General features: G+C 46.5%; 6 protein-coding genes, 2 long non-coding RNA genes, 1 other non-coding gene and 1 pseudogene across 27 annotated transcripts; 4 read left to right on the plus strand and 6 right to left on the minus strand.

Moving 5' to 3' along the window:
* The first annotated feature begins 33170 nt into the window (after window positions 1–33170).
* On the plus strand, window positions 33171–61585 carry ZBTB17 (zinc finger and BTB domain containing 17). Of its 5 annotated transcripts, XM_060396583.1 has the most exons (18): window positions 33171–33267; window positions 35291–36327; window positions 41560–51555; window positions 51872–53404; window positions 55465–55671; window positions 56501–56689; window positions 57309–57449; window positions 57778–57897; window positions 58453–58694; window positions 58771–58913; window positions 59010–59310; window positions 59496–59583; window positions 59676–59792; window positions 59883–60003; window positions 60269–60399; window positions 60707–60916; window positions 61032–61121; window positions 61206–61585. In XM_060396583.1, the coding sequence occupies exons 4-18, from the start codon at window positions 53287–53289 to the stop codon at window positions 61487–61489; spliced, it is 2502 nt and encodes an 833-aa protein (XP_060252566.1). In that variant the 5' UTR covers window positions 33171–33267; window positions 35291–36327; window positions 41560–51555; window positions 51872–53286; the 3' UTR covers window positions 61490–61585. The 5 variants fall into 5 exon arrangements, with proteins under 5 accessions (XP_060252566.1, XP_060252567.1, XP_042113362.1 ...); XM_060396584.1 differs by having other exon boundaries at window positions 35291–53093; window positions 53325–53404; XM_042257428.1 differs by lacking the exon at window positions 41560–51555 and having other exon boundaries at window positions 35291–35377; window positions 53325–53404.
* Window positions 61586–62829: 1244 nt separating this feature from the next.
* On the minus strand, window positions 62830–150934 carry SPEN (spen family transcriptional repressor). Of its 5 annotated transcripts, XM_027975859.3 has the most exons (15): window positions 150603–150934; window positions 125317–125637; window positions 121735–122211; window positions 90311–90471; window positions 88838–89038; window positions 85018–85169; window positions 82354–82479; window positions 81887–82000; window positions 80917–81030; window positions 78764–78864; window positions 66197–74345; window positions 65297–65773; window positions 64942–65136; window positions 64450–64608; window positions 62830–63975 (listed from the first exon to the last, which is right to left on the minus strand). In XM_027975859.3, the coding sequence occupies exons 1-15, from the start codon at window positions 150683–150685 to the stop codon at window positions 63844–63846; spliced, it is 10962 nt and encodes a 3653-aa protein (XP_027831660.1). In that variant the 5' UTR covers window positions 150686–150934; the 3' UTR covers window positions 62830–63843. The 5 variants fall into 5 exon arrangements, with proteins under 5 accessions (XP_027831660.1, XP_042113361.1, XP_027831661.1 ...); XM_042257427.2 differs by lacking the exon at window positions 121735–122211; XM_027975860.3 differs by lacking the exon at window positions 88838–89038.
* TRNAK-UUU (transfer RNA lysine (anticodon UUU)) lies at window positions 127978–128048 on the minus strand. Its single transcript has one exon. It is a non-coding gene; the product is annotated as a tRNA-Lys (tRNA).
* A 79-nt stretch (window positions 150935–151013) lies between the features above and the next one.
* On the plus strand, window positions 151014–183039 carry LOC101109110 (dehydrodolichyl diphosphate synthase complex subunit NUS1-like; annotated as a pseudogene).
* Window positions 183040–191585: 8546 nt separating this feature from the next.
* On the plus strand, window positions 191586–197600 carry LOC121820798 (uncharacterized). Its single transcript, XR_006061502.2, has 2 exons — window positions 191586–191721; window positions 197393–197600. It is a non-coding gene; the product is annotated as an uncharacterized LOC121820798 (long non-coding RNA).
* Window positions 197601–200516: 2916 nt separating this feature from the next.
* Window positions 200517–225890, minus strand: FBLIM1 (filamin binding LIM protein 1). Of its 6 annotated transcripts, none has more exons than XM_027975866.3 (9): window positions 225788–225890; window positions 219820–219875; window positions 219128–219397; window positions 213886–214076; window positions 212910–213027; window positions 211274–211443; window positions 208080–208258; window positions 206193–206310; window positions 200517–201983 (listed from the first exon to the last, which is right to left on the minus strand). In XM_027975866.3, exons 3-9 carry the CDS (start codon window positions 219375–219377, stop codon window positions 201870–201872), a joined length of 1140 nt encoding a protein of 379 aa, XP_027831667.1. In that variant the 5' UTR covers window positions 219378–219397; window positions 219820–219875; window positions 225788–225890; the 3' UTR covers window positions 200517–201869. The 6 variants fall into 6 exon arrangements, with proteins under 6 accessions (XP_027831667.1, XP_060252568.1, XP_042113366.1 ...); XM_060396585.1 differs by lacking the exon at window positions 225788–225890 and adding an exon at window positions 224506–225722; XM_042257432.2 differs by lacking the exon at window positions 225788–225890 and adding an exon at window positions 224000–224211.
* Window positions 225891–234937: 9047 nt separating this feature from the next.
* On the minus strand, window positions 234938–238930 carry TMEM82 (transmembrane protein 82). Its single transcript, XM_027975867.3, has 6 exons — window positions 238796–238930; window positions 238536–238608; window positions 238166–238340; window positions 236985–237402; window positions 235656–235843; window positions 234938–235375 (listed from the first exon to the last, which is right to left on the minus strand). The coding sequence occupies exons 1-6, from the start codon at window positions 238881–238883 to the stop codon at window positions 235283–235285; spliced, it is 1035 nt and encodes a 344-aa protein (XP_027831668.1). The 5' UTR covers window positions 238884–238930; the 3' UTR covers window positions 234938–235282.
* A 765-nt stretch (window positions 238931–239695) lies between these two features.
* Window positions 239696–244051, minus strand: SLC25A34 (solute carrier family 25 member 34). Of its 2 annotated transcripts, XM_042257433.1 has the most exons (6): window positions 243796–244051; window positions 243502–243604; window positions 242841–242932; window positions 242588–242740; window positions 242046–242180; window positions 239696–241417 (listed from the first exon to the last, which is right to left on the minus strand). In XM_042257433.1, exons 1-6 carry the CDS (start codon window positions 243877–243879, stop codon window positions 241235–241237), a joined length of 750 nt encoding a protein of 249 aa, XP_042113367.1. In that variant the 5' UTR covers window positions 243880–244051; the 3' UTR covers window positions 239696–241234. The 2 variants fall into 2 exon arrangements, with proteins under 2 accessions (XP_042113367.1, XP_004013843.2); XM_004013794.5 differs by having other exon boundaries at window positions 242841–242906; window positions 243502–244051.
* Window positions 244052–245480: 1429 nt separating this feature from the next.
* On the minus strand, window positions 245481–284859 carry PLEKHM2 (pleckstrin homology and RUN domain containing M2). Of its 5 annotated transcripts, XM_027975868.3 has the most exons (20): window positions 284590–284859; window positions 260598–260704; window positions 260094–260203; window positions 259421–259520; window positions 258778–258865; window positions 257793–257979; window positions 256492–256551; window positions 253251–253479; window positions 251352–252191; window positions 251015–251084; window positions 250779–250869; window positions 250413–250477; window positions 250003–250091; window positions 249255–249387; window positions 248848–249038; window positions 248464–248529; window positions 247791–247950; window positions 247289–247468; window positions 247084–247200; window positions 245481–246440 (listed from the first exon to the last, which is right to left on the minus strand). In XM_027975868.3, exons 1-20 carry the CDS (start codon window positions 284647–284649, stop codon window positions 246306–246308), a joined length of 3078 nt encoding a protein of 1025 aa, XP_027831669.1. In that variant the 5' UTR covers window positions 284650–284859; the 3' UTR covers window positions 245481–246305. The 5 variants fall into 5 exon arrangements, with proteins under 5 accessions (XP_027831669.1, XP_027831670.1, XP_042113363.1 ...); XM_027975869.3 differs by lacking the exon at window positions 260094–260203; XM_042257429.2 differs by lacking the exon at window positions 256492–256551.
* Window positions 263316–271254, plus strand: LOC114117242 (uncharacterized). Its single transcript, XR_003590966.3, has 2 exons — window positions 263316–263459; window positions 267034–271254. It is a non-coding gene; the product is annotated as an uncharacterized LOC114117242 (long non-coding RNA).
* Window positions 284860–285872: the final 1013 nt, after the last annotated feature.

Here is a 285872-nt window from a genome sequence, read left to right on the forward strand (position 1 = left end):
GATATGCCACAATTTTTTAATCTATTCATTGGCAGGTAGGCATTTAGGTTGTTCCCACTTTTTGGCTGCTGCAAAGCATGAGCTTTCAGGGGCTAGATTTTGCTTGAATGTGTATTTTCAGTTCTCTTGGGCACACACTGAGGAGTGGAATGGCAATTCTATGTTTAATTTTTTGAGGAATGACTGAATTTTTCCTCAGTGGCTGCCCCACTATACATTCTTTCTCCTTTTTTTTTTTTGCAGTACTGGGTCTTCATTGTAATGTTAGGGCTTCTCTAGTTGTGGCATCAGTTTAATTGCCCCACAGCATGAGGGATCTTGGTTTCCTGACCAGGGATCAGACCCGTATCCCCTGCATTGGAAGGCAGGTGGATTCTCAACCCCTGGACCACCAGGGAAGCCTCCCCACTGTACATGTCATTCTCAGCAGCAGTGTATAAGGGTTCCATCTTCCATACATCCTCACCAACACTTGCCTTTTTTCCATCAAAAAGATTATAGCTATTCCAATGGATGTGGAATGGTACCTGGCTCGTCTGCTTTGTGTATTTGTTCTCTCAACCGAAGAGAGGTTTCAGAAGGCAGAACTGTACCAGTGGAGTTGGGGAGTAAGAGAGTCCAGCTGCCCAGCAGTGGGCTTGGAGCTGCCTTGTTGCCTCTGATGGTCCCAAGGATCCTGCAGGAGGCATCCTTATCTCTGTCATCACAGAACAGCCTCAGAGAGGCTGGATGACTTGCTCATGCACACACAGTTTCTCACTTGGGAAGGAGTTTGCTGATTCCAAGGCCCCCTTCTCTCCTATTCATTCTTTGCTGTCCCTACCTGGATCTTGGGAAGTAAGTTGGCCACCAGATGAGCTAAAAAGGCCACAAGCCTGCACGCTGGACATTGAAGTCCCACATGTGGTCACATAGAAGTGGGGACTCGGGCAGATGGCAGAATCAAATTCCTATAGGCAGAGCTTCCCAAACATCAGCCTCTTTAACGTACTTTGGGGTTCAGAATAAGACCAGAACTTTGGGAACCTGGCCATTGCTGTGATATCTCTTCCTTCGTGCTTTTGTTGTTGTTCAGTTGCTAAGTCATGTCCAACTCTGTGAAACTCCGCAGGACTTTCATCAGTACAGCTCAGTTCAGTCGCTCAGTCGTGTCTGACTTTTTGCAACCCCTTGGACTGCAGTATCCCAGGCTTCCCTGTCCATCACCAGCTCCCCAAGCTTGCTTAAACTCATGTCCATTGAGTTGGTGATGCCATTCAATCATCTCATCCTCTGTTGTCCCCTTCTCCTGCCTTCAATCTTTCCCAGAATCAGGGTTTTTTCCAAAAGAGTCACCTCTTCCCATCAGGTGGCCAAAGGATTGGATCTTCAGCTTCAGCCTCAGTCCTTCCAATGAATATTCAGGACTGATTTCCTTCAGGATTGACTGGTTTGATCTCTTTGCAGTCCAAGGGACTCTCCAGAGTGTTCTCCAACACCACAGTTCAAAACCATCAGTGCTTCCACACTCAACTTTCCTTATGGTCCATCGCACAGTTGGACCTTATGGTCAACCTTTCATCAGGGTTGGGCTTCCCTGGTGGCTCAGAGGGGAAAGCATCTCCCTGCGATGAGGGAGATCAGGGTTTGATTCCTTGGTCTGGAAGATCCCCTGGAGAAGGAAATGGCAACGCAATGCAGTACTCTTTCCTGGAAAATTCCATGGACGGAGGAGCCTGGTAGGCTACCCTACAGTCCATGGGTCATAGGTCGCAAAGAGTCGGCCACGACTGAGCCACTTCACTTTCTTTCTTCTTTTTTTCATCAGGGTTGCTCCAGAGCTGGGGAAAATAAGCGTAATTTCAAGGAGGCAGCGCCCCCTGGTGGCCTCACTGGGAGCCTACGCGGGACCCCGGCTCTCCCTAGGAAATCCGGTGGGAGGTGCCTTCTGAATGCAGACAGGGGAGAAACCCGGCCCGCTGCAGCATTAATCAGACGCATAGAAGTCGCAAAGAGTCAGGCACCACTGAGCGACTAACACCTTTACGCAACTGACGACAGGATAGGGGTGCGAGGAGGGTGGGAGGGAGCAGCACCTCAGTCATCTAGCTTAGGTGGGAGGGAAGCCCAAGGGGGCAGGCAGGGACATGACCTAGCACTCCGAGCCTCAGCAGCCCTGTTTCTTGGGGATTTCTAAAGAGGGTGAGCAGAAGGAGGGGCCTTGATGTGGGCACATCTCCTGATCACAAAGAGGGTGATCAGAGCCGGTATTCAGGGGCCCTGAAGCCTCACCAGACTCCTAGGAGCCAGGGTCTCTTTGGACCTCAAGGATGAAGGTGAGAAGGGTCTTCTGCCTGCATCTTCTCCAATCCCTGCCTCTGAAGAGGAGAAATCTGGGTTCAGAGAGGCACAACCTAGTGCCCTTCTGTCCTCAGGCTGCTCTTCCCAGCATTTCTCGAGGCATCAGTTCAGTTCAGTTCATTTCAGTCACTCAGTTGTGTCCGACTCTTTGCGACCCCATGAATCGCAGCACTCCAGGCCTCCCTGTCCATCACCAAATCCCGGAGTTTACTCAGACTCACGTCCATCAAGTCAGTGATGCCATCCAGCCATCTCATCCTCTGTCATCTCCTTCTCCTCCTGCCCCCAATCCCTCCCAGCATCAGGGCCTTTTCCAATGAGTCAACTCTTCGCATGAGGTGGCCAAAGTACTGGAGTTTCAGCTTTAGCATCAGTCCTTCCAATGAACACCCAGGACTGATATCCTTTAGAATGGACTGGTTGGATCTCCCTGCAGTCCAAGGGACTCTCAAGAGTCTTCTCCAACACCACAGTTCAAACACATCAATTCTTCAGGGCTCAGCTTTCTTCACAGTCCAACTCTCACATCCATACATGACCACTGGAAAAACCACAGCCTTGACTAGACGGACCTTTGTTGGCAAAGTAATGTCTCTGCTTTTCAATATGCTATCTAGGTTGGTCATAACTTTCCTTCCAAGGAGTAAGGGTCTTTTAATTTCATGGCTGCAATCACCATCTGCAGAGATTTTGGAGCCCCCCAAAATAGTCTGACACTGTTTACACTGTTTTCCCATCTATTTCCCATGAAGTGATGGGACCGGATGCCATGATCTTTGTTTTCTGAATGTTGAGCTTTAAGCCAACTTTTTCACTCTCCTCTTTCACTTTCATCAAGAGGCTCTTTAGATCCTCTTCACTTTCTGCCATAAGGGTGGTATCATCTGCATATCTGAGGTTATTGATATTTCTCCTGGCAATCATGATTTCAGCTTGTGCTTCTTCCAGCCCAGTGTTTCTCATGATGTACTCTGCATATAAGTTAAATAAGTAGGGTGACTATATACAGCCTTGATGTACTCCTTTTCCTCTTTGGAACCAGTCTGTTGTTCCATGTCCAGTTCTAACTGTTGCTTCCTGACCTGAATATAGGTTTCTCAAGAGGCAAGTCAGGTGGTCTGGTATTCCCATCTCTTTCAGAATTTTCCACAGTTTATTGTGATCCATGCCTTGATTCAAATCATAACAGGCAAGGCCAGATACAGGGCCGAGGATCACAGTGTCCTGAGTGGCTGGCACAGTGCTCACCAACAAGCCCCTTTGTGCAGTCCAGGGATTCCATTGATGGGGACACTCAGGCTGCAGCCATCTAAACTACAGCTGTGTCTGCTTCGCTGAGAAACCTCTCTTAAGGCCAAATTCCAGTCCAGGTCAGATCTGAGATCCTTCCTGGGCCCAGTCACCTCTGATGCTGTCTGCCTGTGCCCCTTCACAAGCAGAGGAAAAGGCTCAGGATAACCTTCTCCTTGGGCCTCTGGCTCCAGTTCCCCTTGCACAAGCCCAGTATTCAGCCTTGTCTTTGACTCTTTAGAAATTTTTTCCAGCTAAAAGCATGACCCTCCACAATAGTATGCATTTACATACACTAGTGTAAAATGAAGGCAGGGCCTAGCTGGAGACTAAGCCAGCATCCAAAGGGCATGGGCCTCTGGACCCCTTTCCAACGTCATGCCCTGGGGTCTCCAAGGAGGATTGGGATCCCAGCCTTGAGGATGAACCGAGGTGATTTATGTGGAGGTGGGAGTGGGGGACAGTCTAGAAGAGGGAGAGGAACTTGTGTTACTAACAGCAGAAGTCATAGGCGTGATGCTCCCTCACTCTCAACTACTAAGTTCCTGGCAAGTACCTGTTAGGTAGTTAGAGTAGGAATCAGGAGTCCAGAATGGCAGTGGCTAGAAAACAGGGAAAAGCCCATGAAAATAGAACAAAGGAAGGTCGGAGGACGGAGTGAGGACCTCAGGTGCAGCAAACAGCACTCCTGGCTGCCCAATTTACACAGGGCAGGCCCAGGGGGAGGAGAAACATAAAAAGTGGAGCCGAAGGGCCAGGATGGCTCTCTCTCCCAGGCTTTCTCTCTCTCTCTCCTCTTCGTGTCTTTGGGTCAGCATGCCCTCACGCCTCAAGGATGTATCTTCCCACTATTTTCTAAATAAAATTGAGCTGTAACACGGAGCTGTAACACTGATCTGTCTAAGAGCTATCACACGGTTTCTTCGAGACCCGAGAGCTATAGCACGGTCTGTCTGAGAGCTGTGACACACCGAGGGCTTTAATGTCTGTCACTTCAGAATTTTGTTGAGACGAGACAGAACCAAGCTCCCCTGACATATCTATCATGCAATGTGCAGATTCAGCGCAATTCCTATAAAAATTCTGACAGTTTTCACAGAAATAGAAAAAAAAATCCTAAAATGTGTATCAGTTCAGCTCAGTTCAGTCTCTCAGTTGTGTCCAACTCTTTGCAACCCCATGGACTGCAGCATGCCAGGCTTCCCTGTCCATCACCAACTCCCGGAGATTTCTTAAACTCATGTCCATCGAGTTGGTGATGCCATGCAACCATCTCATCCTCTGTCCACCCCTTCTTGTCCTGCCTTCAATCTTTCTCAGCATCAGGATCTTCTCCAGTCAGTCGGCTCTTTGCATCAGGTGGTGAAAGTATGGGAGCTTCAGCTTCAGCCTCAGTTCTTCCAAAGAATATTCAGGGTTGATTTCCCTTAGGGTTGCTGGTTTGATCTCCTTGCAGTCCAAGGGACCTCAAGAGTCTTCTCCAACATCACAGTTCAAAGCAATGCTTCTGCACTCAACTTTCTTTATGGTCCAACTCTCAAACACTTCCGCGCTCAGCTTTCTTTATGGTCCAACTCACAGATTGGACTTTATTGTCAACCTTTCATCGGCGTTGGGCTTCCCTGGTGGCTCAGACGGAAAGTGTCTGCCTGCAGTGCAGGAGACCACGGTTTGATTCCTTGGTCTGGAAGATCCCCTGGAGAAGGAAATGGCAACGCAATGCAGTACTCTTTCCTGGAAAATTCCATGGACGGGGGAGCCTGGTAGGCTACGCTACAGTCCATGGGTCATAGATCACCAAGAGTCGGACACGACTGAGCAACTTCACTTTCTTTCTTCTTTTTTCATCGGGGTTGCTCCAGATCTGGGAAAAATAAGCGTGATTTCAAGGAGGCAGCGCCCCCTGGTGGCCTCACTGGGAGCCTACGCGGAGGACCCCGGCTCTCCCTAGGAAATCCGGTGGGAGGTGCCTTCTGAATGCAGACAGGGGAGAAACCAGGCCCGCTGCAGCATTAATCAGACGCATAGGGTCCCAAAGTGTCAGGCACGACTGAGCGGCTAACGCCTTCACGCATCTGAGGACAGGATAGGGGTGCGAGGAGGGTGGGAGGCAGCAGCACCTCAGTCATCTAGCTTAGGTGGGAGGGAAGCCCAAGGGGCAGGCAGGGACATGACCTAGCACTCCGAGCCTCAGCAGCCCTGTTTCTTGGGGATTTCTAAAGAGGGTGAGCAGAAGGAGGGGCCTTGATGTGGGCACATCTCCTGATCACAAAGAGGGTGATCAGAGCCGGTATTCAGGGGCCCTGAAGCCTCACCAGACTCCTAGGAGCCAGGGTCTCTTTGGACCTCAAGGATTTGAGGGTGAGAAGTGTCCTCCACCTGCATCTTCTCCAATCCCTGCCTCTGAAGAGGAGAAATCTGGGTTCAGAGAGGCACAACCTAGTGCCCTCCTGTCCTCCGGCTGCTCTTCCCCAGCATTTCTCGAGGCACTGGAGGGCTGAAGCCCTTGTGTAAAATCACAACAGGCAAGACCAGATACAGGGCCAAGGATTGCAGTGTCCTGAGTGGCTGGCACCGTGCTCACCCACAAGCCCCTTTGTGCAGTCCAGGGATTCCATTGATGGGGAACTCAGGCTGCAGTCATCTAGACTACAGCTGTGTCTGTTTCACTGAGAGGTCCCTCTCTAGGCCAAATTCTGGTCCAGCTCAGGTCTGAGATCTTTCCTGGGCTCGGTCACCTGTGCTGCTGTCTGCCTGTGCCCCTCATAAGTGGAGGAAATGGCTTGGGATAACCTTCTCCCTGAGCCTCTGGCTCCAGTTCCCCTTGCACCAGCCCAGTATTCAGCCTTGTCTTTGACTTTTTAGAAATTTTTTCCAGCTAAAAGCATGATCCTCCACAATAGTATGCATTTACATACACTAATGTAAAATGAAGGCAGGGCCTAGCTGGAGACTGTGCCAGCATCCAGAGGGCATGGGCCTCTGGACCCCTTTCCAACGTCATGCCCTGGGGTCTCCAAGGAGGGCTGGGATCCTGGCCTTGAGGATGAACTGAGGTGATTTATGTGGAGGTGGGAGTGGGGGACCAGGGTTCGATCCCTGGGTCAGGAAGATCCCCTGGAGAAGGGAATGGCAACCCACTCCAGTAGTCTTGCCTGGAGAATCCCACGGACAGAGGAGCCTAGTGGGTTACAGTCCGTGGGGTCACAAAGAGTCGGACACGACTGAGTGACTAACATGCATGCGTGGGAGCGGGGCACAGGGAGAGGGAAAGGGACTTGTGTTCCTAACAACAGAAGTCATAGGCGCGTTTGCGCCTTCACTCTCACCTCCTACGCACCTGGCAAGTATCCATCATGCAATCGACAGATTGAATGCAATCCCTATCAACATTCTGGTGCCAGTTTTCACAGAAATGGATCCTAAAATTTGTATCAGTTCATTCTGTCAGTCGTGTCCAACTCTTTGCAACCCATGGACTGTAGCTCACCAGGCTTCCCTGTCCATCACCAACTCCTGGAGCTTGCCCAAACTCACGTCCATTGAGTCAGTGATGCCATCCATCTCATCCTCTGTTGTCCCCTTCTCCTCCTCCTGCTTTCTATTGATCCCAGCACCAGTGTCTTTTCCAGTGGGTCAGCTATTTGTATCAGGTGGCCAAATTATGGGAGCTTCAACTTCAGCCTCAGTCCTTCCAATGAATATTCAGGGTTGACTTCCTTTTGGATTGCTGTTTTGATCTCCTTACAGTCCAAGGGACTCTCAAGAGTTTTCTCCAACACCATAATTTGAAAGCATCAATTTTTCAGCTCTCAATCTTCTTTATGATTCAACTTTTACATGTGTACATGACTACTGGAAAAACCGTAGGTTTGTCTGTACGGACTTTTATGGGCAAAGTGATGTCTGTGCTCTTTAATACTCTGTCTAAGTTTGTCATAGTTTTCCTTCCATAGAGCAAGCATTATTGAATTTCATGGCTGCAGTCACCATCCATAGTGATTTTGGAGCCCAGGAAAATAAAATCTGCCACTGCTTCCCCTTTTTCCACATCTGTATGCCATCTTAGTTTTTTGAATGTTGAGTTTCATGCCAGCTTTTTCACTCTTCTCTTTCACCCTCATCTATTCACCGTCTTTAGTTCCTCTTCATTTTCTGTCATTAGCATGGTATTATCTGCATATCTGGGGTTGTTGATATTTCTCCTGGAAATCTTGTTTCCAGCTTGTGATTCACCCAGCCCAGAATTTTGCATAATGTAGTCTGCATAAAAGTTAAAAATAAGCAGGTGACAATATACAGCCTTGTCATACTCCTTTCCCAATTTTGAACCAGCCCGTTGTTCCATTTCCAGTTCTAACTGTTGCTTCCTGACCTGCATACATGTTTCTCAGGAGACCCGTAAGTTGTTCTGGTACTCCTATCTCTTTAAGAATTTTGAACAGTTTGTTGTGATCCATACTATCAAAGGCTTCAGCATAGTCAATGAAATCAGTAGTAGATGTTTTTCTGAAACTCCCTTGCTTTCTCCATGATCCAGGGAAGTTTGGCTATTTGATCCCTGAGTCCTCTGCCTCTTTGAAATCCAGGTTGTACATCTGCAAGTTCTCAGTTCATGTACTGTTGAAGCCTGGCTTGAAGGATTTTGAGCATTACTTCGCTAGCGTGTGAGATGAGTGCAATTGTGTGGTAGTTTGAGCATTCTTTGGCATTGCCTTTCTTTGGGATTGGAATGAAAACTGACCTTTTCCAGTCCTGCGGCCACTGCTGAGTTTTCCAAATTTCCTGGTTTATTGAGTGCAGCACTTTCACAGCATCATCTTTTAGGATTTTAGGTAGCTCAGCTGGCATGCCATCACCTCTATTAGCTTCCTCGTATTAATGCTTCCTAAGGCCCACTTGATTTCACACTTCAGGATGTCTGGCTCTAGGTGATTGACCACACCATTGTGGTTATCCTGGTCATTTAGACCTTTTTTGTATAGTTCTGTGTATTCTTGGCACGTCTTCTTAATCTCCTCTGCTTCTGTTAGGTCCTTATCATTTCCGTCCTTTATCATGTCCATCCTTGCATAAAGTGATCCCTTGATATCTCCAATTTTATTGAAGAAATCTCTAGTTTTTCCCATTCTGTTGTTTTCCTCTCTTTCTTTGCATTGTTCATTTAACAAGGCCGTCTTATCTCTCCTTGCTATTCTCTGGAACTCTGCATTCAGTTGGGTTTATCTTTCCCTGTCTTGTCTTTTGCGTCTCTTCTTTCCTCAGCTATTTGTAAAGCCTTCTCAGCCAACCACTTTGCCTTCTTGTATGTCTTTTTCTTTGGAATGTTTTTGTCACCTTGTCCTGTACGATGTTCCAAACCTCCATCCATGGTTCTTCAGGCATTCTGTCTACTAGATTTAATCCCTTGAATCTATTTGTCCCTCCACTGTATAATCATAAGGGATTTGACTTAGGTCATACCTCAATGGTCTCGTGGTTTTCCCTACTTTCTTCAATTTAAACCTGAATTTTGCAATAAGGAACTCGTGATCTGAGCCACAGTCAGATCCTGGTCTTGTTTTTGCTGACTGTTTAGAGCTTCTCCTTCTTTGACTGCAAATAGCATAATCAATCTGATTTTGGTGTTGACCATCTGGTGATATCCATGTGTAGAGCTGTCTCTTGGATTGTTGGGAAAGGGTGTTTGCTATGACCAATATGTTCTCTTGGCAAAACTCTGTTGGCCTTTGCCCTGTTTCATTCTGTACTCCAAGTTCAAACTTGCCTGTTTTCCAGGGATCTCTTGACTTCCTACTTTTGCATTCCAGTTCCCTATCATGAAAAGGACATCTCTTTTTGGTGTTAGTTCTAGAAACTATTGTAGGTCTTTATAGAACTGGTCAACTTCAGCTTCTTCAGCATTAGTGGTTGGGACACAGACTTGTATTACTGTGATGTTGAATGGTTTGCCTCAGAAATGAACGGAGATCATTCTGTTGTTTTTGAGATTGCACCCAAGTACCGCGTTTTGGACTCTTGTTGACTATGAGGGCTACTCCATTTCTTCTAAGGGATTCTTGTCCACAGTAGTAGATATAATGGTCGTCTGAATTAAATTCACTCATTCCAGTTCATTTTAGTTCACTGATTCCTAAAATATCAATGTTCACTCTTGCTACCTCCTGCTTGACCACGTTCAGTTTGTCTTGGTGCAGGTACCTAACATTCTAGGTTCTTATGCAATATTGTTCTTTACAGCATTGAAATTTACTTTTACCACCAGACACATCCCCAGCTGAGTGTCGTTCCCACTTTGGCCCAACTGCTTCATTCTTGCTAAAGCTATTAGTAACTGCCCTCTGCTCTTCCCCAGTAGCATACTGGACACCTTCTGACCTGGGGGGGCTCACCTTCCAGTATCGTATCTTTTTGCCTGTGCACACTGTCCATGGGGTCCTCCAGGTAAGGACCCCACTGTGGTGGGCTGCTATTCCTCCCTCCAGTGGACGACATTTTGTCAGAACTCTTCACTATGACCTGTCTGTTTTGGGTGGCCTTGCACTGCATAATTCCTAGCTTCATTGAGTTATGCAAGCCCCTTTACCACAGCAAGGCTGTGATCTATGAAAAGACTATCAGAAAGTACCCATATTATAAGTCACAGCATTAAGGTTGAAGCATGATTTTTAAATATTGTAAATTTAAGTTCCCCTTCATGGATCACAGCCTTGTCGTGGTGAAGGGGTCAGCACATGTGGCCAAATGAGGCTACAGCCAGGTACGTAACTCTGTTTACTAAGAAATGTGGGTGTGGGGGTGTCCTCTTGGGGCCGTGGAAGAGGTTAGTCTTGCACACAACCCTGGGTTGGGGTGTCTTGTGTGCGAGGCACTCTGCACTTGAATAGGGAACAGGAGCTGTGGGTGCAGCTGTGACAACTGGTCAGTTAGCAGCCCCAGAAAAGGGGCTTCCTGCCTGGGGTGGCCGTGGGGAGCAGGTGGCAGGAGCACTGAAGGGATGCCTGGGGTGGACTGCTCTGGTCTCTCCTGACCCAGGGTCCTGAGCTGCTGCTGGGCAGAGCCCATGGGCTCCCGGTCTTCCTGCCCATATCATCTAGAGACACCCTCAAGTCTCATCCTAACTGAAGGACGCTGCCCAGTCCAGGGGGCCCTGCTCCTCAGACCCCACTACTGGGGTGGCCATGCTCCTCTGTACACCCTGGGGGCACAACCTGGGTCGGGCCCCTAGAAGGGGGAAGGTGAGTTAGTGGGTGCCAGTTAATAATAATGCCCTCTCACCTGAGTTCTGAGAAATCAGTCACGGTTCAAGGTTTCTCCCTTGAAAGGCAAAACTGGTGCACAGGAAGAGGGGCGCGCAGGCCCAGCATGTGGGCCACATGGCATCACTCACCGTATCCATTTGCCAGGGCTGATACTACCATTAATACAGTCTGAGTGGCTTAAACAACAGAAATTGATTTTCTCACAGTTTTGGAGGCTAAAGTCCAAAAGCAAAATGTCAGTAAGTTTGGTTCCTCTCCACGCCTCTCTCCCTGCAGCGTAGATGGCCATCTTCTCTCTGAGTTCTCACACGGCTGTCCCTCTGTCCGTCTTTATCATCTCACAGTTCTGGAGCCCGAGGAGCCCATTTCTATTGTTCTGGCACAGAGTCTGCTATGGCAGCCCCAGCCAAGTGACACAGAAGGGAACAGGGTGCCCGTGAGAGCTGCACTCATCAGGGCTGTCAGACTCAAGCCACTGTCTCACAGAGGATCCAGCAGTGAAGGTGTCTCAAAGGCGGGGTGCCTGGTGGGACGGATGGGTGACCCCTACAGAGAGGCCTGTGGGCATGCAGGTTTGGGGCAAGTTCCTTTGGGACAAGCCAAGCCTGGTTGTCTCTGGGCCCCCAGATGTGTGACTGGAGACCTCAAGTCTGGCGGTGGGGGCAGCAGTCAGCGTGGGGCCATGGTGGGCTGTCAGCACGGTGTCCGGAGGAGCAGCGCCCCCATGTGCTTGTTCAGAGAAGGTGCTGCTGCTCCTGCCAGCTGGTCTTTCGAAGCAGGTCAGGGCCTGGCTTCTTCCCAGCATTTGCCAGGACCCCTGGGCCCTGGGCACACTGGACATTTGCTCAAAAGCAGAGGGGCCATAGCGTACAGATAAAGGAGGAGACGAGGGACAGGTCAGGTGTGTGTTGGCCCCTGCCCCTCACTGCAGCTTCTCCTCCTGAATTATCACAATCTCAAGAAAAGCAGCTTGAGCTCTGACCAACCCTCATCCGGGGATGATGAGCAGAGGTGCTCTGCCTTCTCAACCAAAGCCAACCTGACACCCGCCTCGCCCTGCATCCTCCAACACGCAGAATCCCAAGCGCCTTTGTCCTTCCTCTAGTCCTTCACAGACCCTCTTGTTTCCTAGCAATGAGACTTTGAAACACCAGGGAAGGGAGAGAGTTAATAAACCCCAGAGGAGGAAGAGCAGGAGAAATGGCATAGCACTCCCCGCTCAAGCTCTAGGCAAGAGGACAGTGGGTTCATGAGCCACCAAGCAGCGTGCAGAGACCAGCAGAAGCTCCTGCAACCAGCAGGACAAGCTGAGAAAAAACAGCAGATAAGGAAAAGCCAGATGAGCAGGCACTCTCGTGGTGGGGGGAACGGTAGGGAGTTCGCAGGCCGGGACTCCTGGGGAAGGTGCACTGCAGGCACCTGCAAAAGCAGCCAGGTCTAACGCTGATGGTCCTGCTGGGGATCTGGGAACCTGCTAACTTCAGCCACTCCTGCCTTCACCATGCCGCACAGGAGCTGAAGACTTAGTGGTCAGTGTGGTCCTGGGCCCCGTGGTGTCCTTGGGGGCAGGATAAAAGCTCAAATGCTTCTGGGAGCCTTCCAGGTCCCCACTGCATAAGGCAAGGAATGTAGCTTTTTTCAAAAGAGAAAAGGTGAGCTTGGGGAGAACAGAGAGGGAACATGGGGAAAGGGGGAGGGTGGCCTGGCATCTAGACAGAACCTAACCATCTTCTTGGAGGATGACACCAAGGGTGCTGCTTCATGGAGGCTTTAGGGGCTCTGGGCACAAGCAGGGTGCTTCAGGCCTGGGGGGCTACACACCACTCATGCCTCCACCCCAATCAGAACAGCTACGATGGTCACCAATGGAGGCCTGCTGCACTGCTCAGGTGCTGATGAGAATGTGAACTGAAGGGGAGACCCAGGGAACTTCCAGGATTATCTGGAAGCTTTCAGTGGCGGGGCTTGTGTTGGAGGAGCCCTTCATTCAAGGAAACTCCCCGGCTGCTAACCGTCCGTCACAGGCCAGTCTGTTTCTCTGCCTTCAAGCATTTCAGTTCAACAGACTTCTTCCTCGACTGCTGGGTGCAGGGTGAGGGCATCAGAGCCTTTCCTGCAGCGTGCTCTGTGCACCCTTTTCTTGGAAGGGTGGCATCCATTCCTTGACCTCCCCCACGTCCCACCACTGTGGTCAGGCCCTGGGGTGGTTATCAGCAGCCTCCATGCTACCAGTCCATGTCCTCTTCAGCCTCCCCCCCCGGCTTCCGGGCAGCTTTCCTGACTGCACAACCTCGTGGGGTGGTGCTCTTGCCAATGCCCCTCTGGCTTTCCTCTGTGCCCGAGCACTGCCTGTTTCCTTCTTAGGCTCTCTCCTCTGCCACTTTCTACATGCGCTCCTGAAGAATGTGCCCATGGCTTCAATACCTGCCCCTTCAACATGCAACTGTATGCTATATTTTTCTTATAATAAGAACTTTTAAGATGTACACTCTCAGCAACTTTCAGACATGTAATACAATATAATTATTAATAGCTATAGTCATCATGCTGTACATTACATCCCTATGACTTGTTTCTTCATAACTGAAAATTCGTACCTTTTGACCCCCTTCACTTATTTTGCCCATCTCCCCACTTCCTGCCTTTGGCAACCACCAATCTATTCTCTATCTATGAGCTCATTTTGTGTGTGTGAGTTCTTTATCTACTTTGGATTTTAACCCCTTATCAGATATGTGACTGGAAAGTATTTTCTCCCATTCCATGAGCTGTTCTTTCATTTTGTTGATGGTTTATTTTGCTGTGTAGAAGCTTTTTAGTTTGATACAGCCCCACTTGTTTATTTTTACATTTGTTGCTTTTGGTGTCAAATCCAAAAAGTCATTGCCAAGATGGATTTGAAGGAGCTTACCACCTATGTTTTCTTCTAGGAGCTTACATCTGGTCTTTCATTAAAGTCTTTAATCCGTGTTGAGTCAATATTTGTGTATGGTGTAAGATAGTGGTCTAGTTTCACTCTTTTACATGCAACTGACCATGTTTCCCAACACCATTACGGAAGAGATTATCCTTTCCTTACTGTATACTGTTGGCATCTTGTCATAAATGAATTGACTATATATGCATGGGCTTACTTCTGTGCTCTCTGTTCTATTGCATTGGTTCATGTGTCTGTTTTTATACCACACTGTCTTGATCACTATGTGTGCTGTGCTGTGCTTAGTTGCTCAGTTGTGTCCTAATTTTTGAGACCCCATGGACTGTATCTTGCCAGACTCCTCCATCCATGTGGATTTTCCAGACAACAGCACTGGAGTGGGTTGCCATGCCCTCCTCCAGGGGATTGTCCCAACCCAGGGATTGAACACAGGTCTTTCACATTGCAGGTGGATTCTTTACCATCTGAGCCACCAGGGAAGCCCAAGAATGCTGGACTGGGTAGCCTATCCCTTCTCCAGGGGATCTTCCTGACTCAGGAATCAAATCTGAGACTCTCACATTACAGACAGATTCTTTACCAGCTGAGCTGCCAGGGAAGCCCTTTGATTACTATAGTTTTGTAATATAGTTTGAAATCAGTGTGTGTGATACCTCCAGCTTTGTTCTTTCTCAGCATTGCTTTGGCATTCAGTGTCTTTTGTGGTTCTATATAAAAGAGTTAGAAATGCAGTACTTGGATGCAGTCTCAAAAACGACAGAATGATCTCTGTTTGTTTCCAAGGCAAACATTCAATGTCACAGTAATCCAAGTCTATGCCCTAACCACTAAAGCTGAAGACGGTGAGCATGAATGGTTCTGTGAAGATCTACAAGACCTAACACCCAAAAAAGATGACCTTTTCATCATAGGGGACTGGAATGCAAAAATAGGAAGTCAAGAGATACCTGGAGTAGCAGGCAAGTTTGGCCTTGGAGTATAAAATGAAGCAGGGCAAAGACTAACAGAGTTTTGCCAAGAGAACACAGTGGTCATGTGGTCATAGAAGACATCCTCTCCCAACAACACGAGATGACTCTACATATGGACATCACCAAATGGTCAATACTGAAGTCAGATTAATTATATTCTTTGCAGCTAAAGATGGAGAAGCTCTATATATTCAGCAAAAACAAGACCAGGAGTTGACTGTAGCTCAGATCGTGAATTCCTTATTGCAAAATTCAGGTTTAAATTGAAGAAAGTAGGGAAAACCACTAGACCATTCAGATATGACCTAAATCAAATCCCTTATGATTATACAGTGGAGGTAACAGTATAGATTCAAGGGATTAGATCTCATAGAGTGCCTGAAGAGCTATGGATGGAGGTTTGTAACACTGTACAGTAGGCAGTGATCAAAACCATCCTCAAGGAAAAGAAAAGCAAAAAGGCAAAATGCTTGTCTGAGAAGGCCTTACAAATAGCTGAGTAAAGAAGAAAAGCAAAAGGCCAAAGAGAAAAGGAAAGATATGTCCATCTGAATACAGAGTTCCAAAGAATAGCAAGGAGAGATAAGAAAGCCTTCTTCAGTGAACAATGCAACGAAATAGAGGAAAACAGTAGAATGGGAAAGACTAGAGATCTCTTCAAGAACATTAGAGATATCAAGGGACCATTTCATGCAAAGATGGGCACAAAAAAGGACAGAAATAGTATGACATAACAAAAGCAGAAGATATTAAGAAGAGGTGGCAAGAATACACAGAAGAACTATACAAAAAAGACCTTAATGACCGAGATAACCACGATGGTGTGATCAATCACTTAGAGACAGACATCCTAGAATGTGAAGTCTAAAGGGCCTTAGGAAACATCACTACAAAGAAAGACAGTGGAGATAATGGAATTTCAGCTGAGCTATTTCAAATCCTAAAAGATGATGCTATGAAATTGCTGCACTCAATATGCCAGCAAACTTGGAAAACTCAGCAGTGGCCACAGGACTGGAAAAGGTCAGTTTTCATTCCAATCCCAAAGAAAGGCAATACCAAAGAATGTTCAAACTACTGCAAAATTGCACTCATCTCACATGCTAGCAAAGTAATGCTCAAAATTCTCCAAGCAAGGATTCAACAGTATGTGAACCGAGAACTTCCAGATGTTCAAGCTGGATTTAGGAAAGGCAGAGGAAATTGCCAACATGCAATTGGATCATAGAGAAAACAAGAGAATTCCAGAAAAATATCTACTTCTGCTTCATTGACTACACTAAAGACTTTGACTGTGTGGATCACAACAAACTGTGGACAATTCTTCAAGAGGCGAGAATACCAGACCACCTGATCTGCCTCTTGAGAAATGTGTATGTAGGTCAAGAAGCAACAGTTAGAACCAAACATGAAACAACAAACTGGTTCCAAACTGGGAAAGGAGTATGTCAAGGCTGTGTATTATCACCTTGCTTATTTAACTTATAAGCAGAGTACATCATGTGACATGCTGGGCTAGATGAAGCACAAGCTGGAATCAAAATTGCCAGGAGAAATATCAATAACCTCAGATATGCAGATGACACCATCTTTATGGCAGAAAGTGAAGAGGAACTAAAGAGCCTCTTGATGAAGGTTAAAGGGGAGAGTGAAAATGTTGGCTTAAAACTCAACATTCAAAAAACGAAGATCATGGTATCCAGTCCCATCACTTCATGGCAAATAGATGGGGGACCAATGGAAACAATGAGGGATTTCATTTCCCTGGGCTCCAAAATCACTGCAGATGGTGACTGTAGCCATGAATTAAAAGATGTTTGCTCCTTGGAAGAAAAGCTATGACCAACCTGGACAGTATATTAAATTAAAAAGCAGAGACATTACTTTGCTGCCAAAGGTCTGTCTAGTCAAAGCTCCCATTTTTCCAGTAGTCAAGTATGGATGTGAAAGTTGGATCATAAAGAAGCTGAGCACCGAAGAATTGATGCTTTTGAACTGTGGTGTTGGAGAAGACTCTTGAGAGTCCCTGGACAGCAAGGAGATCCAATCAGTCAATCCTGAAGGAAATCAATCCTCAATATTCTTTGGGGGGACTGATTCTAAGGCTGAAGCTTCAGTACTTTGGCTGCCTGGTGCAAATAACCAACTCATTGGAAAAGACCCTGATGCTGGGAAAGATTGAAGGTGGGAGGAGAAGGGGACAACAGAGGATGAGACGGTTGGATGGCATCACGGACTCAATGGACATGAGTTTCAGCAAGCTCTGGGAGATGGTGCAGGACAGGGAAGCCTGGAGCACTGCCATCTATGGGGTCGCAAAGAGTTGGACATGACTGAGTGACTGAATGACAACAACAGAGTTAGATTTAAGCACAAACTGCCCTCATCCTTCTTTTCCCTCTCCATCTCTGGAGGCCTCAAGGACAGCACTTCACCTGACCATTCAGGCAGGCACCCATGCTTCTCCAGCTCCAGCCAACCTGGGCCCTATCAAGCCCCCATGACCAGTTACTGAGGTGATCAGGCTGCTGGTCAAGTGAACAACTACCCTGACAGCATAGACAGCCCTTTGGCATGTTTATATTACTGACATCCGTGTGGTTTAGAAAAGGGGCTCCTCCTTCCTAGACTTCTAGCCTGCCCACAGGGGTAATAACAATACAAATGTTGAGTGTGCCCAGGCCACAAGAACCAAATGCAGACTGAGGCCCTGAAAAACTTTGGCCTTCCAGTCATTACAATCTTCTGACTTTCATACTCATTAAGAGTCATGATATGAGGGAGAAGCTGGGTCTCCCACCAGGCAATTTCCCAGGGGCTGAGTGGTGTTGGAAAGCTACATGACCCATGTGGTTTTGGGGAGCTGGCTGATTATGACTCTGTGGTACTGAATCATCCTTGACCCTTCCAGTACTCCACTGAGCAAGAGTTTCCTTACCACCCTAGCATTTGGTAGCTGCTTTTTGTAAAGGGGAGGGAATAGACTGTAAAAATGAGCAGTATTGTTCTTCAGGGGTTGGTGACTAATGTAGTCAGGGGGCAGGCATGAATCCTGGGTGACCACCTCCCAGGAACAAGAACGAGATCCTTGTGCCTCTCAAGGGCATGTGGGCTATCCTGGGCCAGTCTCTGAGATGCAAGGACCCAAAGCAGGACCCTTGAGTTTACCACCATCATCAACCTTGCTTTTCAGAAAATGGGAGACCTTCTTGCTGTTGTGGGAGGACAGTCCGGGCATCAGAGGGGTGGCTTCCCCATCTTATGTGAATCCCTTCTAACCTTGGGCTTCAAATTCTGGGCTGTGCAGTGGGCTGTCAGTGATGTGGAATCCACTGCTTTCCCCAAGCCAGTATCTGTCCTCATGTCCAAGTGAAGTACCTCCATCTTTCCCGTGGAAACTGCTTCTCACCTGCTTCCAGTCCCAACAATTTCAGGGACTCTATGTTCCACTCACCTGGAAGATGGGTGTATGATCCTTGTCGAGCCAATCCCAGCTTCAGTCCTCTGCTTGCTGCAATTGGTGCAAGGATGAGAACGTGACCCAAGCCACATCAAAAGCATTCAAAGTCATGCGTTTTCATGGAGTCCTAGGGAAGGAGAAACTTTCCCCAGTAGAATGGATGTTGAGTGGTTGACATCCCAGAGTTGCCTGAGGTCCTGGATATAGTGAGAGAGACTGTGCCTGTGAATGGGGCCCCGAAACCACTCAACAGGACTGATGGTTGGAGAAGGGTCAGGTCACACTACATGAATGTGAGCCCTTGGACCTGACACCTCCAAGCCTACTTAAAAAAAAATTTTTTTTTAATTTTATTTTTTTAAAATATAAATTTATTTATTTTAATTGGAGGCTAATTACTTTACAATATTGCATTGGCTTTGCCATACATCAACATGAATCTGCCACGGGTGTACACATGTTCCCTATCCTGAACCCCCCTCCCACCTCCCTCCCCATACCATCCCTCTGGGTCATCCCAGTGCACCAGCCCCAAGCATCCTGTATCCTACATTGAACCTGGACTGGCGATTTGTTTCATGTATGATATTGTACATGTTTCAATGCCATTCTCCCAAATCATCCCACACTCACCCTCTCCCACAGAGTCCAAAAGACTGTTTTATGCATTGTGTCTCTTTTGCTGTCTCGCATACAGGGTTATCATTACCATCTTTCTAAATTCCATATATATACGTTAGTATATTGTATTGGTGTTTTTCTTCCTGGCTTACTTCACTCTGTATAATAGGCTCCAGTTTCATCCACCTCATTAGAACTGATTCAAATGTATTCTTTTTAATGGCTGAGTAATACTCCATTGTGTATATGTACCACGGCTTTCTTATCCATTCGTCTGCTGATGGATATCTAGGTTGCTTCCATGTCCTGGTTATTATAAACAGTGGTGCAATGAACATTGGGGTATCTCTTTCAATTCTGGTTTCCTCGGTGTGTATGCCCAGCAGTGGGATTGCTGGGTCATATGGCAGTTCTATTTCCAGTTTTTAAGGAATCTCCACCCTGTTCTCCATAGTGGCTGTACTAGTTTGCATTCCCACCAATAGTGTAAGAGGGTTCTCTTTTCTCCACACCCTCTCCAGCATTTATTGCTTGTAGAATTTTGGATTGCAGCCATTCTGACTGGTGTGAAATGGTACCTCATTGTGGTTTTGATTTGCATTTCTCTGATAATGAGTGATGTTGAGCATCTTTTCATGTGTTTGTTAGTCATCTGTATGTCTTCTTTGAAGAAATGTCTGTTTTGTTCTTTGGCCCATTTTTTAAATTGGGTCGTTTATTTTTCTGGAATTGAGCTGCTGGAGTTGCTTGTATATTTTTGAGATTAATTCTTTGTCAGTTGCTTCATTTGCTATTATTTTCTCCCATTCTGAAGGCTGTCTTTTCACCTTGCTTATAGTTTCCTTTGTTGTGAGAAGCTTTTAATTTTAATTAAGTTCCATTTGTTTATTTTTGCTTTTATTTCCAATATTCTGGGAGGTGGGTCATAGAGGATCCTGCTGTGATTTATGTCGGAGATTGTTTTTGCCTTTGCTCTCCTCTAGGAGTTTTATAGTTTCTGGTCTTATGTTTAGATCTTTAATCCATTTTGAGTTTGTTTTTGTGTATGGTATTAGAAAGTGTTCTAGCTTCATTCTTTTACAAGTGATTGACCAGTTTTCCCAGCATCACTTGTTAAAAAGATTGTTTTTCCTCCATTGTATATTCTTGCCTCCTTCGTCAAAGATAAGGTGTCCATAGGTGAGTGGATTTATCTCTGGGCTTTCTATTTTGTTTCATTGGTCTATGTTTCTGTCTTTGTGCCAGTACCATACAGTCTTGATGACTGTGGCTTTGTAGTAGAGCCTGAAGTCAGGCAGGTTGATTCCTCCAGTTCCATTCTTCTTTCTCAAGATTGCTTTGGCTATTTGAGGTTTTTTGTATTTCCATACAAATTGTGAAATTATTTGTTCTAGTTCTGTGAAAAATACCGTTGGTAGCTTGATAGGGATTGCATTGAATCTATAGATTGCTTCGAGTAGTATACTCATTTTCACTATATTGATTCTTTCAATCCATGAAGACGGTATATTTCTCCATCTATTATGTCCTCTTTGATTTATTTCATCAGTGTTTTATAGCTTTCTACATATAGGTCTTTAGTTTCTTTAGGTAGATATATTCCTAAGTATTTTATTCTTTTCATTGCAATGGTAAATGGAATCGTTTCCTTAATTTCTCTATTTTCTCATTATTAGTGTATAGGAATGCAAGGGATTTCTGTGTGTTGATTTTATATCCTGCAACTTTACTATATTCATTGATTAGCTCTAGTAATTTTCTGGTGGAGTCTTTAGGGTTTTCTATGTAGAGGATCATGTCATCTGCAAATAGTGAGAGTTTTACTTCTTTTTTCCCAATTTGGATTCCTTTTATTTCTTTTTCTGCTCTGATTGCTCTGGCCAAAACTTCCAAAACTATGTTGAATAGTAGTAGTGAGAGTGGGCACCCTTGTCTTGTTCCTGACTTTAGGGGAAATGCTTTCAATTTTTCACCATTGAGGATAATGTTTGCTGTGGGTTTGTCATATATAGCTTTTATTATGTTGAGGTATGTTCCTTCTATTCCTGCTTTCTGGAGAGTTTTTATCATAAATGGATGTTGAATTTTGTCAAGGCTTTCTCTGCATCTATTGAGATAATCATATGGCTTTTATTTTTCAATTTGTTAATGTGGTGTATTACATTGATTGATTTGTGGATATTGAATAATCCTTGCATCCCTGGGATAAAGCCCATTTGGTCATGATGTATGATCTTTTTAATGTGTTGTTGGATTCTGATTGCTAGAATTTTGTTAAGGATTTTTGCATCTATGTTCATCAGTGATATTGGCCTGTAGTTTTCCTTTTTTTTGTGGCATCTTTGTCAGGTTTTGGTATTAGGCTGATGGTGGCCTCATAGAATGAGTTTGGAAGTTTACCTTCCTCTGCAATTTCTGGAAGAGTTTGAGTAGGATAGGTGTTAGCTCTTCTCTAAATTTTTGGTAGAATTCAGCTGTAAAGCCGTCTGGACCTGGGCTTTTGTTTGCTGGAAGATTTCTGATTACAGGTTCAATTTCCGTGCTTGTGATGGGTCTGTTAAGATTTTCTATTTCTTCCTGGTTCAGTTTTAGAAGGTTGTACTTTTCTAAGAATTTGTCCATTTCTTCCAAGTTGTCCCTTTTATTGGCATATAATTGCTGATAGTCTCTTATGATCATTTGTATTTCTGTGTTGTCTGTTGTGATCTCTCCATTTTCATTTCTATTTTATTGATTTGATTTTTCTCCCTTTGTTTCTTGATGAGTCTGGCTAATGGTCTGTCAATTTTATTTATCCCCTCAAAGAACCAGCTTTTTGGCTTTGTTGATTTTTGCTATGGTCTCTTTTGTTTCTTTTGCATTTATTTCTGCCCCATTTTTTAAAGATTTCTTTGCTTCTACTAACCCTGGGGTTCTTCATTTCTTCCTTTTCTAGTTGCTATAGGTGTAGAGTTAGGTTATTTATTTGACTTTTTTCTTATTTCTTGAGGTATGCCTGTATTGCTATGAACCTTCCCCCTTAGCACTGCTTTTACAGTGTCCCACAGGTTTTGGGTTATTGCGTTTTCATTTTCATTCATTTCTATGCATATTTTTATTTCTTCTGTGATTTTTTGGTTATTCAGCAGAGTGTTGTTAAGCCTCCATATGTTGGAATTTTTAATAGTTTTTCTCCTGTAATTGAGATTTAATTTTACTGCATTGTGGTCAGAAAAGATGCTTGGAATGATTTCAACTTTTTTGAATTTACCAAGGCTAGATTTATGGCCCAGGATGTGATCTATCCTGGAGAAGGTTCCATGTGTGCTTGAGAAAAAGGTGAAATTCATTGTTTTGGGGTGAAATGCCCTATAGATATCAATTAGGTCTAACTGGTCTAGGGTATCATTTAAAGTTTGTGTTTCCTTGTTAATTTTCTGTTAGTTGATCTATCTTTATATAGGTGTGAGTTGGGTATTAAAGTCTCCCATCGCTGCTGCTGCTAAGTCACTTCAGTTGTGTCTGACTCTGTGCGACCCCATAGATGGCAGCCCACCAGGCGCCCCTGTCCCTGGGATTCTCCAGGCAAGAACACTGGAGTGGGTTGCCATGTCCTTCTCCAAAGCATAAAAGTGAAAAGTGAAATTGAAGTTGCTCAGTCGTGTCCAACCCTCAGTGACCCCATGGACTGCAGCCTACCAGGCTTCTCCATCCATGGGATTTTCCAGGCAAGAGTACTGGAGTGGGGTGCCATTGACTTCTCCGAAATCTCCCACTATTTTTGTGTTATTGTTAATTTCCCCTTTCATGCTTGTTAGCATTTGTCTGTGGTGCTCCTATGTGGGGTGCATATATATTTATAATTGTTATATCTTCTTCTTGGATTGATCTTTTGATCATTATGTAGTGTCCTTCTTTTTCTCTTTTCATAGCCTTTGTTTTAAGGTCTATTTTATCTGATATGAGTATTGCTACTCCTGATTTCTTTTGGTCTCTACTTGTGTGGAATAACTTTTTCCAGCCCTTCACTTTCAGTCTGTATGTGTCCCTTGTTTTGAGGTGGGTCTCTTGTAGACAACATATAGAGGGGTCTTGTTTTTGTATACATTCAGCCAGTCTTTGTCTTTTGGTTGGGGCATTCAACCCATTTACGTTTAAGGTAATTATTGATAAGTATGATCCCGTTGCCATTTACTTTATTGTTTTGGGTTAGAGTTTATACACTCTTTTTGTGTTTCCTATCTAGAGAAGATCCTTTAGCATTTGTTGGAGAGCTGATTTGGTGGTGCTGAATTCTCTCAGCTTTTGCTTGTCTGTAAAGCTTTTGATTTCTCCTTCATATTTGAATGAGATCCTTGCTGGGTACAGTAGTCTAGGCTGTAGGTTATTTTCTTTCATCACTTTAAGTATGTCCTGCCATTCCCTTCTGGCCTGAAGAGTTTCTATTGAAAGATCAGCTGTTATCCTTATGGGAATCCCCTTGTGTGTTACTTATTGTTTTTCGCTTGCTGCTTTTAATATTTGTTCTTTGTACTTGATCTTTGTTAATTTGATTAATATGTGTCTTGGGGTGTTTCACCTTGGGTTTATCCTGTTTGGGACTCTCTGGGTTTCTTGGACTTGGCTGATTATTTCCTTCCCCATTTTAGGGAAGTTTTCAGCTATTATCTCCTCAAGTATTTTCTCATGGTCTTTCTTTTTGTCTTCTTCTGGGACTCCTGTGATTCGAATGTTGGGGCTTTAACATTGTCCCAAAGGTCTCCGAGATTGTCCTCATTTCTTTTAATTTGTTTTTCTTTTTTCCTCTCTGGTTCATTTATTTCTACCATTCTATCTTCTACCTCACTAATCCTATCTTCTGCTTCCATTACTCTTCTATTTGTTCCCTCCAGAGTGTTTTTTATCTCATTTATTGCATTATTCATTATATATTGACTCTTTTTTATTTCTTCTAGGTCCTTGTTAAACCTTTCTTGCATCTTCTCAATCCTTGTCTCCAGGCTATTTATCTGTGATTCCATTTTGTTTTCAAGAGTTTGGATCATTTTCACCATCATTATTTGGAATTCTTTATCAGGTAATTTGTGGGCATTTATCCCGTTTATCCTGATGGGTATTCCTCTGTCTCTTCATCTTGTTAATATTGCTGTGTTTGGGGTAGCTTTTCTGTATTCTGGTAGTTTGTGGAGTTCTCTTTATTGTGGAGTTTCCTCACTGTGGGTGCGGTTGGATGGGTGGCTTGTCAAGGTTTCCTGGTTAGGGAAGCTTGTGTCGGTGTTCTGGTAGGTGGAGCTGGATTTCTTCTCTCTCCTTTCAAAGACAATGGGCTGCTTTTCTGGGTTCCTGATGTCCTTTGCCAGCATTCAGAAGTTGTTTTGTGGAATTTACTCAGCGTTCAAATGTTCTTTTGATGAATTTGTGGGGGAGAAAGTGGTCTCCCCGTTCTATTCCTTTGCCATCTAGAGTTTTTTTGAGAAGAAAATTTATCCACTTTCTCATATCCAGACTAAACAGTTGGCGATGAGGGGTTTTGGTTCTGGACTCTGGTGATATTGAGAAGAGCCATTTCACTGGAGTGCTGAGACCAAAACCATGAGTAAGGCTGACGAGACACAGAACTACACTTGAGCCTGTGCCAAACCTGCCGTAGCTGGGGCATGGCCCCAAGCTTACTCTTAAAACTTGTCTCTTGTAAGCATTAACTTATTTCTATCAAAAAATGGGCTTCCCTGGTGGCTCAGTGGTAAAGAAGCCGTCTGCCCTTTCAAATAGCTGTGAAAAGAAGAGACGTGAAAAGCAAAGGAGAAAAGAAGAGATATAAGCATTTGAATGCAGAGTTCCAAAGAACAGCAAGGAGAGATAAGAAAGCCTTCCTCAGCGATCAATGCAAAGAAATAGAGGAAAACAACAGAATGGGAAAGACTAGAGATCTCTTCAAGAAAATTAGAGATACTAAGGAAACATTTCATGCAAAGATGGGCACATAAAAGGACAGAAATGGCATGGACCTAATAGAAGCAGAAGATATTAAGAAGAGGTGGCAAGAATACACAGAAGAACTGTACAAAAAAGAGCTTCACAACCCAGATAATCACGACGGTGTGATCACTCACCTAGAGCCAGACATCCTGGAACAGGAAGTCAAGTGGGCCTTAGAAAGCATCACTATGAACAAAGCTAGTGGAGGTGATGGAATTCCAGTTGAGCTATTTCAAATCCTGAAAGATGATGCTGTGAAAGTGCTGCACTCAATATGCCAGCAAATTTGGAAAACTCAGCAGTGGCCACAGGACTGGAAAAGGTCAGTTTTCATTCCAATCCCAAAGAAAGGAAATGGTAAAGAATGCTCAAACTACCACACAGTTGCACTCACCTTACATGCTAGTAAAGTAATGCTCAAAATTCTTCAAGCCAGGCTTCAGCAGTACATGAACCATGAACTTCCAGATGTTCAAGCTGCTTTTAGAAAAGGCAGAGGAACCAGAGATCAAATTGCCAACATCCGTTGGATCATGGAAAAAGCAAGAGAGTTCCAGAAAAACATCTATTTCTGCTTTATTGACTATGCCAAAGTCTTTGACTGTGTGGATCACAATAAACTGTGGAAAATTCTGCAAGAGATGGGAATACCAGACCACCTGACCTGCCTCTTTAGAAACCTATATGCAGGTCAGGAAACAACAGTTAGAACTGGACATGGAACAACAGACTGGTTCCAAATAGGAAAAGGAGTACGTCAAGGCTGTATATTGCCACCCTGCTTATTTAACTTATATGCAGAGTACATCATGAGAAACGCTGGGCTGGATGAAGCACAAGCTGGAATCAAGATTGCCGGGAGAAATATCAATAACCTCAGATGATACCACCCTTATGGTAGAAAGTGAAGAGAAACTAAAAAGCCTCTTGATGAAAGTGAAAGAGGAGAGTGAAAAAGTTGGCTTAAAGCTCAACATTCAGAAAACGAAGATCATGGCATCTAGTCCCATCACTTCATAGGAAATAGATGGAGAAACAGAGGAAACAGTGTCAGACTTTATTTTGGGGGGCTCCAAAATCACTACAGATGGTGACTGCAGCCATGAAATTGAAAGACGCTTACTCCTTGGAAGGAAAGTTATGACCAACCTAGATAGCATATTCAAAAGCAGAGATGTTACTTTGCCTGCAAAGGTCTGTCTAGTCAAGGCTATGGTTTTTCCAATGGTCATGTATGGATGTGAGAGTTGGACTGTGAAGAAAGCTGAGCCCTGAAGAATTGATGCTTTTGAACTGTGGTGTTGGAGAAGACTCTTGAGAGTCCCTTGGACTGCAGGGAGATCCAACCAGTCCATTCTGAAGGAGATCAGTCTTGGCTGTTCATTTGAAGGACTGATGCTGAAGCTGAAATTTCAGCTTTGGCCACCTCATGCGAAGAGTTGACTCATTGGAAAAGACCCTGATGCTGGGACGGATTGGGGGCCGGAGGAGGAGGGGACGGCAGAGGATGAGATGGCTGGATGGCATCACTGACTCGATGGACATGAGTTTTGGTGGACTGTGGGAGTTGGTGATGGACAGTGAGGCCTGGTGTGCTGTGATTCATGGTGTCGCAAAGAGTCGGACACGACTCAGTGACTGAACTGAATTGAATGTAACAGACGTGGATTTGATGCTTGGGTCAGGAAGACCCCTTGGAAAAGGAAATGACAACCCACTCCAGTATTCTTGCCTGGGAAATCCCATGAACAGAGGAGCCTGGAGGGCTACAGTCAGACATGACTTAGCAACTAAACAACAACAGCAATCATTTAAAATAATATTAATTTATTTTACTTGAGTAAGCATGTCTAGTAAGCATGGGAATCAATAAAGTCCTGACACATCAAGACCAATGACTCCTGAAACTCCCTCTGGCACAGTGTCCTTACTGAGCAGGCATGCCAGGGGTGGACAGAGACACTGGGTGGGGTCAGATCTAAGGGGAACTGCCCAGTCACTCTGTGTCTATTTCTTCTATGTCCCAGGAGAGGGAAATCCCAGAACAACCAGAGGAGAAGTAGCCTGGAAGATGGGAATTAGGATGATTAATTGTTCTGCTTGTATTTTCCATATTTTAGGGTTCATTTGTTTGTTATTAGGAAATTATCATTTTATTGTAAATTTCCGGGTTGATGCAATAGCTTGTTCTCATTTGACTTTTTAATTTCACCTCTCATCCTAATTTTTGACAGAATTCTCACAATTAATGAACAAATTTGGATACCTTACTAAAAACTGAAATATATACTGTATGCAGGTTCCCTTTATTTTACATTTTTCTGTCCCAGGATCCCCTCCAGGGGATCCATCTTTTGGGTTTCTTTTTTTCATGGAACACATCTTTTTATGTGCTTGTTGATCATTTACATTTTTTCTGGTCATTGTTCAGGTTCTTTTCCATTTTAAAATTTTGGTTGTCTTTTTTGTTGATGATTTATATAAGTTCTTAGTGTATTCTAAAGAAAAGTTTCTTATTAGATATATCATGTACAAATATTTCTTTCCATTCTGTGGGCTGTATTTCTACTTTCTGGATAGCACCCTTTGATGCACAGAAGTTTTTAAACTTGAGGAAATGCAAACTATTCATTATCACATGGATACTATAACCATTGGGGGATTCCCTGGTAGCTCAGCTGGTAAAGAATCCACCTGCAATGCAGGAGACTCCAGTTCAATTTCTGGGTTGGGAAGATCCCCTGGAGAAGGAAATGGCAATCCACTCCAGTGTTCTTGCTTGGAGAATCCTATGGACAGAGGAGTCTGGTGGGCTACAGTTCATGGGTCCACAAAGAATAGGACACGACTGAGTGAGTAACACTTTCCGAGCACTTGTGGGGAACTGCCCGCTGAGTTCTGGAGGTGATGGGCTCTCGTGTCTCCAAAAGGCTCCTCCCCTGAGGTCCATGCGGTGAGAGCTGCCCTGGCCTTGCCAAGAGGCACATCCCAGGGGAAAAGATGTGACCCTAACTCCAGGATTTTGGTACTTGTACTGTCAGCTCTCCCTGTTGACAAGCTTATTTTGTGAAAAAATGAAAGTCACTCAGTCATGTCCAACTCTGTGACCCCATGTACTGTAGCCTGCCAGGCTCCTCTGTCCATGGAATTCTCCAGGCAAGAATACTGGAGTGGGTGTCTATTCCCTTCTTCTGGGGAATCTTCCTAACCCAGGGATAGGATCTGGGTCTCCTGCATTGCAGGCAGATTCTTTACCATCAGAGCCACCACTTAACCTGAGACTTGTCTATCTTTGAAGATTATTGCTCAGTTAGCAACATTTGTTTTTTAAAAAGTCTTAAACTCAATGAGAGAAATGAAAATAAATTATAGTTACTTGTTAGTATTCCCTTAATTACTGTCCATTAGGTCCTTTCATGTCAGAGCTATTTTTGGGAATGAGCAGCATTTACACATTTAAGATAAAATCTGGAAGGGTTCTGTGAGTGTCCCTGGTGGCTCTAAACAGAGGGGCAGAACCCAGCTTCTGAGGGCTCAGACTTCCCTCTAGGGGTGACTGTACATGTCCATGGTCTCCTCTGGAGCATTCAGTCCAGGGGACGGTTGTGCCCACGGTTGGAAAGTCACCCTCATAGACTCCCCTGTTGGGTCCCCTCACAAGGCTCTGGGAGGGGCCTTTGTCAGTTTACTGGCTTCACTTGGGTGGGATTTCTGCCTTCTAGATGCAGGTTAGAAGGGGCAAGACATGGCTGTGCTTGGCACTGTGTTGGCTCCACCCAAGTCAGCCCTTGGCCAGTAAAGCCGGAGGGTCTGCTGGGGCGGTGGGGATGGGGAGAGGGGTGGGGTCTCTGTACACTAAGGGAATGGCAGGGTGGGAGACCTGCTGACTAGGGCAGAAGTGGGGCAGTGAGCCCTGCGTTTTGCCCGTGTACTCAGGATACAGCAGGTGAGAGGTGAAAACTCAAGTCTGTACCCTGAATACCTGCTTTTGCAGAAGTGGTGTTTTTTGTAACTTTCAGTGCAAACCTAGGAAAATATAGTAAGATGTAATCCAAAGATAAAACAACATTCAGTAAATGTTCAAATTTTCAGGGGAGAGAAAATGCCCGTTGTTGGGCAGAGTTGGGAATTGAGGCCGAGCTGCTGGTGGGGATTGATGGACAACCCTGGGACACCTGCGGGCTCTGCCTGGTGCTGCTCCAGGCTGGAGCCTGGGGCTTTGTGGTTCTTGAACCCTCAGAGAGTTTAGGCGTATAGTCCTTTTAGCATCCAAGCAGTTTGTTAATTGAAAGTGAAAATTGAAAGTGTTAGTCATTCAGTCGTGTCTGACTCTTTGGGATCCTGTGGACTATAGCCCACCAGGCTCCTATGTCCATGGGATTCTTCAGGCAAGAATACTGGAGTGAGTTGCCAGGTCCTCCTACGGGGGATCTTCCCAACCCAGGGATTAAACCTAGGTCTCCCACATTGCAGGCAGATTCTTTACCGTCTGAGCCACCAGGGAAGCATTAGAGGGTTTCATTTTGGTTTTCTACCCACAAGCAGGAGTGGGGTTGAGGGTGGAGAGGATCCTGCTTCGGGCCCACAGTGACAAGTGTGGCCAAGGAGCAGTTATCTGATGTGGCCCAGCCTGTGAAAAGAGCCAGATGGGCCTGCCTGGTGAGGTTTACACTTCCCTCTGATAGAGTCAATTCCTAGGCAAGTTGATAAGTCCAGGGTGCCCAAGGAGGAGAAAGGGGTCTGGGGCTCTCAAAGAGGAGATAGGGGTCTGGAATTCTCAAGGAGGAGGAAAGGACAAGCATTTTTATTTCTTAGTAAGAATTATATAACAATAATGTATCCTGCTTGAGGACATGTTTCTCCTTCCTGAAAACCTTCTGACTAATCCTGTTATCTTAAAATGTACATAATGGGAGTGGGTCTAGTAAGATCTTTATGACTTGAGACATCATTTTGATTTATTGTAACAACCAATTAAAAAGTACATAATTCCCTGGCTAAGACTGGGGATGGGGGAACTCTCCATCCTCCTTCTGATGTCTATGTCAGAAGTGTTCTCTGTCCTTTTTCACTTTAATAAAACCCTGCTACACAAAAGCTCTTGAGTGATCAAACCTATTCCCTGGTCCTGAAGCTAAATCTTCTTTGGAGATCGCAAATCCGACACTGTTCACCGTAAGCTATCACCTCCCCTGAGGGAACTGTCAGCTGTATCGCAGGAAATCTGGGTTCACCTGACCCTCCCCAGACACATAGGAGATGTCTTTCCTTTGGATGCCTCTCACCTGCTTCAAGTGCATGGGTCCATGGGCACCCAGCAGACTGTAGAACATTCTCACCCCAGGAAGTCCCTGGCACCCACTGGCCCACTTCTTGTCTGTGGCTCTGCCTCTTTCTGATACACAGTCATACACGGAACTTAGGAGGCTTCTGCCTAACATCTGAGGTTTGTCTGGGTTGCAGTGAGTCTTCAGGTGTCCTTTTATAAGTGTAAATTCTACCCCCCCAACATTGACCTTAATTTTTTTTTTCTTCCCTTTGCCTTGGAATCTTTTGGAATACAGAGCAGCTTCAAACTTGGTGTTCCGTATGGGGCTCAAGTGTAGCTTCTTGGTCAAGTCGGGGCGGTCTTCCAGATTTTTTTCATTTTCTGCCAGAATCAGTTTTCACACCTGAGCTTCCTCTTCAGGCTCCCAGCATCAGCTGAGCAGACTCTGGGGCTGAGCCCTATAGCCTACTTGGAGGACCTTTAGGGAAAGATAAGCCGTTTTCTTCTAAATGTAAGAATGGTCAACCCGAGATTAATGAACAGGGTGCCTGGGTCCAGTCACAGTGGGAGGTTGCCCAGAAAGGAGAGGCTGGTGGTGTTCTCATGTCTTTTGTAAGTTTTGGGTAATTGCTTTATAAATTATAAAACCACGTGTCTTAAAAAGCGAGTGAATGTGTGATTATAAATACGGTTAATGTGATTTTTTTAATACCTGCAACCACTTGCTCCCCAAACAGTGAGCTGAAATGCAGGTATAATGAACACGTGTCCAGATCCTAACTTTATCTTCATAACTGGAGGCTGGATGTTTAGCCTGCATCTAGCAGATTTTCCCAATTTCTCTTGTGGATCATTTATCATTAATTCCCTCTGGGGTTTAGATTGATTGTTTTTAAAACTATTTATTCATTTTCATCCTCTCAATTGCATTGTCTTTTAGGCCTTTGATTAATTTATGTAACTATTCACTTATCCACTGTGTACTTTTTGTTGTCATGGTGCAAAAGGTAAAAATAAACATGATGTTCATGCCTTGGGCAACTCAGCTCGAGCGCCATGGCTATTGAAGCTTTGCTCTAGAGCCCAGGAGCTGCAACTACTGAAGCCTATGAGCCCTAAAGCCTGGGCTCCTCAACAAGAGAAACCACCTCAATGAGAAGCTTATGCACCATAACAAAGAATAGCTCCCACTTGCTGCAACGAGAGAAAGCCCACCCAGCAATGAAGATCCAGCACAGCCAAATAAATGCATAAAAATAAACATTAAAAAAAGAAAAACATGATTTCTAAGACTTGAAAAAATAAACACATCACCACAGCAAGTGTCCATGGCTCTAGATTTGGGACTAGACACTGGCTCCAGGCACCAGAATGCTGAGTTTGGTGGCCCCCATCTCGTATATACTTCTGAACACTCAAGAAGCTGGAGACAGGCCACCGTGCTCTGCTGGCTGCAACACACCACATTTGCACGACCTTTCTTGCCAGCAAAAATCAGCTAACATCAGCAGGTCAATGGCTTCCAAATCTTAATCTACCTGTACCTGGGATTCTAACTGCTACTGAGTTTGGGAAATAAAAATTTAACTTTTTAGATTCTGAAAGGAAAGGATTGCAAGTCTCAATTGACTACATCCAACACAGATGGACTCAGAAGTAGCAACTTACATGTTTAGTATTGGGAAGACAAGAAGGTTCCTATCAGATTTGCTATTATTTTTTTTCCTGTAAAAGAAAAGGTGAAGTCAACTGTTGCTGAGTGTTTTAGGTCCTCTAGTTATTGTGAAGACAGCAGCAGTGAATTGGCCAGACTGACATTTGTTGAAGTCCCTCTTAAGGCCAGCAGTCATGAATTTGTAGAGAACAGTCTGTCCCATTGGGTACTTTCTCCAGTTGTGTCTGGCTCTCCAGGTGTTGGCAAAGGGAAAAAGGAGCAGTTGGATTCATCCAGGGTTGAAATTCTTATGAAATCCACGTGACAAAAAGGCAAGAGAGCAAAGGAGATCAAGGTTGTTGCAAGGGTGTTGTTAAAATTAGGGATCATGAAAATAAACAGGGTCAAAACTGAAGAAAGGAGAACTATTAGGAAATAGAAAAGTCAATGGCCTGGCGGTGCTGAAAAGTTGGAAAGACACCACACAGGAGCTGGTAAAGTCTGCAGGGCAAATTTTGTTTTCAGGCATCCTCATTCACACACAGGCTAATGGACCGCAGCCTTGTCTAACTCAATGAAACTTAAGCCATGCCATGGGGGGCCACCCAAGATAGACCGGTCATGGTGGAGAGGTCTGACAGAATGTGGTCCAGTGGAGAAGGGACTGGCAAACCACTTCAGTATTCTTGCCTTGAGAACCACATGAACAGTATGAAAAGGCAAAAGATAGGACACTGAAAGATGAACTCCACAGGTCGGTAGGTGCCCAACATGCTATTGGAGATATGGTTGGATGGCATCACCGACTCAATGGACATGGGTTTGGGTGGACTCCAGGAGTTGGTGATGGACAGGGAGGCCTGGCGTGCTGCAATTCATGGGGTTGCAAAGAGTCGGACACGACTGAGCGACTGAACTGAACTGAATCCTGGATATCCCCTAAACAGGGAAACGGGTAACGTTTAACTCAGAAGGTAGAAAAACCTAACTGTGGTCCTACAGCTTTGATGCCACAACTAGGTTCATTCACAGCTCTGCTTCACCACTTGTAAGACGCGTGATAACGGGCAATTCATTTACCCTGAAACTCCGTTTTCCCTTCTTCAAAAGTGGGAGAAAAATATTATCGTATAACGGTGAGAGGACTTGAGATAATGCGCGTAAACTGGTTAACAGAGTGCCTGGCAACACAGGAAGCGCTGAACACGTAGAAGCTGTTACTTTTACATTTGAAACAGAAAACCAAGGAAAGGTTACAATGAGAATTTCTAAGCGCACAGGACTGTTTTACAGAACTTCTCGATTACTATGCGCATGCGCCAGTCCGCAAGCTACGCCTAGGAGGGCACTGCGCACGCGCCGGAAGTTGCAGCCGGGAAGCCAGCGAGGTCGGTTCCGCCCGACTTTAACATGGCGGCGCCCTTTGTCTGCTCTGAAGTGCTGTCCCCGGCCTTCTTGCGGCCGTGATGCACCTCCTTCTGTGGTGGGGCCCAGGACATGGCAGGTGAGGGTCAGCAACCATCCGGGGCGTGGGGAGTCCCAGGAGTCAGGCGGAGGCGGCGGAGGATGGGACGCGGCGGGACGCCGGGGACGGTTGTGTGGGGGAGGGGAGGGAAGTGGACTGGGACGGGAACCTGGACTGAGGGGACCCCGCACAACATGAGGGTGCAGGACAAATGGGTGGGGGACGCTGCCTGGCGAGCGGGCGGATAGTGGGCGGGCGGACTGGACTCGCCGTCCCGGCGAGGGAGCGCGAGTCGCCTCCGGGCTGGGTGACACCCCAGCTGGTAGCATCTCCGCCCCCGCCGCCCGGCTGTCACCGCCCCTTGACCCCGCGTGCCGCGGCTGGTGGGCGTTCTGAGGCCGCGAGGTGGCGGGGTGCCCGCGCAGCTCACTTTGGCCGGTGGGGCTGGAGGACACATGCCTGTGAGGGCCTAGAAGGAGTTTGTCGTGGTGGAGACCGATACTGCCCCTGTATGAGACCATTTCATTCATTCATGCGTTCCACAGACTGTGGTTCAACTCCTGATGGGTTCAGAGGATAGAGCGAGTGGTTAAAAAGTGTAGGCTGTGGAGCCAAGCAGCCGAGTTTGAATCCTGTCTCGGTGCTTGCCAACTGTGTCCTTAGGCACGTTGGTTCCTCGCCTCCTGCCTCGGTTTTCTTATCCTTAAAGCACGGTTGAGAATAAAATCTGCCTCCTAAAACGATTATAAAAGTTAAATGAGATAATCGGTGTAAAGTGCTAAGAAGGCCTGCTGGCACAAAGTAAATGCTGTGTGTGCTTGTTGCTGTTATTTTTTGTATCATCATCATCACCCAGAGCTCAGAAACTCAAGTGGGAGACATACTGAAATGTAGGCAATTCTGATATGATGGGAAAAAAGCAGAAAATACTGAGTAGAGGCACCTCACTCAGTTTAGGCAAATCCAGGAAGGCTTCTGTTCCCCAGGAAACAGAACTGGAGGATGCTTGGAGCTTGCAGGCAGAAAAGGGGAAGAGTATTCTCAGTTGAAGATGGAATGTGTGAGAAAGCTGCCTAGGGACAGAGATGAAAGACACTAGTGTGTGGTCTGGTCCTCAGGGGTCTTGTTTTGGGAAGGGAAAGCAGCCGTGGGGCATGAGGCATCCTTAGTTCCCCAACCACGAATCCTGTAGTGGAATCTCCCCTAGGGAAGTTTTTAAACCTAGCTATGGACTTGCAATTTTAGGTTGAGAACGCATATAAGAATCAGATTTGTAGATTAGAAAGATCATGCTAGTTAAGACTGTATTAAAGGGAATGGGCCTGGAGTCCAGTTAAGAGGCTACTTGAACTGTGGAGGTGAGAGATGACCGTGGCCTTGAGTTAGATTAGAGGCAGAAGGTGGGGAGAGATGTGTTGGAGGTAGACTTGACCAAAGTTGGTGATGACTTAGATGGGGGATTTAGGGGCTGGGGGTGAGGTCAGGGTTGGCTCTGAATTTTTGACTGGTGGATGGTGATGCTGTTCAGTGGGATAGGGAGGGGATTTAAGGAGAGAAGACATATTTTGTTTTGAACATGTCTGTTGTTAATGCCTGTAAAACATTCAAGTGGAACTGTCCATTGGTGATCTAGTATCCATCAAAAGTCACTACATTTATGGGAAGGGATGTGTCACCTGGGTGAGGGTCTGGAGTGAGAAGCACGGTGTCTGGGACATCCCTGGGGAATGCTAGTGCAGTAAGACTACTTGGGCACAGCCTCATTGCTTTTGCTTATCAACCTTGTGTTATGTCTTTCAGTCAGCAGGCTTTCCCGAGTGTAGCGGGCTTTCCTGAGTGTAGGGGGCTTTCCTGAGTGTAGGGACTGGGACTAGGTTTATTCATCTTTGTATCCCAGCTGTCCAGCACAGGGTCTCGCATGCAGCAGCCCAATCACAATCCAGTGTAACATTTATTGAGCGCTGCCTTTGTGCCAGACTCTGCTCAGTGCTCTGTATTTGCCTAAGCAGCTCTTAAAATCCTGCAGGTTCTCATCAGATTTTCCACTTGGTCTTTGACTCAGGTAATGAGCTGGAGGAGGAGAGCCAAGCTGGAGTTTCCCCAGACAAACTGTCGGAACAGAGTAGCCTGGGCTACTTGGAAATCTGAGGTATGTCTATTAAGACTCAAAGGTGAAACAAACCAGGAGGTCAGTTTGTTTGTCCCTCTTCTCTAGGCACAGCGTGCTTCAACTCACCCTTTCAAGACAACTTTTTCTTTAAAAGTGTACAGTAATGACAAAATCCTAGTTAGTTTGGCTAGGAGGATGTTGATAATATTGTTGTCATTTTGCGGACAAAGATCATGCTAGATTAATCCCTGGGCAGTGTTCATACCTTGCTTTAATTAAGTACAATCTAAAATGCTCCAAAATGTAGTGGCTGAAAGGAAATAGAAATTTATTCCTGGCCCTTAACAGTCTGGGAGTAGGCAGTCCAGAACTGGCCAGGGTAGCTCACTCTGTTCTGCAAAGTCATCCAGAAGCAAGGTTCCACTGGTCATGTGGCTCTCCTTGCTCAAACCCCGGCTTCCATCTCATGGACTGAGCAGGCTGCTCTGGATCCTGCCATTGTGTGTGCACTCCATATGGCAGAGAGGGAAAGACAGAGTGGGGAGCACATACCCATTCTTTTTAAGGTTCTAATGTTTGAAGATACATATCTTCGTACAACGTGTCCCCATACCCCAGCCTCTGGTGTTAACCAAAGGAGGAATCACAGCTGTTCCAGTGCTGGAGGGAAAGCTGGCTGAGAGAACCAGTTCTGTTTCCAGTGTGACTGGATTGCTGCCTCTGAAGGTTAGGCCTGAGGGAAGTCCACTCACTGTTGGAACAGGGTGGGGTGTGGGCCCCCGAGGCAGGCTCCTCTGGCTTTGGGTCGTTCGTGTTGCTTGGGTCCAGGGAGTCCAGGCTTGCTTACACAGTCACTGTTCTTTTGTGCCTGATGTGTCAGACACTGCACTGGGGGCTCAGGGTGTGGATATGGGGGAGATGGATCCCAGGATCAAGGCGTTCTTAGCCACATGGGTAATCATAGTATGGGCTTCTCAGGTGGCTCAGGGGTAAAGAATCCACCTGCCAATGCAGGAGACACGGGATCAGTCCCTGGGTCAGGAAGATCCTCTGGAGAAAGAGATGGCAGTACTACTCCAGGATTCCTGCCTGGAGAATCCCATGGACAGAGGAGCTTGGCAGGCTACAGTCCATGGGGTTGCAAAGAGTCGAACACAACAGAGCAACTAGACAACAAAAAACAGAATTTCTGGGTTATGGGGTGCTGGTTAGAAGCATGAACTTCTAAGTCAAAGATACTTGAGCTTAACATACCTGGTCCTTACACTTACTAGCTGTGTGCCTTTGGACAAAGTACTTGACCTCTCTAAGCCTCCGTTTCCTCGGGTGTATAGTGGGAATAATGATGACCTCAGGCTAGCTTTATTGGATGGAATTATTAATGAGGTAATGCATGTAAAGTGCTTTATCTAGTCTTTGAGTCCACAGTTGGTATCTAGTGTTACTGTGTGTTAATTAGGAGAGGGTGATCTAACAACAACCTCCTATGAGGGTCAAGAAAGAAAGTGTGCAGAGCTGAGGAAGAAAAAAATGCTTAGGATAGGAAAGTTAGTGACCCTTTTATGTCTGACCCAGTTCCTGTCCGAGATGACTGTTAACCGCGTCTGTGTGTCCTCGTGTCCGGGCCCTTCTGTGCACATGCATGCCTGTATGTGTATACAGGACAGACATTTTAAAGTGTCAGGTGGCTTGGTTTTGTTGCACATAAACTGGCCTTGAGTCTAGAATGCCAACAGGGCAGCCACTGTGGGCAGAGCTTCAGTTTGAACAGTTTGCCACAAAAAAGACCAGGTGTCCCACTCTCTACCTTCCTGGAATTCCCCCAGGGATGGTGCCACACGGGTGGCACAGAGGTTCTCAGATCTGGTGTCTGGCAGGGTAACAGACACCACCAAAGGGCGGGACACCAACCTCACAGGAAGCGAAACACTCCAAGTACATTTTGTGCGCAAAGCATATTGTCCTAGAGACCATAACTTACCAAAATCTACTTCTTTTGCTAGCCACATTTTTAAATGATTGAAATAATAGAGGTCACAAAGAGTAGGCATTTTAGCACGAAGTGATTTTAGCGGTTGCTCCAGGTGTGTGTGTTCAGTGTCAGAATAGGTGTCTGGCACTCTCAGAGGCCCTCATGGGTATCAGTAGCTTAACAGTCTGAGGGCTACCTATGGTTGACCTCAGTGATATAGTCACAGATGCATACAGAAAGCCAGGGCTGTTACATTCACACCTGATTGTTAGGGATTGGAAAGATCAGCCTTGAGCTTCAGAGGAAGGAAGTGGAGGGCATGGTTAGGGTTGAGAGTTGCTCACTCGTGTCTAAAGGGCAGCATGCAGAGCCTCAGAGGTGGCAGTTCCTGCTGAGAGTCTGGACCCAGCCTGAAAGCAGCCTTGGTGGGTTCACTGTCAGATCAAAAATGTACTCAGCTTCTCGTCTTAAAAGGTCTGGCAGTAGAACCGGTTCCCCCTACCCCACCCACCCCACTTCCTCTCCTGACGTGATTCATCTAAGCAGTACCTTTCCTGTCCTGAGTGGAAGGCTCCAGGGCCCAGTGGGAAGTTGTCTCCAGCTCAGGAGCCTGGGTGGTGAAGCATTTCTCATTTCTGTAGTCTCAGGGCTGGGTGGGCCCCTGTCGGGGACTTTCCTAGTTGAGTGTAACTCAAGTCAGCTGCCCAAGTTAATGCTTCAAATCATGGCTTAAAGTCAGAAATAACATTGTTTAATTTTCTAAGTTGTCTTGTTAAATATTGAGTAGATACAAAAGAATATATACCACCTGAAGGATAAGCATAGAAGGAGCAGCCATATACCCATCACCTCCTTTACACTAAAGAATGTTCCCATTACCTTTGAAGTGCCCCTCCCTGATCCTGTCCCAGTCCCACCCCAGCATAATCACTGGATTTGGCTTTTACTGTGTTCGTGCTTTTCTTTCTTTCTTTTTTTTTGGTGTTTTTTCTTTTTTGGCCCCATGGCTTGTGGGATCTTAGTTCCTGGACCAGGGATTGAATCCAGGCCATGGCACTGCAAGTGCCAAGTCCTAACCACTGGATTGCCAGGGAATTCCCATCTCTTGCTTTTCTTTATGGTTTTACCACCTGTGCTTGTGTTGCTAAACAATGTCATTATTTAATTTTGCCTGATTTTGGACTTAGTACATCATCTTCTTTTTCTCAGTGATCTAAATTTTTTGCTTAACACGTGTTCTCGAGGTTAATCTGTGTTGCATATAGGTGTGTTTCGTTTTCACTGATGAGTTGTGTCCCATTGTATGAGAATTTACGCATCCTTTCTATTGTTGATGGACGTTTGTTTTCAGTATTTTGCTGAGACAGACAGTGATACTGTGACCATTCCTGGGGCACGTGTGTGCATCCTGTCAGGATACACCCTGGGGAGGAGGACTGAATCCTAGGGTATGTGCATCTTCAGTTTGACAAAATACAGTAATACCAAGTCGTTTCCAGAGTGGTTTCTCCAGTTTACTCAGCTGACAACTGTGCCTGCTTCACATTCTCTGAACAATGGTATCATCAGATTTAAAACTTTTTACTAATCTGTTGGAAGCTCAGTGATACCTCACGTGGTTTTGATTTGTGTCTTCATGGTTATTAGTGGGTTGAGTATCTTTTCATGCACTAATGGATCATTCACCTTTCAGCTTCTCTGAAAAGATGGCTTAAATCTTTTTGCTCATTGTTTTATTGAGTTGTCTTTTTATTATATGGAGACTTTTTTTCTCCCTGTTTTTTTGTTTTGATATTAATCCTTTGTCAGTTAGATGTGTTGAAACTATCCACTTCCAGTTTGCGATTTGTCTTGTCACTCTAGTTTTTTTTAATGAACAGAAATTCTTAGTTTTAATGTCATTTATTAACTTTTTCTTAATAGTTGGCACTTATTTCTTTTTAAGAACTTCCTCCCTGCTTCAGGTTTATAAAGGTATTTCCCCTTGTATTGTCTTCCAAATGTTTTATGATTCTTACCTTTTACTCTAAAGTCTTTAGTCTGTTCGTAATAATTTTTATATATGGTTTGAGACAGGAGATAATTTTTTCCTTTTTTAAATAAGCACATCAGATTAAGCCTGTACTATGTATTGAAAAATACATTCCTTTCTTGTGGCTCTTTAAAGTCACCAGTAACCACTATCATACATCAAGTGTCCACAAATGTGTGGGACTATTTCTGGGCTCTTTACTATCTATCTCTGTCTGTGTGCCAATATCCCACTGATTTAATTTCTCAGTTCTTTAATTTTTTTTTCTATTTTTTGTTTATTTATTTGGCTGCACCAGATCTTAGATGCAGCACACAGAATCTTTGATCTTCTAGTTGGGGCACATGGGATCTTTACTTTCGGCTTGCAAACTCTTAGTTACAGCGTGTGGGATCTAGTTCCCTGACCAGGGATCAAACCCAGGTCCCCTGCATTGGGAGCGGGAGTCTTAAGCCACTTGGCCACCAGGAAAGTCCCTCTAAGTTGTTATATAACAATTCTTGGTATCTGGTAAGGTTTTGGCTTTCTACTATCTTCATTTTGGATTATGTTTATCAAATTCCATAAAAATTGTTGGGAGTTTTTTTATTAGAATCACTTTGAATTTTATTAGAATTGAATTTATTACATGTCAGTTTGGATAGAGGTGATGTTTTTATGATACTGATCTTCTGATTCATGAACATGGCTTATCTCTCAATTTACATGACTTGCCAATTTTTAATTTTGTGAAGTGAAGTTCGCTCAGTTGTGTCCAACTCTTTGCAACCCCATGAACTATATAGTCCACGGAATTCTCCAGGCCAGAATACTGGAGTGGGTAGCCATTCCCTTCTCCAGGCGATCTTTCCAACCCAGAGATCAAACCCAGGTCTCCCGCATTGCAGGTGGATTCTTTACCAGCTGAGCCACAAGGGAAGCCCAAGAATACTGGAGTGGGTAGCCTATCCCTTCTCCAGCAGATCTTCCTGACCCAGGAATCGAAACGGGGTCTCTTGCATTGCAGGTAGATTCTTTCTATCAGCTGGGCTATCAGGGAAACTTTAGTCAGTGTCTTTACACTTTTCTCCCAAGCAGTTAGGACCTTACCACACTTTAGTTCCTGATACTCCCTCCTCAGCTTTTACTCCTTAGTTGTATAGTTTGGTTCTTTTATGTTTTGGTTGTGCTGGGTCTTCACTGCTGCATGGACTCTCTCTGGTTGTGGTGAGTGGGGCTTGCTCTTCCTTGTGATGGCTTTTCTTGTTGCTGAGCGCAGGCACTAGCTTATGAGCTAAGTCATTGTGGTGCCCGGCTCCGCTGCTCTGTGGCATGTGGGGGTCTTCCCAGACCAGGGATCTGCATTGCCAGACAGATTCTTAACCACTGGACCACCAGGGAAGCCCCTAGGTACACTAATTCATTTACTATTTTAGTTGGTCCTCCCTCCTTGCATCAAATACTTTCATTTTGGGATCACTTTTTATCTGCCTGAAGTGTATCTTTTACAGTGTGTGACTTTGGGCTGTAGTCCATGGGGGACCATCTAGTGGTTACAGATTCTCCCAGAGGGATTGTACACCTCTCCATCTAGTGCCTTGATTTGATACAGGCTGTTTTCTGTGCCATTTTCTTTCCACTAAGATATAACCCTTTGGGACCCAGCTTTATTCTGGAGGGAGCTCCCTTTTTGGGGGTAGGGGGAGAACTTGAGCTTGCCCAGTTCTGCAGATGCCCTTGCTGCCCACCCTCAAAGCTCCACTTGCTATTTGAATTGCTGCTACTGCTAAGTCACGTCAGTCGTGTCCGACTCTGTGTGACCCCATAGACGGCAGCCCGCCAGGCTCCACCGTCCCTGGAATTCTCCAGGCAAGAACACTAGAGTGGATTGCCATTTCCTTCCCCAAGAATTGCAGCCTTTGCTTAAGTTTGTTTGACCTGTCAGTATTCCTTGTTGATTGGCCAGTTCTCTGATGCATTTTAAAGGATGTCGTATAGTTTTTCTTCAGCATTTGTAGCCCCGTGTGGTGAGAGTCAGTCGGGGTACCTGGTATGCTGTGTTGTTGTTGCTTACTTGCTAATTCGTATCTGACTCTTTTATGATCCCATGACTGTAGCCCGCCAGGCTCCTCTGTCCATGGGATTTCCCCAGCAAGAATATTGGGGTGAGTTGCTATTTTCCTTCTTCAGGAGATCTTCTTGACCCAGGGAGCAAACCTAGGTCTCCTGCATTGGCAGGTGGATTCTTTACCACTGAGCCATCAGGGAAGCCCCTACCTGGTGTGCCCTGCTTTTAGAAATTAAGATGTTTCAGAGTTTCAATTTTATGTTTCATTTGGCAGTTGCAAACTGAAGATCAGAACTAAGGTTTAACATTGCTCATTTCTGACTTCTTAAAAAATATATATAACATGTTTTATAACACTAATTAGTATAAAGAAAGGGAGTTGCCAGTTACTGACAGAGAATTTACCCTTTTGGGACAGACTGAGGATCCAGTGAATCAAGAATTCTGTGTCTGTCCATGGAAGTTTTGTCCCTGTTTCAAGTGAAAAGAGCACACCTCATAGAGTGTGGTGGACTTTGACCTTGGATCTGGGCATGTCATTGAGACCTGGGTGGAATGACAACTTCTCTAAGCCTTATTTTGCCCTTCTGCACAGCGAGGGTGATCATTACTACTCTCCCAAAGAATTAGTGTGAACATTTGATGAGGTTGTGTATGTGGAAACACTCTGCAGGCAGGCTGCCCCGGCAGCTATTCCAGTTTCTCCCAGTGGCTGCTGTTAGACTTGTGCGCCCCACGTGCCACTGCCCTTGGGAAACAGCGAGCCAAGTATTTCTCTTGCCAGTAACCTCCCCTCAAGTGTTCAGCCTAGTGGGACTTATTATTAGCATGGGTCTGTTTTCTCTGGACCCAGTCCCACAGTCCTTTACCAGGACTCACTATTTCCTTACGGCTGGGTAATACCCCATCAGGCTGGGAAATCGTAGCCTCCGCATGGTGGGCTCTCTGGACAGTTACTCATATCTAGGCATTTTAAATTTGTGTCTAACCGATGAGCACATTTAGAACCTGCATTGGTGTTGACAGGCTGCAGCCTGGCACAGTGTACCACTTTCTGCTCCTGCTCCCTGGGGACGGGCTCTGGCCCAGAGTGGAAACTCAGTCTTTTCGATTTTTGCCACCTTGAAACTGGAAGTGGTAACTTGTGCTTATTCATATCTGATTATTATCTTTTTTCTGTATCGAGTATATTGACCACACTCATATTTTTTCATTTGTGAATTTCCTGTTCATTTCTTTGGCTTGTTTTTCTGTTAGAAGATTTTTTTCTTGCTGTTTAATTTTTAATAACAGCTTTATTGAGACAGTCACATACCATACAATTCACCTATTTTAAGTGCACAGTTCAATGGCTTTTAGTTTATTCACAGAGTTGTGCAGCTGTCACAACCAGAACATTTTCATCATCCCCAGGAGAAACCTGCCACCCATGAACAGTCATTCCCCATTTACCTGTCTCCCCCAGCCCAAAGCAACCGTTTCCTATCATTATGGATTTGCCTATTCTAGGCATTTTGTATAAACGGAATCATGCATCTTAGTCTTTTGTGGCTGGCTTCTTTCACATAGCACGATATTTTCAAGGTTCAATTCAAATTGTAGCACGTATCAGTACTTTCTTATTATCAAATCATTCTCTGCATGCCGCATTTTATTAACTTATTCCTTAGTCGATGGACATTTGGACTGTCGTGACCTTTTAAAAAAATGTATTTTTGACTGTGCTGAGTCTCCCTGGCTGCACGTGGGCTTTCCCTAGCTGCAGCGAGCAGGGGCTACTCAGTTGCTGCGCAGGCTTCTCGTTGCAGTGGCTTCCCTCGTGGCGTGTGGGCTGTAGGGCATGTGGGCTTCAGTAGTTGCAGCACATGGGCTCAGTGGTTGTGCTGCACAGGCCTGGCGGTCCCACAGCATGTGTAATCTTTCTAGACCAGAGATCGAACCTGTGTCCCCTGCATTGGCAGGTGGATTCTTGACCTCTGCATGACTAGGGAAGTCCTGTTTTGACCTTTTGACTGTTATGAATAATGCTGCTGTGAACATTTGTCTACAGGCTTTGTGTGGACATATGTTTTCATTTGATTAAAGTTCTTTATATTTTGGGACTGTTAACACTTATTTCCCATATAGGCTGTAAATATTCACCACCACCCCCCCGCCCCAGTTTATATTTGCCTTTGGGAAGTTGAGAATATAAGGGTAGAAATGTGAATGAGACAGAACATTTAGGTTTCTGACCTGTCTTTCATGCTCTTAAGAAATAAGTTCGGGTACTGTCACTTTCTCATCATGGTCCCATTAAGTGGCCCCTTGGGACTGACATGCTTCCTTACATGGCCTTGCAGGTGCTCTGTCTATCTCTCTTTCTGTGTCTCTATCTGTCTCTTGCCCTGCCTGCCCTCGGACCAGCAACCAGGCAGTGCTTAGGGTGGTTTCCAAGTTTCTCTCAGAAGCTCGCACTTCAAAAGGGGCTGGCTGAAAAACCGCCAGGGTTGCAAGTCATTCGTTAAAAGGCTTCCAGCGGCTTTGCTGATTCATGCTGCTGCAGGTGGTGGGTGGAGGGGCAGGAGGCCGGCTGCACTGTTTCTTCAGGGCCAGCTTGGGGTGAGCTGCTTCTCATCCTCCCAGGGCTGCTGTCCAAACACCACTCTCTTCTGGAGCAGCACTCAGCATCTAGATCTGAGGAGCCTAACAGTTTGAAGAAATCCTTGGAAGTAGAGGCACTGAATTCTTGGCCACTTTTTGTCCAGGCCTGTCTTTTAAGCTTTTGAGGTCTCTGAAAATACTCCTCTAAAATATCCTTACTCTTAGTTTTTCCCAGTCAAGTTTTACCAAATATTAACTTCGGTTTAATCCTGTATGGAATAGTGAATGTTGGCTTATATAGGTCATAGATATTAGTATATAGTTCATAGTTGATGTTCATGTCACCTTTCCCTTCTCCAGGGGATCTTCCCAACCCAGGGACTGAACCCAGGTCACCCACATTACAGGTGGATTCTTTACCAGCTGAGCCACAAGAGAAGCCCAAGAATACTGGAGTGGGTAGCCTATCCCTTGCAGATCTTCCTGACCCAGGAATCATACTACAGTCTCCTGAGTTGCAGGCGGATTCTTTACCAGCTGAGCTGTCAGGGAAGCCCCAGTATATAGTTCATAGTTGATGTTCATGTCCTATATGGTTCATGTTCCTAGTTGGAAATCTTAAGATTTCCAATGTAAGGAAAGTTTTAGATGAAAAAAAAAAAAAAACCTGCTAGGTGCTAGATAAATATGTCATTTTTATTGTCATTCACATGGTATCTGTTATACTTCAAATGCATGCATTTATAATCTTCAGTCTTATTAATGAAATCATTTACTCAACATTTATTAAATCTGAACAGTTGAAGGGACCTTCGAAGTCACTAATCCTAATGAGAAAACAAACCCAGAAAAAGTCAGTCACTTGAAAATCATGTGTTACATTGAAGTTCAGATACCTACATCTACCTCCTACTAATTATTAATAGTATTCAACTTCTTTCTTTATTTTGAATTCTTGATCTTAACTAGTACCATGGGACAACTAATCCTCCCTTTGGAATTGTCATGTTTTATCTTCTTTCTCAATGAAAGCTGCTTTGCTCCTCCAAAATCATCATGTTCTTTGTAGAAAAGAAGGTGGCTTTTGCTGTCAAGTACAAAGCACCTGTGCCTTTCCTTCTGGTTACTATTGAGTGGAAGAAGTATTGCAGTTTGCAGGGCCTTTTTTGATCTTTTTTCAGGTTGAAGCTTTATCTGTCATGGGTGCCTGGCTTACTGATGAGATTTTACATCCATTTTTATTTTTAAAAATTTTTCTTAGCATTTTTATTTGGCTGCGCCGAGGCTTCGTCGCGGCACACAGGATGTTTAGGCGCAGCATGCAGATTGTCAGCTGTGGCATGGGTGATCTAGTTCCCTGACCAGGGATCAACCCTGGGCCCCCTGCATTGGGAGCACGGAGCCTTAGCTACTAGACCACCAGGGAAGTCCCTGTGTCCATTTTTAGACGATAGGGAAGGGAGGCGAGCGCTGCGTTCCCCACTTTCCTGTTACAGATTGATGTTGCTGGCCTGGGTTTATGTATAATAACAATGATGGCCAGCAGCAGCTTTGTGAAGTTTTAGTACCATCCCTGTTTCACAGAAAGGAAACTGAGATGCAGGGATTTAAGTACTCTTGCCCGAGGGACTTAACTAGCTTTGGCTGGACTCCAAGGCAGGAGTTTTAACCGGGTCGGGGGAGCCAGCTCCCTGAAGTCGCGTGCTGAATTGTGTGTGTGATTCCCAGAGGCCTTCAGGGCCGTCGCAGAGTCAGAGGGGTTCATCCGCGTCTGGAAAAGGCCACCAGCTGCTCTTCTAGGGGATTTTCCATTTTGTCCCCTTAAGGAATTTTTGCTCATCAAGTTTTCCCAAGTGACACATTCTTTGTGCAAATTACCATAATGTTCCATTTCCCTTATGAGAAATTTTTTGCTTTTGAGAAGTTTTCAGTCACCAGGTCTCGCAGAAAATATCTGAAAGGTTATGGTTAAGAGAAAGTGAAGAAGCTCTGACTTTGTGGACATTTTCTTTCTCTCTTTTCTTCTTTCTCCCCTCCTTCCCTCTGTGTTTTACTTTCTCAATTTTAATATTTTAATCAATAACATTTACAAGTGGTAAAATAAAACAGAAAAACCCGGACAGGATGGAAGAGTGAAGAGTGTAACTCCTTTCCATCTTTCCCCTGCTGCTGTGAGGGGATCCCCGTTACCAGGTTCTTGTACATTCCTCCAGAGTTGTGGGCATTTTCTTTGAAATGTGAGTAAGAGGTCGGAATTCTCAGCCTGAGATGTGGTGGTGGACAAATAGCATGTCCCAACTTCTCCCGGGCAGGGTTGGGTACTAAATGGTAAGGGATGCTGAGATACTGAAAGCTTTAAAAGGATGCTGATGTTCAACAGGAGGACTGCTTGCACACGCTGCTCAGAAGGGCCCCCAGTGAGTGTGTTGGGTTCTGGGCACCAGTCAGCCTCACCTGGCGCCAGCCTGGGGGTGACACTGCCTCATTCCTCATGTCCTACGGGGCCAGCACTGCAGGACTTCCTGAGTTGTTTTCCTGCTTTTGCTGTTGCCCTTTCAGCCGCTCCACACTCATGCAGCCAGAGTGACCTTTCAGAAATGTGAGTCTAACTGTGGCCCTCTTGCTTAAATCTGGCATGACTCCCATCAGCTGGGGATGAGGCCGAGTCCTGGCGTGATGGGCGTGGCCTCCAGCCTGTCCCACCACCTGCATTTCTCACCACTCTCTCTACTTGCTTTCCCCCCACTAATCCTTTGTTCCACCATCAATTCCTCACCTCGGTAAATGACACCGCCACTTGGCCAGTTTCTCAGGCTAAAAATTTTGGTGTCATCCTTGACTCCTTTCTTTTCTCACAACCTGCATCTTACTTGGTCAGTCTTTCTGTTGGCGTCACCAAGACATATCCCTGATCCGACTACTTCTCACCTTTCCGCCTGCTCCTTGTTGGAGGCCACCTTCCTCTCTGGCTTGTCTCCTGGTGTTCCTGTGTCCATCCACACTTGCCTCCTTGTAGTCACTCTTCTGTTCTCAGCCCCACCGCACCCCCAGGGCATACTAGCCTACTTAGAAGAAACTCCAAAGCCTGACTTGCCTCTGAAACCCTGAGTGATTTCAGCCTCTACTGCTGCCAACCTTGGTGCTTCTCATCCTCCTGCTCCCTCCCCCCTTTTCAGGCACTCTGGCCCCTTTGTCCAAGTAACGTCTGTCTCCGGACCTTTGCTTTTGCCCTTCCTTATGTCTGTAATTGTCCCTGGGCTTATGGTGGTGTGGCTCGCTCTTCACTTCATCCAGGTCTTTGCTTCAGTGTCACCTCCTCAGAGAGCTCCTCCTTGACCCTTTTCTGGTTAATAGCCTCGGCTTTCTTTGGTTTTCTTCACAGCACTGAGTATGTGACATTATGTAGTGTGTGGATTTATTACCTGTCTTCCCCACTAGGCTCAAAGTGGGAATACTGCCCCTAAGGTGAGCACAGAGTAAGCACTCATTAAATGTGTGTGTGATTGTTTAGTCTCTATTTATATCTGTTTCCTGATTTATGGATGGAGGACCCCAGAGGGAAGTATAGTAAGTATATGGGCAGCTGTATCACACCACAGAGCTTCTGTATTTTAGGGGAGATTTCTCATTCTTATTCATAGAACTGTTTCTCAAATACATATTGCTACTGTTGTGATTAAAAGACTGTGATTAAGAGTTCACTTTTCATAGTGGCTTTATCTGTTAGTTTTTCAGTAGTAAGCACCAAAAGTACAATGATCATTTTGTAAGGGTCCACAGAATACTTTGACCTTGAATCAGTCATATTCCACATGGCCAGTAATCTGTTCTATACCAGGCCTATTCCCCAACTTGATTTGAGAGCAAGGTTTTAGGTGCTGTAAACAGCTGTAAGGAAGAAACAAGAAGTCTGCCCACCCAGCAATGAATACAATTATTTTTAATTAATGTATTTTCAAATTAATTTTTAAATTAAAAAATTGTGTTTATTTTTAGCTGTGTTGGGTCTTCATTGCTGCGTGGGCTTTGTCTCTAGTTGTGGTGAGCGGGGGCCACCCTCTAGTAGCAGTGTGCTGCTTCTCATTGCAGTGGCTTCTCGTTGCAGAGCACAGGCTCTAGGGTGTGTGGGCTTCAGTAGTTGGCGGCTGCTGGGCTCCAGAGCACAGGCGCAGTAGTTGCGGCACACGGGCTTAGTTGTTCCGCACCATGTGGGATCTTCCTGGATCAGGGATCAAATACATGTCTCCTGCATTGGCAGGCAGTTTCTTTACCACTGAGCCACCAGGGAAGCCCAGCAGTGAATTTATTAAACTTCATAGGAGAAGACATGTACAGGTGTAATTTCAGGCTGTGTCCATGTGCCACCACCCTCAGGGAGTACTGGGCAGAGAATGATAAGACCCCACGCATGTCCCCTATGTTCTGATGTTCTCTTTTTGGTAGCAAGGCCCTTGATCTGCACGTACTGGTACAGTGGGTTCTAAACTGGCACAGGTGCTGGGATATAGGACTGCTTTCTGCAGGGTCAGCCAGCCCTTCCTGCCCAGACACGTTCCTAGAGCGGTGGGGTCAGGGAAAAGGGTGTCCACTCCCTCTTCAGAAGCATGGTTAAATCTTAGAGGTCGTGGAAGTTACATAGTTTGAAAAGCAACATCAGTGTCACAATTTAATTTTATATTTAGACATTATTTTTAGATTTAAAAATCAGGTTTTTTTTCAGTGTTTTTTTATAACACAAATTCAGCAGAGAAAACAGTACTAAACCTTGGCAGGGAGCATTATATAGCAGGAAGCAGTGATTTTCAGGGTGGGGGCCACTATTCAGTAGAAGATGAAGCATTTGGGGGCTGTGGGGAAGGGCTGAGTCAGGTTTGTGGGTTTATATAAAGTGGAAATTGATTCTAATAGTTTGAGAAACACAAGCTTAATAGAAGAGCTGTATTTGCTGGCCAAGGAGAAAAGTTCCATAGGGCTGGTTTTGTTGATATTTTGCTTCTCTGTCATGTTGCCTGTTGTTGATATTTGCTTCTCTGTCACATTGCACTGAAAAGGGACGGGTTGTCACACTGGGTAGGTTGGTGGGGTTGGGCAGGGAGGTTTCACATTTGCTGGGCTGGCCTGCTGTGAACTTCTGTTTCCTTGGCCCAAGTTTGTGTATGCCAAGTTGTGTCCAGGAGCCACCAGTATTTCTAGAAAATCAGGAATGCTGATCCTTGTCACTGCTCTCAGATCCCTCCAGGCCTCTGGATGGCTGTGTCGTGTCCAGGCCTGTAGCTGGCACAACAAGTTCTAGGAGCCAGGGGCTGTGGTTCATTTAGATCGGCCTCTGGTGATCGGCCAGTTGTTTCCTGGCTTAATGGCTTCCCTCTGTGCCACAGTTTGGAAATCCTGCCAGCAGTTTAGTGCTGATAACCTGGGTAATATTTCATGTTTGACAGGTGCCCATTCGACTCTGAGATAGAGCGGTGCTCTGTGGACCCACTCAGAGCTTTGGGCAGGCTGGTCATCTGGAAGCACACTTGGGGTTTACTAAACAGTTGTTCAATATAAAGTGCTTCCCTGACAGAGAAAATCACTCTTACTTGTTCTTATCCAGTACCCTCTTGTCTCTTAATGTTAGTTGGGCTCTGGGATTTTTCCGGATTACATTTAGAAGGAGTAATGAGATTATTACAACGTCTAAACAAGGTTCAAGTCACCAAGTACACTTGAGGTGCCCAGCATGAAAAGATAATGTGGAAATCATCTGATGTGGTCTTTGGCCTAAAAATATATATAGTCTGCATCTGTTTCCTGGTAGCAATCATTTGCTGAGTGCTTACCACGTGCCAGGCACTGGGCAGGCCCTTTGCTTACCTTTCCTAATTGGATCCTATAACAAACATGGGAAGTAGTTCCATTGGTTCCAGTATGCAAGAGAAGGTCGTCACCTGCTGGTGTGGTGGGTGGCGGGCCCTGGATTTGGCCCTGCTTGGCTTGACCCCAGAGGTTCTGCTGCCTACATGGTGCTGAACTGCCTCTTAGGTCCTTACCCTTGGAGGTAGCAGGGTGGAACTTGGAGCCCAGGGTAGCAGTGCTCTTAGTTTTGAGGTGATTGGACTGTGCCACACCTGGTGCCATGCTGCTTGGCATGTTGAGGACACTCTGTAGATGCTGTTTTGTTGATACCGAGGGTGGGGGTGGGGGGTCTGGGATTCAGGTTTCACTGGACTGAGTAGCGTGGTTTTCCTGACCCAGTGAGAAACCTTCCTCACCTTAGCAGTCTTTTTGCACGTTTTGGATCTGAAAGGCAAATGAGATGGATTGTATTTTCTCTGGTGCCATCGGCCCCCTGCATCCCCTGCGCTCCTTTCAGCCTTCGAGGCCCTTTCCCCTCCTCAGGGTAGCCCAGGCCAGAGTGGCTGGGGGCACAGTTGGAAACGACCCCGTCTCTGCATGGGACTGAGTGTGGCACCTGTATCTCACTACTTTCTTATTACAGATATCGTTAAATGTTGAAAAATGTTCCTTTATAAAAGTATACAAAATGCACGTTTATATAATCTAGGTGAATCCAGATTAAGAAACAGAGAGCTTCCAGTATCTTAGAACACCCCTGATTGCGCCTCCTCCCATCCAGAGAGAACTGTTACCCTGAAATTTTTCATGAATCATTCCCTTTTCTTTACAGTTTTACCATCTGAATCAGTTCTCTCTTGCTGTCAGCCAACCATCTCAATGCTTAGTGGCTTGAACCATCAGCAGTTTTTTGTTTCTTCTCGTTTCATGGGTTGACTGGGCAGTTGTTTTTGTTCCACGAGGTGTTGGGGGTCATTCCTGTGCCAGTATTCAGCCAGTGGCTGGACTGGCACCCTGGTGCTGTCAGCAGGGGCCTCTCAGCTCTTCATTGTGCACAACGGTGTCTCCTCCAGAGCCCCTCCGTGTGTTTTCTGTCCCCAGCAGGAGCACCTGGGCATCTGTACAGCAAGGCGACTGGGCTCCAAGCAAGCAAAAAGAATCTTCCAGACCTCCTAAGGGCCAGGCCTGGGACTGGCACAGTGTCACTGCTGGCCGCCCAGATTTGGCTGGAGTCTCGTGCAGGCATGGCTGGAGGGAGGGGTTGCTGGCTGCTGTCTATGGAGGCTGCGCCCGCTGTGCCTGTGTCCGTGTTGCCCATTTGGAACCACGCTGCGTGGCTTCCCCAGGTCCCTCGTGTTTTCATTCCCAGATGAATTTCTTGTGAGGCTGGCCAGGGCTCTTGTCCAGCCAGGCTGCGCGTCCTCTGGGGAGCATCCCAGCTCTGATAACGCGGTCTGCCCCAACAGTCAGGGCCATTGACCGGGCAGATGGCAATATCACAGAAGCTGCCTGTTTGCAGGCAGGAGTTGGTCGGAAATATGAGGGCTTTGGGTTTGGTGGGCTCTGCATTTTTGTTGTGTGTGAGTTTCCTCTTTCTTGGAAGCAGCTTTAACTGAGGCCCACGTGTAGCACCCTTGAAGCGAGGTGAAATGAGGAGGAAGGCGTGCTGATGTTTGGCAGAGGGCACCACATAGTACGGGTGGGCTGGAGGAGCTGCACTTGATCCCGGTCATGGGCGATGAGAGGTGGGTTGGCTGCTGATCTTACTTTGTGTTTAAAGTCTCCTCAGATAGTGCCCCCTGCTCACATGGACTCGGGATTCCTGGCTCCCAGCACACTGCCTGCCCCTGGAGCCCCCAGGTCTCTCTGTGTGCCCCATGCACTCACCTCTCTTTCTGGTCCCCTCTAAGCTTGCTCAGATCCTGATAGGTTCCTTTCACTGTAGAGCAGGGGTCCCCATCCCTTGGGCCACAGACCAGTATCTGTCTGTGGCCTGTTAGGAACTGGGCTGCACAGCTGGAGAGTGACCAGTAGTGAGCAAAGCTCCATCTGTATTTACAGCTGCGTCAGTCACTTGCATCCCCCGCTACGCCCCGGCTGTGGAAACATTGTCCTCCTTGAAAACCAGTGCCTGGTGCCAAAACGGTTGGGGCCCACTGCTGTAGAGTATGAGAGAGGAGGCGGTCGGAGCATTGCACGCTCAGTTCACCTAAGTCTGGAGGTGGGGCGCTGCCTGGCTGTAGCTCAGCCCCTCCGAGGGGACGCCTCTCACTGGTTCTGGGCACTGCCTAGGGGAGAAAGGGGCTCTGGGAGCTTTCTTAGGCAGCAGGCTGGAGGAGGTGAGTGGGTGAGCCTGGAAGACTGCCCCTGGGGCTTTGCAGTTATGAAACCCACAGTGCTGCTGACAAGTGACACCATTTGGCACTTGGCAAGCCCCTCAGGGGCCAATCACAAGATGGGGCTTGTGAGCATATATGTGTAAGCACTGCTGTCTGTCTGTGGGGATGGTCTTTTTTCTCCTTTTCCCTTCCTTCCTTCCTTCCAGTTCCTTTCCCTGCTTCTCCTGTCTTTCCCTGCTCTCTCCTCTCTTACCCTCTCCTGGTTTCTCTCCCATCCTTTTCTTTATTTGACAGAAGAGATGATCTTTTAGGACTGTTTCTCTTGTTGGAACAGCTCTGGAGGCTTCAGAGGGATTCCAGAAGGCTTCCGTGTTCTGACACCCACATCTGGGGAGGAGCCCACTTCTGGGCGGGCATGTCTCATCGGAAAGCTGTGGTTAGCTTTGGGTGGAAAACATTACTCAGGGCACACAGCTGCTCCTGTGTGTGTGGGGGTGCTGGAGCCACTGGGTCACTGAGCACCCTCTCCTGGGGACCTTCCCCCAAGGCCTCTGGACATAAGCTCCCCGACCCTATGCCCCCCCCCACTGTCCGCCATCCCCCACCAGGAGTCCTGGGCTTCGAGCCCCTTCCCTTAGAAGCCTCAGGGAGTGTGACAGCCTGAGGGCTTGTTGTAGACCTGGACCCAGGGAAGGCTAATAATCACCTGACCTTTAAGCCAGCTGGTCTCTCCACACTGTTGGCCAGGAGTCTTTTCTCACGTTTATCTTCCTAACAAGTCAGATCGCTTTCTGGCTGGAGGGTTCTGCTTTCAGTTGGCTCCAGCCCAGGGGGATAAGAACAACTCTTTGCCTCTTGTGTGGGGGTGGGAGGCAGGGAACTCATGTTCAGCCAGCACTCCTTTTCTGAGCCTGGCAAGTGCTTCCTCCCGGCTCCTAGTGAAGGTAAGAGAGCCAGGCTCCCCACCAGGAGGGACTGGTTTGGGTCTGAGTGGAAAGTTCTGAGGGGAAGATTCTGCAACTCATCGAGGAGGCCCCTGTGGTCCTTCACTCTGCACTTGGGAGGTGTCTCACCTGAGGCTCCCGAGGACAAAGAGGGTGAGCTGGTGATTGGAACTCAGGGGCTGCCCACGCCCACATGCGCACATTTGTCTGCTCGTGTGGCTTTTTCCACAGTAGGGAGAAGACAGCTCAGAGGTTGGTTTGGCCCAGGCCTGTCCTTGCCACCCCCCTTTGGTTCCATTTACACCTGCCTGGTATGTACCCCCTTCAGGTCCCTGGCCTAAGTGCCCGGCCTGTGTGTTTAGCCCACAGGCTGGACACTGGTTCTTTTCCATGTCTCCAAACTTCTCTGTTTTAGCTTTGACCTGCTCAGGAACAGAGCAGCCAAACTTCTCCCTTGCATCCCTGTAGGTCACTAATGGGAATGAATGGGAACTTTTCCCAGGGATTGAAGGCCTTTATGGGGTAGCCCGGGCAGTAGCAGCCTTTGCTCCTGGGGCCGTGGTCTGCCGGCTGGTTTGTTGCCCAGCAAATTGTTCAGCCACCTCGAGTCTGACCTCTCGGCTCCAGAGCTGGCTTCCAGCTCTTCCCTGCTTGTACATAAGAACCTCGGGTCACAGCCATTTCTATCTCAGTGGTCCAGGAAGCTGTCCCTCTGGCTGGGAAGCTGAGGCCAAAGGACAGTCCTGGGGATGCTAGGGGAAGGGAAGGGGGATTTTCAAGTCTTCGGCAGCAGCAATTCTAAACTTATGACTCAGGGCTGGCACCCTGTGCCACGCGGCCTGTTTTCACTTTCTGGCCCCCCTTACTTGATGGAGCCGTGCCCACCTACCTGGTGACTTGTCCCAGTTCAGCAAATACACCCCTCCACTTTTGATAAGTTTCCAGACACTGTGGAGTGGGTGGGCTGTGCATCCTTCAAAGCTGATGGATCTGTGCCGGCTGAGCCACGTGCGAGGGGGCGTGGCTTTCATCATGTCTCATCACAGCCAGCCAGCCATACATGGTCACTGTGGCTGCAGAGCTGCAGCATGGTGACTCAGCCCCGAGAGGCTGATGTAATGGGGGGAAAACCAGAGCCAGGTTGTGGTTGCTGAAACCTAGAGGCTGAGAGCCACCCCCTCACCCCACCGCCCTACCCCAGGGTCACCCTCGCCTGCCCAGGAACCACCTAGGGCAGCTCTGAGCAGACCCAGGTCTCAGAGCAGAGGTTCCAGAAGAGCTGGAAGAGAAACTACTGCCTCTTAATCAGATGCCGGGCCAGGGTGTGACAGCCCAGCCTTGTTGGGTCTGTGTGATGTGGTCACGGGAGTGGGTGTGGACATTTACTTGGAAATTGATTCTTTCTTGAAAGGAGAGCCTGCCTGCTTCTTTTCCTTAGAAAATACCGATCTTGAGAAGGACCCAGGTGTGGTATTGAGGGGAGGGGAGAGCCATTTTAGATTCTTATTCAGTCATGGCTTGTGCAGTTCAGGGTGATTTGGTCCCAGGCCATGCAGTTTTTGTGAGCATTTTCACTTGAGATAGTTGTGAAATTTCCAGGCAGTAACTAAGCAAGGCCTTTGACAGAGAAACTTCAGCCAGGCCAGCAGCTCTTGGGCTAGGATCAGAGTTTATTCTTTCTCGAGGGACAGCCTAGAGAGGTTTCCAGAGGTGGAGAACTCACCAACTTTATGTAATTCACTGAGCCCATGAAGTGGAGAAGAGCAGGAATCACAACTCCTCACCCCCAAAGGCCAGGTTTGCCGTGGACAAGGGGACTTGCACAGAGCCCTGTGGGTGCTGCAGGAGAGGGGCCGGTGCTGAAATGCTGGCCGCTGGAACATCTGCCTTCCCAAGGGCGTGTTTCCCGTGTGCACGGCACACGGAGTAAAGTGAAAATAAAACAAAGGTTTTCTTGGAGCCCAGTACATCCAGTTGAAAGATCTGTTGTTTATTCTAAGATTCTGTCATGCATTCTGTTGGTAAAAAAATGTTAAGCAACCGTTTGTTTTAAAAAGTACTGACAGTAATCAGTGTTTTGTGTTTACTTGGTTTTTTACTTTTTAATATCATTTACCTGCTGAGACATGAAGGTGACTGTTTCGTGGTGGCCTCTTCATGCGTTTTGGGTTTTGCACCTTTTCTGACCAGTCATTCTAAGGGTCTAGAAGCCAGCTCCTGGTTGGTCTGGGCCTGCAGAGGCATGTGGCCTTTGTGGACTTGGTTCCATCCTCCCTGTCCCCCTGCTTCTTGTCCGAGGGTGTCGGGATCACTGGTGGGGCCGGTTGTCGTCCTTCCTTGTGGTAATGCAGAGGCCTGTGGCTTTCCCCAGCCATGGATTTTCCCCAGCACAGCCAGCACGTCTTGGAGCAGCTGAACCAGCAGCGACAACTGGGACTTTTGTGCGACTGCACTTTTGTGGTGGACGGCGTTGACTTTAAGGCTCATAAAGCAGTGCTGGCAGCCTGCAGTGAATACTTCAAGATGCTCTTCGTGGACCAGAAGGATGTGGTGCACCTGGACATCAGTAACGCGGCAGGTACCCTGCTGGGTTCAGGGCCGAGTTTGTGGTGGGCCCCGTGCCACACACGGCCCTCCTTGAGCAGCACCTTCCAGCTGTGGGGGATGGAGGGTGGGTGCCAGACTTCCCACACAGGACTCGGCCATAAGTGCTTGAGTACCAAGTTCTTACCATGATTGAGAGGCCTCTTTTGACTGGGAGCGGGGTGGTAAGGGGAGAGTGGCAGGAAGACCTCATGATAAGGTTTAGGATGAGTGAACACAGGACAGGCTCATCAGAAGGGGCAGAGAGCAGGAAGGCTGTGAGCCCCTGGTCTCTTTCCATTCTGAGTCAATCTTTGACCCACTATCCCAGTGCCTTGATGGCAGTGGCAAGGTTTGGGTTCTGGAGGAGGAGTATCTGGAAGGTCTTGGGATTGAAGAAGGAGCTAACTGGTCTTAGGTTCAGGGTTGTTAACCCAGAATGACATGCCATGCTGCCAGAAGTTTGGCCAAGGTGGTGTTTCCCATTTTATAGATGTGGAAACTGAGGCCCAGAGAGGTTAGGTGACTGGCCTGGACGTCAGATAGAGGGTTGGTGGCAGAGCCCTGATGAAAGCCAGTGGTGATAAAGCGCAGTGGCTGGGTGGAGGGTGCTCAGAGTGGCCGTTCATACCCTCTGCCCTCTGTGGGTGTGCTGCTTTTTGGAACCTGCCTCTCCACTGGCACAGGAGATGGGGGAAGTAGCCTGCTACTGCCACTCTGCTTTTTACGAATCCCTCGATCCTGCCATGGAGTGGAGCGACTGGACAGGGTGCTGGTACCAGGTCTTGAGATGGTACCATGACGGATGTCTATGTCCTTGGCAGGCCTGGGGCAGGTGCTGGAGTTTATGTACACAGCCAAGCTGAGCCTGAGCTCTGAGAACGTGGACGATGTGCTGGCCGTGGCCAGCTTCCTGCAGATGCAGGACATCATCACAGCCTGTCATGCCCTCAAGTCACTGGCTGAGCCGGCTGCCAGCCCTGGGGAGAATGTGGAGGCCTCAGCCGCAGAAGGTAAGCTTCTTGGCAGGCTGTTCCTGAGCAGGTGGCTCTTGAAGAGAGCTCTGCCCCTGCCTCTGGGTCAGCGTCATATGGCCTCGCCTGGGTTGTAGGGAGCTCGTGGGGAGGAGCTGCAGCAAAGTCTGAGAATGCCTCTCAGAGGGGCCCTTCTGCCCTCTCTTCCTGAAGGCACTGGGCAGCCACGCCTGGCTCAGGGCCTTTATACCAGAATCCACTCCTCCAGCAGGCCTCCTCTCCCCCCACCTCCTCCTGGTCCTCTAGCTCCTCAGGAAAGCCCCCAAGGCCCCGTGTGGGCCAGAGTCCTCCTGACACACTTTGAGAAAAGCACACTCCTCTGCATGTAAGCAGCAGTCTCTAGCACCATTTCATGTGTGAGGTCTGTCTCCCTGACCAGTCTGCCAGTCCCACGGCTGTTACATCCCAGGCCTAGCTGGCAGTCTTGGCATGGTGTTGGTACCTGTGAAGAGTCTGTTGAGTGAGCCAACCGACAAACCACTACTTAGGTATATCCTAAGGGAGGGTCTGGAAGAGCTAGCAAGTTCTGGGCCACTTCACCCCTCCCAGTGGTGGGCACTTGATGGGAAATGGCAGGTCTGTCCTCTTCCATCTCCAGTGGGTGACAAGAGAGCCAAAGAGGAGAAGGCTGCTGCCACTGCGCTGAGTGAGCTGGACCCGGCCAGGAGCAGTCCGCCCGCGGGCCCAAGCCGGGAGCCCAAGGAGGAGCGAGGTGGCCAGGCCGAGAGCACGGGCAGCGGTGAGTTGCCATGCTGAGGATCCAGCTGACTGGCTGTCGCCTGCCTGTGGGCTCCAGCACCACAAGTGGCTTCCTCGGGAGGCTCTTGGTGAGGGGACACAGGCAGCTGCATCCCTTGAGCCCAGGCTCCCCAGAACAAACTGTTGGTTTTTCTGGGGCATCTGTTAAAGCCAGAGCAGAGACTCAAACGACCTGAGCTGAGATGTGCCAGCCCCCCCGCCCCAACCCTCCGGCCACAGCCACTTCCAGAGGCCTAGTCCAGGAGACCCATCCAGCCCCTGGACAGAGGGCCCCAATCCAGCCCTGGATGCCCCCACCCCCACTGCAGGTGCAGAGCAGACGGAGAAGGCAGATGCTCCCCGGGAGCCTGTGGAGCTCAAGCCGGACCCCACGAGTGGCATGGCTGCTGCTGAGGCCGAGGCTGCCTTGTCAGAGAGCTCAGAGCAAGGTACCTTCCACTGGCTAGGCCGGCCCTCACTTAGGTCAGCGTCCCCCACTCTTCCTGCGACAGCTGATCTCACTCTGAGTCACTCTTTCACATCAGCTTTTGGGCCAACATCATCTTTTCTCATTCCTGAACTTTGATGTCAGTTTCTTGGTTGTATATCCTATATCCTGGCCTTGCTTCCTTTTAGCACAGAAGTATGGCTGTCACAGTACTGGCCCGCCTGTTTCTCCCAGAGCTGAGCACCATGGGGGAGCTTTGCTGCCCCTGACACCCACCCCTGCCCCTGCCCCCAGTGCTTGTTGGCTGACAGCATCCTTCCCACCTGGGGCGCCAGCTTGGGGACCTGGTGGACCGAGGCCCATCTGTAACCTTCTGGTAGCACTGTCCGGGTCATCGGTCTCCCTAGGCTTCCTCCAGCCACCCTGCGGCTTCCAGACCCTGCCAGGCACTTGCGAGGCGCCCACGCAGAGATGAGCCCGCCCCCAGCCTCACTTGACACCCACCCCCCACCGCCCAACTCCCACGATGCCTCAGTGCCTGCCCTTCTCCTGGCAGAAATGGAGGTGGAGCCGGCCAGGAAGGGAGAAGAGCGAGAGGAGGAGGAGGGCGCCGCGCCGACGGTGGTCAAGGAAGAGGGGCCGCCACTGGAAAAGGGCGAGGCCCCGGAGGAGAGTGAGGAGTCAGCCAGCACGGACTCGGGCCAGGAGCTCGGCGCTGAGGCCCGAGGCCTGCGCTCAGGCACCTACGGCGACCGCACGGAGTCCAAGGCCTATGGCTCGGTCATCCACAAGTGCGAGGTGCGCCGTGGGCGGTGGCGGCCCGGCCCCGGGCCCCGCCCGGCTCCGCCCCTGACCCCGCCCCCTGCACCCGCAGGACTGTGGGAAGGAGTTCACGCACACCGGGAACTTCAAGCGGCACATCCGCATCCACACTGGTGAGAAGCCGTTCTCGTGCCGGGAGTGCAGCAAGGCCTTCTCCGACCCGGCCGCCTGCAAGGCCCACGAGAAGACGCACAGGTAGGCCCCGGGGCCGCCCCCTTCCTCCGCCTGACCCACCCTGGATCCCCGCCGAGCGCCCCTCCGCGACCTTCCTCCTCCGCACTCTACCGCCAGCCCGCTGAAGCCCTACGGCTGTGAGGAGTGTGGCAAGAGCTACCGGCTCATCAGCCTGCTGAACCTGCACAAGAAGCGGCACTCGGGCGAGGCGCGCTACCGCTGCGAGGACTGTGGCAAGCTCTTCACCACGTCGGGCAACCTCAAGCGGCACCAGCTGGTGCACAGCGGCGAGAAGCCCTACCAGTGCGACTACTGCGGCCGCTCCTTCTCTGACCCCACGTCGAAGATGCGCCACCTGGAGACGCACGACACAGACAAGGAGCACAAGTGCCCGCACTGCGACAAGAAGTTCAACCAGGTGTGGGCGCGGGGTGCGGCGCAGGGGAGGCTGGGGAAGAAACTGGGAGGGCAGATCCAGAGGGCGTTTGCCTTCTCCACCGGACCGGAGGAAGGGTGGAACCCCCGCAGGGCCCCCAGGGAGGGCCAAGACCAGAGGTTCCAGGGAGGGAGGGGCTGGCCTTCTGACCCCCTGTCTGGGTACAGGTGGGGAATCTGAAGGCCCACCTGAAGATCCACATCGCCGATGGGCCCCTCAAGTGCCGGGAATGTGGAAAGCAGTTCACCACCTCAGGTACGGCCTGGCTGGCCCCCGCCCCCACCCCACAGCGCCTCCATGCCCCCCACTCCCACCCCGTGCCAAGCCTTCCGTTGGTCTTGCCACAGGGAACCTGAAGCGGCACCTGCGGATCCACAGCGGGGAGAAACCCTACGTGTGCGTCCACTGCCAGCGGCAGTTCGCTGACCCCGGCGCCCTGCAGCGGCACGTTCGCATTCACACGGGTGGGTGGGTGAGCCTCGCGGGGGCGATGCGGGGACGTGGAAGGAAGGGAGGTGCTGACATCTTGTCCCGGCTCCTGCCTGCGTCCCCAGGTGAGAAGCCATGCCAGTGCGTGATGTGCGGCAAAGCCTTCACCCAGGCCAGCTCTCTAATTGCCCATGTGCGCCAGCACACCGGGGAGAAGCCCTACGTCTGTGAGCGCTGCGGCAAGAGGTGCTGCCCTTAGCCCCGCCCCGCCCCGCCCCGCCCCGCCCCGCCCCTGGCCCGGCCCCGCCCCGCCCCGCCCCCAATCCAGGCCCGGTGGCGTCCCAGCACTGGGTGGGCGGAGAGGGTCAGACAGAGCACAAGCCTGCTCTGTCCAGTCCGCTCAGGAATCGGTCACACGGCTGTCCAGAGCAGGTCTCTAAGTCCTCTTCCATCTCAGCCCTGCCTTATCCTGGGCGGTTCAGTGCAAAAGCCCTTCCCTCTGGCCCTGCAGATTCGTCCAGTCCAGCCAGTTGGCCAATCATATCCGCCACCATGATAATATCCGCCCCCACAAGTGTAGCGTATGCAGCAAGGCCTTCGTGAATGTGGGGGACCTGTCTAAGCACATCATTATCCACACTGGTGAGTGTGTGCCCACCTTTGTCCCAGGCCCTGACCCCGGGCCAGATGGTGGGTGGGGAAGGGGTGGGAGACGCCCTGGACCCCAGCCTTGGGAGCTGAAGGCTGCAGGCTGCTTCCAAAGCAGTTAACTCCCAGGAGGGCCCCACTTTCTCAGACCTTCTAGAAGGGCCATCTGTGCCTCAAGTAGCCACCCCAGAGCATTTCCTGATGCAAAGACAGGGCTGCAGGGGAAGCTGGAGGCCACTGAGGTCCTCCCCCCCTGCACCCTCCCCCCAATGGCAGGAGAGAACCTTGCCTCCCCCCCCAGGAGAGAAGCCCTACCTGTGTGACAAGTGTGGTCGCGGTTTCAACCGGGTGGACAACCTTCGCTCCCATGTGAAGACTGTGCACCAGGGCAAGGCCGGCATCAAAATCCTGGAGCCAGAGGAGGGTGGTGAGGTCAGTGTGGTCACTGTCGATGACATGGTCACGCTGGCCACCGAGGCACTGGCAGCAACGGCTGTCACACAGCTCACAGGTGTGGACATCACTCAGCTCCCAGGGCAGTAGGGGGTGGTCACAGCAGGGCTGCCTCTGGGGCATCTGCAGAGGAGCAGGTGACTGGTCTCAGGCCTTGCTGATTCCGCCCACAGTGGTGCCAGTAGGGGCCGCAGTGACTGCCGATGAGACTGAAGTCCTCAAAGCTGAGATCAGCAAAGCTGTGAAGCAAGTGCAGGAAGAAGGTGAGAGGGGAGCGGAGCTGCCTTCAGGGAAGGTGGTGGGCCCAAGGGCCCTTCCTGTTGTGACCTCACCCCTACCTTCCACAGATCCCAACACCCACATCCTCTATGCCTGTGATTCCTGCGGGGATAAGTTTCTGGACGCAAACAGCCTGGCCCAGCACGTGCGGATCCACACGGCCCAGGCACTGGTCATGTTCCAGACAGATGCGGACTTCTACCAGCAGTATGGGCCGGGCAGCACGTGGCCAGCCGGGCAGGTGCTGCAGGCCGGGGAGCTGGTTTTCCGTCCTCGGGACGGGGCCGATGGGCAGCCTGCCCTGGCAGAGACACCCCCCACAGCCCCTGAATGTCCACCGTCTGCTGAGTGAGCAGGCACCCCTCCTCCTATTTAAGGATGGATGGCACCCTAGAACTGAGAAGGGTGACCCCATTCCCTAGAGAGAATAAATTTGATTATTTTCTAATGCTGCCTGTAGCTCCCTGCGGGGGTGGGGTGGGGAGCTGGCAGCTCTAGCTGATACCATAGAAGGGCTGCTCCACTCAGCTACCAGCCAGCGGAGCCTTCTTCTTGGGAAGGCCAGGCTGTCCCTTTGCAGGGAGCCCCAAGACCTGTCTAGAAGGAGGCTGACCCCTTCGCCTGAGTTGGGATGTGGGCAGCACACCAGAGAAACTGTGGCTCCATGAGCCCCATTCCCTCATCTGGTCTCCTCTTTGGAGGCTGCTCACTTGCTTAACCTGAGGATTGGACCTTCCCTCTCTGCCGTGAACACAGCTGTGACCCTGCTCCCCTCTGCTCAGGTGTTGGGAGCTGGGCCCAAAGGGCTTGGCCACACTGCTTACCAGGATCCAGAGCACCTCTGCAGGGCCCAGTGTGAGGGCTCATTCAGCCAGAGCAGCAAGGTAGGCAGAGCACCAGACCAAGCAGGCCACAGGCCTGGTTCTGTTGGGCTTAAGGAAGCCAGAGAGCACATTTGCTTCATGGTAACTCTGGCTGCAAGATCAAGGCCAGGCCAGCGTCATCTTCTGGGAACATTTACTTGCCCTGTATCAGTGGAATCTCTAAGGTGAGGGGCTGGAGGGACAGGAGTGAGTGGCCAGGAGCTCTGGTGGGGAGGTGGGAGGTACAGCAGCAGGGGTGAAGAAGCAGGGGCTCCGGAGATGCCGTCTCTGCTGCCTTTCCATATGGCTTGTCCCCAACAGCTGTAATTCCTCACTCAGAGATGGCCCCATCCAGCACTGGAGTCCAGGGATACTGCAAGTGAGACCAGTCTGTGTTCCGTCCCTCCTTGCCCAACTCATCTTGTGGTGGGTCCAGCTGTTCGGAAGCAGCTGCTGCAGGGCCAGCCTGCACCTTATCCAGAGGAGGAAGGGATGAGACCCCAAAGCTTAATGTTTCTGAGTTTGACTGGGCAGCGGCTCTATTCTTTATCTAATTTGAAGTGCCTTCAATGTTACCCAGAAACCAGTTGGGACCTTGAAGTGTCACATTACCACCACAGCAGTGAAAAGGTGGTTCAAGTTGTAGTCTGATGAAAATTTTTTTGTACAAGATAAAATTATCCTTGGGGAAGATTAGTGGCAGAAAGGAGATGGGTTCTATATACAGACTTAGGGGATTAAAAGCAAACATGGGGTGAGGGCTTACTGTTCTAGAGGCCAAGGACCCCTGGTCCTCCCATCCAAGTGAAAGTCACATCCACACTTGACATGTTTTGTATTTTTTAATAAAGTTTGTAATCCAATGGACACACAAAACAAAACTGCGCTGAGAAAAACAGTTTCATAAATTAATAAGTGTTAGGAAGTTGAGGGAGAGGTCAAGGTCACAGAAAGAAGGGAAGCCAGTCTTTTTGTGTGTGACACTTCCAAATTGTGGGGGCAGGGCCCGTGCTATAACGAAGCGCACTTATACAAATGAGTGACAATACAAAGTCTGAGTATGAAAATAAGATTTTCTCTGAAAACACATTTTTGGCACAGATTAAAAAAAATGTATGTCAGGGAATTTGATTTTTAAGTCAGTATTATATATATTTATATATATTATATATTTATATATACACACATCCCAAGTTCTGCATATTCCACTAGGAGAGAAAATCCTTCCGTTTGCTCTTTTTGATTGTAAACTGTACATCCTGGGTGAATCAAAGATGGTGGTGGCAGAATTAAGAGAGGTGACATCCAAATGAGCAAGGGGAAGGGAGGAGTGGGGACCAAACAACTCAATGAAATGTTCCTTGACCCCAAGGTTTCAGCAGATGTTTGAAGTCCTGTGTGAGTCTGTGATGTGTGTTCACGTACACCAAGACATCCAGAGTGTCACAGCCTGTCTTCACTGTGCAAAAGTCCAAGTCACTAATTTAGTGCAAAGGCAGTTCTGTTTTGTTTCTTAAAAACAAAAACAACAAAAAAATCCCACTGCCCTGTTCCTTTTCTCCAAAAAGAGGAGAGAGAAACCCAGCCTCAAGGTGTCTGCAAGTCCATCGGTTGGTGGTCTGTCCTTGGGCTAAACGTCATGTAAACATACAAGTAGCAGCACCACTGCCCAGAGGGATCTGTCCGACTGAGCCGGGCGGGCGGGCAGGAGGGTGAGGCTGGCCGTCTGGCAGTGGAGTCTGTCCCCTTGGGCAGCTTCTTCCTCCGCTTGGCTGGGTTGTCTGTGTGTGATTTTTGCTGCAGAGCCTCAGGAAGATACACTGAATGGTGGCCACTCAGTGGCTCACACAGAAGCAATGACGATCATGAGGTGGGGCGAGATGCTGGAGATGCTGGCCAGGAGGTCAGGGGCCAGCCGGGACAGGTGACTCTCGGAGAACTCGCAGGGCGGGAAGATCTGCAGTACGTAGGCAGGCTGGAGTGGGGACGAGAGAGAGAACTGGGACCCCCGGCTTCACATCACCCACCCACTACCTCTCCTCCCTCAAAACTCCCAACTGGGGGGCCCTGAAGGCCCAACACACGGAGCCAGGCTGAGTCAAGTTCCCAACCAGCTAAGGTCTCTTGAGGCTTTCAGAAGAAAACTAGGTATCAGAAAACAAACAAACTGACTGCCTCCCTGGGACCCTCTTTTCAATCATTAAGCTCAAGAAAAACCTGCTGTCTCAGCTGCCCACTGTCTCCCAGATGGGCAAACGGCAGTCCTCCCCATACATGCCCATCCCCAGCTGGCCTCCTCCATCCAGAAGGCCCCTTTGTCCAGCTCCTCTGCAAACTGTCCTGGACTCCTCTAGTTGGCACTGGCAGGTTAGTCAAACTGCCCAACCAACACTACCCACAACCCCCACCCCCACAGGCGTGCTCTGCCAAGGCAGGATGCTGGGCTGACCTGATTGGAGCCGGGGTTGGGAACATTGATGATCCCTGCCGCCTGCTTGGCCTGCAGGTATGTGATGAAGGCAGCCTTGAGCGACTCTGTTTGGCTCACGACGTCCTCTTGGTCGCGGCCACAGGGCAGAGCCAGCAGCAGACAGTAATCTGTCTCCACCTGGCGGAGAGGGAGCTGTCAGTGATCAGAGGCCACCTCACAAAAGGTCAGAGACCAAAAAGACTCTCCAACCCAGGGGATTTGGCTTCTAAATCCACAAAAACCCCTACTGCTGAGATGACCTTGAGGTCCATCCATATACTTGTTGAATAAAAAGAGCCTCATCTCTGGGTCTAGAGGAACTTTACACCCCTAGTGGAGACAGAACACACCCTTCATCATCCACTCTAAGAATCCCATTACTGCATTCCAAAACAAGCCAGGGAGACAGTGGGGGCCACCCATGGCCTCCCTTCTTGGTGGGACAGTGGCTCACCTGGCCCTGAGCCTTACCGTCATCCTTCGGGCAACCCCTTCCAGCTGTGAGGCCTCCAGGCGCATCCGCTGGGCAATCCGCAGGGGGGGCCCTCCTTCAGAGAGGGGCAGGGACCGATGGGCCAGGACGTTGTTGCCAGAGACGAAGTGGAGCTGCACAGCAGCCGTGTCGTTCTTGAGGGCCAGGAGGCCCTGCCACACAATGGGGTACTTCTGTTCGCAGGGAAACAAAGAACAGTGAGCTCATGGCTGGAGAATGAGGCCATGCTGGTCATGGCCCTGAGGAGAAGGTGCTGATCTAAGTGGGGATCTCAGGACAGTGAACACAACGTAAAGCTTGGAGGGTGGTAGGCGAGGCCCTGTCCAGGCTTACCTTCAGAAGCTGCACCATATCCACAGGCCTCTGGGAAGTCAAGTGTGGAGAGGAATCTTGTTTGGGGGTGGGTGGGGCTTCAGTATGGGGCAGAGCCAGTCCCGGAGGGGTGCTGGGGCCTGAGGAGGTGGGGACAAACAGCGGCTGCTTTGGGGCAGCCTGAGCAGGAAGAGTCGGGAGGTCAGGCTTCAAGGAGACACACACAGGGGAGGGATAGGAGGTCTGGCTCGTCTCTGCCTGTGCCCTCTGGACCTGGGTGTGAGGCTCAGCCGGCCTGTTGGCAGAGACATTAGGGAGGCGCGGCTGCTCGACTCCTGTCTGGGTGCCCTTGGCTTCCTGGGACACCGGAGGCATCTTGCTGCTTGGAGGCTGGCTGAGCTGGGAGGGCTGTGCAGGCTGGGCCGGCTGTGTGGATTGCACAGGCTGGAGGGGCTGTGCAGGCTGAGCAGGCTGTAAGGGCTCGCCTTCAGGGGGGCCCTGGAGTTGGGTGGGAAGAAAAAGGAAGAGTCGGTCTGTTTCTCACAAAGAGCATCTTGCCCCCAACCAAGCAGCCAAAAGCTCCCGGATGGGTCACCTGCAGGGCAGCTCCTGGCAGCCAGGCCCCTGGAGAAAGCTTTTACCAGATGGCCCCGCTCTCAGGCATTCAGGATTGAGGGTTCTGGTAAGAGGTCACCTGTTCCCTACCTTGTCACCCCCTCGGGTCACGGCCGCCGCACCACCCGCTCCCACTGTGAGTTCCCTCATGTCCCCCAGGCTCTGCTGTAATCTGATCCCTTCATTCTGCAGTTGAGGAAGCTCCTCTTGAAATCCACAAAAAGGACGACATATTTCAGGGACCTCACTGGTACCCGCCACCCTCCACCAACTCTCGGGACCAGAAGACAGACTGGGCGTGCTCACCTGAGCGGGAACCTTGGTCCGGGAAGGCAGACCAATGGAGGCCGCGGCAGGGAACTGCGTGTGTGTGAGCTGGGCCGGGCCGTGGTAGGTGCGGACGTCTCCGTACCGGTACTCCTGGAAGAGCTCCCCGCTCGAGTGCACGATCTGCACCCCATGGGTCACCACCACTGGTGGGGTCAGAGGCAGCCCCTGAAGCTGGTTGCTAGGGGTGACTGTGAGGATGCGGGCCTCCCCGTGAGAGGCAGGGGCAGGGGCAGCTTTGGCATCTGCCGTCTTAGCAGCTTCTTTCCCTGGCTGCTGAGGGGCCTTGCTGGCTGGCGGCACCTTCCCGACCCCGTCTGCCGCCCGGGGCTGCTCGCTGACGGCAGTCACGTGAGGATGCACCATGATCCTCACATCCCGGGGCACGGTGTACGGGTGTAGCCGGTACTCAGACTGCATGACCAGCACCTCCGACTGCACGGGGGCTGCGGCTCGAGCCACGGGCAGGTGGTAGTGCACTTCCTCCTCTGGAGGGTGCTGGGAGGCCAGGGCGGGCACCCCAGCTGCAGCCGGCTGGGGGGTGCCAGTGCGCTGCGGGGCCCGGACCTCTATCTGCTGCGGCTGCAGGGGGGCCCGTGGAGAGTGGAGTGTCTCGGGCCGGATGCTGTAGGTGATGCTAGGCAGTGTGGGCGTGTTCATCCTCACCTCGCCCTGAGACAGGTGACTGAGGGACACAGTCTGGGTGATGCTGTGTGGTGGCATAATGACAGACTGCTCCGGGTGGATGCTGGAGATGAACTGGGGCACAGGAATGCCTGCTGCCAGCATGACCGTGGCGTTCGTGGACAGCGCGGTGGACGTGGTGCTGCTGGGGTGGCATGCCCGTGGGAACGGGCTTGGAGCGGGCCCACTGGGTCGAGGGGAATGTGCATCTGGCTTGGTGGCTGCCAGATGGGACACCGTTCGATCTGTCGGGGTGCTGGGCCCCGACGTGACGTGGTTCACTTCTGCTGGCAATTTGCTGGGCAGGGCCGGAGGGTGGTGGGGAGTAAGAGTGGAGCCCAGGTTCGCCGGCTGAAGGACCTTGGTCTCTATTTTGAGGGTGACAGGGTCAGCAAGCTTTTTGTTAGTGGTGACTATGCTTGGGGTGAGGACTAGCTGGTTGTGAACCAGCACTGGAGGTGTGTTTATGCCCTGGGTGAGGACCTTCACTGTGCCACCCTGGGTGACGGGTGTGGACACAGACAAGTGAATGGGCTCGGGCTTCTCCAAGGACGGACGGTCAGCCTTCACCGATGAAATCACAGGAGATGCGTTGTACGTCTGTGCAGTCAGTACCAGGGTAGAATGGGTGGCCACGTTTGCATAGCCTGAAGGAGCTTGAGGGCCTTTGGCCGGAGGCTGAGACGGCGTGACAGAATCGGGTTTGACCTGAGGCTTGGACACCGACTGTTGAAATTCAATGTCCATCGCGCTTGCTGGGGGGATCTGGCTGATTTTGGCGCTGATCCGCTGGGGCCCTTCAGTCTTCTGCCCCGAGTAGCTCAGGAGCACAACCCCTTCGGAAGTGTTCACGCGCAGCCCAGCACCAGAGCCCGTGTCTGCTGGGCGGTCATCAATCACAGACATAGACCCCGGGTGGAACCGGTTGTGGTCACTGCTGCTGGATCTCTGTTTGCACTTTGCTGATGGCGCGATCACGGCACCCGCCACCGTCACGGCACCCGTTGTTGTGGCTGTCACACCCCCAGAGGCAGCGGTCACCGCACCCGCCGTGACCGTCACTGCACCTGTGGCGGCATTCACTGTGCCCGGAGTGGCGTTCACTGTGCCCGTGGCGGCGTTCACCACACTGGGGGCGGCGTTCACTGGAGTGGTGAGAACGTTCACGGGCCCCGTCAGGACATTGACTGGTCCCTTCAGGACGTTCACGGGGCCAGTAGGAGTGTTCACCAAGCCTTTCAGCGTGGCCACTGAGCCCTTCACAGGGCCTTTCAGGGCATTCACAGGGCCAGCCAGTGCATTCACGGGGACCAAGGAGACATTCACCAGGCCAGTCAGGGCGCTCACCAGGCCTGTCAGGGTCTGAGGAGCAGGTTTCGCCAGAGTTATCTTCTGCGAATTCTCCAAATCAATGCTGACAGGCATCCGGCTAATGACAGAAGTAATTTTGGGAGCAATGACTGGAGTCACCTTTTCTTTGTCAGCAGCTACTGGAACCTCTGAGGCCTGTGTGTCAGAGGTGTTAGTTACTGGAGTTGCTGTTTTTTCTTCTAAAATAGGTTTTTTAGATTCAGCTGGAGGAGGCAGTGCCTCATGCAGGCAAGGGGCAGCACTGACAGGCTCTGCAATGGCAGCTGTGACACTCGTGGAAGTGACACCCGTAGCAGATACATATTTGGGGTCCATGAGGATCTTCCTCAGCGTACTGGAGCTGGTGTCGATGTCAGAGGCCTTGGTGTCTGGGGGAAGAGCTGGAGACGGGGTGGACTGCGCCTGTGGCTCCTCCTGCCTCGTGATCCACTCTGTCACCTTCGCAGGGGGACTCTGGTGCGGGATCCCCCCAGGAGCGACAGGGAGTGGGAGCTTTGCTATCGTTACCGAGGGAATTGGGGGGGTGGGCATGCTTGAGTCACTGGGCGGGGTCACTGGGTCACTTTCAATGATGGAGTGCACCTTGAATCTGGCTTGAGGCTCGTCATGCACAGGGGCAGGCTGCGAGGGAGGGGCGGGGTCTGGCAGCACAGGTGCTCTGGTCGGAGTCTCTTCCTCCATGCTGCTTTCTTGGGGCAGATCCTCTCGGGATGGAGTCTTGCTTGGGTCAGAAGCACATGACTCAGGAGCAGTGGACTGGGGCTTGTCATTCTGCTTTTCTTCCTGTGGAGCTTCCGGGGGTTGTACCGTCGTCCCATCACTTGAAGTGGGGCTCTTGCTTTGAACCTGCTCAGGTTCAGGGACATGGGTCTCTGTAGTGCCCCCTGTTTTCCTGTTTGTATTCCGTTTGCGGCGTGATCGAGTAGTCTTCTGGCGCCCTTTATCTTTCCGAACCAGAGGCACTTCTGCTTCTTTTGAGCCCTTGGCTCCTGGCACTGGGTGGGAGGTCTCGCTGCTGTCTCCTCTGGCTTCCTTGTTGTCTGCTGGGCCTGCTGAGGGGTCAGGCGCACTGCCTGGTGGCCTAGAAGATTCAGCAGCAGCCTCTGTCTCCAAGATGCCAGACACAGCCTCATTGGTCTCAGGCTCCATGCCTTCCTCAGGAGGTGGCGGATCTGTCTGAGATTCCGCAGGGTAAGGTGGCGGTGCAGGGAAGTTTTCTGGCTCCCCAGAAATGTCATTGATGATGGACCCGATGGCTGCGGCCAGCTCTGTTTCGCTGGCTTGGTGTGCAGGCTTGTCCCTGTCCTCTGTAGTGAGGCCCTCTGCGGCATCAGAAGCTGCCGCCTTGAAAGCTGAAGGTGTGGAGGTTTCCGTGAGCTTCTCGATGTTCTCCACGGCCTGCTCCAGCTCCATCTGCCGGGCTAACTGATTTGCTTCTGGGGACTGCTTGGAGGCAGATACATCCTCCTTCTCTGGTTCCTTGTCCGGTTCAGTGGGCTCACTGTTCAACTGTGATGATACACTCCCCTCCTTCTGGGGACTCTTGCTCTTCTCGGGGGAAACCGCCACGACCCCAGCCTCCTTCTCCACCGGCAGTTCTGAAGGGCCCGCAGCCACACTGGGACTCACGGTGGCTTCCGCATTTTTCACGTTTGCAGATCTGTCCACCGCCGACCTAGAGTTTCGAGATCGTCCTCTCTTTGACTTGGAGTTTTTCTCAGGGGCTGCTTTTTTCTCCACTACTTCAACTGGGGGGGTTCCGGGTGGATTTCTGTCCGTGCTCCTCTCTTTCTTGTCACGTTCCTGTTCACTCGCTGCTGCTTCTTTATCAGCCTTGGATTTTGTATTATTTTCCCTCACATTCACCTGGGCACTCCCCTCAGTGGTCGCCTCAGGACGTTCGGGGTCAACTTTGGGTTCGTTTCTTCCCCTCTTCCCTTGCTGACCACCAGCAGCTGCTTTCTGGGATCGTGGGGATCTCCAGCCCTCAGCTGGTTTGACTGTCTCGACTTCTTTGGCCTCAGTCTCGTCATCTTCATCGGCCCGACGGCGAGTCTTTGGAGGCCTCCCTCTCCGAGGGGTCGTGGGAACCGCCGCGGCCTCCTGCAGCTCCCGCTCCAGTCTCTTCCTGGTCACGCGCGGCTGCTCCACGGGCTCCTTGACTGGAGAGCGGCTATCATGGTCGCCCATGGTTGCGTAAACACTCCTCACATTCCGGCGCCTAGTTCGGCCAAGTGGCAAGCTTGGCTCAGGGTGTTCAGGGTCTGTGGCTGAGTTTTTAGAAGCAGTCCTTGTAATCTTCTCTGCCTCCATCTTCAGTTCTAAAAGCTTCTGTGCCTCTCCCCGGGGAGAATTGGACCGCTTGAGCTTTTCCCGGTCTATCCTCTCACTCTTCCTGGTGACGGGCTTTTCCACGACACTTGCTGCAGCTGCCTGAATGGGGGTCTTGGAACGTTTACTTTTGTTTGGCTTTTTATCTTTTGCAGCAACTGGAGGATCAACCTCTACAACTTCAGTAGCCGGAGGTGGAACCTCAGGAACGTCTTCCGTTTTTTGACTTGTGTTAGGTTCAACGTTAGCGGCCAAGTCTGGCTTTTCCACTTGAGGCTCATCGGCTTCTTCAGGCTTCTGAGTTGGTTTTGAAAGTGTCTGGGTGCTGTTAGGTTCAGGATCTATACTGATCTCTACTTGGGAAAATGAGGCCCCAGGAGTTGGAGGTTTGGCATCCAGATAAGGCAGCTGATCGACTGACGAGCCTCCTTCAACAGTGGAAGGAGGCTCGGCGGTATCTTTCCTGGTGTCCACTCCTGGAGGCAAGTCTCCTTGCTCAGGCTGTTCCACAGTGACGGGAGCCAGATCTGTACTTGTGGGTTTTGCTTCTTCTGGGACAGAGGCTGGCTCAGTGGTCTTTTCTTCTGGCACCAGAGGCCCCTCTCCAGTCTTTTCACCAGCTGTCTTCTCCAGTGATGCTGCTGTTGATTCTGGAGCTATAGCAGTGACACTAGGAGGCCCAACTGAAGATGGGGTTTTCAGTTCTGGCTCTTTATTCTCAGAAGCAGATTCTGGGCTCTTGGGATGATCCTCTGTATCTTCCTGTTTCTCAACCTCTTTGGGTTTCTGGTCTTTTTCTTTTTCTTTCTGCTGCATTCGTGTGAGTTCCATGAATTTGCTATGGAAAAGAACTACTGGCTCTTGAATCAAGTCAGTTGTGTTATTCAGCCCATCAGAGGTCTGCCTCCCATACAACCTGCCGGAAACGAAGTCAGATTCTTCCTCTTTCCTCTCTAGATGCTGCAGTCGCTTGGAATCTTGTTCAAAGATAGAGCTGTGTAAAAAACGAGAAGCAAATAATTCTTGCCTTTCCTGTTCTTCTTCTTTATGGTCATCTTTCTTATCATCCATTTTCCCCTCTGAATCAGTCCGGATTTTCTTCTTTTTCATGTACCAGGATGGAATAGGTCTTGGAGCAGAGTCTACCTTTTCTTTATCTTTGTTGTTTCTAAAATTAGCAAATCGGGAGTCCCAGTCAAGAAAAGACCAATTTTCTTCTCGAGAGGAAGAAAGGGATTTGGCTCTTTCAAGCAAAGCCTTAGTGTCCGGTGTGATTGTCTTATCCAATGCAAAAGAATAGAATTTGTTCCTTTCTAAAGAACTGGAGAGTCTTTCATCTCTCTCACGTAGTTTGTCTTCTCTGTCTCTCAATAAAAAAGACAACCGAGAACTTTCAAATAATGCAGAGGCTCTAGGTGAGTGAGATTTGTGTTCACCATCATCATCAGAATCAGAAGGCACTTCGCCAGGTTCCAAGTCACGGACAGACCTCTTTCGAAGGCTGTCTCTCTTAATTACGCTGTTTGGGAAACTCACATCAAATCTACTGGCATCGTGTTTCATTTGAGAATCCCACCGATTTAGTTCATCTTCAGGATTCAAGACAGACAGTTTGATTTTAGCCATGTCTGCCATCTGTTCTCTCCTGCTTGAATCATAAGGATTAAATTTTAAGGACTCTTCTCTGACTGTTATATGAGAATAGGGGAGACCTTTGTCATCTACTTTAGGAGACCCTCTTATGGACATTACCCTAGGAGAACCAATAGGGTCATCATCTTCATGGAAGGAACCAAGCCGGACACTGGGAGAACCACCAGTCCTTTCAGAATCTTCACTGATCTGGCGTGAACTTCTGTAGTTCCTTTCTCTCTTGGTGCAGATGTCAAAATCAACATGGTCCATCCTTTTCTTTTTGCTGGGAGGAGAGTCATCGGTGACATCCTGAGGGGGTTTGCCTACCTCGTGAACAAGACTACGTCTTTCGTATTCATCCACATCTTTTTTAGGACTGCCGAACTTCTCAGACTTGGCTATTTCCATCTCCATCTGCTGTTTTCTACGACTCTGCTCCATTTGTTTTCGGTAACTCTGCGTGTGATCAATATCAATGCCAATTTTTTCTTCAGTATTTACTGAATGTGGTTTCTCTTGGCCCGATTTACATTCAAGTGGTTCATCACGAAGACTGCAATAGTTTTTCCTATTATCTTCTCTCTCTGGTCCTTGATCATCTAATAGCTCCAGCTGTTTGAGTTGTAGTTTTGAGGCAGTGGGTTTTTTTGACTGGATTTCTTGATTTTCCACAGATTCACCTACTGGTTCTCTCAGCCTTGCTTGCAGATCTGAGTTGGGCCTTGAGCCAGTCCCAACAGAAATACTGGTAAGCTCCTGACAGTCTTTGGGGCTGGGAACAGCATTAAGTCTGTCTAGTTTAAGTTTTTTAGATTCTCTTTTAAGAATTTCTTTCCTCATAGGCTTTTTTTCAGACTCTCCTTCCCTCAGCAGAATGACATCTCTAGAGGACATGTCAGGCTGTTTCTTTAAAACCACCCGAGCATCTTCCATCTCTGGACTGCTTTTCTTGAGGTCTGATTTCTGCCTTTCTGCTTTCAAATTGGAATCTGCAAAACGCCTTTTCCTCGCCTCCAGCTTCTCCAGATCCCCAGCACTCACCCCGTCAGCACTCTGCTCTGGTTTTAAGTGCTTCCTGGGTTTAGGCCGGCCTTCCTTATCTACCACTTCTATGTGGCTTGAAAGCCCCCTTTCCTTTGGCACTTTCATCCTAACAGATTCCAGTTTAGACAATTCAGACTTTGCAGGCTCTGCCTGAGAGGTCTGAAGTTTCTGATCTAAGGCAGAAGACTTGACAGCGTCATTATCAAGCTTGGACTTCAGCTTTTCCAAAGGGGCGTGGTCAATAACCTTCCCCTCTTTTTCTTTCACTCGAGTCAAAACCACACAAGGCATGAGTTCCAAGCGGTTTTTGGCTAATCCTTCTTTGTCAGCCTTCTCTCTGCTCAGTTTATTAGAACTCCTCAACTTTTCGGGGCTTTGTTCTCTCTCATTTTCTTGGTCTGTTTCCGAAGACTGAGAACTTGGGGAATGAACTTTTCCTTTTCGTTTCTGCTTGTCAGTTTTGTCCTTCTCCACCTTTTCCTTCCTTATTAAACGTCTCTCTCTTTCCACTCTCTCAGGGTCGAAAGTTCGCTCTTTATCTGTCTTCTCATTTTTTGCATAGCGTTCCAAACGAGGTTTGTCAAGTTTATCATATCTTGGAGGGGAAAGTGAGCTGCAGCTTCCACTCCGGTCTGAGGAGCGGCTGTAAACCCTCCTCTCGGAATCACTCGGCAGTCTCTCCGACTGTGAGGGAGATGTTCCAGGGCTCTGAGGGCGTCGCAAGTGCACTGGACTCTGACTGCGTTCGATTGGTCTCCTCTCGTGGTCTCTGTCCCGGTCAGACTCAAATCTTTCACGCTCTCTTTCTCGCTCCCTTTGTCTGTAACTGTATTCCCGAATATCTTGTTCATAAGGATCATTTCTATAATCCCTATACTCCCGGGGATCATCATAATATCGTGATTCATAGTAGTCTCCTTGGTAAGTTTCCCATTCTGAATAAAATTCTCTCCCTCGAGCTGGATAGTCCCGTCTGGAATCCTCAGGATATGTGCCTGGAGTACGGACATTCTCATAATATGTACGATCTTGGCTATAGTCATAAGATCCCCTTCGTTCTTCTCTGCCAAAGACAAAAAAGAATGTGTTGGTTTTTTGTCTTCTTGTCACTGACACATTAATCATACACGTGCAGTTATAGAGTCCTGCTTCTAAAAACCTTTGCCGTTATTTAATCATTAGAACTGGGGCTTCCTTCGTGGCTCAGTGGTAAAGAATCCACCTGCCAATGCAAGAGACATGGGTTCGATCCCTCATCCAAGATAAGGAAGGAGAAGGAAATGGCAACCCACTCCAGTACTCTTGCCTGGGAAATTCCACAGACAGAGGAGCCTAACAGGCTATAACCCATGGGGTCACAAAGAGTCAGACACAACTCAGCAACTAAACAACGACCAAATCATTAGAATTTCACCATCCAATACCACAGCTACAAACCACAAGTGGCTACTAAGAGCTTGAAATCTGGCTCGTCTAAATCGAGGTGTGTATAAATGCAGACTAGATCTGGTGGATTTAGTCTTTTTTTTGTTTTAAAGAAGACATATACTTCAGTAATTTATTCAGATTGAATACATGTTGAAATAGTATTTCAGATAGACTAGGCTAAATAAATTAATTACTTTTCTGCCAAGAGATAGTCTTACCACAACTTGGGAAACAAACGTATTGTTTGAAAAGACAGATTAAGAACTAAAATCTTTCTACCTCTGCAACCTCTACCTCAACTCACAGTTTAAAAAAACACACTGGGGGCCAGTGTCCCTGGGCTCAGTCTTTACACTTGTAAGATGAAACTTTGTAAAAACTTTCCTAACATAATACAAGGCACATACTTGGCCTTCAGTTATTGTTACTTTTCCCCAACCTGCCAACTAACAAATTATGTATTACAAGCTGTGTGAGATAATTCCTTAATTGTAAAAGAATTCCTTAATTGTTAAAGTGACATGACCCAGTGCATTCAAAATAGAATTGAATTTACGTGCAAGAATGTGTATAAAATGGAAATTTACCTGTAACAGAGGCCAATTCCTTTACTCTTGGTTCATGTCCTATTTTTGTTCTTTCAAACAAGTATGGCTTACTCAGTCTACATAGTACTACTAACGGCAGCTCAACGAAACATAAAGAACCTTGAGCCTAAGCTTCTAAAAGCATGAGCTTCTGTCTTCCCGGCTCATACCAAGTACTCAAATTTGTTGAAAGAATGAACCGGAGAAAAGTATGTCAAAGTTGCTACTGGGCAATGTTCTAACCCATTTTCAAGAGCAAATGAAGCATCTAGACTTAGCATTCAACACTGGAAGCATCAATAGCACCTTATTATATGCATTTATACTGAACTTTATCATTTCAAAGAGAATCATTTATGACACATCTATGATATTTCATTTAATAGGATGACCAACTCAAGATGATCCCTCTACAATTCCATAGGAATCAGATTCTCTGCCTCAATACTGGCCAGCCATTTTGAAAAATTAGGCTGACTTAACTCATTATCACCATAAATACAAACTCCAAAGAAGCATCACTTTCACATGTAAAGGAGAACACACTATAAAAGAAAGAAAGTCGCTCAGTTGTGTCCGACTCTTTCCGACCCCATGGACTGTAGCCTACCAGGCTCTTCTGTCCATGGGATTTTCCAGGCAAGAATACTGGAGTGGGTTGCCATTTCCTTCTCCAGGGGATCTTCCTGACCCAGGGACTGAACCCGGGTCTCCCGCATTGTAGGCAGACGCTTTACCAACACACTATAAGCTTCCTTTTTTCCTTTGATCACACCATGGCTTACAGGATCTTAGTTCCCTGACCAAGGATTGAACTCAAGCCCCTGGCAATGAAAGTGCAGAGTCCTCACCACTGACCACCAGGGAATTCCCTAAGCTTTCTAATATAAAGTGGTTAAGACATCAAGAATGGCTGTAAGTTTACTGCCTGCATTAAAAGTAGGTTTAAAAATGGCTTCCAGGTATTTTCTAAAATAAGCAAACTAAAACTATGTCCAAAATGTGAAAGAAAAAAGTCACAGAAGTCAAAGGTATATACGTAAACATTAGTGCTACACTGTTCAGTTTAATAAATGACGATTTTGTACGCAAAAGAAATGAGTGTTCCTGCCATCAAGGAACTCTAGCAAGAGACAAAAAAACTGCACACTAGCACTATGTACAAAAGGCTCTGGCAGGACCCAGAGGGACTTTGAAAGGTCAGGTTTTCAGAGAATGCTGTTCCCATGACTACAAAATATCCAAACTACCATAAGTAGGTGAGAAATTCATCTAAAGCATAATGTGACTCCATAAATTTGTGCTGAGAATCACTCTGGCAACCTGTAAGACTCAATGCACTAGCAGGTAAACTAAATGCACTGGGTTTATTTCCAGCCCAATCGCTTAGGAGCCTGTGACCTTATCAGCAAAGTCATCTGATCATCAGTTCCTACCATAGGTAACACATGAGAAGAGTCACAGCACTATTTCCCTGACACTGTATTTAAGGGAATAAAAGAAATACTTTTAAACTGCAGAGCCCTACGAAACTTGAGTCATCGCTTGCTTTCTTGAGCTGAACTGTCATTAGGGGGTAAAGCATTTCTTCCCCCCACTATTCATCAACTATTGAGTGGCATGACTTCCTTCCACTCTATGGAAAAGGCAAAGATTCTTAAGCTCTACTGAAAGGAATGCATTCTAAAAACACTACCATCTGAAACCAAATGAGGCAAAACTGGGTCACAGTGAAGTCCTACACCCTCATGCTTCCTACTTTAGAGATAAACTCCATTCAACAGGGATAAATAACCAAAGAACAAAGCCAGAGCCAGATCATCAGTAAAATGAATTAATTTGAGTGGTAATATTCAAAAATTAACACCGATATAACATTATCCAACCCTTGTAAGACACTGTTCTCTAAAAATATTGAACATACACACAGAGAATTTTAATGAAAGTTTTATGTCTCAAGTGCCACTAGATCATCAACACGTATTCCACTCACTTACGGCTAAGAGTTCCTATAAGCACTTAAAGTATTAACAATGACTTCAGATTGCGGGGGTCGGGGTGGGGAGGATGGAGAATCCTCCCTGTAGAGGATATGTAGACTATGTTCATACATAAGTTCATTCTCTTTCTCTCTCACACACAGAAAAATTTAGAACGTGGATTCCAATCCACTAGTGGAAAAACCACTGACACCTTAGAAGTTCACCCTTTGGGAAATTTGGCTGTAGCGGACATTTTTCATTAAAAAACCGCTCAAGTAGTTAACGACCATTACACTAAACACCATGAGTAATTGAAAAAGAAATATATACCTTCTTTGATTTAAACAAAAATGAAGTAGCAAGAGGAGGCAATAAAAAGGGAATGCACTTGATAGGTTTCTGGGAGCATGATCAGGATTTGCCTCAATCCTTGTCACAGAGCCCTTTTATACTTGAACTTGAGTGTCTAAAGGCATTTCTCAAATAGTCTTTTGTCTAACACATATCTACAGGGGTGGAGATCTAGTAGAAACATTCCAGGAGACTTAATCACAGAGGCAAGTTTGGACAAACAGCTTTATCATATGGAAGATAGCTTCCATTTTCAAATGTGATCAGCTTGTGAAGAACCTACTGACATTGTCAGGGTGTTTTGATAAATGTTGTCTCAAAAAGAATTAATCATCAGTTCTGATGCAATTTTAAGCATTAGCCTGATTTAGATGGTGACACCTTAAATGACTGTGAACTGTAATGGTTCCTACAATTCCCACAAGCAGCAGAAAAAATATCAAATACCACATAACCATGACTGAAAACATTAACAAAGATAAGCAAGGTTTACTTTATTTTTTGCCGTGCCATGTGGCTTGTGGGATCTTACTTCCCTGATCAGGGATTGAAACCAGGTCCATGGCAGTGAAAGCAGCAAGTCCTTCCACTGGAAGGCCAGGGAATTCCCAAGGATTGTTTACTTTCTACATAGCTAAAGTTATTAATTTATACAACTTTGGCTTTCTGATTCACAAATTATTTAAGAGATCAGAATATAAAACAAAGCTCTTGATAGTCTTTTGAAAGTTCTTTGTTCTTTCAATTAATTCTATGAGCTCATACATGGTGACAACTTGGATGCTGTCATTACTAAATACACTGGGCATTTAATAGTCTATAATGCATTTCGACATGTTTAATTTAAATGTGTAAGGCATGATGATTTATACATAAAGTTATAATCTGGAAAGGAGTAACTCTTTTAATGAGTATTCTCAGGGAGAAAATGTAGATAAGGTTAACCCAACTCCCATGAGCTACATGAGAAATCCATTTTTAATGTGTTTCCATACGTGGGGATAATAAAAGGAATAAGTTTGGGAGGAATGAGAGTAGCAATAAGGGATGAAAAACAGAACTTAATCTCGTCTAAATTTTATGTACTAGAAATTTTAAAATTCAAGCTATGCTGATAGGTTGAAAATACATACCTTCTTTCCAATAACATTTCATAAAAGTCTCTAATATCTTGACCAGATTTTTCCATACAGTGATAAAATGCCAGCTGACTTTCTCGATTTGCAAAATCCACCTTTAAAAAAAAAATGAATAGCAGGTGTTTAATGCAACTTTCAGATTTCAATGATGGAAAGTGTTACCAAAGTTGAAAATTCTTCTTCTGGATAAATTTCAAGAAAACGTAACTTAAATTTCATTTAAGTGAAATAGTCCTCATAACTCTGTATTTTTTTAACTTGAAAATTCTCAAATTCTACAGAAATCTTGATAAAGAATTATAATTTAAAGTTTCAGAACCCAATCCTGAAGAAGTAGAGAAAGCAAAATCAAAAATGGAAACATACCTATCAGGATTCTAGGCCATCAGTTAAATAATCAGACCAACTAAATCTAGTAATATCTTGTGAAAAAAACAGGCTTACAACCCAACATTCAAAAAACTAATAAGATCATGGCATCTGGTCCTATCACTTCATGGCAAATAGATGGGAAAAAATGAAAACAGTGACAGACGTTATTTTCTTGGGCTCCAAAATCACTGCAGATGGTGACTGCAGCCATGAAATTAAAAGACGCTTGCTCCTTGGAAGAAAAGCTATGACAAACATAGACAGCGTATTAAAAAGCAGAGACATCACTTTGCAGACAAAGGTCCTCTAGTCAAAGCTATGGTTTTTCCAGTAGTCATGTATGGATGTGAGAGTTGGACTATAAAGAAAGCTGAGCACTGAAGAATTGATGCTTTCGAACTGTGGTGCTGGATGAGAGTACCTTGGACAGCAAGGAGATTAAACCAATCAATCCAAAAGGAAACCAACCCTGAATATTCATTGGAAGGACTGATGCAGAAGCTCCAGTACTTTGGCCACCTGATGCAAAGAGCCGACTAGTTGTAAAGATCTTGATGCTGGGAAAGACTGAAGGCAGAAGGAGAAAGGGCAACAGAGGATGAGATGGTTGGATAGTATCACCGACTCAATGGACATGAGTTTGAGCAAACTCTGGCAGACAGGGAAGGACAGGGAAGCCTGGCATGCTGCAGTCCATGGGGTTGCAAAGAGCTGGATATGATGACAACTAAACAACATCATCATCTTGTGCATAAATTTGCTGGAACCACAGTCAGAACATAAAATATGGAAGAACATTTAAACTTTACTCAGTGGGGCCTCCAAGTCACTAAAGCATAATATTCACCATCTATCGATCTTATTTTAAAAAGACTGATTTTAATCTAACCATCAGAGTTATTAAGTGCATAAATTCCTTGAAACTCTTATGAACAAAAGTTTTTAAATAAAAATACTTAGACAAAAGATCATACTTTCAGTGATTACCCACTCTTTAAGAGAAGAGGAAAAAAGATCGAGAGGATCATTCAAGAAGCTGGACTGACTCTTGGAGCTCCTGGGAGTGCAGCCTACACTGAGAGCTCACTCGTGAGCACCAGGAACCCAGGGTGTAGGGAAGCACACTTCCTCGAATGAGGATTTTTAGGGAAGGTTCTGTGGTAACCTTTTAAAGGACTCTTGTGTCCTTCAGTTCAGTTCAGTTCAGTTCAGTCGCTCAGTCGTGACTCTTTGCAACCCAATGAATCGCAGCACGCCAGGCCTCCCTGTCCATCACCAACTCCATTCACTCAAACTCATGTCCATCGAGTCAGTGATGCCATCCAGCCATCTCATCCTCTGTCGTCCCCTTCTCCTCCTGCCCCCAATCCCTCCCAGCATCAGAGTCTTTTCCAATGAGTCAACTCTTCGCATGAGGTGGCCAAAGTACTGGAGTTTCAGCTTCAGCATCATTCCTTCCAAACAAATCCCAGGGCTGATCTCCTTCAGAACGGACCGGTTGGATCTCCCTGCAGTCCAAGGGACTCTCAAGAGTCTTTCTTCTCCAACGCCACAGTTCAAAAGCATCAATTCTTTGGTGCTCAGCTTTCTTCATAGTCCAACTCTCACATCCATACATGACCACTGGAAGTAGCCAAATGTAAACAATGTAATATCGCTCTTGAAAACTGAGGACATATACTAGATGTGCTGTAAGCCAACAAAATGCCAATCATTAACAGGTTGGGATCCAAACATGATTTTGTTTTGGTTCTGCTTAAAGTCATTCTGCACACCTTTATTTTATTCCCACCGATTTTCCTCCCCTTGGTCTCTTTTACAGCTGCTTGTGCATATTCAATTTCATTATAAAGAACCAGGGCCATGCCTTTTAAGCGATCAAACACCACCTGTAAAACAAAACAACATCAGTCTAAACAAAATTCTGTGCTAGTCCCAACAAAATCCTAAGTCACTAACACATTGCCAAGAATAAACATATATTTTTTTTATTCCAGAAAAAAGTTTGTTTTTCCTGATGATGCATGTTATAGTAAAAACACAACAAAATGTCATAGGAACTGTTTAGATTTGTGGATATTGTGGCATGAGGTATATTGTTTTTGTTTTTCTGTATTCTTTTTCCACGTTGACTGAGTACTGTCCTATATTAAAGTAAGTACTGACAAAAAACCACCAGACCAAAAAACTGTTTCTCCATACAACAAAAGCTACACTTAAAGAAATGTCAAAGTTATGCAACACACCTCCCACAACATAAAATCTACTTTTAAGAAGTTAAAATCTTTACCTTCACATGGAATGGGGTCCAGAAACCCTTTTCCTGTTATGTTGGTGAAGGTTACACAACAAACATTGGTTGGATGAATATTCTGTTGTATGAGTGTTTTTTAAAATCATTTTTAAAAAAATCAAGTCTAATTACATATACGTGTGAATGTGAATAATTATATAATCAGACTAATTTTAATGAGATAAAATTATAGAAATCCCTAAGCAACAGTCTATTTAACAGTATTTTGCAGACTGGTTCCAAAATTAATCATTTTGATGGGTTCGATATAGTTTTTTCAAAATGTATCATAAGCAAGTGCTCTTCTACATCAAATTTTGGAAAAAAGAGAATTTTAATGTATGAGTTACTAAAGAAAAGTCAGCACTAGAAACTGGGTCTGCAAGGATAGTATACCAAAAGAAAGGAAGTCAGTAGTGACTTAAAGCCACATACCCAAGCCTCCCACTTACCTTTACCACAGGCCCATATCGGCAAAAATGTCGCGTTAAATACTGATCTGACACATTTGAAGAAAGCCCGTCTAACCACACACAGTTTGTAGGCATGCTCTTTCCAAAGCCCAGCTGAATACAAAAGGCAAAATTTCTATTAGTTAAGCCACCAATTATTCAACAACAAAAACTGTGAAAAAACTGGTATTCTGTAGGAATCTTATCAAACCACCACTTCAAGTGGGAATCAAGTTAAAATCAAACAAAAATTTACACAAAATTTATCCTGCCTGGCTAAGCGAGTATTAATTCAGATTATAGTATAACAGGATAAGGATGCAAAGAAGTTTATTACCTTTATGGTTATCTAACTGTACTATTACAATTTTAAATAATCATATATACCAAAACAAAACATCTCCAAATCTTGAGGAAAAAAACACAGCAAATATTAACAGCACAGTAACTTATATAAATTCCTTTACCTTGAGACGATTATTTCCAAGGTATTCCCCATCCATCTTCTTAATAGCCTTACAAACACTGGCAATGTCACAGTATTGCAAGAATGCATACTGAGGGACTCCATTTACTTTCTTAATATCAATATCCTGAAAAAAACAATGGATGGATACCACTTAGTGATATGCCAATAAAAAATAAATCAGAATAAATCAAGTCCATATGAGCTACATGGTTCTCAAAACAATCAGATTCCTCCCAAACCACCTGCTTAGTTACAATTATACATCTTAATGCAACTGTAAATAGCCTAAAAATCTATTTAACACAACATTTGTAGTCACAAACCATGAAATTCTTCTCACGTGAAGCTCTTTGCAGAAGAGCAACTGCAATGCAACTCAAAACTCAAAATTTTAAATCCATAATACCTGTGTTAAGAGAAATTTATGATAAGAAGTAAAAGGTAGCCTATTTAATGAAAACCTAACAAATAATTCCCTTCTGCAATATCTAAAATCCTTATTAGGGGCAAGCCATTTAAAATACAGCATCTGGGAAGAATAACAATGATAAAGAAGTCAAATTTTCAAAAAGTGATTTAAAATATGCAATCCTGAATCAGAAGCTTCATTCTATTAGTATATCTAACTGAATCAAACCTGGTGACTGACAAATGTGGTAATAATCTCTCATACCCAGAATGAATGGACTATATAAATATCTGAACTACTCTGTGAAGATGCATTAGAATACCATCCCTGGACTAAAGAAACACTCTACATAAAGGAATATCCCCATTTCTTTGGAATGCTCAAAACCTGCTGTCACATCTGACACTCTGGTCCTGCCTACTTAGAGGAGGTAGTGAAAAAACCTGGCTTACACATGAAAATGGTCCAGAGAAACCAGACACTTGGATGGCAAAACTTGTACTTAAACAATAATGAGCTGGGCCATATATTGCAGATTATGTATTGTGATTATCTAAGCCTCCTTAAGGGTCACAAGCCAATAATCAAAACCTGAAACAGAGCAAAATGAGTAATGCATTTAAAGAACTGTTTGACGGGTCCTTAAAAAAAAAGCAATAATTTATACTCAAAATTTTTCTAAGTAATGTTAAACGGAAGCTGTTTTCATCATTACATAAAATGTAATAACTCAGGATAGCTCCATTTATATTTCCCAAAGAACGATGGTGGGCTAACTCACTAAAAAGGTTCTGTTATAGCATAATCTGTTATCAATAAGCAGCAGACCATGTTCCAAAGGTTTGTATGTCATTAAAACAGTGACAATCATGAGCAACTGCAAACAAGATAATAGTCTGCAAATAGAATACTGACATGTCCGCCTTATTGACAAGCATAGCTCTTAAAACACAATAATCATTCCATTTTTAGCAACCCCGGTGATGAAAATATATCCACATGCCCAAATTCAACTTTTTATACTCCTTTAAAATTTATGGTAGCAGCTACATTCAAATAAAAGTATGTTTGAAAATGTTATCAATTCATAGTCTCACAAAGCCAAAAAACAAATAAATAACAGACTGTGATCTAAAGATAGAAGAAGCTGTAGCCCAGAGAGGTAACTGAGCGTCTAGTCACCCATCCAGGTAGGCAGCAGAGCTGGAATTAAGAGGATACAGTACCCTCACAAAAATAAGAGAAGTTAAATAATCAGAAAAGAAAGATGAATGTTTTGTTGGTATCTCTCCCTGAATAGCTTCTCTGTTTTTGCTTCACTTCTGCCAACCACTTCAATTTCTTCTCTCAAGCCCCTAAAGATGAAGTTTTGTTCAGCCACAAGCACAAATAATATTTTATTCACAAGACTAGGTTATGCCATTAAAAAATATTAAGAATCTTTTCCTTAGAGCATTAGTGTATACGTAAGAATGGAAAAATGGACATCACATATACACAAACCTAAAAGATGTACAATAGCTGTTTCTACTTAAACTATTTTTTTTTTTGCTCTCCAAAGTCCAAATATATTACTTTCTTCACAATTATTAACTGTGATATCCTAGAGAAAGTCTAGGAGGACAGAAGTAATTTTCCTATTTTTTCAAGCATAACACAATACAGTATATCTAAGGATACAAACTGTAACCAAACTATTTTCACTATAATTTGACTCAAGTCTTAAATCATGGAGAACAGAAAAATCCTTCTATCTCTAAGTCAAACAATGACTTGCATAATTTAAACAGATTCTAATTAAAACTTCAAAACAGAACCGAGCTTCCAGCACGACAACCACATTCCAATAATTCCCAAGGTACTTCTAACGTGCATTGTAATAAAAAGAATCATATACTAATCAATCATATACTAATCTGCAGCTCTGTTTTCTCGGCCAGATTTTTCTTTCAACCCACAGGACTAAAGATGGCATTAAAACAGCATCCAATGGACAAAGATAAGAAAAGTGGAAAGGAAAATACATATGTAAATAAAGACAATTATATATTTTTATACACACACATAAAGCAGTCCCTGATGAGTTTTGCCAGATCATCTTTTAGCAGGAGTTAAAAACACATAGGGCAAGTGAGAAAAATATTCATTATAACATCTAAATACATTTTTCCAAATATAAGCTGTACTTATGCTGTATGTTTTATGACAAAGATTTAAAAATGTTTTCATTGTTTAAAAAAAAAAACAACATACCACAATTTCTCCAAAGCGCTGGAAGATATTGCGAAGATCATGGTAAGTAGTGGTTTTTTCAAGGTTACCAATAAAAAGGGTTCTTGTTGCTTTGGGGTGAAATTCATCTATCCGTTCATCCAAGGGGCGAAATTCATTTTCACTTTCCGTTTCTGTAAGTGGGAAGGGGCAGAGAGTGTTTTAATGTTTACTCATATATCATGGGAAAATCTACTTTAAGAAATCAAATCTCTGCTATACAGGGCTTAATTTTCATGTAATCTGAAAAATCACATATACCATCAGAAACAGCTCCAAAGCAAAAGAAGAATATAGAGGCTAGAAAAACATGTCCAAAAAATTAAGAGAAAGTTAATACCTTGACCTTTCAAACAGAAAAGTAGACTGAATTTCCATTTCAGTTGATTTGTTTTAAAAGATAATCACTATCACAGAAATAGGTTTTAACCCCCAGTGGAAAACGGCAATTATTTAAGCCTAATCTTAGGTTTAAAAATTATGTAGTAGGCTCTGAATGCAGACTATAAAACTGAAATCCTTAAATCTGAAATAAACATTAAAAATTCAGCTAAAAATAGTCCAGTTTCACTATTTGTTTTATTTACTTTTCAATATTTTGTAAAATATTTAGCATTTTATGCTTGTCATACCCAATTATCTAAATACAGCAATTTTTAGATACAAGAATAGTAACTATATGAAAACTGACTGAAGTAACGCTTACAAAATATCTTCTTTTGGTGTTGCATGGCACCCAATGACAAATAGAAAGAGGTTAAATTACTCTTAAGGTTTTTTTTCTTATGATCAAAGTCGTGGTTCAATGTCTAACTCAATCATGGGCTTTCTCTGAAGTTCCATTTAACTTGGGATGGGCTTTCCTCATGGGTCAGATTGTAAAGAATCTGTCTTCTATGTGTGTTTGATCCCTGGATCAGGAAGATCCCTTGGAGAAGGAAATGGCAACTCACTCCAGTATTCTTGCCTGGAAAATTCCACGCACAGGGAGCCTGGCGGGCTACAGTCCATGGGGTCACAAAGAGTGGGACACGACTGAGTGACTGAACAACAAGTTAGGGGCTTTCAACATTTTCTGGATAACAATCAGAATATGGCCTGTATGATATCTCTCTTTTTTAATGTAAAACAAAGCCATCCAAAAACGTTAGTATTTAATCAATTTGACTAAAACAAAGTGTTCATTAGCTCCAGCCACATTACTGATGATGTCAACAACAACAATGATTTTTTAAAAAGACTCAACTTCTGAGCTGCTGGGTGAACTACGCCAGAATACATCTCACTCCAGATTCCAGTTTAATAGCTCTAACGGTAGCAGAGCTTAATCTCACCCAATCATCAGAGAGTATATATTCAGTCAGAGAGTATATATTCAGTCAGATGGACCCAGAAACTGCTCAGTGCTCATTACACCTATCTTTACCTACATTTTCATCTTATTTCACAGGGGATATGTCTCATTTTAAACTCAACAAGGTCTTAAAATTATCTAGGAGAGTACATACTTAGAAATATTTCACTTAGGAGAAAAAAATAATTCAGACACATCTTGAGATTTGTACTTTAAAAGGCAGAATCAGGGGAGTTCCCTTGGCCTGGTGGCCTAGTGGTCAGGATTCTAGGCTTTCACTGCTGTGGTCCAGATTCAACCCCTGATCGGGAGAACTAAGATCTCCCAAGCCTCCTAGTGCCGTCAAAAACAGAAAAAGCAGAATCAGAATGAGAAAGCAGGATTTGCAACCATTACAATCTACAATGGCTTCATTTCCACCAAACAGCTCAGTAAAAATTTCGGAGTGTGTCTTTCAGCCTTCATGACCAGTTTTAACTCTTACTGCCTACACATCACTGAAATGTTGAGGGGATTGTGATGTTGTGCAGCAGAGGAGTAAAAAAGCACAATGTCTGAAGCCACCAGAGGTCTGTCGGCAAAGTTAAGTTTCCTGGACTTGGATATTTTTAATTCCAAGTGGTCTCTGACCTAAGGAAGCAATCAGCTCCATACATTTCAATATAAAACATTTATGACAACCATCCAACAGCTAATTCTAACCAAATGTCCTTACACAGCTTTCAAATAATGCATTCAACTGATCTTTCAATGCTGTCCCATTTGGGAAATGTATCTTTGGCTTTGCTATGCTTGAACCAATCCAACTTCTCAACATCTTCAATGAAATAAAAGTAAAAGTGCTGGTGGTTCGGTAGTGTCTGACTCTTTGTGATCCCACGGACTGTAGCCCGCCAGGCTTCTCTGTGCAAGGGATTTTCCAAGCAAGAATACTGGAATGGGTTGCTATGCCCTTCTCCAGGAGATCTCCCTGACCCAGGGATCAAACCTGGGTCTCCTGCACCGCAGGCAGATTTTTAACCGTCTGAGACACCAGGGAAGCTTAAAAAAACATCTCAACATCTTCAGTGGCTGGTGGTTAAAGCCCAGTTAACATCCTGGGTGTTAACTAATTAGGTAAACTGATTTTTTTTTTTTTCAATCTTCTGGTCATGCTGTGCAGCATGTGGGATCTTAGTTTCCTGACCAGGGATGGGACCTGAGACCCCTGCACTGGAAGCACAAAGTTTTAACCACTGGACTGCCAGGAAAGACCCCAAATGTTGTCTGTTTTTTTTTTCCCACTAAAAATCTCAAGCTAAGCCCACTACTTGGAGATTAGAGGGTCACTTATTGATAATGCCCCTGAGTTAGAGCCTCACTAATTAAAAATTACATATGTATATATGGCTCTAAAAACTTGTACAGGTTATATGACATTCTAAATATTATTCCTCAAAGTCAGTTCTGACTGTTTAAAATGTGTTAAATAAGAACTCCTGAGCTGCCCTTAGCCCAGTATAAGTTAAGGCAGCACATCTCAAACTCCACGGAGGAGGAAATGAATGGGAAGGCATAACTTATATTAACAATTCCTTTGAAAAGATAATATTCCTTTGAATTCCTGTTTTACCACATAATTAAGCATATTTTATAGTCTTCATTCTAACAACTCTGTGCCTGTTTTAATATACAAATAACACACATTCTTATCAGAGAAATTCTATTTTTTTCCTCTTAGTTGTCAAATAAAATGAATATTCCAAGAAAATGGGCTATGTTTATCCTATAAATTCCACTCAAAGTCTCACTCTTAAAGTTCAACTGTCCTACGCATACATTATGCGAATGCATAAAGTTAACATTTCTGCTCATTCCTCTATAGATTTACTCACAAGTAAATCAGGGGTTTTAAAAACTTGAGCATGCAAATTCTAAACCAGTAAGCGAGGGTAGGATCAAAGATCTTCATTACAAACAAGCACTGCAGGTGGTTCTGAAACAGGAAGAACACTGACCCACGTCATGTCTGACAAGACTTCCTGCTTTAGAATAGACAAGTCTTACAGGTAGGTTCGAGCAATATAATGTCCCCTTGAAATTTTCAACGGGCTGCATATAATCAATCTGTCATTATCTTTCAAGGTCATGGAAATTGGACTAACAGGTCCAATTTGTGCAGAGCATAATGGAAACAAAACTGGTCTAACTAGTCCCTCAAATTGATGTAGTCTGTTTTCTAATTCTGTTGTCATTCTCCTAGGAACTACCACCTTATCTCAATCAATTCAATCCTTTGGGGGAGGGGGGATTCAACAAGGGCCTGAACTGCCTTTTACAAAAACAATCTTCACGCCTTCTGAACCAAAACAATCTATTTTATTAAGTTGAGCAACAACTTAATAAACAACAGCTCTTTAAAACAGAAGACACTGAACGTGTGTTAAGAGAGCTGTCACTGTCTCTTACCCGGCCCTATCCATGCTGTTACTTCAATCTGCATGCCAAAGAAAAGTTTTCCTTTTGATGCAGTCAACGCTTTTTCTTGGTCCTCTTGCTGCCGAAAGAATACCAGACCATATCTCTCTTCTGAAGTTCCATGTATCTGCACTGAAGTCACCTTTCCAAATTTCTTAAATTCATGGAAAAGGCCATCTTTAAGGCTTGTATCTAAACCATCAAACAAAAACAAGTTGCTCATTTTTCTAATACAGTTAGAACTCAAAATGTAAGCTACTGAGTCTTTAACCTGACTTTTGACCTAATTTAGCATTAAAACATTATTTTTTCAAATTAAACCACTCTAAAGATGCATTTAGAGACCACTGAACAATTCTGAAAATAAACTGGGTTTTAAAAGATATTACTGGTTATGTGCTAGAATGATATAGCATGGTTACTCAGGAAAATACTCGTATGTACAGATCTTTTAAGATAGTGTGAAATGAAATAACACCAGGGATTCACTTTAGGATAAAAAGGGAACAAGAACAGGAAAGAATAAAGATGGAGACAGTTAAAGCAAGTGTGGCAAAACACTGATGATTTTTAAATCTGGTATGGTGTAAGGGAAGTTTCATTTTGCTATTTCTTCTACTCTGGGTGAGTTTAAAATTTTCATGATTAAAACTTCACAAATATACATAAACCTATTCATAAACCTGGTATGTAGGTTTCACAGGCTATTTTAATAAATAAGTAATCACTGAAATGCACTTAGCAAGACATACTTAGTTTGGTCTTTGTTGGTCTGACCATCTACTAACAGTTGTTTACATACTCAATATATGCCTGATATAGCAATAGGAATACATTATAAGCAAATGTCAAAAAAAATTGGAATAAAAATTACAATAGAGCTTTTAACTACATACAGTCATTATTCATGACTTTCTTCATTTAAAATGTTAATATATTGACATGGGTTTCCTAGCATAATTTTTTTATGTCTAAGTTATTTCATAGGACTCCAGACCACTGTAAATCTAACTCAAAATAGTGTTTCTATAATTTCATTGTACCAAATTTTTCCTAATATAAAAATATTTAATCCAGAAAGCATTTTTATTCAAAATGAACCATGCTTTCTTTATATATCACACACCATACAATCTTCATGTGTGTAAATGCATACAATATGCATAATAATGTATATATATGTTTATATAATTAGGTACAAGTAACATGCAATCTTACATATGTAACAACTTAGAAATTATATAAATTATAATCACTTGCTTTTTATTACATGGCATTAAATATCAATGAACCACAAAAAGAAAAAGGAGTCAAAGCTGAAAGACAAATAGAAAATATTACCCACACAGTCAGAATAAGAGAGACAGAGAGATTTAAACAAAATCTATACAATGTAGAAAACATACATTGCTCTCCCATTCCCAAAAATAGCAGAGAAGAAAGTACAGCAATACAAAATTTTACCTGTAGAGCGCACTGGAAGATTCTGAACCTTGATCCCAAAACTTTTACGGGGCTCATCTTTGTCCAGAGATGAAAGCAACTGGGAAGTGGGTGCTGGGACTGCTGCAGATTGAACCGATCGGGCTGGAGAGTCATCACTTGAACTACTGCTGGAATCAGTGCTACAGATGGGCAAAGAAAAAAACAAACAAGTGAGAAAACCAACAAAGAATCACATATAAAACTTCTTATAGTCAACAAGCGGCAATCATTTAAAGGTCTACATTTCAGGTCCGGGTTTTCTGGATACCCTACTTTCTCCACATCTATTTCATACTCTACCTTCAGAGATCACAGAAGACAGCACACACTGGCCTAAGAATGCGGAAGTAAAAGTAACAATCTTTTGCCACCACAGGCCACCGAAAGACAAATGTTTTGTTCTGTGCAAAATCTGAACAATTTTTTCCAAATAAAACAAGACTGGTAAACACACATGACTTAAGCGTAATGTTAATAAAATAGTGGATATATGAGTTTTGGATTCAGAGATGTCTATTTAAATCCCGACTCAGACATACAGCATGTATCCTTGGACAAGTCACTTAACCTCTTGCTAAGCCTTAGTTTCTACATCTGTAAAAATGGAAATAATAATAGTACCTATCTCACAAGGTTAAGAAACAAAAAAAACACACAGGTCTAGAGTTCAGAATATGACTGGCAAGAAATAAATGAAGTGGCAATGCTGCTACTATTATTGTTACTGCTACCATTACCACCACCTCATGGATACTAATTTTTAGGAGAAAACAGACATTCAAAATAATTTTCCAGGTTTAAATTTTTGAAGGATTAATAAAGAAACATTATACAAATTACTAGAGTCTTGTCAGTTAGGCTCTTTTCTCTGTGAATAATGTGGGAAATGAGAGTCAATGAAATTTAATTTTTCTCTTCAGTTTAATACAAACCTTGAAGTGTAAGAAAATCACAGTTGAGAGAAAAGGAGATCATCATTGCAACAAAAAGAATAAAATATCTATGAATAAACCTACCTAAAGAGACAAAAGACCTGTATGGAAAAAACTATAAAAGCGATGAAAGAAATCAAAGATTACACAAACGGATGGAGAGACATACCATGTTCTTGGACTGAAAGAATCAATACTATACTACCCAAAGCAATCTACAGATCCAATTCAATTCCTATCACAATACTAGTGGGTATTTTTCACAGAACTATAACAAAAAATTTCAGTTCATATGGAAACACAAAAGACAGTTTGTGTTTTGTCAAAGCAATCTTGAGAAAGAAAAATGGAGCTGGAGGAATCAATCTTCCGGACTTCAGACTATACTACAAAGCTACAGTCATCAAGACAGTATGTACTGGCACAAAAACAGAAACACAGACCAATGGAACAAGACAGAAAGCCCAGAGATAAATCCACGCACCTATGCCCACCGTATCTTTGACAAAGGAGGCATGAATATACAATGGAGAAAAGATAGCTTCTTCAATAAGTGGTGCTTGGAAAACTGGATAGCTACATGCAAAAGAATGAAACTAGAACATTTCTGAACACAAAAATATAATGGATTAAAGACTTAAATGTAAGGCCAGAAACTATAAAACTCTTAGAGGAAAACACAGGCAATATACTCTTTGGCATATATCACAGCAATATCCTCTTTGATCCACCTCCTAGAGTAATGGAAATAAAAACAAAAATAAACAAATGGACCTGATTAGACTTAAAAGCTTTCACACAGCAAATGAAACAACAAACTAAATGAAAAGATAACGCTCAGAATGGGTGAAAGTAATTGCGAATGAAACAACTGACAAAGGATTAACCTCCAGAATATACAAACAGCTCGTCTAGCCCAATACCAGAAAAACAAACAACCCAAACAAAAAACAGCCACAGGAAAAGATGCTCAATATTGCTCATTATTCAGTTCAGTTCAGTTCAGTCTCTCAGTCGTGTCCGACTCTTTGCGACCCCATGAATCGCAATGCAAACCAAAACTACAAATGAGGTATCACTCCACTGGTCAGAGCCCACCATCAAAAAATCTACAAACAATAAATGCTGTTGGTGATGGACAGGGAGGCCTGGCGTGCTGCGATTCATGGGGTTGCAAAGAGTCGGACACGACTGAGCAACTGAACTGAACTGAACTGACTGCACTGTTGGTGGGAATGCAAATTGATACAGCCACTATGGAGAACAGTATGGAGATTCCTTTAAAAACTAGGAATAAAACTATCATATGATCCAAATACTCCACTATTGGATATATACCCGGAGAAAATAATAATTGAAAAAGACACATGTACCCCAATAGTCACTGTAGCACTATTTACAATAGCTAGGACATGGAAGGAACGCAGATGTCCATCAACATATGAATGGATAAAGAAGTTGCGGTACATATACACAATGGAATATTACTCAGCCATAAAAAGGAACTCATCTGACTCAGTTCTAATAAGGTGGATGAACCTACAGCCTATTATACAAAGTGAAGTCAGTCAGAAAGTGAAAAGCTAATATCATATATTAACGCATATATATGTAATCTAGAAAGATGGTACTGATAAACATCTGCAGGGCAGCAATGGAGACACAGAGAATGGATTGTAGACACAGGGACAAGGAGAGGGTGGGACAAACTGGGCGAGTGACACTGAAACATGCCCACTGCTATCTGCAAAACAGACAGCCAGCGGGAATCTTCTTTATGACGCAGGGAGCCCAAACCTGCTGCTCCATGACAACCTAGAGGGGTGGGATGGGGTGGGAGGTGGTGGGGAAGGTTCAGGAGGGGGCGGATGTGCATGTACCTATGGCTGACTCATGTTGATATATGGTAGAAACCAACACAAAACTGTAAAGCAATTACCCTCCAACTAAAAATAAATCCTGGGAAAAAAGAAAGACAAGGAGAAAACATAACCAATATACTCAGAATAAAAGACAGGCATTATAACACATTTATAATGCCCAAGAACCATGTGAGAAATATTAAATTATCATTTCAGTACTCCATGTGCAAGACTGCTGTGGCTTTCTTTTATAGCATTTCCAAATACACTAAAAATAAAAAGCTATTTACAGGTTTTGTTATTTACAGGGTTCTGAAATTTTGCTTCATACTCTCAGCTCCTTATAGTGGAAGACTTAACCCTTTAAGCAAACAACTCAGGATGGGGGTTGGGGCACAGGTGGTAAATCCACCTTAGGCACACTCCCTAAAAGAAAAATTCAATAGTTTTTGTCATCTGCACTTAGACTAGAGCTCTCACATCCACAACAAACTCTGAATCAGTCAGATGAGTAAGTCCAAACTCCAAGAACTGAGACCAACTTGCTGCTGCTTCTTTAATACCTCAGGTTGGAGCCAGGGGTGGAATACCCTAAAAAAATACAACTTACACAGCATTTTTATTTAGTTCTCACATAATAAGGCAAAAGATTAAAAATTTTATGAAGTTATCAGAGTTTTCTGCAGTTTAAAACAAAAGAAATAAACCTATGCCAGTAACAGCCAAAAGGAGATACCTGAGTTACAAAATACAAACTACTATGGATAAAAGCCACAAGACAGAATCACAAGTCATCACTATCAGGCCTCCTAGAAATGACTGGGCTTCAGTTTTCCCATCAATAAAAATAAATTTTTTTCTAAGTTATAAAGTAAAAGTAGTGTTACAATTACTAAGTGAATGAGATGAGATGGTTGGATGACATCATCGACTCAATGGACACGAGTTTGAGCAAACTCCAGGAGATAGTGAAGGACAGGGAAGCCTGGCATGCTGCAGTCCAGGGGGTCACAAAGAGTTGGACACAACTGAGCAACTCAACAATGTCAACAAACTGAATAGGACACTGTGCTTAGTCACTTAGTCGTGTCCGACTCTTTGACACCCCATGGACTGTAGCCCGCCAGGCTCCTCTGTCCATGAGGATTCTCCAGGCAAGAATATTCGAGTGGGTTGCCATGCCCTCCTCCAGGGGATCTTCCTGACCCAGGAATCAAACAGGAGTCTCCTGCATTGCAGGCAGGTTCTTCACCATCTGAGCCACCAGGGAAGCCCAAGAATACTGGAGTGGGTAGCCTGTCCCTTCTGCAGGGGATCTTCCCAACCCAGGAAGTGAACCAGAGTATCCTGCATTGCAGGTGGATTCTTTACCAGCTGAGCTACCAGGAAGCCCAAATAGGACACTGCTGCTGCTGCTGAGTCGCTTCAGTCGTGTCCGACTCTGTACAACCCCATAGACAGCCATAGACAGCAGCCCACCAGGCTCCCCCATCCCTGGGATTCTCCAGGCAAGAACACTGGAGTGGGTTGCCATTTCCTTCTCCAATGTGTGAAAGTGAAGTCACTCAGTCGTGTCTGACTCATAGCGAACCCATGGACTGCAGCCTACCAGGCTCCTCCATCCATGGGATTTTCGGGCAAGAGTACTGGAGTGGGGTGCCATTGCCTTCTCCGAAATAGGACACTACTCTCATTCAAATTAACCCATGTGTGCTCAGCTGTATCCCACTATTTGCAACTCCATGGACTGTAGCCCGCCAGGCCCCTCTGTCCATGAAATTTTCCAGGCAAGATTACTGGAGTGGGTTGCCATCCCCTTCTCCAAGGGATCTTCCTGACCCAGGATTGAACCCAAGTCTCTTGCATCTCCTGCATTGGCGGGTGGATTCGTTACTACTACTGCTACCTGGGAAGCCCCATTCAAATCAAGGGTTAACAAAATTAATCTCCTGTTTTTAGCACGGAAGGAAAAAAAAAGGTTGTTACATGTATTACATACTCCAAGCAATACAAGATTATTCATAAGGTCACCAGATGACTACAATATAAAATATGTACGTGACTTATCAATTTAATTTCAAGGAACCATAAAATCACCATTAAGGAAAACACTTTACTATCAATTCTACCATATACATATACACCAAAATTCCTTAGCAATAGTGGGGAAAGATGTAAACAAATATGGCCAGAAGCAGAACTTCTGGGTACCAAAATAATGAGCCAACAAAGTTCTGTTTATGTCATTAACATGCAGAGGAATCAATGATAATGATTTGAAGGCATAAAATAATGATAGAAATGTCATCACACTTTTGTTTAATTTCCTGCTACCACACCAATTCTGAAACAAGATATAAAATTTAACTGGCAGGAATATCTGCTGATCAATTTGGAGTTTTAACTAAAAAGAAGGAAAGGTATTTAAATAAATTATGAAATGATAAAACAAAATAACCTTTGAGTTTGGATTTTAATATGCTAACCCAAAACTGCAATGTATATTTCCAGTGTAATCTGTTAAATACAGTGTGGATTTCAAGATCTTGAATCAAAACAGGTCCCCAAATACTTTTTAGCCCTATAAACTGAAATAAAAACCAAATGCTCAGAATTTTTGTGTCAATTTTAACTTTTAAAAATTCTTATTTTCAGAATCTTGTTAAAACTGAAAAATCACAATGTATAGTATTTTGTGCTCAGTTGCTCAGTTGAATCGGACTCTTGAACTGTAGACCACCTGGCTCCTTAGTCCATGGGATTTCCCAGGCAAGAATAGTGGAGTGGGTTGCTATTTACTCCTCCAGGGGATCTTTCTCACCCAGGGATCAAACCCGCATCTCCTGCATTGCAGGGGGATTCTGTACTGCTGAGCCATACTATACAGGGAAGCCTGTATAGTATTTTAGTTGTTTCTTAAAAGCCAAGAATAGTTAATAGGAAGCTTTCCAATCTAAATTGTCCAAAGTATTGGTAATGAAGATGCATCAACTAATAGCTTTAAGAAAGTGGGCTTCAAATTTACTGGGCCACAAGAGGAACACAAAAAGATGTCCAACATCGCTAATTATTAGAGAAATGCAAATCAAAACTACATTGAGGTATCACTTCCCACTGATCAGAATATTTCATCAAAAAGTCTACAAATAATAAATGCTGGAGAGGGTGTGGAGAAAAGGAACCCTCCTACACTGTTGGAAATGTATTTAAATTGGTGCAGCCACTACAGAGAACACTGGGAGGTTCCATAAAAAGCTAAAAAACAGAGCTACCATAGGATTCTGCAATCCCTCTCCTGGGAATATATCTAGGAAAAAACACACCTGAGGACTTCCCTGGTGGTCCCAGGGTTCAGACTCCACCTTCCAATGCAGCAAATGTGGGTTTGATCCTTGGTCGGGGAACTAAGATCCCACTTGCCACAACCAGAGAGCCCATGTGCTCTAGAGTCTGGGTATTGGCTAGACTTCTTCTAGAGAGAAGCCCATGTGCCACAGTGAAGCTCTGTTATACCACAACTAAGACCCATGTAGCCAACTAAATGAATATTTTTTAAAACCCCATAATTTGAAAAGATTCATGCACCTTAATGTTCACTGAAGCATTATTTACAAAAGCCGAGAAATGGAAGCAACTTAAGTGTCCATCAACAGATGAATGGATAAGATATGGTGTATGTATACAATGGGATGTTACTCAGCCATAAAAAAGAATGTGGAAGGGAGGGTAAATTAAGAGTTTGGGATTAATATATATACACACTACTATATATAAAGTCGATAACCAACTACTATATAACACAGGGAACTATCCTCAGTATTTTGTAATAACCTATAAGCCTTCCAATGATGGCTCTGTGGGTAAAATATCTGTTTGCAATGCAGGAGACATAAGAGACATGGGTTCGATCCCTGGATAAGGAAGATCTCCTGGAGAAGGAAATGGCAACTCACTTCAGTATTCTTGCCTGGGAAATCCCATGGACAGAGGAGACTGGTGGGCCCCAGTCCATGGGATCACAGAGTCAGACATGACTGAGCGACTGAGCACACCTAAGGAGAAAGAATCTGAAAAACAAAAAAAGGTAACAGTGAGAGACTTTATTTTCTTGAGCTCCAAAATCACTGCAGATGGTGACGGCAGCCATGAAATTAAGATGCTTGCTCCTTGGAAGAAAAGCTATATCAGACCTAGACACGCTGCAGTCCATGGGGTCTCAAAGAGTCAGACCCAACTGAGAGACTGAACTGACCGATGTTTAACTGAATCACTTTGCTGTACACCTGAAACTAACACAACACTGTAAGTCAACTTCAGTTTGATAAAAAAACTATAAATAAAAATTTACCTGACCGTATCAGTATTATATTTTCAATATCACTTAAAAATTCTAAATGGTAAAGAACCTGAAAGAATTACAATTTAAAAGATAAAAGAAATCTAGTTACAATTTTCCTACGCATATAAGACATTTAAGGCCGAACTATTTCTTGTATGTGCTTAAAACTTTTAAATTACGATTACTAAGGGGAATTCCCTTCTGATCCAGTGGTTAGGATTCTGCACTTTCACTGTTGTAGGCCCAGGGTTTATCCTTGGTCGAGGAACTAACGTCTTGCAGGCCACGTGACACAGCCCTCCCTCCTCCCTGAAAGAAAACTTATTCAGAAAACTAAGAAGTGGATCTGATCGAAATTGTCCGTAGTGGAGAAATACAAGTGATTGGTTACACAGTAATTCTTGATAAGCAAACAGAATATGGGATGCCAGGATTCTCTTAAACCAAATTATGTTGTCAAATAAGTAACCGTTACTGTTTCCACATTTTATACACAGAACTACAGTGAGCATTTGACTCTTAAATGTCAAGATACTGCATACGTCTATTTATAAGATGTGCTCAGTCACTCAGTGTGTTCAACTCTTTGCGATCCCATGAACCACAGTCTGCCAGGCTTCTCTGTCCGTGGAATTTTCCAAGGAAGAATACTGGAGTGGATTGCCATTTCCTCCTCCAGAGGGTCTTTCTGACCCAGGGATCAAACCCTAGTCTCCTGCATCACCTACATTGCAAGCAGATTCTTTTGCCATTGAGCCACCTGAGAAGCCCATTTATGAGATGACTTGGGGATAAGTTTGTTCCCACCCAAGAGTAACATCCAATGGCACACACACACATATACTTGCATTTATAAACATTCGGTTATGATAAATACGCATCTATGCTGTTTTTAAGCTGGAATATTAAAAGCATTTCACCAAATTAGGAAACAAAATATGACCTCAGCTCAGTTCAGTTCAGTCGCTCAGTCGTTGTCGACTCTTTGCGACCCCATGAATCGCAGCACGCCAGGCCTCCCTGTCCATCACCATCTCCCGGAGTTCACTCAGACTCATATTGGAGTCTGTCCACTGAGTCAGTGGTGCCATCCAGCCATCTCATCCTCTGTCATCCCCTTCTCCTCCTGCCCCCAATCCCTCCCAGCATCAGAGTCTTTTCCAATGAGTCAGCTCTTTGCATGAGGTGGCCAAAGTACTGGAGTTTCAGCTTTAGCATCATTCCTTCCAAAGAAATCCCAGGGCTAATCTCCTTCAGAATGGACTGGTTGGATCTCCTTGCAGTCCAAGGGACTCTCAAAAGAGTCTTCTCCAACCTAAGTGGATTTTTTTTAAAGGAACCAGGAAAGTGACTAAAAAACTTGGCAGTTAAAACAGTTATGAAGGCTGATTTGTTAAAAGCAGACATAATCTCAAGTGACAACTTTCCAACAATCTCTCTTCTCTTCTATCACGCAACTAACAATTTTTTCTCTATTTATAGTCAATATATAAGCTTAAGATAAAAGATGCCAAGTGCAGATTTTCCATCAGGCCTGGGCAATTCAAAATGTACCTGCTGTCCTTGGGGCTTCCATAAAGTGAAAGGGTAAAATGATCTAATCTCTTAAACAGAACGTATCATCACACCAGGCAACAGTCCCTTCAGGTCCAGTTTTCCACAAGTCCAAATTTCCAAGACAATCTTACACTCTTAGTGCAGCAGTTCTCTAAATGCGGTGTGAGGACCCATGGGGATCTCCAAGGTCCTTTTGAGGGTCTCTGAGGTCCTCCCTATTTCAATTATGTATCTGTGTGAGGCCACACTGTCTTCATATTCTCATATAAAAATTTTATAATCACAATTTGAATACAGAAGTAGTTATGAGAATCTAGCTATCTGCTGAGATATGTCACCCAACTAGAGAGCTAAAATTTAAACTGACTCTGGAGCTTCCCCCCCCGAAGCAGACAAGTTGAGGTAGATGGCTCTCCCAAGGAGCATGGATGAAGATCCTTGTCTCCAATATGAAACTATTCGGTTTGTCTTTGTGCCACTAGCTTTTTTCCTCTGCAAATGCACAGGAAGACAATGTCCTTAACTCTGGCAATTGCCACTAAATCTACCAGTAAGGCCATAGTCGCACAACAAAAGCCCCTAGACTTTCTTGCTCAGGTGGTTTGGATAACAGAATTGCTTTCAATTACTGGCAAAACAAGCCATAAGTTTATGCCATAGCGAATACCTCCTGCTACATCTGGATCAATCCCTCTGATCCTGGAGGAAACACAGGAAATTAACAAAGAAGCCACTTGACTTAAGACCAGTTAATGCCCCTTTGGGTACATTCTTTGCTTTATTAGATACCAACTTGGCTGGTTCCCAGGGAGCCTTAAGGAGCATTCTAGTCTCTTGGTATTATCCAACTGACAGTCATCATTATACTCTCCCTGGTGGGCTGTAATCTCTCAAGGGTCTTAAATTCATGTTTGTAGTCATCAGCAATACAAATAAGATGAACAGCAAAAACAATTCTTTCACAGACCAGACTCATAACCTATGAGTTTCACACCCAGACAAAAACAACGTGATGGTGACCAAGAGTGGCACTTACACCAAATTTTTGGTTAAACTCTCCTGTGTGAGAAGAGGGCCAAAAGGGGGGAGGGTGTTAATTAAGCAAGGAAACCATCAGACTGAGGTGGCTCTAATAATTTACAGCCCTACATAAGTAAACCAAACCTAACCCTGCAAATGCCTCAAGATTAGGAAATCAAACCTAAGGACAACCAATAACCAACAGCCAGTTAGGCTTTTCCAAATAAGGCAAATACTAAAGCTATAACTGATCAAATAATTTTTCTGCTTTGCTTTTTCTCCATAAAAATCTTTCCCTCCAGCTCCTGTTGATGGAGCACTCCTAACCACTTCCAGTTTGGCAGTGCCCAATTCAATTAGATTTTTGCTCAAATAAACTATTAAAATTTAAAAGGAAAGAAAAAAGTTATGACAAATGAATCAATAAAATTTCAAATTAAAGTTTAAATTTCTAATATGGCAAAATGTCAAGAGACAGTACAAAATAAACAAAAGCTCAGTAATTTAAAAATATAGAAGGGTCCTGAGCCCACCAGAAAGCTTAAACAAGACTCAAAACAAAAACCCCACTAGCTCAGTAGATGGTCTGATGTGATCCTAATTTCATTTTACACTCCACCACTTCTGATATAACCTGAATTGCTGAATTAAGTCTGTGGTTTTTTGGTTTTATAAGAAAATCAGGAAAGAAATACTCAACTGTTCAGTCTGGCAAAGTACCTCATTCTGCCTCTCTAAACTTTAATTTCCCTAGTGGGTTATGAGACTTTCAAAGGTCCTGCTAACTCTAGGATTCTATGACTCTCCACCTCCCTCCAAATCTTCCAGCTCTGACACCTCCATATTGTTCAACATGGGAGAAGGGACCCTTTACAACTTGGCCCCAAACTAACTGCCTAGTTGCTCATTCTCACTCTCTTGTCACACTCTATCCCACCCACTAATGGCCTATCCCATGGACAGAGGAGCTTGGTGGGCTACAGCCCATAGAGTCACGAAAGAGTCAGATACAACTATGCAATTAAATAACAATGATCTACCCACGTAACAGTATACCAGTTTAGGGCCTTCCCTGATGATCCCGTGGTTAGGACCATGCGCTTCCACAGGTTTTGTCCCTGGTGGGGAAATAAGATCCCACATGCCTCACAGTGCAGCCAAAACAAACAAAAGAGTATACCAGGTTCTAATCATGGGTACCTCCCTTTTTTCCTATCAGATATAAGTCCTTAGTTAAATTACTTCCTCTCTAATCTTTCATTTTCTTGCATGTAAATGGTCATAAGACCTACCACGTATGAGAGGCTGTGGTGAGGATTCAATAAGTCAGTGATGGCAAACTACTCGGCACTCTGCCTGGCACAGCGATGGGAGCGTTCTCGCCCATACCTGCTCCTACTGAAGACTCCTTTCTGTACTTCCCTGACTTGCCAACAAGGATTAGTGAGATCCAGAGTTAACCTCCTGCTCTGTAGCTGTTCTTGACAACCCCACCCCACCCCATAAGCATTCATTAGTTTCTTAGTTGTGTGTTTCTAAACCTCTTTTACTGCCATGTCTGTCTCAAATCTCTTCCCTCAGTATTATAACCATGCATTTACTGGACTCTTAAAAGTCCAAGACTGGATTCATCTTTGTAAACAGAGTCTAGCTATGGTGCCCAATGTATAATGGATGTGTGCCTCCAATAAATTATTGACTTGAATTATGCAAGCAACTGAAATTGATGCCTACGAAAGTACACCAAGCTCAATAAAATGAAGGTAATTACCTACATTCAGTATCTAAGAGTGAAATGAAAATTTCTGATAAAATATGACTTTGTTGGAAACTGCAAAGTATGTCTTTCTTCTTTAAAGTTTCATTAGTTATTCAAGAGAAACAATGGCTGTTCTAGCCAAGATTCTAGGACTTCGACATGTATTATCACTAACCTAACTGAAAAATCACTGGTAACTGTAAAAACAAAAACACTTATTGGATCCTGTCATCTATAACTTTGTAGAAGATTTTTTAAACAGACATTTTCTGGGATGAAAGAAAAGTTAAAATGAAAGTGAAGTCACTCAGTCGTGTCCAACTCTTTGAGACCCCATGGACTGTAGTCTATGGGGCTCCTCTGTCCATGGGATTTTCCAGGCAAGAATACTGGAGTGGGTTTCCATTTCCTTCTCCAGGAGATCTTCCCCACCCAGGGATCGAACCCAGGTCTTCCACACTGTAGACAGACGCTTTACCGTCTGAGCCACCAGGGAATGTGATGAAAGAAAAAGCACAACTATAACACATAACACAATGCTTTAAATATCTAACAAATGCTTTAAATATCTAACAAAATCCAGAGTCTTTGGATGCGTTATTCTATTTCATTCAAAAATCTTGTAACTGTGAAGACCTACATCAGTGGCTCTCAGCTGGGACAATTTTGTCCCTCAAGGGACATTTTTGGTTGTCACAATTGTGGGTAGGGGTGAAGCTTACTGCCACTTAGTAAGCAGAGGCCAGGGATGCTACTAACATCCTACAATGCATAAGACAGTCTCCACAACAAAGAATTATCTGGCTTCAAATATGAATAGTACCAAGGTTGAGAAAATCCAGCCTACATTATTTCCTTGACTGCCTTCCTGTCTTTTGCAAATCCAACGTGCTAATCTTAAACTGTAATTCAAAAGTGGGATCCTTAAAGTCACTACTCTTCCTTATTACTAGTATATCACTTCAGGGACTTCTCTGGTGGTCTGGTGCTTAAGAATCTGCCTTGCAGGTCCGGGAAAATCCCATGTGCCACAAAGCAACTAAAGCCCCTGTGCCACAACCACTGAGCTGTAGTTGTGTCCACAGGAGTGCATGCATCCACACACTCCAAAACCTACATGCCACAACTAGAGAGCCTGAGTGCCTACCACAACTACTGAAGCCCTGGTACTCTGGAGCCCAGGAGCTGCAACTACTGAGCTGAGAGCAACAGCTAGAGAGTTTGTGCACCCCAATGAAGACCTCATGTGCTGCAACTAAGACTTGATGCAGCCAGATAAATGAATAAATATTTTAAAATATGTATTTATCACTTCATAAAAATATCTGAATAATGCCATAACTTACAGGGGAAAAAAAAAAGTCAACTTTTATAGATTAGACTGAAAGGAAGCTAGGATCAAAAATGTTCTGATATCATTTGATTTTGGAAAACATGACAGAAAGGGAAACCACACACAGCTTTTTATAATATGTGCTTTGCCATGTCAACAGCAGGATCAAAGTACTTGCAGACAAAACTGTTTTATAATTTTTGAATAAATGGTGAAATATACAGCACAGCTACTCCTACTCTATCAGATTCACATCAATGGCAACTACTCCAATTCATGTTAAAATTGTTACTCAACTCAATAGCTTTCTTTACCCTAAACATAGAGATTTAAGATGATAGTTCAGTATCACAGCTAGATATTTTTCTCACCAAAGTACCATGGTCAGAGAAATGAATAAAACTTCTATTCTGCATAAAGAGCTTAAGGGAGTATTTTGCCTTATAACTTTAAGACATTTTAAAAATTGCCTTTAAGTATAACAATATAACTCAACAGCAAAAAAAAAACACCCATCAGATACAAAAATAAGTATCTTTAAACTTGAACAGACATTTCTCCAAGGAAGATACAAATGGCCAAGGTGCACATGAAAACATGCTAAACATGACTGTTAGAGAAACTCAAATCAAAACAAGATACCATTTCATACTCATTGCTGCTGCTGCTAAGTTGCTTCAGTCATATCTGACTCTCTGCAGACCACAGACGGCAGCCCACTAGGATCCTCTGTCCCTGGGATTCTCCAGGCAAGAATACTGGAGTGGGTTGACATATCCTTCTCCAATGCATGCATGCATGAAAAGGCGCTTCAGTCGTGTCCGACTCTGTGCAACCCTATGGACAGCAGCCCACCAGGTTCCTCCGTCCACAGGATTCTCTAGGCAAGAATACTGGAGTGAGTTGCCATTTCCTTCTCCATCATACTCATTAGAATGGCAATTATAAAAAAATAGAATATAACTATGTTGGCTGGGATGGAATGAAACCAGAACTCCTGTGCACTGTTGGTGGAAAAGTAAATGGTATAGACACTGTGGAAAATAGTATGGTAGTTCCTTAAAAAATTACAATTGCCATAACCATTCAGCAATTCCACTTCTGGATATATAACCAAAAGAACTGAAAGCAGAGGCTCAAATAGATATTTGTTCACCCACATTCATTGCATGTTTAACAGCCAAAAAGTAGAAGTAACCCAAGGATGCAGAGACAGATGACTGTATAAACAAAATGTGGTATCAATATACAATGGAATTTTATTGAGCCTTAAAAGGGAAGAAAAATTCAGGCATATGCTAAAACTTGGATGAACTCTGAGGATATTATGCTAAATGATATAAGCTATTTACCAAAGTATGAATATTGAAGGCTCAATTTTTATGAAGCAACAAGAGCAGTCAAATTTATAAAGACAGAAGGAATGATGGTACTACCTGGGGCTGGGGAAGAAGAGAATGAAGAGTTCTTGTTTAACAGAAAGGTGAAAGGGTTCTGGAGATGAATAGTGGTGATTGCTGCACAACAAGGTAATGTACTAATGTCACTAAAGTGTATACTTAAACGGTTAAAATGGTAAATTTCACGTTATCTATATACACACACACCAGACCACCTTCCCTGCCTCCTAAGAAATCTGCACGCAGGTCAAGAAGCAACAGTTAGAACCAGACAAGGAACAAGGAACTGGTTCAGAACTGGGAAAGGAGTATGTCAAGGATGTATATTATCACCCTGCTTATTTAACTTATATGCAGAGTACATCATGTGAAATGCTAGGTTAGATGAAGCACAAGCTGGAATACAGATTGCCAGGAGAAATATCAGTAACCTCAGATATCCAGATGACACCATCCTTATGGCAGAAAGCTAAGAGGAACTAAAGAGCCTCTTGATGAAGGTGAAAGTGGAGAGTGAAAAAGCTAGCTTAAAACTCAACATTCAAAAAATGAAGTTCATGGCATCCAGTCCCATCACTTCATGGCAAACAGAATTGGAAACAATGGAAATAGTGAGAGATTTTATTTTGGGGGGCTCCAAAATCACTGCAGATGGTGACTGCAGTCATGAAATTAAAAGATGCTTGTTCCTTAGAAGAAAAGCTATGACCAACCTAGACAGCATATTAAATAAGCAGAGACATTACTTTGCCAACAAAGGTCCGTCCAGTCAAAGCTATGGTTTTTCCAGTAGTCATGTATGGATGTGAGAACTGGACCATAAAGAAAGCTAAGCGCTAAAGAATTGATGCTTTGAACTGTGGTGTTGGAGAAGAATCTTGAGAGTCCCTTGGACTGCAAGAAGATCAAATCAGTTAATCCTAAAGGAAATCAGTCCTGAATATGAATATTCATTGGAAGGGCTGATGCTGAAGCTGAAGCTCCAATACTTTGACCACCTGATGCAAAGAGCTGACTCATTGGAAAAGACCCTGATGCTGGGCAAGACTGAAAGTAGAAGGAGAAGGGGACAGAGGATGAGATGGTTGGATGGCATCACCAACTCAATGGACATGAGTTTAAGCAAGCTCCGGGAGTTGGTGACGGACAGGGAAGCCTGGCATGCTGCAGTCCATGGGGTGGCAAAAAGTCAGACACAACTGAGCGACTGAACACATACACACAAAACTGAAGAAGTAAAATACAAAATGAACTGTACTTCTCTTTGTTCCTTAGAAAAAAATGGAGAGATTCCAAATCAGTCAATGTAACAAGCTACGTGCTGGGTTTTGTCAATAAGGCTCTGCTGAATCAAGAGGCCTCACAACCTGACTTATCAAGGTAAAGGTGCCCCAGAAATAATTTCAGAGAAATGAGTCAACTCTAACTGGTGATTCCACAACTATCTGGAAAGAAATAGGGAAAGCATTTTAGGTCTTGACTGTATAAATTATAAATTAAACTCTTTAGACCGAAAGTTAATGAAAAGTTAGTTAAAATTCTCGGTATTTAAGATACTTATTGAGAAAGACTGTATTAATATATTAATGAGTGAAAATGCATTTTTAAATTATGGAACCAATATTTTAATGTCAATTTTGTTTTGGTCCACATATTTCTTCTATCGTTAGAAACCACAAAGACTTCTAATGGGAAAAGATCTGATTTTAAAAATATGATGATTAACTGAAATAGTGAAACTGACAATAGAAGTTTTGTCTCCTTTTCTTTCAACATTTATCTGTTTTTTTTTCCTAATTGAAGTATAATTGATTTACAATGTTTGTTAGTTTTAGGTGTACAGCAAAATAATTCAGTTATTTATATATTTATATTCTCTTTTTTTCAGATTCTTTTCCCCTGTAGGTTATTACAAGATATTGAATATAGTTCCCTGTGCTACACAGTAGGTCTTTACTGTTTATCTATTTTATATACAGTAGTATTTATTTGTTAATCCCAAACTTTTTATTTATCCCTCCCCTCTTTGGTAGCCACATTTGTTTTCTAAGTCTTTGAGTCTATTTCTGTTTTATAAAAAATTCACTTGTATCTGTTTAGATTCTACACATAAGTGATAAAAGATACTGTCTTTCTCTTTCTGACTTACTTCACTTAGTATAGTAACCTCCAGGTCTGACTGTGTTGCTTGCTGGCTGAGTAATACTCCATGGGGGGTGGGGGTGGTGTGTGTGTGTGTGTGTGTGTGTGTGTATGCGTGCACATGCCTATGTGTAACCGTTACTTCAACAGACACAGCTAGAAGCAGAAAGAGAGCCATAATCCAACAGCAATAATTTTTCTTTACACTGCAATCAGTTTCTACTAATATAAAAAATAAATAATTTATTTTCTAAGGATTTCTAAGAATAATAGAAAAGCTACACTTCAAAAATTAACGTTTCTGGGTTTTAGTTTCCACCTAGCCTTTACCTATGAGCATTTGTAAATATCAAGCATGCTTAAACCTTAGGTACTTTCTCTGCTTTATACATAGATAAGATTAAACAGGTGTAGAGTTCATGGTCACTAAAGCAGTGGTAAATTCAACTGCAGTAATTAAAATAATTGGTTTTATTTATCGTCCTATTCTAAAGTCCAACAGTTTACATAAATAAAGGACAAAACAATTATTAAAGGACAATTTTTTAAAGAGCACCTTATTTTGGTGGAAAATACTATTTAAAATTGAGCTTAAATATGCTATGTGTAGCATATGTGTAGCTTGGTAACAAAAAAATTAAGTACAAGTAACTCTTCTGGGTGCAATTAAAGCTTCAAGTTAATGTTTTTAAGCTTATTACTCATACTATTTTTTAGTAGAATTAAATACAAGGAATATGGAAATAGTTAATCTATAGAATGACAGCTAGATAAGTAAAGGTTTCTTCCCCAGAAGCCTACAGGAATATTATTCAGTTTTAAAAAGGACAATTCTGACATTTGCTACAACACAGATGAATCTCTAAAACACTGTACTAAGTGAAATAAGCCAGACATAAAAGGACAAATATTGTATTATTCCATTTTTATGAGTTACCTAGAATAGTCAGACTCATAAGAGACAAAAAATACAATGGTGGTTACCAGGGACTAGGGGAGAGAAGAATGGGACTAGGGCAGAAAAATCATTATTGTCTAGTGGTTACAGAGTTCCAGTTTGGGAAGATGAAAAAGTGCTGCAGATGACTGGTGGTGATAGTTGTACAACAAAGTAAATATACTCAATGCCTCTGAACTGTACACTTGAAAACAAGTTAAAATGGTAATTTTATGCTATATATATATTTTACCACAATTTTTTTAAAATTGAAGGCTTACAAGTTTAGGCATTAAAAACATATTTGGAGGACCTTCCTGGTGGTCTAGTGATTAAGAATCCATTTTGCAATCCAGAAGACACAGGTTCAATCTCTGGTTGGGGAACTAAGATCCCACATGCCCGAGAGCAACTAAGCAACTGAGCAACTAAGCAACTAGAGAGTCCGTGTGCCACAACAACAACAACAACAAATGGATCCCACAGCTAAGACCCAATACAGCCAAATAAATAAATACTGAATAAATATTTTTAAGAAACTATAGGTTGGCGGTTTCAAATCTTAGTGTTCTAGTAACAACAGCAAAAATTGGCTATTGGAAAAAAATTGGAAAGTGGCTAAGCTCTTATAAATCTATCACTAAGAATTGCGTGGCATATTTGCTGATGGGCTTCATGGGGCTTAAAAAACTTCCAAGTTAATTTTAAGATGATGGAGTAGCAGAAAACTAGTCACAAAGTGCAGCTTAATATTATTTTTTTTAAAGAGATTTGGGGGTGGGGCAGGTATGTGATCAGATTCTGCCTGGACAGATTCATAGTGCAAAAAAAATTTGTAGCAGATAAAGTGGGAAAATTACTTATGTATATATTCTCACTGTAGCCTTTCCTCTAGGGTCCAAAGTACCTTTAGCTTAAATTCCAAAAAGCCTCAGCCTGCAGTCTCATTACATTTTTGGCAATGTAAGACTCACAAAACCTTAAGACTCACAAAACCTGATACTCAGGTAACTCAAAGCAAAGAGCTTCAAACATGAAGGCATCCTAGAAGTGACAAGCAGAACACATCTGCCGAAGGAACAAGACATCATTCTGTAAGGCAGCAAAGCGCTTAGAACATCCATGGGATGGATGTATCATTCAAGGGACAAACCAAGGAGAAATCTAAACTGCTAATTATTACAGTGGGATTTATTTCCTCAACTACACAAAGAATAAAAACTAGATCTATTGCTTGTATGAACAACTAAATGGTTTAAAAGGCATAAACCAAGAAAGCATAGGGATCAAGCGAAACCATTTTGTTGTTGTTGTTTTAAATTCCCAAATGGTTATGTACAAATGCTGTAGTCTTTACCAAACCCACAAGTAAACTTGAACTTTGGGTTTTGCCTTTCTCCAGTTTAACTTTGGAGCTAAGTGAAACTCTTTCCTATCCAGATTTTTAAAAAGAGGCTTGCTATTTTCCACTTCTAAACTCTTTATTAAGGTAGCTCCATACTCAAGTGGTTACCAGGGCACCTAACTACGCACTAGGAAGCCTAAAGCCACCCACTGTTTGATGCATGTGTTTTTATTTATAAATGACTTCAAATTACTCACTAAAAAACCCCAAGTCCTTCCTCTCAAACAACTCCTCTGCGATTTCTTCCAATGGAAACAAACACAAAGCAGCATCCAAATGGATCCAACCACCATGACACAGCACATTCAGGAGAGGAGTGTGCCCCTCCCCAGGGTCCAAAGTAACCCTGAGAGCCACAGAGTTCCCCAGTTTCGGTTACGTATATCGCATCTAGAAACAAGACAAGTATCTATCAAATGTGTGTCTTATTCTAATTTCAACACTAGAATTCCATGCATTTTAAACCTTTATCAAAAGTATTAGCCATCATTTAAAAATTACCTTCAGATTAAGGGGTTGAGGTTTTTTTGGGTTTTGTTTTTAATTAAAAAATATCACTCAGTTAAGATGACATAATTTTCTTCTTGGAAGATTAATTCATTGGAGACTTACACATTAAAGGTTTTCAACAACTGAGACATTCCCTTGGCCACTTTGGAAATCAATATGCATTTTAATATTTCAGGCTGATCAATCCTAAATTTGAAAAAGACAGACTCAGCAAAGACTATATTTTAAGTCTTGGGACTTTATGAAAAGTCCCAAGAGCTTTTCTCATTAATCGGTAATTTCAAAAGAATAGAAGGGTCATGAGAATTAATAAAAAGAATGGGTGCTATTCTCTAAAAAAAAAAAGAAAAGCACTAAATATGGATGCACAAATTACTCCATGACATTCCATCCTGATAGAGTTCATTTCTACAACTGTACTGTCCAACAGAAATTTAATAGAAGATAAAAATGTAAAGTAGCCACACCTTAAAAAGTAAGAACAGGTGAAATTTAATAATGTATCTTATTTAATGTAATATACTCAAAATGTAATTTCAACATGCAGTCAACATAAAAACTAGTAACTTTGTTTTGCTGTATCTTCAAAATTTTGTATTTTTTAAAAATAGTTCCACTGAGATATAATTTCATACCATAAAACTGACCTATTTAAAAGTACACAATTAATAGTTTTTAGTATATTTATACAATTATACAATCATACAATCATCACCATAATGTAACTTTGGTACGTCTACATTGTTCAAGAAAAAAAACGCATACCTGTTAGCAGCACACCCCATTATCTTCCATCCTCAGCCCAAGGTAACCATTAATCTAATCTACTTCCTGCCTCTGTAATTACCTATTCTAGACATTTTACATAAAGAGAATTATATAATATGTGGTCTTTCCTACCATCTTCTGTCACTAAGCATTTTTTTAGGTTCACCCGTGTTACAGCGTGGATCAGTACTGGTGCACAGACTAGCCAAATTTCAAGTGCTCAATAGCCACGTATGGCTAGAGGATACAGTAATGCACAACTGAGCTCCAGAACCAGAAAGCTCCCCAATAAACAAGCACATTATCCTTAAAAGAGGCCATGTTAAAGCCTTAGAAAAGACCCTGATTCTGGGAAAGACTGAAGGCGGGAGGAGAAGGGGACGACAGAGGACGAGATGGCTAGATGGCATCACCGACTCAATGGACATGAGTTTGAACAAGCTCTGGGAGATGGTGAAGGGCAGGGAAGCCTGGCGTGCTGTAGTCCATGGGGCCGCACAGAGTTGGACATAACTGAGCAACTGAACAAGAACATGTTAAAGCCATTACAGTACTTAAAAGAAACGCCATTTATGAAAGGTAACACTTGAGAGGTTTAGCACATTTTAAAATAATTGTTACTGATGGTCCAGTGGTTAGGAATCTGCCCGCTAATGCAGGGGACATGGGGGTTCAATCCCTAGTCCAGGAAGATTCCACATGCTGCAGGGCCAACTAAGCCCATGTGCCACAACTACTGAGCCCACGCTCCAGAGCCCTCAAGCAGCAACTACTGAAGCCGAGAGCCCTAGAGTCCATGCTGTGCAACAACATAAGCCACTGCAACCAGAGAGCAGCCCCAACTCATCACAACTATAGAAAGCCTGAGAGCAGCAATGAAGGCCTAGCACAGCCATGAATACAGAAATAGATATTTTTCAAATAAATTAATAATTGCTACAGTATACACAAAAATCATTAGGAAAAACTAACGGAAAACTGTTATTTTGTTAAAGTCACGTAAGTTCTCATTTTAATTCCAGACAGCTCTAGTAAGTGAGCAGACTGATCCCTGAAAACATACATTTCCACTTCAAGAGTACAGAGGAATAAATAGACAAAGTAGAACTTGGTTCTTGGGTACCTATCACTTTAAAATTTAAAAACTATCTTTGTTGATAAGTTTAAAAAAAAAACCACCATCCTTTATTTGGGATTGTACCAACAATTCACACAAGTTTAAAACAATTTTTATTTTTTCTAATTTAATGGCATTAAGAAAAACTCAAAAGGTTATTAACCAAGTCAAATTCTAAAAGGTCCTCTGGGCTTCCCGGGTGGTCTAGTGGTTGGGAATCTGCCTGCCAATATACGGGTTTGATCCCTGGTCCAGGAACTAAGATTTCTCAGCCGTGGAGCAACCAGGCCTGTGCACCACAACTACAGCCTGCACACCCCAGAGCCCATGCTCCGCAACAAGAGAAGCACCACAATGAGAAGCCTGCGGACCGCAGCTAGAAAGTAGCCCCACTCGCCACAGCTAGAGAAAGCGCACTCAACAACCAAGACCCAGGGCAGCCAAAAATAAATAAAAGTTTTAAAAAGTCCAATCTTATTTTACTTGAATTATATATTTTCCAATCTGATTCAAAGAATACATATTATTATCACCATATATTTGAATATATTTTTAATCCACTCTACACCAAGAGAAGTTTTTTTAAGAGTATGACTCAGATTCTTAGGAAAACCAATTCTGTTTTGCAAAGTTAATTTTAAAATATATTTCACTTATTATCTTGTATACCTGGAAAGAGAAGTTCCTTTATCCTACAAAGCAGACATAGGAAATGTCCCACAGAAGTGACTTTATACAATTTGTAGCAGCATGAAACCCTAATAGTATTTAGTTTAATGAATGACTAATAATTTAAGTAAATAAATTATCAAAGGGTGCTCTTTCCATTTTCTCACAAGAGGAAATCACAAAACTATCCTTTACAGACAAGGGTAAACACTCAGTTTGTACTTGAAGAAACAGATTAAAAAAAAAAAAAAACTAGGGAGAGGAGGCAGGCAATGAAATCTTGGCTAATTCTAAGCTTCAGAAAACGCTACTGTTTATTTTAAAAGGAGAATACACATTTTCCTTTAGTCCTGTGCATGGATGATCCCTTTGTTCAGGGCAGGGTAAAATTATACCATGGCTTCTGAGAAAGACCATAGAAAGCCTTCAAGTGAAAACAACCCACAAAAGATAAAAGAGAATAACAAGGTCTCCAAAACCGATCTAAGTAAACTTCCACCGTAAGTAAAAAAAAGACTAACACAGGTTTCAATCTCATTCCAAAAGTTTAAAACATAAACAAATTTATACGCACTTGCATTTTCTATATAACTCTGGCACTTCTAAAGACAAAAATAAACGCACCCCTTTATTTGTGGCTTTAATATCTTAGTGACTTCTCGGTGCTCGCTGACCAGGAATTAGGCCATATTTAACTCCCTTATTTGTCAAAGAGGAAAGTTGTGAAAGAGGCTATGCACAAAGCAGTCGTGACACTAAAAATCTGCAATTTAAGCATTTTTGTTTTGACTCTGCTTCTAAACCAAATACAATCTGGCACAGTATTTTTAAGTCTAAAGTTTGTTTAGGACTTTAAATTACTTTTTGTTAATTTTTAAAGCAACATTTAAAATTTTACATCAAAGTTAAATTAAAACTCACAAGATACAAAGTCACAAATTTATCCCCCAAACCTATTTTTCATTCTTTCCACCTAACCAGCCAAAATAAATCCCAGCACCTCTGTGAAGAGAATGAAAAGGAGCATGGCAGAGAGTTCTTCACTGCAAACAGACTGACAACCAAAAGCAAGTTCCTGGGGAACTCTGATAATTAATTAATTGGGGGGGTAACAAATTTCGTATCACCAAACGCAGAACATGCAGAAGCTATTTTTCCAGCCTTAGTTTCTTAGGGGCAGAAGAGAGAAAGTTACAGTTAAAACAAGAGAGTAATAATGGAAAGATGCACTGAAGAGTGGTGTTCACATCAGCTTCTATTCTTAGGCTTCCGAATTTTTTGAAAGGCTGCCTCCTTAGGAACACACCTGGATTGACCTGCAGCCACTTCCCAGGCGCTCCTCCCCAAATCGGGCCAGCCCCCACGCGCAGGCCCCACCCCCTGCGCTGAGGGCCGGGCAAAAACAGGCAAAATAAGGAAGCCTCTGGGAGGTGGCAAGCCGCCAACTCAAACTGGATGATTCCAGTTTAGGCTGGTTTGAGTCACAAACAAGCAGTTCCTAGCTCTCCCCATAATATTCAGAGGCACTGGCTGCCCAGGCGGCACACAATGAACTCTCATTTACGCTCAGCTCTAAGTCTACCTCACTCGTTCTCTTTTCGCTAGCAGCAGAGGCTCCTAATGAAAGCAAGGCTCCTAATACAGTCAAAATGGGTCAGCTTAGCACTGGTTTCCAACACCGACTGCCTATTCCGCACGGAACGCTAACGCTGGCAACACCTACCTACACCTCTCAAAAGCCTTACTGAAATGCTGTATGTACCTAATTCTAAAAAGGAACTAGGCCTATTTATAAATCTCCATAATGGAAGTTAAGTCCACCAGAGCAATTAGCGAACACTTCCATCTTCCATATTCAGCATACAAAAAAGGCTTGGCTGGCTAAGGTGATCCCAAAAGACAGAAGTGTGTAGCTTACTGCTCGATAAACTGGAAAGGAATGTTTCCAGCATACGGGCTCTTCAGCATGCCTGCCACTGATGGGAATGTAAAAAACACTACCAATAAAATTAATTAATTAATTAGATGGGGGTACTGCATTGGAGAAGGAAATGGCAATCCACTCCAGTGTTCTTGCCTGGAGAATCCCAGGGATAGGGGAGCCTGGTGGGCTGCCGTCTATGGGGTCGCACAGAGTAGGACACAACTGAAGTGACTTAGCAGCAGCAGCACTCATCTGCTGGGAAAAACTGAAGGCAGGAGGAGAAGGGACGACAGAGGATGAGATGGTTGGATAGCATCACTGACTCGATGGAGATGAGTTTGAGCAAGGTCGGGGAGATGGTGAAGGACAGGAGGCCTGGCATGCTGCAGTCCATGGGGTTGCAGAGTAGGACGCAACCGAAGAACAGCAGCTCTTCAAGCACACACCGCTAAACATGTATGCCTTCATGCTAACAACCCCAAAACTGCGTTAAGGAGGGAATGAGCAAATGTTTATTCCTTTGTAAATTAACAGTACTTAAAAGGCAGCCCCACTCAAAATGAGGCAAAACAATGTGGATTTTAGATCAGTTTTCTCCAGGACTGCAAATAAACAAAGGCAGGCATGTTAGTTCTCCTCCTTCCAAGAAGGTGAATTTTTTATGCGAACTTAGAGGACTTCACTGGAGGTGCAGTGGATTTCAGAATCCACCTGCCAACTCAGGGGATGGGGTTTGATTCCTGGTCTGGGGGACGATTCCACATGCCCGGGAGCACCTAAAGCCCTTGTGCCAGGACTGCTGAAGCAGGTGCCTTGGGCCTGTACTGCACAAGGGCAGCAGGCACACAATGATCATGAGTGGTCCCCACTGTCCCAACTAGAGAAAGCCTGTGCAAAGCAAGGAAGAAGAGCTCGTGTGAGCGTGAGCACACACACATAACAAAATTAATTTTTTAAAAAACACAAGATACCAATATTTCAGGGAAAGAATAATCACTAAAAAAAAAGTCAAAACCATAGTCAAAAAAGCCATCCATCACAAATAAGAGTTGCAAATTTCAAAATAAAAACTTCATTTAGCAGCTAGAATAGTCCACTGTAAAAAATACATCTTATTCATAATACTGATTTTTGTAAAGACATTCTCTTTTGAAAATTCAGACAATTTCAACTATCTTAAAAAAGTAAAAATGAGGCAGAAGGATAAAAACAATAAAACAGGCCAAGAATGTCTGTGAAATCCAGAAATAAATCAGATATTTAAATTGTAATGTTTTATTCAAGCTTAAAATAAGAGTGGAAATAGTTTCAATCTAAATAAAAATAAGGGGCAAAAGACAAAGGAAAAAAATCCTAAGAATATTTATTATCCTTGACTTTGACTTCTTCTAAAGGCTTTTTGATAAACCTTTACTGTTCTTCCTTGAAAGTCCTCTGAATACATCTAAAACATACATTTCACTTGGTTTTATCCCCCAAATCAATAGATATCTAGTCATTAATTTTTACATTGTAGACAGTTTATGTTTCAGTGGTTTCAGAGCACAAGTATCTTCTCTTACACACTCAAAGAATAATAACAAAAAAAAATCCTATTTCAATTTAAGTGATTCATGTTAAACAGTGCAAAAAACCAAATTTTATCTCCAACTGAATTCAGAAATTATTATTCATTATCTGAACCACCAGGGAAGCCCCAATTATAGATAAGATCACCTTTGATGATAAAATTTCAGACAAATGTGTTTTTATGATTAAGCATTGCAACTATCACCAAAAAACCCCCACTAATTATTAATCCCTTTAACAACTTTAAGAAACTGACTCTTACATCATGTATGTATCTGTTAAAACGGGTGCCCTATCTGACAGTTTCTAGCATATAATATATATCATAACAAATTACATAGCCAGGTAATAGTAATAACATGAGATTCCTTCCCCCAGTCAACATTGTAAATAAGCATACTGTAAGAGAAATGAAAAGTATACTGCCACTATCACCTTGATACACGCATTACCACCACATCTAGTGCCTCTTCAGCCTCATCCATATTTTTCCACTGAGCTTCAGACAGACAGTTCTGAAAATTTTTCTTCATGAACTTGAAATTCTCTATCATAAACTAAATGAACTACAAAACTTCCTTATGAAACTGCAGACAAAAGGATATGTGAATAAAATTCCCCCTCTAAGAAACTGTAATCTAAAACATCTATATCATTCACAAAATTATTAGCAGAATTGATCACACACATTATATATATATATATATATATACACACAGTGTGTGTGTGTGATTTTTTTAAAAGCTTGTCAGTTTAAGGACTGCCATGCTAACACTTTTTTAGTTAAAAGGGTCACATTCATTTTACCTTTATCTGTTGTAAAATTTCAGAATTTGTTCAATATTCTAAATAATTACTATGTAACTATAACTCAGGTAAAATATTCTTAAGCTAACAGAAAAAAATAAAATTATATACAATTTTTGATATATTTTATTCAAAACATATAAAAGAAATACACTTACAAGTTCTACAAATAATACCAGCAATAAGAAATATTTTATAGACTTCCCTGGTGGTTCAGTGGTTGAGAATCTGCCTGCCAATGCAGGGGACAAGGGTTCTATCCCTGGTATAAGAAGATCCCACATGTCATAGGGCAAGCAAGCCCATGTTCCACAACTACTGAGCCCATACACCCTAGAGGCCGTGCTCTGCAAGAAGAGAAGCCACCGCAATAAGTGCTCGCACTGCAACTGGAGAGTAGTCCCTGCTCGCCACAACTAGAGAAAGGCAATGCACAGCAAAAAAGACCCAGCACTGCCAAAATTAAATAAAATTTTTAAAAATTATTTTTCATTTCCCCTTCAATAAAAACTAAACTATTCTAATGCAAAGCCAATATACTGGACAAGAGATGGGCATAAAGACTGTCACATCTTAATACAGCATCAGAATTGAAAAGGCTGATTGCTTGCAGTTATATAGACTTATTAAACAAACACCACAAGGACTTTCACAGGTTAGTTTTTTGACCTGGAAGTGATATTGTATGTGTCTTTTTCTTCCCCTTCCTATATCTCCAAGCTTTGTCTTTATATATTTCAACATATGAATCCAGGCCCTCAAAAGTGAAAGCATGGAGTCCTAACCACTAGACTGCCAGGGAAATGCCTATATACAGTTTTTAAATCAACCTATTCCAATTCTTAAAACCTACTTAAGAAGGAAGCTTGCTCTAAAATTCTGATTTCTTCAAACTGGTAAACTAAACACACTTTAAGACGACATGGCTTACTGAAAGCCAGAAAGACAAGAGACAATGAGATGTCACCCACTAGGTCTTTCCAGTAGTCATGTATGGCTGTGAGACTTAGACTATAAAGTAGGCTAAGCACTGAAGAACTGATGCTTTTGAACTGTGGTGTTGGAGAAGACTCTTGAGAGTCCCTTGGACAGCAAGATCAAACCAGTCAATCCTAAAGGAAATCAACCCTGAATTCATTGGAAGGACTGACACTGAAGCTCTGGCCATCTGATGCTTAGAGTAGACTCGCTGGAAAAGACCCTGATGCTGGGAAAGATTGAAGGCAGGAGAAGAAGGGGATGACAGAAGATGAGATGGTTGGATGGCATCACCGATTCAATGGACATGAGTCTGAGCAAGCTCCAGGAGATGGTGAAGGACAGGGAACCCTGGCGTGCTGGAGTCCATGGGGTTGCAGAGAGCGACTGAACAATAACCAACAACCGTTATTTATATGCAGTTATCTGTGCTTATTACTACGTTTGTTTTAAGGGCTTCCATCTAAATGCCTGTTTCTGGGATTAGAAAGAATAAAAGTCTGTAGGTTACTTGACATGTTCTTCTTTGGACAAACCAAAAGGAGGAACAAACAAGAAAAAGGCTGACCCCCAAAGTTTTTAACTTATGTATTTAAAATTTATTTTGAAAAGAAAAGGGCCTCTCTAAATAACCAAGGCAGAGAAAGACACCCAGTAGCACAGGTCTCGGAGAAGGCAATGGCAATCCACTCCAGTGTTCTTGCCTGCAGAATCCCAGGGACAGGAGAGCCTGGTGGGCTGCCGTCTATGGGATCGCACAGAGTCAGACACGACTGAAGCGACTTAGCAGCAGCAGCAGCACAGGTCTCTGCACACAGGAAGTTTGTAGCACACAGGAAGTTTGTAACATTAAGCAACCTGCCCCTCATCTTCTCAGCAGCTAAATAAATACTGTGAATAGTTTGGCAGAAACAGTTAGTGTATCATTTACAAGGAGTTCACAATGAGACTGTCATCAAGCCCATGTTTGCTCATTTGAAATGCACTGCTAGGAATCTGTTCACCAAAGCAGTAACAATTAAGGGGCACAGAGGATGATTAATTTTCCAGTCAGTCATACAGACAGAATAGAAACCTCTTTTATAGATAAAACCAAGCTATATTTTATTTACTATAACCTGTTGACATTTTTAAAGGACTTGGAACGTCACCATTTCACAATCAAGTTTTAAGGTTTACAAAAAAGAACATTTCTTCCAAAAGGGCATTGAACATTGTGAATTGACAATAACAACTCAAAATATTACATTTTTAGGGGATTCCCTTGTAGCTCAGCTGGCAAAGAATCTGCCTGCAATGGGGGTGACCTGGGTTCGGAAGATCCCCTGGAGAAGGGAAAGGCTACCCACTCCAGTATTCTGGACTGGAGAATTCCATGGACTGTATAGTCCATGGTGTCACAAAGAGTCAGACACAACTGAGTGACTTTCACTTTCATTTTCCCTGATGGTCCAGTGGTTAAGAATCCACCTTACAATGCAAGGAAGGGACACAGGTTCAATCCCTGGTCCGGGAAGATCCTACATTACTCGGAGCAACTAAGCCCCTGCATCACAACTACTGAACCAGTACTCTGAAGCCTATAAGCCGTAATTACTGAGCCCATGCACTGCAACTACTGAAGCCCGCATGCCTAGAGCCTGTGCTCCACAACAAGAGAAGTCCCTGCAATGAGAAGTCTGTGCACCCCAACAAAGAGTAGCCCCAACTCACCGCAAATAGAGAAAGCCTATGTGCAGCAATGAAGACCAACCACAGCCAAAAAATAAAATAAATAAATCTTTTTAAAAAATAACACACTTTGTAATCAACAGAATTATAGAGGAAAGGAGGATATATGATAAAAGGGGGGATGAACCCCAAGACAATGGATGTGCTCTGAACACCCAAATATTTTATTTCTTTATACTTGATTCAGTAACAATATAATGACCAATCTTTTAACTATTACATCGATTTTGGTTTCACCTTCCTCTTTACTAAGAATTGTAGCTACGTATTTCAACTATTTGAATGTGTACTCGGAGAAAGGCAATACACTTAGCTGGTTCTGCAGTGTGCACAAAGGAAGACCTACCTGGCCCTGTTCTTATAGAATGGCATCAAAAGGCTCGTCATGTCTTCAAAAAAGTTGATTCTGTTTTTCATAAATCGATATAATCTGAATGTTATTACAATGTCCACTTTTCCCAAGTTAGGCACTCTCAATGTCCAAGTTTTCCTTCTATGGAATACTGAAATTGTCTAACTGGAATCTCTCTTTCCTATTCTAAAGCAGATGCCTTTCTAAAGCACAGATCTCAACAAGCTATTTCCCTTCTCAAAATCCTTCAATGGCTCATCTCTGCATAAAAAATAAAACCCCAAAACATTAGCGTGGTTAAGTCATACTGAATTATTTGCTGTTCTCAAAACATTCTTCCACCTACTTGTAGCTCTTCACGTTGCTCCTTCTGCTCACAATGTTCCTTGTCTAGCCCAAAATTCATATCTTCTTGAAGTTCTACATATCCTTCATAGCTCTAAAGCATAAAAAATCTTCAGCCCTAAGTATGATTCAGGCAGTTGAGACAGGAGAAAATATCCTCTACGGTTGTAATTTAGTCTCCATGTAGATTTCCCAAGCTCATCCTGCCTTTCTGACAGTTATCTTTCTGAATGTAAATATTCAGAAGCATACAACTGTTTCTTTTGACTATGTAAACAGCAATTAGCTCCATCAAAATTCATCAGATCACCTCTGGGTTCAAGTTTTTGAGCCCACAACTCCAAGGGCCAGATCCCAAACCACAGTAACTCCCACCAGAGTACAATGCCACCCTTCTGAAAGCCATGCATTTCATCTCTAACTTCCACACTTCAATTGGTTGACTCTTCAAAAAATTTTGATTCACTGGAGTGCAGTGCCATCCCTTTACTGAGGTAGGTTTGGGGAAAATGACTAAAACTTGAGTATCTTAGGCCAATTCTATACAGAAGAAAGTGAATCATGACAAGATTTTATAATCAATTTATAGAATTCAAATGAATATTGTCAATCATTTAACTCAACAATACATTAAATGATATCAAAAGAAGTTAAGGGTCTCATTCATGTCACAGCTGCAAAGCTGGAGCCAGAACCTAACTCTTCCAAGCTTCACTATAATATGCTACATCTTCCAGAATATTTAAATTACATCTAGATAGATAGATGTATAAAAGGCTTCCATTTATTGTTTTGAATCAGAAAACTCAGGAGGCATAAAAGGAGCCTTTTATCAATTACATGATCATTTACTTTTCTTAAGTTAATTCTAAGCAGGCAATACTAAAGGAAAAATAATCTGGGCATTTTAATTAGGTCAAAAAATTTGTCTCTTGTAAATTTAAAATACATCCCACCTAAATTTAAAACTAGAATGTCTGAGATTAACATGTTGAATAACAGTAAGAAGAAACAGAAAATACTCAAGACTACCAACATCTCAAGTAGTAGCAGTAACAACAGCTAGGAGTTATTGAAGGCACTATTTAACATATATAGGTATCAAACTAAGCACTTTAAGTATTTTTTTCATTTTAACCTTCCAAATAACTTTAGGAAACATGGTTCTTATGAAATATGAGAAAGCTGAGGCCTAGAGAGCTTTAGTAACTTGTCCAAGATTATAAACATAGTATACTATCTACCTTGATTTTCTTTTTTTAACCTTGACCTATTACTTCAAAACCCATAACCTAACTTATAAGCTGTTTCTTGTTAAGATTATTTTCTATTTATCATTTTCATCTTTGAAATACAACTCCTCTTTTGTAAAAATAAAAAAGCCCCAACCTAAAAAATTAGCCTACTCACCCTTAGTGAACAGCAAAGACACAACCTGAATTTTAAAGAAAGCTTTCCTACTAGAGTTTATAAATTGATTACCATCTTGATGTTAAAATGTACACGTCAATTTATACATTGATAATAAACATATTAACAATATATTTCACCAATACATCTTTACCCCAACAGCTTTTACAAATTTTCAACCAGATAATAGAAATAGTATATACTAAGAAATTAAAGAACTTTGAAAAGTTCATTGTATGGCACAAGATTTGTTTCATACAACTGAAGTTATCACTTTTCTTCCTTTTTGGCAATTTTAACATTCAGCATCTGAAGGATGAAACACTATTTGCAAATCATCATTTAGATTCGAGTACTTGGGAAAATAGTTAACTCGTTGGCTACAGGGCTAATCAAAGTTTCTTCATTCATTACATACATGATCCAAGATTACTTTCAAAAATATGACTGTACTAAAAACCAGTACCACTGATGGTAGCTCATTTGTAACAATTTATTCAAGACCTTGTCTCTGATAACAAAAGACTGTTAACCTACCTGTCACTGCTGGTACTACTGCTGCTGCTGATTGAATCACTACTGGAGGATCTACTTCTAGAGCCGCTGCCGCTAGGGGACCTTGTGGGTCTAGACGCTTGACTAGCCAGCCTCTGAGGAGACTGATTTCTAGACTGGGATGAGTGTGGTGAGCGACTCCTGCTGTGCTGGTAATTCCGCTCGGGCCTTCTGCCTCGTACCTCCCGGGTAAGGTCGTCCCTGTAGATATCCCTGTGTACCACACTGGGCAGTGTAAACTGCTCCCGAGCCCTAGGTTCGTATCGGGGGTCATGAGCGTCAAAACGGTTTGGACTTCGACTCCGAGAAGTATAATAGAGCCCATGTTGTAAAGTCCGCTCTCGAGGATCTCTATAGTAATCCTGATCGTAATGTCTTGTCCGATCAAATCCTCCCGTCCCCCGTTCATGGTGTCCATAGGCACTATGTTCATAAGCACGCTCCCTGTTATCTGAAGCCCTGCATTTAGGAGGGGGGAAAAATATTTAATCAATCAGAAACGGGAAAGCAAAACTAAAAGCAAGTCATGCAAACATTCACTTCAGCATTTTCTTTGTGCAACTGGTCATTTTCTAAATGGCAGTAACCTACTTTAGTAAGCAAACATTAACAAGCTTAACATTTTACTTGACTCCAAAACTTATTTCCACAGCTAAGCAATTACTGTTGTAACTGTATTTTGGGCTTTCATGACTAGTGTTCTGTAAGTCAGCTGCTCTTTTTATTAGGGATTTTCTGGCTTATATACAGAAATAGACATATGCCATTTCCTTTTTTATTTTAAATTTAATGGAACAAGAAGAGACTTTCATTTTAATATGAAAATGAAACTTTCTATACTTTCACCAAATTAAAATGTATGCCAAATTGTATTTACTTTGCAAATGTATTTCAGGCAAAATTTCCATGATATGTTTTTCACACAGACATGAAAGCCTCATTGCAATGCATGCCCATGTCTCAGCAATAGGAGGGCATCTTCAAAGAAGTATACAAAAAAATGTTAAGTATAACTTTTTCATATTAACTTTCAATTTCTTGGGTAATTATAAAATTAGTAAATTATGTAAATTGCTGTACCCAAACAATCACACTTAATAATAAAAACAGAATCTTAAAAAAGAAAATCAAACCAAAAACCACTTAGGATATCAAAATATTGGGCTGCCACATGCTATTCTATGATAAATTTAACTAATTAAAGAATAATGGTTATTTTATCTTCTTGCACTATCAAATTACAAATAATTTTTAAATGCCTAGTCCATAATTCAGTCTGTTAATGTATTACTTAATGGTTAAAAGAAATATATTTGCTTAGGGTTTTAGTTATACTCAAATTGCCTCTGATGAAATAAGGCAACTTTGCAAACTATAAAATTCAGTTTTTAGCAATGGTTTAACTATACAATTTTTTTTCTGTAGGGCATGAATACTTGTCAATCTATGAGTACAAAAACTGTTGCATGTATAATTACACACATGCAATTATAAGCTAATATTAAAAACCAATTCCAATTCTATAAAGAAATCTTCAGTTCTCTAGTTATTAAGAAAGTTCCTAAAACACCAGTTCACTTGAATCTCAAGCATGAGGTTGAGTCTCTTCTCAACCTTACCTTTGGGTCTATCTTTTATCAAAAGTGATTAAGGAGCTATGAAAGATACAGATGAATTAGAATCTCTGCAATAAAGAATATGTGGCAAAAATCTTACAACTAATACTGTGTTTCCAATACATACTTAGATTCCAAATCTCTCCACTAACCTTCATTTTCACCATCTCACTTAGTAGCAATCATACCTTCTCCTAGGCTGTATTTTGTTTTTGCTATTATGAAAAGCAACTGGCATGGCAAAAAAAATTCAATATTATCTTTCCTACTTAAATATGTTAAATGACTCTCCTTTTTAATTTGCTACATTTCTGGAATTTGGATAGATGTTTCACTGTCTAATAAAGAAGAGGGGTTCTTCTGAGACTTAAGAGAGAAAATGTCATAAATACTTCAATTAGTACCCTATCAAATGTTAATCAGTAAGAGCTATTATTAATGATATAACAGAAGCAATAGGTAATAGTTCTAGGAGAATTACTGCTATATCAGATATTTTATAAATATGCAAAGTTCTTATCCATTAGGAAGAGACAGAAGGCAGGCACAAGAGCTAGCAGAGCTGAAATCTAATAGCTATTCTTTGAATCATCTATTAGTACTAAATAATTCTAGAGTTAGTGGGAAAAAAAAGAAAGTTTGACTTGGGTTAGGAGAGGGGCTAATATACACAGGTCAGGACATACCAACCTTTTCCAAGTGTGGAACCACGACCTATAATCCCAATTAAATCTAGGGAGAGAATTGTGAACATAACTTCCCCAATTTTGGCCCCTCTTTTGGGGGTAATCCACCTTCTTAATGGGCAAGGGTGTCAAATGATATTTAGATGAACCACAAGGAAAAAAAATCTTAATGACCAGATAAAATAATTCCACTGGAAGCAAGCAGTCCCAGACAAACTGTAACTCTCAAACCCCCAGACTTCTTTCTTGAGACAGCAGAAAATTATAAATTGATCCACATTCACAAAAATCTCCAGCCCTAAGTATGAATCAGGCAGCTGACAGAAGAGGAAATATCCTCTGCGATTCCATGAAGTGAGGAAGGCACAGTTGCTCGCCAACAGTTCACCTTTGTAGCCATCCAGCAAAGTCCATTTTGATTGCTGTATCCACAACTGATCATCACCATGTGTTCAAAGCTAAAGTACCTTTAATTGGACAGCAACTTGCTTAAGAAACAGGATAGTAATCCTCTTCTCTTGGGCTAATGGAATCTTGACAACATGATATCCCATACATTCCAGCAATTAGAAAAGAAGGGCTATATTCCAGGATTTAGGAACGTCCATCATCTCAATTTTTCCCCATTCCATCAAGGAGTATAATTCCAACATGGAAACTGTGTAGATCCAAAATGGAAAAATCAAGCATTGCCTTCACTCCTCTTCATCCAAATACATATTTCCAGGTTAAAGTATTGTTTGTAGAATCCAAGAGGTCGAATCATATGGACTGCTAGGTTTTTTGGTGACATACCAATTCGTTCATACACTTCGTGCATTGAAAACTGAGAAGCAAATATCAAATTCTAAAAGAATCTGTAGGCTCTAATATTCCAGAAATATTCCATATAGTACAACCACAAAATCTGTAGCCAAGTAGCTCCATCAGGTAGAAGAGATATATCCAAGGAAAGCCTTAACATTATCCAAGAGAAGGAATAAAAGTCTAGAAGACAGGTAACTCCAAAACTGATGCTGCCATTCAAAATCTTCCACCACTTTATATCTCAGCAGTAAATATCCAACCAGCTGCAGGAAATATCCTCTACGATTCCATAAGATACCAGCCACTGGGATAGAAATCACTTCCGTTTCCAACCCAAAATAGGAAACATTGAGAATGCCCAAAACTTTAAATCCATCTGGGGCCCCTAAATACGAGTTTCTGTTTCTCACCATATCAAATACAAAATACCTGCCTACAGAAACCTTGGAACTTACCCATCAAGTCTCCGCTCATAACGTCCTTCTCGTGCATGAAGTGATGGTGGGGGGCCATAAGCAGGCCCTCCACCACCTCCTCTGAACCCAGAAACCTCTCTACTACGAGATGCTATGGAAACTGTATCATCCAATCCCCGAGCAGCACTCGGAATGGTGCCTGGTTCATTATAATCCGTGCGTAGGTCTCTATCTCCCATTTTGTTGACTGAGTTGTGAGCTTTCTGTGCACTTTTGATGTCCACAAAATCCACAAAGGCAGCCACTCCTCCTTCAGAACCCCTCTTTGGGAGAATTTTGACACTTTCCACACGGCCATATCTAAAAAAAATTAAAAAATAAATAGTCAATGTTATTGCTGCATGGTAATAATTTTCCAAAAATAGTTTTCTAAATGTTTCTTATATTTAAACAATTTACATTATGCATATATAGGGAATGGGTTGCAAGTTAATTTTAAGTGTCTTATATACTCACATTTTTCTTTATCGAGGCAAATATTTACAAACATTTTTACCAGATTATTTTATTGCTCTCATTTGTAAATATTTTATTTACTATAAACTGACTTTTACTTTTCTAGAACACTGAGCTGAATGACTTTCATAAGTTATTAGGAATTTTACATCCTAAAAAAGGATAGTATACCTAAGATAATCAAAGCAACTTACCAGTCTTAAGAGATTTTTATTAAAGTAAAAACTGTAGCTGAAAATAGCTATTCTACAGATTTCATTTTTCATTGAGTGAAAATGATTTTACTGAAAAAATAAGATGATTTCAAACACTCCTTACTGGAAGGCAAAATAAATTCAAATATTCTGTGCATGTGCAAGTATCAGTCCTAATTTTTAATGTAATTTTTTGCTATTTAATTCTCTTTTCCAGAGGATTAAAAGAAAAAGTGTTAAAATTTATAATTTATATATAATTGTTTATATAAATTAATACATCAGAAAATCTTTTTGACAGACTCTATGTTCTCATTTTCATTCCAAAAACAGTTTACTATGTACAAAAAGAAAAATTGTATGGCACCGTTTATATTCTGAAGCATGTATATAAAAAATATAATTATCTAGAATTTTAAAATTCAAAAAAATTCTACAAATTTCATTAGGAGTTAACTGTATTTCATATATCCTTGTCATTTGGCTTTTTTTTTTTAATTTGTCATTGTAAAAAGGCAGGCACAGCACTTTTAAATATAACACTCTTACATGCTGACAATCCAAGATCGTAATTTTACACTTCCCCTGAAGAAGCTGATATTATCAGAAAGCAGAACGTTTCATTTATATTCTCCAGTATGATTTAAGTTGTTACATCTCACAAGGGAAACATAATCCTAAAATCCAGTTTCATCACGCAACTGAACTAGATGTAACGAAATTACGTGGGATAAATTAATCGATGAAAGGATCTTTTAAATTTGGGGAACAAAATTATAGAAACAGAAATATAAACATTAAAAAAATACCTTCAAATGTATCTGACAAATGACTTGTATCAAGAATCTAAGAAATCTTAACTCATTTTTTAAAAATTGGAGAAGACACTTCTCCAAAGAAGATATACAGATGGCAGACAAGTACAGAAAAAGATGCTCAAAATCATTAGTCATTAGGGAAATACAAATCAAAACCACAATAAAATACCACTCAGTTCACACCCACTAGTTTGGTTATTAGAAAAGAACAGAACAGAACAAGTATTGGCAAGGATATGGAGAAATCTGAAACCTCCTGCACAGCTGCTGGGACTGTAAAATGGTACAGCCACTGTGGGAAAGTAGCATTTTCTCCAAAAGTTAAGCAAAGAATTATTATATGACCCAGCACTTCCTAGGTATATACCCAAGACAACTGAAAACCAAGGCTCAACTATTTGAGCACCAATGTTGGTGAAGGTGAAGGTGAAAGTCACTCAGGTCGTGTCCGACTCTTTGCGACCCCACGGACTTAGTACATGGAATTCTCCAGGCCAGAATACTGGAGTGGGTAGCCTTTTCCTTCTTCAGGGGATCTTCCCAACCCAGGGATCAAACCCAGGTCTCCCTCATTGCAGGCAGATTCTTTATCAGCTGAGCCACAAGGGAAGCCCAAGAATACTGGAGTGGGTAGCCTATCCCTTCTCCAGCGGATCTTCCCAACCCAGGAATTGAACCAGGGTCTCCTGCATCGCAGGCAGATTCTTTACCAACTGAGCTATGAGTGAAGCCCTCATATGTACCAATGTTGGTATATGTGCACCAATGTCATTATTCACAAACACCAAAAGATGGAAACAACCCGTGTCCATCAATGGATGAATGAATAAAATGAAATGTGGTATATACATAAAATGGAATATTATATTAAGACATAAAAAGAAATGAAGTCTTGATATGTGTTAGAACATGGATAAACCTTGAAAACATCATACTAAATGAAATAAGCCAGACACAAAAGGACAATTAATTTATGATTCCACTTGTATGAGGTATCTGGAATGGACAAATTCATGAAGACAAAGTAGAATAAGGGTTGGGGAGATACTGCTTAATGGTACAGAATGGAATTTTGTATGGGATGAAAAAATTCTAGAAATAGATAGTGCTAATGGTTACATAACATTGTGAGTACACTTTTTTTGGCTGTGCCAAGCAGCTTCCAGGATTAGTTCCCCAACCAGGGATAGAACCTGGGCCCTGGCAGTAAAAGCACCAAATCCAACCACTGGACCACCGGGGACTTCCCTGTGAATGCACTTAATGTCACCAACTGTACACGTCAAATGGTTAAAATAATAAATTTTGTATTTTGTATATTTTAACATGCACACACATACACAACTTATCACTTCAGCCCAAGAGCACAAAGGTTTATTCTATTAGAAAGAAGAAAGAGAGAAGACGGAAGTATCAGCCAACTCTCCGTCAAAAAAACTCAGCCAAACTACGACAGGAAAAACAAATATTTAAGCTTAAATTTTGAGTAACAAAGAGCTAAATGCAATACTGAAAAGAGGGACCAAATACTCAATGCACAGATTATGCATGTAAAACAAAGCCAAATGGGCCCCCTTCATCAAAATGGTGGGCTCACAGTCCCCATCATTGTTATATAAGGGGGATACACTCTGGAAACAAAATACAAATTTGTCTCCAAATTTAACAAAGAACTTCATCAGCTATTACAGTACTCTTTTACACTGAGCAGACTATAAACACCCAAATCTTTAAAAAAGAAAAAAACTGCTTAACTCTTCATATTCATAAAAACTCAGCATGTACAGATGTGATAGATGGACCATAAAGAAGGCTAAGCACCAAAGCATTGATGCTTTTGAACTGTGGTGCTGGAAAAGACTCATGAGAGTTCCTTGCACAGCAAGGAGATCAAACAAGTCAATCCAAAGGAAATCAACCCTGAATATTCACTGGAAGAACTGACGCTGAAGCTTGAATACTTTGGCAACCTGATGCGGTGCTGACTCACTGGAAAAGACCCTGATGCTGGGAAAGATTGAGGGCAGGAGGAGAAAGAGGTGACAGGTGAGATGGTTGAATGGCATCACTGACTCAATGGATATGAGTTTGAGCAAACTTCGGAAGATAGTGAAGGACAGGGAAGCGTGGCATGCTGTTGTCCATGGGATCGCAAAGAGTCAGACACAACTTAGCAACTGAATAACAAAAACAAAATGTAAATGTGATTTCCTGGTTTTGTCTCTTTTCAAAACAACGCATTTCCTATAGTACTCAAGTAGTCCTCAAGTGTTCAAGATGAAACATTTATCTAACATTTACTAATTAAAAAAGAAAAAAGAACAAAAATAATAAAATCACAATTAGATAATATTTCCTTTTTTAAAAAATATCAAGCCTTAGCTATAGGTTTTCAGAGAATCTATCAAGGAGTCTCCAGTAATACGCACAAAATTTTTTAAGTTACATAGTCACTGCTTGTAGTAATAAGTTAATTCACTTGTAGCTTTTAAAGAATCAAGAGAACCTAAATTTTTTAAAAATGAGAACATAAACTTGAGAAATCGTATTTGATTGCTACCAGTTGCAGTATATAAAATCTAAAAGGTTTGTTTTCAAAAACACAAATCAAAAAATATTACATTGGTTTCTATTTGGTCAAAAATATTCACCATCAAAAAATATTAAATTTATCAACATACACTATAGGTCTTATAAGTTTTTAAGAGAGAGTTTTAAAATAACCCTAAATAATGCCACATTTACTGTGATGGCTTCCCTGGAGGCTCAGATAGTAAAAGCATCTGCCTACAAAGTGAGACACCTGGGTTCGATCCCTGGGTCAGGAAGATCCCTGGAGAAAGAAATAGCAACCCACTCAAGCACTCTGGCCTGGAAAATCCCACGGATGGAGGTGTCTGGTGGGCTACAGTCCATAGGGTCGAAAAGAGTCAGGAAGGACTGAGCGACTTCACCTCACTTTTCCTTGGTCCCCCCTAAACATCTATTTATGGGCTTTCCTGGTGGCTCAGTCTATTGGGTTGCTAAACAGTCAGACACAACTTTGCAACTAAATGACAATTTTTTTACATTATTAAAATATTCAAAATCACTCCTCTTCCAAACTCAAACAGTTGGGTTATAAATATATCCATCACAACCACCAAGCTATCTGTAACAATGCTGTAACATCAACACTTACAGAAACCTTTAATAGTAAAAAATTTTTATGAAGGAATTACAAAATTTATAAATCAATGACTTGATCCTATATTTAGACCAAAAGAGTGGTTTCCCCTCTGTGTTAGACCTTTATTTCCTATACCAGTGACTACAAATACTTCAAGAATACCAAAATGCAGAATCCGCTAGAAATTTAAATGCATATGTGTGTGTGTGCTAAGTCAATTCAGTCATGTCTGACTCTGTGCAAGCCTATGGAACCTATGCCAGGCTCCTCTGTCCATGGGATTCTCCACACAAGAATACTAGAGTGGGTTGCCATGCCCTCCTCCAGGGGTTCCCAACAGCATTTAAACTGGAGCTGGCCACAATTTTCCTACATGGTCACAGGTCAAATTTTTTTTAACTTTCATTGCAATAAAATGTAACATAAAATTAGCTATTTAGCCATTTAAGTGTACAATCTCAATCTTTTCAAATAAATCACAGCTATTTCTGGTCCTCAACATAGTGGAGATGGACATTAAAGCTACATCATTTACAATTACTGATACTCCCCATACATCAACACATTAAATGTAGTATGTAGCTCAGAATTATATATTTAGATTGCAAAACTCCTGCAATTTGGACATAACCAAATAAGATGTTGATATTTTAATATGTCATATGTCTCATTATCAATTTAAATTAAGTTAAAAACCAAAGGATGAACCTGCTTTAACAATTATCTAGAATGACAAAGATAAATTTAAATTGTTAGCATGACAATCACAAATTACAAGCTAATAGTTTTACTCTGTCCAAAGGATGAAAAAATGATATAAGCCCAGAAAAGAGAAAATATTTGCAAATTATTTAGCTGATAGCTCTTACAACTCAACAGTGAAAAAGATATATTGCAATTTAAAAATAGGCAAAGGATATATAGACAATTTCTCCCCAAAAGGTAAACAGCCAATAAACACAAAAATTCGCTTAACAACATCAGACTTTAGGACAATAAGAACCAAAACCATAGTGAGATACCACTTCATACTCACTACAGTGGTGAAAATAAAAATGACAGACAATAACAAGTGATTAGGACAAGAAGATTTCTAAGATTTTCCAAAGATTTCTAAACCCTAAGGCATTGCTGGTGAAATTGCAAAATGGTACAGTCGCTTTGGAAATCAATTTGGAAGTTCCTGAAAATGTTCAACTTAGAACAATATAATTCAGTAATTCTTCTCCTAGATATGAACTGAAAATGTCCACATAAAAACACAGAAATGTCACAATATCATTATTCATAATAGCCAAAAAAAAAGTTCAATTGCTGAGTGGAGTTTTTAAAATGTGGTATGTCCATTCAGTAGAATGTCATTTGGCAATAAAAAGGAATGAAGTCCTAAAACATGCTACAACAATGGATGAATCTCGAAGATAGTATACTAAGTAAAAGAAGCCAATCACATAGCGTATGATTTCATATGTGAAAGGTCCAAAATAGGCAAACACAGAAGTAGAAAAAAGATCAGTGGATGCCAGAAGTTGGGGAAAAGAAAGAATGGGGAATGACTGCTAATAGGTTTCACTCCAGAATGATAAAAATATTCTGATATCAAAAAAAAAAAATTCTGATATCAGTGGTGATGGCGGTACAACTCTGCAATTATTCCAAAAAACAAATGAACTGTAAACCTTCAGGGGAAGAATTTTATGCTATATGAATTATTTCTCATTAAAACTGCTATTAAAAGAAAAAGACACAAAATAGTACCTGTTACTGTCTTTTCTTCACTGTTTACGTGTGTATGTATGTATGTATGTATGTATGTATGTATTTTTGGCTGTGATGAGTCTACAATGCCATGCACGGGCTTTCTGTAGTTGTAGAGCACAGGCTTCTCATTGTGGAGGCTTCTGCTGTTGCGGACCATGGGTTCTACAGCGCGCAGGGGTCAGTAGTTACTGCCTATGGACTCGGTAGTTGTGGCTCATGGACTCAGTTGCCCCAGGGCATGTGGGATATTCTACAACCAAGGATCAAACCGGTGTTCCCTGCATTGCAAGGTGGATTCTTAACCACTGGACTCCCAGGGAAGCCCCTGTCACTGTCTTTTAATACATCAGAATTTACGTCTCCTTTAGCGTCTACGTTACCCTCAATATATTGGGTTGGCCAAAAAGTTTTTATTCATTTGGGGTTTTCAGAATACCCGAACGAACTTTTTGGCCTATTCAATCAATCAACTGAATGCCACATTTCCTGTAAATGGGCACACATCGAAGACATTTTCTATTTCAGGCATGCCTGCCTGGGAAGATAAGAAACCCATCAGATGACAAGCAAAACCTATCTTCATTTCACAGCAATACCGAATTCTTTCAGTGTAAATGTATAAAACATATCTATGCTGCTGCTGCTACTGCTAAGTTGCTTCAGTCGTGTCTGACTCTGTGCGACCCCATAGACAGCAGCCCACCAGGCTGCCCCGTCCCTGGGATTCTCCAGGAAAGAACACTGGAGTGGGTTGCCATTTCCTTCTCCAATGCAGGAAAGTGAAAAGTGAAAGTGAAGTCGCTCAGTCGTGATCCCATGGACTGCAGCACACCAGGCTCCTCCATCCATGGGATTTTCCAGGCAAGAGTACTGGAGTGGGGTGCCATTGCCTTCTCCAAAAACATATCTATAAGCTATTCTTAAAAAATTAACATATTCCCCTTTAATCACACCCTATCTTTGGAGTACGAACTGTACAAATAATAACTAAAGATGGCAAAAACAGACACAGAATCCCTACATCCAGCAAAGTCAACTACAGGCTCCCAGCCTCATTTTTAGGAAAAGCTAATATTCTAAAATGTTGCTCTACTTGGAGGAATGCGGGAGTTGTGGAAAAAGAAGGGGGTGGAGAATGATTTGTAACAGCTTACTGATTTGTGTTCTCTCTGCCAAAAATAAATAATTAATAGTTTGTTGTACAGTCTTCTACAGACTCTCAGCATGACATAAAATACCTATGTCATAAAGGAAAAAGACCATATAAATTAAACCACGTAAAGATTATAGCTCCTAAATTGCAAATGCAGTCAAAAGACAAATGGGGAAAAATACCTGCAAATGAGAAATAAGTGATTTCCTAAACATACAAACTTCTGCAAATCAAAGGAGACAAAAGCTCCCCCCCCAAAAAAAATTGGCAAAATACCTAAACAGGAAATTCTTTAAGTTTCACTCAAAATCCCAAAAATCCAAAAAGAGTACCATGTAACACAAAAATCTAAATATTAATATCTAGATAACAGTGAAAGTCTAAGAAAATAATACTTTCATAACACTGTCTGCAAGAGTATAAATTAGATAAACGTCTAAGGAAGACAATCTGATAGTGTCTTTATTAACGAGACACTCCTAGACTAACCTAGTGGTTAGGACTCTGCTTCTAACACAGGGGTGCAAATTCGATCCCTGGTCAGTGAACTAAGATTTCTCGTGCCCTGTGACCCAGTCAAAAATAAATGAAAAAAGAAATTTAGAACTAAGCACACATCCCCAGAAATTTCATTCACAGGAATTTTTCATTCATGTATAATTGCACGTCTCAGTGTACAAGATTTCTGTGTAAGCAGTACTGCTTATAACAATTAAAAAAAAAAATGGAACCACCATTTCACTTTGTCTCTATGAATTTGACTGCTCCAGGTAGTTAATGTAAGTAGACGCATACAGCGGAGAAGGCGATGGCATCCCACTCCAGTACTCTTGCCTGGAAAATCCCATGGACGGAAAAAGCCTGGTAGGCTACAGTCCATGGGGTCACGAAGAGTCGGACACAACTGAGCGACTTCACTTTCACTTTTCACTTTCACGAATTGGAGAAGGAAATGGCAACCCACTCCAGTGTTCTTGCCTGGAGAATCCCAGGGACGGCAAAGCCTGGTGGGCTGTCATCTACGGGGTCGCACAGAGTCGGACACGACTGAAGCGACTTAGCAGCAGCAGCAGACACATACAGTGTTTGTTCTTTTGTGACTTACTTCACCTAGCATAATGTCTTCAAGGTTCATCCATGTTGTAGCATAAGTCAGAATTTCCTTTCCTAACATAATACTGGAAATCAAAAATACTCACTTAGACTTTCCTGGTAGTACAGTGGTTAAGAATCTGCCTGCTAATGCAAGGGACATGGGTTCAATCCCTGGTCCAGGAGGATCCCATATGTCTCAGGGCAGCTAAGCCAGTGCACCACAGCAACTGAAGCCTCGGCCCTGGAGCCCACAGGTCGGGTGCCTGCAGCCTGTGTTTGCAACCAGAGAAGCCACTGCAGGGAGAAGCCCGCACTAAAGAAAACAAACAAAGAGTACCCCCTCCTCCCCGCCCCCAGCTCAAGGCAACTAGAGAAAGCCCACATGCAGCAATGAAGACCTCAGGGAAGGAGGATAGAGAAGGAAGAAAGGAAGGAAGGGGGATAAATGCCAAGGTCTCTTTGAAAATGTGCTCCCTACCTGGTTTAATAGGACTATTACAGTACAGTCCCTGAAAAGGAAATTAACTTCTAATCTATGGCTTACTTCGTAGTAGTAACAAAATAACAGTTTAAAAAAGACTTTGAGAAATTCATAAATTTCTTCCAATATTTCACTTGATTACATTTCTATCCTAGTTTCATAATATTTGGTTGCTTAGGTAGAATAAAATCAAGATAGAAATGTGATCTTTTTATAATATACACAAATTTCATATTCTTTTTATCCACCATTGTTGTTTTGTAAAATCTTTAAAGACTACCTGTATTTCCAGATTAAAGAAATGTACCACTCTAATCTTAAAAGGCATTTGGATTTTTCTACTTAATTCCAATGATTTATAAACTTTTAAATAATCATGCTTCCCAATGAAAAAACAACTTGCACAAAATTAAATCCATTAAATTATTAAGTCACCAGTCTCTATCCAATCATTCCCAAAAATATTAATATGCAAACTTATTCAGTCAACACTTTAGTTTGATTATCATCTTTAGAACTAAAAAGATTTTTCTTATAAGCAAAAATGTTTTACCATCAAATTTCCAATAAGATCAACACAAAGGAAATCTAATGTCACAACCCTGTGAGACCCCAAGTTGTGAATCAAGTTCCTTTTATATATCTACTTTTACATTGGCAAAGCAAACTTATACTGAAATGGAATAATCTGTGTCAAAAACCACCATGGAAAGGGTTAGTTCATTAAAAAGTAAAATAAAATGGGGTGCTATAAGTGACAAGAAAAATTAAGAATATATTCTTATATACCTTAGAATAGCATAATAAGACATACACACTATTTTTAAAAATTAACTGCAATATAATTTAAAACTGTTTGAAACTTTACAAAGACCACTTAAATTTGGACCTAAGAAAGGCTATTTTTGATTGATAAGCTTAGCTATTTAGCAGAATGATTCACTTGAAAAGAACTGATATGCCTATGTTTTGCATGATGGATACACAATATTTAGAGATAATAAGCTCTTTTATTATCCAACTAATCATTAATATGTATTTTTTTTAAATCGTCACAGCATTCCAGTGACTCTTATTCATTATGAAGAATGACAGGCAGAACCAGATTTTCTTTTTCTTTGGCTTGCAAGAGCTTTTAATTTTATACTTGTTCATCTCTCACTTTAAGTTTTCAGTTATCAAAACACCATTTGTATCAAAAGTTGACACAGTGAGCATATACACGAGAGAGTTACATGTACAGATTTTCACCGGCCCCATAGAGATCATGCCAGTAATCTGCCAGCAGGTTTGAAAATATGGCAAAATTTTGGAAAATTCAGCAGTGACCACAGGACTGGAAAAGGTCAGTTTTCATTCCAATCCCAAAGAAAGGCAATGCCAAAGAATGCTCAAACTACCGCACAATTGCACTCATCTCACATGCTAGTAAAGTAATGCTGAAAGTTCTCCAAGCCAGGCTTCAGCAATACGTGAACCATGAACTTCCTGATGTTCAAGCTGGATTTAGGAAAGACAGAGAGGAACCAGAGATCAAATTGCCAACATCCGCTGGATCATGGAAAAGCAAGAGAGTTTCAGAAAAACATCTACTTCTGCTTTATCGACTACACCAAAGCCTTTGACTGTGTGGACCACAACAAACTCTGGAAAATTCTGAAAGAGATGGGGATACCAGACCATCTGACCTGCCTCTTGAGAAATCTGTATGCAGGTCAGGCAGCAACAGTTAGAACTGGACATGGAACAATAGACTGGTTTTAAACAGGGAAAGGAGTACATCAAGGCTATATACTGTCACCCTGTTTATTTAACTTACATGCAGAGTACATCATGAGAAATGCTGGGCTGGATGAAACACAAGCTGGAATCAAGATTGCTGGGAGAAATATCAATAACCTCAGATATGCAGATGACACCACCCTTATGGCAGAAAGTGAAGAGAAACTAAAGAGCCTCTTGAAAGTGAAAAGAGGAGAGTGGAAAAGTTGGCCTAAAGCTCAACATTCAGAAAACTAAGATCATGGCATCTGATCCCATCACTTCATGGGAAATAGATGGAGAAACAGTGGAAACGGTGACAGACTTTATTTTCTTGGGCTCCAAAATCACTGCAGATGGTGATTGCAGCCATGAAATTAAAAGACACTTGCTCCTCGGAAGAAAAGTTATGCCCAACCTAGACAGCATATTAAAAAGCAGAGACATTACTTTGCCAACAAAGGTCCATCTAGTCAAAGCTATGTTTTTTGCAGTAGTCATGTATGAATGTGAGAGTTGGACTATAAAGAAAGCTGAGCCCTGAAGAAGTGATGCTTTTGAACTGTGGTGTTGGAGAAGACTCTTGAGAGTCCCTTGGACTGCAAGGAGATCCAACCTGTCCAACCTAAAAGAAATCAGTCCTGAATTCATTAGAAGGACTGATGCTGAAGGTGAAACTCCAATACTTTGGCCACCTGATGTGAAACACTGACTCATTGGAAAAGACCCTGACGCTGCGAAAGATTGAAGGCAGGAGGAGAAGGGGACGACAAGAGGATGAGATGGCTGGATGGCATCAGTGACTCAACGGACAAGAGTTTGAGTGAACTCCAGGAGCTGGTGATGGACAGGGAGGCCTGGCATGCTGCAGTCCGTGGGGTCTCGAAGAGTCGGACACGACTGAGCAACACAACTGAACTGACTGATAGAGATCATGTTACATGTACCATTTTATACCTTGTCTTGTCATTAAACATTTATCCATGGCAATAAAGACCCTTTACCAGTTCTAACATTTTCATAGTTTGCCCTAGAACAAGATTTTCTAAACTAAGAAGACCTCAGAAATCTCAAAATCCAACCCATTTAATTTATTGGAGAAAATAAATGTACCCACTTTAGATAATAAATGTGTTACTGAAGAGTTAGTTTCCTATTTTGTCCTTTTTTGCTGCACCACATGGCTTACAGGATCTTAGTTCACCAATGAGGGACTGAACCCAGGCCTTAGGCAGTGAAAGCATGGAGTTCTAACCAGTGGAATACCAGGGAATTCCCTGTCTTGTTTTATATACAATATCACATACTAACTGAATTAAAGACACTCCATAAATTGAGATTTTTACAAATCTTGTTTTCTTTAAGGCTAGACCCATCTATATAACAGAAATTAATATCTAATATGGCATTTAATTCTAACATTGGATGTGCTTGAAATTCACGTCATTAAAAGAATTAAAGCTGACTAAAAGGAATAATCCTAAAAACCTAAAGATTCCATGATTTTTAGGCTAAATGGGGGAGGGAGGAGGATGAAAAAAACAGAAAAAAAATTCCCACAAGAAAAAGAGCAGTTCTAATCTAAGTTTACAATGAGGAAAAAGAGGGAAAAAATCAAGCTATTCAAAGGACACTACTTCATTTCATTTTCAAGTCAAAGTTTTTCAGTGATTAACTTTTTAACCTCAACCTTTTTAGGTCAAGGCTAAAATCAGTACTTAAATATACTGCTAGCATTCTACTCTTAACCTAATGATTTGCCTAAACCAATGTTTCTTAAACTTTTTTCCCTGGACTGCTTTGACAGTCTTGTGAAACCCATAAACCCTTTCTCAGAATATTATTAAATTAAAGGCTCAGTGGTAAAGAATCCACCTGACAATGCAAGAGACTTGGGTTTGATTCCTGGGTTGGGAAGATCTCCTGGAAAAGGAAATGGCAACCCACTTCAGTATTCTTCCCTGGAAATTCCATGGACAGAACAGCCTGGCAGGCTACAGTCCATGGGGTCATAAGGAAAATAAAATGCATGAATTACAAGGAAACCAATTATATTGAAACACAGTTATCAAATATTCAAAAATAGGCCCTTTTGAACTTATAGGAAACAGAGAGGACAAAAAGTGATGTTAATGTATACCACAGGACAAAAATGTAATCAGCAAAACACAAAAACACATGCTGTGAGAAACTACAGTCAACCTGATTTCCAACAAATTAAGCTATAAAGAAAGATTAAAACTTACAGATTAAAAAAAAATTTAAATAGTCTAATGTCCATCAATAAGTAAATAAATGTAGTATCTTGACTGTGGTAGTGGTGGTGATTACAAGGATGCCTACATTACTCAAAATTCAACAAACAACACTTGAAGCAGGTACATTTTATTGTATGCAAATTATACCTCAACAAAATTTTTAAAATAAATCTTATGTATTTTATTTAGAGCCTGAGTTTAAAAAAAAAAGGATTCTTAAAGCAATTACAAACTTGAGTACCAACTATACACATTGTAGGGCTTGTGCAAAGGAATACAGTTCTTAATTTATTAAGCAATTCTTTGGACAGGGACAAATAGTAGTATACAGGGAGAGGGAAAAAGAAAGTTGAGTGCCACCACTATGGAAAGCAGTATGGAGGTTCACCAAAAAGTTAACAATATAATTACCATATGACAGCAATTCCACTTCTGGGTATATATCCAAGGAAAATAAAAACACTAACTTGAAAAGATATGTGCACCCTCACGTTCACTGCAATATTCATTTATTACCAAAAGCCAAGATATGGAAACAATCTGCATCCTCAGATCAATGGATGGATAAAGAAAATGTGACATGTGGGCTGTGTATGTATGTACACACATGCAGAATGGAATACTATTCAGCTACAGACAAGGAAATCTTGACATTTGGAACAGAATGAGTAAACCTTGAGGGCAGAATACTAAGTGAATTAAGTCAGAGAAAGACAAGTACCATTTGATCTCCTTTACATGGGAATTCTTTAAAACAAAAAAAGTTTATTGATACAGAAAAAAGATCAGCGCTTGGTGAGTGTGGAGATGGGTGGAACAAAAGGGCTCAAAAGATACAAACTTCCAGTAATAAAGTGAATGTCACAGGGACATAACGTATAGCCAGTGACTGTAGTTAATACTGTATTTGCATTGTGAAAGTTCCTATGAGAGTAAATATTAAAAGCCCTCATCACGAGAAAAAAAAAAACGGTTTTTATAACTATGTATGATGAGGAATGTTAACCAACGGTAATCATTTTGCAGTATATACAAGTATCACTTTATTATGTTGTATACCTGAAATCAATATAAGGTTATGTCAGTTATACTTCAATTAAGAAATTTAATTAAAATTTACTAATTTAAAATTAATTTTTAAAAATTTAAGTTAAAACAAAAAAAGAAATAAGGTTGAGGTCAGTAAGGTTTGGGGGAAATAGAGCAAGGGCAAAATTTGCTGAGATATCACATAAAGTGAATGACTAACACCCAAATACATGGAACAGTGATGGGACCTAATGTTACTCCTAAAAAACAAGCTCCTTACCACTCCCTCTTCTGAATGACTAAGCATATAATACAGTTCATATTGATCCTGTGATTAACCTCATGTCATAAAGTCAGTGGGGAAGTAGAATCAAAACCAACAGTTTAAAAAGTGAGGTTGCTCTAAATCTGCCTACAAATGGCACCAGAGGCAGGTGATTCATCCATCCACAAGTTGTCTCCTATAAGGTAAAAAATTGAAGACAAAAACATTCAAGTAATTTCCAGCTCCACCTTCCTTGCCTTGCCTTCTACCTCCCCCCAGTGTCGGTTTTCAAAGAGAATAGGCAAGAGGGAGGGGATCTGATGCAGCGGCAGCAGGGGTGAGGAGCCCAAACGTAGATGAGGCAGAGTGGCTGGGATACTAGCTACACTGAGAACATGACTAGGTAAAGAAGCAAATATTTTGAGAATAACAACCGTCGGGATTCTCACTGTCTGAGAAGCAGTTTATAAACATGGAAATGGGGAGTTCAGAAAGAATCCTCATGTATTGAAACATGTGCGAACATAGCTTTTAAATATATGATATAGTGGTACATGTAGTGTATATATATGCATACATTTTGGTGGTGGTGGTGCTCAGTTGCCAAGTCGTGTCCAACTCTGTGACCCTATGGACTGCAGCACATCAGGCTTCCCTGTCCTTCACTATCTTCTGGAGTTTGCTCAGATTCACATCCATTGAGTCAGTGATAACATCTCAACCTCTGCCACCCTCTTCTTTTGCCTTCGATCTTTCCCAGCATCAGTCTTTTTCAGTGAGTCATCTCTTCATATCAGTTGGCCGAAGTATTGGAGCTTCAGCGTCAGCATCATTCCTTCTAATGAATATTCAGAGTTGACTTCCTTTAGGATTGAGTGGTCTAGGTTTGTCATACCTTTCCAAGGAGCGAGCATCTTTTAATTTCATGGCTGTAGTCACTGTCCACAGTGATTTTGGAGCCCAAGAAAATAACATCTGTGACTGCTTCCATTTTTTCCCCATCTATTTGCCATGAAGTGATGGGACCAGATGCCATGATCTTAGTTTTTTGAATGTTGGATTTTAAGCCAGCCTTTTCACTCTCCTCTTTCACCTTCATCAAGAGGCTCTTTAGTTCCTCTTCACTTTTTGCCATTAGAGTGGTATCATCTGCATATCTGAGATTGCTGACTCTTCTCCCTGCAATCTTGATTCCAGCTTGTGATTCATCCAGCCTGCCATTCTGCATGATGTACTCTGCACAGAAGTTAAATAAGCAGGGTGACAATATACAGCCTTCTCATACCCCTTTCCCAATTTTGAACAGGTCAGTTGTTCTGTGTAAGGTTCTAACTGCTGCTTCTTGACCCACAAACAGGTTTCTCAGGAGACAAGTAAGATCATCTGGTATTTCCATCTCTTTAAAAATTTTCCAGCTTGTGATCTACACAGTCATAAGCTTTAGTGTAGTCAATGAAGAGGTAGTATGCATATACACACACAATACACATCCTCTTATCTCTGTACCAATGAGTAAACTTGCACCCAGATCTTGGTTTCTAAATATCATCCCTCATGAAAAGAACCAAGAGTTTCCTGGACAAATGGTTGATTCCAGGACTGGGGGAGGGAAAATACAAGATAAGCCTTTGTTGTTGCCAGAAATAAATGTTTAAGAGAATAGTGGGGAGATAGCAAAAGAGCAAAGTAGCCAATTTGAAGGGGTTCCCACTGGTCAAATCTAGAATGATTTGGGTATCAAAATAAGCAAACCCTGAATTAAAACCTACAGAAAAAAATGGAAATCATATATATGTGTGTCTGTACGTACACACATATTTCCAAATATATATTGTTATTTGGTTGCTTGGTCATGTCCGACTCTTTACAATCCCATGGACTGCAGCACGCCAGGCTTCCCTGTTCTTCACCATCTCCCGGAGCTTTGCTCAAACTCATGTCCACTGAGGTGGTGGCAGCATCCAACCATCTTGTCCTCTGTCATCCTCTTCTCCTCCTGCTTTCAATCTTTCCCAGCATCAGGGTCTTTCCTAATGAATCGGCTTTTCACATCAGGTGGCCAAAGTACTGGAGTTTCAGCTTCATCATCAGTTCTTCTAATGAATATTCAGGATTGATTTCCTTTATGATTGACTGGTTGGATCTCCTTGCAGTCCAAGAGACTCTCAAGAGTTTTCTCTAACACCACAGTTCAAAAGCATCAATTTTTTGGTGCTCAGCTTTCTTTATGGTCCAACTCTCACATCCATACATGACTACCAGAAAAACCGTATCTTTGACTATATGGACCTTCGTTGGCAAAGTAATGTCTCTGCTTTTTAATATGCTGTCTAGGTTGGTCATAGCTTTTCTTCCAAGGAACAAGCTGCAGTCATCATCTGCAGTGATTCTGGAGCCCAAGAAAACAAAGTCTGCACTGTTTCCATTGTTTCCCCATCTATGTGCCATGAAGTGATGGGACTGGGTGCTATGATCTTCATTTTTTGAATGCTGAGTATTAAGTCAGGTTTTTCACTCTCCTCTTTCACCTTTATTCAAAATGTTATATATATTCTCAATACATATATTTATACTTTGTACATATGTATAAATATATACATTTACATATGTATATATACATATATTTCCAAATATACATATGGAAAATTCTTACCTACAGCAGAATTACTGAAGAAGTAATCATAGTAATAGATTATCATTTGGCAACAACCACAGCAGTATATAATACAGTCAAGAGTTAACAATGAGGGGACTTCCCTGGTGGTCCAGTAGATAAGACTCCTAGTTTCCAGTGCAGGGAGCCTGGGTTCAATCCCTGATCAGGGAACTAGATCCACATGCCACAACTAAGGCCCAATGCAGCCAAACAAAAATGGAAACATTAAAAAAAAGTTATCAAGGGATGTTAAGGCTACCGGGTTTAGGGCTGATGATGGAAAAGACTATCAGTACAATATTGGATATCTTCCCATAAAATGTTAATCAAATAAAAGGGGGGAAATAGTGAGGACACTAATTTTACTAGGTAATCAAAGTTAACATCACCAGTGTGGGATGAAGCCATACTGTTTCCATATTTTGATAAAGCACAGAATTATTTCTGTGGTATATCTGGCAACAAAGCAAGACCTGATCTGGTCACAAGGTAATACTGGACAGACCTGGGTGGAGGGCCAGCCTACAGACTGAAAGAACTATGTTCTTTAAGACTATGAGGCACATGAGAATTAAGCGTAAGAAACTATTACAGAAGGATGACACCCAACAACCAAAGGCAATACATGGTACTGGCGAGGATCCTGGATCAAAAAGGAAAGAGGGACATTGCTGGGATGACTGGCATTCTTTGAATGAGGTCTATGGATTGGGTAATACTGTTATACCAGTGTTGATTTCCTGGCTGAGAATACTGTATGGTGAAATGCAGGAGTGTCTTTGTTTTCGGGAGGTACACACTGGAGAATATAAGGGTGAAAAGATGATATGCCAGGAGACAACAAGAGAAGGTAATGGAACAAATGTGGCAAAATGCTAACAACTGAGGAATCTGTGTGAAGGGAATGTGGGAATTCTTTGTACTTTTCCTTAACTATTTCAAAATAAATTTTAAATGAAAAAAATAACAGTTAGGCAGTGGATCTAGTTATATGGACTGGTCTTCATTCCTATGAATCAAATGTTATCTTTTCAAAGAGGCCCTCATCATCACTGCCACCTCCATCACTCCCCATCCCTTACTGTGCTTTCTTTTTCCTCATAAAGCAGAACAGGTCCTGGTTGATGGTCACTGGAGCTAAATGATGGTACACAGGATTAATTTACTGTTTTTCTACTTTTGTGTATGTTCAAATTCTCCAAGGTAGAATTTCAAAAGTATATCCACAACACAGACTGACCATACAGTATCGTGTGTGTGTACAGAGATTCATGTTTCATGCTGTCTGCAGTAATCTGCACATACATAGACACAGATCTTGACCCAGGGATTGAACCTGGGTCTCCCACACTGCAGGAAGACTCTCTACTATCTGAGCCACCAGGGAAGCCCCCATATACACACATATATACAAATATGTGTGTGTGTGTATACACATCTTTATTAATGCATTACATAGAAGTATTTAGCAGGTCTAAAAGTTTATTGTCATTTCAAGTTGTGATGAGCATAAACGAGATATCTGCAACAACTATAATGTGAAATACGAAAATACATCTGATTGGTGTTGGTGATCATCACAGATACTGCTCATACTACCATGCTGGTACTACACCATGATACAGTTAAGAGTTGACAGAAATGCTAAATTCTGATAAGAAGTTAGTGAAAATAAAGATACAGTATTTTCCAAGCCAAATTTAAGTACCTCCTCCTAAATTCTGGTCTAAATGGCAATAGTTTTCATTGAATAATCTAATATCCTTTTGATATAGTAAAGTGCTGAACTTTTACAATATTTTTTCTTTTAATCTCAGATGACTTAAATAATTTTGAGCGGGGAATTCCCTGGCAGTCCAATGACTAGGGGTCCACACTTCCACTGCAGAGGGCATGGGTTGGTTCCAAGGTTGGGGAACTAAGATCCCACATGCCACAACATGCAGCTCCCCTGGGGGGAAAAAAAAAAATTTAAGAAAATTTCTAAAATCTTGAGTAAAAAAGAGCCTTTAATGCAGACAGCATGAAGCATGAATTTTAAAAAGTAATGGTTGAAGGGCTTCCCTGGTGGTCCAGTGGTTAAGAATCTGCCTTGCAACACAAGGGACACTGGTTCCATCCCTAGTCTGGGAAGATCCTGCATGCCATGAAGCAACTAAGCCTGTGTGCCACAACTACTAAGCCCATGCACTGCAACTACTGAAGCCCACACATTTAGATCCTGTGCTCCTCAACAAGAGAAGCCACTGCAATGAGAAGCCCTCACACTGCCAAGAGTAGCCCCCACTTGCCACAACTAGACACAGCTAGAGAAAGCCTGCTTGAAGCAACGAAGACCTACCATAGCCAATACATAATTAAATAAATCTTAAAAAAAAAAAGTTGACAACCAAATTCTTTAGTGGGCTCTATTATTCTTTAAAAAAAGTAATGCCCCCCAAAAAATTCATACCTACCAATTTACTGACTTACAAAAGATGCAAATCACTATATGTCAAATGTAAAATACAAAATGTTTTTAAGCAGAGTACAAATATTTTAGTTTTTAAATAAAAGGAATAAAATGATTGGGTGAAAGTTAAAAAAAGAAAAATCACTGAGTCTATTTTAAGAATCAAACAAACTATGTTAGTCGCTCAGTACTGTCCAACTCTTTGCAACCCCATGGACTACAGCCCGCCAGGCTCCTCTGTCCATGGAATTCTCCAGACACAAATACTGGATAGGGTAGCCATTCCCTTCTGCAGGGGATCTTCCCAATCCTGTGATGGAACCCAGGTCTCCGGCATTGCAGGCAGATTCTTTATCATCTGAACCACCAGGGAAGCCCAAAGAAACTATAAATATATTATACATAAGAGTACATATAGTGTGCATAAACATGATTAAGACTGTAACAAAGTCAATACAAGATATAACCAGAAAAATCTTCATTTCATTTGTCAATGTAACTGAAACTCAGCATCTAATACAAAGATACAAAGACATACACATACTCTCGAAGTTTAATGCTGGACCAAAAATCTAGCACCAAGTATAAAACAAAAGTAATAATAAGTGTTTTCCATTTGAATGTTCCACAAATATCCCTTAACTATAAGAAATGGAGCAGTTTCATATAATAAAAATCTTTAAACATGCTAGATTTCAATTCATCCTATAATCAAAATGAAATCCTAAGTAATTAAATCCAAGAATTCACTAAATTTAAGTTAGGATTTTACAGAGACATACCACTGTGGGGTTTTTTTAAGATGTTTAAAATTTTCAACGTGGCAGAGAGAGACACATGTAAGGGGGAAAAAAATGTGACTGTCTCAATACTTTAACATTACATCAAGAACACCTCACTGCAAAGCATACTTCCACATACTAAAAACCAGCTAAACAGCACACAAAATTATATAATTTATAATAAGCTGATTAAACATCCTAATTGATTTCCACAACAGAGCATGCTATTTTCACTCAAAATATAAGCAGATAGAAGGCATATAACAAAGAAAAAAATCAAAACAGATAGTAGTGTTTTTAATATAGAAAAGTGTTACTTCAGTTAGTCTCCTTGTTCAACAGACAATATGTCTATTTGAAGTTGATGAACAACAATTTATTTCAAAGCATCCAATAATGACACTTGGGAGCACAATTTTAACGACTATATACACTCAAGGTATTTTCAGACTGCAATGTTTACTCTAAATACTGTGGAGTAGTTTAATACAGCTCAAACACTAGGGACTCTTAAAAGAAAAAGCAAAAAAAAAAAAACCACACATAGTTCCCAATCGGAATATGCTAGTTTTCACAAAAAATTCAATTTTTTAAAAAATTTGAGCAAAATTTGAAACTAAGGGGAAAATGAGACTTGGAAGACTATTTGGAAAAAAAAATTCAAATTACCACTATCCCTGTAACATCTGTACGTCGACTATTTGGAAAAAAAAATTCAAATTACCACTATCCCTGTAACATCTGTACGTCTTTCCAAAGCATTAGTGCTCACAAGATTAAAAATGTCTCCGAATTCAAGCCTGAAATCTCTTCATAAGCATACCAAACACCTGAGTAATCAATCTACAAGAAAGGTAGTTGGAAAAAGGTGCCCTCTATACAAATCAAACACCTTTATTCTTGGCACTGAGCCCTCTGTTCTCCTCCAATCTGCCAGGGGCGTTTCTAACTCAGGAACTAAAATACAAAATTTCAAGCATTTTGTGTTAATTTTTAATGCTATTTTTCAAGGTAAGTATAAAAGTATTTTACTTCATTGTTTTAATGAGCAAAAATGAAAATAGGTATTCTAAATTATAACATTCAGAAACAGAGGTGTTTCTTCATAGAAACGGGCTCAGCCTAAAAGAATAAACCATAAAGCAGTCATGCAGGCTAGGATGAGTCAAATTTGTTTAAGTCTAAAAATATCTCTAGTCATAGAGTATGTGAGGATAAGGAAACTCTACCACAATACTTTATTACTGTGTCCCAGAAGTAAAGCTATCCAAATTCATGTAATGTAAAAGTGAGTTTCATTCTTTGACAAAAATTTTACATGAACTACTACCTTGCTCAACCTCTGTAAGATCTTCAACCTATTCTTTAGAACTGAGAATGGATGGGAAGAACCTGAATATAAGATTTACTTCAAATCTGAAAATAAAATACAGAGAATTTTTTTTCTTCTAAAGGGTTTTATTCATTGGCTCATTCTAATTCAGGGAATCGCCTCAGCACACACACCTCTCCCTCTAACAACTAAGACAGCAACCAATTGTTGTATAACTCCTCCCATCCCCCTTCAATCCAGCTAACACACCATACAAAGGAGAGGACTTTCTCTATTGTGCAAATTCAGTCTCTGCAATGGATCTTTGTTAAATAAAATTTGATTCAGAAATACTTAATTCTTTCCAATCAGTATTTTGAATGCTGTTAAAATAATGAGCACATTATATTATTCTTATTGCAAGAAGGTAAAGCCAAATTTGGAAAATGTTCTGATTACATTCTAAAGGTTTGGTCTTTCTTTGGCACAGAGAAAAAAGCCAAATCAGCAAGCTTCCTTCAATCTATTTCCTACCAAACACTCATCAAAATATAAATAAAAGAATTGGCTCTGATCGACCCCCATTCCAAAATGCTTCTCAACTATCCTGCTCCCAAAGCTGTCTCTTTGAATCATTCTTTAAAATTCACTTACTACAAAGCCTAATCACTGTTACAAGAACATTCATTTTGAAACATTTTATATAATGTATTCCCAGTGTACACTACTTAATCCCGTAAAACAGTTATTAGTTAATGTTGAAATCAGCTAGGGAAAACAGTGAAAGTAGGTACTTTAACCTCAGTCTTAGTATAGGTATAGGCATAGTTTTTCTCATTATGATTTCTAGAAGACATCAGAAGTGAATATTCTTAAGTTTTCTTGCAAAGCTACCATTCTGGTGCAACCACTGTTTTATCCCTTTCACTAAATTATTCACATTTAGCTTCCCTCCCTGTAGCAATCACACATTTTACAAAACGTTCTCTACAATAAGGATAAAAGACCTTGAATTTCTCCAAACAAAGTCCATTTAGCGCCACAGCTGGATCAGCAAGAATATTTCTTGTACACGTTTAAGGATAAACAAGAAGCCAGACATAGAGATTACCTGTTAGGGGAGTAGGGGGGGGGGGGGTGGGAACTGGAATTCCCAGGGTTGGAGTAAAGGGAAGATTTTTCTGCAAACCTTTTTACACTCTCTAAACCCACTAAGAATGCACTATCTATCCAAAGATATGAGCAAATTTGTTTAAAATTCTCAAAAGTCGTTTTAAAAATATAAAGGAGTGTCAGGGACACGCGGTCTACTTAGTTTTAAGATAATCTGCTTTTATCAATAGCATCTGCTTTTGCTCTGCAATAGGTAACACACTGCTTTAAATGCAGTCCTGAGCAATGTGCCGGCTAAACCGTCTTTAACACTGAAACGTTCCTGCAGACCTCCGCCTTCCAAGGCAGCTCGCATCCTCCGCCCGCTCCTCCCTCTGTGCATTCTGAGATCAGCTCTGCTGATTCCCACATAAAGTGGGTCCTGGCCGCCATTTTAGAAAGTCATTCACACAGGCCGGACGGCAGCACCATCTACTTAAAAAACCTTCCAAGACTCCCTCGGATGACTTCCTTTTTCCTCTCGAACCCCTCATCTCGCCAGAGGAGTCAAACTGCCCGCGACAGGCAGACACTGTTTCTAGAATCTGCATAATGCCGAAATGACACTTCTGGCCACGTAATACTGAGGGGCAAAGCAAATGCTGCAATGCACGTGTTTGCACGTCGGTGCCTACGAATTTCCCAGGCGGAGACCTACAGAGAAGGTCCGCAAGAAGATAAAAGCAAGCGCATCTAAGTGGCTTTTCCACTCCAATAATCTTGCGCCTGAATGATTTTTCCACCATAACAATGAAGATACGGGGCCTCCGTATGGGGTAAGGGGTGGAGCAGCGACAGGGAGCGAGTTCCCATCTGCTTCCCCACGAGCCCGAGATCTCCCCTTTGTCACAGGGGACACAGGCGAGTTTTCGCTCCTGCCTTCCCGCTGCCTGGTTTCTCAGCACAACGTAGTAAACACCGGGAGTCCCTGGAAGCGCGCCTCCTCCAGTCTCGCCGAGGACAGCTTTAGTGGGTTATGAATGGCCTCACTATTCCAGGCTCCTTTTCACACGCGGACACGCGCAGACGCGCGTTCCAGCGGTGAAGATTTAATACCCCAGTAACAGCAACCACCAACAGAATCAATGATCCTCCATTTGAAAGAGCGGAGCTCCGCCGCCGCTGCTTCCATTTCCTGATCCAAGCTGCTCAGGAGCGAGCGACGCAACCTATTTTTCCCATGGTGACTCACTAATAAGGGCGCTCCATAATTTCCTTCACTCACTAGATAGTAAGAGGAATTAAAAGTAAACCAAACTTAAAACCTTCCGAGGTCTTGAATATCGGAAGAAACAGTCATTTCTGAGGACTATCACGTATCTGCCACGGTCCTCTCGATTTACATCGCTGTTCAGTAAAGCGTCATTTTCGGTTATTTCACACCGAGGGCTCCATCAGTGATGGCAGACAGTGATTTCACAAAATAAAAACAAATGCTGAACGCTACTAAGTAACTAAAATGTATCAAGAACATTTACTATCCCTACTACCCCTGAACAAAAAATACACTCTGGGAAAAATCTTTCTAGAAGAGCTACATTTAACCTGAAAAGGCTTGCATTTTTTAACCACTAATGTATGAATTCTGGGTGGGAGGGGAGCAGCCTTATAAAGGCTGCCCAGTGTTCAGACCCCGAGGCCGGAGCGTCGGCGCGGCGGGGACTCTGTTGCAGGAGGCGGCTCCTCCTCTGCGAGCGCTTGGTCCCCACCGTCCTTCCCATCCAGGGACCCCTGAGCGCTGAAGGCAGGAAGGCGAAAGAGCCGAAACAGACGCACCAGCTTATTCTCGGACACCATCCTCCGCCCAACCCCCCAAAACAAGGTGGGGAGAATCTGAAATATTTGCGTCCATTTAGTTTCTAGGTCTGTGAGCCTTCCATGAGAGGTCCCTAGAATCCAGCAGTGTCTTTCCAGTTCCGAGATGCCCCCATGTCACCTACCAAGACTTTTCCGTTTGTATAACCTTTCCTTTCGCACAAAACCCTCTCTAGATCAGACATATCCACGCGTCCGCAGGGTGAGGAGCGGGAGTTGCTGCGGGACTCGGGAGTTGGCCGGGCCGAGGGTTGTCGGGGTGGGGTAGGGGTTCTGGTCCCGGCTCAGGGGCGGCTCGGTTCGGGCGTGTTGGCCGGGACAGCCGCACCGAACCCGGGCAGCGGCGCGCAAGGACGCAACCCCACCGTCGGCTGGCCAGCCTGAGAACACCCTCCCGGCGCCGGCTTCGCTGAGGCCGAGCGACAGCCGCCACCTTATTGGGAAGGGAGAGGGTGGGAGCCGGGCCCGCTCCGCCGAGGCCCAACGCCGCGACACGGACAGAGAGGCGGCCAGGCAGCCGCGCGCCCTCCGCACCGGTCCGTGGGTCTGGCCCGGGTCCCCTCACCAGTTCCGCGCACGGGGAGGGGCCGGCAACGGGCCGGAGTGGGCAGCGGTGCCCGAGGAGAGAGCGCGGCCCCGGGCCTCGTGTCACTCACCGTTTGAAATGCTCGATGATCTTCTCTTCCCGCACATTCTCCGGTAAGTTGCCCACCCAAAGGTGCCTGGTTTCCCGGACCATGCTGGGCGGTGTGCTGGCGACCGCTGGTGCGGGTTCCCCCTCGCCGGCTTCGTACGAGCCCGTCAGCGCCGGGAGGCGGGCGCCGAGGAGGCGGCGGCGGCGGCGGCTGCGGCGGTGGCGTCGGCAGCGGCGGCGGCTCCTCCGGCTCCCCCCCGTGCAGAGACCATCCCTCTCCCCCAGGTTCTGACTCTCGGGCCTCGCAGCTCCGCTCTGCCGCCACCACACACCCGAAGCCGACCCTCGCGCTCCGGAGGCGCATGCGCCCGGGCAGCGGCGGGCGGGGGAGCGGGGAGGAGGGGCGAGCGGGACCCGGGCGGCAGCGACTACGATGGAGCTGGCGCTGTGGCAGCCGGACGCTTCCCACCGGCGCGCGCGGCCCGCCTCCCTCAACGCGGGCGCGCGCTCGTCCGCCCGACCGCCCGCCGAGGCCGAGACGCCGAGTTCCTCCCAGCCGGCGCGCAAGCGCGCGAGGTAGGGAAGAACGCGGGGCCAGGAAGGAACGCTCACGCGCTCGGTCCCAGTGCGCAGGCGCGCAGCACTCTGTCAGGTCAAGCGCTCTTTCAGGCTTGGGGCACAGCGAGTGCAGGAGAAGGTACCGCCTCCAGCCCCTCGAGCAGGGGTCCCAGGCGCTGGCCTGGAGGAAGAAAAGAGAAAGGGGGTTGGTATTCACTAGGCTGCGTGTCAAAGCGGCTGCCGAGCCCTCTCTTCTAGAAGGAGTCAGGACTCCTTCCGCTGCTCACCTTTGGTCAGCTTCTGGCCGTTTCCGGGCACTTGGAGCCGCGCCTGCTTGGGAAAGTATCAGAACAAGGCCGCCTTTCTCACCGCCCATCTAAGCTATGACGGCTGCAGAAACCCATCCCTCCCAAGAATCATTAGCTTGTAACATTAAGCAATTTTATTTTATATAAGATCTTGCGAAACCGTTTGCAAGATTTCTTTGCTGATCGTTACGGTATACCAAGAGTAGAACTGAAATGAGATGGTTACATGTCTGGATAGTGTTCCCCTCAGAAAATTTACTAAAAAATCTAAGCAAAAAAAAAAAAAAATCTAAGCAGAGGGAGGGGATTGGAACCCCAGCCTTTCCAGACCTAAGAGCTTTTAAAATTTAAAGCCTACAGTTGAACTTTTTAGTTATCAGAGCCCCGAAGAAAACTCATAAAATTAAGGCAACGGTATTGAGTCCAGAAAAATTGAATTGTTTAGAACAGTCAACAGCTCAATTTTCTTTTACGTTTTTTATCTACAGAAAAACAATCATAGGTGTAGTGCTTTACAGACCAGATTTTAAATATTAGCTCTCATTCACTGTCTCCTTAAATACAAGCCAACTTATCAAACTGATACTTTGAATTGGAACATATGGTCACCATAATTAATGGCACTAACACCTGGGGTCACTGTACATAGTTAAATTGTCCCTTTAATTCCACAGATGGTAAAGCTCCAAGTAGGTTTTTTGTCATATAGCTTAACAAAGGCTTCTTAATGATGTGTCAGAGAGTCATGTCAGATAGTCATATCAACTTTTCTTGTATTTGGGTTCTGGGTCTATACTGTACTTAAGTTTGATCTCAGCAGGTCTGCTCAACTGAGATATTCTCTTCCTTACTCTTAGGATATTAGAAGACTAAACAAGCACTGCAATCCCTTACACAGTTACAACAATTACAGAACAAGATGTGCCTCCTCAGGAGACTACTATCCATTGACATGATTTTTGGATTTTTGACAACTTACTCATAAAAAAGTACCACAACAACAGTGGCAGTCATTCATAATTTAGTTAAGGCCTTTAACGCCACCCCAGAGGTTCACCTTGTCTTCATGCAAATCAGTCATTAAATGACATGGAAATATTTTTTCTTGAAAGTATTATGGAATTGATTCCTCAGTAAAAGTAAAAGCAGATTAACCTATATTCAGATGTAGGACTAGACATTTACATTTGGCCATTTGTCTGTCACAATTATCACATAAGGAGTGTCAGGCCAGCATACAGTTATCTACACTCATGAACTACATAGTTCTATATACGTGGCTGCAGTTAGCCTTGAACTGACTGGCAGTTTTTCATGAAGCATAAATTTCTATATAAGTAGCCACAATTTGAAACACACTTTAAAATATTATGTAAATTACTCATTTAAAACCTGAGAGGTCCTGAATTAGCTGCATCTTCTTAGTGTCACAGGAAGAACAGAAGCTCAGCTCAATCTCATTTTAAGGGGCAACAGACAAAGAAGATTCAAAAAACAGCACCTTGCAATTAGAGAAATAAAGAATATATCTCACCTTGAATGCAGCCTTCAGTTAAAATCATGCTGAAGAAAATTCAAGGGCTGAAAAAGGGGCAGGGGGGTGGGCAGCTTTTAGAGCAAAATCATTAGAAGAGAGGCTAGAGTCATTATTAAATGTGGTATTTTGTATCCATCTACAATAAAAGGATAAGCTAAAACAAAATAAGAATTAAGAGGTATTTATAATTTCTCTATGGCACAAGAATAGGGAGATAGTAAATGAAAATTGAAAGCAACATGTTTGCCAACTAAACTTTTTTAATGTCATTCTCTTAGATTTTCCTAAAGATCTTGTTACAGCAGTGCTGTTTCTCCATGTAAACAGAATAGATATGTAATTTTACATCAAGTTTAATTTGAAATGGCAAAGTTGTTTGCAAATACTTCCAAGCCTCCCACCTTTTGGGAGGTAGCAGAAGAGAAACTGTGGAGTGGATAATTCAGTTCAGTTCAGTCGCTCAGTCGTGTTACGTACAAATTGTTAAGCAAAGTTGAGTTAAAGTTCTCCTGAAGACCTTCAGAGATCACAGGATATCAAGAAGATGATTAGCAAATGCCAAATGAAGTTAATATCATTTCCCAGTTTGCCAAAGATTTATCAAACAACTGAGAAACAGTCTCTGTTTAACAATATAAAAGCTAGAGAATTCCTTGGCTGTCCAGTGGTTAGGACTCAACGCTTTTACTGCCCAGGGTCCAGGTTCAATCCCTGATCAGGGAACCAAGATTACACATGACACAAGGCACTATATATATATATATATATTATATTAAGATATTTGGGCTAGCAAAATCCCATTAAACATTACTTGATAGCACCTCATACTCGGATTCTCTTGAAGTTTATTTTCATACTTGTTTTCAGAATTATAGGCACCAAAAGTAGCAAGCAAGGTATTAATTTAGCTTCTTGGGTTTTTAAAAATCTGATATACACATCTCAAAAGAGAATTCTCAGCCTATTAAAATCTCACTACATCAGCCTAAATATATATGCAGATAATTTAATGAGTAAAACAAATTTTATTTCTGTTCAAATTTTTAGTACGTTCCTGTGATGCCCCTAAAAATATTATTCTGACTTCAGTTAGGCAGATTCATTTGAAGGAAACGTAGTTCACATTATAGATGCTAAGTTCCAATGAGCAATTCAGGTGGGAATTCTATCCATTTCTACAAAAGTTAACATTCACTGGTAAAAGTAATGTCCATGCTCCTTATTGATTCTTCAGCATGACACTACTTGACCTTGAACTTTGAAGGATACTGAAAAACAGCTGGTATGAATGAGAGACATGACAGTATAATGGAAGTGCCCCTGCGCTGAGTCAAAAATTCCAGTCCCATTTTTGTCGCTGGCTATATGGCCTAGCTCCTAGATAGCATATTCAAAAGCAGAGACATTACTTTGCCGACTAAGGTCCCTCTAGCCAAGGCTATGGTTTTTCCAGTAGTCATGTATGGATGTGAGAGTTGGACTGTGAAGAAGGCTGAGCGCCGAAGAATTGATGCGTTTGAACTGTGGTGTTGGAGAAGACTCTTGAGAGTCCCTTGGACTGCAAAGAGATCTAACCAGTCCATTCTGAAGGAGGTGAGCCCTGGGATTTCTTTGGATGGAATGATGCTAAAGCTGAAACTCCAGTACTTTGGCCACCTCATGCGAAGAGTTGACTCATTGGAAAAGACTTTGATGCTGGAAGGGATTGGGGGCAGAAAGGGACAGCAGAGGATGAGATGGCTGGATGGCATCACTGACTCGATGGATGTGAGTCTGAGTGAACTCCAGGAGTTGGTGATGGACAGGGAGGCCTGGTGTGCTGCAATTCATGGGGTCGCAAAGAGTCGGACACGACTGAGCCACTGAACTGAACTCAACTGAAACTCAGTTAGATTCCTTAAAGTCTGAATATCCTTATCTGCAAAATGAGGATAAAAGTATCTCTTCTTTATCTAGTAAGGCTGCTAGAAGTATCAAGGAAGATAATACATGTAAAAGTATTTGAAAGTAACACAGCCTAAAAATATCATGAATACTATTAAGTTGACTTGTAATTCCATATTAATATCAGAAGTAAGCATCAGGTGAAGTTAAAAACATATCATGATCAATTTATAGCTTTTCAGGATTAGAGCCAAGTGTTATAGTCAAATCAGCCTGTGTGACTACATATCAACTATAAAGTTCCTCGCACTCTTTTGCTGACTTTTTCTATTGCAAAACTGTTTAATAACAAAACTGGTAAGTACATGCCCTTTGCACAGCCCTGAAAATCAAATGTTGGGTTTTCTCAGTGCTTTTCATGTTTTTTGACAACATATAAGGGAACACTGGGAAAAGTTTACTTTGTTTCTGTCCTTGGGCAGAATTATTTACAAATATTTACAAGGGCAGAATTGTTTTCATAAGCATTTATTTTTGTATGTTTTCAAAAAAAAAAAAACAGCCCACTCTTTATTCTCTGATTTTTTAACAGTTAATAATTTATGGTCACTGAAAAAGATCAAAAAGTAGGATGTGATCTCTTCTTTCATCTATGATAAATGGATGGTGACGTGAATTTTCCCATGAGTATGAAAGATAATTCAGAAAGGTGACATTAAAAGCAGAGCCATTTACAAAGTGGAATTAAAATAGATGTGCTTTTAATCAGGTCTCATTTTCACTGTGCGGACTGCCTGTATTTAGCATGCTAGATGTGCTCAAAGAGTTCAGTCATGTGTAATGGAAGCCCAATGGGGAAAAGCATCTGAGCCTCAAACTCAAGCTTTGAATGCTAAGGAGCCAACAGAGCAGATAAATTAATATCACCATTTAAATAGGAGACAGAATAGTTACCAGATATTTAACAAAAATTTGGTTACCAGTCGAGTTCCACACTATGAACTGTTTCACAAGAAAACATTCTTAAAATATAAGCACTGTTCCTAAAGGGATAACATGAAAATATACTAAGTAGTTCTAAAATGTTTTATGTTTTAATTTAACAATTAATAATTTATGGTCACTGAAAAAGATCAAAAAGTAGGATGTGATCTCTTCTTTCATCTATGATAAATGGATGGTGAAGTGAATTTTCCCATGAGTATGAAAGATAATTCAGAAAGGTGACATTAAAAGCACATGAGGGAAAAAAAAAAATGAGAAAAAAAAAAAGCACATGAGACATACGAGAACCTGACAATACAAGCAACCTCCTAGTATTAGAATCAGTTTTATTTTTTTCCCTCCAGAACAGTAGAAAATAAAACAGACAAAACTACTGCATTCTCAGAGTATTTTGATACCTTGCTAGTTCTGTGGGTCAACTGATGAAAAAGACAGACCAGTATAGTAACAGATATATTTTGATATATGAGGCTCACTGAAGTGAAATTATACATGTCAATGATAAAACTCCAATCAGTTGAATAGTATGTTAGCCAGTCTTTCTCTAAATCATTCTTTCACACTTCACAATCTACTTTACTGTTCAATTCTCTAAGAAAGTTAAATTATTTACTCCACATTGTTTTTGGTTTTCCATAAATGGATATAATCGCTGATATTTTCTTTTTAAAAAATCAATTTTTATATTTCTACTATTTCCTTGGAAAGTTGCTAAAAGTAACTTTCTCCCCTCTATGAGGAAATACTGCTAATATATCTAATATTTAGAATTGCGAATACAATTTACTAATGCTTATGGCTTAAAGCTCAACATTCAGAAAACGAAGATCATGGCATCTGATCCCATCACTTCATGGCAGATAGATGGGGAAACAGTGGCTGACTTTATTTTTCTGGGCTCCAAAATCACTGCAGATGGTAATTGCAGCCATGAAATTAAAAGACGCTTACTCCTTGGAAGCAAAGTTATGACCAACCTAGATAGCATATTAAAAGCAGAGACATTACTTTGCTAACAAAGGTCCGTCCAGTCAAGGCTATGGTTTTTCCAGTGGTCATGTATGGATGTGAGAGTTGGACTGTAAAGAAAGCTGAGTGTCGAAGAATTGATGCTTTTGAACTATGGTGTTCGAGAAGACTCTTGAGAGTCCCTTGGACTGCAAGAAGATCCAACCAGTCCATCCTGAAGGAGATCAGTCCTGGGCGTTCATTGGAAGGACTGATGTTGAAGCGGAAACTCCAATACTGTGGCCACCTGATGTGGAGAGCTGACTCACTGGAAAACACCCTGATGCTGGGAAAGATTGAGGGCAGGAAGAGACGGGGACAACAGAGGATGAGATGGTTGGATGGCATCATCGATTTGATGGACATGGGTTTGGGTGGACTCCGGGAGTTGGTGATGGACAGGGAGGCTTGGCGTGCTGCAGTTCATGGAGTCACAAAGAGTCAGGCACGACTGAGCGACTGAACTGAACTGATGGCATTGAATAAAAAATAGACAGGAAAGATACTTAACAAATACTGATCATGGTTGTGTCTAAGTGGTAGAATTCAATTTTTATTTTTTTGGCTGCATCTCAAGGTTTGTGGGGATCTTAGTTCCTTAAACACGGATACAACTGCCCATGCCCATTGCAGTGGAAGCCCCAGAGTCCAAACCACTGGACTGCCAGGGAAGTCCAGAATTCAAAACTTTTTAAAAAGTTCTCATTCATCTATATTTTCTTAACTTCTCTTTGGTTAACATGTATCACTCTTGCAATTAGAAAAAAGTTAAAATGTGTTGGAAGTCAGCTTCTGGGGGACTTTAGTTAAGGGCTCCTCTGAAATGCTGGTACTTCACTACATTAAATCAACATATTTATGGTAACAGCTCCCACATGAACATTATTATCATTATTCTCTGTTAATTCAGAGAGTTAATTCAACCTTTTAAAACTGTACTGCTAATTCCTCATGTGAGGAAAAACCACCTCTTCACTGTAAGTGAAATACAATAGCCAAAAACACCCCAGGTCTAAGAGATTGTCACTTAAGCATCAAGAAGTAAACATAATATACATAATGCAAATCAAGGCTGCTGATTAATTTAGAGAAAACTATCAAAGTAGACTTGATAGCATCTCAGAAACAATAGCACCAAATCAAATATACTTAATATCTTGTTACATGTGTATTGAAAATTTCAGATTTAGGGTGTTGAGCTCCCCTACTGCTCCTCTGAAAGGCCTCTAGTTTGAAGTAGAGAATTCAAAACATCCTGAACTAATTCCAAATATGTTTTGAAACTGTTTACATTTTAACTAAATATTACTGTTTAATAGTGATGCTCCTTTAAGTCATATCTGCTTCAGTATTTTGCTATTAATCTTCAGGATGGTAATGATTGCTCATTTTATATATAGTCCATAATTAGACACTTGAAACCTTTTGGCTTAAAATAAAACCACATTCTATTTAAACATTAAGTAGGACATGATGCACTTAAAAATTAAATTGCTGAAATTATTTTTAAATTTAAAGTTAAATTTCAGTATTTTGATGAAGGAGATAATAGAATTTGTTCAAGTTATATATTACAAAAGTCCTAGAAACCATCCCTTACAGTTCTACTTTGAAAATACTTCTGCTGAAAAATAATTTGCCTCAAAATAACTCTCTTAGAAAATGCTAGATTAACTTAAAATGCTTTTTCTAAGAAAACAGAACCAGCAAGAGTCATAACTACAGATTTCACTACATACTGTTAGCTGGTGGGAGGAGCACAATGAGATGAACTAACAAAAGCAATTTGTGTTTTACCCACCCCAAACAGGATAATTTAAACACACACCCAAGCCTAAAACCTTCACTTAAAAAAATTCACCCAAAGAAGTGGGGTTTAAACCTGGTTACTTTTGTTCTCCATGGTTTTCAACTTAAATACATCGTTTTTGTTGAGATCAGTTTCTCAAGATTCTAATTATTAGCACATAAGAAATTTGATTTTATGCCTAACTAAAATTGCACGACGTACATACTCAAAATTTTCTTCCTTATTTAGTAGTGCTATCCTTATTGTAGGAACTTTGCCTTTAAATACTCTCATTAACCATAATTTGTTGACATAATCTCTACCAGAAATTCTGCAAATTCAAGGGACTATTGCGATTGATCTCATCTTTTCCAAGCTTCAAAAGACGGTATAACCTTGTTATCAGGGGCAGAATTCGATTGCTTGCTAGTACTTCAACAGCCTCAAGACAGCTAAGAGTTCCTGTTAGGAATCTGGCACCAACTCAAAGTTCCCAGCAGGAAAAAAGATCTCCCTGAACTAGGACCCACTGAATGGCTCCGCCCAGAGCGATGACCTGGACTGACCTCAGACTCGGCGTGGTCAGTGGCTCACTAGCACCTGCGGGGAAGTTAGCAGGTGCTGGAGACCATAAAATACAAAATTGCAACTGCAACATCAGTCTGTAGGAGCCCCCAAGGTGCCTTTTTCGCAAATTCCCTCTTTTAAACCTTAACATCTCTGAGGCTCTGAATATAGAAAGACAATTAGTCCACCAGGGAAGCGACGGTGGTGTACTTCAAAAGAAGAGTGGCAAGGAAACAAAACTCAGACTGGAGAAGTGGCAAGCCTCCACGCCCTGCCAAGCGGACCTTACTGAACCTACTGGATTTCAAAAAATGAGGCTGAATGGAAGTGGAATACATGGCAAGGTAAAGAGCTGGAGAGTGAGGGAGCGGGCGGATTAAGAACCTACAACCCTGGTAATAATTTCCACCACACTCCGAAAGGAAGAGGAAAAGAGAACAAAACAATAGGCACCTTAAAAAAAAAAAAGTAAACGCGGTTACTATGGTTACCATGCTCTAACCTCAATTCTGCAAATGGAGACAAAAGCGGCACGCCAAAGCCCTTTCTTTGTCTGCATCCACACTCGGAGGACTAGTCCAGCTGCCAGCCCCAGCAGAGGCTGGTGTCGAGGACCAAGCGCAGGGTTCCAAATAAAGGACACCTTTATTTAGTAAGCAAGAACTTCAGGCAGTGCCTGATGGAAGCCAGCGCGGCCGTCACCCGGTCCTTTGATCAGAGCTGTTTCCCCTAGTTGGGAGAAGGCTCCAACACTTTCCAGTCATCGATTCCTGGCGCAGGCAGGAGTGGAAGGGGGCTAACGAGATACGGTTCAACCTTAGCCCTTAGACACAAAGGGAAGGCCATTCTCCAGGAAACCCGCGGGACGTAATTAATAACCCCTCAAGAGACTACAGTTTCCGCGAGTGGGAGTAGAGGACACAGTGAGTACGGCGCAACTGAGGTGCTCAAACGCACTTCACATCAAAGACGCTACCACAAGCTGCGCGGAAAAAGCCGGGCCAAGACAGCACAGTGCGCAGGCGCGCGAAGCTGCGACTCCAGACCCTTGGGCCTGCCCCTCCCCCCACTTCTCTCAAAAGGCCAGAGGAGTTGGCTCAACGCGCTTGCGCAACGACGGACCGTTGGGGGAGGGGAGAAAACCTGTTCCCTTCATTGTGAGAGAACCGTCCCGCCTCGCACGGCGAGCGCGCGCGCGCACACGTACCACTCTCACACTCATACACGCGCGCACGGAGCTTGCCGCCCAGTGCGTTGCGCATGCTCCTGGAGGGAGGCGATTTCGGAGCCTGCGGGGTTTTGCTGAGTTTCCCTGAGAAGTTTCTGGAAAGATGCACTTCAAAGGAAGCTGGGGGATGGGGAGCGCAGGGAAGCGAGCGTTTGAGAGACGGAAAAAACGAAAAACCCAAAGTACACCGATACCGCCCTGCCTCCATCTATCAAGCCACGACCAAAGCAAAGCCCAAGCCCACCGAGACCCTCACGCCAGGGGAAAAAGTATGGGGACCACAGCAGCTGCTCCTTCCTCTTCCCGTGCCCAGCCCCCAGGCCCCTCAACACAGGGAGAAGGGAGAGAGCAGAGGGGAATGTGGTGAAAAGCCTAAAACGCTCACTGGATGTTTGCGTGGAGGAGCCAAAGCCGACATGGGGCTCTGGAGATGCCCGCGCGCTACGAGCCACCGGCGGCTGTTTGCTGCGCGTTGGGGTGTGGACTCTGCTGGGGTGTGGACGCTTCGTTGGGATTCGACGTGGCTGGCGAAGGACTGGTCTGCGGCTCTGCCCCCCATTTCCTTAATTTCCCCAAATTTGGAGGCCTCTTTGATCCCCCTTTCCTGTCTTTGGCAACCTGAAGCTAATGCTGCGAGTGTGGAGACCCCAGGAATGAGGTGCTCCCGCCGCCCCGCTCCCGGCTTAATGGGCGTCCTGGGAAGGCAAGGGTAGCCCTGCAGGTGTGCAACGCTCAGTTCTTTTCAGTTTGTACCCCCTTCAGTAAGAGCCTCCTGAAGAGGGGGCCGTTTGTAAAAACAAAGGCGACGCGTCGTTTGGACTTGAGAGGCGGCGTGGAAGGCTGGCGGGGGTCTCCATGCAGCCACGGAGGCGCGCCAGTGCCTGAGGAGAGCCGGGCCGGACTGCTATGAAGAGGAAGCTCGAGCTGGCATTGTTGCGCTGGGGGGAGGGGTCCGCGGCGCCTTTTATTCGCCAGCGCCAGCTCGGGGCCTGGCCTGGCTGCCATTTTGTGGCTCGGCCGCCATTTCGCGCAGCCGCGGGTGCAGGGCTGTGGGGGGCGGGGCCGGCGACCGCGCGCCGGGCTGCCCCTGGGAGCGAAGGCGGGCGGGTCGCCTTTGTTCTTCGCCTAAGTTCTTCTGGCTGGGCTCAGTCTCTGTCGCGACCCGCCCCGGACACGCGCCGGGTGAGCACGCGGCGTGTGAACCTCTGAAAAGCATCGAGAGGCGTACACGGAGTCCCAAGTGCTTCCTGCCCTCTAAACCCTTGAAAAGTGGGATCTCTCACCCCAGCACTTGCTATGTGAAAAGGATCAGTTTTACGAGGCAGTGCTCAGAACTGGAGCGTGGGAAGCTGTCATTTCACCTTGCGAGTAAAGGCGCTTTCTGCAGCTTTGTGCTGCTAGGAGCACTAAGCCTGCTGGAATGCAGTGCCTTGAACCGCAGTGGCGTTCAGCAGATGGAAATTAAACTGCGGAGCTGGGAGACCCAACAAAGGTGCTAAACGACAGGGTAACAAAGAGGTCGGTCTCTTTAAAAAAAAAAAAAAAAAAGTAGTGTCTTTGGAGTGCTGTCAGCCACAGAAGCGAGACGTTGCTTTTCATTGGCTGCCTGTGAAGCACGCACTGCGCAACTATTTTCAGATCAGGTTTTATAGCCCCTTATTTATATCTGAGCTATAAACTGAAACAATGGATTGGAATGGCTTATTTCTGTCGGTCGAGGATATATTCCATTTTTTAAAATCCCTTATGAATACATAAATAACAAATTGACTCAATAAAATCTCTTTTACCTTCAAGTGTGATTTCAAATTCTGAAAGAGCTGTTTCCCTGACAGCCAGGGAAATATTTAAATATTAATCTTGGCATTGTGATCGTAACTTTGCGAATCCAAAATCACCAAAGTCAGGAAATTAAAGAGTAATGCTACTAAATTTGTCTTCTCGACTTGCTTTTTGCGCGAGGTATTTCTGTTTAATTTTGTGCAATCTTCCACCCACCCCCCGCAGTAGCATGAGTTCAAAAAAAAACGAGTACAGTAACGTGTTCATAATTTAGCCAGCCTTTCCGGCTAAAATTTTTTTGGTGTTACAGATACAGTAGTTTTCTGGTTTTTTTCCCCCTACTACATATAATTACAGGCGGTTATCTGTTTCAGTAACCGGGGGGTTAATATATAATGATGGATGAAAATGTAAAGAATATATTTGTCGTTGAAGGAATAGATCAGTATTTGATGGCTTCCAGATGAAAGAAACATCTGAGAAGTGAGTGTTGAAGTCCAAGTTTTATTTCAGGTTCAGTACGACTAAAACCACTGCATAGAGTTTTGATTTTTTTTAATACCCAAGATTCTGTAAAGCACAATAGTGTACGTTCTTCTGATGGTGAGAGCTTATGAAATATATTTTTTATTTTATATTGGAGAATAGTTGCTTTACTAAAAATGTATTGTTTTTGAAAGCACAACGAAATTTGAATAGTATAAAACTGTTAGTATTATTGGGGAATTAGAATGTGCTATCCTAGTAATGCAAACAAAATATCACACCCCTAATCAGCCAAGCAGTTGAAATTCAGAGAACGATTGAACAACCTTTCTTTCACTTTATACAGATACAGAAGTATCTGTTTAAACAATTCTAATAACCTAGAATTTTTTAAATTTATAAAACGAGTATTTACTTCCCATTTGCTATTACATTTAACACAAAAAGCACATCCTTTTTGTACAAAAAGAGTTTGCAATTCATATTTTCTTAAGCATAGGTAATATCTATATGTATTATAATATTCCAACTATTCTAGAAAAGACAAAACAACAAAGACAGATCAGTGGTTCCCAAAGTGGCAGTAGTGGTAAAGAATATGCCAGCCAATGCAGGAAACTTAAGATGTAGGTTCGATCTCTGATCGCTGGGTCGGGAAGATCCTGCAGAGGAGGGCCTAGAAACCCACTCCAGTATTCTTGCCTGGAAAATACCATGGACAAGAGAAACCTTGCAGGTCAAAAAGAGTTGGACATGACTGAGCATGCACGCAGTGGGGAGGGAATGAATGAATGAATTTGCAGGGAACAGGGGGCTCTGGGGCAGTGAAACTACTCAGTATAATACTACAGTGGTGGATACCTGTCATTATACATGTGTCTAAACCCACAGACCTTAAACAATACCAAGAATGAGCCCTTATGTAAACGGTGGGCGTGGGTGATGATGTGTCAATGTAACAAATATATTGCTCGGGTGTGGGCTGTTGGTAGTTGGAGAAGCTGTGTGTTGAGGCCACGGGATGTAAAGGAGCTCTGTACTTTGCAATTTTATTGTGAACCTAAAACTGCTCTAAAAAATAGTTTATCATTTAAAAAGTAAGTGGTATGTTGCACTGTTCGTCTGTCCTGGCCAGTGCCATACATTTGGAAAACAGTAGAACAGAAATCCAGGAATAACACCACTCCTTCTCTTGTTGGCCTCAAAACACTTTCCAACTTATCATAGTCTCATGATCTGCCCAAGTAGTAAAAATACTTCTGTATATGTATTTTCCTGGGTCTCTTCACTTTGTCAAACCAGGCAGGATTAGTGAATTCCAGGATTACCAGTCCATTGTTCCTTTAGTTTTTCTTTTTTATTCTAAAACAGGTTCTGAATTAATTTGTACCAGTTTGTGTTCCCTGAAAGAGATTAGGTGTTAACCAAAACCATTAATTATACTTGGATCCTTAAGACAGCCAGTGTGGAATTGAGTGCTATGTTCTAGGCCCCTTGGGCTCAAGCCTTTGATTTTATTTTTTGGCATTTGACGAAGCTTGTGTGCACCTTTTCCAGACAACATACAGAAATATTAAATATCTCTATTGTTCCAGGAAAGGCCAGCTTTTCATGCCAAACTCTAGCATAGGAGCAAATTTAAAACAATAGTAACCTTTTCCTGGAAAAGATGAATGATCTTCTTTAAAGACTTAGTATTATGGGAAGTTTTTCCAAATATTTTTGGCAGTAGTTAAGCACTCCCACATGTTGTAATAGTCCTTTCCTTTCTGAGGCAAAACTCAGAAGTTCAGCACTTCCGAAGTATTGGAGTTCAAAGAACAAATCCCTGCCACTAACTGTATTTTTTAGAAAAATAGAAGCCTATCTATAAAAATAAATACTCCTGAACAACCCAACATTTGTTTGTTCTGCCAGAGTTAATATGGTCATTCCTAAAACAAGATACTGTCCTGACAGTTGTGCGGATTATATGAAATCCATAGGCTTATCATTTTGGCATCACAGTTTAAATGGTCCAGTTAGACAATTCATCTAAAAGATTTCTAAAAGTCAAGATCTTTATTTGTTTAACGAATAGTTTTTGAGAATCAACCTTATGCCAGATCCTATTCCAAGTGCTTAAGATACATGACTGAATAAAACAAATCATTGTTCTCTTAGAACTTACTATGGGGGAATAGAGGGAGAAGAGACAATAAATATAAAAAGGAAATTAAATAATAGGAACAGTAAGATGATGAAATATAGAGAGGGAGCATGTGTTATCATTTCAAGTGGAGCATAGGCCTCAAGAAAATACTGAAGACTTGAAGGAGCTAAGGGAGCAAACTATGTGGATATTTAGGCAAGAGTTTCCAGGGAGTGGAAACAGCAAGTCCAAAGGCACTCAAGTAGAAGCATGACTGGCACCTGAAGAGGAGCACAGGAAACCATTGTGGCTGAAACAAAGTGAGCAAGGCAGAGAGTATAGAAGATGATGGATGTCAGAGAGGTAAGGGGAGTGAGAGGCACATCTGTAGAACCTGGTGGGCCAGAGTGGGAAGGCTTTGGCTTTTAATTGGTGTGGAGCTGTTGCATGATATGACTGAGGTTTTGAGAAGTACTGAGAATAAAAGATCAAGGATAGAAGCAGAAGTCTAGAAAGGAGGCTCTTTCAGTAATCCAAATGAAACATGAGAACGTCAATGATTAAGGGATCCTGGATAGATTTTTTTGAAGGCAAATCCAAGAGGACTTTTTGATGGGTTGAATATATAGTTAATAGAAGGGGGAGTCAAGGGTGAGCCTGAGGTTTTTAACCTGAGCAACTAGAAAGACTGCGTTGCGATCATCTGAAATAGCACTATTTTCCAGGGGAGTAGTAAGAGTTCAGTGTGGAACGTGTTCAACTTGAAATTTAAATGGAGACATTAGGTAGGCTGTTGGATATCTCTAGTTCAGGAGAAAGTTCTGAAGATATTATATAAAATGCATAATCTGTGTCTGTGTATTTGGGAGTTGTCAGCATATAAATGGCATTTAAAGCCTGAAACTTAATGACATCTCCAAGGGAATAAGTGTAGATACAGAGGGAAAGAGAACCAGGAAAGCCCTGAGACATTTCTCTCTTAAGAGGTCTCAGAAGAAAACTTGCAGAGCAACTGTGTAGGAACAAACCAGTTAGGCAGGAGGAAAACCAAGAGATGAATAGTGTCCCAGAGGTTAGGTGAAGAAAATACCTGAAGGAGAAGGAAGTGATCAACTGTGGAATGCTGCCGAGAGGTTAAGGTGAGGCCTGAGAATTGACCCTTGGAACAACATGGAGGTGATCTTGGCAAGAGAGGTTTTGGTGGAGCAGAGGGGTCAAAAGCATGACTGGACTGGGTTGCAGGAAAAAAAAAATGAGTATATGAAGTCTGACCTTTGGAAAAGTACTACAGTGGAGAGTACTACAGTGGAGTGGATTTGGAGAGAGATGCTAGGGACTATGATGGTACAAAGTACTGTTAACTTCAAAGGTTCCTGGATCAGTGCAAGAATCAGAAACTCAAAACCTTTAGGCTTCAGGAAGAATTGTTACACTCTCAAGATGTGGTCTGCTGCTAGCCTCATATCTGTTCCATAATAATCTGAGTAATACACAATTTCTTTGGGAAAGAATACTATCCTACAAAATCCGAAAATAGAACTTGGAATTTGGTCATTACTTAGAAGAATTTGGTTAGTAGGACAAAGACTAGCAGAGATTTTCCTGGCGTTTGTATAAGCACTGATGCTCACCAGTGGTCTGAGGCAATTCAGCCAGCCACACAGTGCTTAGAAACGCAACAAGGCAGACTTTACCCTGGTTTCTCAAGTGTGCACTTCAATAATTACCGATGACTTTGCAGCTTTTGTAGGATTTCCTGTAAAAGTATTAGAACAATGATGACAAACTGACTCCATCACAAGACTGGTAATACCCTAGAAATTAAGTGCCCAGAAATTTCCTTTTTTTGGGTTGCACTGGCTCTTCTTTGCTGCACCAGGGGTTTCTCTAGCTGTGGTGAGAGAGAGCCACTCTTCGTTGCAGTGCGTGGGCTTCTTATTGCAGTGGCTTCTCTTGTTGCAGAGTTCAGGTTCTGAAGTGGGAAGCCTTCAGTAGTTGTGGCGCACAGGCATTCGTTGTTCTGCAGCATGTGGAATCCACCTGGATCAAGGATGGAACACATGTCCCCTGCACTTGCAGGTGAATTCCCATCCACTGTAAAAGTCCCAGAAGTTTCCTTTTAGTAAGTTTTCTCCACCTGTCATATTGGAGCATGCTCTAGTTCCCCAATGAACAACAGTTAACTAGTTTTGCTATGTGCTTTATTTGAAAATGTGTTTATTATCCTGGGCTCAAGCTCCACCTTTAAAATCCTGTGTACTGATAAATACTGATATTAACATTTTTTTACCTTCAGCTGTATTATCTTATTCCTAGTGTATTGTATTATTGTATTATTCTTATTGGAACATGTGATAAAACATAGCTATAAATTACTATGTATATTTTATCCTGGAACATTTATGCCTAGTAATTGTTGAAACAGTTTCTACTTTGAAATATCAATTTGGTTGAAGCTTAGTATATTATGTAGTTTAGTTTATATTTTCTAGTTACTCCCTTATATTAGCACAGACTATACTTCCATCAGTTCACACTGGTTTGTACTGGTAAGTGATTCACTTAGGGGCTGAGGAAGACTGTCTCCCTAGAATGGATTATCAGAATTCCAGGGATTCTGATATATCTGCTTTGTGAGACTTTTCTCATACCTTCTGAGAATCACTGACATGAAACTGAAAATATAACTGAGAACAAAAGAACACTTCCTTAACAAATCAGTTAAGGTATATTTCTGACGGTATGAGTGCCTCAATTGCTGGTGTGGAGGATAGGCCATGAAAATTCGATTTCCTTGAAAGGTCCAAGAATACTATTTTTTTAAGTGGAAGGAAAGTGAAAGTCGACACTTTGCGACCCCATGGACTGTACAGTCCATAGAGTTCTCAAGCCCAGAATACTGGAGTGGGTAGCTGTTCCCTTCTCCAGGGGATCTTCCAATCCAGGGATCAAACCCAGGTCTCACCACACTGGAGGCAGATTCTTTACCAGCTGAGCCACCAGAGATGTCCCTGCTTAAAGGAAAAAATATATATATATCTCATTTCTTTTTTAAAAAAATATTTATTTGTTTTTGTTTATTTATTTGGGTGCATTGGGTCTTAGTCACGACATGTGAGATCTAGTTCCCTGACCAGGAATTGAACCTCCGGCCCCCTGCATTCAGAGCTTGGAATCTTAGCCACTGGACCACCAGGGAAGTCCCTATATCTCATCTCTTTGAAAAAGCATGAGTGATTTAGTCACTAAGTCATGTCTAACTCTTGCGACCCCATGGACTGTAGCCCGCCAGGCTCCTCTGTTCATGGGATTATCCAGGCAAGAATACTGGAGTGGGTTGCCATTTCCTTCTCCAGGAGAACTTCCTGACTCGGATCAAACCCAGGTCTCCTGCATTGCTGGCAGATTCTTCACCAATTGAGCTACAAGGGAAACCTTAGCATCCATTATACTGGAGAAACTGAAACTATTGGTGCAAATATCATGCTGGATATTTCTAACCATTGGGTATAGTTCTGGCTTTTGCAGAAATATAAAACCAGTGTGTGTGTGTGTGTGTGTGTGTGTGTGTGTGTGTGACAAGGCATCTGAATACTTGAACTTATTTAACTTCGTGTGAAACATTCCTAGTTCATTTATTCTGCATCTGTTCAATAAATACTTATTTGACTTACAACTTAGATAATAGGAGTTTGCTGCAAAAGGAAAGAAGAAAAATGGAGTGGTCACTGGTAAGGGGTGAGTGGCTGGGGGAAGTGGGATTGAGAGAAGTTTGTTTTTAAGGCAGAAGAAATTACAATACTTTTTTATTTTTTTTGAAACAACACGGTATTTTATCTTTTATTTTTTTGATACATTAGAGAATGGCAGTGTGTGGGAGAGAGTTGACTGGATACATGTCCTTAAGTAGGAGAGAGGAGTTGCCTCTGTGAAGGAAATGACTGTAGATGGGAGTATAAAAGAATTGATCTAGTGAAAGACCAGAGGCTGGAATGTATGGGAGCAGATACTGGCGAGCAGATGTGGTTAAGCAAATCTATACAAGAAATGCCACTACAGTAGTAAGAGACAGTGTCCAGTAAGTTATCTGTGCTTCATTTTTCCAGCTGAAGATGGAAATGATGATACAGTACATCCATCCAAAGGTTTTGGATTTACTTTCTATAGTCTTAGGCAAATCACAAACATGTTTGGCAGGCTCTTCATGTGTTTTATTTTCCACTGAATGGTCATTGTCTAAAAGTGTCTGGCAAACAGTAGCCATTCAATAAATATTCATTGAATTAATTTTTAGAAATTAAGCTGTTAAATAACTATACTATGCATGCCATACCCACCACAGTGTTGTTTTGAAGACCCAATGAAAGGAGAGAATGGATGTGAAAGTGCTTTGTAATCTGAGAAATGCTATTAAAATCTAAGATGTTATGCTAGGGAGACTTGGAGTAAAGTCCACCGAGTTTTTGACTTCTTAAATGAAAAATACAATATAAATAGGAAACAGAGTCACAGTTAAGTTGGATTTTTCCCCCTCTTTGAGGACTGTACCAGTACCTAAAGATTCTGCCAACTGGTTTGAAATTAAAAAATGGAATACAACATTACACAAAATAGGATTTGATCCTCTAAACCATGTAACATTACAGAACTGACAAAAACACACAAAAGCCAGAAAACCAAAGCCATCTAAGTCAATTAGCTTTATGTGAATGTTGTAAAGTAAGTTCCAAGTTATATTTACAGTACTGGGCACTTGAGTGGTATAATACCTCTGTTTTTCTTTTCCTTCTTCCTGTCTTTATTTTATTTTTTGGTAGTTTATAATTTCCAAAGTAAATACAGTATTGGAGTTGTGGATTTGCTTTTCTTAGTAACAGAATAAAGATTTAAACTTAATGATATTTCTGCTGAGGATTTCTTAACATACCCTAAGTCACCAGATTATTTTCATGGTAAGTCTGTAAAGTCTTCCCACATGTTATAGGATTGATCTGGACCAAAATTCTAACTGGAAAAAATAAGAACAACAACAAAATCCCATTCAGTGCAGTTCCATATTTTTATCATTCCAGGGACTAAAAATATACTTAATTGCTAGAATTTGAAAGCAATTTCCTATATGCTAAAGTTTTATTCCTCGGAGATGCCCTAATCTTTGTTCCTGATGGAATACCTGCAGGAGAGTGAATCAGTTCATGCCATCGTTTTCAATTTTTTATCATCACTGGTGATTAGATATTACATAATTAACTAAGGTCATACAAGAGGATTCAGTGGAGCACTTTGGATTAAATTTAGGAATTAGACATTAGGAACTCACTGGGATTCCCAGTAGTGTTTCAAAGTATCGCAGTATGGGGATGCTTAATTAGCCTACTAGCTTAGTTCCTGCTGTTACCCAGGCTTTTGTGATTACTTAGAAAAAGTGCTCAGATCTCAGAAAATCTCAGAAGTCAAGCTCAGGCTGAGGAAAATATTTGCTGAGTAGTACAACTCAGTCCCCTTCCTTGTAAAGACGGAAGTGCCATCTGTGTCTTCCTAATTAGCCCCACCAGATTTCTTCCAGGCGTGATTATGTGTCATGAAGCTAACCATTCTGCCTCTGAGGATTTATGCATTCTTGGGGAAATTTCTCTAGACCATCTGATGTGATAGTCTGCCTAGACAGGTTTCATGTGGCCCAGTTCTGAGTCACGTTGAAGGACTGTGCCACCTGGCCTTAACCTACTTTTTCCCTCTGCCTCCTCAGTAAACAACAGCAGTGACACCCACGGAAATGTATCTGCCCTCACAGTCACACCAGTCCATCTTGCATCTTCCACAGGGCACCTTTTAATCTGTAGGGTTTTACAGCCCTCTGCAAATATTAATTATACTTACTAAATACCTCATACTAGGCTGCAAACCTCACTAGCCACATGTTATGATTAGACCTCACCAAAATGAAGAGATGGAAGCTCTTCTTCAGCCCCTTCAGAACAAGTACAAATCTGGGTCAGAAGCATAGCTCCACTCACCTACTTAAACCGTCCCTAAGGCTCCAGGAGGACTAATTTCCTCTCCATGTTTCCTCAATACTCAGAAAGTAGAACTGGGTTTTGTTTTGTTTTTTTAATGTGTGGGTGGCAGATTCTTTACTGTCTGAGCCACCAGACAGTAAAGAATCTGCCTGCAATGTGGGAGACCTGGGTTTGGAAGATCCCCTCTTGGAAGAGGGCATGGCAACCCACTCTACTATTCCTCTTATTCTTCCCTCAATACTCAGAAAGATTTTTTTTTTTTTTAACGTGCGGGTGCTTTTCTCTGAAATGCCTGCTTTGGTTTTGCTACCAATTTGCCTTCCTTCAATTCTAGCTAGATGTGGATATTTTCTGAGCTTGAACTCACCTTTAGCAATTTGTCTAAAAAAAAAATTTTTTTTTAAATATCTTACACTGTGCTTTATTGACTATGCCAAAGCCTTTGACTGTGTGGATCACAATAAACTGTGGAAAATTCTGAGAGAGATGAGAATACCAGACCACCTGACCTGCCTCTTGAGAAATTTGTATGCAGGTCAGGAAGCAACAGTTAGAACTGGACATGGAACAACAGACTGGTTCCAAATAGGAAAAGGAGTATGTCAAGGCTGTATATTGTCACCCTGCTTATTTAACTTATGTACAGAATACATCATGAGAAATGCTGGACTGGAACCACCCTTATGGCAGAAAGTGAAGAGGAACTAAAAAGCCTCTTGATGAAAGTGAAAGAAGAGAGTGAAAAAGTTAGCTTAAAGCTCAACATTCAGAAAATGAAGATCATGGCATCCGGTCCCATCACTTCATGGGAAATAGATGGGAAAACAGTGGAAACAGTGTCAGACTTTATTTTTTGGGGGCTCCAAAATCACTGCAGATGGTGACTGCAGCCATGAAATTAAAAGACACTTACTCCTTGGAAGAAAAGTTATGACCAACCTAGATAACTTATTCAAAAGCAGAGACGTTACTTTGCCGACTAAGGTCCGTGTAGTCAAGGCTATTGTTTTTCCCGTAGTCATGTATGGATGTGAGAGTTGGACTGTGAAGAAGGCTGAGCGCTGAAGAATTGATGCTTTTGAACTGTGGTGTTGGAGAAGACTCTTGAGAGTCCCTTGGACTGCAAGGAGATCCAACCAGTCCATTCTGAAGGAGATCAGCCCTGGGATTTCTTTGGAAGGAATGATGCTGAAGCTGAAACCCCAGTACTTTGGCCACCTCATGCGAAGAGTTGACTCATTGGAAAAGGCCCTGATGCTGGGAGGGATTGGGGGCAGGAGGAGAAGGGGACGACAGAGGATGAGATGGCTGGATGGCATCACTGACTCGATGGATGTGAGTCTGAGTGAACTCCGGGAGATGGTGATGGACAGGGAGGCCTGGCGTGCTGCGATTCATGGGGTCGCAAAGAGTCAGATACGACTGAGTGACTGAACTAAACTGAACACTGTACTAGTATGTATGCATGTCACCATCAAAAGCAACTTGGGACCTTTCTGACCTGCTTTTTTTCTTTCTCTATCTCTCTTTTTTCTAAAGACACAACTATACTCTATTTTGGTCATTTCTTGGAAAGGTTGCTCTCTGGAGTCACGTTAGCCAGTGCTGCCCTCTCAAGGTTACAATGCAGTGTGCTCAGTCACTCAGTCATGTGCGACTCTGAAACACCATGGACTGTAGCCCGCCAGGCTCCTCTGCCCATGGGATGTCCCAGGCAAGAAAACTGGAGTGGGTTACCATTTCCTTCTCCAGGGGATCTTCCTGACTCAGGGATCAAACCAGAGTCTCTTGCATTGCAGGCAGATTCTTTACTACTGCACCGCAGATGCAGTGGCCCCTACTAAAACCTAGGTTAGGCTTGCAGGTGAGGAACAGACAGGCACATAAAAGGACCAAGCAGTCATTGTCCTGATAAACTGAGAAGCTTTTGGGCACTGTCTTTTATGTGATGGTATAGTGAAAAGAACACTAACCACTGAGGTCTCATTTCAACCTCTGGCCGATGGTGTGCCCTGAGGCCTATCATGTCTTTGTGCCTCAGTTCCCTGCCAATAGAATGGGAATGGTTGCTCTAGTGCAGGGGGTCAGCCAACATTTTCTGTGAAAGGCCAGTCAATAATACTTTGAGCTTGGTAGGTCATTTTATCATTGTGACAACTCTGTTGTTATAGCTCAAAAGCAACCATGGACAAAATGTACACAAGTGAGGGTGGAAAAACCTTTATAAAGGGTGAAAAACCTTTATAATGGACACTGACTTTTGAATTTCATATAATATTTACATGTCATGAAACATTATTCTTTTTTCAATTTTTTTGAACCATTTAAAAATGTTCAGTCACTCAGTTGTGTCTTACTCTTTGAGACCCCATGGATTGATGCCAGGCTTCCCTGTCCATCACCAACTCCCGGAGCTCACTCAAACTCGTGTCCATCAAGTCAGTGATGCCACCCAACCATCTCATCCTCTGTTGTCCCCTTCTCCTCCCACCTTCAATCTTTCCCAGCATCAGGGTCTTTTCCAATGAATCAGTTCTTCGCATCAGGTGGCCAAAGGATTGGAGTTTCAGCTTCGGCATCAGTCCTTCCAATGAATATTCAGGACTGATTTCCTTTAGGACTGACTGCCCAAGGCCTCCTTGCTTCCCAAGGGACTCTCAAGAGTCTTCTCCAACACCACAGTTCAAAAGCATCAATTTTTCAACACTCAGCTTTCTTTATAGTCCAACTCACATCCATACATGACTACTGCAAAAACCATAGCTTTGACTAGATGGACCTTTGTTGGCAAAGTAATGTTTCTGCTTTTTAATATGCTATCTAGGTTGGTCATAACTTTTCTTCCAAGGGGCAAGCGTCTTTTAATTAAATGGCTGCAGTCACCACCTGCAGTGATTTGAGAGCCCAAAAGAGTAAAGTCTGTCAGTATTTAAAAAACACAGAAATAATTTTTAGCTTTCAAGATGTAGAAAAAAAACACAGGCAGTGAGCAGATATGACCCAGGGCTGAAACTTGTCAACTTTTGGACTAGATCATCTCAGAGAGCCCTTCCAATGTAATCTTTTACAATTTAAAAAGTTGAGTAAACTGTAGTTCCTTTTCATTTCTTTTTCTTGAAGGATGACCCAGGACATGCTTGTTTTGTGTGATATGAGGGACATAAGAAGATATTTTGTCCCCAAAAATATGCCTGCCAACTTCACAGTGCTGTGCTGTGCTAAGCTGCTTCAGTCGTGTCTGATTCTTTGCGATCCCATGGACTCTAGCCTACCAGGCTTCTCCATCCATGGGATTCTCCAGGCAAAAGTACTGGAGTGGGTTGGGGTCAGCCTCAAATACTAGCATTTCTACTTCTAGAACTGCACTGACCAAGACTGTCCAAGCTACAAGTCGAATTGAGTACTTGAAATGTGGCTAGTTCAAATTGAGATGTTTTATTAGCATAATACGCTTACCAGATTCTGAAGACTTAGAATTTAAACTATCTCATTAGTATTATATATTGTGATTATGAGTTTTTAAAATATTTTTGATACATTGAATTAAATATATTAATTTACTCTGTGCCTTTTTATTTATAAAATGTAGCTTCTAGAAAATTTAACAAATTATATCTCTACCAAACCGTACTGTTCTAGAAGGTTACCAGATTCATGGATTTGATTTGGTGGCACTAGTGGTAAAGATCCAAGTGGAAGATCCAAGGGATCTTCCCACCCCAGGGATCGAACCCAGGTCTCCCGCACTGCAGGCAGACACTTTACCATCTGAGGCACCAGGGAAGCCCTAGTGGTAAAGAACCTGTCTGCCAATGCAGGAGACATAAGAGAGACAGATAGATTTTATTCCTGGGTTGGGAAGATCCCCTGGAGAAGGAAATGGCAACCCACTCCAGTATTCTTGCCTGAAGAATCCCATGGACAGAGGAGCCTGGCGGGTTACAGTCCATGGGGTCGCAAAGAGTCACACACGACTTAAATGACTAAGCACACATTCAAATGCAATATTCTTGCATTTGCAATAATACATTTAACTTTATCATCATTGTGTGTGTCTAGAAATGGAAACTGGGGGGTTGAGATATGACGAAGTTTCTCCACACACATCGCTTTTTAAAGTCCTGACTCTAGGAGAAGGAAATGGCAACCCACTCCAGTATTCTTGCCTGGGAAATCCCATGGGCAGAGTAGCCTGCTAGGTTATTTCTAGTCCATGGGGTTGCAAACAGTCAAATCTGACTTGTCAACTAAAGAACAACAGCAATGAACAATAGTATGATCAAACAAATGTCACGATGTTTTGGTTAGGTGGCACTTGTGGTAAAGAACCTGATTGCCAACGCAGAAGACTCAAGAGATGCCAGCTTGATCCCTGTGTTGGGAAGATCCCCTGGAGGAGGGCAAAGCCTGGAGAATTCTTTCCTAGAGAAATTCCATGGACAGAGGAGCCTGGTGGGCTACAGTCCATAGGGTGGCAAAGAGTCAGACATGACTGAGTGACTTAATATGCATGCAGAGCTGTTTATAGATTTCACTTTGCAACCTTGATAAATGCAGTGAATGTTACTTAAAGTTTCCAAAGAGATTCAGGCTCTCAAGAGAGCAGAGTTGCTGAAATAAAGTCTATATTCCTGTGTAAAAAAAAAAAAAAGTCCTGACTCTAACATTAGTCTTGAAATTCACATGACAATCTTCTTTAAGGAACAAGTACTCATCTGAGGGCTTCCCTAGTGGCTCAGAGGTTAAAGCGTCTGCCTGCAATGTGGGAGACCTGGGTTCGATCCCTGGGTCAGGAAGATTCCCCTGGAGAAGGAAATGGCAACCCACTCTAGTATTCTTGCCTGGAGAATCCCATGGACGGAGGAGCCTGGTGGGCTACAGTCCACAGGGTTGCAAAGAGTCGGACTCGACTGAGCGACTTCACTCATCTGAGGTTTCCTAGGTGGCGCTAGTGGTAAGAACCTGCCTGCCAATGCAGGAGAGAGACATAGGTTTGATCCCTGGGTTGGGAAGATCCCCTGGAAGAGGGCATGTCAACCCACCCCAGTATTCTTGCCTGGAGAGTCCCCTGCACAGAGGAGCCTGAAGGGCTATAGTGCATGGGGTCGCAAAGAGTCACAACTAAAGCAACCTAGCAGGCACACACTTATCTGGAGGTCAGGATAAGTGGATCTCACCATAGCCTGTACCTCACTAAATAAATGGTAAGGCATTTCACTAAGATTCCTCAGCTACAATATGAGGATAAAAATGATCCTGCGTACCTCACAGAGCAAAGAGTGTGTGTGAGTTTGTGAGCTCTACAATGTCCCAACACTGTTCAGAAAGCAATTAGCAATGACAAGTAGCCGCCTCTAGCTTCCCACTAGCAGGCTGTACTCTTGCTGCAATGGCAGTGTCACTGCTGCTGCTCTAAAATCTCTGCACCCTGATTGGCAGTTACAGAGCAAGGACCCACCCTTTCCTCAGTAAGCTAATCCAAGCCTTCCAGCTTTAGTCGTCCCAAGTCACATTTGCTGACTTATTAAACCAGACCTGTCAGTTCCAACCCCTGGAGGAGGGAATGGCAACCCACTCCAGTATTCTTGCCTGGAGAATCCCATGGACAGAGGAGCCTGGCAGGCCACAGTCCATGGGGTTACAAGAGAGTCAGACATGACTTAGGTACTAAACAACAATTTCAAGGATTCCTAGAGGAGTTAAACCCACAGGCCTCCCCCAGTTGAAAAACAGTCACCATTCCTTGCAGTGGTAGGCTTTCCTGGTGGCTCAGATGGTAAAGACTTTGCCTGCCATGCAGGAGACCTGGGTTTGATCCCTGGGTCGGGAAGATCCTTGGGAGAGGGGAATGGCAACCCATTCCAGTGTTCTTGCGTGGAGAATTCTATGGACAGAAGAGCCTGGCAGACTACAGTCCATGGGATCACAAATAATCGGACACAACTAAGCAACTAACCTACTTGCAATGGTAATTAAATAGGCAATGCTCATTCCTGCTCAGGACTTTTTCCTTACTGTCTCTTCATCTTTTTTCTTTTTGGCCCTGCAGGGATCTTAGTTCCCAGACCAGTAATGGAATACATGCCTGATGCAGTGGAAGCACAGAGCCCTAACCACTGGAAAAAGCAAGTGTTAATTGCTCAGTCGTGTCCAACTCTTTGTGACTCCTCGGACTGTAGCCCGCCAGGCTCTTCTGTCCATGGGATTCTCCAGGCAAGAATACTGGATCGGGTTGCCATTCCCTTCTCCAGGGGAATCTTCCTGACTCAGGAATCCAACCCAGGTCTCCTGCATTGCAGGCAGATTCTTTACCCCCTGAGCCACCAAGGAAGCCCATTGGACTGACAGGGAAGTCTCTACATGTTCTATCTCCCTGATTAGACTGTATGCTTCACAAGGGCAGGAGCTCTTCTCCATCGAAATTTACGGTTGGAAGAGATCTTAGTACTGATCTGCTCCAGCCTCTCACCTCATATCTGAATCCCCTTTATGACATCTCTGGCAACTTCTGCCTAGGTCTCTCTCTCTTTTTAAATTAATTTTTGGTTGCCCTGGGTCTTCGTTGCTGTGTGCAGGCTTTCTCTACTTGAGGCGAGCAGGCGCTACTCTTCCTTGTGGTACTCAGGCTTCTCATTGCGGTGGCTTCTCCTGTTGTGGGGCACAGACCCTAGAGTACTCAGGCCTCAGGAGTTACAGTATGTGGGCTCGGTAGTTGTGGCGCAGGGGCTTAGTTGCTCCATGGCACATGGAATCTTCCCAGACCAGGGATCCAACCTGTGTCCTCTGCATTGACAGGCGGATTCTTATCCACTGTGCCTCCAGGGAAAGTCCCCTGATTAGGTCTCTTGAAGATTTCCAGTTCCAGTTTCTCTTCTTACCTAAGGAAGTCTGGCTCAGTGTAGGAATATAAGAAGATGCTACATACAAAGTTGCTGAATTCATGCAACTTCCCCCTTAAGACTGAGTCAGTCGTTGGCTGAATGTGGGATGCAAAAGAGGGAGAACACTGAGGAATGAACAACTTTTTGGCTAAAAATGTCGAAGAATGTTTCTAGCAAGCTTTTGCCCAGGCTGTAATCATGAGTGTGATTCAGCTCTTGCCTAATGTTATTAAGGGAAGTGAATTACAAAACTTATACCCCCAAATCTCTTTTTTTTTCTTGTTTAGTAAAGACTAGAGCGAGTAATTATTTGTGATGACATCCATCCAGAGGGCTAGGTGGACATCTTACCCATATAGCTAACATCTGGAAGGAGCTTTGCAGCTTACAAAGCCCTTTCCAATACTTCACTCATTAAAACTGTTTGGCGGAGGCAGCGTTATTTTGTTAGTAACTTTATAAAGGAGGGACTTCCCTGCGGTCCAGTGGTTAAGACTCCGTGCTGCAGGAATCTGCAGGGGTTCTATCCTTAGTCGGGGAACTAAGATCCCACATGCCGCCTGGCGTGGCCAAAAGAAACAGAAAGTCCAGAGAATCTGGGAGTGCTAAGTATAAAGAAGGAAACTGGGACTCAAATTAACTCCTTAGAGCGACAGAACCGGTGTGCAAACTCAGGTCTGCAGACCTAGGTCTGCACGGTTCAATCACTCTGATGATGGAAGGAGATGGCGGGGATGGGGGTGGGGGAGTTGTGGGTGGCGGGGGCGAGGTGAGGTACTGAGAGCAGAAAGAGGTTAGGGTGCGTGGAAAGTGTAAAGAACGGGTTTGGGGGCAGGGGGCGGGGAACGCTGGGCGACTGCTGGATAGGAAGCTGGCTCGCCGCGGGGTGGGAGCCGGCGGACGCCCGGGAGCCACGAGAGCATGATCGGGCTGTAGGAGCTGCTGCTGTGGGTGGCAGCACGCCCGGTTAGGCTTGCACCTCATCTCAAGCTCACCTCCCGGCTCCGCTTGCGGTTCGGCACCTAGAACTGGATCAGGCGGAGCCGCTGCCTCGCCGCCTCCGCCGCGGTCCTAGCGCCGCTGAGCTCCCAGCTCCGCCAGCTCTGCCAGCTCCCGGCTGCCAGCGGGAACCGCCGTGACCACCGGCCTCCGCTCAGGGGACCGGCCCGGCCGGCCCACCTGCGGCTGCCGTAGCGCGCGGACTGCCGTTTCCTGGAGAAGCTGCGTGTACTTGAGCCTGGTGATCACCGAGGAGGAGCAGGAGCCCAGCTTCTCCGACACCGCAAGCTTGGTGGTGCGGTCTGCCGTGGGCACCTCTTGCATCAGCGTCTGCGACCACCAGGGGATTGCCAAAAGAAATAATTCCAGGCTGATGTATGAAGTTTTAAAGCAACATCAGGAACATCTGGACTGACTTAGATAGTTCAAATACTTAGCAGAATTTGCAAAGTCATGACAAAGATTGCCATTCGGCAGCGAAAGTGCTGTCCCCAGAAGGTGGAAAAGCAGATACTGTGAGAGCTGCTCAAGACTTTGGCCAGTTAGTAGTTCAGCAGCAAAAGAAACCCACAGATATGGATGCAGATATGTTAGACCATTTCGTTTGAATGATGTCCCTGATCCTGACTTAGTGTTGAAGTTTGGTCTGAGGACAGCACACTAGGCTTTCTGCCCTAGCATATCAGGGTGATGGAGCTTGTCTCTGCCTTCCCACCTAAACATCAGTTATGAGGACTTTTTCTCTGCCCTCTGTCAATATGCTGCCTGTGAACAGCATCTGGGAAAGTAGTGATCCTTGGTTGTGTAATTTGATTTTTCAGGCTTTCAGAGGAAAGGACTCAGGTGACTTTGATGTGGACAAAGCACCTTTGAAACTCTGCACACACCAAGTTTCTTATCCTCATAATTAATCAACAAACACACACACAAAAATAGTGTCTCACGTGAAAGTAAGAGCACATGTGAGCACCCAGGATGTGTGCATGCATGCTGTATGGAAATAAACTCACAAATAGGACAAATATTGGAGAAGAAAATGTGTGGATTTTCACCTTTGAGCAACGAGCAATGTTTTGGGAGCTGAACTTTCATATTTAAAGGCGTCAGCTCCAACTACTTCCCTGTTTTTGTGGGTCAGGAAAGAGATGATTAAAGCTGTTTCCTTGTTGTTTGGGAGGGAGGGGAGTAATTTTTGTTCAGTCTTTCCTGGTGACCAAACTTTAATTTTTAAGAATACTATAGAAGATAAACAAAACTGACAAACTTTTAACCAGACTCATCATGAAAAAAAGAAGAATCAAATCAACAAAATTAGAAACGAAAAAGGAACAGTTACAATAGACAATGCAGAAATACAAAGGATTATAAGAGATTATATGAGCAACCATATGGCAATAAAATGGATAACCTGGAAGAAATGGATAGATTCTTAGAAAAGTTCAATCTTCCAAGACTGAAACAAGAAGAAATAGAAATTATGACCAACCCAATTATAAGTACTGAAATTGAAACTGTGATCAAAAGCTCCCAAAAAACAAAAACCCAGGACCAGATGGCTTCACAGGTGAATTCTATCAAACATTTAGAGATGAGCTAATGCCTATCCTTCTAAAACTCTTTCAAAAATTGCAGAGGAAGGAGCACTTCCAAACCCATTCTATGAGGCCACCATCACCCTGATACCAAAACCAAAGACAACACTAAAAAAGAAAACTACAGGCCAATATCACTGATGAACATAGATGCAAAAATCCTCAACAAAATTCTAGCAAACAGAATTCAGCAACACATTAAAAAGTTCATACACCATGATCAAGTTGGGTTTATTCCAGGAATGCAAGGATTCTTCAATATTTGCAAATCAATCAATGTGATACACCATATTAACAAACTGAAAGAGAAAAACCATGTGATAATCTCAATAGATGCAGAAAAAGCCTTTGACAAAGTTCAGTACCTATTAAAACTCTTCTAAAAATGGGCAGAGAAGAAACCTGTCTCAACATAGTAAAGGCCATATATGATAAGCCCCCCACAAACATTATTCTCAGTGGTGAAAAACCTGAAAGCATTCCCCCTAAGATCAGGAACAAGACAAGGGTGTCCACTCACCACTATTATTCAACTCAGTTCTGGAAGTCCTTGCTACAGCAATTAGAGAAGAAAAAGAAAGAAAAGGAATCCAGATTGGGAAAGAAGTAACTCTCTCACTGTTTGCAGATGACATGATACTATACATAGAAAACCCTAAAGATACGATCAGAAAATCAGTAGAGCTAATCAATGAATTTAGCAAAGTCACAGGATACAAAATCAATACACAAAAATCACTTGCATTCCTATATACTAATAATAAAAAATCAGAAAGAAATTAAGAAATCAATCCCATTCACTACTGCAACAAAAAGAATAAAATATCTAGGAATAAACCTACCTAAGGAGATGAAAGAACTGTATACAGAAAATTATAAGATACTGATGAAAGAAATCAAAGATGACATAAACAGATGGAGAGATAGTCCATGTTTCTGGGAAGGAAGAATCAATATTGTGAAAATGACTATACTACCAAACGCAATCTACAGATTCAATAAGATCCCTATCAAACTACCAACGGCATTTTTCATAGAACTAGAACAAAAACCTTCACAATTCATATAGAAACACAAAAGACCCTGAATAGCCAAAGCAATCTTGAGAAAGAAGAATGGAGCTGGGTGAATCAACCTTCCTAACTTCAGATTATACTACAAAGCTCCAGTCATCAAGACAGTATGGTACTGCCACAAAAACAGAAATATAGACCAATGGAACAAGATAGAAAGCCCAGAAATAAATCCACACACCTATTGGTACCTCATTTTTTACAAAGGAGGCAAAAATATACAATGGGGCATAGATAGCCTCTTCAGTAAGTAGTGTTGGGAAAACTGGACAGCAATATGTAAAAGAATGAAATTAGAACACTTTCTGACACCATACACAAAGATAAACTCAAAATGGATTAAAGACGTGTAAGACCAGAAACAAAACTCTGAGAGGAAAACATAGGCAGAACACTCAACAACATAAATCAGAGCAAGATCCTCTATGACCCACCTCCTAGAGTGATGGAAATAAAAACAAAAGTAAACTAGTGGGACCTAGTTAAACTTAAAAGGTTTTGCAGAGCAAAGGAAACTAACTATAAACAAGGTGGAAAGATAACCATCAGAATGGGAAAAAATAATAGAAAATTAAACAACTAACAAAGGATTAATTTCCAAAATATACAAGCAGCTCATACAACTCATACCAGAAAAACAAACAACCCAATCTACAAGTGGGGAAAAGACCTAAATAAACATTTCTCCAATACAGATGGCTAACAAACACGTGAAAAGATGCTCAACATCGCTCATTATTAGAGAAATGCAAATCAAAACTACAATGAGATATCACCTCACACCAGTTATAATGGCCATTATCGAAAAGTCTACAAACAATAAATGCTGGAGAGGGTGTGGAGAAAAGGGAATGCTCTTGCACTTTTGGTGGGAATGTAAATTGATAGAGCCACTATGGTAGATGGTATGGAGATTCCTTAAAAAACTAGGAATAAAACCAACATCTGACTCAGCAATCCCACTCCTAGGCATATACCCTGAGGAAACCAAAATTGAAAAAGACACATGCATCTCATTGTTCATTGCAGCACTATTTACAATAGCTAGAACATGGAAGCAACCTAGATATCCATTGACAGATGAATGGATAAAGAAGTTGTGTTTCATATACACAATGAAATATTACTCAGCCATAAAAAGAAATGCTTTTGAGTCAGTTCTAATGAGGTGGATGAACCTTGAGCCTATTATACAGAGTGAAGTAAGTAAGAAAGAGAAAGATAAATATCGTATACTAGCATGTATATATGGAATCTAGAAAAATGGTACTGATGGATTTATTTGCAAGGCAGCAGTGGAGAAACAGAGAGAACAGACTTATGGACATGGGAAGATGGGAGGAGAGGGTGAGCTGTATGGAGAGAATAACAAGGAAACTTACATTACCATATATAAAATAGATAGCCAATGGGAATTTGCTGTACATCTCAAGGAACTCAAATGGGCTGTAACCACCTAGAGGGGTGGGATGGGGAGAGAGGTGGGAAAGAGGTTCAAGAGTTAGGGGATATATGTACACCAACGTTTGATTCATGTTGATGTTTGACAGAAAACAACAAAATCCTGTAAAACAATTACTCTTCAATTTAAATAAATAAATAAATACTGTATTGACTTATTAAAGGATGTGAAGATAGCTGAGCACTGAAGAATTGATGTTTTTGAACGGTGGTGTTGGAGAAAGACTCTTGAGTGTACCTTGGACTGCAAGGAGGTCCAACCAGTCCATCCTAAAGGAGACCAGTCCTGGGTGTTCATTGGAAGGACTGATGCTGAAGCTGAAACTCCAATACTTTGGCCACCTCATATGAAGAATTGACTCATTGGAAAAGACCCTGATGCTGGGAGGGATTGAGGGCAGGAGGAGGAGGGGACGACAGAGGATGAGATGGCTGCATGGCATCACTGATTCGATGGATGTGAGTTTGAGTGAACTCTGGGAGTTGGTGATGGACAGGGAGGCCTGGCATGCTGAGATTCATGGGGTTGCAAAGAGTCAGACACAACTGAGCAACTGAACTGAACTGAACTGAACTTAAAGGATGCATTCTAGGGCTTCCCTGGTGGCTCAGCAGTAAAAGAATCCATCTGCAATGCAGGAGATGTGATAGGAGCTGCAGGTTTGATTCATGGGTTGGGAAGATCCCCAGGAGAAGGAAATGGAAACCCACTCCAGTATTCTTGCCTGGAAAATCCCATGGACAGAGGAGTCTGGCAGGCTACAGTCCGTGAGGTTGCAAAGAGTTAGACATGACTGAGCCACTGAACATAAAAAGGAAGAAGCATTCTGAGTCTGAGGGATCTCCAGAGGAATGGAGTTCTGTGTTCCACGCATGCTAAGTCGCTTCAGTCGTGTCCAGCTCTTTGTGACCCCATGAACTGTAGCCCACTAGGCTCCCCTGTCCATGGGATTCTCCAGCCGAGAATACTGGAGTGGGCTTCTATGCCCTCCTCCAAGGGATCTTCCTGACCCAGGGGTCGAACCTGAGTCTCTCATGTTTTCTGCATTGGCAGGTGGATTCTTTACCAATAGCGCCATCTGGGAAACCCTTTTAAAGTGGGCAAAAGATAGTTTCTACTTTTTGCCACTCTAAATAATGCTGGAATAAACATCCCCAGACATCAATGTTGGTACCTATAGATAAAAGTCTGGAATATTATTTTTTTTAATTTACTTTTACTATTACTTAGGAAATTCATGTTCATAGTAAAAAAGAGACTGAAATAATGGAAAGTGAGAATCATCTCTACCTAATCCCCAGTCCCAATCCCAAAGTTATTAATATTCAGTCTTACAGATTTTTCTCTACCTGCACTCAAACATTTTTTAAAACAAAAATGGTATCCTGTGCACAACATCCTGAAATGACCTTTTTACTTGCTATCTCAAAATGCTCAGGTTCATTCATTCCACAAAAATGATTGAACACTGACGTTAAGAACCCAGCAATGCTCTTGACTTTCAAGAATTGACATTCTAATAGATGAGACAGACATAGACAGAAACAAACAAGAGGTAGTAATGAAAATCCAGAAAGAAATGACAGGTGATGCAAGCTAATGAGAAGGCAGTTGCTACAATTTTAAGTCATCTTTGAGCAATTCTACTGTGTGTTTCTAACGGAGTTTCCAGCTCTTCTCTCTTATAAATGCTGCTGCCTGGAACGTCCTTGTCACATAAATTTGCATGCCTGTAGGAGCATATCCCGGCTCTTAGATATCCTCAATCCCTTTTATATCTAAAGCTTGCAACTGTTTCCAAATCCGGGGCTGAATGGCAGTTCCAGAGATGTGGGAGAGAGGGAAGTGGGGACCAAGCAGTGTGGGGGAGTGGGCACTGGGTTTGGAGTCAGACTGTAGAACAAGCCATGGCTCTGACATTTGCTCACCCTCTCTGAACACCCTCCTCATTTGCAAAATGGGGAGCACCATCTAATCTCACAGGGTTATAGCAAGGACAAAATGATGTTTTCCCTCACACTGTTTCTGGCATAAGCATTTTGTTCTCTCACTCACCTAGTCGTCATAATTATGAGAGATTCATCAAAATACACGCAATAGGGTAGCTTTCCCTAATGGATAATGGCAAAATTGCAAAGTGTTATTTCATTCCCTTGTGTAGGAGGAATAGTCTTACTGTTTATTTATTTTGATTCCTTTTTTTTTTTGGCCATGCTGCATGGCTTGTGGGATCTTAGTTCCCCAATCAGGGATTGAACCCTAGCCCCCTACAGTGGCAGTGTGGAGTCCTAATGACTCACTGGACTCTCAGGGAATTCCCTAGAGCCTTGCTATTTAAATTGTGATCTGGCATATATACAACACTATATATAAAATAGATAACTAATAAGGTCCTACTATATAGCAGAGGGAATTCTACTCAATACTCTGTGAAGGGCTATACAGGAAAGGAATCTAAAAAGAGTGGATATAAGTATATGTATGACTGATTCACTTTTCCGTATACCGACTAACACAACAAATATTGTAAATCAACTATACTCCAACAAAAATTATAATAATTAGGCTTCCCTAGTGGTTCAGTGCACACAAGGTTCTGTTTGCACCCTCCAAGAGTCTGTTTCCCCAGTCCTGTGTAAGTTCTGGCGACTCTATAGTGGGGTTAATGGTGACCTCCTCCAAGAGGGCTTATGCCATACCAGGTCTGCTGCACCCAGAGCCCCTGCCCCTGTGGCAGGCTACTGCTTACCCGTAACTTCACAGGGGATAGTCAAGCGCAGTTCTGGCTCAGTCTCTGTGGGGTCCCTGGGTCCTGGTGAGCACAAGTTTTGTTTGAGCCCTCTGAGGGTCTCTGGCGGGTAAGGGGTTTGAGTCTAAACTCGATTTCGCCCCTCCTACTGTCTTGCTGGGGCCTCTGCTTTGCCCCTGGATGTGGGGTATCTTTTTTTGGTGGGATTCAACTTTCTCCAGTCAACAGTTGTTCAGCAGCGAGTTGTAGTTTTGGAGTTTTCGAAGAAGATGAGCACATGTCCTCCTGCTCCTCCATCTTACTTCTGCTTTATTGGCTGTGCCAAAGCCTTTGACTGTGTGGATCACAACAAACTGTGGAAAATTCTGAAAGAGATGAGAATACCAGGCCACCTGACCTGCCTTCTGAGGAATCTGTATGCAGGTCAAGAAGCAACAGTCAGAACTGGACATGGAACAACAGACTGGTTCCAAATCAGGACAGGAATATGTCAAGGCTGTACAGTGTCACACTGTTTATATAACTTCTATGCAGAGTGCATCATGTGAAATGCCAGGCTGGATGAAGCACAAGCTGGAATCAAGATTGCTGGGAGAAATATCAATAATCTCAGATATGCAGATGACACCACCCTTATGGCAGAAAGTGAAGAAGAAATAAAGAGCCCCTGGATGAAAGTGAAAGAGAGTGAAAAAGTTGGCTTAAAGCTCAACATTCAGAAAACTAAGATCATGACATCTGGTCCCATCACTTCATAGCAAATAGATGGGGAAACAATGGAAACAGTGAGAGACTTTATTTTATTGGGCTCCAAAATCACTGCAGATGGTGATTGTAGCCATGAAGTTAAAGGATGCTTGCTCCTTGGAAGAAAAGCTATGACAAACTTAGAGAGCATATTAAAAAGCAGAAACATTCCTTTGCCAACAAAGGTCCATCTAGTCAAGGCTATAGTTTTTCCAGTAGTCATGTATGGATGTGAGAGTTGGACTATAAAGAAAACTGAGTGTCGAAGAACTGATGCTTTTGAACTGTGGTGTTGGAGAAGACTCTTGAGAGTCTCTTGGGCTGCAAGGAGATCCTACCAGTCAATCCTAAAAGAAAACACTCCTGAATACTCATTGGAAGGACTGATGCTGAAGCTGAAGCTCCAATACTTTGGCCACCTGATGTGAAGAACTGACTCATTGGAAAAGACCCTGATGCTGGGAAAGATTGAAGGTGGGAGGTGCAGGGGATGACAGAGCACGAGATGGTTGGATGACACCACCAACTTGACGGACATGAGTTTGAGTAAGCTCTGGGAGTTGGTGATGGACAGGGAAGCCTGGCGTGCTGCAGTCCATGGGGTTGCAAAGAGTCGGACACAACTGAGCTGAACTGAACTGAACTGAACTGAGAGGTTCAGTGGTTGGGAATCCGGCTCCCAATGTAGGGAACATGGTTCCATCCCTGGTCTGGGAAGACCCCACATGCCGCAGAGGAACCAAGCCCATCCTCCATAATAAGAGGAGACACTGCGGTAAACCCAAGCAGGGCAACTAAGAGTAGTCCCTGAAATCTGCCACTAGAGAAAGCCCACATGCAGCAACAAAGACCCTGTGCAGCCCAAAACAAACAAAATAAATAGATAATTTTTTAAATTATAATAAGTAAGTAAATAAATCATGGGCTGCATATCAGCTTGTGGTTGCTGTTGCTTATCACTAAGTCATGTCCAACTCTCTGCGACCCCAAGAACTATAGCACACCAGGCTTTCTTGTCCTTCACTGTCTCTTGGAGTTTGCTTACTCACATCCATTAAGTCAGTGATGCCATCCAACCATCTCATCCTCTGCCACCCCCTTCTCCTCTTGCCCTCAGTCTTTCCCATCATTAGGGTCTTTTTCAATGTATTAGCTCATCACATCAGGTGGTCGAAGTATTGGAGCTTCAGCTTCAGTCCTTTCAATGAATATTCAGGGTTGATTTCCTTTAGGATTGACTGGTTTGATCTCCTTGCTGCCCAAGGGACTCTGAAGAGTCTTCTCCATCTGCACTGACATTACTTGGTAGATCTTTGCTGCTGCTGCTGCTGCTGCTAAGTCGCTTCAGTCGTGTCCGACTCTGTGTGACCTCAGCCCTGTGGATTCAGCATTTGACTATTGAGATCCCCAGGATTTCCTATGCACATTTTAGCTTGAGATTGTTTTAGAGCGGAAGATAAATGTTAGGTAGAGTGAAATATCTCTTCATCTCACTGAGGAATTGAAGAGGGAGTGACCTAAACATTCCTCTAGGTTGAACTTGGCTTGCTGCCTGGAATACCTGCATCATGTTGTTTATTCTTTCAGGGAGAGAACTCAAAAGGCCAGATCATTTCCTTTGTTTCTCTAACCAGGTGTGGAAACCCAGCCAGTTTCAAGACCTTGTGCTGTCAGGGTTGGGTGGGCCCTGAAATGTCTTCATTCTAGCTCAACCCTCTGCTCCTGCCCTGCCCAACCCTGCCCCAGCCCCATTTCACAGGCCCGGCCCTGAGAAGGGCAGGAATTTGCTCAAAGTCATTCACCAACCAGGTGGTAGCCTCAGTCTCAGCTTCCCACCTATCTTTCTTTCTTATCTCAAATATTATTCCATAATTTTTTTTCCTATGGATTCAGCTCATCTTTTTAGAAAAGGAAATTCAAAAATTTTAACAAAGAATTATGTAAAAAATTGAAACAATGTAAAAATTCTCCCAACAATTCCACTCTTCGCCAGATGCATACCCAGGAGACATGAAAACACGTATCTTCACAGAAACAGGTACATGAGGGAGTTGCCTGGTGGTACAGTGGTTATGAATCCACCTTCCAATGCAAGGAATGTGGGTTCAGTCCCTGGTCAGGGAACTAAGATTCCACATGCCTCGGAGCAACTCACTAGGCCCAAGCACCACAACAATTTAGCCTGTGCACTTTGGAGCCCCCACACCACAACTAGAGAAGCCATGCGCCACAACGGAAAGTCCCACAGATACGACCAGACACAGCCAAATAAATGAGAATAAACATATTAAAAAAAAAAAAAACCTGTTCATGAGTGTTTATAGCAGCATTATTCATAATAGTCGAAAAAATGCAAACAACCGAAGTGCCCTTTAGCCAGTGAACGAATAAATAAAATGCGGTATATTCATACAATGGGGTATTATTTGACAATAAAAAGGAATGAAGTATTGATACAAGCTACAATATGAGTGAACCTTGAAAACACGCTAAGTGAAGGAAGACAGACACAAAAGACGGTATATTGTGTGATTCCACTGATAAAAATGTCCCAAAGAGGCAAATGCATGGGACATAGATTACTGGTAGCCAGGGGCTGAGGGGATGGGGAAAGCGGGTGTGAGGTTTCTTTTTGGGGGTGATCAAATATTCTGAGGGGCTTCCCAGGTGGCTCAGTGGTAAAGAACCCTCCTGCCAATGCGGGAGACGTAAGAGACATGGGTTCCATCCCTGGGTTGGGAAGATCCCCTGGAGAAGGAAATGGCAACCCACTGCAGTATTCTTGCCTGGAGAATCCCGTGGACAGAAGAGCCTGGTGGGCTACCGTCCATTGGGTTGCAAACAGTCGGACACGACTGAAGCAACTTAGTACGCAAATATTCTGAAATTAGATAGTGATGATGGCTGTATATTTCTGTGAATATACACAGTGAAAGTCACTCAGTCGTGTCTGACTCTGTGGCCCCATGGACTGAATTCTCCAGGCTAGAACACTGGAGTGGGTAAGCTGTTCCCTTCTCCAGGGGATCTTCCCAACCCAGGGCTCAAACCCAGGTCTCCCTCATTGCAGGTAGATTCTTAACCAGCTGAGCCATCAGAGAAGCCCTGATGGCAAACAAAACTACTGTTTAAAAGACCTTTAAAAGGCTGGATTTTGTGGCATGTAAACTATAGCTCAATAAAGCTGTTATTTAAAACAAACAAACAAACATGGCGGGCTTCCCCTGTGGCTCAGCGGTAAAGAACTGCCTGCCAACGCAGGAGACAAGGCTTCCATCCCTGATCTGGGAAGATCCCACACGCCCCGGAGCAACAAAGTCCACGCACCACAACTACTGAGTCTGTGCTCTGTAGCCTGGCAGCCGCAACTACTAAGCCCACACCCTGCCGCTACTGAAGCCCAAGGGCCCTAGAGCCTGTGCTCTGCTACAAGAGAAGCCGCAGCAGTGAGAAGCCCTCACACCACAGCGGGAGAGTAGCCCCTACTCCCCGAAACCAGAGAAAAGCACTCCCAGCAACGAAGACCTAGCACAACCAAATATAAATAAATAGAGTATTTTAAAACACACATAGAAGGACTTCTGTGATGGTGCAGTGGATAAGAATCTGCCTGCCAATGCAGGGGACATGGGTTCAATCCCTGGTCAGCCAGAGCAGCCAAAAACAAACGAAGTTTTAACCATTTTCAAGAAAAGAAAAATAAAACACCATGGTAGAAAGAGGAAAGTGACCCCACCACAGATTCCCCCTGGTAGCCACACTCTCTCTCCATAAATATTCAGGGAGGGTCTGTTCCCCGCAGACTGTGAACCCAACAGGAAGGAAGCAACTTCCTGAGGACACAACAGGAAGCAAACAACTCATCCCACAAGCAGAGGCCACCCCAGGGTTCAGAGCCCAGGACTAAAGCCTGCACTAAAGTCTCCTTAATTTCCCATGACTGACCTCTGCCCCTCCCTTCCCCTCCTCCTTCTCTCTGGTTCCCCAACCCCAGCTGTCAGGAAGCCCAGCCCTGTTCCCTGAACCTCGGCCCCTCCTTCCTCACTGCTCTTCCTGCCTGTACAACCTTCCCAGCACCTGCCGAAACCCCAACGAGAGTCAAACCCAGCTCTCCGACCACTCTGCGCCTCACCTGGGCGGCTGGTTGTAGCTGGAGCAAAACGCACCACCTTGTCAGCTGCCCACTTAGAATCCGTGACCTAGGACTCCCCTGGTGGTCCAGTGATGGTCCATCCCTGGTCAGGGAACTAGATCCTACGCACTGCAATTAAGAGTCCAGATGCCCCAACTAAGACCCAGTGCAACCAAATAAAGAAGTAAATAACTAACTATCTAAAAAATAAAATAAAATCCTTGACTTCAGTCCTGAGTGGTCCTGGGTGCTGCCTGGACGTCATAGTCATTCACTCCCTGTGACTGTGGTCCACCTTCTCTCCTCTCTGTGAAACGAGGACACGAATATTTCTGCCTCCTGGGGCCCTTGGCTGCATTAGCACCTGACACATCGTAGGCCCTCAATTGGTGATAGCTCTGGGGTAAAGAATCTGCCTGCAATGCAGGAAACCTGGGTTCAATCCCTGGGTTGGGAAGATCCCCTGGAGAAGGGAAAGGCTACCCACTCTAGTATTCTGGCCTGGAGAATTTCACGGACTATATAATCCACAGGGTTGCAAAGAGTTGGACACGACAGAGCGACTTTCACTTTTATGGGGTCATTATCTCTGGTCTTCCATCCAGGGGCTCCTGGAGACCAGGGCTCCTGGTGACCCGGTCTCCAAAGATACCTTCCCTGCAGTCAATATTTTGTTCCACTGGCTGGGCAGCCAGGGGCTTTTTGTCAGAATGGCTCAACTTCTGGAGAAAGAGAAGGGGATGTAGCCCAGGGCAGAGGAAGTGTGGCTGAGCTCAGGGTGAGAGCAAGGAGGCTGCACATTCTTGCAGCCAATGTCCACATGATGGGCTGAGCCTGAGTCAGACCTGGGGCCAAGATGGAAACTTACCAGGGCCCCAGAAAGGGAATGTGGAGGAGTCGTAGGGGTTGCAGATAGCTGGCACCCCTATCTGGACCTTCAAGGAGGAGGGCCGCCCCCAGGAATCCAGGCTGCACTTCCTCCCAGGGAACTGAGACCACAGCCGGGAGGAAGAAGGAAGTTGAGCCTTGTTCTCCAGTAACTCACATCGTCCTTTGAGGCAAGTCAACTCTCACCCTGTCCGCCTTCCCCTGGGGGATCATCCGCCCTAGGTCAGCCTATTCAAAACACTGGTCTAATTTTCTGGCCCACACCCTTCATTCCTTCTCCTCGAGATGTTTGCAGGCACCTTCCTGGGTCCACAAGTAAGTCTTGGAAGATAATACAGTGGGAGGGATGGGAAAAAGCCTATTCTGGAAATCAGGACAGCTGGGCATGGCCCTGGCCTGCTGTGTGAGGCCGGCAGGTCTCACCCTCTCTGGGCTCCAGTCTCCACTTCTGTGAGAAAGGGCAGCTGGTCTCCATGCCCTCTGGTTCCCAGTCTCTGGAATTCCACCAGGGCTCAAGGTGCCTCCACCTGAGTGCCTCCATCCCAGGCCCTCAGGGATAAAGTCCCACCCTCATCCACAGTCCAAGAGGCCCTTGCTGGTTTGGTCCTGCCCTTGGCTAGACCTCATTCTCGCTCCTTCCCATACTCCCATCCACACGCAGCTGCCCTGCTCGGAGAGCAAGCACCTGGAGTGCTCTGAAATGGCAGCTCGCTGGCTGACCCCCACTCCTGAGTGGATGTCATCTCTCCACCTTTCCTCTCCTGACCTTCCAGTGTGTGTGTCCACCAGCAGAGGCTGTTCTGTTTTCTGTCTCTCTCATTAAACTGAGTGCTGTGCCAAGGGCAGTGGCCGGTATACTGAAGGGGTCCAAGAATATTTGAATGAATGAACTGAATGAATGAATGAATGAATGTAGTGGAAGCTCCAGGCGAGTTGTAGGCCACCCCAGAGCTCTGCCCTGCCCCAGAGGTGGGGGTGGGGTACTGATGGAGGGGTGTAGATTTTCAAGGGAGGTTCCAGCTGGGCTCAGTGAGGCCACAGCCCCAAGATGACTGGCTGATGACTCACAGGCCCCAAACAGAGCTTTCATAACCCTCCTTGGCCTTCCTGGATCTGCCTTCTGATCAGGCCTTCAGGCTAATGCCTCTCAGGTTTCTCTCCTGCTCCAGCCAGTCTCTCTCTGTGAACCTGAACTTTGCAAGAGCTCCGCTGGCTTTAAAGAAACAGCTCAAGATTCCTGGGCTGTGTTGTATTTTCTTTCCTGGAGGAATTGCTCTGTTTATGGAAAGGAAAAAGGAAAAAAAACTACCACCCAAGCTAGCTAAAGGTCACCCTGGTTTTCTGAGACCCCTCATCCCCCACTTCTCATTTGGCATCTGTCTCCTGGTTGCTGGTGTGAAGGGAGACCCACCACTTCCCCCACCTCACCCCAGGACTCCCAGGCCACATGGGGAGGGGAACGACAGCCTCAAAGCTTTGTTTGCCTGCCTGGCCAGAACCCAACTGGGGCCACCCCACCGGGGTCTTGCTCTGATCCTGGGAACAATCAAGAACAGAAATCCACATAAATTGGGTTGGGTCTCCCACCTCGCCTTCCCTGCCCTCTCTTTCATCAGTGGGTTCCCCCTCCCTTTTCCGTATGTGTCCCTTCCTCCCAGCAAAACAGGTCCATCTGCAGAAAATCCTCTGATGGCCTCCTCTGGTCCTTGTGTTTTCCTGTCACTAATGGGCAGTGCCTCCCAGAGCTCGCAGCCTTCTCTTTTGTCCAGTTACTTTTAAAAATAATACACTTTTAATTTTGGAATAATTTTAGACTTCCAGAAATGTTGCAAAGAACACAGAGAGAGTTAGTTACCTTACACCCTACACCAGCTTCCTTTTTGATAACATCTTACATAACTACGGCCCATTTGTTCAAATGAGGAAACCAACATTGGTACAAAACTATGCACCAAACTCCAAACTTTATCCGATTTCACCAGTTTTTCCACTTAATATCCTTTTTCCATTCCAGGATCCAGTCCAGAGAACCACATTGCGTTTAGTCATATGCTATTTGTGATGAGGAAAGTATAATTATCTCTGTTTTACAGATGTAGGCTTAAAAAATATTCACAACCTAAAAGTTGAGAGTTATGTTTTATTCAGTGGAAATTTTTTAGGATTTAAGCCCAAGAGGCAGCATCTCAAGTAACTCTGGGAGAACTGCTCCATAGAGGCAAGATGAGGTGTGTGTGTGTGAGTGTAGGGGGGAGGGTTAGGTTACACAGAAGTCTTGCGACCAAGGGCAGATAGTATGAACATCAGCAGATTATTGTTGGACTTTCCTGGTGGTCCAGTGGTTAAGAATCCACCTGCCAAAGCAAGGGACACAGGTTCAATCCCTGGTCCAGGAAGATTCCATATGCCTGGGGCAACAAAGCCTGTGCATGGCAACTGCTGAGCCTGTATGCCCTAGAGTCCAGGCTCTGCAACAAGAGAAGCTACTGCACCTCAATGAAGAGTAAGCCTGTGCATAGCAACGGAGACCCAGTGTAGTCAAAAATAAAAAATGAGATTTATGGATAAAAAAAGATTGTTATTAATTGAAGAAAACCAGCTATCCCAAATTAAGGAATTTAGCACTTCTCTGTGTATGGGAAGATGCAAATGTGTGGGCTCATTGACTCATTCCCTCAGCTACCTGGGGCCAGTATCCTGTGTTTTCACATCCTGAGTTTCCTCAGGGCTCAATGTGGGGAGTGGCTGCAGTTTGATGGCTGCTAGCCGGCAGGTATTCTTTCCTTCCTGAATTTCCTCAGGGCTCACTGGCTCACATTGAGTGAAGTGAACGTGGCTCAATCTCATGTCCGACTCTTTGCTACCCCATGGACTATACATATACAGTCCATGGAATTCTCCAGGCCAGAATACTGGAGTAGATAACCTTTCCCTTCTCCAGGGGATCTTCCCAACCCAGAGATTGAACCCAGGTCTCCTGCATTGCAGTCAGATTCTTTACCAACTGAGCTACAAGGGAAGCCCAAGAATTCTAGAGTGGGTAACCTATCCCTTCTCCAGCAGATCTTCCCAAACCAGGAACTGAACCAGGCTCTCCTGCATTGCTGGCGGATTCTTTACCAACTAAGCTATCAGGGCAGCCCTTGGCTCATGTTGGAGGGCTGCAGTCACTGATGACTGTGACATCCTTGTTTACAGGAAATATTCAGTTTCTTCACAGATGAAGAAATAAGAGATGGGAGGACCGAGTGACTAGCTAGGAGGTAAAAGCAGTGGTGGAAAGGGATTAGGTCCTGACATTTGGAGCTAGAATCCACCCCTGATGGATGGACCGCCTCCCCGTCCCCTAGGATGAAGCAATTAGAGATTCTTCTCTAGTGACCAAAATTCCAAGAATAGTAGATCAATTAAGGCTGGACCCTGCACAGACCACATATTTCTCACTTCTGAAGTCAGGTGACCTCCCTGAGCACACATGCGCAGAAAAGGCTCCTTGGAGGTCAAAGAGGATGTCAACAGATGTTCTACCCCAGACGCCTTTTCGGTAGGATCCATTTTGGCTAACAGAGGGTGCACACACCTGGGAGGATCCTGGGATATACCAGATATGGACTGTCAGCCAGGCAAGTCAAACTGGCCAAAGAAAACCCAGAAGAAATACCCCATGAAAGTAATTCAAACTGCCATGGGGGCATGACTCAGCAACTCAGGGACTCTCCCTCTGAGCCTGCCCATGTGTCTGTTCACACATACTGTGCTCTTTTTCATCCTAATAAACACTTTACTTGCTTCACTACTTTCCGTCTTTGTGGGAATTCTTTTCTGCAAAGCCCAAGGGCCAGGGCCCCTGTCACTGACCACGGGTCTAGTGGCTAGGATCCGGTGCTTTCACTGCTGCGACCCGGCCCAGTCCCAGGCTGGGAACCCAAGCCTCAGTCCAAGCCACCGCAGGCCGAGGGCACTGGAGCAGTGTAACATAAGCTTCAGTTTCCTCGTCTGAAGGGCGGATCAGAGGTAATTACCTCACGGCAGGAGTGAGGACTAAAAGAGCCCACGTCTATAGACGCCTCCTGCCCCTGACATGGTAGCTGTTGTCAGAGCTGTCCGTGTCATCATTACTGAGGCGCCCAGATCTCTTCAACTCCAAGTTCTTGTTAAAGGTTATGTCTAGAGAAGGCCGAGCCCTTCATTCTCTGGGTCCCTTTACCAGGGAAGAGTCAGGCTCTAAACACTGAGAGAAATCCCGGGTGTGGTTCCACCATGGTCGGTGGCTGTGCATGGCATCTCCCTGGACCCCAGTGTCCTCACTTTTAAGGCGGAGATGTGAGGAGGTGCGGGGAGGACTCCATGGGGCGGGGCCAGCCCCCAGAATCTGTTAGTGCGGGCCATTCCTGGCCCCCCAAGTGGTCTTGGCCCCCCCTGGGCAGTCACAGCCTAGGCCTCCTGGTTAGGCAGGTCCACTGGTCGTTCCAGGTCTCTCTGTCTGCTTCCTACCCCTGCTGAAACCCCGTCAGGGGTAATTAATCACCCCATCTCTCCAGCCTTGCCCCAAACAAGAGCTCAGAAAGCCAGCTCCCTCTGCTGTTCCTTATCCTCAGGCCTAAAGAGGCTGTGTCTTCAGGGAAAGTGCTGGTTAGAGGCTTAACAAGAGGGAGAGCCAGGTCTCGCTAAGATCTCATCCCACGACCTGAGCAGAGCCCTCCCTGCCCCACCCACCTCGTTCAGCCGCGGCTCTGGGAGGCGGCTGCCACCTGCCTGCTGCTACTTGTTCCTCCTCTGGGTCTTCGCTGGGGCATGTAGGATCTAGTTCCCTGAAAGAGATCGAACCCAGGCCCTTTGCATTGGGAGGGCAGAATCTTAGCCACCGGACCACCAGGGAAGTCTCACGCCTACTGCTTCATAACTGGTCAGTGAGGAAGGTCGCAAGCCACTTGCCATCCCTCCTGCCTGAAAGAAGTGCCCAAACCACCCGGTGAAGGAGGTGTTGAAAGGTCGTGCGTGCCTGTGTGCTCAGCCGTGTCGACTCTTTGCCACCCCATGAACTGTAGCCCCCAGGCTCCTCTGTCCATGGGGTTTCCCATGGACAATGAGCAACAGAACAAGAATAGGACAAGAATACTGGAGCAGATTGCCATCTTCTACTCCAGGGGACCTTCCCGACCCAGAGATCGAACCCATTATCTCCTGCACTGGCAGGCAGATTCTTTACCACTGAGCCACCTGGGGAGCCCTCATTAAAAGATCATTTTCAAGGAAAAGATCATGATTCCATACAGATAAAAAGATGAATATATGTTAAACATTTTAATTTATAAGGGAACCAGGCAGATGTTATAACCAACAACAGAAGAACACTCACATTCATAGGTCAGGAATAATGAAATGAATGGGCAGAGTGAGGTGAAACTGATTTTTCCACAAGGGGATAGGGAAAAACTCTAAGACAGGATAAATTTATCAGTTGCTTCAATTTACAGGGCTGTAAAACAGCTCAAAAATGATGAAAGGCTAGAATCCACTAACTCAGAAGACACACTGCATGGAGACAGTCTGTAGTTTTCCACTGAAGAGCACATTTTTCTTTTTCTCTGCAAAAGGAAGGTCATGGCTAGGGCAGACTCCAAGGTCTCTGAGCTGACGACCATTCATGAGATTAGTGTGACTCACACACCATGAGTGCAAGAGCCTTTCTGAACGCACCGGGGAAAATACACCTCACTTGCAGAAGCCCACACCCTAAAATCAACATCTCTTCGAAATGAAGGCCTCAAGACATTTAAGATTGTTTTCAGCTGGATTTGGGCATCTGTGTTACATGATGGGCTCTGGAACATTCTTGAATATCTTGTGGGTCTATAACACTGGCTTGTAGTTTTTACAGGACTCTGATCCTGACTCTGCTGTGCAGTCCTAGGCAGTTACAACCATCTCTCTGATTCTCTGACGTGAAGTTTGTGTTTGCTCTTTTATTTTTCCCACTGTGTAGCATATTTCCCTGACCAGGGATGGAACTTGCACCCCCTGCCATGGAAGCATGGAATCTTAACTACTGGACCCCCAGGAAGTTCCCGTGATGTGCAGCTTGTCTCTGAACTGGGATATTAACAATAGCTACTTCATAGATTATTGTTTTTTACCACTAGGTATTCACAATATCAGCACTGTAACTTAATAAAACCATTTCTCTGAAAATGTCCTGTGGTCTCTGAGATTCTTCTTTATCAGCCCAGCCTTCTCTTCTCTCCCCTATCCTGATCCCTTTCTGCTCTCATTTAATCGCTCATTTCTATTTGTGTCCCTAGCAGAGTAGGGAGCAGCATTTGGTTGACCTGCAGGGGATGGCATGTGCTGGGTGTAGCCTTAGGTAAGGGGGACTTTGGGGACAGGGTGACAAACAGAAAGGCTCGGAGTTCCCTAGCAACCTCATGCTGTCCTTTGTCCCGATTCTGTGTTTATTGAGGCCAGGTTCTCAGATAGGGACTTACAGTGGTGGAAGCGTGGGAACTGCCAGGGGGCCCTCCTAATAGGTAGGAGTTTGGACATTTGAGGAATTCAGTCTCCGTCCAAGATGGTGTGGTAGGCTTGCAGCAATTCCATAGCCACATTGCTTACTTATGCAACCACATGCAGTTGGCAGGCAAGAATGATTCCCATTTTGCATCTAGAGAAGCTGAGGACCCCTATGAGAGGCTTGAGAGTTGGATGCCCCAGGGCTCAGTGCCCGGCTCACTAGCTGATGCTGCCCTCTAGTGGCCATGCAAGGCACTTCAGGAAGCCCAGATCTGCCAGCAGCGTCTCACTGGATTTGTACACAATGGAAAGACTTCATAGGATGCCAGTGGCAGGCATGGTACGTCCCCCACCTCAGCACTCCTACGTCACTTTTATCAGCTCATCTCCCAGTCTCCACGCCTTAAATTATGTATATTATTTAACTTGGTAAAATGTCGATAACATAAATTTACCAATCATAGGACTTCCCTGGTGGTCCAGGAAGAATCTGCCTGCCAATGCAGGGGACATGGGTTCGAATCCTGGTCCAGGTAGATTCCACATGCTATGGGCAACTGAGCCCATGAGCCACAACAATGGAAGCCTGTGCACCTAGAGCCTGTGCTCCACAAGAGAGGCCAATGCAGAAAGAAGCCCCCACACCACAACTAGAGAAGACCACGCGCAGCAACGAAGACCCAGCAAAGCCAAGAATAATAAAGTAATAGCACAGAAGAGAGCTTAAAACATAAACACACAACTGCTTTAAGTGTACAGCTCAGTGGCATCAACTACATTCACACTGTCATCTCCAGACCACTTTTCTCGTGCAAACTCACACTGTGTACTCACTGAACAACTCTGTACACCACCACCCAAAATCCCTACCCCACCATCCTAGTAATCTGCCTATTCTAAGGTCTCACATACGTGGACTCATCAGTATTTGTCTTGTCGTGACTAGCTTACTTACATTGCTGAAATCTCCCTAGAGGATGACATGGTTGGATGGCATCACCGACTCAATGGGCAAGAGTTTGAGTAAACTCCAGGAGATAGTGAAGGACCGGGAAGCCTGGAGTGCTGCAGTGCATGGGGTTGCAAAGAGTTGGACACAACTGAGCAACCGAACAATGAATGATGTGAGTGTGTGTGTGCACGGGCGCTCAGTTGTGTCTGACTCTTTGCAACGCCATGGACTATAGCCTGCCAGCGTCTTCTTTCTGTGGAAGTCTTCAAGCAAGAATCCTGGAGTGGGTTGCCATTTCCCCCTCCGGGGATCTTCCTGATCCAGGGATGGAACCTGCATCTCTTGTGTCTCCTGCATTGCTAGGCAGGTTCTTTACCAGCTGAACCACCAGGAAAGCACCCCTTTACGGAGTGATTTATAAACGTGTGGCCCAAAAGACACAGGCATCGCCCAGAATTTCATCCAGACACCACCCTTCCAAACACAACTAACCAGAAACAGGCTGCGACATGTGTTATTACAGCACAAGATGACAATTTAATGACCGGAAAAACGACAACAAACCAAACTAGGAGAGAAAAGTGCCCCTGACAGCTGGGGGAGCTGCTAGCCTGGCTCTCACCTCTGAGCCTCAGTGAGTGCCCTGGAGGCAGGTCGTGGAGCCCAGCGCCTCCAGGCCAGCTGCAAGAATCGCCAAAAGAATCGCCCTCCATCCTACAAGCCCCTGCTGCTCCCCTACCAACCGAAGCAGCAGCGCCTGCGCCTCATTCAGGAGAGCAGTGAATCAAGCTTCTCAACCACAGAACGCCCGCTGCTTCCCGACAGCACACATCGGGAGCAAACCGCTGCATCCTTAAGTCCTCCCCAAATCCCTCAGTACCTGGCCATGTTCTACAAGCCCCCTAACCCTCACTAAGATGCCCTGCCGTTCCTCATACAGTGCAGCCCCCCACCCTACCCTGCTGCAGCCAGCATAATAAACCCAGCTTTGTGAACCGAGAGCATGTCCCACATGCTTCTTTCTGGAGCTGCGCTCACCATGCCCAACTGGTGGTGAGCAAGCTCACAGGGAGTGTGGCCCATGTGCAGAGCACATCCGGGGGGTGGTGTTGACTCTGCTAAAGGATTCGGTGGCCTTGGAGGGCTTCCACACCCTGGTCACCCAGCAGCTGCTTCACTGCCGGTGGCCATGTCCAAGAACAGCTGTACCTGTGTGCTGGCTGGTATAAGTCTTCATCGCTGGACATCAGGAGGGACAGGGGTCGTTTTACCTGCTGAGAAGAGCCCCAGTTTGGGACAGAGGGTACAGGTACTTGCTGGACATTCATGTCACACTGGTGACTTCCCTGGTGCCTCAGCTGGTAAAGAACCTGCCTGCCAATGCAGGAGACGCAAGAGAGGCAGGTTTGATACCTGGGTTAGGAAGGTTCCCCTGGAGATGGAAATGGCAACCTGCACCAGTATTCTTGTCTGGAAAATTCAATGGACAGAGATGCCTGGAGGACTATAGTCCAGGGGGTTGCAGAATCAGACACAATTGAGCACGCAAGCACACACATGCACACAGAGCAGCTGTCCTGAGATTTTTCTGTTACTAAGCAAAGGCCAGCATTTACAAGGTGAGATCTTATTTGGAATACAGACAAAGTTTGAACAGTTATGCATTTATTTTCATGTATAACTAGCACATCAACATGTGACTGTGTGGATATATTGCTTAGTTAGCATAAGACTAAATTGGTAAGTGAGTAAAAAGAAAAAGGATGTTCAGTTAAAGATAATATTAAGGAAGTGAGAGAACAGGTCCTCATATGATAAAAACTGTGGAGGTTATGGGAATGCCTGGAGTTTGGGACTTGAGGCTCTAAGCTTCAGGCAAGAAGCTCTGCTCTGGTCTGAAGCCCTTAAGGGGCCCTACACAGAAACCCTCCAGGTACTTGGAGCTCCGAGAATCCTCCTAAGAGCACGTGGTACATTGAGATGACCCCAGGGAGGAAAGCACCTTTTGCTTTGTGTGTTCATGCCCTACAAAATGTCTTAGAAGTTACAAAACATCAAGTGATTTTTTCTTAAAAGGGAAAAGAATCTTAGAGGTGTGACCAGTGGTCACAGGGCAGCCTGGGCTGAAGGGCCCAAGCAGGGGTTGGGGGACACCCCTGTTACTGTCCTGGAGGAGTGTGTGTGTGTGTGTGTGTGTGTGCGTGTGAGCACAGCCCCCATCAGGGCTGCAGGAGGAACACCTAAGGGCTCCTGTGCTCCTCCCCCTGGCAAGCAACAGGCTCTTAATCTGTGTCTGCAGAATCACTGTTGCACACGGGAGGCACCGCCAGAAGGCAGGTGGAGGAGTTGCTGACATCGTCCTTGGGTGTCAGCATGTCACCCTTTGCTCCTGCTGCTGCTGTGCAGGTTCATGCCTGGGCCTAAGCTCCATGTCAACACAGCCCCAAGGTGGGAAGTCCGTTCCACCAGAAGGGTCACTATCTTGTACATTTATGAACAATGGAAGGTATTTCCCCACCTTCCCCCCAAATCCAAAGTATGTTTCTTATCATCTAACCTTCAAATGTTAAAAATAGTGCTTTTTAAAGGACTCTGGGGTTGTACTCTAATAGCTCAGCACCCTCAGAGCTCATGGATCATTGCTATGGACACAGGGTGCCCGCTGGAGACTCACCCAACTGACCCCTGGAAATGGAGGTCGAGGCCAGTGCTCAAGAGGGCCAGAGTGGTGGAGGTGGGACCCCCAGGCATGACGTTTACAGTACGAAAGCCTTCTGGTGCCCAGAGGAGAGAAGGAACCGCTGAGAGTCTGAAGGGTGCTCTGAGCTGGGAGGAGGCCGGGGCTCAGCGGCCGAACTGATGGGCGGAGCTGCAAGCTGGTCCCTGTGTGTGGCTTGGAAGGAAAGCATGCCAGAACAGGTCGGGAAGGGACACAAGTGAGGGAAGGAGCCCCGACAAGCAGGGCTAGTGTGCAGCCGCAGCCCCCGGCCCGGGGGTGCCCTCAGCAGCACCCCGCAGCACTCCGCTTCACATGGCACGGCTTGCAGAAGAGACGGTTGTTCAGCGGGTAGCAGCCCTGGTCCGTGGGCTCCACAGACAGGAGGACCCTGCAGTCCTGCGGGAACAAGACACATGTGGATGGACCCAGGCCCAAGCCCTGGAACCTGGAGCCTGGGGCCCCAGGCCTAAGCCCTGCACACGGAGCCCAGGCAGGTGGGACTTGCCAGCATTCGTGGGGGAGATTAGCTGCATCACCCGAGAGGAGAGTCCAGGACACTGGGAGACGAGGCAGCCCTTTGGTGGGGAAGCCCCCTAAGGGATCATGGAAAGGGCTGGAAGGGTCTTAAAAGCCCTCTCTGATGTCCAATGAGGGATGACGTCCACCCCAGGTCACAGCTAGTTCCAGAGCTAGGATAGGACCGGGTTTTCAGGCTCAGAATCCAGGGGTCTTTTTGTTGTTCCACTGTTAACACAGCTTCAACACTGGCACAAACCTTCATTTTTCCAACTTTTAAATCCCCAAAAGATTTTAAAATGAGGACGGGGATTCGGGGCCCAGACTTTGCTAAATTTACCATTTTGCCACAAGCCCGCACCTCATCTGGGCCTCACTTGGGCACGTGCAGGAAATAACAAGAATGATGAACATCCAGAGACCTGCTCAGGGCATGGCTGGTGTTCCCTAGAGCGGAACGGATGAGACCAGAAAAAGGCTGATTTTAGAGACAACTCGGGAGTCCCAGCCATCCTGATTCAGCTCTGCCAGCTGGGGAGGGCGCCCTCGTGTGTCTTTTTCCTGGAATTGCACCTCGAGTCTCTCAAGGTGACTCTGGGCTATTTAATGCCAGGATCTGGGCTATTCCTAACAGCCACTTGTTTGGCATTCTGAGAGCACCAAGTGCCAAACCTAAAGTCCCAAAGGGGCTCATGTGACCTCTTCTAAATTAGAATTAAATGCAGAAACACTTCAACTATGACCAAGTCGCAGAGCCTGAGAAGGAGCTGTCAGGTGGCAGAAAGCTGTCAGGCCCTGCCCAGAACACAGGGAAAAACTACTTTGTTGACCCTCAGTTTCCTCATCTTAAATGAAGACAGAAACTCCCATATCAAAAGCTCATCATTAGGATTCAATAAGGGGCTTCTCTGGTGGCTCAAACAGGAAAGAATCTGCTGCAATGAAGGAGACCAGGATTAGATCCCTGGGTTCGGAAGATCCCCTGGAGAAGGGAGTGACTACCGACTCCAGTATTCTTGCCTGGAAAATTCCATGGACAGAGAAGCCTGGTGGGCTACAGCCCATGATGTCGCAAAGAGTCTACATGACTGTGCAACTAACATTTCTACTTTTCAAGGTGATGTGTATGAAAGCATTTTATATTGAAAAATACTAGTATGGAAGCGTTGTTACTCTTCTGGTAATTTTAAGAAATAACATGGAGCACAAGGGAGGCAGGAACGGGGAAAGCCCCAGCAGTCCATTGGTTAAGATTCTGAGCTTCCACTGCAGGGGGTGTGGGTTTGGTCCCTGGTTGAGGAACTAAGATCACAGGCAGCACAGTGCGGCCAAAAAAAAGGGGCAGGAATGGTGAGAAGAGTGTGGACGGCACCTTGAAACCCACTTCCCTTCCTAGAGAAACAGTAACCACATCCGCTCAGGCCACTGTGGTTGAAGCCTTACTTTCTGAAATGCAGCTGCTAGAGTCCAAACTCTGACTCACAAAAGCAGCCTGGGCAATGTTTCCAGTAAGCTGACTAAGGAGAAGCAGGGAGGGTTTATTTGCTCACCATCCAGGCCCATGGAAATGCCAGTCGCCACTGGACCTAACGTGGGCTATGGCAGGGATAACAGCATCTGAATTTCACCGCTGTTCTTTCAAGATGTGTTATCAGCCAAACTTTGAACTATAACCAACACGTCAACATAATTATGAAGCAGTGTGTCAACTTCTTGATTAAACTCTCAGGTCACTCTCAGTGAAAATGGCTTCTTGGCTCCAGACCTCTGCTTAAATGTGAGTGAATAAATGTTTGGAATCTTACTGGCTGATTAAGAGATTTGCTCTGTTACAAACTATTACATATAGGATGGATCAACATGGTCTATTGTACAGCACAGAGAACTATATTCAATATTCTGTGATAAACCATAATGGAAAGTGAAAAGTGAAAGTGAAGTCGCTCAGTCGTGTCCGACTCTTTGAGACCCCATGGACTGTAGCCCACCAGGCTCCTCCATCCATGGAATTTTCTAGGCAAAACTATGAAAAAGAATAACATATGCATAACTGAATCACTTTGCTGTACACCAGAAACTAACACAGCACTATAAAGCAACTATATGGCAATTAAAATTTAAAAAAAAAAGAGAGAAAAATTTGCTCTGGGAGTCCCCACTTCGGTGATACCTTTTTGTCATCATCACCAAAACATCAGTGACATGAGGAAGACAGGAAGAGATAAGGGTAGATTCTTAGAGCCTGCCCGGGACTGACTATATAATTTGCAGACTTTGGGGCAAAATGAAAACGCAGAGTCCCTTATTCAAAAATGAAGAATTTTTAAAAATGACAGCAAAACTTCAAGCAAACAGAGGATCCTTCTGAGTGTGAGGCCTGTGCGGCTCTCCAGGCATTTCTTGCTAGAACCACTGTACCAGCTTCTAACCAGCCTTCCCACCTCAGCCTCACCACTGCCTGCATGCTGACTGCTTAGCTTGGCACCTGGGGCCCTTTCCTTCTCTCTGGCCTCACTCTATATCCAGCAGTCTACATTCCAGACACACCTAGAAACTTCCACTTTCTCCAATTCTTCAGGCCGTTTGTGCTACATAGGCCCTTGCCTCTTTCTGGACTTCTTTTCCCCCTTGGACTCTGTGGCAAACTTCTACACATCCTGCAAAACCCAGGTTAAGCACTGCCTCCCCTACGAGTGCCTTTGACGGTTTCTCTGGTGGCTCAGAGGTAAAGAATCCGCCTGCCAATGCAGGAGACGTGGGTTTGAGCCTTGATTTGGGAAGATCCCACATGCCTCAGGGCAACTGAGCCACAACTACCGAGCCTGTGCTCTAGAGCTGGGGGCTGAAGCTACTGAGCCCACACACCCCAGAACAGCCAACCACGGCAATAGAGGCCCGCGCACCACGGCTAGAGGAAACCCTGTACAGCCAGGAAGACCCAGCAGAGGCAAAGATAAACTAAAGAGAATCACGTACGAGTGCTTTGATTGGACCAATCTTGATCACTTGACTTAACTGCTGCCTTCTTTGCCCCAAAGCGGATTTATACATGCTCTTTTTTTTTTTTTAATACATGCTCTTTCGTAGCACCTTGAAAGGACATCTCTGGTGTGGGTCTGCCCAGCATTCCTTTTGTCCTTCCTATGGTTGTATCAGGGCTTCCCTGGCAGCTCAGGGGGCTTTCCAGTTAGCTCAGTGGTGAAGAATCCTCCTGCCAATGCAGGAGATGTGGGTTCGATCCCTGGGTTGGGAAGATCCCCTGGGAGGAGGAAATGGCTACCTACTTCTGTATCCTTGTCTGGAAAATTCTATGGAACCTATTGATCAACAGTCCATGGACTCAAAGAGAGACATAGTCACTCAAAGAGTGACTGAGCATGCACAGTCAATCCCAATGGCTTCGTATAGTGCTGCCTCCCGGGCCCTAGAAATTATCAGTAAGAGCCCCTGGCCACTGACTGATCCAGAATGGGCCACGTGATCCAAGCTGGGTGACTCAGAGGTCTTGGGACTGTGTGGGGTCACTGGATGGGGTTTCTAAGTTGGAAGGATGTAAACCTGAGCCAGCAATGTATCTCCTGTCCCACAGAGAATGCCAGGGCACAGCGAGAGAAAATGAAGCAAACACTCACATAAAAGCAGAACCAAGAGACAGAGAAAAAGCCCTATAACATTTGACGTCATCAATGATATCACCACCAAGAACCTTCCTGTTAAGATCTCCTTTCTTGTAGAAAGCAGGTTGAATTTGGTTTCTATCATTAACTCAAAGACTAGATTTGCAGTTATTCCCATTCTTATTTGTCTGCTACTAGATAGCCTGGGCTAACAATTTTCTTCTTTTTGGCCACGCCATGTAGAAGTGGGGTCTTAGTTCCCCAACCAGGGATCGAACCTGCACCACTTGCATTGCAAACTCAGCGTCTTAATTGCCGGACCTCTAGGGAAGTCTTGGATGGTGAGCAATTTGAGATCAGAGCCCTCACCTGGACTTGTCTCAGTCCAGGGCCTGGCACACAGCAGGCTCTCAACAGGGCTCATGTGGTCTGGACCAGCTACATCTAATTAAATCAGCACTGTTCCACTCACCTCACACCGGTAGCAGTTCTCATGGAAGTTTCTTCCCATGCACTCGATTTTGAAGGCATCCTTCCCATCTCGGGGGATGATGGGATTCTCACAGATGCTGCATACTGGGGCAAACTTCCTAGAGAGAAAGAAACCTAAGCTCAGGAGGCGTTCACACCCACGACCGCAGAAATTAGCTGTCAGAACCTGGGCTGGCTTTGGTTCACCTCCCAGAGCTATTTTGGATCTGTTGCTATGTGACTACACCTGGAGCTACAACCACAAACGCCTATTTTTTCCTGGCATAAGCAAATGGAGAGACCTGGGTAATTAGACCCAACTTCCCAGGGTATAATTAGCCCAAGGGAAGGACGTAACTGGGGAACATTGGAATTGGAGAAAGCAGAGAAATCTCATGTGTGTGCTTCCGGTGAACCCATTTCATTGGTCCTGTATCAGATCACTGCTTTTTCTTCTTTCCTTTTCTGCTAGGCGCTTCTGTCTCTCCCCTTGGGCAGTGATGGACAAGGCTTCTTGGACACGTGCATCACCATCGCTCCATACAGTTCTAGCTATGAGGGGAGGCCCTGGGGTCTGGGGATTGACAGCAAGGCCCTGAAGTCAGTTTGACGGGGTTTGAATTGCAGCTTCCGTTCTTACCATCAGGGAGACTTAGGTACAGTGAGTCCCCTACATACCAATGATTTCTGTTCCGAGAGTGAGTTCGTAAGTCCAACAAAGTTATTCAACTAACACAGTCAGTTATAGAATATTATATTATAATAGGTTTATAATACTTTTCACACAAATATGTACATTAAAAACAAACACAAAAAATAGGGAAAACATTTTTTAATCTTATGGTACAGCACCTTGAAAAGTATAGTAGTACATACAACAGCTGGTCTACAGGGGCTGGCATCAAGTGAAGAGGCAAAAAGAGTTAATGAACGGAGGAGGGAGAAGAGGTGGGGGGTGGTAGAGCTGAAGGATCATCGGCAACAGGAGATGGAGCGCAAGCTACAGTTTCACTCCTACCTGGCAACGGCGCAGGTTCTGGGGCCTTGCTGGAATCAGATGCATGTTCGCATCTTTGAAGGTTCGTATGTAGGAGACTTACTGTACTTACGTACTGCATGCCTCAGTTTCCACATTTGCTAAAACAGAACCTTTAACAGTGCCTGCCTGTACTAACAGTTTTGAGATGAAATGGCCTAACCCAAGTGGAGTTGCTCAAAAAGAGTTAGCTACAAGAAAAGGAAGAGAAGTGGGTCATCTGTAGTGACGTGGATGAACCTTGAGTCTGCCACACAGAGTGAAGTGAGTCAAAAAGAGAAAAACAAGTATCGTATATTAACACATATACACGGAATCCTGAAAAATGGTACAGTCTGTTGGCAGGGCAGGAATAAAGACTCAGGTGTAGGGAACGGAATTGTGGACACAGTGGAGGAATGAGAGGGTGGGATGAATTAAAAGAGTGACACTGACATATATACACTGCTGCTGCTGCTGCTAAGTCGCTTCAGTCGTGTCCAACTCTGTGCGACCCCATGGACGGCAGCCCACCAGGCTCCCCCGTCCCTGGGATTCTCCAGGCAAGAACACTGGAGTGGATTGCCATTTCCTTCTCCAATGCATGAAAAGTGAAAAATGAAAGTGAAGTCACTAAGTCGTGTCCGACTCTTCGAGACCCCTGATACTCCAATTAAAAACAAAAAGTGTCAGCGGCCAGCAGGTGGTCACTCAAACACAGGGTATGCGGAACAGGCAGTGTTGGTTTCTGCAGGCCCAGAGATGGCAGGGTAGCTCTGACCCAGCCTCCAGCACTCAGGCTCAGCAACTCCATCTCACCTGAGCCCCACACGGTCCTCCAGGCCCCACCTGGTGTGCGGTCCCCTCTCATACCTGTAGAAGTCGTCCAGGCAGTACACCTCATTCTGACTGTCCAGGGCAAAGCTCTCGTCCCCGATGCACCGGGCACAGGTCACACACGTGAAGCAGGAGGGGTGGAAGGCCTGGCCCAGGGCCCGGATGATGTGTTCCCGGACAACCTCGCCACACTTGCCACACTTCTCCAGAGTGTCCTGGGACAGAAGGCCACCACCTCAGAGCCAGCCCATGGGTGTGCCCCCTCCAAGCCACCAGGGGCACTGGACCAGCTACCCACAGGGGCCCAGGAGGCAGAGATACAGAGAGATGCTCACATTCATGCAACCGGAACCCTAACTACTGCCCCTAAACCTCCACGTTGCTTGGAGGGGATCAAGTCTGGCCCTGTATCCCTGGTTTACAGTGGGAAATCCTGCCATGACGCTATGACTGCATCTTTTTTTGTGTGATTAGGAAATGCTCAAGGACAGGGCCCATGAGGGTCCATAGGAAAAATTTCCCCAAAGCTTCAGAACCAGTAAAAGGCATTCCCAGAGGAACTGTCATGCTTTTTATTTTACGGATGATAAATCTTGAAACTTATCATTTTCCATTTGGCTACCTGGAAGTTTACAGTCCGATTTCATGCTCCACTTTTAGGAATGAGTATAAGGGTCTTTCACACACTTTTGGAGTACTAACTTTCCTTGGATCTCATCTCACTTTCTACCTTGATTTCCTCTGGTTTATCAATTTATTTGATATCTCATGGTATTATGTGTGCGTGTCAAGTTGCTTCAGTTGTGTCTGATTCTTTGTGACCCCATGGACTGTAGCCCGCCAGGCTCCTCTGGCCATGGGATTCTCCAGGCAAGAATACTAGAGTGGGTTGCCATGCCCTCCTCCAGGGGATCTTCCCAATCCGGGGATCTAACCTTCTTATGTCTCCTGCATTGGTAGGTGGGTACTTTACCACTAGTGCCACCTGGGAAGCCCTCTCATATTATTATATGTGTTCTTAAAAATTTTTTTTGTTATTGTGGTAAGAATACCTAATATGAAATATACCCTCTTAATGAAGTTTTAAGTGTACAACATTATTATTGATTATAGTTATTATATGCATTCTTTTTTTTAAAGTATTTATTTATTTGGCTGCACTGGGTTGTGACTGCAGCATGTAGGATCTAGTTCCCCAACCAGGGATCAAACCTGGGCCTCTTGCACTGGAAGCATGGAGTCTGGGCCATTGGACCACCAGGGAAGTCTCTATGTGTGCATTCTTACAAGCTATCTCAAATCCCTTCTGGAATGAGGTGGGATGACAAGAGAGCGGAAGGAGAGAGGACGGGGTAGGTATTACTGAGACAGAGCAGAGGGCATCCCGCTAACTCACCTACCTCTTCTGCATGTCTCTTCCCCTTCCTGGCTGTGCACCCGTTCATCTTAACCTGATTTCCTCTGGACAGATGTGCCAGGTGGGGGCAGCATTTCCTGCTTCCCCACTCTATTGGTTGCTGAAGGCCCTCCTGGCTGCTCTCAGCTAAAACCGCACCCTCACCCCTTCTCCCCACCACTGCTTCACCCCTGCCTGGATCCGGGCTGGGGAGGAGTCACGCTGATGGAGCCAGGGTCAGGGTGGGACGGCCTGGCTCCTCTCTCCTCCCATAGCACCTCGCTGCCTGGGATCAGGTCGTTCTGAGTTTTCTAAACAGTCCCGACTCCAAATGTTCTAACCCTTCAAGTCAGTACTTTTCAGACTTCAGTGTGTATCAGGATCACTGGAGAGACTTGTTAAAAATGCAGATTGCCAGGCATCACCAATCTATGAGGACAAGGTGAGGTTGACTGCACCCCTAGGGATGCATAAGGGAGGTTTGTATACCACAGGGAGAAACGCCACCACGTGGCACTGGAGAGTTAGCAATTCCAGCACCTTGGCATCCAAACTAGAGCTTCCAGACTACACGTGGTACCCAGAGATGCCCCATCACACCATACACTGGAACCTCGTGGTGAGGGAGTGGCAAGACCACAAGCAGGGTCCAGAACCAGCCAGGGCCGGGGCAGGTCACCAGCTCCACCACTGAGCAGAGTGTGACAATATGACAGGCTGAATGATGCCCCAAAGGTGTCTAGGTTCTAAGCCCTGGAGCCTGTGACTACCTTTGCAGGGAATTCGCTGGTGGTCCAATGGTAAGGACTCAGCACTCCCATGCGGTGCAGTGCAGCAAAAAAACCCCAACAGACTTTGCAGGTGTGATTCAGTTAAGGATCTTGGGATGGGGAGACGCATAGGCTTAGAGAACGAACTTTTTCTTTGGCCATGCCATACAGTATGTGGGATCTTAGTTCCCCAACCAGGGATCACACCCATGCCCCGAACTGGAAGCTCGGAGTCTTAACAAATGGATTGCCAGGGAAGCCCCTAGAGAATGAACTTAACGTTCCCAGGGGGAAGGGACAGTCAGGGAGTTTGGGATGGACATGTACACACCTGCTATATTTAAGATGGATAACCAACAAGTAGAGCACAGGGAACTCTGCTCAGTTTTTGTGTGGCAGCCTGGATGGCCAGGGAGCCTGGGGGAGAGCAGATTCATGGACATGTGTGGCTTGAGTCCCTTTGCTGTTCACCTGAAACCATCACAGCATCGTTAACCGACTACACTCTAACACAAAACAAAAAGGTAAAAGAAAACGGAAGAGACTTTGCAGGTATGGCTGAGCTAAGGACCTTGGGATGGGGAGATCAACTTGGGTCATCCATGTGGGCCCCAAATGTCATCACGAGTATCTTTAAAAGAGGAAGGCAGAGGGAGACCTGAGAGAAAGAGAGAAAAAAGAAACTGATGCAAGATGCCACACTGCTGACTTTGAAGACAGACAAAGGAGCCAAGAAACGCTGCTTTTGGAAGCTGGAAAAGGTGAGAATGGACTTTTCCCCTAAAGCCTCCAGAGGGAGGAAAACACTGATTCTAACTCAGTGAAACTGATTTTGAACCTTGGACCTCCAGAATCATAAGAGAATTAAGTGTGTATCATTTGAAGCCACCAAGTTTGTGGTCATATGTTATAGCAGCCATGGGAAATGCACACACCTTAGCTGAGTTCCTCTCTGAGCCTCAGCTTCCTCATCTGTAAAATGGGTCACTAGCGCCTACCTCTCCAGATCGTTGTGAGAAAAGAGGTGCTCAGTGCTGGCACCTGGGGAACGGCGCTGGGCTTACCTGGTAGCAGGGTTCACAGAGGGGCCGCCCATCCTTCTGGTAGAAGCTCTGCCCGGCCAGCTGGCGGCGGCAGACACGGCACGTGAAGCACTGGGCGTGGTACTGCCTCTTCATGGCCTCTACGGCCAGCTCTCGGGGGGACACAGTCTTGTGGCAGAAGGCACAGATGTCTAGGGTAGAGGAAACAGGCTGTGATCTGCCCAGCCTGGGAGAACTGTACCCAGTCACCACCCAGGACCTAGCTAGAGTGCCAGGTCTCTGCTTCAAACCCCTAGAGGCTATAAGCACAGCCTCAGCTCACGAGGAGGATCATGAGGGACATTAAGAAGGAAGGTGAGTGGCCTTTAAAAGGCTAAAATCAAGGTGCTTACCTGGTGGTACAGTGGTTAAGACTCTGTGCTTCAAATGCTGGAGGCTTGGGTTCAATCCCTGGTGGGGAAACTAAGACCTCACATGCCACACAGTGCGGCCAAAAAAAGAAAAAGCTAAAATTCAGACAGGTAGTGTTAGGACAAATAAGTTGCCATCTGTAAAAATATCAACACAAGACAGACAGCTCCATAGTGACAGCTTACACCCAGCTAATTCCAAACGTAGCAAAGATTCAAATGTGAAAAGGGAAACCATAAGAACACTGGAAGAAGTCAGAGAAGAATTACTTCCTGGGACTAGAGAAGGCCTTGGTACGTGGTAGGCACTTAATAGCCATTTAGTAAATGAGTAACAGACGGTGCTGGAGAAGCTGTGAGCAGATGGGCACTCTGACACCATTGGTGGGAGTGTAGATGGGGATGACCAAGTACAACTTGGCAAAAATATCACAGTGCCTCCTCTTCTAGGAATTTATCTCACGAACTTGCACATGGGCAAGATGGCTAGGTGCAAGGCAATTCACTCAGCATGACCACCTGAGCACCTGTCCACAGGCAACCAGTTAAACGCATGTAGTCAGACCCAGCTAAGGAATACTATGCAGCTGTGAAAAGGAACAAGAAAACTCCTTATGTTCTGATGTCAAATGAGTTCTAAGATTGAATGAAGAAAAGAAAGCAAAGTGCAGAACAGCGCAGAGCTTGCTCCTATTTGTGAGGAAGGATATATATGCATCTGCTTGCATATGCAGAAGAAACCTCTGAAAGGATGTGCACCAGATATTAACAGACTGTCTATCTGGAATGTGCCTTTTATTTTTATTTATCCTTAAAAAAATTTGTCTCTGTATTGATTTGGCCATGCAGGGTCTTAGATGCGGCATGCAAAACTCTTTCGAACTCTTAGTTCTGGCATGTGGGATCAAGTTCCCTGACCAGAGACTGAACCTAGGGAATGCAGAGTCTTAGCCACTAGACCACCAGAGAAGTTCCTTGTGCTTTTTATTTTGTACTATGTAAGGGTGCTACGTATTCAAAAACTTAAAACAGTGAAAAAATTCAAGGCATTTTTGCCATCACGGCAAGTTTTAAATGGATTTTGTTATACAGGAAGAAAAGGTCAAGGCAGTAAAAATAAAATTGCCTCACAACTATAAGGCCCATTACTGCACTGTGAGCGGGTCCCTGTTGCCCCAGCTGCCCCTGCAAGTCCATGCTGGCCCCACGAGGGCCCAGTGGGCCACACAGACTCTTTCCGGCCATACCTGTGGAGGCCTCTCTCTCAGGGAAGCCGACAGGCTCTTCGGGAGGGGGCGGCAGCTCCTCCTCTGCGGGCTTGAGATGACTGGGCCGAGGCTGCAGTGGAGGCCCCTCCACCAGGGCCTGTGGGGACAGAGGGGAGAAGAGTCATCCCACAGGGACACCATACAGTTCTGCCCCTCCTCTGGTGGCACCAGGCACGATTAGCCCCCTCTCCTTTAATAGCTTTTATTTTTAGCTGTGCCTGGCCCTTGTTACTGTTTGGGCTTTCCTCTAGTTGTAGGGAGCGGGGGCTGCGCTCTAGCTGCACTGAGTGGGCCTCTCGTTGTGGTAGCCCCTCCTGCTGCAGAGCCCAGGCTCCAGGGCCCCAGTAGCTGTGGCTCCAGGCTCCAGAGCACAGGCTCAGTAGTTGTGGTACAAGGGCTTAGCTGTCCTGTGGCATGTGGGATCCTCCTGCACCACGGATCTCCCACATTGGCAGGCAGATTCTTCACTGCTGAGCCACCAGGCGAGCCACCCCCATGAACCCCCCGGTACAGAGGTATAAACTGAGGCCAGCTCTCCCAACTCCTTGCTCTGGGTTCCCTTACCCAGTCAATGCTACTTCCTTCTGCTTCTAAGGAATCTCCTAGAGTCATGGTTCCCCTCGGCCTGGAGCCCTCCTATGTCTACAATGCCCCTGTCAAGGGCAGAGGGTTAGAGATGGGTTTCCTCTGCAGGATGAAGGATTTAGATGTAGGGGAATGTCCTCCTCAGAGCTGATGGAAGTACTGAAGTAGAAAGGGTATGGCATCCCTTCTCCAGGGATCTTGAGAAACACATCCAACTTTTACCAGCCTGATAGAGGTTTTTAGAGGGACTGCCCTCGAGTAGGAGAAGGGACCTAACAACCTCCAGGCTTAAAATCTTGAAAGCCCCCTCCCTCCAACCATCCCTCCTTTGACCTGTGGAGCTCCATCAGGTACCAGGGGTCAGCAGTACCTGTGGCGGGGGTGGGGGAGGGGGCAGGTGCAGCTGCTCTAAGTCTGAAATGAGTGATGCCCCCATTGCAGAGGGGGGCTCTTCGTCAGGAGGGGACAGGTCCGCTGGAGGGGGCGGAGGTGGAGGTGGGAGGAGGTCCAGGTCTGGAAGTGCATCGTCAACGTCCAGGGGCGGAGGAGGAAGTGAACACCCTGCAACCAGAGGGAGTGGACGGGTTGGCCAGAGTCTCTGTAGGTGCACGGAAGAGGGGACACTAACCCAGGCGGCCGGGCAGCATGGTGGCTGAGGGCTCAGGTCCAGCGTCACCCAGACCTCGGTTCCAGCTCTGGCTCCACCACTGACATGCTGGGTGTCCTTAAGCAAGAAACCATCTCTCTGAGCCTCAGTTTGCTCAACTGGAATATGGGTCTCAATCACTTAGGGTGGTTCATGAGGATTAAGTAAAATGATGTAGGTAAGGGCTTGGCATGTGGCCCAGGCTCAGAAAACAGTGGCTGCCAAAGCCTTTTATAACAAGCCTCCCCCAGCGGGGTGCCAGAGTCCTGGAAACCCCATGAGAAGGGCCTTGTTCAAATGTAAGCAAAACCAGCCCCTAAGACGGTGGTTCTCAAGGTGTCACTCCTAGACTGGCAGCAGTGGCATCACCTGGGACCTTGTTAGAAACACAACTTCTCAGCCTACCGCAGAGCTGCAGAATCAGAAGCTCTGGGGCAGCGCTTGGTCATGGGGTGTTTTTGGAAGTCCTCCAAGTGACACTGATGCCACTCAAGGTTGGGAACCACCACCTAGGTACATAACAGATTCAGGTAATAACTATCAGGTGTTGAAAGTGTCAAGGGGATGACAGTCAGTAGGGAACTTTCCAGAGGAGCTGCTCATCACCATCCAAACCCATCGATAACCCCCAGCAGACATCACAGGTCTTTTGACTTGTGTTACATATCAGAAGGGACGGGCGGCATTGATGAAATGTCCTTACAAAAAAAAAAAAAACAAAAAAAAACAAGGGAATTCCCTGGAGGGCCAGCGGCTAGGGCTCCGTGATTCCACTGCAGGGGATATAGGTTTGATCCCTGCTTGGGGAGCTAAGATCCTGCAGCAGCATGGTGTGGCCAAAAAAAGAGTGAGGGGGAACAGAGGGACAAGTTCGATGAGACCACACAGGGACCCAAAAGAACCAGTCAGCATACAGGATATTCTATAGAAATGGACTGTTTCTGCAAGAAATTAAGGGCATGGAGAGATCAGAAGAGGGGACGTGCCTAGAATTAAGAGATTTATATAATGTATAGATCTGTGCTGTCCAGTACAGAAGCCACCAGCCACATGTGGCTATTGAGATGTGCTTAGTACTAAAAAAAAGAATGTAAATTATCTCACTGATAAAAGTAATATTATTTTACTTTTTTCCGCATGGATGGATACTAGAAAAATTTCAGTTACATAAGAGGTTTCCATCTGTGACTCGCATGATATTTTATTGGCCAGCACTGCTATGGATCTCACTTGGGTTCTGATTCAAAGGCTTAATCATCTCATTTAATTCCCCTCATTTTGCAGATAAGGGAAAGCATGTCAATTATGGATAGACTATTAGATAATCCTAAGGCATTCCTGTTGATTTTGTTATATATTGTTTGGACTTGAGGTTATGTAAGGAAACAACCATTCTTACCGTATGTAAGAATGTGGCGCTGAAATGTCTTGATTACTGGCATTTCCTTTAAATACTTCACAAGAGAAAAAAATAAAGGGAACAGATGAAACAAATGTGGCCAAATCTCAGTAACTGCTGAAACCAGATGTGGGATATACAGGGGCTCCTTGTACTGTTTTCCTTGTTGTTTGTTGTTTAATTACTAAATTGGGTCTGACTCTTGCCCTCATGATAGTGTAACCTCCTCCCCTGCAGGCTGTCCTGACAAGGGGCTGCCCAGCTCCCTAGGACTCCTCCTGGAACTCCAGCTGGAGGGGTCCGGAGAGAAAGCACAGCACAGGACTGCGTGCACTGCCACACTCAGGGCGAGTGCTATTAATAGTGGGAGAAAGAGCATGGAGGCACTCTGCCCACCTCCTATCACGGGCGGACAAGGTCGGCCAGGCTCCAGCGAGGTCAGAGCGCCCTAAACACCTAGGGAAAGCAGACAGAAAGGGTTTGAAGCCTGGCTGCCTGAAGACCTGGGCTCTGGTCCCATTTCCTGCATGTTCAGAGGCACCTCTCTGGCTTCAGGTTTCCCATCCATTCGACAAAGATAAGCTCTCTCAGTTCTCTCAAGGGCTGTACAGATGGAAAGCTTGTTCTAGACCTCTGAGTCGGCCCCAGAATCACCTAGAGGCTTTTCCAAAAGTCAAAGGATGGGCCCCACCCCAGCGCTTCAGATTCAGCAGGTTTGGAGTAAGCTTTGGGAATTGACATTTTTGAAATGACACTGAATTTACACTAGAATCTACATTTCCCAGGTGATGCCGATGCTGCAGGTTCAAAGGCCACACTTTGAGGACTACTCACCTGCTGACCAGATACTCTTTCTCTAAGTGTGGTCCCCAGGCCAGAGCATCAGTTACCTGGAAACAAGTAAGGAATGCAAATTCTTGGGCCCCACAGCAGACTTGCTGAATCAGGAAGGCCCAGGGTGGGGCTCAGCTGGCTGGGTTGGAACAAGCCCCCAGGAGATGCTGAGGCTGCTAAAGTGTGAGAATCTGTGCTACGTGAGCTGACTGAGTCAAGAACCAGGTCACTGAGAGACAGCAGAGCACTGAGGCCTCTCCCAAATGCCTGAGGTTCTCGACATGTGGCTGTGAAGGGTGGGCAGGTCCCAGCCAGGGCAGGAATTCAAGAGAGCGAGAGGGGAGACTTCTGCCAGGATGAAAGGGTTCAAGAAATGCTGGTGGGTTCCTGAGGGGACAGGGCTTCCCTTGTGGCTAGCTAGCGAAGAATTCACCTGCAATGCAGGAGACCTGGGTTCGATCTCTGAGTTGGGAAGATCCTCTGCAGAAGGGAAAGGCTACCCACTCCAATATTCTGGCCTGGAGAATTCCATGGACTGTATAGTTTATGGGGTGGCAAAAAGTCAGACACGACTGAGTGACTTTGGTTCATTCATTCCTGAGGGGACAAGCATAGGTCAGGTGTCAGATGATGACCTGCTGTAAAGCTGGCTTTAAGCAGTAGGTAGGCCCCCAGAGCCCACCTCTGTGTTTTGTGGTCAGACTTATGACCTCTGCTCACCTAGAACTTACTCTAAGCAGGGCTGAGCCCCAATATTGCCAAGTTGGCCAGCAACATGGCTAACCAGCCACTGTAAGTCTATCCCCCCACTGAGGAATGTCTGTCAGGTTTTACAACCACACTCCCAGGATCTTCTGCCTATAATTCCAATAAGTCATGAAGACATCCCAGAAGGTTTGGCATTTTGGCATCTAAACTCTATTTCCTGGGCTCCCTCTCTCCTACCCAGAAGGAACATAATTTTGTTTTCATTGGGTCAATATCCTGAGGTGTGAATTTTGGTCATCATGGTCCAGGTTCTTCTATACAAGACTTCCCTGGTGATCCAGTGGTTAGGACTCAGGGCGTTCACTGCCAGGGCTTTGATTCCATCCCTGGTTGGGGAACTAAGATACCCCGAGCTGCGAGGTATGGCCGCAAAGAAAAGCGAGAAGTAGCAGGAGGATGTTCCTGGCATGTGCCGTTAGGAAGGAAAGACTAGTTTAGGAGGCTGCATTATAATGAAGAAACGTGTTATATGAATATCCATGTACTCTTATGTGTGTCCATGTGTGGTCCCTTCTCCCTCCTGCGTCTGGCTTCCTATAACCGACATTTCCTTTCGGTCTCTGGGGCTTCCCTGGTGACCAGACGGTAAATAATCCACCCGCAATGCAGGAGATCCAGGTTTGAACCCTGGGTCAGGAAGATCCCCTGGAGAAGGGAATGGATACCTACTCTAGTATTCTTGCCTGGAGAATTCCATGGACAGAGGAGCCTGGTGGGGTACAACTCATGGGGTCACAAAGAGTCGGACACGACTAGGCAACTAACACTTTCACTTTTTCACTTTCTGGTCTTAAGGTGGTTTCCATGGTGATGGAAACCTTCCTTAGCCTCACTCTGGAACATCAGGACACCTGACTAGGCACCTGAGGACTCCAACACTAAGCATCTCAGTGTCTCCTTGTTCCAGCTGGGGCCCTTCAGATGAGCAGCTGCCGCAGGCCCCGGTGTCATCATCCTTCCTTGCTACTCTCCGATAGCTGAGATTTCACATCACATTTGCTCTTGTTGTTGTTCAGTTGCTAAGTTTTGTCAGACTCTTTGTGATCCCATGGACTGTAGCCCTGCCAGGCTCCTCTGTCCATGGGATTTCCCAGGCAAGAATACTGGAGTAAGGTCGACATTTCCTTCTCTAGGGGATCTTCCCAGACCAGGGATCGAACCCATGTCTCCTGCATTCACAGGCAGACTCTTTACCACTGAGCCAACAGGGAAGCCCCTTCACATCACATACATAACCAAATTTCCATCCTCCAGAGGAAGAAACTGAAGTTTAAAGAAGGAAACAGCTTGCCTAAGATCACACAGCCAGTGCATGCAGAGCTCAACAGAGAACAAAACTACCTCTCAGCTCCTTCAACTTACCAAATTCATCCCTGCCTCAGGGCAATAACTGTTCCCATTTCCCTTCTAGCTCTATAGTGTCCTTTAAGTCTTAACTGCGCTGAGACATTACCTTCTTGGAGAAGCCATCCTGATTAACCCATAAAAAGTTGCACCTCCCCAACTCTTTACTGTGTTTAAGTCTGAAATAGTATCTGTGTCTTTCTGATACGATATTTTATGTTTTTACTATGTTTCCCCCACTAGGATGTAAGTTTTATCCCCAGTGTCTGGCTCCGAATAATAAACAGTAGGTATTCAGCACTTTCTACATGGCAGGTCCTGGGAGCAACACTTTCCATATGTGTTAACTCATTTAATCCTCATGAGGACCCTTTGAGGTGGTTATATCATTATTTCCATTTTACAGATTGAGAAACTGAGGAACAGAGAGGTTAAGTGGCTTGCCAAAGTCACACAGCCAACAAGTAGAGGAGTCAGGATTCACACCCAGGCAGGTGGATTCCAGAGTCGGCCTGGAACACAGTAGGTGCTCAACAAATGACCTGAGAGCCTGCTCTTTGCTCCCCATTTCAGTGCTGCCTCTGAGCCCATCTCCCTTGTCCACTGCCCTCACCCTCTTACCTCCATTGGAGAGCTGAGGTGGAATAGCTGGCCCTGGGGCTGCAGCCCTGCCAGGGGGCATCCAGGAACGGAGCTTTCCCACCGAGCCAGCTCCGAGTGCCTTCGTGGGGGCAGGAGATTCCCAGGGGCGGCCAGGCCGGGCCTCACAAGCTGCTCGCCTCACCTCCTCAACCACAGCCTCATCTCGACGTGGGGGCACCAGGGTGATAAAGACAGACGAGGCAACCCTCTTCTCAGGCTTGGAGGCCATTGTTTCAGCTTCTGGTGGGGCTGGGGACAGAGTGGGGCTCAGGCTTGGACAGTGTTCAGGGCATGGCAGGAGTGGAATGGGCAGGGGCGCTCCACCTGGACACCAGACACCCACAGGGCAGGGAGCCTCCCTCTCCCAACAAGACAGGAGCAGCCATCGCACAGTGCCAGCACCCCACCCAGCCACCAAAGGGGTGGCGGATGTCCCCCAGGGAAGGGCAGGGGCCCACCAGGTGACCTGGCCACAGAGCAGTCCTGACCGCCCATCCCCCACCCTGCACACCTGGGGGAACAAAGGGCAGCCCTGCCCTGCTCACCTCACCAATGATTAATTACCCTCCTCCAAGGAGTATGAGGGAGGGGCCGTTCCGCCAGCTCCCCACCCTCGGCACTACTGACTGCCAGGCCCAGCCCAGGGCCACACCCCAAACTACCTTCCTCACCTGGGATCTGGATTTTCCTAGGAAGGCTGAGGTCCCCAACGTTCAGGCCAGCTCCACTATGGGAGGGAGACAGGGTGAATCAACGGTTAGAACATCAGCGCTGGATTCCAGGAGGCAAAGGGGACCAATGAACCATCAGAGCCACGGTTTACCAAGGCGTATCCTGTGCCAGCCCTGCCCTAAGCACTTTCCGCCCATTAACTCACACACCTCCCATGCTGCGGGAGAAGCACTGTTACCCTCCCCGTCTTACAGATGAGGAAGCCCAGAGGGAGAAGTGGAAGTCATTCATTCAGGGTCACGCAGCAGGGAACTTGGGATCTGAACCCAGAGCCCATGCTCTTGGCCACCTGGCTCTGCTGCCCTCTCCCGGCCCAGCTCACAAACCAACATCCTGTGCTCCATCAGCCTCCACATCCAATCAAGTCTTGATCCTGTGGCTAGAATCTCTCCTGCTCTCTTCTCCAAAGTCATGCCCTGGTTCAGGCACAGGGTTGCGTGCCTCAAGGATCTAGAATCCTGCCTCTGGAGTGATCTTTCCGGAACATCAGTCTGTGTCTTCTCTACTCAAAAGCCTTCCATGGCTCCCTACTACCTTCAAAATAAAGTCCAAATTCCCCTGGCCTCAACCTATTTTTGACCACCTTGGACCACGCACCCTTCCTGAACCATCTTTCTCTCTTACTTGCCCTGGCATGTTCCTACCATCTGTCTTTTCTGCCCAGTGCAGGGTAAATTCCAGTTTTTCCTTAGAAGCCCAGCACAAACATCACCTCCTCCCTGAAGCCTCCCCTGATTTCCTACTCAAGGGTCGTTGTCTACTCCACAGGGCAATGACAGCCCATCACAGGCCACACTGGCTCACCATTATCATGTCTGCCCGCTCCCTTGAAGTGACCTCATATGCTGTGGTCTTTGCATGACCCAAGTCCAGCTCACAGGAGACATCAAAGCATGGATCCAGGAGCAGGGCAGCATCCAGACCAGGGACAGTGCACTTTCCTTCTCTCAGGTGGTTCCTGCCAAGAGCAGGCTCTGGGTCCAGGGATGAGGTGGGGTCACGGGGTGGGGCAAGTTGTCCACGCTCAGCTCCAGAGTTCTTACTGGGCACCCAGAGCTTGTGCCCAGGGAAGGAACTGTCCTTTTTCTATCTTATTCTCCATATGGGTCACCCTGAATCAGCCCCAAAGGCCAGCCCACAGGGACCCTAATGACCTGGAGCCTGAGTGGCCATTCAAAGGCCTCCCTCCACCGGCCATTGTGGACTCCTGAAGACTGATGGAGAATAGTAATAATATATGCTCCTAAATTCCCTTTAAATTGATTTATCTTTGATTAAAACATGTAGCTCATTCTGATAATAAAATATCTGTTCTGAACAAGAAACCAATATAGAAATAAAACTTCTAAAGTTCTTGTAAAGTACTTCTCTTTTGTTTCCTGTTTTGTAAGCGATGTTTGGAAGTACATGGACAGGGAGGCCTGGCGTGCTGCGATTCAAGGGGTCGCAATGACTGAACTGAACTGAACTGAACTGAATGCTTCTGTTGGCTGTCCTCCTCTTCGCTTTCATACTTTGTTACAAGTTTAAGTATCTATTTTTGCAAACAAGTTTCAGAGTGCATCTAAGGTTTAAATACAAGAACAAGGGCACCCACTGATAAAGTGCTTGCCCTGTGCCAGGCACTACAGCCAGTGCTTACTGAATCACATAATTCTTGGGACTTCTCTGGCAGTCCAGTGGTTAAGACTCCATGCTCCCAATGCGGCAGGGGTTGGGGGGGGCGAGGAGGGGGGGGGGGGGGGGCGGGATTCAATCCCTGGTCGGGGAACTAAAAATCCCACGCACCCTTCCTGCACAGCACAGCCAAAATAATAATGAAAATAATTATAAAACAATACATTAAAAAGACACTTAACTCTTAACACAGATTGCTATGCCCCCACTTCATTTTTAAAAATATCTATTTGGCTGCAGTGAGTCTTAGTTGGGGCCTGCATGGTGTGTCGCATGGCGTGTGGGATGAACTGCGGGCCCCCTGCATTGAAACGATGGAGTTTTAGCCACTGGACCACCAGGGAAGTCCTTCCCCCACTGTATAGATGAGGCCAGGTGAGGCCCCAAGCAGGCGACTGGAGACCTGGAATTCTAACAGGGCAGGATCCAACCTGGAAGTCCACGGGGTATCCTTGGGCCTGAGAGGTCACAGTTTTTTCCCCTGGATGATTCAGGGTGGGTCGGGGTGGGGAGGCAAAATCTCCAGTTCTTACATAGAATGGCTCAATCCAGACCAATTATCAGATGGCCAGTAAACTCTGGGCTCATCCCCGGAGGCTGCTGAGGGTGCCTTCTCTGCCTCCCTCCCATCCTGTCCTGAACCCTACTCCATGCCAACACACCCCTCCGGGAAGTCAGATCTGCTGGCTTCTCAGACAATGTCCAGGATGAACGTCCCAGCACTGAAGCCAGATGTTCACAGCTGGGCAGCACCCTCCCCCCACCCCAGCCTATCCCTTCCCTGCGCTCTCAACAGCGACTTCAGGCCCCAGGGGAAGGGGCCGAGCTAGGGATTTTCAAAGCCCTGTCAGTCAGACCCGAGCAGGAAAGGGAGCCAAGGCTCCCCTCGGGTCCCAATGCCCCCCAGGTCACCCTGGAGCGGGGGGTGTGTGAGGAAGCTCCCTGCGGGGCGGTCTCCCAGCCAGCCCAGTCCAGCCCGGGGATCCTCAGCCGCCACCCTTCCTCTCCCAAAGGACCAAAGTGAGATCCAGTTGGGTAAGCGGAGAAAGTGGAAACAAAGGGAAGGAAAGTCATTTCCTGTTAAGAGGAAGGAAGGAGGCTGAGATCCAGCCAGCCACCCAGCCCCGCTTTAGGCTGCAGCTCAGGGCAGGGGTAGGGCTGGCTGACCAGGAGGGCCTCCAAGGATGGGGGTGGTCCCCCACCATGCCCTCTGTCCCTGGTCCTACTCTTCTCAAACCCTGTGGGACCTCCTCTAAGCTGTGCTCTTCAGTACTCCGAGAAAGCAGCCTAGGCTTGGTTGGGAGTTAAACTGCAGGCAGGGGGAGTGAAACTGAGCCCCCTCTCCTGGCCTTGGAGCCTGGGACAGAAAGGCCTCTCCCTCTCTCCCACCCCAGGGAAGTGGAGGAGGCCCATAGGGCTGAGTTCATCCCCAACCCCACCTCTTTCCTGCTGGGCCACCCTAAGCAGGTCACTGAACCTCTCTGGGCCTCTGTTATTTCAAAGAGTGGAAATAATGAGGTCTTTTTGGAAGGGTGGCTGAGAGCATAAAAGAAGAGGGGGTGCTCAAGATCTTGGTACTGGGTAGGTGCCAAGAGAAAGCGGATAGTTACTCAGTACCTCAGGAGAGGCGGAACCCCCGGGGCCCTGAGAAGACCAGGAGTTGGCTTCCATCAATGAGAAGAACAGGGATCCGGGCGCTGCCCAGTCTCTCCGCGGGGTCCTCAGATTCTGGGCTGGAGGAGGACTCAGGGCAGGGCGCCCCAGGCACATACCCTGGGAATAGCTCAGCCCCACCCCTTCCCAGCACCAACCCCCCCCCCAGAGGATATGAGGCCCAGAGAGGGGCAGTTCCGCGGCCCCTCCTGCCCCTCGCCTAACCCCGGCTGGGGCAAGAGGCCCGGAGCTTCCAGGGCCTTGGGAAGCCCGGCGCCCTCCCGCAAGCAGCCAGGCGGGGCGGCTGGCAGGGTCACGGTGGGGCGCCGCCGGGGACTTTAGTTCGATCCGTGTGCGGGACGCTGTCCTCTTTGTGCGGGAGCTCCCGCCCTGCTTCTACCGCTTCTCTCCGCGAGCCGCTCCGCGGCAGGGACGTCCGCGCTGCCTCCAGACCCGCCCTCCCTCCGCCCGGGGAGCAGAGACCCGCACCCCCGGCCCCCAGCCCCGCGGGCCCCCCTGGGAGCGCCGGAGTTGGGGTCCGGGCCGGGGAGCAGGGCTGCGCGCCGGCCAGGGGCTGCCCGCGCTGTCACCTGTGTGTAGCCGGGGGCGCGGACGGCAGGACGGGACCCCCCCCCCCCCCCCCGCTCCGCTTACCTGAGCCGCCCGCGCCCCCTGCGGCTCCGGTCGGTCACCCGATCGAGCAGAGCCAGGAGCGGCGCGGCGCCTCCCGCCCCCTCCGCCCTCCCCGCCCCCTCGGCTCCCTCCGCCCCGCCGCCGCGGCCGCCTTACCATAAAAGGTGAAGCTTGGGGGAGGGGGCCCGGGCTCGCGGCCGGGCGGAAGCGGCCCCTACCTGCCCCCCCACCTGCCGGCCGCGCCCCGCGCCGCCCCCTCCCCGTTCCCTTTGTTCCCTCGACCCCTCCTCCCTTCCCCTGGGCCCAGGCCTGGAGGGTGGGCGGCCTCCTCGGGTGCCCACTCTCCTCGTCCTTTGTGAACCCAGAGTGCTCCTCCCCCAACCCCCTCCCCGAGGTCGCCTGGGGTGGTGGCCCCACCAGTTTGGCCTGGGATCTCCCACGGTCTTAAGGATCGGGTGGGACCTGGATTCCCCGGACGCTCACTAATCCTGTGACACTAGGCATTCATTCCACCTTCTTGAGCCTCAGTTTCTTCGCCTCTAAAATGGGGCTAATGACCTGTCTGGCCCCTAACGCCTTCTGCAGGTGGGTCCCCAGAGTCCTGGGGGGACAGGGTCCTCCGGGAAGCCTGGTAGACAGGGCCTCGCTGGCAATCAGATTACCCGGTTTGCCACGCTGGACCCGGCATCTGACCCCTCCACTGCTCCAGCCTCCTGCTCCTCTGTCCCCCAAACGTGGAATGGGGAGGGAGAAGCCCAGCCTGGGCTCTGGGGCAGGAGATGGAGCCTGGATGGGCCGCCTGAGTCCCTGGAGGCCCAGGGAACATTGCTGGGAAAAGGAATCTGGGTCTGATTCAGAGGCAAACAGATTGCTCTTTTGATTAAAGCCACAGTGGCGGAGGCCAGGGGAGTGCTGGGGCCGGCACCGTCTGCAGGGAGGCCAGGTAGGGTCTGGCTCTCCTCTGTGGGCCCAAAGCTGCAGTCACGCTGCTGGCTGGAGGGCTCTGGGGCTGTTCTTGGGGGTCATGCTTCTGGGGGCTGGTGGGGGGCGCTGAACACCCTGTCCTGTGCTTCTCTTCCTCCCCCACCCTGCCTCCCTAAATCCCTCACTCGTGTTTGGTCACCTCTCCCATCCTGCTCTGCATCCCTTTTTCCTTTCCATCCTCACAGCCAGTCCTGTAATAACGACAGTAGTAACAGTAGCTGCTGTTCATAGGGGCTTCCTATCTGATGCTCGGCCTGCAGACCTTTCCATTTAATTCCCGGGAGAGCCCTATGGGAAAAGGCTGATTATTCCTGCTTCACAGATGAGGAAACTGAGGCACAGAGAGGCTCAAAGCCGACACAAGAGGCAAATGGCAGAGCTGGATTCCAACCCACAGCAGCAGGTGCCCCTGGGTACACACGCCACCCTGCAGGTCCCAGCGGCTGGCGAGACTGCCACCCTTCAAGCTGCAAAGACAGGTGACTCCCTCTCTTTTCAGCAGAGAGAGACTCGCACTCAAGGCTGCCTGAGCCCGTGGTCAGGGTCATTCCCCTGCTTGACAAGGTTACCTCCCTTTGCAAGCACCCCTTGGAACAAGATCTCTATACCTTCCCCAGGAGGAAGGAAAAATCCACTGGATGCCAGCCATGGGAAGGACCCTAAGGAAGAAGGTTTGATCCAGGGGTTTTCAGACCCTTTTAGCCATAGAACTCCCTTTTAAAGTGCATTGTGACTCAGAAGCTTATTTAAAGCAAATAAAAATGTTGCTACCTTCCCCTCACCTCCATGATACCTCCCCTAAGCACCTACCACACCTCCAGGTGGGACAGTGAGGTTGATGTGGGGCCTAAGGTCTCACTGACTCCAAGCAGGATCTAAGCCTTCCCTGCTGCTAAGCTAAGACTGGCTTGGAAGAGGGCAGGTCCAAGGGGAATGTGGAGTCCAGCTGCTGCCACTTACCAACTGTCCAGCACCTCTTTCCCACCTCTGCTGCTGCTCCCGGGGGGAGAGGAGCGTCCCGGACAAGGGAGTCTAGCGCCAGCCTTGGTGTCTGTGTCACCTCGGCAGGTGCCCGGCTTCCTGCAATGGAAACCCAGGAAGTGCACTGGATAAGAACACACGCCCTTTGTCTGCCAGCTTAGAGGCTCTGCTCCCCTCCTCCTGTCCTGCCAGCCTGGAACAGCTTTCTCCTAAGCCACTGAGCAAAAAGATTCGATCTGTTAGGTTTGCAGCAGCCGAGACCCTATAGAAGGACTATATTCATTGGGAGGACTGATGCTGAAGCTCCAATACTTTGGCCACTTGATGCAGAGGGCTGACTCATTGGAAAAGATCCTGACGTTGGGAAAGACTGGGGGCAAAAGGAGAAGGGGACAACAGAGGATAAGATGATTGGATGGCATTACCGACTCAACGGACATGAGTCTGAGCAAACTCTAGATGGTGAAGGACAGGGAAGCCTGGTGTGCTGCAGTCCATGGAGTCACAAAGAATCAGAAATGACTGAGAGCCTGAACAACAAGCTGAGACCCTGCATGGCAGGGAACGTGGGTGAGAGGCTGGAGAGTAAGATTTAGGGCAGTGGGGACATTTGCCGCTGTCCAGTCTGCTGGGGAACCTCCTACCCAAAGAGCAGTTGAGCACCTGCTGTGTGCTCAGCTCGAGTCACGGAGCCCACGAGAATCAAGTCAGGTGTCACCAGTCCTGGTATCCACAGGGGCTTCCCCAGTGGCCCAGACGGTAAAGAATCTGCCTGCAACGTGGGAGACCTGGGTTTGATCCCTGAGCTGGGAAGATCCCCTGGAGGAGGGCATGGCAACTCATTCCAGTATTCTTGCCTGGAGAATCCCCAAGGACAGAGGAGCTTGGAGGGCTACAGTCCATGGGGTCGCAAAGAGTCGGACATGACTGAGTAACTAAGCATAGCATGGAATAGTATCCACGGGGGAGTGCAAGACATAACAGTCTTTTCGTTTGTTTGTTTTGCCTGTACCGTGCAGCTTGTGGGATCTTAGTTCCCCGACAAGGGATTGAACCCTGGCCACTGCAGTTAAAGCACCTAGTCCGAAGCGCTGGACTGCCAGGGAATTCCCAACAAAAATTAATACGATGATTACCAGTGGTGATGTGTGCTATACAGGAATGAGCAAGAGGCTAAGACAGAGTAAGGGGTGCAGGAGGTAGTAGGCCAGGCCTCTCTGGGGACTGACACTTAAGCTGCGATGAGGAGGAACCAGCTACAAGAGGAACAGGGGAGGACTTTCCAGGAAGAGGAAGGCAGTAAGGAAAACACAGGCTTTGAGGTCAGACTTAGGCTTAACTCCGGCTCTCTGGTGCTGGCTGTGATCACGGACAAGTTCCTCCCCTCTCCAAGGCCCTGTTTCCTCACCTATAACATGGGGCAGCTGGACTGGATACCCTTGGGTGGGGACATGAATACTTCCCTTTGCAGACCTCCTGGGGACAAGGCATTCCAGGGCCCAGCCCAGAGTTGCTGCCGCACCAGGAGTAGCATTGGCTATTCCCACATCATGCTTGCCTGGTTTCCAGAACTCTTGGCTCACAGGGTCCTTTTGCTCTGCAGCTAGATCTGAGAACAATGACAAGCCTGGGGAGAGTGACATGGAGCTGTCCTCCCTGCTCCAATTCTCCTCTGAGGCTGGCTGAGCTGCAGCCCCCAGGAAGCCAGAGACCCCAGGGGAGGAAAGCATCCTTCAGTCCAGTTGCTTTTCCCCTTGACAGGCTCGACCCGGGCCAGGTCAGAGCCAAGCTGTCAGCACCCAGCCTAGGGATCCCCACATGTGAAGCTGCATGAAATTATGCATCTAGGTTGGGGTTGGGGGGTGGTCTATTCCTTGGCAAACAGCCTCAAAAAACCCATGGACCTCCCAGTCCTGGTTTCTTGCCCTTGTCCTCCCTCCATCCTCCACTCTGTCTGTATGAAGTCAGGTCAGTTCAGCACTTATTCCTGGATACCTACTGTGTGTAGGGTCCTGTGCTAGGGGCTGGCAGGGGTGCAGCAGTACAGAGAAGTGGGGCCTCCTGCACACTGTAGCAGGGGTGGGCTGCAGCAGTGGCAAGCACAGATAGGGGTAACATCAGTATGTGTGAGTGATTCCAGCTCAGTCACTTGCCAGCCTGTTACCTTGGGCAAGTTGCTTCTCTCTGAGCCTCAGTTTTCTCTTGTAACCCTGGGATGGCAGTACCTTCTTGTGGCTTCACTGTGAGGATTTGTTGGGATGAATGTGGATAAATTTGCCTGATGCTTAGTAGGTGTTTAGGTGAGTTCCCTTCCTCTTCCCATCATATAGAGGACAGAGGTTTGGATATCATAGTAAGATGGACAAAATGCTGAAGGTAAGGAAGACTTCGTTCTGCTCAAGAATCTAACAGACATCATGGATTCTGTCAGCTAGCATCCCTTTCCTAGATTCTGGTAACAGCACCCAATTTTTGTTTGGAAAACCTCACCCCTACTTTCAATTCCTGGCTGGACGTATATAAAAAGAGGACTTATTTTTCCCATGCTGGCAGGATGCCAGCTTGGCATGATTTCTGCCAACACTTGGACCAAGACAGAGGACAGCAGAGCAAAGATGATAGAGAAAGAGAATAACTGATTTCATCACTTAAGCGGCTAGATCCAGCCATGCCTGAAAGTCCTCCCACTGGATCTCTGGAACCAGTGCATCTTTTTTTTTCTCGATTTTTCTTCAGCCAGTTAAAAACTATTTCTATTGCTTATAGCAGAGTCATGAGGCATACTGGTGAGACTTCATGAGTCTTGATCACTCCCTTCCTCCTGGCAAACTCTATACTAGTCTCAGCACTTTTGAGAAGCCTGTGCCAATTCCTCCAGGTGTCAGGAGTCATGTCAATCCTACGGATTCACCTCAAGGCTTCTGAGTGGAACCAATATGCTTTACCCACCAGACTGGGAGCAGGGCTGACTTTCTACTCTGTCTCCAGCAGCCAGCGCAGTGCTTGTCACTTTGTAGGGTCTCAGTAATTTGAATTTAATGCATGAGTAGGAGGAGGGGGTCTTAAAGTAGCTGCATATGCAAAGTTAGTGAGCATTAAGAATTTCGGCTTTGGAGTTAGACCCACTTGAATTTGGATCCTGGCTCCCCCACTTATTAGCTATGTAATCTTGAGCAAGTTAATTTAAAAAATTATGTATTTAATTTTGGCTGCGTCAGATCTTCGTTGTGGCAGGCAGGCTTCTTTCTAGTTGCGGCACAGGCCCAGCAGTTGCTGGGGACTTAGTTGCCCCACGGCATGTGGGATCTTAGTTCCCTGACCAGGGATCAAACCTGCGTCCCCTGCACTGGAAGGTGGATGGATTCTTAAGCACTGGACCACCAGGGAAGCCCCCTTGAGCAAGTCATTTAACTTCTCTGAACTTTGAGTTTTCTCCAGGAAGATACAGAAAATAACAATCAGCTCCTCACAAGGTTGTCCTGAAGGCTGGGGGAAAATAATACAAGAAAAATGGGCAGCACAGGGTTATAAATCCTTATGTGTGTATGCTAGGTGGCTTTAGTTGTGTCTGACTCTGCAATCCTATGGACTGTAGCCCTCCAGGCTCCTCTGTCCATGGGATTCTCCAGGCAAGAATACTGGAGGGGGTTGCCCTGCCCTCCTCCAGGGGATCTTCCCAACCCACGAATTGAACCCGTGTCTCTCATATCTACCTGCACTGGCAGGTGGGTTCTTTACCACTGCTGCTGCTGCTGCTGCTGCTGCTGCTGCTAAGTCACTTCAGTCGTGTCTGACTCTGTGCGACACCAGCTAAATTCTCATGCAGCTCTTTGCAAATAAAATGAAAATACGCATCACCTTTCTCCACCTGGGAGCAGTCTGCTGGATGGGTGAGGAGGCAGGAGATCTCTTCATTTCCTTCCTCCCGGAGATCTGTTTCTGTCTTTGCCACCCAAGCCAGTGTCTTCTTCCGGGTCCTCTTACTCAACTGTGCTCATCGACTCTTCACATCAAGAGGGCTTCACCAAGACTGATGTGGAGGTGGGGGCCACAGCACCAGAGGTCAGGCTCTGGTCTGAGTGCCCTACCTGCTTCATCCCGTACGGTCCTCTAAACAAATGGAGAAGTTGAGGCACAGAGAGTAACTTGTTCAAGGTCATCTCCGTAAGGAAGCTTCATTCAAGCCTACATAGTCCAGCTCCAAGCCCTTTTAACTGAACAGCCAAGTGTGTAGTGTTAGTCACTCAGTCGTGTCCGACTCTATGTGACCCCATGGACTGTAGCCCACCAGGCTCCTCTGTCCATGGAATCCAGGTAAGAATACCGGGGTGGGTTGCCATTTCCTTCTCCAAAGTGTGTAGGACATGTTCAGAAACCACACAGAGAGTAACTGGACCACAGTTATAGCTACATGGAGTTCCAACTCTCAGACCCCAAGCCCGTGTTCATACAGGCCAGGCAGGCCCAGCCTCCAGACCTGACTGTGACAACAACGTCTGGCTCTTAATCCCCTCCTGGTCCAGGGGCCTGAGCTAGCTCTGGCTGGACCCACTGGTTCCCATGGCCAAGCCTCCGCTAAGCAACTCAGCATCAGCTTCAGAGACAGTGGGAAGTGTAGGGTGGGCCATGGTCGGGCTTGAGTCTTAGTGGGCTGGAAAGGCCTCTTCCTTGACCAGGCTTTGAAAGTCCGAGTCCCTGCTGTCAACAGAGGAGGAAGTCCTGGTTTCACTCACTTGGGAGTGTTCCCTAAATCTCCCCAATCCCTCAGCTGCTTGCCAGCGCCAGGCCCCTGTTCCCCCACTGACCCCAGGCTCTTCCTTGAGCTCCCACCCCTGGCAGCATCTGTCCAATGCTCCACCGCTTTCTCTGGTTGTGGGGACCCCAATCCTGAGACCCCGCCTAACTGAAGTGTAACATGGCCTAGGCCCTGCTACAGCCCCCAGTTGACCTCCTTACTTTTCTCTTCCCTGGAGGCAGGCTTGTGTTGTTCTTGTTTAGTCCCTAAATTGTGTCCTTCTCCAGGGGATCTTCCAGACCCAGGGATTGAACCCGCATCTTCTGCAATGGCAGGCAGCTTCTTTACCACTGAGCCTCCAGGGAAGGCCAGAGGTGGGCTTACTGTGAAGTTAATGACACTTCTGCTCAGTTCCCTAACTCGCGTGGTCCCTGTGAGGGCTGACAGTCTCTGGGAGTTATGAAGTGGTGCAGGAGGGAAGGGCAGCCAGGTTACACGCAGGAAACATCTTCCTTTTAAGTGTTCCTGCCAAAGTGCCCAGAGAGATGTCAGGAGAACTGACCCAAGTCTCTACAGTTCCAGTAATTTATCTTGCTTTTCTTTCTCAACCTCAGTTTTCACTTACATACAAATTTTGTACTCTTCTTCCTAAAAGGAACCCTTAAAATTGAATTAGCCCTGCTCTTATTTACTTTATTTTATTTGGCTGTGTTGAGTCTTAGCTGTGGCCCTCAGGCTCAGTTGCATATGACCAGGGATTGAACCCTTGTCCCTGAGTTGGAAGGTGGATTCTTAACCACTGGGCCACCAGGAAAGTCCTAGATTTGCCTGCTCTTACTCCTTATAATCCATTCTCCAAGCAGGCTAGGCCGTCTCACGAAAGCAGCATGCGGTCATCACAGGCCCGCACCCTTTCTGCGGCTCCCGACACTCTTGGGGAAATGACAAGCCCCTCCCGTGTCCTGGTGATCTGGCCCAGCCTGCCTCCATGACAGCATCTCTCGTGCCCTTTTGTCCCCTCTGCTCCAGCCACACTGACCCCTCCTCCATCCCGCAAGCCACTCAGAAGTCTTGAGACCTACCTGGGCTACACCACCACTCCTGTGGCCTCGAAATTCCCCCTCAACCTTCAGGACTTAGTTTCTGTGGCTCAATCTCAGCAGGGGCTCCCCAAACCTCAGACTGTGTCGTAACACTGGACCTTCTGCTGATGGTGACCCCACCTACATGAGGTAACCTTGCCCTGTCCCTAGAGGTCCCCAATTCATTCACCCACTGTTCAGGCCAAAAACCTAGGGATTCCAGGACTCCTCGCTTCCTCTCAAGCTCACATCTAAGGACCAGAATATCTTATCAGCTTTTCAAAACATGTTCAGAATCCAGCCAGCCTGGCCACCTCCATGGCCCAAGCCCCCAGCCTCTCACCTGGGCTATTCCAAATGCTTCAAAAACCGGTTGACCGTGTCTATACGGTCTACTCTAAAAAGAGCATGGAGAGGAACCCTTTGAAAACGTAAGCCCCCCCAAAAAAAGAGAAAGAAAACGTAAGCCAGATAATGTCACCTCCGTGTACAAACCCTCCATTGTCTGCCCGCCACAGGAGAATAAAGTCCCAATGCTGGCCTTGGCCCTGAGCACTCTGGTGCCTGCCCACCTCCGTGACCTCCTTCCGGCCACTGCATCCTGTGATGTTCCAGCTATGCTAAATTTCCTGCTGTTCCTAGATTCTCCCAGCTGGTTCCCACCTCAGGGCCTTTCCCTGTGTTGTTCTCTCAGTCTGGGGTGTTCCTCCCTCAGCTTTCTTATTGGCCCGTCCTCCTCAGGGAAGGTCTTCTCAAAGAAGCCTTCTGTGGAAGGCGGCTTCCAAAACGGCCCCCGAAGACCCCTATCCTCTACTGTGTCCTCCAGTAATCCCTTCTTCTCAAGAGTGGCTAAACAGCCACTTGCTTCTAACCAACAGAATACAGCGAAAACACTGGGATGCTGGTTTTAATACTGGTTAAACACTCTTTCAGCTCCCACCACCTTTTGTCCAAGTTAACCTGAGGCTGTACTATGCCTATGATCTCCTGGTCCAGGCACCCAGCCCACAGGGCAGTTTGCCTCCATGGGGATTGAGGGTCCCAAATCAGGGGTCCTTTTCTGGGAGAGACCCCACTCCCAGGCAAAGGGAGGATCCAGTCCCCTCCAAGTCTTTAAGCTGCTAAATTTGGGGGTCATTTGCTATGTGGCTTTTGATACCAAACATGTCTTCCCTACCCTCCATTACTCTATCCCCTTACTAGCCTTTTTTTTTTTTTGGCAGCAATGGCTATTTGTGCATCTTGCTTCTGGCCCAGGGCCTTGCCCCATGCAGATGTTCAGTAATGGGGGAAGGAATGAAGTGGCAGCCAGAGGGACAATGCCATAGCTCAGAAAAGCCACAGGTTGGGGGGGTGTTGCTTAGGAGCGAGGAGGCAGGCCTACCCCAATCCCAGGCGGTCCAGAGGCTACCATCCCCTCTTAGCAGGAACTGGGGCTCTATTCTCCCACCTCTTCAGGAGGATGCTGGTCAGAGCCCAGGATCTGGTATCTCATGGTCTGTGGCCTAACAAATTTAGCTTCCTGCTCCTGTTCCAGATCATACCTTCTGGATTTCTTCTGCCCTCCGGACTTCAGGCCTATTTCTCTTTATTTGGTGTGTCTCAGTAGAATGATCTGATTTTTATACCCTTGTCAAAATTTTCACAAAAATAATTTAATAGATAAGAAAAGAATCCTTTTTCAGCTCACGTGGCTGACTTTTTGTTTGGAAAACAGTCCCTGTACCCATAAAAAGGAAAGGGTCGCCAAGCCCAGTCTCCTCCCAGCCCTGTTCCCACCAGGTCACAGGCAGAGTCGGGGACTGGGAGGTTGGGGAACCTTCCAGGAAAAACATCAGGCCCGAGTTGGAACCCAGTTGTCCAATCTGGGTCTGGCAAGGGGCTGGCCCTGTGCCACCTAGACTGGCCCATTTCCTCCTAGACTGGGGCAAGTTTCCTGCCCAGAGGGAACAAGTACAATCCCAGGCAGATGGAGGCTGGGTTCTGTACTGGGGGAGGGGCATCCACAGGCACTTCCCCCACCTCAGCCTCCCTGAGTCTGCAATGTGCCTCCTGGGAGGAGGATGGAGAGCAGGGGATCAGAAGTTGGGCTCGAGCTTCTGAGTTCAAGGAATGTGCTGGAAGCACCGTCCAGCCTTGGGGCCAGTCGGTCCCTGGATCTCAGATGCACCCAGGACGGGAAGTAGAATCCTAGGCCGGACTCTGTCTGCTCCAAAGCAATAGGCTTTGGCTGAGAAGTTCCATCAGAACCTGGAACCCTCCAAGAACCTTTTCCAGGTCCCACCTCCTCCCAGGTGCCTCCCCTGCCTCTCCCAGACAACCAGACCCTCACAACCTGTTTGGAAGTCCCTTGGCTGGCAGTCTCCTTTGCCCTGTGGGGTCTCTTCTGGAAAAGGACCCCTGAGTTGGGGTCCTCAACCCCCATGGATGCAAACTGCCCTGTGGGCTGGTGCCTGGACCAGGAGATCATAGGTATAGTACAGTCTCAGATTAACTTGGACAAAATGTGGTGGGAGCCACATTCCAGAATTTACCAAGAATGGACCTGCCATATTTACTATGCCCACCTCTGTTAACTTCCCTGGCTCCAATTCTTCTACAAGAAGTGAGGAGCATGGAGCATGCGTGGCACTTGAACTCTGGATGTCAGGCTACCTGAATTCAAATCCTGGCTTTGCCATTAACTAGCTGTGGTCCCTTGAGTAATTCCCTTAACCTCTCTGAGCCTTGGTTTCTGAATCTATTAAAAGTAGTAACAGTACCTGCCTCTTGGGTCTGACGTTAAAATGAAATGAGATAATAAAGATGCTTAGCACAGTGCCCAACAGATGACAGTTGTTCTTCTGCTAGGTTCAGAGAGGGGCAGTGGCCTACCCAAGGCCACACAGCAGATAAGCAGAGTTGTTGGTGCCTAATCTTTCTTCCATATACTCTGACCTTCATGAGCTGGGCCCTGCGGGGGACACAAGGCTGAACACGGCTGAGATGGGAAGGATCCCCATGTAAGGGTCAGAGGTGGGGGACCCAAGGGCACCAGCAGAGGCCCAAGCATCATAGCCCCTTCACTGGTTTCTCAACCTGGGATGGGACAGGACACGGGCATCCTCCACGCAAGACAGCCGGGGAGTCCCAGACCGTGTGCCCATCCATGCCACTGCATCCGGATCACCTCTTCAGCCACCTCCACACCAAATTCCTGAATCCCAGGGACCCAGCTAGGCACACATCCCAGGAGCCTGCCCCAGTCAGAAGAGCTCTATCGCCTTAGACAAGCCTCTTCACATCTCAGTGTGTTCACGTTTCTAAGAAAAATCTGAGAAAGTCACCTTTATTGTTTGTGGAAAGGGCAGGGAGGTGGGGAACGGGGGGAGCCATCATGGGGATACAAGTCCCCCCAATGTCCCTGGGAAGGCAGGTCTAGGAGACCTGTATCTGTTCCCCCGCCCTGAGAAAAAGGAAAAGGTTAACCCAGCGGCCTCCAGGTACTCCCACCCTCTGAGGGACCCAGCCCCAAATCCTCCCCGCCCTCCCGCAGATCCCCAGTGCTCCAGGTAGAGGGCAGCCTTGCCATTCTGCCTCCAGGCAGTAGCCTGGGGTCAAGGCCTCCAGGTGAGCCTGAGCGGACCTGAGAGCCTCCCAAGTCCCTGCCGAGGTCACTCAAGAGGTAGCCGTCCCCTCCTCAGGCTGGGCAGGGGCTGAGGGCTGGGGCTGGCTTGGAGCTGACACCGAAGGCCTCTGGGGTGGAAAATCCTGAGGGGAGACAGGGAGGAAAGGATGGAGGTGCCACTCAATCCCCTCCATCCCATGGGGGCACTCAGGCCTCCAATTTTCCAGGATGCTCCTCTCATTTGGGGCTCTGGGGCATAGGATGGGGTGGGCTGTGGATGGGGTAGGGGTGCCCCTCAATCGCCCCATTCCTAGTGACCTGGGCTTCTGAGGGGTCAAAAGGTAACCCTGACTTGGTGAGGTTCCCGGGGCTGTCTGGAGCAGGACTTCAGTGTCTGGGGGACCTTCGGGCGGGGGTGCCCACCTGTATCTGGCAAAGATCAAGCAGGCTGCGGATGCCCACCAGGCACCAGAGCTCGCCCAGCAGGCAGATGAGGATGCCCAGGAGGTCCAGCCAGCGGCCCACTGTCAGCAGCAGCACGGAGAGACTGCACATGCGCACCAGCACCGTCTGGACGTGGCTCTTCAGGCCGGGGCGCTGCCGCTGCTCCTCTGCAAACAGGGCCCCCGTCACTGGCCACCTGCCCGATCCCTGCGACCCCACCCTGAGGTCCAGCTGAGTTGGGGCCTGGGCCTCCCAGCTCCCCCACCACTTTCCTCCCCAGGAAGGTGCGAGCCTTTCCCTCCACAGGCAGCCCCCCTCCCTTCCTCTCCACCCCATCTCCACTCTGCAACTACAGGGCATTTCTTCCTCCTGGGCCTCACTGCCCACCCAGGGTCTCGCCCTGGAGTCGTCCTGACTCTTCGCTTTCCTGCATTCCCACGGCCGATCCATCAGTGAGCCCTGCAGGCTCTTTCTGCTTTCATCTCTCAAATCAGCTTTCTCACTGGGCCCCTGGCTTCTAGTCTAGACCCCACAACTCAGCGTGTACTCAGCAGCCAGTAGCCTTCTAAACACACTAACAAGATGGAATCATTCCTCTGCTTATAATCCTCCCAGGACATCCCCCTGCATCTGGAATAAACTCCAGACTCCTTACCTTACAAGGAGGTCCTGCCCCATCTGATCGGAGTCCACTCTCCAACCTCATCTCAGGCTCGCTGCCTCCAACCATCCCAGTCTTCTTGTGGTCCATCAAGCGTGCTAGGCTCATTCCCACATCAGGGCCTCTGTATCTCTGCCCTGTTTGCCTGACTGCCCTTCCTTGTCCTGTCTCTTTGGCCCCATCCCTACCCTTCAGCCAGGTGGCTCCTCCTCAGGCCCAGATTTGAACAGGTCACTCGCCCCTGCTTAAAACCCTACAACAGCGTCTGAACAGACTGCCTCACCTGGCTGATGACAGCTCTCCATTGGGCCCCTGTGAACCCGGCCAGCCTCGTCCCCTCCCTGCTGTTTTCAGGCCTTGAGTCACCTCTGGGCTTTGGTACACATGATTCCCTCTGTCGTGATCTCTCCCCGGGGCTCCTGCTTATCCTTGAGGCCCAATTCAAGTACTGTTTCACTGGGCTCACCCTGCACCCTGTACCCTTTTCTGTTTACTGCATGGCTACTGTTACCAGACTGGGTGCTCTGGGATGGCAGGGGCCAGATCTGAGTGTCGTCGTCCTCCCCAGGGCCTAGCACGGCACTGGGCCCGGGGCAGACGGTAGGGTGTGAGTGTTGAGTGAATCGGCTGCTGCCCGTGGCCCTTACCCTGCATGTAGATGACCAGCAGGGTGTAGCAGATGGTGAGAGGCGTCCAGAAGCGCACGGCCTCCGAGGTGGTCAGGAAGTCCTGGTTGATGAGGGCCACGGCGGCCAGGTTGCTCACTATAAAGGTCACGGCCAGAGTGCGGCCCAGCAGCCGGGGGAGGTGGTGCGCGCCTGCCAGCAGGCTCAGGCAGACCCCACAGTAACGCTGGCTGCTGTGCAGCTCGTAGAGCCGGCAGACGTGGTGGCGGAGGCGCTGGGCACCTGTGCTGAGCAGCGCTGCCAGCCCCAGGCCCAGCATCAGGTTCAGCGTGCGGTGCGGGGCGCCCTCCTGCAGGAAGCTCAGGCCGCAGGTCAGCCCGCAGCCCAATGAGTACTGGCACAGCAGGTACAGCTGTAGCTTCTCGGTGCCCCTGGAGCCCTGGGTGGGTGGGTGGGGGGACAACGACGGGGGCTTAGGCCGCTCATCACCCTGGGGGGACCCAGAGGGTGTCACAGTACAGACGCTCCACTCTGTAGGAGGCTGGAGCCTGAAGGAACCTCAGGGATCGTTCCCAAAGAGGAAATATTGCCTTCAGGTCAAGCCCACTGGGATCGTCTCTTTTGTCTTTTTAAATTTATTTTTTGGCCAGGTCATGCAGGCATGTGTGATTTTTAGTTCCCTGGCCAAGGATCGAACCCACCACACCCCCTACATTAAAAACACAGAGTCTTAGCCACTGGACTGCCAGGGAAATTTCATCACTGCATCATTTCTTTCAGCTTAATTTCAGTCATGGTTATTACTTGGGACTGGTCTGCTGGCTGAAGAGTGGCAGCTCAGAGCCTTGAAGAACTGGGTTCAAAGCCTGACTCTACTTCTTGCTGGTTGTTGACCATGGATAAGCCCCTCTGCCTCTCTGAGCCTTAGTTTCCCACATGTGAAACTGGGATCCGAGTGAACTTTTACCCACTGTGGTCACAAGGATGAGGTGATGCGCTCAGAGCATCTAGCACAGTGCCTCGGTGCTTGGAAGCTCCAGACAGCCTCGAGCTGCTGTGTTATCTTCTTGGCCTGGGGCTGTGTCCACTCTGAGTGGAGACTGGGCGTTGGCAATCACAGTTTTGCCAATTTTTTTATTCCGGGGTGAAAACCAGGGCTCAGGGCCAGGCGGTCCTCACCCACCACCTCCCTGTGGTCTCACCTTGTCCAGGGAAAGCAGCATGGAGACAGCCCGGAGGGAGAACTCGAGCACTACAAGGGCAGCCACCCGGACCCCCACAACGGTCAGAATCAGGGCCAGCCCTGCCAGATGCACGGTCTCCAGCGACGCCCACCGGGCCTGCAGCCTCTGCTTTTCAAGACGAAGTTCCGGGTGGCTGTGGAGACAGACAGGGGCGCGGGCAGAGGAGACAGACAGAGGGTGCAGAACCACCAGTCTGGTCCCTGGAGGGGGTCCCGGGGCTCCCAGCCACTCCCTGGGGTGAGGGAGGGGCGGCCTTTTCCTCCCGGCCCTCCCCTCAGAGACCTCTTCTCACTGTGGGTTTCAGGGCGCAGGGGAGGTGGGCACTCACTTGGCACAGCCCACGAAGAAGTAGACCTTCAGGAGGTTGTTCAGGATGAAGACTGCGCAGGCCCCGACGAGGCCTGACGGGGGCAGTAGGGAGGGGGGACAGTGTGGTAGGGTTAGAGGAGCCGGCAGGCAAGGCGGCGGGATACTCCAGGTGGGTGGGATCCTCCACGTGGGTGGGATCCTCCACGTGGGTGGGAGCGTCGGGAGCTGAGCAGGTGTCCGGCAGGGGGCGGGGCTGAGGGGCAAGGGGGAGGCGCTCACCTTGCAGGAGGGCGTCGAGGAGGCCGGAGCCCCAGTCGAGGGAGGGGAGGCTGGGGAGCCAGGAGGTGGGGGACAGTAGGGAGAACATGGCCACCGGGATCCAGCCCAGCCTCCGGCCAGGTCTGCACCGGAGAGACCGCAACGTCACCGCCACCGGGCAAAGGTGATGGAGGCGAGGGGAGGAGCCGGGAGGGGTCAAAAGCCCAGGGGAGGGGAAGGGATGAGAGCCAGGGCCTTAAACTTTCGGGGCTGTGAGTTAAGACCGCTGCCCAGGCGCTTGCCATTTGGGCAGCATGGGGTGGAGGGCATCCCTGGGTGGGCTGGTGTCGGTCCTGCTCGAGACTGGCGCCCATTTTTCTCACCCTCCTCTTGGCCTTGCACCACAGCGCCTTCCTGAAGCCCCAAGCCTCATCTGTCCTTCCTCAGCCTCTGTTATGGGTTCTCCCTGTCGGCCTGAAGTGTGGGGTTCCCCGCTCCGCCCAAGGTCTGGAAGGGGGCTTCCACCCCCCACAGCCTGAGGTCTGGAAGGGGACGGGGTCCATCCCCCACAGCCTAAGGCTTCGCTTTCTCAGCCTAAGGCTTCGCTTTCTCAGCCCAAGGCCTGGAAGGGGTGTCTCCCCTCCTACTGCCGGGGGCGGAGTAGGGTGGGGGGGGTGGGGCTGGCGGTGGGAGGGGGTAGCGTCAGGACCCAGCTCCAGGCCCTCGCCCCCTGCACCGCAGGGCCGCCCGCCGTGACGATCTTCCTCGTGCCCACTAGGCGGCAGGCAGGCCTCGCTTGGCCTGAGGGGTGGGGCCGCCCCAGTTCTTTTGGGTCCTCCTTTCCCAGATAGAAGAGCCAGCCGCGGGTTGGGGTTCTGGAGTCCAGAGACTGAGGCTGCCAGAAGTGCGGAGCCGTTGAAGTAGACAAAATAGAAAACTTTATTGGTTTGGAGTGTGCAGTAGGGCTGCGCCTGGGGAGCAGCTCTTTGCAGACATGGGGTGTGGCGGGCAAGGCAGTTCAGGCCACTTGACTTCAGCCAGTCCTGCCTCTTCAGGCACTCAGCGCCCACTTCTGTAGCACAAAGGTCAGTGCCTTAGGGACACGCCCATGGGGGGAGTGTGGCTGCAGCTTGGACAAAGAAAAGGGTCTGGGATGAGGATACCCAGCTCTACTACCTTGAGGAAGTTGCTTCCTTTCCTGGGACCTCAGTCTGCTCATCTGAATAATGGGCGCATCAAGAGCTACCTTTCAGAACTGTCATGAGAATCTGTGCAAATGCCCACAGTGCTGGGCGTCTAGGAGACCCTCAGTAAAAACTTGTAGTTGAGGGGCTGTGTTGTGTCCCCTCCCTGACCCCGGATTCATGTAGGGAAGTTCTAACCTCAGAAGGTGACTGTATTTGGAGATGGGGTCTTTAAGGAAGTAATGAAGGAACATGAGGTCATTAGCCTGAGGCCTAATCCAATATAACTGGTGTTCTTTTAAGAGGGGATTAGGACCCAGACACAAAGAGGGAAGACCAGGTGGGGACCCTGGGAGAAGACAGGTGTCTACAAGCCAAGAAGGGAGGCCTCAGAGGAAACCAAACCTGGACAGGTAAATCTCCAGAACTGTGAGAAAAGAACATTCTGTTGTTTAAGCTGCCTAGTCTGAGGAGCTCTGTAATGGTGGCCTTGGCAGACTAACACAGATGATGGCCCCAGTGCCTCACGGTGCTCCCCAGGACCTCCCCACGCGTGCAGTGATCCCTCAGGGCCACTCCGGCCTCCGTGGTCCTGGCTCTCACCAAGGGCACACAGGTCGGGGGTGGGCAGAGGTGAGTTCCAGTTCCAGCTCTGACCCTTCAAAGCTACGTGGCTTTGGTCAAAGCACTTCACCTTTCTGAGCCTCCACTTCCTCATCAGCAACAGAGTTTTAATACCTCCCAGGACTTCCCTGGTGGCTTAGACGGTAAAGTGTCTGTCTGCAATGCAGGAGACCCGGGTTCTAGCCCTGGGTTGGGAAAATCCCCTGGAGAAGGAAATGGCAATTTGCTCCAGTACTATTGCCTGGAAAATCCCATGGACAGAGGAGCCTGGTAAGCTACACTCTATAGAGTCGCAAAGATTCGGACACTACTGAGCAACTTCACTTTCACTGTGTAAGCAGGTATGTGACCCAGCTCACAGCGCTGTTCACACCTTGGAGTAGTTATTGTGACGAGTAAGGCTCTGGGATAAGGTAACCTGGGACAGAGAAGGATGAACACTTCTGGAGAACGGAGTGGGTGGTGATTCCAGGTGGGTCCGCTGGCCCTGTGTGGGCCCAGGGGCTGGGTTGACCACAGCTGTTTGACCACACTCTCCCTGGACCTTGGGGCAGGGCCTGGGCCTGGGCTGGCTATGGAACAGCCATTCCCAGCTGCAGCGGGCCATCATGTCCTGCCAAGTGGCCGGCTGTGTTGGGGTGAAGGACACCGCCTAGCTGCCCTGGTGCTGGCTCCGCCTGGCCAGTTTCCGGAGTTCATCCCAGAAGAGCATGCTTAGGATAGTGTGGGGGCCCAGGCGCAGGTAGACGGGGCCCAGACCCTTGTAGAGCGCCAGGGGGCCCTCCTGCCGCCAGATCTTCACCAGGCAATCGGAGAGGCCGCCATATAGCTTGCCCTGGGGACAGACACAGGGCAGACATCACTGCAGGCATTGTGGGGCCCTGGCTGGCACAATGGCGTGTGTCTGTGTGAGGCCTTTGTGGTACTTCAGAAAAGGCACTGCCCCCAAGCTCAGCCAATCACATAAAGGTGTCCCTTTGGGCTGTGAAAGTTCAAAAGGGGCTGCTTCCTCCAGGCAGCCCCCGCCCCAGGACAGGCGTGGCTAGCAGCATGCAGGCGGATTTCATCCCTAACGCAGGCTGTGGAGGGCACCTTTGTGCTGGGCACATCCTGTACCAGGGTATAGGAGGACTTGTGTCAGTGAGGCTGTGGGCTCAGGCCTGGATTCCAGTTCAGGTTCCTCCACTTACGAGCTGTGTGACCTTAGGCAAGTCACGTGATCTCCCTGAGCCCCAGTCTCCTCATCAGGAAAATGAAGGTGGTTGTGAGGAGAGAATTAAAATGTGGATGTGAAAATGCTTAGCACATGCTTGGGACATGGGTGTTCAGCAAACAAGCCGAATTAACGTGTGTGCGTGTAGGTCACATGTCCGCATGTCCCTAGCCCTGGGTGTGTGTTTGGGTGTGTGTGTTGGGGGGGTGCTTGCCAGCACCCAGCCCTCCCCGCTTTATCCCCTGCTTACCCTGCCTGCCCCGTCCACTGGCTGATTATACAGCCGCGTGCTGACCACGTCGAAGGGGGTCATGACAGCAACCACAGCTACGCTGCTGATCATGCCCCCGGCCAGGGCCACCAGCCAGCTGTCCTCCGGGAGCCACTGTGGGGACATACAGGTTGCTGACCCCCGTAGCTGCCCTCCACCCACCCACGTGGTATCACCCCACCATCTCAGCACCTGGGGGCTGGAAGACCTGGGGAATGTGGGGCAGAGGAGGCCCCTCCAGCCACTCCCTCCCCACCCCATCCCCCCTGAGCTTCAGGGTCTACTGCCGACTCCTCACTCTTGCTGGACCCAAAAGCCAGGGTCATGGCCTGAGGGCAGAGCCAGGGCCCTCAGCTTTATTAAGGTGCCCTGTCTGTCACCATGCCCTCGGCTTCCCTGTGTAGGGTCCAGGTGGAGACGTGTGGGTATGATGCGGATCTGGACAGACAGAAAGAAAGAAGGCAGGAGCCCCCCACTACTCCTGTGTGTGGAGGCGGGCACAGGTGTCCCCAGAGCCTCACCTGTCGCTCCTGCACCCAGGCCTTGGCAGAGGCAAAGGTGGCCAGCTGAGCGGCCGAGCCAACCATGACCCGGGGCACGGCCCCACCCACGCCCCGCCACAGCCCTGCCAGGCCCTGCTGCCGCCAGATGGTCTCCAAGGCGCCCAAGAGGCTCTGTGGGGAGAGGGCATGGGGTCAGTGGGCAGCCCGTGCCTGTCCAGGAGCCCATCCAACCTGCCCAGCTCGGGGAACTCTCAGGAGAGACGGTCCCTACCTGGTGATGGTGTTGGTGCCCCACGGCCATTGCGGCCACCGTCTGGGCCTGCAGCTGCGTTTTGACCTGTGCGTGCAGAGGTGACACAGGGCCTGGGGATGGAAACTTGGGAGAGCCTGGAGGAGCTGTGTGTGTCGAGGGCGCCTCGCTGGGCCCTGACACCCAGACCTCCCTGAGCCCGCACCTGCCGCCTCCCGATGTGTGGAATAGGGCTGAGGGTGAGGCTCTGGAGGCAGCCTGCATCTGCATCAGGTGTGACCTGGGACAAGCTCCTTCACCTTCTCGCGACCTTTCTGCTCACCCTTAGAAAGCTGTTCTGAGAACCAAGAGCAATGACAGCATCCAGGCTTGGATAGGGGGCCCTCACTAGAGGGAGGCTTTATTCTTGCACAGGAAGACAAGGGACCTCCTGCCACCCTCCACGCCCTCCCCTGGCTCAGGACTGGTGGGGTGGGGCCCCCAGGGGAGTGAGGATCAGGGCCAAGCCCTGGTGTTCTGGACCAAGGGGCAGATTCCAGGCAGCCTGGGCGGGGATGTTCTGGGGAGCTGCCCCACCCAGCCTGCCCCACCCCACCTGCTCCTTAGAGGCCAGCCCAGGAGACTGCCGCCCCCATGCAAGCTGGGTCACAGGGTAGGGGATGGATGGAGACAATGCACTCACCAGGTAAGCAGGGCTCCCCACGAAGGCTCCCAGTGCTCCCGCCACAGCTCCTGCAACCACGGTGCCTCCCGGCTGCTGGCTGAGGCCAGCCTGGCACGCCAGGCTGTAGCAGTAGAAGCGGACACCGTTCATGAGGCCCTGGTAGAGGAGGCCGGCAGCCAGCCCCTTCTGCAGCCCGCACAGCCCATCTGCACGAGCCACCGCGATGACGGAGGCCACAAAGCCCCGGTAGAGCCGAGGGTAGGTGCCCCGTGCTTGCAGCTCCCCCTGAAGCTGCAGCCGCGTCTTCACTACCTCCAGGGGGTTGGTGAAGACACAGGCCAGGCAACAGGCTGAAGCACCCAGCACCAGGTCCACAGCTGGGGGCACTGTCTCCATGGCCTCAGGGCCAGGGGCCAGGGGGTGGGCACAGGCCCTGGAGTGGCGGTGCTTAGGCTGTTTTCACCCTGTCAAGGCCACAGGGCTGGGGATCGAGGGAGCCTGGGGCCATGTCTTGGAGGGCAGAGGTCTGGGTCAGAGAAGCCGCTGGCTGCCAGGCAGCTCCTGGTCTATCTTGGGAGTCCACCTGCTCTGCTCCTTCCTTGGAGGCCAGGACACGCCCCTGCCGGCTCCAAACCAATCCCAGCTGCCTCCATCCCCCACACCTCCCTGCAGGGGAGGGCCTGGACCCTGGGATCTGGGGGAAAGGTCACCTGGGCCCCAAGGGAGACTGGGGGGGCGGGTGGCGAGCAGAGTGCTGATCAACCAGGAAGCCTCTTCCTGCTCCTCTGGCCCTCTAGCCTTCTCTCTGGCCCTGGGGCAAAGGGCTGGTGCCTGCTTCTGGCTTGGCCAGTGCTGTAGCTCTGGGCCCTGGGCAAGAGGCAGCTGCTTGGGACCTTCTCTCCACATCTCAGCACCGCTCCTCCCACCCCTACCACCGTGTGATGTCCCCTTTCCCGGCCCTGGTCTTTTGGTCTGGCTTCCGTGCCCTATGGTTCCACTGCCAAGTGACAGAAGAGGGCTCCAGAGGCCTGTGAAACTGGTCTGATATCCCAGGCTCCACTGTTACATGTGACCCAAGCAAGTACTTCCTTTCTTTGAGCTTCAGTCTCTCCATTTTTAAGGTCGGGGTATGGACACCCAACTGCAGAAGTTCCTTCGAGAATTATAGATGTGTAATGAACTCCTAGCACAGTACTTCACCCAATCGCCCTGGGTGGGTAGGAGATGGAAACATAAGAGCCACTGTGTCTCACCGAGTGACTTTGTGGCTTTGGTTGCTCGCCTGGCAAGGACTTGCCCTCCTAGTCCCGCCCCTCTTCCTGGCGGTTCTCTGGAGCGGAGGCCCAGGCGTGGAAGTGGCCCTTGGTGTCTGGTGAGATGGAACCTCCCATCCCTGGGCACTAATGTCAGCTACCAGGCTGCTCAGGTGGGAGCCAGCACCACCCTGTCCATCTCAACCTCTACTCCAGGGGGCCTCTCTCCTGCCGGGGCCACCCCGCATCACTAAGTTCCAATCAATACCAGGGGCAGGGCCACCCTGCCCAGAACTCCACCTTCATGGCCTCCACACCTGCCTCTTCCACGTGTCCACCCTTTTCCTCCTGAAGCCCTGGAGGCCACAGTGCTGAGGGGCTTAAGGGCTGAGGAGCTCCTCCCAGACCGGGCAGGCTGGGCACCCGCAGGCCAGCCCCAGGGTGGTAGCCAACAAGAGGTCTTGGGGACCGCTTGGATTCTCCTGGGTTTATCCCAAGTGGTGGGTGCTCAGGCCCCACAGCTGGGGAGGAGGGGAGAAGGAGTGCCCTGCCCTGGGAGTGCAGACAAGTCCTGGGACTGGCGCTGGTGGCTGCCCCTCCCACCCAGCCTCTGTAGGAAACAGGAGGGAGGGCAAAGGTGAGGCCCAGAAGCTTAAGAGGGAGCCTAAGAGGGCCAAGGGGCCCAAGAGGAGGAGTCGGAGATTCCTCACCTCCACCCTGGTATAAAAGGGCCAGTGACAAGTCTTGGCAATATAACATGTCTATTTTATTTTAAAAAACAAAACCCAGGCCACCTGACCCTCTTCCCCAGAGGGCCCCTCTTGGGAAGGACCTGGCTCCAGCCAAGCAGCTGTCACAGACTGGTGGGCTTTGCTCCTCTCCAAGCCCTCCTCCCCATCCCGCCGTGCTCCCGGCAGAAGGACACAGCCTGATTCTCGGATCCCATAGGCACTGCCAGGTTGGAAGGAGTCAGGGAGGGGGCCATGGACATGCAGAGCCTCCTGGAAGCCAGGGAGGGCCAGCCTGGCCCCCTGCACCCCCATCACCCCCGGAGTCTGGAAGGCAGGCAGCAGTGTGCTTGGGAATGGAGTTAGTGAGGCGGAGACATGCATAGACCTTGGTGTTCCGGCTTCCCTCCCAGCCGGGTCAATGTTCAAACATGAACAGGGATGGCCGGGCACTCAGAGCCCCCAGGGCGGCCTAAGCCTCTGCCCGGGCCCCTGACCCAGGGGAGGAAGAGGCTCCTGCCCTCCCAGTCCTTCCACTGCCCCTCGTGGATTGAGGCAGCGGCCCCGGGGAGGAGGCCATGCGTCTGCAGAGCCCATAGGGCTCGGACCCTCGGCCCCAGCACTTCCCAGTTGCTCCTTGCCAGGCAGGAAGCCCAGGGTGTGGTGCACCCACTCTGGGTCCCTGGGAGGGAGACTGGGTCTCAAGCCCCACTTGGTGGTTCGGCTGCCCGGGAATACGGGTGGGGGCCTGGCCCCATGCAGCTCACTAACACGGCGATGACTGTGTGCTGCCCACGTGCCCCACTCTCCTGCCCTGCCTGGGACACCAGCCAGCTCAGCCTCAGCACCAGGGGTCCCGGGAGGCTCTGCCCCGGCACAGGCTGTCGCTCCGCTGCCAGGCACTGTGGATGAGGCTCAGGGCATCCTCGAACTTCTTCTTGGAGGCTTCCTGGAAGGCCTTGTGGGGGAGGTCCACCTGTGTGGGGCATGGCAGGAATCTGAGGGCTGCGCCAAGAGCTCTCAGGGAGCCGAGGGGTCTCTCCACACCAGGTGTAGCCTTGCCCTGGAACTATGTCCATGCTGCTGAGAAACAAGGGCTCCAGCCCATCAGGCGATGCTCCCTGAGCTTCCTCCTTCCAGGGGTGCACCGGTTCTTGGGGGTGGGGGCTGGGGGTGGCACCAGGAGGCAGGCTCTGTACCTGGGAGTCTGCCTGTGGAAATGCGCTCTGCCAAAGGTGGGCCCAAAGCTTCTGAGGGGCAGCATAGCACGTGCTCATACCAGGATCTGTCCCGGAGTTCGATGAGGCCCCCTCAGCCTGGCTCTGAGCTCTATGCCCCCACCATCTTAGCGCAGCTCTAGCCCCACTATAAGCCCTTAAATCCTGCTTTTTGATGGGGACTGAGAAGGTCAAGAATGGTGTTTCCTGGGCTCGACGCTCAGCTTTAGCCTCAGCTTCCCAGGGAGTTAGCATCCTGTCCCTTTGGTCCTACCGATATCTGTCCTGGAGCTCCTAGTTCAGCGCTTCCCTGGGCCCCTGACGCCTGCCCTGGTCTGTGCCGTGCAGGGCGCCTTTCCCCAGGGAAGGACTCCCTTCTGCGGGGCTCTGGCAGCTGGGTACCTGGTAGATGGTTTTCCACCCTGAGTTCAGTGCAGATAGGAATCGATCCAGTTCAGGTGTGCAGCTCAGGTAGACAACCCAGGGTGGGAGGGGCTGTGCGCTGTCCTGGGAGAACTCCTGGGCAGAGCAGGGGCCCCAGGTGAGCAGACTCAGCACTCCTGTGGCAGGGCCTGCCTCCATCACCTGCCCCCCTCACCCGGCTCACCAAGAGGCAGTACTCCTTGCCCGGTTCAGTGGACACAGAAATGATGTCGGCCAGCTTGGCAGTACCCAGGGAGCGGAAGAAGCTGGTCTGGCAATCCTCGTGGCACGTGAAGAGGCGGTCATCGGTGATTACCAGGCAGCAAGGGATGCAAGGGCTGGGAGCTAACCCCTGGGGGATGACCTGGGGGGCATGGGTGGGGGAAGGGAGGGGCAAGCTGGAGCTCTCCAGGGCTGGTCTGCACCAGGACACCCTGCTTCAGGGGCCAGCCAGCCCCTCTGCCCAGCCCTCCAGAGGTCAAGCAGACTCCGCCCACCTCAGGAGTACAGGGGCTGGCCCCAGTGATGGTGGGAGCGTCAGGCCACGGGTGGCCCTAAGCTCCAGGGTGGACTCTTGGGCTGGTTCTTGGAGGTCCTGATTGGTCCTCGGGGGCTGCTCTGTGCTGCGTCTGGGTGTAGGGAGGGGCCCTGGGGGCCCAGGCTGGGGGAGGGGAGCAGGCGCTCACCCCCTTGGACACGGCCTGGCACAGGTGCTGCATCCAGTCGGCCATCTCAGCCTCGCTGTCAGCACTCAGCTCCAGGCAGGGCCGGTCGGCGAGGACGACCTGGAAGGCGTGGGGCCGGTCCGTGGTGTTGGATCTCCGACAGCCACCGCACTGCTCCCCCCTGGGCCAGAGGAGGAGGGTGAGACGGGTCGAGGAGGCAGGGGTGGCACAGGGGAGCTCCTGGGGCTGCCCCAGAGTCTCGGGTCTGGAGGACACCAGAGGGTGGTCCAGACCCCACAGCTGGGCAGCCCCGCCCCGACCTCTTTTCTGTGTAACACCTTTAATCTCCAGGATTACCAAAGTCCTTCTGCATACTGAACAGGGCCAGGTGAGGGGTGGAGAGTCGGCTCTCAGCCCCGCCCTCTCAGGATCAGTGTGCTTTGCCCACCTCTGTGGGCCTGGCGCTCCCTCCAGGTGTATGTGTGTTCAACTCCCCCTTAGGTCAGGCGCTTCCCAGGGGAAGGACTGACTCCCCATCAGACTGGATCCTTTCCAGGCAGGGAGCTCCTTTTGCTTCCCCCAGAGCTCAGCGGACCCCAGGGCACTGAGTGGGGGTGGGGCTGAGCACACCTTGACCTGGCAGCAACACAGGCCCCAATACCTGCCCAGCAACCCCATTGCCCAGGACACTCACCCCATGTTCACTGAGAGCAGGGGCGTCACGTCGGTGCGGTCAGGATATTGGTAGAGGATCCCGTTGCTGCAGGGGCACAACGGGGCAGGGGTGAGTCTGGGCTGAGATCTGGGGGCCTGCAGAGACTACATCCTGGGGATCCTTGCAAGCTGGGGCTTGAAACACAGAGGCCAAGGAGGCTGGGGAGGTTGGGAGGGTGGAAAAACTACAGAGGTCCCACAAGGAATGCGTACCCCCAAACCTGGGGCCAGCAGCCCTAGTCTGCACCGGAGATGTCCTGGGCTTCCTTGGGCCCTATGCGGCTGACAACACAGAGAAGTTCTAGGTTCCCCGTAGGAAGGAGGGTGCTGTCCCCCACCCCAGCCTCCGGGCCAGAGCTCTCACCTGAGCACCACGAAGCAGGTCTTCCAGTGCTCCTTGCCCAGGTAGGAGGTGCCCGCCTTGTAATGCAGCATGCCTTCTTTGGTGATGCTGCCCTCGGGGGGTGAGCAGTGGCAGGGGATGGGGCCCAGGAACTCGTCCTGGGGGTCCTCCCAGTGCACAAGCCCATAGAAACGCACAGTAACAGCGGTCGCCTGGGGAGGGAGGGGGCAGGGGACAGAGCGGTGAGGTTGGGGTCAGAAGCAAGAATGGCCGTTGTCAGGGTGAGGACACACCCCAGCTGGGGAGGAGGAGAGAGCCTGCTGCAGGCAGATGATGGAGAAACATGGACGCCCGCTGTCTGCACCTCGTGACCCTGACACGAGGGCTCGCACCTCGGGGACAACAGCCTCTCCTCCCCAGGTTCTTACTTCACACTTAGATTCCTGGGCCACAAATTTGGCCAGAGCCAGCTTCTCCATGGTGGCGTCAGTCAGGATGCTGGGGTAGGGGGGTTCCCGACAGCCCTTGATCATGGCTGACTTCAAAGAAGCCAAGAAGAACCTGTGTGGGGAGTGGGGTCTGCTGTCAGAGGCCTGGGGCCCCCACCCCTCACAGGGACAGGGCTTAGTCCTGAGGACGTCTGACCTGAAGGGGTCACAGGGTTTGAGGGGAGGGACCCATCTGGAACCAGAGCTAAGGTGGCGGGTGGGGCAATGAGGTGGCAGCCGTCCATGGTCATCAAACGGTGGTCTGGGAAACCTAACCCTTCACGATGGCCAAGGAACCTTGGGTCTTGACCACAAGGGAAGCCCGGATGAAGTGACGCAGCAGGACTCAGATGAAGACCCGCCCTCAGGATAGACAGTTTTCGCACGGAAGCACGTGGGCCAAGAGTGGCCCCGTGGCCCAGAAGCAGGGGCTGTGCTTTCTGTCCTGTGGGGGCGATTCTGCCAGCCCTCTTTTCCTCTCTGGGGGCCACTGAGGGTCTGAGGTTCCCCAGTCGGTCACTGTGTCTGTCAACCCCCTGCTTCTCTGCCCGGACCGCAGGGTCCAAAGGAAACTCGTCTCTGCTTTCTACTTCTTCAAAGCCCACTTCCCACCCTCCCCCCCAGGGGTGTGGCCAGGCCGGAAGTGCATGCTCCGTCTCCTGGCCGGCGGAAGGGGCGTGTCACGCACTCGGCCAGGGCCACGTCCGCTGTGTCCAGCAGAAACTGCTTCCTGCGGTTGGTGCACACCAGCTTCACCGTCTGTTGGTCGAGGCCCACCTGCCGGAAACCACACCCTCACATGCACATGGAGCTTGGCCGCGGCTGCCACAGGGGCAGCCATGGCCAGGTAGAGGGCGGGCTTGGGGGGGAAGAAGCACAGACTGGGGTCACCATGAAGTGGGAAGGGATGGTCGGATGTATAGAGGAGGAAGAGGGACCCTTGGGCTTGGTTCTTATCCTTGGCATCCCGGGGGTAGATGAGAACTGGCACCCACCCTGGGACTGAGGCCAGGGGTCGGCCTCGCTCTGCAGCTCTGAGGCTTGGTGGCCCGTGGAGCCGTACAGACAGCACACACCAGCCACAGAGCCCGAACTCACCGACACATAGTCGAGCTCATTGTAAGAAACAGCCTCTTCCACCAAGTATGGCTTCTCTGTGGCCCCTGAGAGAGGAGACCCCAGTGCTTGTTATCCCTGGGGGCCTCTCTGCCCTTCCCCTGCCCCATTTCCTAAGACCTTTTCTCAGTGAGGACCTGCCCTCGCCCTGCTATCTGAAATGATGGGGTAGGAGAATGACATGGGGTACTCATGGAGGGGCCCCCAGGCTCATGTCCTGGGATACTGACAGGCCCTTCCCAGCTGTGCATGTTCATCACCACATGCAGCAGAGAGATACTCCGGGGCAGAGGGCCAGGGGGTAGAGGGGTGGGAGGCGAGAGGGTTTTGGTGGGGGGTGGCAGGCACCTTTTCGGAGCAGGTAGACATAGCAGTCTGTGAGCAGCACATACAGCAGCTGCAGGTTGCCCTCCATGTGCCCGGTGCTCATCCGGATCATCTGAGGGGCCGGAGTAGAGAGGTCAGACCCCGAGGCACACACCGCGCCCTGGACAGCCTGCACCCCATTCTGAGCGGGCGCACAGCCCATCTGGCCATGCCTTCCCTGTGCGGCTCTTGCTCATTCTTGGGATCCCGGGACTTACTCTGAAGAGCTGCTCTTCGTTTTCTCGAAACACATGGATCATCAGCAGGAGCAGGTGATTGTTGTCTACTCTGTGAGGGGGACAAGTGTCGGGAGGATGAAGGGTCAGCTAGAGCAGGGGCCGGCAGAGGCCACACAGGCGCACGGAGACGAAGCGAGTATGGAGACGATGACCGCACGGAGGTGAGGCGACACCAGAGGGCCATACCCCTTCCTACCTCCCAGCCCAGGCTAGGTCTTCCAGGGGCTGTGCTTGCCTATTTGGAGGGCAGACGCCCAGCGTGCCTTGACTAAGGAGAGGCGTAGCTCACACGTGTGGCACAGACAGACTGGCTCACCTGAACTCTGCCGAGTGGGTCATCTCAGAAGGGCTCCCCTGGCCCTCCTCCACCCCGGAGTCCTCGGCGCTGCTCAGACAGGGGCTGGGCTGGTCTCCCTTGAGTCTGCAAAGAGCCTCTTGGGTCCCAGGCTCTGGCTCCAGCCCCTCACCGACCTGGGGCAGCCGGGTGTCCAGTTCCTGGGCCTCTGGCTTCTGTGTCTCCCCCGGGGTGTCCTCTAAGGGCTGAGGTGTCTGTCCTGGTCCTCCTCCTCCCCGCGCCTCTTCTTGGTCAGCAGCCGCAGGGCCACCAGGAACATGCAGCGGTTGGCCAGGCCCTGCAGGGTCATGGTGGCCGCCACCTGATGTAACAGTACTTGGACTCTCGACGGTAAAGCGGTAGAAGTCCATTGGGGCTGGAAGCCCCTCACTAAAGTCGCAAAATGGCGGCCTCTCCGGGGCATCCCCGGGAGAGCCGGTCCGAAAGGACTGGTCTCGGGGCTCGACATGGGAGTGCCAGGTGGCCGGGTCCAGCTGCCCATTGAGCTGGTCGATGACCTTACTCAGGGGCTGCCCCACGCGTTCCATGGAGGTGTCCTTCATCTCGGGGATAAGCAGGCCCACCTGGCCGGGCTCTGAGCGCTCACTGCCCTCCACTGTGCTGCCAGGCCCCTCTCCCTCCTGCGGCGGGGAGGCCAGGGTGGTGTCTAGGGAGCCCCGCCCAGGGCCTGGGCTGCTGACCACGGTGTCGCCATTGCCCTGATGGGCACACATGTGCTGGGTGGAGGCTGGGTGGAGTGGACTTGCTTCCTCATCTGATCTGGGCTTCTTCTTCTTGCCTGTTTTCTTCTTCTTGGTGACCCTGGATGGTAGTGATTGGGAGAGGTTTAAAGCTGAGCAACCGATACTGAGGGCAACGAGGTGGGCTGGGTCAGAACAGGTGAACCTGGGCAAGGAGCTCAGAAAGTCAGAGCTTCAGGTGTCCCGGGCAGCTATAGGCATGGGACCCTGGGCCAGGGGCCAACAGCGGCTCAGGCGCCGAGTACCTCCTGCTGCTGTCAGAGGCAGGGCCAGCATGAGGAAGGCACAGGGGAACCCCTAAGTGGGTCCTGTGAGTTCTAGCTGGTGGCACACTGGGCTAGCTGTCTTTCAGGAATGGAAACAGGCCATGGCTGGTCAGACCAGTGACCCCTCTACTCAGCCTCCCCAGAGGAGGTGGGCAGTGGACCCTGAGCTGACCTCACTTTACATTAGGTATTGTAATGGATAATTCAAAAGACTCAAAGTCTTTTGAGCTCAAATTCCTGGCTCCGTGGTTCCGAGTTGGCTGGAGTGGACCTGGCTAAGCAACTGTAGGTCTGAACCTCTCTAGCTGCTCTGGATTTGAACCAGCCTTTGGGAGTGGGACTCCTGGCTCCAATCACTGGCGGAGAGACTCAAGAGCAGGAGCTGGAGGAGGTCAGGGAGCCGAGGAGGCTCTTGGCCAAGAGTTTCCAACCTTGTCATCCACCTCCTCCTTCCTTCTATGTCCCCATCAATGTGATGAAGATGCTTTTCTTTCAGTGAGCCATGCTCAACTAGAAGTGGTACAAATTTCAGAACTTGTGCATTAATGTCCAAGAACTCCCTTGGAAAGAAGTCCAGGCTGAAGGTACTTTCTGGATGGACCAGACAAATGCCCCGGCAGCCTGGCCCAGGAAGCCGTCCATGTTGTCGCCTGGGCCACCCATCTTCTCTTTTTCCTCTTGATCAAAGAACCACTGAACAGGGGAGGGGTGCCTGGTCTCTAGGAAGAGGGCCAAATGTCCTCGGAGTGAAAGGGGGTGCGTCCTAGTCTGGGCGGACTAAAAAGCGATGCTAGGAGTGGCCAGGAGGGACACCAGGACGCTCACCCAGCTTCTCGGGCCCCCTCCCCGCTGACCTGATGACCTCGAGCTCTGTGCAGGTGTCCGGTAGGTCCGGGGTGTGGGACTCCCCCTTCTCCTGAGAGCTCGTGTGCACAGGGGTGGTGTCGGAGGAGGAGACAGTCTCGGCCTGGTCCTCATTGAAGGGGTTGTGGCGCTGGGTGGGACTCTTGGTGGAAGCCTTGCTGCTGGTTGGGTCTGAGGTGGTGGAGCGGGGGCCGCTGACAGTGTCTGTGAGGTCTCCGTCTGGGAGAACAGGAAACACGAGACAGCCCTTCAGACACCAGCTGGGGACCCCAGGCCCCCAAAGCATGCCTTATCTCGGGAGGGAGGCAGGCGAGTTCTTCCCAGAGCATTCTGACCGGGGTGGCCCCGTTTCAGGAGTGGAAGCCTCCCACTAGCGGGACATGGTATTTGTGCTTAAAGAGCAACTTGGAGGAATGCCATCACCACCCCTTCTGGGTCTCCCCACCCCGCCCAGAGCTCTCAACAATTTGGCCGAGTTTGAGTCAAGAGCCTCAAGGTTAAGCAGACTCCAGGTTTAAGCCCTGTGGGGGTGGTGACCTTGATGGCTCAGAAGATGGGCCGCACACCTCGCAGGCTAACGTGCGCCTCCATTAGCGCAGCACGCCCTTGACAGGACTGAGACACCCAAAGTCCTCTGAAGGGACCCCCATGGTGGCAGATACAGAAGGACAAAGGAGGAGGGAAGAGAACCAGGATCAGAGAAAATGAGGGCTGCAAACACTGAGAGGCCAGGACAGGGAGTCTAAGGCTGAGGGGTGGGGGGAAGGGCAGGAAGAAGGACCCAGAGCACAGTGAAGAGGGCAGAGGGGAAGAAAGGTGCGCAGAGTTGCTGCCCCCGCAGAGATGGATTCCTCGTGGGCCCTCCTCCCCTGAGAGGCAGGTGCCAAGAACTTCATTTCATTCAAACCTCAGCCTGCCTACTGGCCCTCCCTGGGCACTCTCCCCCAGGGAGACAGGCCCTCTGGAGAGGAGCTGGTTTAACAGCCCTCCCATCTCCAGCTGTCCATCCCAGGTCCCTGGAACGGGACACTGAGAGGAGGGAGTGTTAGCATGGAAGCATAAGGGGTGTTTATCCAGTGGCAGATGGAAGGCCGCCCAGGCTGGCAGGATAGCTCGGGTGACGGTGATGGTTGATGGCAAAGGACACAGGATGTTCATGCCCCATTTGCCAGCCTGCGCACATCTTGCTGGCCCTTATCTGCCAGAGGAGATGTGGTGCACAGGCTTCCCACCCTCAGCCTCATCTGGAAGGGCCCAGCCTGCTTTGTGGATCTGGGAAGCCACGGGGTAGCTGTCTGCTGACGCAGCATGGCATCAAAAGTACACTGTCTTTTAATATAAGGCCAAAGGAGGGGGCAAAGAGCAGCTGCCAGCTCTGCTAGAGAAACACGAGTGAAATAGGAGCCTTTCTTCAAATCTCCAGGGACCCCCAGAGCTTGTTTCTCAGATGCAGAAAAGCCTGCCCTTCAGTCTGAGAGGAGGCTCTTCTAAGTCCACGTGTTCCTGTTCGGCCCCGAGAGGTGCAGCTGCCCAGGGAAGGGGTTCCAGGAGGGGAGCAAGCAGATCACTGGGTGTGGTGGGGTCTGGGCTGGGATACCCACCAGTTCTGTACATAAGTCAGGGCTCTTGGAGAGGCCTCCCCGTCCCCACCCCAGGGCCCAGAGCTGCCTCCAAATCCTGCTCTTCTCCAGGTGTGAGAAGACAGAGCCGCCTCAGGGGAGCCACCAAACTGGCTCAGGGCATTGTCAGCACTCCAGGAACCAGGAAAGTGGGTGGTCACTGCTGGGACAACCTTACCCCACCCCGGAGCCTAGCCCAGCCCGAGCAAGCAGTGCAACTGGGCTGTTAGTTCTCAGGCCACAGGGAGCTCTGGAGGGCTGCAGAGGAGGGTCAGGCCCTGCTTGTCAAGTGACTGCAATAGGAAAGTAGCTGGGTCAGGAGGGGGTTAGTTGTTAGACCCGGGGGGTGGGGATCAATGCCCAGCATGTGAGCTGCAAGAAGAGAGGCAGAAAGGGTAAATGATGTTATGATGGAATTCTGGATTTCAAGCTCATCTCAGCTTAAAATGGGGGCTCCTCAATACTATTCTCTTGGCCAGATGACATAAATTTATTTTTCTCAAAGCCATATCTCATTCCCCTCAAACCAAAGCTACTGCACACTCACATTACTTGGGAAAAGAGCCTCCATCATCCGTGACTCAGATGACGGCTGGAACAACACAGGGGCCAGCTCTGAGCAGAACCACCGTCTCTCGGCTCAGGGTGACCAGCCGGCACCACCTCCTCCAGAGGCCGACCCTGCACCCACCCTGGGCAGAAGTGGCCCTCAGGGCAGGGCTGTTTATTAACAGGGGGTCTGGTTTTGGCCTCAGCTTTAAGGAGGAAGGATTAACCTTCTCAGAAATCTGTCCTCTGCTTGGAATAGTCATGGGAATCCCAAGAATAGCTTCAGGGCTGTTCTCAAGCCCAGAAGTGGCGTCACCAGTAGAAAAAGGCCCAAGCATTGCTGCCACCTAGTGGACAGGGTGAACAGATTTTTTTTTTTTTTTTTTTTAAATCTTTAAGGCCATGAAATTTGGGATCTTAGTTCCCTGACCAGGGATCAAGCCCACACCCCCTGCATTGGCAGCTCAAAGCCTCAACCAGTGGGCCAACAGGGAAGTGCCTGACAAATTTCACTTTAGTTGACCTTAAAATTTCAAAGAGGATGTTTCAGCCGTGCTAGGGCAATTTCCCTCATTCAGACCTCAATCTCCTCCAAAACATCCTCGAGAAAGCCGTTAAGAAATGGATCAAGCCGTCTGCACTGCCTCCTGATGTCTGTAACACAGAAGCGCATCTGACCTAAAGGAGCTCGCAACCCCCATGTTCAAAGGCAGAGTTTTCCTGAACAATCTCCCCATGAGGGCTCCACAGCTGGTAGTCCCCTGTACACGTCTGGTGCATGACTGGCACTGGAATCGGGACGGGTGATCCATGTGTCCCCAAAACGCACTAAGCGACTCAAGGTCACGGCATAAAGGGAAGAATTTTGCACTGGGAGAAGGGGTTGGCTTAGGCCTCAAGGTCAAGTTCTACTGCAGAATTCCATCTGTCAGAACACCAGACTTGGCTTTATTACGATCATTGACATTATCATAAATAACAAGCTGATTCTGAATCATGCAGCAAGCTTGGTATGGAAAGGTTGCAAAACAGGAAAAGAGGGTAACAGCGGACTCTGTCCCACCTTCCCAGTCTGTGCTGGGTACAGACGGCACTGCTGGAAACACATCTCCAAAATCATAATCTACAAAAACGAGGGACAAAACTGAAGATTAGAAACACAGGTAGTTTGGCAGGACAGGGAGGGTGGGGGGCAACAGGGTGGGAGGCATGGGAAGAACACAAGAGAGGAAAAATTCAACTTTCCATATTTTCTCTGACCACCTCAGGGGAATTTACAAGGAGCCCACCTGCTTCTCAGCTCGGGCACTGGCCCAGTGACCTCTGACCCCTAGGATGACCTGAGGGCAATCCGTTCCACGCCCGGAAGAACACGGCTCCCCTGCACCTAACCTCCTTTCCTACCCCTTGCTCTCCTTCCCGCCAAACCCAGCAGCTAAGAAGAGGTGGGCTCAAGGGACACCTCTGTCGCTGGGCAGTCTGGCCCTTGAGGCCTGTCCCGCCAACTTCCCTGAGCCCAATCCAAGGAGACTGAGCTGCTATCTCCTGCTCCTATGAGAGCAATACAAATCTAGCTAACACCAGACTGAAAGTAACTGCCCTCCCTGGGAGAGAGGACCACACCACAGGCAGAAACAAAGAAGGTCAAGGTCTCAATGCTGATGCAATTCTGGGTGCCCCTGGGGCTGAATTGGTGCTTGGAGCCCCTTCGCTGGAGATGGGGTGGGGTGCAGTACATAAACGGCTCTGGTTTCCCACGTGGGGAAACAGCCAGTTTTACAAATCAACACAGAGGCCAAAGGTTTGGAAGAAACCAGGCTGTTCCAACCTAAGACAACAAATGACTACAGACGTGAGGATGTTCTTTTTTTGGTCTTTGCTGCCATGTGTGTGATTGCCTCTGACACACTGTCAAGGACAGAAGGGACTCAGAAATCGATGGATCAGGGGAAATGGGGGCGAGTCTGCCTCTAAACTTTGAGACCCACTGGGTTCTCCTTCCTCCTTCCAGGGGTTGCTTAGCCTTTTCTACCTAGAATCAAGGGTAGGACCCCTGCAATGTCAGAAGTTTCCAGGTTGCCTTCCTGATCCTCCTGACCGCAGAGAACTGCCCTGGTGCATGTCTGCAGCCTTCTGAAAAGGGGTCTCACATTCATAAGATCTCATTGTGGCTTTTGATCCCCAGAATCAGTTTCTGAGCCACCACTGGGACTTTGAGAAAGAGAAGAGCCAGGAAGTGACTGGCCTGGTTTAACGCTGAATTTCCACCACTGGACCAACCAAAAAAGATGTCCCCTGGTCAGGCTTACGCAGCTTAGAATCCATTCACAACAGAGGCTGGCCCCTTCCCACCCTGGCACTCACCCTCACTAGATGGGGCGATGGCGCTGTCATCCCACTCCAGGGTGGTGGAGGTGACGGAGTTGAAGGAGTTGAGGGAGAGGCTGTCTGAGCCGTGGACCGAGCTGGGGAGGCGGTCTTCAAAGTCCAGCAGGTACTGGGGCTTGTAGTAGTCGGGCATGTAGGGTGCCAGGTCTAAATAGGGGGCATCCTGGGGAAAGAGAGGAAGAGGCAGGTTGGGGTGCCAGCAGGCCACGGTGGGCCTGAGTACGCGGCCTTCCTCGGACCTGCCTTCACACTCTCCCAGGCTGGTTTTTCTTTGGAAATCAACGTGTTTAAGGTACTAAGTCCAGAAATAAACTGCTGAGAGGATTGTGAATGGTTGTGGCCCATAAGGCTGTGGGCCCGGGGCCCGGGGACGACAGTGCCTGCTGGGCCTCCTGACCCTCCGTAGCTTCTTGTACTCATTTTCCCCAGTGTCTACTACTTTCTAGGTCTGTGCTATTGGAGTCTGGATCTAGGCTGGTGACCCAATTAGCAGGGGGCAGTTTCTTGCATCTTGATGAGGCTGCAGAGGTGCCTCTGAAGCTCCTGGGCTGCATTGCGATGGCTCTAGTGCGTAACCGTGTCCATGACTGACCATGACCAGGAGGGAGGCTGGGAAGCAGGAAGCTGAGAGGCTTCCAGGATCCCAGGAGGCCCAAGGATGAATCTGCCTCGACTCTCAAAAGATTCATGTTCTGAACATGAAGGAGTATTAAGTGCTGACATACTCTAGGCGATGTGGTTTTTCTCCAAGTTGGGGCAGAGACAGGAAGGAGCCACCCAAACCAGGGATTCTGGCCAAGAGTCACCTTAGACCCCTTGGGCAGCCCCTGAACCGTTCCCTCACCTGAAAAAACAGGACGATGCTCAGACTCAGCCTCGCCCATCAGGCTCCCTGGGCGGGACCTCGCCCACCCTGCCCAACCCTCTGCCCCTATGAGCAGTGAGAGCTGGGATGTCTCACCAGGTCCAGGTCAAACCGAATGAACTCCAGCCCGGATACCAAGGTCAGGAAGAGGGTCAGGTGGTCATGGCTACAGACCAGGGCATTCCTGCAGGGCATGAGACAGGGTCATTCATGGTGGCTCTGGGCCTGGTTTCCAGCATAGCCCTGCCTCCCCAACAAGCCAGTTGTGTTGAAGTTTGATGTGTGACCTCCTCCCTCCATCCCCAAGCTTGATGCGGCCTTTGCCCACCCCCTTCCAGCACTCTTGCCTGGCTCTGGAGCCACAGGCACTTTACTGCCCATGTCTTCAGATATGGGGCCTGTGGCAGCTCTCAGCAGCTGCTCTGAACACTTCCTGCAGCAACGCCAGCAAAGGCTGAGTGTTCTGGTCAGGTCTGAGGCCTGGCTGGAGGGTCAGGCAAAGGCTGATTAGGCACCAAACGACTCGTGGAGCCCAGCTGGAACCTGGTCTCCTGGCCAGAGCCATCATAGGCAAGCTCCACTGGCTTTCAGGCCATCACTGGTGTGTCTTCAGGCTGCCCAGCCAGGCTAGGCCCCTGAGGGGCGGGCAGAGTGTGGTATGTGCATGGGTATGATGTTGGGCCGAGGCTCAGGGGCACGCAGGAGCTCCGTGCATGAGACCCCGCGTCCGGACACTCACTTGACATAGTACTTGTGCAGGAGACCCAGGTTCTCCTGGAACAGCCGCAGGTAGCTCTCAAGGGAGTTTTCGTTGAGGGCCAGGTACAGCCAGGCCCGGCCTGCAAATGAAGGGCAGGAGTAAGTGGGAGGAAGGCCCAGCAGGTGGCAGCTTTCCTTGGCCTGGCAAGGAGCAAAGGGAGGAGGAGTGGCCGGGGAGAGCAAGCACCCCAACAGCCTTCTCACTTGCAGAAGTGCCACGCCCTGAAATCTTGACCTTCCTCATCAGACTCGAGCCTGTAACTGGCCAGGAAACTTGGATTGACAGGGCAGACCGCAAATCCCAGGGCAGACGGCAAACCCGAGCTGGGTTGAGAATGTAACGATGCTGCGCTGACCCTGTAGCTGACACTGATCATAGCTCAGGGAGAGAGGCAAGACCCCTCACTCATGCTCCGGCTGGGATTCAGGAGGAGCCCAGCTCTCTTTAGCATCTTACTCTCCTTCCCCACAGCCATGAGGCTGCACCCAGATGTCATGTGCTGGGGAGAAGTGAGGCCTTGTGGAGAGCGCTGGCATCTCAACAGCCCTCCACCACTGGACACCACGAAGCACTTGGCCTCCCAGGTTGACCTGAGTCCCAAGCTACCTGCAGGGAGGGCAAATCTTCCTCGAGTCAGCCTGGCTCTACTCACTGCGCCCCAGGTTGGTGGCCACGTGCTGTAGCACCTCGATGTGCTTGACGGCCTCTCTCCTGGTGAAATGAACCACGAGCACCCAGTAGCCAGATGAGAGGTCCTGCAGCCTGAGAAAGTAGGACAGGAGCTGCTGTGACCTGGATGGGGCTACCCTGTGGTCAGCGGGCCCACCAGCCTCTGAGTCAGCAGGAAGTCCATGGCTGAAAGCTGGGATTCCCAGGGCACCCACAGGTCTCCTCCTCCTCCTCCACCACCAGGCCTTCACGCCATCATTTCATCTGTGGCTAATCCCTTCCCCCATCATTCATGCCTGCTCAGAGACGGACTACTGGGACAAGCTCAGACAGTCTGCAGCCCCCTTGAGAGAGACCAATGTCTTTCTGCCAGGAAAGAAGAAATAAAGGGCAGTCAAGGCTAGGGACTTTCCTCTGGAGGCTACCATGGCCTTGGTCCTGCCCTGTCCAGCCGCATGGTCCTCTCCAGAAACTGCTGTCCTCTTACCCGTAGAGCAGAGCGTGGTCCAAGTGCTCACACAGACGCTGCAGGACTTTGTCGTGGTTGCGGATGGCAGGGGTCTCATCTTCACAGGCGGCAAAGTAGCTCTGCAACTGAAAGGAAAAACAAAATCCCCCCAGATTGGAAATGGACGAAGAGGAGGGCCACAGAAGTTCTATAATCAAGAAGGTAACTAAAGGGACTTCCCTGGTGGTTCAGTGGTTAAGAATCCCCTGCCTTCCAATGCAGGGGATGTGGGTTCAATCTCTGGCTGGGAAACTAAGATCCCATGTACCCATTCACCGCAGAGAAGATCCCACATGCCACAACGAAGACCCAATGCAGGCAAATAAGAAAGAAATGAAATGAAAAAGAAAAAAGAAAGTAGCTAAGAACATCAGTCAAAGGATGTATCCACGATGACCAACAGAATCAACCTTGAACTGCCTGCACCAGCTGCTTTTCCTGTACCACAGGTGTCAGTGGGCATAGGAGGAGTGCTAACTTAGAGCCCGGTCCCCAAGAGGCACTCCTGTGTGCTTGTCACAATGACAGCTTGATGCTGGCGAGGAAGTCATGGTCTACATGTGGGTCTCAGGTGGTACCACACTTCCAGCCTGTGCCACCAAGCTGTATAACTCTAGGAGCTCTGAAGTGAAGTGAAGTCGCTCTGTCGTGTCTGACTCTTTGTGAGCCCATGGACTGTAGCCCACCAGGCTCCTCCATCCATGGAATTTTCCAGGCAAGAGTACTGGAGTGGGTTGCCATTTCCTTCTCCAGGGGATCTTCCTGACCCAGGGATTGAACCCAGGTCTCCCGCATTGCAGGCAGACACTTTATCATCTGAGCCACCAGGGTACCTACAATATTATGTATACAAATGAACACACAGTGCCCAGTAAATCCCCTTGCTCTGCCCTGGAGCTGGCCACATGGTGGCCTGCCTGAAGTTGTCCCTCTGCACAAACCAAGGGCTGAGGGATGTGGGAACTTGCTCCAATGGCCTTCTTGTCAGAGGCTGACATGGGACACTGGGTTTACCTGAGGAAAGTGGCTGGATATGGATCCAGGTACCCGCCAGGCCCAGATTGAGCCCTACACCAAGAATTACACCATTCCCAGGCTGGACTGAAAAAAGATTTGGGGGCTTTCCTCGTCTAGTGGTTAAGAATTCACCTGCCAGTGCAGGGGATGTGGGTTCAATTCTTCATCCGGGAAGATCCCACATGCCACGGGCAACTAAAGCCCATGCTCCACAACAAGAGAAGCCACCTCAGTGAGAAGCTCACATACCACAATGAAGAGTAGCCCCTGCTTACGGCAACTAGAGGAAGTCTGTGCACAGCAACAAAGACCCAGTGCAACCAAAGCTAAATAAATAAATCTAAAAAAAAAGAAATAACCTAATATTATACATGCAGAGTACATCATGTGAAATGCCAGGCTGGATGAATCATAAGCTAGAAACAATACTGCTGGGAGAAATATCAATAACCTCAGATATGCAGATGATACCACTCCAATGGCAGAAACCAAAGAGGAACTAAAGAGCCTCTTGATGAAGATGAAAGAGGAGATTGAAAAAGCTGGCTTAAGACAACATTCAGAAAACTAAGATCTTGGCATCTGGTCCCATCACTTCATGGCAAATAGATGGGGGAAAAAATGGAAACAGTGACAGACTTTATTTTCTTGGGCTCCAAAACTGCAGGTGATGATGCAGCCATGACATTAAAAGATGCTTGCTTGTTAGAAGAAAAGCTATGACAAACCTAGACAGAGTATTAAAAAGCAGAGACATCACTTTGTCATCAAAGGTCTGTATAATCAAAGCTATGTTTTTTCTAGTAGTCATGTACGGATGTGAGAGTTGGACCATAAAGGAAGCTGAGTGTCAAAGAATTGATGCTTTAGAACTGTGGTGCTGGAAAAGACTCTTGAGAGTCCCTTGGACAGCAAGGAGATCAAACTAGTCAGTCCTAAAGGAAATCAACCCTGAATATTCATTGGAAGGACTGATGCTGAAGCTGAAGCTTCAACCCTTTGGCCACCTGATACAAAGAGCTGGCTCATTGGAAAAGACCCTGATGCTGGGAAAGATTGAAGGGAGGAGGAGAAGGGGATGACAGAGGAGGAGATGGCTGGATGGCATCACTGACTCAGTGGATGTGAGTTTGAGCAAACTTGGGGAGATAGTGATGACACAGCCTGGCTTGCTGCTGACCATGGAGTTGGACATGACTTAGTGACTGAACAACAACAAACCTCATATTAAAAATAGATTTGGCCAGTAGGGGAGATGAGCTGCACCACGGAGTAACCTCAGCAGACTGATGGAGGCAAGGGCCGCTTGCTCAGCTCCAATAAGGACAAGAAAGCCCAGATCAGAACTGAGTTCTCTACAGCCGCTATGAGGAGGGGCGCCTCTGTCAAGGAGCAAAGATCTGGGAGGAAAGTCTTTCCCACTTCCCTCTGGTCTACTGCTGCCCTTCTAAAGGCCAGAGTGGGGAAGGACACACAAAAAAGAATACTCATCTCTGTACACTCATCTCAGGTTTAAGCTCCTGGCATTGGACGAACGTGCTCTCAAGTGCTTTCTGGAAGCAGTGGCAGAAACGGCCTCAGTAGGCAAGGCGCATCGACCACACCAGCAAGCACGCGCTCCTGGCCAGAGGCCAACCATTCAGCCCCCACAACAAAAATAGCTTCTCTTCTCCGTGGCCCAGAGTAAACCCAGCGGCCCTGCTGGCCCCGGACAGGCCTCCATCCTGCAGGGTCTGCCCCTCCTCCCAAGAGGCAAGCCCCAGGAGCAGAGGTTCCTAGAACTAAAAGAAACAGCGGAGCCTCCAGAAACTGCAGTGGCTGAAGGTACGCTTGCATGGGTTCCCACCGAGAACTATGACACCAGGTCCAGTTTTTGTTTTTGTTTTTGTTTTTAATTTTTTGGCCATGCCACATGGCATGTGGGAACTTAGTGCCCTGACCAGGGATCAAACCTTGGGGTCCCTGCATTGGAAGTGTGGAGTCCTAACCACTGGACCACGAGGGAAGTCCCCCACCTCCCTTTTTTTTTAAAATTTCAAAATCCAAGAAAATCTGAGATCAGAGATTCTTAGATGTAGGAACTGGAAGGATCTTTAGAGAGCTAGTGCAACTCCTGTATTAAGGAAGGAAACACAGGCTTATTCATTTGTTTGATGGGAGCCACACCCATCGTAACACCTGAAAAATATGGAAAAGTTTAAAATTTTACTCATTTATCTTTAAACAGAGAAAGTGACTAAAGTCAAAGAAGGGTAAGTCCTTCACTTTGATTTTCAGCTAAGTGAGGGAGCCATGGCTGGAACTCAGACTCCTTTTTCAGGTCAAGATACCTTAAAACAAGATATATTCTAAAAGCATTATTTGCTCATTGTAAAAGTATAAGCCACATGGATGTGTGTGTGTGTGTGTGTGTGTATGCATTATTGTTGTGAAAATCGTTACTCTTTGCAACCCCATGGACTGTATAGTCCATGGAATTCCCCAGGCCAGAATACTGGAGTGGGCAGCCTTTCCCTTCTCCAGGGGATCTTTCCAATCCAGGAATCAAACCCAGGTCTCCTGCATTGCAGGCGGATTCTTTACCAGCTGAACCACAAGGAAAGCCCCGTATATACGCATATGTATATATATATATATATACATATATACACACACACACACACACATATATGAAGACCTCCTTTCCCTGCCCCCACTGTCAACAGCCTGTATGCGTGCCCTTGCAACTCTCTTCCTGCATACAAAGACTTAAAAGAGTGAAATGGGATCATGCTGTACTCATTGCTCTGAAACTTGCTTTCTCTTAATATATCAAATGTATACTTCCATATCATCACAGAGAGATCCACTCCATCCTTTTTAACGGCCACAAGTGTATTCTAAAATACGCTGCACCATGCTTTAACCATTGTTAGATACAGTTATTGTCTTCACTTCTTTGATATTACACAGAATACTGCAGTGCACATCTGGGGATGCCTGGGTGGCTATTTCTGTATGGTAGAACAGAACAGTATACGGAGTGGAACCACAGAGCTGAAGAACATGCATAACTACAATTTGGCTGGATCTTGCTATGTGCTCTTTTAAAATGTTGGACTTATATACATTCCCATCATCAGGCCCAAACTGGGGATAATTAGTAATTTCCGCTTGTCCAGTGGGTGAAAAACAGCATCTAATTGTTTTAAATTGTATTTCTCTGATCACCAATGCAGCGGAACATCCTTATTCGCTGTTTGTATTGCTTTTTCTGTGAATTGCCTGTTCACACCTCTGCCCAACCTTCTCCTGGCTGCTTTTTTCTTATTGCTCTGTTGATACTCTCTGCTAGTTAAGGTTTTAATCCTGTGTGTTGCTATGTGGGGTGTTTTTGTATTTGTTCATTTTTTGCCCAGTGTGAGTTGACCTTTCTTTTTTCCTTTATTTTTCAACTGACCTTTAAACCTTGCTTATGGTGCTTTTTTACCTATTCAGAAATTCTTATTTTTTGTATAGTAAAATCTGTCCATTTTCTCCTTTATAATTTCCCATTTTCCCCGGTCTAATATTATAAAAAGTACCTTTATTCTTCTATAGTTTTAGTAGTTTCTTTTTTAATGTTTAGATTTTTATGTATGGCATGAGGTAAGGATTCAGCTTTATTAATTGGATGGATAACCCATTTTCCACATTTATTGGTAGTCCCTTACCGATTTATGATTTAATAAAACATTTTTCTAGACATCTTGCTATGGACAGAATGAGGCCACTCCATCCGCAACCATCCTTTTTCAAAAGTGTTTTGACTCTACTGGCATATTTTTTTAGAATAACATTTCCCTATAATTACTTTCTGGATTTGGAAGCAAATTATACTCAGTCCAGAGATTATCTGGGGAAAAAATGGTATTTTTGCAATACCAAGTCTTCCCACCAGGAACATGAGATTTAAAAAAAATTTTACTTTGATTAAAAGAAATTATTTTAATGAGTTGATTTGGCTGTGCCAGGTCTTAGTTGTGGCACACAGGATCTTTAGTTGTATCATAGGAACTCTTTTGGTTATGACATGGGAGGTCTAGTTCCCTGACCAGGGATCAAACCAGGTCCCCTGCACTGGAAGTATGGGGTCTTAGCCACTGGACCACCAGGGAAGTCCTTGGAATTTTTTTGTTTTTTTTCCATTTACACAGGTCTTTTTTTATATCCTTTGGTAAGTTTTCCAACTTTCTTTGGATAGGTCTTGTACATTTCAAGGGGGTGTTGCATACATATACATGGTAGGAAGAGTTAGGGGAAAGTCTGCAACCAGGAAACAGCTTTTGCAAAAGGTATAATAGAAAGAGTGTACAGCATGGTGGTGATGAGCCAGGGCTCTGGAGAGGAAACACTGGTCCAAAGACTGGCTCTGCTACTATAAAGTTAAGTATCTTTGGCAAATTACTTAACCCTCTAACCCTCACTTTTTCTCATCTGTAAAAGAGGTTAAAAACATTGTTTAGAGCTAAGCTGTCCAATACAGTAGCTGCTAACTACCTGCGACTACTTGAGTTTAATTAAATTTAAAATCAAACAAAAGTAAAAATGCAGTTCTTTAGTTGCACTAGTCCCATTTCAAATGCTCAGTAACCACACATGGCTAGTGAGCACTGTATTGGACAGTGCAGATGTGGAACCCTCCTTTATTGCAGAAAGGTCTATTGGTTTAGGGGATCAAATCATATAAAGCATGAAAAGGCTTAGCATGGACCTTGGTAAGCAAAAAATGCTCAGTAAGCATTAGCCAAGATTATTAAGAATAATGAAACCATGGTGATAGTTCATGCAGCATTACTTACAGTGGCCAAGTTACAGAAGCAACCTCACTGTCCATCGACAGATGAATGGATAAAGAAGTGGTATATATGCAATGGAATGTTACTCAGCCACAGAACAAAACAAACAAACATAAGGAAACAGAGACTCATGGCTGCAGAGAACAAACTGGTGATTCCTGGGGTGGGGGTGGGGGCAATGGATGGGCAAAATAGGTGACAGGGATCAAGAGTTACAAACTTGCAGTTATAAAATAACTCATGGGCAGGGGATAGAGTCAATATGATAATAGTTTTGTATGGTGACAGTGTGGTGATCATTTCATAGTGAATAAAAATACGGAATCACTATGTTGCACACCTGAAACAAATATAGTAAGTTAATTACACTCCAAATAAATAAAGGGAAGGAATATTCCATATTCTTAGTTACACCAATGACACAGCACTTGGCCAAACATAAGTTCAGGGTCAAAGAAGACTCAGTAATGCTCTCTCTGCTCTCAAGAACTAGTATTCCTAGCTCACTAGCAGGTGGTTCCAAAGGCTATCCTTTAACCACTCTTTCACAGCAGGCTGACAAAACATTTCCATCATCTCAGGGGGCAAGGAGATCTTCAATCAATGCGACAGCCCAGTACAGTTCTTGAGAGGGAACAAGAAGGAGGATGGGGATGTCTCTGAGTCAGTGACGAAAGAATTTTAGGAACTCGCCAACAGCTTGAGCTCATCCCTTGGAAGCTGTTCAGAAAGCGCCACATCAAGGTGAACAACCAAGGTCTCCTCCCCCATGACCCCTGCCCTGGCCACAGAGCGGCAGCTGCCAGGAGCTACTCATGGCACCAGGAAGGTCACAGGCTCTGAAAGTGGGAGGAGAGCAAATATCGAAGCCTCATTTGAGGGCCCCTGAGCAAGAGAATCAGTGAAATGCGGCTAATGAACACAATGCTGCCTGGATGCACGACTGCCGAATCGTATTCAAAATTACTCCTTAGTTAGACACAAAACCTGCTGGAGCAGCTACCACTGGCTGTAACTAGCGCCATCATTAAAAAAAAAAAAATTATGTATTTGCTGCCTCGGGTCTCAGTCGTGGCACATGGGCTCTTCCTTGCATCTCTGTGGAACCTTCTGTTGTGGCACACAGACTCTCTAGCTGCGGCATGTGGGATCAATAGTTGCAGTGCACGGGCTTAGCTGCTCTGTGGCATGTGGGATCTTAGTTTCCCAAACAGGGATCAAACCCACGTCCCCCACGTTGCAAGGTGGATTCTCAACCATCGGACCACCAGGGAAGTCCCTAGAGCCATCATTTATGGAAGGCTTGTTATGTGCACTATGAAGGTGGCGGACAACCTGGATTTAAATGTGGGCTCTGCTGCACATTCATTGTGTGACCTTGGGCAAGGGACTTAACCTCTCTAAACTGTTTCCTTTTCTCTCAGCTATGTCGTGTGGCATATGGGATCTTAATTTCCTGACCAGGGATGGAACCCATGCCCCCTGCATTGGGAGCAAAGGGTCTTAACCACTGGATTACCAGGGAAGTCCCTAAACTCAGTTTCCTGATCTACAAAAACATAGGTTGTGTGAGCGTCCAGATAATACCTTAATTGTATTTATCAAAGTGCACAATGCCTTGAAAGCAATTAATAAATGTTAGCAGCTATGATGACATACTCTACAAACACTACTTAACTTTACCATCACAGCAACCCTATAAAGTAGGTCACAGAGCTAGTCAGTGGCAGAGGCAGATTTTAAATCCAAGTCTTTTCATCCAGCCTAGCTTCAAGATCCCCAAGTGAATGGTGCGTGTAAAACATTATATGCTGTTCTAGTATGTTGTAGGAGAACCAGAGAAAGCGAAATGCAGTCCCCTCCTTTCTCTAAGTCAAACAGCAAAAAGCCCATGGTGCACGAGTACCGTATCTTCTGCAGCTCTGCTTTTTGAAAGATGGATGGAGGAGGAAAAGGCTGCTGTGGCTCCTTTAAGAAGAAAGCCCACATACTCTCGCCATCCTTTTGCTCCACATGGGCATCTATCTTCCCAGTAGTGAGGAAGTGGATGGTCTGGTTAAACAAGCCAGAGCTTCTCCTGGAGGAGCCTTCCCCACTTCTGGGAAAAAATTCATCCCGCCCATCAGACTGTCGAGTACTTCTTTCATGCCCATGAAAATTTGGGGAAAAGGCCAAAAATTTCACAATCAGTAGGAGTCTAGAGCAGGGGTCAACAAGCTATGGCCAGTGGGTGTGCCTATTTTTGCAAATAAAGTTTTATTAAAATGGCCACACCCACGTGTTTTGCATTATCTACAGCTGCTTTGGCGCTATGAGGGCCAACTAAGTGGATGCGACAGAGGCTGTGTGGCCCACAGAGCCTGAAACATTTACTGCTTGGCCCTTTACAGAAAAAGTCTCCCGACCTCTGGTCTAGAGCCTCAAGCAGAGGTGACCAGGAATGCACATCTGTCACAGACTGGCTCAGGAGGTGTCTCTTGCCCAATGCTCAGTTTAGCAGTGGCCAGAAGGGGAGGTTTGAGCCTTGAAGATTCAAGTGTTTCAACAAAGACTTATTGAGCACCCACCATGTATATACCAGATGCTGTTCTTTTTTTGGCTGTGTCATGTGGCTTGTGGGATCTTAGTTCCCCGACCAGGGGTTGAACCTGGGCCCTCAGCGGTGAGAGTTTGGAGTCTTAACCACTGGACCTCTGGGTAATTTCCATCAAATGCTATTCTTATACAGAAGTCCTTGCTGTTGTATAATGTAAATCATATGCAAATATATAATATAGTGCCAAGGATTAATAATGCCATAAGAAACAAAGCAGGGATTAGGACTCTGCTGTAAATATGGGGTCTCACTGAGGAAATGACAACAGAGGTAGCTAGGGGAAGAGTACTCTTGTTAGAAAAACAGCAGGTGCAAAGGTTCTGAGACAGGGGCAACAGTAAGGAAACTGGTATGGCAACGATGTGAGTGATAATGAGATCAGAGAACAGCCAAGGGCCCACAGCACGCGCAGCCATACAGGCTGTTGTAAAAGAATTTGCATTTCATTCCTAGTTTGATGGGAAATTATTGAAAACAGGGAAATGTTAACAATATAATTCAATATACAAAGCTGCTCTAGCATCTATATGGTGTCTATATAAACTGTGGAAGGCCACGGTGGAGGCAGACAGACTGGCTGAGAGGCTATCCCAGTGTAGATGGATAAGCTGGGAGCTGGCTATAGTGGTGGATGTGATAAAGGGTTGGATCTAACATCTGTTCTGCAGGTGGTGCCCTGGGGACTTACTGATTGATTAGATGAAGGGTAGGGGGGAAAAAAAGATGCCAAGGATGATTCTAAGGTTTTTGGTCTGAGTAACTCAACGGCAGTGCTGTTTCCAGATGGGTGGAGCTCTACATTGGCCACAGTAAGTTCCAAATACCCATGTGTTGGCCAGGGTGGGGGCGGTATTCTCTGGTGGTGCAGTATTAAGAATCTGCCTTGCAATGCAGGGAACACAGGTTTGAACCCTGCTCCAGCAAGATCCCACATGCTGAGGGGCAACTAAGTCTGTGCAACTACGCACAACTACCGAGCCTGTATTCTAGAGAACTGCGAGCTGCAGCTGCTGAAGCTTGCACACCCCAGAGCCTGTGCTCTGAAATAGCAGAAGCCACCACGACAGGAAGCCTGCACATTGTAACTAGAGAGTAGTCCTTGCTCGCCCCAACTGGAGAAACCTCGCATGCAGCAATGAAGACCCAGCACAACCAAAAGTGAAAATTAATTAATTAATTAATAAAACAAAAAGGTGCCTATCAGGTATCTAAGCGGAGACGTCAAGGAGACAGTTGTATAAGTGGGCCTGGAGTTCAGAAAGAGGTCATTGCTCGCCATCAGTCTTTGGATGGTATTTAAAGCTGTGGAATTGGATGAGATCATCTTGGGAATGAAGAAAGAGAAGCATCTGAGCATGGAGCCAGGGTGCTCCAACGTCGAACCAGGGGCCCTCCCCCAATCTGCACAACAGGCTCACGTGGGGAACTGGAGGAAAAGAACAAGGCAAAGGTGCCCCCCACCCAGATCAACCAGAGCAGAAACTCTGGGGGCGGGGCCCAGGAGCCAGCAATTCTTTTTAATACTCCCCAGACAATCCTAACGCCCAGCCAGGGAGGAGGATCACTGCTTTAGACTGCGAAGGCACAGCCAGCAAGGCAGGTGGGAAGTCTGGACAGTGTGTACTCCAGAAGCTAAGTGAAGACAGTTTGCAAAGGGAGGGAGTGATCAGTCCATCAGGTCATGTTCCCACATAAATGGAGGGGCGCAAACCTTGAGGAAAAGCAACAGGGGTGAAGAGGTAGAGACAAAAGCCTGGGAGGGGTCCACCAGGGAGAGTTAGAGCTTTTTTGGATCCTGCTTCAAGCAAATGAGGTATTTGTAAATTGACATAGATGGGGCAATTGGACCTTGAAAACAGGACGTATGATGACACGGAGGAAAAACTGAAGAGAGAAGAGGAAGAAGAAGGAAGCAAATAGAGGAGACAGCAATACAGAAAACTCTGTTGACCAGCTTTGCCAACAGGATGGCCGGAAAACACGGGTGGAGTAAAGGGGCCAAGTCCTTGAACAGGAAAGACGGGGTGGGATCCACAGCCCAGGGCAGGGGTGGCCACAGATGGGAGCCCAGGTGGGCTGGTGAGCTTGATGGTGGGAGGAGGAAAAAATTCTCATGAGAAGAAAATTTATAAAAATAAGCAAGGTCCCCTGAGAATGAAGAGAGAAACAGTAAGATTTAAAAGTAACTGCTTTGTTTTTAAACCCATGGTTTCCTGAGAGTCCTTGAACTTGGGCCTCATCTCCAACTCCTGCTCCCAGGCCACACCCGTACTGGCTAGGCTGCTCTGGGTCCTCCTGGTGTGCTCAGGCACCCAGGCATAGCCCACTCCAGACCCTCACAGCTGGGAGGCCGGCGCTCTCTGCGGAGCACTCTGGGACGACGGGCAATCACGAGACATGGCCAAGGGGACATGGGGGTGGTGCACTCCTGCAAGCCAAGAAATGCCTGACTCAGAGCATTTTAATTAGCGTCAGTCCCACTCTCTGCTCCAAGCTGAAACAGCCTGGCCCTCTCGGCCTTGCCTCTCTCATAGATGCGTAGCCATGAAATGGTTTTTAGTTTTATGGTTGGTATCAAGAAATCCTTCCAGAATTGGTCCCTGATAGCTAACTTAAGGGCAGCTCTGACAGGTTAAAAACAGCCAGAAGAAAATGAGCCGGTTACAGCGGTCCTCCCATCTTTCTCCCTGGTCAGTCAAGACCAAAGAGGCTGTGATGCTGCCCAGCAAACAGACAGGGAATCTGGAATTTCGCTCGGCTGGCTACTCACAGGCTGTACAGGGTGGAGGGGGCAGAGGGGCATGGGGGAATCCCATTCCTATATTTCAGAGCAGGATAAAATCCCTGCCCCAATAAAGCCAGGAGAGTCCGCGAGGCTGGAGAGACCCAGGGCTGACGACATGCTCATGTGAACCGCCCAGCCACTTCGGGGCTCCATCCTCGCTCAGCACACACAGACCTCGAACGCAGGAGTCCCTCCTGCTGCCCAGGGAGGAGGTCACCAGGTAACAGCAGCCACCCTAGTGGCTCCATGGAGACCAGATGTATTTAGACGACAGTGTTTAGAGCAGCCTCCTCAGTCCAGGTCTAGGAAGTAGAAATCCAAAAGGAGAAGAGAACCCAACTGAAGGGGGGGGTGGGCAGCTACCTGACCTCAGAGCACCTTTTACCTATTAAGCTGATGGCAGCCCTGGCCACACGAGCTCAACCCAGACTCAGAGCCACCATGAGCTACAGGACCTCCTGGGACACCTCGTCTCCGGGGCTGCCTCTCTCGGGCTGCAGGTGCGCTGAAGGTGACGGACGAGGTCTGCAGGGAGTGAGAGGCCTCTGCCTGCCTTGCCTTTGGGATTCTAGCCACCGAGGGCCTCCTGCTGGGTCAAACCATGCCTGTGGCCCTTGGGAACATTTGCTCTTCTTTCCAAGGCAGACACTTCGAGGACAGGCAGACATCAGGCCGTGTGATACCATCTATTACCTTTGGGGTCAGAATGGCCCCATATCTTGATGCCTGGACATGCCCAGGGAGCGGGACCCTAGGAGGGTTCATCCTTGGCAGAGATGGCAGGAGAAGTGTTGGTGTGGCCGCCCACCCTGATTCTGCACCAGTAGTTTGCACTAGCTTCAGATACTGCCTCTCATGGATCTAAGAGACGACCAGGGCTTATCACCCACCTCAAAAATAAATAGAAATAAATAAATAAATAAAGCAGGCAGGCTAGAGTCTTCTAAATCTTAGCAAAGCTTCTTAAGAACAATAATGCCTGCTTTACATGATCCAAGGAATGAGAGGCTACTGCCAACAGCATTTCTGGAAAGATGCTCCACTGGAATTGAAGGCAAATCTGGGTGTGGGTCAGGAGGAAGAAGTTTGGAATCTAAGGGCGGAAGAGACGTAGACACCACGTGGGTGCTGCCCGCTCCCGCTCCCATCGCAGCGGGAGGCGGTGGCTCCACGGCAGCGGTACCAGGATGGAGAACTGTGTGTGCCGCTGGCTGACTGCCGGGTCTCTGGTGTTTGCCCAGGGACCTCTTGGGGGGAGGGGGGCCTCATGGCATCTTCCTCTCCTGGAGCCTCTCAGTCAGGGGGGTGTCGGGGGAGTTACAGTGAGTGAGGAAGAGGGTCTCAGTGATGGGACTTTACTGAATGAGCTGAAAGTCAGAGGAATAACCACCTAACCAGAACCCTCATCTCCTGGGCAGGGAGGCTGGGGTCCAGAGAGGTAAGGACAGGCTCTGACCTCTTGGCTTTGCTTAGCGGTCCTCCTGCTTCACTGCAGCATTCTGGTTGGGTGTGCTCGTATACCACAGAAGGAGCTATTACTGGAGCCCCTTCTGCTCCCATTCCCTCAGGGATAATGCAAAGGTCAGGGGCACCTGCTGCCACCATCTGGAAAGTGCTCATCCCAGTGTCTTACTGAGGAGGGCAGAGCAGGAGGCGCTGGGCCACTCCCAGGGCTCTGTGGAATGGGAGCTGGGGGGACAATGTCGGGAATGTCCCAGCTGCTCCCTTCCTAGACAACACGAGAATAATGTCAACAGAGGCCAAGGCCCACTGGTGTCCACCGCTCCACCAATCCTGGGCAACCACAGTGATTCTAACTCATTGTCCTCATTTAATCCCTCACCTGAGATCCCACCCTACCTTAGCCTGAAAATAGCTCATTTCTAAATGACAATCAATTATAGTAGACTGTCAACCCAGACATCATCCCCACACAAGGACCAATCAGAAAGCCTGCGATTCAGAGATGACCGGCCTGGTTTCTCAGTGGGCATGAAAAACCTGGTCCTGCAGCCAACAGCCCTTCCCAGGAAAGGCCTGTGCCCAGGCTGGTGGCATCGTGGGAATGACTGGCGCCCCCCACTTGTAGGGCTACATAAAGGGTTTGCTGTTTGTTTACCACGGGCCTGCATTGTTCCTGAAGCAAGTTGGGTGAAATCAATGCTTCTTAACCATTCATTTACCACTAAATATACCTAATTATACAACTTTCTTTCCCACCTCCCAAATCACTGCTTATTAGACCCTCTGCCGGAGTTGGCAGGCTCTCTGCTTTACTGGCAGTTCTGTTCAAAGACATGCAAGGAAAAAGCACAGGTAATTGGGGAGCTTCCTTGGTGGTCCAGTGGTAAAGAATCTACCTGCCACACAGGTCTGACCCCTGATCTGGGAAGATCCCACATGCTGCAGAGCAACAAAGCCCGTGCGACACAAGAGAAGCCACCACAATGAGAAGCCCAAGCACTGCAACGAGGGAAACGCCTGTGCAGCAGTGAAGACCCAGTACAGCCAAGAAGAAATAATGAACAAAATTATTAAAAAAAAAAAAAGCAGGTACTTGGGAATTCCCTGGTGGTCCAGTAGTTGTGACTCTGTGCCCCCACCGCAGGGGGCCTGCGTTTGATCTCTGGTTGGGGAAGCCACACAGCATGGCCAAAAAACCCAAAAAAAAACAGGTATTTGAATTATCCATGGATTTCATTTTTTGTACTTTCTCTGGGGTGTTAAGGGCTTCCCTGGTAACTCAGATGGTAAAGAATCCACCTGCACTGTGGGAGACCTGGGTTCAATCCCTGGGTTGGGAAGATCCCCTGGAGAAGGGAATGGCTACCCATTCCAGTATTCTGGCCTGGAGAATTCCATGGACTGTATATCCATAGGGTGGCAAAGAGTCAGACTTGACTGAGCGACTTTCACTTTTGGGATGTTAAAGCTGAGTGCCAAAGAATTAATGCTTTTGAACTGTGGTGTTGGAGAAGACTCTTGAGAGCCCTTTGAACTGCAAGAAGATCAAACCAGTATATCCTAAAGGAAATCCATCCTAAATATGCATTGGAAAGACTGATGCTTAAGCTGAAGCTCCAATACTTTGGCCACCTGATGCGAAGAGCTGACTCACTGGAAAAGGCAGGAGGAGAAGGGAATGACAGCTGATGAGATGGTTGGATGGCATCTCCGACACGATGGACAAGAGTTTGAGCAAGCTCTAGGACTCGGTGATGGACAGGGAAGCCTGGCATGCTGCAGTCCATGGGGTCACAAAGAGTCGGACACAACAGTGACTGAACTGAACTGGGGTGTTGGAACAATGACAGCAGTTGGGAACTGGCCTAGTTGGGCACAGATCTCTTGGATAATTTGACAGAATATGTTTCCAGAAGCAGTTAAATGCTCCTCTGTGCTGGCAAGGGAGTGTTCCAGTGTCCCTGGGTACCCTGTGTGTTCTGCCTCTAAACTCAGCACAGGGTTGACCCTGATGGAGGGCCCAAGGCCCCTCTTTAGAGTGGAGAGGAAGATGCAAGAGGCCCTCCCAAGAGGTCCCTGGGCAAACACCAGAGACCTGGAAGCCAACCAGGGGCCTGAAAGGACACATGGCATGAAGGATTCTCCACCATCCATGTGCCACTGCGCTGGAGGCAGAAGCTAGTGGAGACCCTGCTGTTTTCTGAGCACTCACATTCAGGGTTGTGTGTGGCACTGGTGGGAGGAGGAAGGGAGTTTTTCAAAGCCTTGTTTTCAAAGCCTGGGAGCCTTCGCTGGCTCTGGGTTCATCTTTCACTTCCCCTTTCCCCTGCTGTACCTGCAACATGGCCTCAGCCGTACTTCCCCCACCCAGACAGCCAGATTGCTGCTGAGGAAAATGGCCATCAAGTCACCATCTCAACCACGACTTAGGTTGGGAGGACACTCCTGCCTCCTCCTAAGGTCTGTGTGATACAGTCAGAGACTTTATTTATTATCATAAAAAAAATAACTTTAGTGATTTATCTATGGCTGCGCTGGGTCTTTACTGCTACGTGTAGGCTTTCTCTAGTTGTGTTCAGCAGGGGCTGTTCTGTACTTGTGGCACACGGGCTTCTCATCGTTGTGGCGTCTCTTGCTCTAGGGTGCTGGGGCTTCAGCAGGTGCAGCACTCAGGCTCAGTAGTTGTGGCTCACGGGCTTAGCTGCCCTGCAGCATGTGGAATCTTCCCAGACCAGGGACCAAACTCATGTCCCCCACACTGGCAGGCAGGTAGATTTTTAACCACTGGACCACCAGGCAAGTCCAATAGTCAGAGACTTTAGAGGCTGAAAGTGTAACTGCAGGGTTAGGAAGTGTGTTGAGGACTCCATGGATTACAAACCCATAATGGTTATTAAAGGAGATCCAGGGGACTGAATGCATTAAGTGTTAAGGATTCCTCTGCTCTGCTCACTCCCCTTCAGGCCAGCATGTCTATAGACACTTCATACTTCAGCAGTCTGCAGCCCCCAAAAACAAAGAACTTACAGTGATTTATTAGAGTATAAGCATAAACATACAATCAATCTGTCTATTAAAAGATAAACACACACACCCCAAAGGGTAGAAGTGTGAACAGAGGCTGACTCCTTTCAAAAATTACCTGCAGATTTCAAGTCTACATTAGTTCTTCCCTTGTTCTTACATATTACTGGATTTTTCAGAATCTTCTACTTCCAGCTCTCAAGTACAGACACCCAAGGAAGAGGGTAGTCTTTAGGAAAGGAATATTTTCTTCCTTCTACATTTCTATAATGTTTGTGAATACTTAGAAGCAAAAGGAAAAGAAGATAAACTACAAATATTTAAGATGGGAGAATGTCTGTGGTGCAGGGCCAGCTACTTTGCTGAAAAGACAGAGAAGCTCTCGGGGCCCTGAGTGGTTGTAACAGTGACCTGTGGTATGACATGTTACAATGACCTGCTGGTAACAATGACCCTGGGTGGTTGTAACAATGATCTGACCTCTCAGCTCCAGCCAAATGGATGCTTCCAGAAACTGTCCTTATTCTCCTGCTTCAAACTGAAGTTCTAGGACATTCACACCACAAACAAACCACAATGAGGAGGAGGACAGGGCTGGAAAGGGATGGTCACCTTAGTTCAGACCCCAGGGAGGAGAGCTCTGGGACCAGGGTCACCCACTCCAACCTTGCACTGTGGGGTCCCGGCTCCATCAGCATTGAGGTCGCCCAGAAGAGCTTTAGGAAAAGCCCTGTTTGCTCCCCTAGGACATAAGGGCACCCCCAGCCTCAGGGGCACCACACTCGCCACGGTGGCAAATTGTGATGCCAGAGATGAGCAGTGAAGACCCGAACGGTGAGAATGACCCACCCAAGAGCCCCCTGCTGCTACTGCTGCTGCTAAGTTGCTTCAGTCGTGTCCAACTCTGCGCAAACCCATAGATGGCAGCCCACCAGGCTCCCCCGTCCCTGGGATTCTCCAGGCAAGAACACTGGAGTGGGTTGCCATTTCCTTCTCCAATGCATGAAAGTGAAAAGTGAAAATGAAGTTGCTCAGTCGTGTCCGACTCTTCGTGACCCCATGGACTGCAGCCTACCAGGCTCCTCCATCCATGGGATTTTCCAGGCAAGAGTACTGGAGTGGGGTGCCATAGGACACCTACATATGCCAACTTTCTCTTCCCACAATGCTCACACCCCGAATACCAGCTCCTTTCTTTCCACTCTGAAACGTCATGCCCACTCTACCCTCAATCTTAGTTTTTAGGCCTGACATTTCCATCAGCCAGCAGCAGGCTTCCAGTTTTGCTGGGAATTTCTTTCCACAATGGGCTCCAGCTAGATGAGTTTGAGAGGGACCCACAGGAACGGCCACTGCTCCATCTGACACTTGGAGTGTCCACTGTGACTACAGAGATGGCTGGGGACTGTCCTGACTAACAAGGGCTGCTGCCGCCGCCAGATGGAGACCTGTTTCCGTGTGGTGTGGCCGCCATTCAACACATAGGGCTGTGCAATTTGGACTGGCCCAATGCTAGAGCCCAGGCACGGAGAAAGAGAGGGCCCGGGGTGGCCTGCGATGGGGCAGCAAGGACTACAACGTCACCAGGCTTCAAACAGAGCCCTAACGTCTTATAAAAGGAGAACCATAGTGAAGCGAGCAGGCAGGGCTCAGAGCAGTGACCACTTCTCACTGGCGTCTCATGCTGGGCCTGGGTGTGGTCACTCAGGGGGTCAGGGGTACACTTAAACGGTTCCTGCTTGAGGGCCCTTGGGCCCCTCCCACCCTCTTCAGGGAGCCTCTGTGCTGTGAGAGAGGACAGGGGCAGAGAGACAGCTACCAGTGACTTCAAGACTTGGGCAGGGGACGGGGAGCCCTTAGCATTTCTGTGTGGATATTTATTATTTTATTAAGCTCTTTGCCAGGGTGACTCAGGTCATTAGGGGTTTTCAGAATGCTTAAGATTTTCAAACTCTTAAGGGTTTTTCCATGAAGCCAACAGAACAAAACTATTGACTGAAACCAAATGGTCAGTGTAATCCCCACATAGATCTAACTACCAGGCCCACTCTGGGAATGAGATGCTCGAGCTCATTTTTAATGTATAAGCAGATCTAACCTCTCTGGAGGAGTGGAAAACAGGAAAGACACAAGCCTAACCACCAAAGCCAGCTGCACGGCCAGGCGAGGTTGAACAGCTGCAGCTCTAAGACCAGTATCTGCAGACCCCAACTGGGAGACCCCCACTCTGCACAGGGTGTGTGTCTGGCCAGAAATAGAAGGCCATTCAGAGCCCACCCCAGAGGGGCAATCCACCGAGAGTGAGGGTGGTGGGGACTTGGCCTGTCCTCTGCAGGAGAAGGCTGTCCCAGCCCGGGAACATTCTCTCAAAGAGGGGTTACTTCATCAAAATCCATTTATTCACCCTGTTTAAGGGGATCTAAATTGAAGCTGAGGAGGTAGAGAACTGGGGCCACTTACTTTTTATTTTATACACTTCTGAGGTATTTGTGTGGTTTTTTAAAAAACAACTACTCGTTTTCCTAGGCTAAGGTCTCACTCAACCATCGCAGTCAGTGTCCCTCTTGCAAGTCATGTTACCTCTTGAGGCAAGTCTTCCCTGACCGCCCCCCAACCCTCCCACTCCCTCCAGCAGATCCCTCCTGCTCACCACCTTATCCTGCCTGGCCTCCAAGCCACATCACAATCAGAAGGTCTTTGTATTGGCTTGTGTATATGCACACTATGTCGGGTCTGACTCTTTGCAACCCCATGGACTGTAGCCTGCCAGGTACCTCTATCCATGAGATTTCCCCAGGCAAAAACGTTGGAGTGGGTTGCCATTTCCTTCTCCAGGGCATCTTTCCGACCCAGGGATCAAAACTACATCTCTTGCATCTCCTGCACTGGCAGGCAGATTCTTTACCAGCTGAGCCACTGGGAAAGCCCTTGAATTGCTCTACCTGCTAATGTATCGCTCTCCCCTCCTACTGGAATATCCACTCCACAGATCTTGTCTGCCGTGCCCGCTTCTACCTTTTAGGGCCGAGGGCACTCAGGACAGAAGGTGATCAGCAAAAGTTTTTGAAAGTCAGGATTACCTGGACATCCGGCAGTATTAACGGGAGTGACTGCACTGGCTCCACAAACCTGGCATGGTGCAAAAATCCAGTGACAATACAGACTTCATTAACTATATGGAACCAGCCATCACACCAATTTCCCTGAACATGATCCCCAGCCTACCCTAGGGAGGCTATTTTTGTGCACAAATAGTAGCTCTGCGCCAAATCCAGCCTGCAACCTGTATATGCAAAAAAGGTTTAGGGGAACACAGCCACACCCATAAATGTATGGATTGTCTGTGCTTGCTTTTGAGTTGAACTGAAGAGTTTCGACAAAGACCACATGGGCTGAAAATATTTACCATCTGGCCTGTGAGGAAAAAGTCTGACAAACTGTGAGCATGAAGAAACAGAAGTGTAGTGTAAGACTTTGAAAACTACCCCAGAGAAAAAAGCAGCAGGGTTCACACAGACACTCGCCAGTGCTAGTGGTACCTAATATCTTATTCAGGCCTTGTTATGTGCGAGATACTGTGCTCTAAGATATTTTGCTCTGAGTGTACCAGCTCCTGTAATTTAATTCTCATTACAACTGTGAGTAGGTTCTGATTACTGAGGCTAAATGAGGTCCAGTAATTTGCCAGGGTCAACAGAGTCAGTGACAAACCTAATTCAAACCCCAAACGAGGTCTGTGTGCTCTGAAACTTGCACTTCGAGCCACCATGCTGGACAGCTTCCGTGGAAAGCACTTTCCAGCCACAGTGAAAGGAACTCTCAGCATTCTTGAGACTGGTATATCTCCTCATTGTCCTCAGAAGACCACCTGGACGTCCCTGCTGCGTTGGGATACTTTGCTGTTTTTGTTCAGTCGCTCAGTTGTGTCCAACGCTTTGTGACCTCATGAAGGGCAGCATGCCAGGCTTCCCTGTCCTTCACTATCTCCTGGAGTTTGCTTATTGAGTTGATGATGCCATTCAACCATCTCGTCCTTGGGGACGTTAAATGCCCACTATTTTCTATCTTAAATGCCCACTTCTTTTCTGTCTCTGAATTCTACTGATTTGTCAAGATTCTGTCCAAGCTCACCTTCTCTGAAGCTTCTCCTTGTCCTGGTGATTAATTCTTCACCTGGTTAAAATTCTTCCTCCAACCAATATATGAACTGTTGGAGGGTGAAGGCTGCCTTGGACAGCACAGAACCTTTGCTCAGAATGCAAGCATACACAACGGACATGCTCCTCAGAAACAAAACAAAACTCCCATGAAAACCACAGCCTCCTCTCCCCTGGAGAAGATGCTACTTAACAGACCAGTTCAAATGCCAGTTCAAAATGCCAACACTGCCTTTGACTTGGATGTCTCTCTCTCTAGCTGTTAACAAATTGGCAACCACAAGCTTTATCATCTGCACCTGAGACATTTCATAAGGAACGTCTTTTCATTGCTATCATAAGGAACGTGCCTTTCATTGCTATCTTTGTCATTTTCCTGTGCCAACTATTAAATTCTCCAGTTCTCTCCAGTCCCCACAGATCCTGCCTTCATATCAGCTATTGCATTCCTCGTGTTACAGGGCATGTTCAGCATCACAAAATCTCGATGTGAGAATAGCTGAACTCAACAAGGCTCTTGAGAGTCCCTTGGACAGCAAGGAGATCAAACCAGTCAATCCTAAAGGAAATTAACCCTGAATATTCATTGGAAGGACTGATACTGAAGCTCCAATAACTTGGCCACCTCATACGAAGAGCTCACTGGAAAAGACTCTGATACTGGGAAAGATTGAGGGCAGGAGGAGAAGGGGGCAACAGAGGATGAGATGGTTGGATGGCATCATCAACTCAATGGCCATGAGTTTGAGAAAACTCTGGAAGATAGTGAAGGATAGGGAAGCTTGATGTACTGCAGTCCATGGCATTTCAAAGAGTTGGAAACGACTGAGCAACTGAACAGCAACACTGCTTAGGGAGGGTGGTTGCGCTTGAGGGCATCATTTCTGGGGTGATAGCTATAGTTGTTTCTTGCCGTAGGTGCTGGATACATGGATGTGCTCACTTTGTGAGAACCCATTCAACTGTATGTTTAGAATTGTAGGTATATTCTATTTCAGTAAAAAGTTCTCAAATATCCTGTGTAAACATAGCTTACACATGTGGATCTTTTTTTTTTTTTTTTGCAGAAACCCACACCTCATTTTATTCATGAAACATCCTTAAAAAGGATGGGTCAGACCATCTTACCAGAGGTAGCATGGAAGAAAAGGCAAAGCTACTCTCATGGTGACATAAATATGTAGGTGAGACTGATGTTCAAGGTCAAATATGACCCCAAGACTGTGAGCCCTCAAAGCCTACCCCTGTAGCTGAACTGATTCCTATTAGAAGCAGATACTCTGATTCAGAAAACCAAATGCCCTTCATGTGTGAGAATCAAAATAGTTTTCTGAAACATGACATACAAAGGAAGTGGGTAACAAGCCTAAATGATATATAGCAATATTTAGGTGCTAAGGCCTTCAGCCATCTTCAGACCTTGTAAAAGTGAAGAACTGCCTGACCACAAAGAAAGAGAAAAAGCGACCACTTATGCTACACACTGAATGTATTTGCTTTTTAGTAGTGTCTGACTCTCTGTGACCCTAGGGATTGCAGCACACCAGGCTTCCCCGTCCTTCACTATCTCCCGGAGTTTGCTCAAACTCATGTCCATTGAGTCAGTGATGCTATTCAATTATCTCATCCTCTGTTGCGCCCCCTTCTCCTCCTGCCCAAATGTATGCCCCTCCCCAAATTCAGATGTTGAAATTCTAACCACCAGTGTGATGGTGCTAGGAGGTGGGGCCTTTGGGAGGTGATTAGGTCATGAAGGTGGAGCCCTCAAGAATGGGATTAGAGCTCTTATAAGAGACCCAGGAGAGCTCCCTCCCCCCAAACCATGTGAGGGCACAGGGAGAAGTCAGCAGTCTTCAGCCATAAAGACAGCCCTCACCATTTTTTTGTTGTTGATAAATCACTCAGTTGTGTAAGACTCTTTGCCACCTCCATGGACTATAAGGCTCCTCCTGCCAGGCTCCTCTGTCCATGGGATTCTCCAGGCAAGAATACCGGAGTGGGTAGCCATTCCCTTCTCCAGGGGATCTTCCCGATCCCAGGGATCGAACCCAGGTCTCCTGCATTGCAGGCAGATTTTTTACAATCTGAGCCACCAGGGAAATCCAGAACCTCACCATGCTGGGACTCAAGTATTTTCAGGCTTCCAGCCTCCAGAATCATGACAAATAAATTTATGTTGTTTTATAAGCCACCCAGTCTTCGGTGGTTTGCTTTAGCAGCCCAAACAGACTAAGACAACTTTTGAAGACTGGGTTAAGCACCATGCTAAACACCCTACACACAGACTCTCAACAAATCTTCCCAAGAGCCCTGATTTTATCCCTGCTTTATAGATGAGAAACCAAGGCACAGAGAGGGTAAGGAACCTACCTAAGGTTACACGGTTATTCATTGGCAGGGCGGGATTAAGCCCAGGCCACCAGACTCCCGAATCCATGCTCTTAAACATGACACTTGCCATGCCTCCTGTTGTGATGTACCTGGGGACAAGCTTCCAGTTTCTAGTGTGTGACATACCTTCTTGTCATGCTTGTCCAAGCACATACCATGATAAGAATCTTGGCCAACACACCCAACTCTTTCATAAGTGGCAGGCTGACTTACAGAGTAGATCCCTGCTCTCAAAAGATTCATGCTGATGCACATGTCCAACCTCCTTCTACCTGGACTTTCCCCATCAATTTGTAAGTTAGAGATTAAAAATCAAAATGTGTGGCCTACCTGAAGCCACAATCAGCCCAGATTAGACTAGAAAGGTGCCTACCTGAAGCCACAATCAGCCCAGATTAGATTAGAAAGGTCTATTGTCTTCTTTTGTCTTCATTGCCAAAGATGGATTGCTTTTAGACAAAGTATTTGCTCATCCTACACGCCTTTAGTAAGCAAAAAACAATGCCCCACTGCATAAGCAAAGCTTAGGAAAACTAAAACTTTTGTCAGATGTCTACAATGCTGCTTTTAGTTTTACTTTTAGAGGAACATTATAGTAAGAGCACATTTTGAATCACCTTTTCTTTTTAAGCCACATCAGTCTTTATGAACGGTAAAATTGCTGGTCTATGTTGCTTTTGAGGAATTTAAGTGGGGATAGAGGGGAACATTATTGTTTAAACATAATGGTTCATCTAATGAATTCTCTTCATTTTGGAAGCAATCAATCTGATGAGCCTTCTCTTACCCCTCACATCATCCCCCCACGACCTACCCCAGTTTCTGAGACTATGGGGTGAACTAGCAAGTCAAATTAGGAAAACACTGCAACAATATTCCTCAAATGATGGTCAATTCTGGTTTGGTTTTAAGTGAATATGAATCCTACCTTTCGGCATGGGGACCCTTTCTCAGATGAGCTGACTTCTTCATACAGATAGTTATTAATATATGCCTTTAACAGGTCATATTTTTTTCTCTACTTGGAATTGGGACATTGATCTCTCCTGCAGGGAGCATCATACACTGTGGTGTCACCAAGTTCTATAGGTCTCTGTCCAAAATGCAAAGTACTTTAGTTCTCAATCAAAGCTCCGAAGTGAGCCTCTTCAAAACTGCCATCCTTGGGCAAGATTATTCAAGAAACTTCCCAGGACCAGAGGCAATGTCGCCCCGAAATGGAAAGACTGGAAGTTGCTTGTCACGGGCCATGACCCTGACTGCCGACTCCCCGAGATGCAGGTACAGGGCGGATGGAGGATGCAGCGATGCCGCCCAGAGATGCGCGGCAGGTGGGGCCCTCCCAGAGCTTTTTTGCCGCTACGCTCAGAGTAGGGGGTCCTGGCGAATGGCAGCCCCTCTAAGTGACGCAGGGCCCCTGGGCCTGGCTGTGTGGAAGCTCCCAGGACGCTGACCTCAACTTTGTTCCGTAAAAATAGCTCAGAGGCAGCGGCGCTCACGTGAGCCGCCCCGGCTTCTTCTCCATCGTCCAGGGGCTCCCGGCGGCTTCTCGTCCCCGGGGTCGCGGAGGGGAAGGGCGGTGTCCTGAGCCCCGGTGACAGGAGGAACCCCGGGCGAGCGACCCGAGGAAAGGAGGGGGCGCTGGGTGGGGTCGAGGGCCCGAGCCGGGCAGGCCGGGGTGGCCTCGGGGCCCGGGCCGGGCCGGGCAGGCCGCGCTCACCTTCTTCACCGACAGCGAGATGTTCTCCAGAATCCGGTCCTTCACCTCCCGCGGCTCCATGGCGCCGCCGCCGCCGCCGCCCCGCCGCCGACGCTTCCCGCGCCGGGGCCCCGGGGCCGCCGCCAACCGCTGCCGCCGGCCGTGCGGGGGCTCCGTCGTGCCGGCCGCGGGGCCCGGCGCCCGCCGCCCGGCCCTCGCCTAGCCCGGCCCCTCGCTCCGCCGCGGCCCGGCGGCTCCGGAGCGCGGCCGGCGGGGAAGGAGGCTGTGCGCGGCGGCGACGGCGGCGGCGGCAGGAACTGATGTCAGGCGGGGCGGCGCCTAGGCCGGCGGTCGGGCTGGGACGCCGGCGCCGCGTCGCGCCGGGGAAACCGGGAATTGGGAGACCCCCTTGGCCTCCAGACCCAGGCGCCCCGGCCCCTCCTCAGAGACCCTGGAGACCCTCCCCCCGCCCCGGGGAGGACCCTCCAGTCGGACCCCCGGGACCTGGAGACCCCGCCCCCGCCCGCCAGAGGCCACCCGTAGCCTCCCCTTCCTTAGCCCCAGTTGAGTTCAGTTGCTCAGTCGTGTCCGACTCTTTGCGACCCCATGAATTGCAGCACGCCAGGCCTCCCTGTCTATCATCAGCTCCCGGAGTTCACCCAAACTCATGTCCATCGAGTCGGTGATGCCATCCAGCCATCTCATCCTCTGTTGGCCCCCTTCTCCTCCTGCCCCCAATCCCTCCCAGCATCAGAGTCTTTTCCAATGAGTCAACTCTTCTCATGAGGTGGCCAAAGTATTGGAGTTTCAGCTTTGGCATCATTCCTTCCAAAGAACACCCAGGACTGATCTTTAGAATGGACTGGTTGGATCTCCTTGCAGTCCAAGGGATTCTCAAGAGTCTTCTCCAACACCACAGTTCAACAGCATCAATTCTTTGGCGCTCAGCTTTCTTCACAGTCCAACTCTGACATCCATACATGACCACTGGGAAAACCATAGCCTTGACTAGATGGATCTTTGTTGGCAAAGTAATGTCTCTGCTTTTTAATAAACGATCTAGGTTCGTCCTAACTTTCCTTCCAAGGAGTAAGCATCTCTTAATTTCATGGCTGCAATCACCATCTGCAGTGATTTTGGAGCCCCCCAAAATAATGTCTGACACTGTTTCCACTGTTTCCCCATCTATTTCCCATGAAGTGATATGATCAGATACCATGATCTTAGTTTTCTGAATGTTGAACTTTAAGCCAACTTTTTCACTCTCCTCTTTCACTTTCATCAAGAGGCTTTTTAGTTCCTCT

The sequence above is a fragment of the Ovis aries genome, chromosome 12 (genome assembly GCF_016772045.2).
Source record: "Ovis aries strain OAR_USU_Benz2616 breed Rambouillet chromosome 12, ARS-UI_Ramb_v3.0, whole genome shotgun sequence".
Classification (NCBI taxonomy): Eukaryota; Metazoa; Chordata; class Mammalia; order Artiodactyla; family Bovidae; genus Ovis; species Ovis aries.

Coding starts and splice junctions, on each gene's coding strand:
- ZBTB17 (XM_060396583.1), top strand. CDS start 53,287: ATGCGCACATTTGTCTGCTCGTGTGGCTTTTTCCACAGTAGGGAGAAG. Junction 59,311..59,495: donor GCGACAAGAAGTTCAACCAG/GTGTGGGCGCGG, acceptor GTCTGGGTACAG/GTGGGGAATCTGAAGGCCCA. Junction 60,917..61,031: donor GGCTGTCACACAGCTCACAG/GTGTGGACATCA, acceptor TTCCGCCCACAG/TGGTGCCAGTAGGGGCCGCA.
- SPEN (XM_027975859.3), bottom strand. CDS start 150,685: ATGGTCCGGGAAACCAGGCACCTTTGGGTGGGCAACTTACCGGAGAAT. Junction 122,212..125,316: donor TATGAGCGGAGACTTGATGG/GTAAGTTCCAAG, acceptor TCCTAAATGCAG/GGCTTCAGATAACAGGGAGC. Junction 90,472..121,734: donor AGTAGTACCAGCAGTGACAG/GTAGGTTAACAG, acceptor GCCCATCTGTAG/CACTGATTCCAGCAGTAGTT.
- FBLIM1 (XM_060396585.1), bottom strand. CDS start 224,669: ATGTTCCCTGGGCCTCCAGGGACTCAGGCGGCCCATCCAGGCTCCATC. Junction 219,398..219,819: donor TAGGAAAATCCAGATCCCAG/GTGAGGAAGGTA, acceptor CTCTGTCCCCAG/CCCCACCAGAAGCTGAAACA. Junction 208,259..211,273: donor TCTGTGAACCCTGCTACCAG/GTAAGCCCAGCG, acceptor CTTCTGTCCCAG/GACACTCTGGAGAAGTGTGG.
- TMEM82 (XM_027975867.3), bottom strand. CDS start 238,883: ATGTTCTCCCTACTGTCCCCCACCTCCTGGCTCCCCAGCCTCCCCTCC. Junction 238,341..238,535: donor TTCTTCGTGGGCTGTGCCAA/GTGAGTGCCCAC, acceptor CTGTCTCCACAG/CCACCCGGAACTTCGTCTTG. Junction 235,376..235,655: donor TTGATCTTTGCCAGATACAG/GTGGGCACCCCC, acceptor GTCTCCCCTCAG/GATTTTCCACCCCAGAGGCC.
- SLC25A34 (XM_004013794.5), bottom strand. CDS start 243,879: ATGGAGACAGTGCCCCCAGCTGTGGACCTGGTGCTGGGTGCTTCAGCC. Junction 242,741..242,840: donor GGCACCAACACCATCACCAG/GTAGGGACCGTC, acceptor CTCTCCCCACAG/AGCCTCTTGGGCGCCTTGGA. Junction 241,418..242,045: donor CAGTGGACGGGGCAGGCAGG/GTAAGCAGGGGA, acceptor GTCTGTCCCCAG/GGCAAGCTATATGGCGGCCT.
- PLEKHM2 (XM_027975868.3), bottom strand. CDS start 284,649: ATGGAGCCGCGGGAGGTGAAGGACCGGATTCTGGAGAACATCTCGCTG. Junction 253,480..256,491: donor ACCCAGCACAGACTGGGAAG/GTGGGACAGAGT, acceptor CTGTTCTCCCAG/ACGGAGACCTCACAGACACT. Junction 252,192..253,250: donor ACAGAGCTCGAGGTCATCAG/GTCAGCGGGGAG, acceptor ACTACCATCCAG/GGTCACCAAGAAGAAGAAAA.